Genomic DNA, 288,358 nt, shown 5'->3' on the forward strand with positions numbered 1-288,358 from the left:
CTCAATATAGGAATGTTTAGAATCTTCATTCATAGCAATAAATAAACGCTTATTTTCAAGCTTAATGAGATGGAATAGAATTCTCATCTATTTCACTATCTATGACGAAATGCAAGAGTAATCAAGTAGGCTAAACGAAAGCGCTCCACAGTGCGAGCACTAGTTTTAATAACTAACATTCAAATATTAGAGTGTAGTGTCGTTGGAAATAGTTCAAAAATGGAATAGAATTATCTGTTGTAAAACTTGCGATCGAAGACTACACAATTACAAATAAAATCACTTGGATTTATAATATAAATTCAGAAAAATATTCTAAAACTCACCAGAGTATTTGCATTACTTGTCACTCCAGTAACTCCTGCCATCTCCCGTCAACTTCAGCTGCTTTTCCCAAACCTGGTTACTGAAACCATAAACATAAATCAATCAGTCAATTTTTCAGGAATCATTGATGTCCCTACTTGGAAAATGAATGTAAACTTGAAGTTATAGAAATATAAAAATTAGAGTACACAACATACATAATATTTTATCAACTATTGTATCGGTTCACAAAAAAGTGCTAGATTTGAGAAAATTATTTAGGCTACCAAATCTACTATACCTTTACCTAGGTTATATTCATCGATTCATTTTGCAATTTCTGGCCCTTTTACAAATAGGCTACCGGTACATTATTTTTTCTGTTAGTCTCTTTAAAATATGTTAAACTGTGTTTGTTGGATTGAAGCAAAGTAGATCACATTTTATGTATTTCTTTATAATTACAAAGAAACGTGGCCCTTCATGAGCTTGCAAGATTCTCACATGAATTCTTTGTTGTATTTTTACATGTCTTCATCATGTATTTTATTATCAATGTATTTCGCTGAATATGATTTTTAATTATTTGAAAATACACTCACAAATATTCCACCCAACAGTCCTTTGTTGCCATTGAGAACTCAATGTTCTCCCAGACATTCAGGTTCAGATGTGGCTCCTCATTACGATCAGATGATCCCCTATCATCCCTCTTCATCGTTTTTTTTGTCTGAAAAAAACACGAACATGAGATAATGCTAGGAAGAAGGGAATTCAGTAATATAATTTTTCGTTAATTTTATACAATATATAGCGGACAAATCAAGTGTATAAACCAATCAACTCTTTCTAGAAAATTTATCAATTGCCCACGTTTTTCAACTTTAGTGGAGCGGAGTGTAGGAGGTCTAATCTAAAGCTCATGCCGGATTTCTTTAAATGGTGTAAAATTAAGAGTTTTAGTAATTTTATGAAAAGGAAAATCTTTAAAACTATAGAATACAATTATAAACCGGCTGCTAAAGAGTTGATATTTATCATAGCATGAGAAATTTGAGTATTTGTGCGCTTCCTGATTATCTATTTCGATACGATAATGGCATATCAGCCATAACAAGTGAAGTCTCGAAAAAAACTAAGAGAAGAGGTTACTCAATCCTGTATGTATTCACTACTGTAAGTATTCCTATAAAAAGAGATAAATATTTGAACATCAATTTTGAGAAGAAAGCATCAAAAAGGAATAATATCAAGTTAATGAACGGGAATCAGCAGTTATTCATTATAACTAGCAGTTAACCCGTGCTTTGCACTGGGGAAAATGTTCTGTTATAAAATACAATCTCCTTATCCCCAGGAAATATAAAAAATTATTATTTTGTCAAAATTACGTGGAAAATCTTCATAGCAAATTCAACGTTGAAAATTTCCATCAAATCAAAAGAAAGTTTGGTCTGGAAACTACGCAACCAATTCTTGAGTCGCGCGTGCTACCGATAAATTAGGCCTACGCTACAGAATCACTTGGAGGAAGCTCTGTTTGATTGGGCAGTTGCGTAAAATTCAAATCTCAAATTGAATAATTCCGTTATTAAATTATAATTAATTGATTAATATCAATTAAGATACGCCTATATACATCCTCGGTAAATTTTGAATCTTCATGTAAAATTGCTAGTTAATCAGTTTTTTAATGTACCTAGAATGCAATGTTAATCAGTTCATTCATTGTATTCTAGGTACCTTGAGTTTATTAGTTCATAAGTGATAATGTGTCAAACGTGTATTTCCGATTATATGCATTTCCATGGTCCATTATAGCCTACAATGAACCATGTACATGTATATAAGCCAATTCATCCCTTCATATTTATCATAGATTGATGTTAAGTTTTTCTTCAAATTGAAATTCAATAAAAAAAGTGTTTTACGAAATCCTTTGTAAGTAGGGACCAGAGTATAGAATGTAATAATTACATAATAATTACAATCCATACTCTCTGGTAGAACGGTAACTGGCTGATCCCCACCACCTCTACAACACAAGAAGGCTAAGACATTTTTGATGAAAAAGTTAGTTGATGATTGTGGTGTGTTGTGTTTGTGAAGCAAAACAGCAGCTACCGTACCATGCTAAGCTATAGTGGAAGGGGTTGGCGCGAAAGAACTTGACCTTGTGGAAGATTTGGCGCGAATGAACTTGACCTTGTGGAAGACTTGGCGCGAGAGAATTTGGCGCGCGTTTGCGCGGTAGGGGTACAAGAGAAGTTGGCGCGAAAGAAGGCGTGTTGACTGCCACGTCTCAACATCGGAATGTATAGTTTTTACCGAGACCGTACGAGAAACCACGGAAACAAACGAAGTATACTGCTAGATCTTAGAATGACACGTGGTGACAAATGAGTCATGCAACCAAGAAACCAATCTTCTTCATCCCTGCAAGACAAAGAAGCATAGGCGAAGCCGAAGAAAGATTATTGTTTGTATTTGAGGAGAGATTTGTCTGCATCTCTGTATAGTGGAATAGCTTGAAAAAGATGGCGAAGGGCTTCCACCTAGAAATGGGAGGGGAGTGTACAGTGAAATTCACTGTACGCTTGTCTCTATGCAGCGTCCTAATATTCATACTTACTAATAATTATTGTTTATTGATAATAATTGATCATTTTAATTTCTTAAATTGGATTCACTAGGCCCAGTACCATCATTTCTCGTTTTAAGACACGACTTAGTTTCGGAAATGATTACAACTGTCGAAATAAATTACGGTATCGCGTACCTTAATAATAATAGTTTAAAACCCATAATTACGGTATTTAATTTGACACTTCATAGTAAATAATTTCCTAGTCGTGTCTTGGAAAAAACAGAAAGAATTGTAGGTCTACTACATAGTTCACTCAAACAATAAACTATCAAATAGCCCTGTTTGAAAATATATATTATTAAAAATATGTACGGTATAGGTATCTCATATATTTATGAATAATTACTTAGATATTGTCATAATTCATTTTTGTAGATACCTAATGAAAATCTTTACATGTCAAGAAAAATATTATTTGAAATATTATTTATATTATTATTTAATAGCTTAAGTTAATCGATTCAAATTGAAACATTCATTTCTACTACGTAATTGAAATAGAAAACTTGAAATGAACTCACCGATTCAGGCCACTCTACTGTGATGAGAGACTTCCAATAGACTTGTTTCTGTGAACAGAATTGTCGCCTTGCTAAAGCAGCAGCGCGATGGCATTTAAATGCAACGCCAACTTTTTGCTGTTCCTCATTTTTGTTCCATCGTTTGTTGATACTATAGTTTATTTCGACTCTTCAATGTTCTAAACACAAACTACATTTCATGACAAAACTTTACTATCAAACATTAAACAAGAAACCATTCAAAACATCAATAATATTTTGCTTCAAAGGCAAACAATATTCATCAGTAATCATCATTTTGCATCTATGGCAACATTATTAATCATTATTTTGCATCTATGGCAATCAACATTATAATCAACACAAATTATTATCTCATTACTGCCTCTCTAAGTCATAACCTCTGTTATTCCTTCTTTAGGCAATAATGGGTTTCCATCTCAAAAAAACAATCACATACCAGCAAATTCTAATCAACAAACCCCACTAAAAATTCTACATACACTCCAGCATCCATTTCAAACGATAATCAATCATATCAAAATTTATAGAACAAACAGTTTTTAAAATTTAAAAAAAATATCGATTACAAAACATTTTAGAAAATTTTAGCCTTTAACTCATTTCATTGATAATATAACACAACGTTTTAAATTAAACCAATTATTTTTTAAAATAATTCAAATTTAAAGACTGTATAATAAGTATAAACATTTCAAGATTATGATACAAAGATATCAAGATGAAATACTGGGTAAATAAGTTCCCTAAAACAATACAAACAAGAGAAAAAGAAAACTGGGTAATAATTCCCTAAAACAATACACATAAAATTGATACACTTCAATAAGTGATACATAGAAACATAAGAAATTAGATACATAAGAAATTAGTAACTGGTGCGAAATTGATAGATTTGAGCCGGGCTTTTGAGAGTATCCACCATGGAAAATTGTTGGATAAGTTAAACTTCTATGGTGTTAAAATAAGGAACTTAAACTTATCCATCATACCTAATCAATAGGAAACAGAAAGTTGTGGTCGCTGACACGTCGGAAATTCTCAATATAAGGAAGTACTAGCAGGTGTTCCTCAAGGCTCCGTACTTGGACCATTTCTGTTTCTGATTTTTATGAATGACCTTCAGTCCAATGTTCACACTTTACCTGTGCTCTATGCAGACGATACCACTCTGATTAATTCTAATGTAAGTTGATGCAAAGCAATGGTTCACCTCAAACGACTTGTGCATTAATGAGAGCAAGACAGAAGAAATATTCTTCTCACTCAATAATAATGTATTAGCAGATGTTGGTGTCACCTCTGTTAAGCTATTGGGTTTGAACTTGGATTCAAAGCTTGATTGGCATGTGCATATCACTGAACTATGTAAGAGACTGGCTAGAGTTACATTTTGCTCCGTAAATTAAAATTCTGCGTTAGCCATCAAGTTTTAAAAACCACTTATTTTGGATTGTTCCATTCTATTCTATCATATGGTGTTTACCTTTGGGAAACTCAACCCATAGCATCAGGGCATTTTTGTGGCAGAAAAAAGTGATAAGAATCATAAGCAACCTTGGTGTTAGGGATTCATGCAGAGAAGCTTTTAGACAGCTGAATATTATGACCCTACCGGCACTTTTCATTTATCAAAATCTGTTACAGGTGAGACAAAAATTTCCAGTTTTGATACCCAGTCAAATACCCACAATTTCAATACTAGGAATAGGGAGAATTTAACAGTGCCTCACGTTCGACTGAGGAAAACATACAAAAGCCATTATTTCCAGCAAATAAAACTATTCAACAGGCTGCCGCTAGAAATTAGAGCGCTTCCAGTTGGTCGTTTCAGGATGGTCGTTAGCAAGTGGGTTACATCTAAGTCCTTTTATACAGTGGAAGAGTTTCTTGAAGGTGATATTGTTATTAATGTTTAGCAGAGTTGAGTTTGTATAAGAATTTTTCATAAAATAAGCATATTGTGATAATGTTACACTTGTGGTACAGTTTTGAGTTTTTAGTTGGTTTTGTTTTTGTTTTATTGTTTGATTGTATTCGGTTGTTTCAGTTTTTGGTTGTATTGTCACTTGGTAATCTTTTGTTTGTATTGTGATTTCCGCCAGTGATATGATTATGTTATTTTTATTGTACTGTTTGTATTGTGACTTTTGCCTATTACTGCACTGTATATGTTTATTGGCAATAAAAAATATCTTATCTTATCTTATCTTATCTTACATGATGAAAAAATATGTCACAAGCAAACATTATTTACACAACAATGGATAGATTTGAAAAGTTAAGTTTTATCAACAATTAAAGATTAGGAAAATAAGCTACTATTTCAACTTTTAAAATTATTTCAGAAAAAATACAAATTTAAATGACTATGGACAAGATTGGTTAAGATATGCATCATAGAAGAAATTTACTGAATATTACACGAAGACAGGAAAGAATCGAAAATTGAAAAGATTAAGGGCCAAGAAAATAGGCTACAGGAAAGAAAAAAGATACAATTATGGACTCTTACCATACGTAGTATTTACGGTCATTGCTATTCTGAATCCCGGCATGACACAGGATTCCTAATCATTGTGTGTTGTGGAATACCCTTCCATCATGTGATTCACAGTCATCATCTTGTAAATAAGCAATTTGAAACAACCTTTGAATACTAGCACATCAATGGAGACTTTGCGTTTTGTTTTCTTCAATAACATGATTTTATTCATGGGTTCATTTGTTTTAACAAAGCAATTTTGCTTGCAAAAGTTAGTCATGTTCACTTGAGAATGCATTGCATACACCTTTTCAATTCTCAGTTGAAAGTTGAACTCATCAACTTGACTCAAAGCAACATTCATTTTGTTGACATTATTCCTAACCTCCACAGAACCTGTCTCATGTAATCATTCATTTTTTACAATCTTCCTAACTTTTGATGTAGTAATCTGATCCATAGAAACATTTGATTTGTTTACTGTTTTCCTAACCTCAATGTAGCAATAGTACTTTCTTGATAGTTGACTTTCAGTGAAGACAACTCCCTACCGACTTCTTTACTCAATTCTACTGTCTCACTATGGTTGACTTTTCCAACAACAGTACTAGGCCTACATTTTCAGAAACTTGAATGAGTTGATCTTGTAACTTAACACTACTATCATCCTGCTTCAATTTGTTTTCATTGAGAACTCAATGTTCTCCCAGACATTCAGGTTCAGATGTGGCTCCTCATTACGATCAGATGATCCCCTATCATCCCTCTTCATCGTTTTTTTTGTCTGAAAAAAACACGAACATGAGATAATGCTAGGAAGAAGGGAATTCAGTAATATAATTTTTCGTTAATTTTATACAATATATAGCGGACAAATCAAGTGTATAAACCAATCAACTCTTTCTAGAAAATTTATCAATTGCCCACGTTTTTCAACTTTAGTGGAGCGGAGTGTAGGAGGTCTAATCTAAAGCTCATGCCGGATTTCTTTAAATGGTGTAAAATTAAGAGTTTTAGTAATTTTATGAAAAGGAAAATCTTTAAAACTATAGAATACAATTATAAACCGGCTGCTAAAGAGTTGATATTTATCATAGCATGAGAAATTTGAATATTTGTGCGCTTCCTGATTATCTATTTCGATACGATAATGGCATATCAGCCATAACAAGTGAAGTCTCGAAAAAAACTAAGAGAAGAGGTTACTCAATCCTGTATGTATTCACTACTGTAAGTATTCCTATAAAAAGAGATAAATATTTGAACATCAATTTTGAGAAGAAAGCATCAAAAAGGAATAATATCAAGTTAATGAACGGGAATCAGCAGTTATTCATTTATAACTAGCAGTTAACCCGTGCTTTGCACTGGGGAAAATGTTCTGTTATAAAATACAATCTCCTTATCCCCAGGAAATATAAAAAATTATTATTTTGTCAAAATTACGTGGAAAATCTTCATAGCAAATTCAACGTTGAAAATTTCCATCAAATCAAAAGAAAGTTTGGTCTGGAAACTACGCAACCAATTCTTGAGTCGCGCGTGCTACCGATAAATTAGGCCTACGCTACAGAATCACTTGGAGGAAGCTCTGTTTGATTGGGCAGTTGCGTAAAATTCAAATCTCAAATTGAATAATTCCGTTATTAAATTAGAATTAATTGATTAATATCAATTAAGATAAGCCTATATACATCCTCGGTAAATTTTGAATCTTCATGTAAAATTGCTAGTTAATCAGTTTTTTAATGTACCTAGAATGCAATGTTAATCAGTTCATTCATTGTATTCTAGGTACCTTGAGTTTATTAGTTCATAAGTGATAATGTGTCAAACGTGTATTTCCGATTATATGCATTTCCATGGTCCATTATACAATGAACCATGTACATGTATATAAGCCAATTCCTCCCTTCATATTTATCATAGATTGATGTTAAGTTTTTCTTCAAATTGAAATTCAATAAAAAAAGTGTTTTACGAAATCCTTTGTAAGTAGGGACCAGAGTATAGAATGTAATAATTACATAATAATTACAATCCATACTCTCTGGTAGAACGGTAACTGGCTGATCCCCACCACCTCTACAACACAAGAAGGCTAAGACATTTTTGATGAAAAAGTTAGTTGATGATTGTGGTGTGTTGTGTTTGTGAAGCAAAACAGCAGCTACCGTACCATGCTAAGCTATAGTGGAAGGGGTTGGCGCGAAAGAACTTGACCTTGTGGAAGATTTGGCGCGAATGAACTTGACCTTGTGGAAGACTTGGCGCGAGAGAATTTGGCGCGCGTTTGCGCGGTAGGGGTACAAGAGAAGTTGGCGCGAAAGAAGGCGTGTTGACTGCCACGTCTCAACATCGGAATGTATAGTTTTTACCGAGACCGTACGAGAAACCACGGAAACAAACGAAGTATGCTGCTAGATCTTAGAATGACACATGGTGACAAATGAGTCATGCAACCAAGAAACCAATCTTCTTCATCCCTGCAAGACAAAGAAGCATAGGCGAAGCCGAAGATTATTGTTTGTATTTGAGGAGAGATTTGTCTGCATCTCTGTATAGTGGAATAGCTTGAAAAAGATGGCGAAGGGCTTCCACCTAGAAATGGGAGGGGAGTGTACAGTGAAATTCACTGTACGCTTGTCTCTATGCAGCGTCCTAATATTCATACTTACTAATAATTATTGTTTATTGATAATAATTGATCATTTTAATTTCTTAAATTGGATTCACTAGGCCCAGTACCATCATTTCTCGTTTTAAGACACGACTTAGTTTCGGAAATGATTACAACTGTCGAAATAAATTACGGTATCGCGTACCTTAATAATAATAGTTTAAAACCCATAATTACGGTATTTAATTTGACACTTCATAGTAAATAATTTCCTAGTCGTGTCTTGGAAAAAACAGAAAGAATTGTAGGTCTACTACATAGTTCACTCAAACAATAAACTATCAAATAGCCCTGTTTGAAAATATATATTATTAAAAATATGTACGGTATAGGTATCTCATAAATTTATGAATAATTACTTAGATATTGTCATAATTCATTTTTGTAGATACCTAATGAAAATCTTTACATGTCAAGAAAAATATTATTTGAAATATTATTTATATTATTATTTAATAGCTTAAGTTAATCGATTCAAATTGAAACATTCATTTCTACTACGTAATTGAAATAGAAAACTTGAAATGAACTCACCGATTCAGGCCACTCTACTGTGATGAGAGACTTCCAATAGACTTGTTTCTGTGAACAGAATTGTCGCCTTGCTAAAGCAGCAGCGCGATGGCATTTAAATGCAACGCCAACTTTTTGCTGTTCCTCATTTTTGTTCAAAACCTTTATTTCACTCACGTCTTTAAATTTGCTAAAGAAAAACGTTTCCAAGCATCGAAGCGAAACTGAGGGTGGAATCCCCGCGAATTCCAGTTCGTTGAACTCAAGAGATTTTTCTACTATAAGACTTCTCCCGCCTCCTATTTTGTACCCGTTCAGAAGTGCTACTGCAACTTCACACATTTTTGGGGTAAGGTACTTCACAAAAGCTATTCCCTTACATTGTTCGTCATGTTTAACCATCACCCTAATTTCAACAATAACTCCCGCTGAATGAAACAATTCGAACAAGAACTTCTCATTGCATTCACTCGGAATATTCTTAACAATTATTTCCAGCCCTCGATTATCTGCTCCAATGTCTTGCAAGAGATTTACACGCCGTATAATGCGTTGCCCGTTCATCCGCGTAAACGAATATTCGCCGAAAATATCTTCTACGTTAAAATAATGAAGTTCACCCATTCTAAACGTAAAATCAAAAAATGTAGTAACTTTATGCAAAGTATAGAACTACCTCAGCGTTGTCTCAACTATTATGTTCAAAGGTCAAATCTGAACTGAAGACGTGAAGACGCTAATCCAAAAACCCGCGAATTTGGATAAGATCACATGATCTCTACGTCACGGTCTCATCCCTCCATCAGTTCCCTCACCCCTTCACAAATCGACTTCTGTGAATGATCGTACTCCAGCGTAGTAACTACTCAACTTATGAATTAGCGGAGTGGCTGAAGCATTGCAGCTACCGCCTACCGCTGCGTTTGATTGTGTGTTCGAGTCCCACCCAAAGTAGTTTAATCATCTTTTACCTCATTTAAATTGTGCAACTGAGATTATAAAATTCTGTTCTTAACCTCTCAGAATGTAGAAATAGAGGATGAAGCCCACAGTTGATAACTTCCTTCATGTTCTAATAAAACTGAATTTCATATCAAGTTGAAAAATAACCATCATTCTAGAAGTTCAGACACCTGAAAATGCCGAGTAGACTCAGTAGCTTCATATGATTGATAGAAAATATCCGTTCAAATTTGGTACACAGGTTCCAGCTTAGGTGGACAAATTTATAATAAGTAGGGGTTCAAAATAGTCTAAGGTCCAATGATACGCTTAAAATTGGAGTTTTTTTAGCGTTTTCACAGCTTTTACAAGACCAATAGTCCAGGCAATGAATGCTCAAAAAAGGGTATAGAGGGAAAAGTTTGGAAGACAATTTTTGACCCCGCAGTTCTGATAAGGGTAGTGAGGAGGTAAACATATCAAAAGTCCCCACCCCTACCAATTATTATTTTGTAACAATTGATCACTTGACAATGAAATTTGAGTCTGGAACATCTGGTACACAATTTTTGACTTTATAGCTTAATAAAGACTAGTTGAGAGGTGAACATAGCAAAAATACGCATCTCTAGCCCGTCTATTGAAGGTGTGGAACTGCTAAGTTGACACTTGTTGCACAGTTGAAAATTTCACCCCCCACATTGAATCTGCTATAACAATAGAAGGAAAGCATTGAGTAGTGAAATAATACATCAAATTGAAGAGAAAGCAAAGCTCTACAAATCTACGGTGAGCATTCATTCTTATGATGCATTGTTGAAGGGTTGTAGGCCCTGAAACATCAAAAAATAGGATTAAAAGCTGTTATTTTAACAATTTTACACTTTTAAGAGCGTATATCTCGAAAACTGTTGGAGATATCACAAATCACCACAGAACAAATACTGTAGAGGATTTATTAAGCTTCATTTCTAAATAGCTAGTCATGTCGGTTGAACGCATTTTTCTCAAGATATGAGCGTGTAAGCAAAACATTGAAAAATGCAACTTTCAAACCACCCTCATCCCTTTAGCACAAGGGATAGGGATGGGGAATTTTGATATGTTCACCCCCTAACTGGTCCCAACAAAGCTGCAAAGTCGAAAATTGTGTTCAAAACATTCTCTCCAAATTCCTTTGTCAATTGGTCTATTTTTGCATAACTGAAGATCTCACACTCAACACTGAAGCTGCTGCAACAGTCGTGGGGATGTGCGTAAACTTGTGAAATTATACATCAATTCGAAGAGAATTTGATGATATATAAGCTCATGATCAGCATGGATTTTCCCCATCGATATTCAAAAAGTTATAAGAGCAAAAATAGCAAAAAATTGAGGGGAAAAGGGGAAATGTTTTTTATCAAAAATGTCACATCTTTTAGAGCGGATATCTCGAAAAGTGAAAGAGATAAAGAAAAAGTTATTGGTTCAATATTATAGGAAATTATGTGAGCTTTAATTTCTTATAGAATAGTCATGTCTGTAAAATGCATAGTTTTCGAGTTATATGCGAGAAACCAAAATATGGTACCTTTGAACCACCCCCACCCCCTCAGCACATGGGGTAGGGGTGGGGACTTTTGATATGTTTACCTCCTCACTACCCTAAACAGAACTGCGGGGTCAAAGATTGTTTTCCAAACTTTTCCCTCTATAACACTTCGTTGACTGGGCTACAAATAGACAGAAAACGTTAAAATCAACTACAAAGGTGAGAGCCGGTTGCACAAAAGCCGTTATTACCGAAATTGACATGGGGAAAACTAAATGACAATAGTTATGCTACACGTCTTGCTGGGGAGAGTCGTAAAATAGTTTTTCTACCAGGAAACATAGATGCAGCAAATAATATTTATTGACAAAATTGATAGCTGCTTCAGCTAGCGGCTCAATATCGCAGATATTGATATTGGAAATAAGATTGGTGTCAGGAAAAATGTCTGGTTTGATAGAGAATGTGAAAGATGCAGATATCGCGTGTTTGCGCTTCTCAAATTATTCAGAAGGACAAATTCTAAGCAAGTGAAAAACGATTACCGTACACGTCAAAGTTGAAGGAATATAAGATGTTATGTAAGAGAAAGAAAAAACTAAAAACATTTGATTGGGCCGAAATTAAGGATAAACTAAAAACTGTAAGGGATTCTAAGAAATTTTGGGAGCTGGCTCGGTTTTTCAGGGAGGGAAAACTTACGGGAAGTGGAAATATTAGTCCAGAACAATGGATACAGCACTTTAGACAGCTGTATGCACCTGTTAGATGTAGTGGACCGATATCGTGGGTTGAGCCTCTTGTTATCGACGATTCATTAGACAAGCCAATCGAGATAACAGAAATAGATTTAGCTTTGAAGAAAGCTCGAAACAATAAAGCACCAGGTGTGGATAGAATACCGGCTGAGTTTTTTTAAAAAAGCGCCAATAGAATTCCGACAGCTATTACGCATGTTTTTTAACCGTATATTTCGTTTTCTTGAGGTACCAGAGTCATTCGCGAAGTCTATAATAAGAAAAATGTATAAGAAAAATGATCCCAATAATCCTGAGAACTACAGAGCAATTTCATTTACAGATGCAATTTACAAAATATTTGTAAATTTGTATATTTGTAAATTTGTAAGTATCTTGTTGACAAGGTTGGAGAAGTGGTTTTATGGTCGAGAAGTCATAAGTGACAATCAAGCAGGTTCTCAGAAAGGATATTCCGAAATATTGATAACATTTATATTTTTTTAACGTGATTCATGCGTAAAACATTATACTGTTTCTTTATCGATTATAAGGCTGCGTTCGATTCAGTAGAGAGAAGCACTCTTTTATAGACTGGCCGAGATAGGAGTTTCAAGTAAATTTGTTCATTTAGTAAGATCGCTATATAATATGGTCGGAATGCAAAATCATGGATACGGTGCAAGGAGGGGCGTCAAACTGAAGACATAAGTATTGAAAACTGATTAAGGCAGGGCTGTTTGATGTCTCCACTTTTGTTCTCCGCATTTATTTATGATATTTTAGGAGGGGGGATTCAGGTAGGAGATATGAATTTGAACACTCTTCTTTATACAGATGATCTTTTAATCATTTCCGACAGTAAAGTTACTGAAAGGCAGAGATTGATTGATAGACTTCATACGTATTTCGTTGGAATCTGGTTAATAACATGGAGAAATCAAAGATGATGGTTTTTATAAATGGAGGAAAGCTGTGTAAAAGGGAAAAGTAGAAGTAGGTATGGGGTGAACCTGTAGAAATTGTGAAGGAGTATATAAGTATTCAGGTTTAGTTTTTACATCAACTCTGTCATTAACGGCTCATTTCAAGCAAAAATTGAGTACAGCAATATTTGGAATTCAGAGTTTGTGGAATAAACTGATAGCAAATGATGATGTGACTGTTTCAACAAAATGGCAATTTTTCAATGCAGTTAGTAGATCAACGGTTACTTATGGTACGGTGTAGGGTTATCAGGAGAGAAACGATCTAGAAATATTCCACAGATATTTTACTAAGCGTCTCTACTGGTTACCTATAACCAGAATTATAGAAATGATTAAGTTATAGAAATAATCCAATTATATATTGTATTTGGAGACTGACGTAAAAGAAATGTATCTCCAAACTTTAAGAATGAACAGAGACTATTTTTTGAGAACAATAGCGTTATCAGATAACAGGTTTCCAAAAAAAAAATACAATTACGATGGCTCGTGCCATAAGTTTGGATGGTGCGAGTGGGGGGGGGAGTGGAAAAGACTGTTCGGTTTGAATGATATAAATTGGGTGATGGGTGGACCCAGTGACTCAGTCTGATGAATGGAAATCGAAAAGCTCGGATGTAATTAATAAGATTGAAGAAAAGTGGACAAGAGATTTATGGAATAGATCTGAAAATGCACATTATTATCACTCAATCTATGCTGAGCTCAGACTGGAAAATAATCAAATGAATGAAAGTTACATGAATGATAAGAATAAGAGACGAAGTAGTGCAGAGATATCTTAACGAGGAAGACCGGGTGCAGTTGGAGGAGTATTTAAGGTCAGCGGGAACATATAGAAATTTTCCTATCAATGAATTCAATTTTTGAACTGTAAAATAGTTTGTATTCTTTACCTAGGCTTCTCTGTAATTGTTTATTGTTTTTGAAGGGACGGATTCAAGGATCCAAAGGTTCAAAGAACCCCACACGTCAACCGAAGCTTATTGTGTTCCCAAGTAGTATGTTGGTTAGGCAAATACCTATGTCCTTTACAAGAACCAGGAGTTTTTCCCTATACTAACATTCCATTCATCACCTGGTTGCAATCCTTTTCGCAATCCAGTGTGATATGCTTGGCAGTCTCTTCAGACTAATTAGTCCTCGTAACCTACGTGAGTTCCACTCCTGGCCTTCTCTGTAAGTCCTTCCGCCGAGGAAGGGGCGACCAAGTTGCCTCTAGGGCGCCCAGCCACCCTTGACTCAGCCTCTTGACCCACATTTGTGCCTGGTTTTTCACCCATCACTGGTCTCTTGGGTTTTTTCTTTTTGCCCCTCCGAAACTTCGCAGGGTCTTTGAAAGCCTCACCTCTCCCAAGAAGTATTATATTATTTTTAGTCTTGCTGGGAGTCAAAGCCTTCCAGATCCTATACTTCTTCACTCATTTGACTGCAGACGAGACCAATGTGATTGTCCCATAGTTAAAATGGAATCCAAAGTAAAATATTTGGGTGTGTTCCTGGATAACAACCTATCTTGGAAACAGCATATATCAGTCCTTAAAATGTCTCTCCACTTTTACCTCAGAACAATGTTCAGATTGAAGGGGTTTTGCAATCAGAATATACTTAGAGATATATATTATGTGTTTGCCCATTCAAGACTTAGTTATGGTTTGAGTTGTTGGCGTGGTGCCTATTACACTACTTTGGATCCTATAATTAAGTTACAAAAATCATTTATTAGAGTAGTTGCTGGCGTGGGTTATAGAGACCACTCTTTTCCACTATTTCTCCAATCTGGGATTTTGCCACTGAGACATATGTATGTCCACAAGGTATTATCCATGTTTTACCTGATAAGTGGAAATGACGGTGTAACAATGGACTATTGTGATTTGGTTGAGGGTCCCCATTTAACAAGAGCAGTGGTAAATCACAACTTACGAGGAGTCAGGCCAAACTGCACTCTTTTTAGGAAGTCATTTATTTTTCTTACACTTAAATTTTTCAATCAATTACCCAATGATATCAAAATAGTTTCCAGGTCTCGTGATAGAATACAGTCGCTTAAATCTATTATCAAGAAATGGCTACTAAGTATTACCCGAGAGGATCTTGAAAAAATGTACAACCCTATGATTTAATTTCCAGTGACGAATGATCTATTGCTCCAATTTTGCCAAAACTGATTAATGTTATTTTTTCCTTTTTTTCATTAATATATTCTCTACGCACTTCAAAATAGTTTTAAATAATGTTTAAGTGTTTATTTATAGTTCTTAAAAAAGTGTTTGAGTTGAATTCATTGTTTCCTATTGACTGGCTCATTATTCTTCTCCGTTATATTCCTAAACTCTGGTAATGTATTGTTTTTTCCTATTCATTTTTTTTATTCAATATCATTTTTGAGATATTTTTTTTGTTTTTCTTTCGTCCTGCGTGATGAATAATAGATTATTATAATTATTAATAGTAGATTAATTTTTCATATATTTTCCTTGTTGAATTTGTATCTGCCAGCTTTCTCTGTCTCTGTTTTGTTCCTTGTCTAACTGCATTGCTCTCTAACTGTACTCCATCATGCGGACGTGATTTTATCACTTGCATGGTTGACTATTTCCACATATTGCTCATTTATAGTTGTATAGTGTAGGCAAAAAAGGAGATTTATCAGTATTATTATTTATTTTTTAATATTTAAGTGATGAATCTCCTTTATGTATTATACTTCATTATTATGTGTCATTAGCATTATTTTAGTAGTTTATTAATAAGTAGTTGGTTATTTTCTTACACTTGCACAAGTTGTTTGTTTATTTTGTTCTTTTCTTGTGGAAATGAATATATTATTATTAATTAAGTTTTGCCTAAATGGCCGCCCTTCTTTGAGCAGTGGTGAGTTTTGGCCTCTCCATTCACAAACTCGTGACCTACGTGAGTTCTACTCCTGGCCTTTTTGTAGGTCCTACCGCTGAGAGAGGAGACGCCAAACTGCCTCTAGGGCGCCCGGAGCGCGGCCACCCTCGACTTAGCCTCTTGAACCACATTTTTGCCTGGAGTTCACCCATCTCTGGTCTCTTGGGTTTTTCTTTTTGCCCCTCCGAAACTTCCCTGATGGGGCAGATCCCGTGGGTTTGAAGGCAAGGCAACTTCTGGAGTTGCCTTGTGGTCCATTTTAGTCGCCTCCTACGACAAGCAGGGATGCTGAGGGTGAATTCTGGTTTTCAACACATTCTTGAGTACAATGATCGAATCAAAGCTCCCCCAACCCACAGGGGGCTTCTCTGTAATGTATTGTATTTGTTATTATGTTGTTTACCTGAATCTTATCTTGTTTTGTAAATGAGAATAAACTTTGTTTCCAATTATAGTTCATCTATGATGAGGAAGGCTTATAACTATTTGTGTATAGAGTACCGGAATCAATGACTGAAATTTATCTATTCACAAAAGCCGGTAAAATTTTAATCGTGATTAATTCCACAAGAGCCAATCAGAGAAGCCGTCTTATCAAGAAGGCCTTCTCTGATTGGTTCTCGTAAAATTAATCACGGCTAAAATTTAACCAGCTTTTGTGCAACCGGCACTCAGCCTAAATATCTTATTTTGAGAGGACATCAATATTTCGCCGAAAAATATGCTCACAATTAGCGTTTTTATCAATTTTCAGCTTTTTCATTATCTTATATGAAAATATGCCCTCAAATATGTCTAAAAATAAATATGAATCAAAACTAAAATATGAATAAGCATAGGTGTCTGAAAATACTTCCCTCAAATATGTATAATTTTTTTCTTATAGACACAAATTGCTCAAATTTGGTACACAGGTCCATCTAATATATTATATTTAATTTTATTTTGAGTGAGTTTTTCCAGGGGTTCCTGTAACAAAAATGACCTTGGAAGTATAAACTCTAAAGTGTAAACAGATTTACCTTTAGTAATGACGATGCTAAATTGAAGGGTTACTTTTATCACGTTTTTCATTGAGTTTCCTATGTTTTTCTACATTTCTCAAGAGAGTTGGGAATGGATGTTTGCTATAAGTTTTCCACTTCATTCCAGTTTCGAATTTCATAGAACAATTAGACTGAAATACAATAATTCTCATAATATCTTAAAGTCTCCAATTATTTATAGTACAGTCAACGAAAGATTATAGAGGGAAAATTTTGGAACACAATTTTCGACCCCAAAGCTCTTCTAAGGGGGGTGAACATATCAAAAGTCCTCACTCCTATCCCTTGTGCTAATTGAATGGGGGTGGTTTGAAAGTACCATATTTTGTTTTTTTGCAGACGGACAAGGACTTTGGCCTTTAGTAAGTCAAAAATATGAACTCGCTTACGCTTGTTCAATTATAGTTACTTCTATCAAAAACTAACTCCTGCCCACATTTCTTTCATTCTTCTCCATATTCCAAATTTCTTCTGATTCCACATTATGTGCTCCAACCTGGAAACTGCAACTAAATAAGTCTGAGAAAGTCCATTTCCACGTCTACTGCATTGAGTCTTTCTTTGTTCCTTTCAGTCAATTCCCAAGTTATCACATTTTCTGAATATTCCCAAGCTTCTATCGTATAATGACTACTTATGATGACTACTATAATGAATACTTATAATGATTGAATCGTTCACCAGTTTCTTGATCCTGGGACTAAAAGGTTCTGACCAAAGTGGATTGAGTGGCTGAAGTCAAATTTCAACTTTCAAATTTTATAGAATATTGATTTAGGCAGGTTATTATTGGAATTAATATGAGCTTTTATATATAATGAAAGATCTTTTAAATAATCATTAGATGTCTTAATGAGTACCACACCAAAGGCACATCATCTACTTGGATGCCACGACGCGAAGAAAGGCAAAGCTGCACAGCTGGATCCAGCCCCAGTTGAAACCGCATGAAAAGTCCTAAGTAGGTTAAAATGCATTAATCGGGAGAAAATTTAATTTTGAAACAAGAGTCAACCCAAATAAGATATGAAATTGATAAAATAACTTGTCATAATTGAAATGAATTAAATATCACTTAGGGGTGCCCCCCCAAGCGAAAATTTGATTTGAGAGCGACATATTGATGTCATCTCGAAATAAGATATTAAGACTGAGTGCCAGTTGAACAAAAACTGGTTAAATTTCAACCGTGATTAATTCCACGAGAGCCAATCAGAGAAGCCGTCTTATCAAGAAGGCCTTCTCTGATTGGTTGGAAATTAGAATTTCTAACGCCCCCCAAGAAACTAGAATTAGAAGAAAAAAATTCAGCTGCAACCCCCCTCATGAATCGGAAAAACAAAAAATCTGTTATCCTAAACACCTTTGACCTTTTTTGTGACCTTTTTGACCTAGTTTTTGACCCATTCCGGCTCAGACTTTTTAATCTTTTTGGCCTTATAACTTTTCAACGATTGATTGAAAAATCCGTGCTAATCGTGAGCTCAGAGTGCATCATTTTCTCTCCAATTCCATGGATGATTTAATCATCTACGTATCTCCCTACGATTGTTGCAGTCGTTATAGTGTTGAGTGTGAAATCTTCATCAGTTCAACAACAATAAATCAATTGACAGGGAAATTTGGAGGGAACGTTTGGAGCACAATATTTGACTTTGCAGCTTTGATTGAACTAGTTGGTAGACAAACATATCAAAAGTCCTCATCCCTATCCCTTGTGCTCAAGGGATGAGGGAGGTTTAAAAGTTGCATTTTTTTCATTACTGGCTTACACGCATATTTATGTATCTTGGAAACTATATGTATTTCAGCAACATGACTAACTGAACAAAAATAAAGCTAGATAAATTTCTTACAAGTTTGACTCAGTAGAGTTTCGCGATCTTTAGTTTTCGAGATATTCACTTTCAAAAGTTTGAAACCTTTGAAAATACAATTTTTCTTCAAACTTTTTGCACTTTCAGGGCTTATTACTCAATAACAACAATGCATCGAAAAAATAAGTACTGAACGTCGGTTGTAGAGGATTCAATTCTTCCCAATTTGATTTATTATTTTACCATTTTATGCCTTCCATTGATTATTGTTATAGCAGATTTAGTGTTGAGTGTGGAATTCTCAATAGAGCAACAGGTGTCAACTCGACGGTATTCCACCTTTAGCACAAGGGTTTCCAATATGTTCAGCTCCTAACTAGTCTTAATGAAGCTGCAGAGTCAAAAATTGGGTTCCAGATATTATGTCCAAATTACATTGTCAAATGATCTACCATATTGTTGCTGTATTGAGAATTTCACACTCAACACTAAATCTTATAACGGTGCATTTTGATACACCTCAAATTTATTTGTAAAGAAGAATTGCTAGGTCTCATTGAAAGAAACCAGAAACATTATCATCAACTATACTATCAGTCGAATGGAATTGATAAGATAATAACGACTCTAAATACTATGATTATTGGCGACGGTACAAAAATAGAAGTCATTTTTCAATTATTTAATAAAAACAATAATAAAGAATTGAGGTTAATTTCTTTGGTAATAGTGCCTGTTGGCAACATCAGCAGCTGTCTAGCCGAATATCTGAAATTCGGTCAAATACCTTCAAGCAAAATAATTGCTTGCATACAGTACTCAATAAAACGAGGACAAAGGGGTTTTGTAAATTCTAGAATGCCAAATAAGGGACATAAAACGTTTGAGAAAACACAAAGATATTTATTGTATCAATACCAGTAAACAAAACATATAAAAATCATAATAAAAATAACGGAAAGTGGGATTTAGTTTAATGAGCGTAATAATACAGAAGTACATTTTGCATAAGAAAGAGTGATGTACCAATCAGAGTCTAGTATTTGGTAGGCGCTAAAAGAATATATTTCAAAAAGCCACCACGTGGTCTTTTTTAAAATGATAAAATATATTATCATTGTAAATTTTTTATATAAGTGTGATTTGCATGGGGTCGGATTCGAATGTGAGAAATATTTGCTTATTATAGAATATTATGTCTTTGTATTGCGAACTATTTATTAGAGCCAAATTACGTCATAAGGATTTGGTGAAATCCACCAATCATAGCTAGTATTTAAATTAGATGTAAATTTGTAAAAAGGAAGTACGGTAGGAAAAGACAAAAGGAAGATCTCTGAATTGCTTGCCAGGGGTCACCAGAGTCACCAGCAAAAATTGAGGTCCACAGACTAAACCCTTATTTAAAGTAATTTATGCCAAAGTTTAAATTTGAATTGTATTACAGTATTGATTAAAATTCTTATAACTCAGTGAAGTCGTTGTATGACAAGAGTTATTAAATTGATTACAGTATTTCCCCACTGGAGAAGACGACATCAGCCCACCAGACTAATAAGGCACAGGACACACAAGGCGGAATCCATGCCACATCTTCAAGTTTGGGAAAAATCTTCTCAAGTGAGTCATAAATCTTTTAAAGGGCCCTCAGTGCTACGAATTGATGAATATAATAAAGCTAGCTAATCGAAGGTTATATTCGAAAATCAAGCTTGATTCGTATTTACTTGCACATTTAATTAAAGATAAGGGAAAGTCTTATTAAGAACGCTAATTAGTATTAAAGATTTAAGTTTTCAGATGGAATTAAATAGAGAATACGTTTATTCAAATGCTAATTAATATTATCTATAGATATTCAATTTATTCTATATGCTCATATTATTATTTTTAATATTAGTATTGCATAAAAGCAATTATAAGAAAGCTCAAAGTTTCAAAGATAATTTATTTTATCTAAATTCCACTGAAGGCCGAACTCAAACCCTGAGATTTGAGAATATTTAATATTTGATATTGTTGGAATATAGAATTATAAATTTTATTCGATAAGCAAAAGCAAGTCCACAGATTGAGCCATATATATTGTATGCGGATAGTAAAAATACAAAATTTATTATTTGAGGCTAGTAAGGATAATAAAATTTTTAGTGAGCTACTACTGTGATATTTTTCTTGCATATATAATCATATTGTTTTTATATTTATTGTTTCGTGTTTTATTTTAGCTCATTGAATTTCTGTGTAATTATTTCATTTGTTGAATGGTGTACCTTTCATTTATAATCCTATCTCCATGCATGACCAATCTAGTATTAGCACGTTTTTTCATTGTTGACATATTAATAAAATTATCAACCAACTACATTCTTCACCAAATGTGTTGGATATATCAGCGATATACAGCATTGATTATCAAATCTTCAGAAATATTACATTCTCAAGATTTATTTAAATTGTTCACATTATAATCGAAATTGAATTGATTCCAAGATAAATGCATACAAGCCAGAAATGAAAAAACGCAACTTTTAAACCATCCTCATCCCTTCGGTACAGTGGCGTATAAGGGGATGTATCCCCCCCCCGCCGAAATTGAACCTGAATTTTTCTGCGTAGGGACTAGATAGCAGGGGATAAAGAAACTACAGATAGATAGCACTTCAAAATTAGTTCACTTTTTACCATCTATTATTATGAAGAAATTCAATATAGCTTATTACTTCTCTAGTTGATTATAGTTTATTCAGTTTCATGCATATCCTTAAACAAACCTCCAGCAGCTTCTTCTTAAGAGTACCCCCGAAAATCACAGTTATGATGAATGGGGGTAGTTTCTACCATGGACAGCGGACAGGAGGGACACATCCACCTAATATTTAAATAAAGTTTTATTCCCCCCAAAAAAAAACAATTCAAGTTTGAACACTCAAGTAAAAATCATGTAAATTTGAAAAAAATGTTAATCAAGTTAAAAATCAAGTTAATCAAGTTGGTTGAACTTTATTGGAGCCAAAATTTAAGAATTCTAGCTTGTTATCTAATAATGAGTAGGCCTTTTGCAAAATCACTATTTTTTTTAGTCAATTGAATGACTAATAAAATTCTACTCCATTCCATTCTATTTGTTATTCAATCAAAACCCCATAGGCCTATGAAATTTTCAAGGGAAAATCGGAATAATAAGTGGCCTACTGATCACAAAAAAAAACTTGAATGGAATGTTTGCTTTCAAGTGGAAATTGTGTGAAATCGCACCAAATTGAAGTTATATGTTCAAAATTTCCGGGGGAGGGCCCACGGACCCCCCTCTGGTGAGAGGTATTCCATACCATCCACACCCCCCGGTGACATCCTCAAAGTTTAGGTGTTTTCTACTCCAATGTTATGACCCCACCCCACCCCCCACCGCCCGAATTTTTTTTCTGGCTATTCCACTGCTTAGGCCGGTTGCAGACGAACCACTATCGGATGTGGGATGTGGGAAAGACATACCAGCACAGAACAATTCGACTAACGCAGAGTGTCTTTCACACTACATTTGAGAAAACGCTCATTAGTGCAATTGTGGTATAGAAGCTAGGGGAAGCGAGATGCTCAAACTAGAAGTACCACAATCGTAAGGAAAATAATCGCTACCACAGCGCGCAACGCCATGTGGAAGTATCAGTGCCACTTCCATGCCGGCCAATGCATTCCATATGCGCTGCGTTTGTGGTACCACAGAAGGAAAATATTAGCTCCCGCATCCCACATGCGATAGTGGTTCGTCTGCAACCGGCCTTAAGCCTACCCCTACAAGGGGTAGGGATGAGGACTTTTGATATGTTCACCTACTAACTAGTCGAAACAAAGCTACGAAGTCAAATATTGTGTTCCAAACGTTCCTCAACACTATAACGGCTGCAACAATCGTAGGGAGATACGTAAAATGATTAAATAATTAAGAGAAAGAATTGAAGAGAAAATGATTCACCATGAGCTCATGATTAGCACGGATTTTTTCAATCAATCGTTAAAAAGTTATAAGGCCAAAAATATGAAAAAATCTGAGCCGGAAGGGGTGTTCTTCAAAATGTAACACCTTCGAGAGCTTATACCTAGAAAACTAGGTACCGGGGAATGGAAGAGATATGGAAGAATGTTACAAATGAAATTTGTAGGATAATTTGTGAGCTTCAATTTTGTATTGGAATAAAAATTCTGAGAGACGCATATTGTTCGAGATATGTGAAAAAATATGGTAATACCACTCCCATCCCCTTAGAACAAGGGGTAAGAGTGAGCACTTTTGATATGTTAACCCCCTTATTACTATCCTCAAAAGAGCTGCGGGGTCGAAAATTGTGTTCCAAACTTTTCCCTCTATATTTTTTTTGTGCACTCGTTGCCTGGACTACTGAGCCTTTGTAGATGATAATTTGAACGTTTTTTGTCTATTCGGTCTTGTAAGAGCTGTGAAAACGCTAAAAAACACTTATTTTGGGCGTATCTTTGACTGTAGGCTATTTTAAAACCCTTTTGTCCACCTAAACTGAAACTTGTCTACCAAATTTGAACAGATATTTATTTATCTATAGAAGTGAAAAACTGAGAAACGCCGATTCTGAGAGTGTAGGCTATCTTTGATAAATATTCTCGTCTCATCGCAAAATTTTTAGATCCTAGCTGAACCTATGTACCACATTTGAACATTTCATCTCAATTAGTAAGTTCTTGCAAAATCGCAGAAAAACGCTAGAAAAACTCAGTAAAACCGTTTATCTTGGGCGTAGTTTTGACCTAATTCTGAAGTCCTCTCAAGACAAAATTTGTAGTACCTAATCCAGTCAATATAGACATGAAAAGGTGATGCGTTTGCAATTTATATTGTAGTTCTGATTTTCTAATATATTATTTGGATACATAACAGAAGTCCAGAACCAATTTTTTAATGCAAAATTTCCTTGTGCTAGTTACAGAATGGTCCAAAAACCTCGTATTTTCTGTTCATTTTTCAGTTTTCAGCTATTTTCTCCAAACCCTGTAATCGGACAGAAAAATTCGCTCTACTCACCGTTTTTATAGATTATAAAATGCCTAATAAAATGAGATCATTCGGAACTCTCTATCTTAAATAAGTGCCAAGTTATAATTTTTCAAAAATCAGTAGAATTTAAAAAAAATCAATTTTTGTTTTTGATTAAAAATATTTTCGGATTATTACCGTATCATTTGAATGTATAATTCAAAATCCCTCTGGGTGTATTTTTGTGCTCAACAATCTGAGACCAGGTAGAGCGCTCTATCTCATGTAGATTTGCAGGTCCTTCTGTCAACAATGCTTCTTGTATTTGGAAAACACCTAATTTTTAGCTTCAATCATCATTACCAACTTCATTGTCATCTCATTGTGATTTTGAACAATGATATATAATTTCATAAGATCATGTTCTATGAGTATCACCCGTTAGATGCACGCTTTTTTTGGTGGAGAGGTGCGCATAAGGACACCTCAAGGTTCAAAATTTCAAACACTCATAACGTTTGACACAATAATCGAATATCAATTTTCTACAGCTCATTCTTTTCGGCTTGTCAAGGCGGTTCAAAAGCATGCATCATAAGTCAAATTAGCAAATAGTAAATTCATCAACCAGTATTTCAATACACAAAAAATGTCCAATTTCTGTAAGATTACATGATTTGAAGGAAATAGCTGAAAACTGGAAAATAAACCAAAAATACGAGGTTTTTGGGCCATTCTGTATCTAGCACAAGGAAATTTTACATGAAAAAATTGGTTCTGTACTTCTGTTATGTAACCATAAACAATAATATATTAACAAATCAGAACTACCGGTACAATATAAATGGCAAGCACCATATATTGTGACTGGAATGTAGACCCTTGCTGAACTTCTGTACCAAATTTGAACATGATTTGTCAAGTACTAGTTAGTACTTGAGAAGGTCACGTCCTCTCTTGGGAGCCTGCTCGATGGACGAGAAAGCGTCCATCTTGGAGAGGTATACAATAAATTGTGGACTGGACTACAAGTATGTTTCCAGTCCTCTAGACAAGTTAGAGGATACGTCCGGACCTAAGCCGGCTCACGTACCGCCGGAACTGCGCAGTGCCACGTCCGGAATAACTGGGTGGTTCCACTGCAATACAGGCTAAACTCCTCTGTGTTACTTGCCTACCGGCTTGACACTGCTGTTGGATAGTAGCAAGAGCGTCACACCTCACGAGATATGCGTAAAGCAGGTGCTAATTTGGAGATGTGGCTCGCAGTAAGCTTGTCCAGTAAATAATGTAACTGTAAAGTCAGATTTGAAATTTGCATTTGTAACTGTAAAGCTTGACACACACATTGATTTTTGGAAGTACAATTTTTTGCCGTCCTTATAAATTCTATTAGATTAAGATGTCAAACAGATGATGCTTGTCCAGTTCCGTTTAATTTTGTAGATTTCATAAAGACGGCAAAAAATCAAACGTTCAAAAATCGATGACAGTGGTTTGTGTATAACTGGCTTTACTCTAATTTGTATGGAGCAGATGGTGGGCAAATTACCTAATTTAGAGTGGCAAATCTTGCAAATAATGCATTATTTTATAAATTACTGTTCTGTTACCTTTATGACCAGCAGTAGCCTAAATTTTGAGAAATGGACCGGTTGTGATGTTATGAGAATAAAACTAATGAAAATCAACACAAGCATGGCTAATATTGAGGTCAAGATAAAATTTCAAATCCCAAAAATTTCAATTTTCTCTATAACTTTTTCATATTAAATTATCTAATTTCAAAAAAACATTGTAAAAATGTTCTAAATTGAACTTCAGGAATATTCAAATCGAAATCATATAATTCTTTCAGTAAGTAGATTTCCAACTTCAATGAGTTTCCTTGAATACGGTATTAAATTCTTTAGTTGCTCCGGGATACAGTAGACTAGATTTATGGCAGGTTTCATTTGACTCAAATTCATGTGAGGTATCGTACATTCCAATCAACAAAACATTGTAAACTCCATTCAAGAATAAAATGGGAAAGGGTCATTGGAAACAATGTTCACATAAATCAAGATTATTTATTTACATTGAAATAAATGTAATTTACAACATCTTCATCACCATTTTTAAAACAGTTGTATTTGAAAGTGTATGATTACAATGATGAGAAGTCACATTAATGAACTATCGTATTCTACAAGAACAGACGTAGCCAAACACAGTGTGATTGTGTAGTTTCAACCAGAAAAAACTAGAAAAGTTTTGATTGAATCCATCTGATACTTGATAATTCATTATATTCATTTTTCTCGATAAATTATAGAGAACTGTACGTTCAATAATATGCAAAATAATCCTCCTTATGACTTGGTGTTAGTGTTTTCTAATCTGTAGAATGGTGTGCATTTTCTTAGAATTATTCAGCTCGTGTTTCATGGTGAAACGAGAAGTTTAATTACAATTTATCCTCGATATTGATTAACTAGAACAAGCATTGTTGAGGAAGCACAATGAATCACCGAGGACACACATCGAAATTTGAAAAAAATACAAGTTTATTTGTAGTGCTCTACTTCAGATAGGCCAGATAGCCGAAGAAAAACACTAGCTGGAATAATCTAAGCGACACCCCAGTATACTTATTCAATTTCGATTATCCATCAGTATTGGAGAACAAATCAATTTTAATAGTCTAAATTGAAATTCAACGTCTTGTGAATAAACGTTTTCCGTGGAACACGAGTTTAACAAGTCTAAAAATGTTTCATTATTATGGATTTAGATCGAATTTTGAAATTGTTATCCACAACGCCTCTAAGGGGAATGAGGAAAGAATCAATGCATTGATTTCCTTAAATTATTATTTATTTATTCTTTTGGATTTTATTGGTAGAGATCTTTTCAAATGTTCTGTCTCGCCGTAATTCCCAATATCATTTCCTAAACACTCATGTTGAAAATTCACATTGGGTTGAATATTGTAATCACTAGAATTTTTCATTTTCACTTCCTTGAATAATATGGGATTACTTGGAGGAGATTTATAATGGATTTTATCATAAAGCGTCTTTGATGCCCAAGTTAATGAGGCAATAAATTTTTGACTTTTTCATTATTTGGTTGGCTACCATTTTAGATAGAGGAAAGATATGAACTACCACTTTGTGCAGTTTTTCATTCTTGAAAAACATCTTTGAGATGTTTTACATAACTCATTATCTAATGAGTTCCAACCCCTATCACTCGGGGTGGTGATTAGAATTTCGTGTAAAGTCAAAAAGATGATTTTTTATAATTTGTTACCAGCAAGAGTTTGGTTTCATATTTAAATTGTTTTAAAAAATATTATTAATACTTTTTGGACACTCGGTAAAGTGAATATTTATTCAACGTAATCACAACAATGGTGTCTGAATTTAGAAAACTTCCATTCCAGAACATTATTCTGACAAAAACTTCTTATCGATACTTCCAAGCATCAGAGTAGGGATAAATGATTTGAATCATCTGTTGACGCACTTTAAAATCAACTTCAAAACAACATTTTGAAGATAATTATATGTTTTTTTAAGATATGAAATTAATCTTTTACTCGCATATTCACGTAACAGTTCTAAAGCAATACAATTTGTGCCAGCAATACAAAAATGTTACATCACTAATCAGCGTCATCTCATTACAGAATAAATTTACCTAGCACAATTACTCCCGTTTTAGTGGTACAGTAATCTTCTTGACTCTGTGATAATAGGCACTATTGATAAACTATTAACAGAAGCAATAAGTCAAAAGCAACAACAAACACACAATTAACACCAGAATCATTCACTCCTTTCTCATATAAAATACTTGTAAACGTTGTACGTGTTTAATTTAGTCAGTTGACAACTAAACGACGTTGGTGGGTCGAGCACCTGAACTGCTTGAGGGCGCCTGCGCCGTCTTAGTAACAATCGATGCTACCTGAAAATTTAAAATACAGAAAGACATTATTAACGAAAGCTTATATTTCAGTAAAAGATGCAATGAGCTTCCTATCAAACTCAAAGAGTATCCTATGTATGAGTTTCCTATGTATGAGTTTCCTATGCATGAGTTTCCTATGTATGAGTTTCCTATGTATGAGTTTCCTATGTATGAGTTTCCTATGTATGAGTATCCTATGTATGAGTTTCCTATGCATGAGTTTCCTATGCATGAGTTTCCTATGCATGAGTTTCCTATGTATGAGTTTCCTATGTATGAGTTTCCTATGCATGAGTTTCCTATGTATGAGTTTTCTAAGAGATGCAAAGAGTACCTATAGACTTTCTCTGTGGTATTAAGGCAGTTCGGTACACTTTTTTTAAATTGGACAATCTTTTTCAATATAAATTGTTAAGATCATTATAAGAGTGAGAAAAAGTGGCAACTGAAATTTTCAAGTGATCTAATAAGCGAATTATGGGTTGTTGAAGTGCTTAACTCCGTTTTCTTTCCAGATCATAAACGGTTTTGAATTTTCCATTGGAGTTTTTTTTTAATACATTCAGTATATCATTGGCTTTGTTCTAATATTCGTTTTTTCGCGATTAATGCCAAAATAAACAATTTATCGAATTTACAAAAATGTTACTTTTTTATGTATGAACCTTATGGGGAATAAAATGTTTTAGCTTGGAAAGATGTATTTTTTGAATTTCTAAGAGAAATTCTGTTAATATAACGTAGTCGAAACCTTTTATGATCTGAAAAGAAAACGGAGTTAGCACTTCACGGACCCATAACTCCCATAACTCGCTTATTAGACCACTTAAAAATTTCAGTTGCCACTTTATCTCACTCTTATAATGATCCTAACAACTATAATGAAAAAGATTATCCAATTTAAATAATAAAAAAGTGTACCGATACAGTGCATCAGCACATTATGTACTATATTATAGAGTGATATTCCAAACTATGATAAATAACGGGTGTTTCAAATAGGACGCACATCGAAGTTTGAGGGAATACATTTTCTGTATAGGGAATATTTTGTTCCCCCAAATAACAGTTGACACTACCGTACTCATTGTTGAATCAGTATGCACCATTTTACATTTACTAGTGCTTGTTAGTATTCATTTGTAATCTGTAGTGTCTGTGTATGTTCAACTATGTTTTTTTCAATGGATGAACGTGTGTTTGTTATTGAAAGTTAGTTCGCATATAAATCTTACGAACGAGTGAGACAAATTTAGGTTGAAATTTCCCAGTTCTGCAGTACCTAATAACGCCACAATAACGCGTCTGACCGATAAATTTCGTGAGACTGGAAGTGTACAGGATCGGAAAAGCACAGGACGACCGTCAGTGTTAACAGAACAAGTTCTGGAAACAACGTTTGACTACCTCATCCAGGAAATCACTTAGAAAGTTATCTGTACAGGCTGGATTGTCACTATCTTCCACTTTCAGGGCTACTAAAAAATTGAATCTGCGTCCTTACCGCATCGGAGTCGTTCATGAACTGAAGGATGTTGACCATGGGAAACGTATACAGTATTGTCGTTGGATACGTTCTCTTGTTAATGACAACGGTATTGAAATATTGGATCGTGTTTATTTCAGTGACGAAGCGTGGTTCCACTTAGATGGTTACGTCAACAGCCAAAACTGCCGAATATGGAGCACTGAAGATCCTCACGCATTTCAAGAACGACCATTACATGCACGTAGAATTGGTGTTTAGTGTGCGATCTCCCGGCGTCGTATTGTAGGGCTTTTATTTTTTGACAAATCTGTAGATGGTGATGTGTATCGCAGCCTTATTGAACAATTTATAGCGTTGTTAGAATTAGACGATCGAGATTGTTGGTTTCAGCAGGATAATGCAACATGCCATACTTCTGCTGAAACGATGAATATGTTACGAGAATTTTTTGACCATCGTGTGATATCAAAAGGATTGTGGCCGCAAAGATCCCCAGATCTTACTCTAGCTAACTTTTTTCTTTGGGGGAATTTAAAAAGTGAGGCTTTCAATAATAATCCTCATACACTTGACGAATTGAAGGCTAATATTGAAAGTGAGATTAAAATCATTTCTGAACAAACACTACGAAAAGTGGCTGCAAATGTTATGAAACGTGTTCGAACCTGCATTACTAGTGGAGGAAGCCATTTTGAACATTTATTGTGAAGTTTTAAAGGTAATTTGAATATAATAAAGGTAATAATTTCATACAGCATAACTTATAATTACTTTAATAACTTAATATAATAAATTCACATTCTCAAACTTGCATTTGCGTCCTTTTTGAAACAGACGTAATTATATCTATGAACTATTGATATTCTATACTTCATATTTAATTTGAAAAATATTCTTTATACTTTGCATTTCTACAAGTAAGATAAAATTGAATACATATAAAGAATGGAGAAAAATACTCATTGTAAAATAGTAATCTTACTAAAGTAATATTTTATTACTTACTAAAGTTTTAAAGAGTTACTAAAGTAATATTTCATACTAAGAGTGGAACTAATAAATTTGGAATATTAAGAGTGCGCGGTAGCAGTCGTGACCTTGAATTGTAATGCAGTCGTATATTGAATAGTCGTATAATGTCCCATTACACTAGACCAATGTGAAAAAAGTAGAATCATGCATTCATTTTGGAACATATCACGTCTACAGTTTACATTCGATCTTCTTGAAAAAAAATCTTATTGATTAAAGTATTCTTGAAATTTGAAAAAGTTAGTAAGTAATAAAATATTACTTTAGTAAGATTTAGTGAGGAATAATTATTATTCCTTCCAAAAACCTTGAAAAATTTAAACTTTAAACGTTTATTTTTTCTCTAATTATAAAGTTTTTAAAAGTAAAAATATAACAAGTACATGTTTTGAAGAATTTAATTATCTTTTCAATGATGTATAGTATGTGAATTTTCGTCCATAAACAATGGTGTTATATATTCCAAAAGATTACATTGGTCTTATCTTACTTGGGACATCAATTCAATATGGCCGACTGCTACCATCCTAAAGTTTGAAAAATATTCTTTATACTTTGCATTTCTACAAGTAAGATAAAATTGAATACATATAAAGAATGGAGAAAAATACTCATTTTGGCGAGTATTTGATTTAATACTTTCTTTAAACAGTAGTAGTATTATTCCTTCTACAGTATCAACAATGTAGCAAAATTGTCTTGAAAGTATGGCTACGGGTACGGAGTAATAAAGAATATATTTTTCTCTGTGGTATAGTCGAAGCTTAAATATAGAATGGGTACAATTATTGATCAGGGCACAATAAGTGAATTATTGCATAAATTTCAACGTGAGAATTTACAAGTTGCAAGATGTCACAGTGAAAGCAAAAGAAAGGGCACCATCAGACAATCAAAAATGTATGTACAGAGTTGGTGAGAATTATGGGAACAGCTTAATGTTACTTCAGCTTCCTTACTGAAAGTTATTTTCCAATTAGAATATGATCCCCAATGAAATAGATGAAATTGTCATCTAAACAGGATACTGATTTAATACTTTGTTTAAACAGCAGTAGTATTATTCCTTCTACAGTATCAACAAGATTACTCTTAAAGCATGCTTGCTAATGAGATACCAGACACTGATCTTGGAAAATGAATTATTTTCAAATTTTAATATGAAACTATAAGCTTTTTAAACGAAAAACTACTTACATTTTGTATAACTTGTTTCCTGAAGAAATCAGTTGTGAAAGAGCTTAATGAAGCATCACTCCTACCAAGTTTACATTTCATGTATCCAACCAAATTGGCTCCATTCAAACTGAGTGCTATACACACTAATAACTGAAAATAAAAACACTGGATTAGAGCTTAAATTGAAAAATTGACATTTAAAATAGATATAGATTTCAATTCTAATCTTGATTTGTATCAAGGCTAGTAAAAAGCATCAGTTTCAACGATTATATTTGATTTTTATAAACAAGTATCGGTAAACCTATTGCATTTCACACTACAAACCTACAGCATTCGAATAATACAATACTATTTTTCCTCGCCTCTTCTAATTTGAACAAGCCAACACCGATAAAAAAAGAAAGAGTACCTAATGAAATGCGAGCCTCTTCTGGCGCCATACATGAATCGTAGCCCTGTGAAATCTCTCACTTATTTCATTTCGAATATCTCATGTATACAATGTAACAATGTACAGTAAATGTACAAACTGTAAAAATGTAACAGTAAATGTACAAACTGTAAAAATGTAACAGTAAATGTACAAACGTGAAAACCAAAACGTTCACTAATTTGGCTGACCGATCTCAGCAAATAATTTATAATTCTCTTTAGCTAATGCATTGTTGATTCCTCTAAAGACCTCTATCAGTTGGTTCACTCATTCCAATTTAACAGAGCTATCAATATTATGTTTTGTTCAAAATGTGTCACATTCCCAAAAATGACCACTTCTCAGGGGCGCCATTTAGGGGTGGCAGGGGGGGTGCCTAGGCCTCCCCAAGGATCAGATGAATAATGAAAATTCGGGTCTATCTACACGAATCCTTAGAATCTCATACTGATTTAATACTTTGTTTAAACAGCAGTAGTATTATTCCTTCTACAGTATCAACAATGTAGCAAAATTGCCTTGAAAGTATGGCTACGGGTACGGAGTAATAAAGAATATATTTTTCTCTGTGGTATAGTTGAAGCTTAAATATAGAATGGGTACAATTATTGATCAGGGCACAATAAGTGAGTTATTGCAGAATTTCAACGTGAGAATTAACAAGTTGCAAGATGTCACAGTGAAAGCAAAAGAAAGGGCACAATCAGACAATCAAAAATGTATGTAGGCTACAGAGTTGGTGAGAATTATGGGAACAGCTTAATGTTTCTTCAGCTTCCTTACTGGAAGTTATTTTCCAATTAGAATATGATCCCCAATGAAATAGTCATTGTAAAAGAAAAATTTACCTGTTTCCATGATTTTTAAGAAATCTGTTTCAGTGTATTCCTACTTTAGGGCTATATTTCTCTGTAGGCCTAAATTTCTAATAAATATTTTATTTTTTAATAACTAATAATGTATATGTTTGTATTGATACTTCAACCACATTTGTATAGAACTGGAAAAAATGAAGAATATAATATCATCTTCGAATGTAACATTTATTGGGAAAAACCCAGGACTCTCTATCCTTTGGGGGTATTCCTTCCCCCCTTATACCTCTTGGTTCTTAACCCCCTCCCCATCAGTTTGGTGAAATGGCGCCACTGCCACTTCTGGAGAGTATCAAGTTATTTATCAATTAAAATAACCAGTGATTAAACTTATTGTTTTCGTTGAATTCAGTTTTATACCATGTGCCACGAATCTATTTTTCCGGCAATGTCATCAATGGTCGAATAAAAATATTCCTTCAAGTCTGATCCGCTGGCCTAAAGCCGGTTTAACTTACTGTACAATAAATTGTAAACCAAGAAATTGGGTAAAATGGTAAAATCTACCATAATTTAAAAGTCTGAAGAATGATAAATTGAAATGGAAGAGCGAAATTACATTTTTTCTGAGGACGATGCCCACATGAGCACTAGGCTTGTGCGAGGGTAATTATGAGAGATAAGAGGACCTACAGCTTAAGTTGAGTCCCGAACCACGAGGAAGTGATTTTTTAAACTCATAAATAGTATTTAGAAAGTTCGGCTCTTAAAGTGGTTACCCTTAGAATCGATTAGCAGACGCATGGAGCATACATGGAGCTTACGTGACCATACTACAGAACCAGTCATAATACTATGCTCCAATATAGCCAGTCTTACTAGCTTTACAGCAGAAGAGTAATAGCTGAAAGTGTCAAGGATATACATCATTGTTCGGAACGCGTCATTGTTGACTCATATAAGTACGGAAAAAATAGAAATATCGAGTGACCTGGCTGGCTTAGGTCTGGTGTTACAGTTTTCAGTTCGCAACTGATCAATTTCAGGGCCTCTGATATAACCTAACGACTGCTTTTTAGGCAGCCGGGACAAAATATAAAGGATAGATAAGTAGCCTACGGTAAAGCAAGACTTTTAATAGTTCTGGTATAATTTATCACTACGTGGGGTTTACCAAAGCATGTCGTTGAGGAGCTGGAAACTCTCAATGTTGTTGATTGAAGGATGAGGAAACGCGTAAACGATATTTACAGGAGGAGGAGAACTCTAGTCTTAGATGGGAAATTCATTATATTTTTCTCAATTCAATTAATTCGCATTTAGTTCCACTCAATCGAAGCACTGAAATCGAACGGAGAAATATCCTGATAAGCTAATTCAGAAATATAATACAGTATGATAAAATATAATGTAGAGTATCTTTTCCTCAAAATAAATGTTAGTGTTATACATTATATTTGAATGTACTTACTAGCCATTTAAAGTTGAATCTGACTAGAGCAAGCAGGAAGAATATGGCCCACATGGCTGGAGCGGCAATCAGCGCCACCCAAAATATGCGCGCCTCTCGTGCATTCACCCTGTTCTGTTGGTCGCCCTGGACAGGGAGCATCTCTTGAATACTTATGCAAATTAACTCAACAACGACAACATCCACATTTGAAATATCACACAATTTAAATAACTTAAGTAATAATTCAAATTCAAAATCAATGATACAAACATGTTTGAATAATAGTAACAAAAATACAGAGAAAGAATATTCTTCACATGAGCTAAGTTTTGAAAGAAGAGTCGGAATCGATTTATCTGATTTGTGTAGAAGAAGTCATATAAATAAGTAATCATAAGAGGACGAATAAGATTAGTAGGGATTAGTTATTGAAAAAAGGTAGGAAAGACAATATGATAACGTGAAACTTCATAATAATATTTCATACTGCATGAATGTGAGTGAGAGTGAGATTCATCTTATTTCTGGGGTCAAAAAGTAGAAATATGGTAGCCGCATCAACAAGCTTGCATTTTCTTGCTCCTGTTTCAAGGATATTGATAACTTTAATAGCTTAATAAAATTATCATGTACAGAACATTCATATATTATTCTAAATTTTGATATGTAATTATTTATTTATAAAAATTCACAAATATATTATGATTACAATTAGTAGACCAATGCAAGTATTGATAGAAGTATTTATGTTATTCGATATAATATTACTTTTTGAAAAACTAACTTGAAAATTTTTGAATGATACAATAACAAACTAGACATCCGTACTGTACACAAGTGAGTATATCAAAAGCTTGGCATGAATAATAATTTGATGGTGATGCAAGTGGAGTCTGGTGTGTTTTTAATATACAGTGAGTCATATGTATGGGAACCCTTCAATAAATTGGAGACTGTTGTAGATATAATACTGTAACTTTCAGGATAATGTATTGGTCAAATACTCTACATTTCGAGGTTGAATTTCAACTGAATTTCAACCCCTCATAAGGGAGTGACTAAGGGGTTGTAACTCGAATATTTTAAATGTAAACGCCCATTGTGTTGGTACATCATTTTAAAAGCCTTTTTAAAACAAGAAAGATAGCATCAATTAAAGTGTTCTATGATACTTGTATCCAAGATGGCGGCTGATTGAAGTTTTAAAGGAAATGAGGGGTTGTAACTCAAATATATTGAATGTAAACACCCATTGTGTGGTAAATCATTTTCAAGGCCTTCCTAAAACAAGGAAGATGAAATCAATAAAAATGTTCTATGATACTTTTATCCAAAATGACGGCTGATTGAAATTTTAGTTTTTAAAGAAATAATTGATAAAGTTCAATCAGCCGCCATTTTGGATAAAATTATCATAGAACATTTTTATTAAACTAAATCTTTCATTAAACTAAACTTAATCTTTCTCATTTTGAAAAGGCCTTTAAAATTATGTATCACACAATGAGTGTTTACATTCAAAATATTCGAGTTAAATAGTATGAGGGGTTGAAATTCAATTGTACCTCAAAGGGTAGAGTATTTGACCAATAACTTATTCTGAAAGTTACAGTATTATATCTACAACAGTCTCCAACTTATTGAAGGGTTCCCATACATATGACTCACTATGTATATTAAACTGTATATTTATTTATTGGATAAAGTAAACAATACAGTAGTATTTATATTTTGACTAATATCTTGTCCAATCCATAGTCAATAAATAAGGCACTTATAATGCCAAGGTTCGGATTCCAGGGTACTTATTAAATCTAATGGACCATAACATTTATAATATTAGATCTATAGGTTCAATGGTCCATTAACTTTAATAAGTGGTCTTGAAACCCGGCCTGATTTTTTTTTTAATTTGATTGACAAAGATAATAAAGGTTCCTCTCCGTGGTTATTTTATTCCTATTCAAAATTATTGGAACAAACTCTGATTAACATTCATATAGCCACTTTTAAATAATTATAATATCAACTACCAACGCCCGGTTTTCAGGACAATTATTGAATCTGATGAAACATTAAATCTATTAGTTTAATAGTCCACTGAATTTAAAAGTGCTCTAAAAACCAGGCCCAAAAATTTTACAACTTACATGTGTTAGTTGACAATGATAATAAATAATTTTTTCATGGTCATTTTATTCCGATTCAATATGATTGGAACAAACTCTGATGAAATATTGATGGATTTTCTCGTAATGAATTGATAACCATACAGATCCAAAGGAAGAATGAGTAGTGAAGATATTGATAGTGGAAATATGATAATGATAGTGATGATAGTGAAGATATTGCATTTGACTATTGCTAGTTTTGAATAATAGAATACCTCATCACTAGACCTCACCTTTCTGGACTCGAATACCCAGTGAGAAACTCCCTCATCATCCACATAGTTCCACCATCTTAAACCTACCATCAGTCTACCTGAAAAATTGAATTTAATAAAGTAGCCTTTATAAAATATTGTATTTTATTTTTAAAAAATAATGACTAGTATTTAATACTTTGCTATCATTTTGTTTGGTTTTTGACACACAATCCTGAAGCTTTTACAAATAATTTTTATTTTATAGTTACTAAACTTGAAGTCATTGTGCTCAAGAAAAATTGAATATGCGTTAGGCTTTTCATTGATACAACAAGGTTTCAATTTATACAAGTCACATTAGGTATTCACATAAGCTTGGGTGACATGATCTGAGAGATCAATTAGTTTGACAGGATTCAAATCCACGACTGCTCCAGAATCTGACTGAGCTTCCAAAGTCCATAAATTTTGATAATTTTCATAATCAAACAATCGAAAAAAGCAATTCCCTAGTAAATATTATAATTTACTAGCTGGCCCGGCGAACTTCGTACCACCAAATAGTTTACTAGCTGGCCCTTCGTACCGCCAAATAGTGCAAAATGCATTTCATGACAAACTTTGGCTGGATGCACACCTAAGGAGGCGCGATGCGGCATTCTGCATTCATCAGGTGCTTCTTGCTTATTGGTTTGAATGGAAGAACTCACACACACTGAATCGGGTATGGCGTGGAACGGTGTCATAAGGCAATCTCCATAACTTGAACACTTTGTATCACCAAGCCGCGCCTCCTCAGGTGTGCTTAGCCTTAGCTTAATCTGATGCACTATATTTTTATGAAAATTATCCAACAATCAGTATTTACATTAATAGCTCAATATGGGCTTCCTATGTGCTTAGCTGTGCAGCAGTTACTATTTTTAGTTATAGTTGAATGTAGCTTGCTGGGAATTGAATGGTATATCTCCTTGCTGTTGATTTTCCCGTGCATATTCTAAATTTACAACATTTCGAGTTCTACGACCCAAGTTTAGAAGTCGTTCGAACCGCGGCCTTCTTAAGAATTAAAATATTGTGAATCAGTAGAAAGAAAATGGAAGAACAGATATATCGACGGCTGTTGGATGACGCAAATGATTATTGTAACAGCTAATTTTTATTTCTGTGTGTGGCCAGCTCACAAATCTTCTCCCATAAGGATTACATGTAAACTTTAAAGGACCGTAGGAGTCCTGGAGTCGGATTATAAATTTGTTAGGCCATAAACCTGGACCTGAACATAACGAACATAACTAAAAAAAATCAATGAATTGTGCACACATAAAAAAGTTATTGAATGTCAACATTTGAGGCTCGATTTTTATTTATATAAAAGATCATAGTAATACTGAAATGCTACAAAGCAAAAATATATAGTGACGTTGATTTGTAAACAAAATAATTATCATTCATCTAGAAATTAAATTAGGAACATATTCATAAACTCAATGAATTGGTTAAATAAGAATAAAATTTTGTTATTCAATTATAGCCTAAAGCTGCGTTTACACCAAAGTTATAAACAAAATGGTCATAGCTTAATCTTTATAGTTTCTATTGGATTAAACATAACTGATCATACACATAATAAACACATGTGTTTGTCAAGTTCCGTTCAATCTAATAGAATCTATAAAGATTAAGTTATTAACAATTTGTTAATAACTTTGGTGTAAACTCAGCTTAAATTATTTCTAAAATTGTATTTTGGAAAATACCTAGAAAACGAATTGTTATGGCCAATTCGTTAAGGTACTACTCACCTGTGATATTTTTCACAGTCCAAAAATCCATGGAAAGAAGTAGTACGATTATCACAAAACTTGTAATGAAGCCATCACTAAACCAACTACAAAACATGTACAAAACTATTGCAGAACATCGGAATGCGAGATGAAAGAATGTCACGTACGGGTGTCTGAAAACAAATAAAAGAATCTTAATTAAGAATAATTAACATGATTCCTCTAATAATCAAATAGAAGAAATACAAAGCAAACAAATACTTTATCATAGATCAGATGCGATTTTTAAAACCATAGAATAATACTACAGTATAGAACATCATAGCTCTTCAACTTTAAAATATTGATTGCATATTGTCTGATCAAGCTCTTTTTCTGTTAGTTTATGAGAGATACAACATTTGTAATACGAATCTTTCCAAGCTACCGTAATGGGATCCTAGTTAAGCTCCATCATGTTATTCGGTGCAAGTGCAAAGCTTAGAGAACAGTCTTTATCAATTTTACAGTGAACCTCAGATGGAGGCATACCCTATCTAGCCAACATCATAATTAATTAGATTTTAAAGATTCCTTAGCTAAAGACGCTTTTAAAAAAGTGTGTATCAAACACTCGACAACTCTTTGGTCTGCTGTTAAGGACTCGCCACACCAAGCTCGCCAGTACCGCCGAGGTAGTACCGCTGGTGGTAGTTTTCTCGGCTGAGCACGCCACACCGAAAAACGTCCGCTAGCGGTAGTCTCCGAGTAGTGAGTCTAGTAGTGGGGGGTGAGACGTACTAGTTGCGTTGTGTTGCAAGGAGGAGAGGTGCGCATGCGCTACCTCTTCGAATCGCCTGCCATGTATTCAGGTTGAGCGCGCCACACTGAGCTCGCTTTGTCCGCCGTACTACCTCTCAGCGAAGTTTTGTTGAATCGCCTAGCAGGCGGTCGTAGGTGGTAGTGCGCCGTACTACCGCCGCGGTAGCGAGCTCGGTGTGGCGCGCTCAACTTGAATACATGGCTAGCGATTTTTAAAACTTCGCTACCGCCGCGGTAGCGAGCTTGGTGTGGCGTGCCCTTTAGAGTTGTCAGTTCAATTTCCGGGTTTTTGACTTGACCTAACGACTCTTGAAAATCCGAAACACAGGAGTTCTCAAAATAATATTCTTGAACGTGCTAGGGTTTGAACACAGGGCTTCTAGATTAAGCCTGCGTCTAATTTGCGACTAGATTGCAAGAATTCCTATATTTCATTAAAGACTGTTATGATGATGTGTCACAATGTTAATAATTGAAATTTAATACTTTTGTGACACAAACAGAAAATACCGTAATGGAAAAATCCAACTAAATTTTCAAGAGCATGAAAATAATAACGCCCACTCACACAAGTTTATTCTTTGATGAAATCTGACCATCCTCCTCTTCTTCTCCGAATCCTAACGTATCGTCATCTAGCAAAGGAACCTGAAACATAACCATGATAAAAGTAATAAAATGAGTGCTTTGGTTAAAGAGAAACATGGATCTAAAATTATTCTATCATTCATTTTTTTTCTGTAAAAACCGATCAAACAAACTCTAGATGATAGATTATTGGTTTAGCAAGTGATAGATTATATGCTACAAAAAAATAAGAAGGTATCAAGAAACTAGTAACTGGAATTGATCATGAATACCGTCAAGGATATTATTTGTGCTACGCAAAATCTTACAAACACCAATGCCAATAGAGTATTTCCTTCATTAAAAATGCCCAAATAAGTTTTTCTTCGCTTCAGACTGCTATAGTGAGGTCCACGTTATAATGGCAGTATTTGATTAACTTAGGTCTTCTTGGCATCCTTATTTATCATTCGACAAAGCAGTCCTTTGCTAGATCCAAAGCGTTGCCAGATAGTTTTTTGCAATGTAGAAATATAGTTTATTAATAAAATGTTTATCTCAATTAGGCTATAAAAATTTATAATGATATCATTAAAAAATATATTTTCTTGGCGAATAAAATATAATTATTTTCATCAGGAACGAACAGTTAATATTGCAACAGATATGCCGGTATCAGCTACTCTCTATAGAAGGCAGTGGCAAGGCAGAGAATCGGAAACGCTGTTTTTCTATCTTTCTCTACTGTCATTGAAACGTGGACCTCTCTATGGGTTGAGTACCGTCAAGAGAGAACGGTAATAATTGAGCGGCTGATTAACCTTCCGGCAGTGTCGCTCTTTGAAAAAATACAACCGTAACAGTTTTTTTGCTGCACAAAACTATTGGATGGGGTGGTGTTTGTGAATGAGTCACCTATGCATTCCAAAACTTTCTCCCCATCACTCCACTGAGTTTCAGTATCAATCGAGCAAAGGTTCAGTCTTTAGGTGCCATTTAGTCGCGACAGTGCATAAGTCGCACTGTGCATAAGATAGGGAAAGACTGTATGCGGGGACTGTAAACGAACCAATAACACAGAATTTATGGCTTTACTTGGCGTACCTTATTAGGCTGCGCAATGGTAATCATCCAATAGGCTTAAACAATCCAAGAAGATGGAAAATGTAATAAATTAAAGTCGGGCGCAACTACCGGAAGCACTGTATTAGATCTATAGTTTGAACGAGAGTTTAGATAATAAAAAAATAAATATGTAATTCTTACAGTGTGATTTATTTAGAAATGCATGGTTATTTATCTAGACTTTAATCAAATCAGTAAATACAGAGCAAGATAAGGTTAGTTTTTACATCAACAATACATTTATTTTATTTACTTGATTAACATTATTATTCTGTTTTAAATTTATTTTTTCTGTAATTAGCCTAATTGATATTAGGAAGCTATAAAACATCTTTAGTATTAATTAAAATCAATAATATAATAGCACATCATCTTAAAGTGAGATTTGGACAACTACTTAAATTTAAATGACAACAAGAGAGATTCTTAGCATGTAAAAATGAAAAAGTTTATGTGACTAAATTATGCAAAATACAAGATGTATACTAACATTTGCTGATGCCATTACAATGCATTATAATAAATATGAAACAGTTTAATTGTTATACGTAAACACTGACTCGGTGTTGCAGTTTGCAGAATACTCATACTTGGCTCTGGCTGGTTTTGAAAGATGGAACAGCTGTTTGTCAATTTGACAAATGGCATTAATTTGAAGCGAAATTTAAAAAATAATGTATTTCTATGAAGATTGTCACTTGATGCAAAATTTTATTTTTTATTTCATTAAAATTTGATTAGATAATGACTATCAATAAGCTTAATTATGTTTTATTATATACTGTTATTGAATATTATAAACCAGTCTCTCAGCATATCTGTCTAGACGGAACAAAAATATAAATTGCACAGATCAAGAATATACTATTCATTCACTATACGATAACTTTTTTCAAAAGTGAATAATTTATATCATTTGTATTCTTGTTCTTCTATATTTTATTAATTTTAGAAGGATACTATAATTCTATTTTATAAGTTCAAGAAAGTAGCCCTGAATTCATACATTTTGAATTGGATTATTTGTTGAGCTTGAACTAGTTGAAATTTACTTTGAAACTGGAGTCAGTGATAATGATTAGACAACATGATTGCTTATTCTCTTTTTCCTGACAAAATGCTTACTTGTAAATAAGTATGTTGGTAACGCAATACATTACCTCTTGGTCAAACTCTACAACGTGGAATCGATCGTTACACTTGTTTATTCCAAACAGGGTACTCTGAAAGAAGCCTTTAGAAAGCTCCTGTAAAGCAAATCAGATGATCAAATAATTGCAATCAGCTGAAAGATGAAGACGTCAATTCGCATTCAGACGACAAAAAGTTGTGGTACTGGTTGTGAGTGTGACAAATTTGTTTTGTGATTGTGAGCTCGGGATGTTTCTTTTCTTTGTAAAATATTATTCAATCGGTCTTAAGTTCTTCCCATAGCATAAGTCGAATATTTTTTATTTACATTTTTGTCGGTTGAATAAATAAAAATGATTCAGGGCTACAGTCCCATAGTTCAAACCTTGTTAGGAACGTTATTTACATGGGGTCTTACTGCGGCCGGTGCTGCATTAGTTATTGTAATTAGAGGAAAACAAGTAAGTATTCTGATAAGATATGATAAATATGCTTCTTTTGTCTCCGAGGCGACAGAAAAGTAATTGAAAAAATATTTATCTTGAGTTATTGCTGTTTTAAAGATGAGTTAAAAATGTATGCATACCTACCCTAGCAACTTTTCATCATAAATTAAACCCTTATATTACCAAATTTTTGGACATTCACTTCATGTATGGTATTAAGTTGAAATTTTTAAATAAGATATAAAATAAACTTGAATTTAAGTTTTTTGTAAAGTTGTTTTATCATGTTTATGGTTTTTGTATTTGTAGACAAAAATATCCAAGCCACTCCCAGGCTCTTTTTATTCAGTAAAGTCGCTTTTATGAAAAAAATTATAAGATCAGTAAATTATTTAAATTAATAGAACTGGAATCACAATGTGCTTGTACTTGCAAGTTAAAAGCAGTACTAAACTTGTAACCTCTTGAATATAGGTCTAATATGTTCATTTGAGTTTGCACCACTTATAATATGATAATCTTTATTTCAGAGGGAATACTTTTTCCGCATCTTAACACTGTCTCCAGAATTTGATTCCGTATGAGTATGACAGCTCATTGTAGAAACACCCATAATAATATTATATACTTTCATTAGTACTTGTCTGTCCACTATTTTATGTAGGCAGTGTGCTAGGCAACACACTAGACTATTGATTTGCTCCTCTAATCGCACATTGTCTACAATCTTTATTCCCAAGTATTTTAACATTTATATTCAATTGCATCAAAAGTGAGCTTATGTCTCATTTCTTAACATTATGGAATTTCTACACACATGTTTTCTTTTAGTTTAGTACCAGATTATTTTTTCTTCAACATACATCCATCTCATTTAGCCCTTGCTGTGTTTTCTTTATTGCTTTTGAAGCATTCTTGTCTATCACACATGGACTCCAAACATCAAAACCACCCCTCCTGCACATTAATTTGAAGATTTGTTGATTTGGATTAAAAATAAGCTTTTTTAGTTAATCATAATAATAATCCATTATAAGTTTACTTTATTCTAAACAGCTCATATTGCATATTTGAGTATTTTAAGTTCACAATAGATATGATTAGTTGATGAGAATGATGATAATATGATGGTGCCAGTCACCCTTGGAGCAACCTAAATATATTTCGGGGTATGAGATTTCATCAAATGTTTGTTACTAAAACGTTGATGTAGTAATTGATTGGATTGTGTGTATTACTAGCGCAAACTGCTGGACACAAGTTTAGGATTTGCCGGAGGAGTGATGATAGCAGCATCGTATTGGTCGCTGCTGGCACCAGCCATCGAAATGGCCGAAGAGTCCAACAACTATGGACCAGAAGGCGAATACGCAGTTGTTCCGATCGCCATAGGATTCGTTCTGGGCTGTCTTTTTGTCTTCATCGCCGATCTGGTCATTTCACAGTATGGACTGCACTCGCCCAGCTTCATGCTAGCAGGTAACCTACACACATTTCAAATGTTTATTCAGATTTGCTAGATCTATTTCCTCTTCTATAGAGTGCATGCACCGTGTACGTTCTCACTAAGCACAAAATGACCACTCAATTATAAGCCATAGTAATATACCAAATTGATGAAAAAATTCCTAATGCTGTTTTTTCCTCGCCCTTCCACCGGTGGGCTGGCACAGGATCATCGAACAGCCGGCGCAGACAACTACTCTCTGGGCATGGCTGAACACTGTTCCGATTTTGTAATAGCCAGGGCACTTGGCATCCATAAAATAAGAGTTGGTGTGTTGGACCAATCGAAGTATATGAAGTCTATGAGGTAGTTTGATTGTAAATAATGGCCAGAAAATCCTCCTTATCAGATGTAGTAAAGAAAAACAATATATTTTGAAAAATTTGGAATCTTAATTTCCAATATATCATTCTATTATAATTTACTGCATCATCGATTACGGTTATACTATGGAGAAATTTTACAAATTCCCTATGAAAGATAGATCATTGAGAAGAGAAAAAAAGGTGCACTTGTAATAAATAAATTCTTAAGCCTCCAAATAGTTTTTAAAAAGTTGAAACATGAACATTTTGAAGCATTTTTCCCATCAAATCAAATTCCAAATTTCAATAATTCAAATGATGTCTTATGTAGTATGATGTATGCCATGATCTCAAGTATTTTAGATTATTTTTCAATGAAATGTATGATTAAGAATATCATTAATGCCAGTCCTTTTCAATAGCCAAAAACGTTTGTTCTAATAAATCGCAAATGTGAATTTCTAGAATTACAAGTTCTTCAACTTGAGTATCATACTCGATTGTATTAGGTAATCAATTTTATGATAATTATATGCTTCGTTGTCAATGCTCAATGCTGTTAATTTGATCTCGATCAATCTGTTCACAGAATATCATTGATATGGGATTGTAAAAACTATTTTGGAGGTCTAGATAGTGTTTTTCACTGACTTAGGCTATTCAGTAATAAGTCGCGCTAAATGTCTTATCTTTTCAGCATTGTAACCACTGTTTGGAAAGTAATTAAGATTATCTCACCTTCTCTTCTGTTCAAAATGGTTAGATTTTCATTCTAATGCATCACAGAACATTTTTCTTGTTCAGCCCTATAACATTGTTGAAATACTCTTCATTCGATGCATACCGTATCCAAAAAACGATAAACTATTAATAGAAACGAGAGATGCTACAATCAAGAATAATATTGTATATGAAGTCAATCCCTTTTTGCATTCTGTTGGCCATAAATGATAAAGTTTACTACTTTTCTCAATAGATGCGCTATTCAACCGCCAAAGATTATTTCTTATTTCCTCATCATTTCTTCAAATTTTGGAAATATTAATTTTAATATTATAGCACTCTGTAAGCCTACTTTTGTATTGTAAAATAATCTCAGTTACAATTTGATCCCACATTTTGTGCTAAGGCATTTACTCTTCTTAGAAAATTGATAAGTTCAAATCTAATTCTTTCAATGCATTATGAACTTGAACTAGTTAGACTCAATTGTCTACAAACTAGAATCATTGCAACATTTCACTAAGCTACCAATGAAATAAGCACGAATTTAACGCTGTTCAGTTTGATATTAAGTGAGATATAAACTTTCCCAATTGCTCTAATCATTATTTCAATTCCAGCTCACTGTTAAAGCTATGTCGATTAGACTAGAACGTGTCAAAAATAATAGTTTCTTAGTTGTCAAAGAAAAGTAATGAAGTAAAGCACCAATTTTATTGTGAAAAATTACTTGTCTATTTGTGACAATTTGACATTCAAATGGTTCCAGTGGTCTATTTAATTTATTTTGTCAAAGGCGAATGATCGATAAGTGTTACATGAAACGTGCTATTTTTCTTTCTCTAATTCCGTTCCAAATTGCTAAATAGATAGCTCTTTTGCTCAGAACTCTTCTACAAAATTTACTTGATTAGCAAGCGTTTATTTTCCAAGCAAATGATTAAAAAATTGACAAGTAAGCTAGTTAATTGTTCTTTAAAGTATTGTGTTCATTACAAATGCATATCACAATATAGCCAGTGAAAAAGTAAATTTATTTTGGGAATGTTATTTCACATTTTCTGTGAAATAAATCCACATGTACATGAATTATCAAACTAATGCTGTTATTATATCAGTATATCAATCCCAAAACAACTTGAAGGTTCAGTCAAAATATATTATTCATATTGTTGTTGTAAAATTGTGAATAAATAAATTAACTATGTATCAGGTCTCGAATCAAATGGTATTCACGATTCACCAAAAATCACTCAAACTATTAAAACCCTCAATACATATAGTTTTCCTACTCTTTTATATTAAATATTCTATGTTATTTTATCTTTCATTTATATTATATTTTTTTAAATCCGAAAAATCGATTAAATTCATGTAGCATGGAAACTGACTATATACTTAGTTATTCGCTTCAATATGACTGAAATGTTCACAGGTAACCTAGATTTGTATAATATTTGTTAATATAAGTGCTGTATTTTTATTGTTTAATTGTTGTGATAAAAAAACAGTGCATTTGAAATTCCGCTTGCAATACACAATTAATGATTTTTCCGCATGGATTTTTAAGTGTCTAACACATCTTAGTGCATGGTTAAACACTTTTAAGATTATCACAATGAAACCAACTCAGATTGTAAAAGGTTTGTGTAGAAAAACTTATGTCCAATAATTGCTTTGAATCAGTCTAATAAAATTCTATTTGTTTATTTTGAAAAAGATTCACACTTCTTCATTCTTCTCAATTTTATTTTTGGATGAGATCGATCTATCAGATAGATCTTAACTGGAAATAGCTAAAAACTGGAACGGAAAATCAATGATTTTGTTACACATGCAAACTAATTCAAATCAACGTATATCTCCACTTGTTGAATTTCAACACACAGTATTTAGTTTTGTTTCGACAAAAACAATTGTTCTAAACATTGAATCCTATTGTTTCGCCCATTGCATTTGTGGTAAGAGAATTCTCATTATTCACAGTAACAAGTCATTGAACTAAAATTTAGTCGGTGTTACAAGTAATGGAAAGTCTATTGGTCTTTTACTCGCTCTTAGTAATTTCTATTTTGCGTGCAAACCAACAATTTAATATGTATTATTTTATTCATGTATAATTTAGTTGCCTGCAAATGTAATATCAAAAAGTATTTTTTCTCATGTCAAATTTGCATATACTTTCTTCTCAACTATATTTTTATTGTTATATAATTTTGAGTAAGGCTCTTATTGGTGGAGAGACCGTTTTGAGTGTTTCGCCTCACCATAATAATCATATTGCCTCACTTATATCATCATATAAGTCTCACAAGGATATAGGTAACCCTTCAGGGGATCTAGACTTTAGATTTCCACATTCCACTCTGAAATATATCTTTCTGATTTGCAAAAAGTTGTCTTAATAATGATTTCAAATCTTTAGTAACCACTGATCAAAATAAGCATGTCTATGATTTTACTTACATTGTACATTTTTTCTGGAATGCACTTTACTCGCTAAACTTCTGTGTCTTCAACTTCAGTAGCCTATCTACAACATAATATTCTCATTCCGGTTCTTGCTTTAAAGATCCCAGCTCTTAGAATGACATTATTGAATGAATTTACTAGCTACAAATCAAGTTTGGCATTCTAGTTTTCTAGTAAGGCCCAATAATCCTTATATAACAATAACAATGTCTTGTTATTTCAATAAATAATTGTAGGCCTCCTTTCAAAGAACAAGCTTTGTGCACGGATACCTCATCTCAAATTCTAAAATACATACACTAGGCCCAATTAAATATGTTCTTTCGAAATATTTTTCAAGAATTTGAGCTCCAGCTTTTATATCATTGGAAGACAGAGTACGGGGAACCGATTTCGAATTTTGAATGTAATGGTTATTAACTGTCAATTTTATTGCATTGTATGTCTCTTATAGACTAAATTAGTCTTAATTATAAAATTATCCTTCATTTAGATTTTATCAGTTTGGAATTTCAGACATACATATGTCCTCACTTTTACTCATGAAAAATGTACAGGGATCCTTAGAAAGTAGTGTTTTCATTCCTTCTTTTATTCCTTGAGATTTTTATACAATCTGTTAATAAATTTTTCTAGGGTGGGTGTTTGAATGGTGAGGGGTAATAAACAGTACATGTATTCATATTCTTACTGGAGTCCGAACTTTTCCATGAAAGTCAAGTACTATTTGTTTTGAAACTGTACTATTGTTTCATAGGTTGCTAGTTGAGGTTATGGTCCTCTAATAGTATGGGAGGTTCAAATTCCCCACAGAAATCATCGCTTAATCAATAACAACATCTACAGCACTGACCAACTTATTGTACTAACAACATCTACAACACTGACTAACTTACTGTACTAACAGCAATTTAATGTTAGTGATGGCACTAGTAAACTTTGTGATACTTTTATTGCAGCTCATCCAGAATATGTCCTTAACTTCTCCATATCAGAGCAAAGTACAATATCAAGTGAGATGCAAGTATCTCATTCAAACAAAGTGATAGAAACTTCGCAGTTGAATGCTGAATTTCCCCTATCGCTTAACAATAAGGAGTCAGTTTTAGCATTAAATGGTATGTTAAATTCGGTATATTTTATCGTATAGTAACGTCTTCTATTATGTCCGTCTTTTTGTTTTATTCTCTTTCTTTCTCTTCTTCCATCATTATGCAGGATGCTACTCATTTACTGTCTTTTATTTTTTTTTCATTTGAGAATCTTTCGTTTTTCAAACTATTTTTCGGTTGAAAAGAGATCATAATATGGCTTTCTAATAAAATTCATACTAATATAGACAATATTTCAATCATGGAAACCTTAAAAAACTCAATACATTTCTAGAAATACTATCAACTTGGAACAACTTACTTCTAAATGGTGGAGTGACTAAACTGGTATAAAATCCAAGAGCTCCTAAGCAAATCTATTTGTGTAAGGGTGGCCAGTGGCCACTAATGACAGGGCAAGTGTGTCGAGCATGTGTGAACGGACATGTCTTCCAACGAAAACGACATTCACGCTAAAAGCTTCCAACCAAATACAACTTTTTGATAGCAGCTTCTAACATAGAATAAACAATTATAAAAACACTTCACTCACATGGGCTACTTTTTAACAAATTAATAAAAACAATATAGAAATCTTGAAGTATCCTTAATTTTTTAAAAACTTTAAAATAGTTCTTTTTAAAAAATGAAGGGTACTTCAAGATTTTTATATTGTTCTTATTAATAAATAACAATAACAATCAATAGATGAACCACTAGAAAATTTCAAATCATCATGATGCAAAAATAATTTAACCTCAAATAAAACAGAGAAAAAAATCGAAGATAAGAAAACCCAACCTCAAAAATTTTGTTCGAAGCTTTTCGCTGATGACACAACATACAGGACGATGATGTGTGTACACACAAGTTCATCACACTTGTCCTGTCGTCAGTGGCCACCCTAAGCTTTATATTGAAGCAATCACATGTACACCCATGTTCAAGAGCAAAAGCATCTTACCAAGAATCATGCATGCATGCAAATTTACAAAAATATTTTATACTTAGTTTTCATAGCTTCATTTTTATTATTTCTCATTAATACAACGATCATATAAATATTTCATAATCATAGTAGGCTAACATTTGCGTAACCATGAAGTATTCTTGTAGGCCTACAAGAGTAAGAAATTGGTAGAAAACATTATAGAGAATTTTGATCATAAACGGTCAAATCAGAGGCGAGGCGTCCGGTCATCTCTGGATTCGCCGATGACTGGACAGAAATTGATATGTAATGTGTATATTATTAAATTGAAAATATTTAAAATAAATACAAAAAAGGTGAAGAACCAAAAGAGAAACTTTTTTGCGAGCGCGCCAAGCTTGAATTAAGTACCTAGACTACCGCATCATCAGTTCCATCCGTTCAATGTGATTCTGAAAAACTTGCGATTCCACTAATGCTATTTAGCATTGGCTACCACCACTCTTCTGTATCATCACTCTCCCTCTCCCCGTAAACGATGGTGAAGTAAACGGTCAAAGACATCGCAATTTTCTGCGATTCCACTGTTCCGCGCCATTGTTGCAAACCGTACGATAGTTAATTTTTTTCTATTTGTTATTGATAATTATTATTATTTCTTCTATGATTGGTTTTAAAGCATCTAAATTTAAAAATCTACTCTGTGAAAATAATTAAGAACTGAAAATTTAGTGAAGTGAAGTGATTTAACCTATTTCGGACTATGTGTAACCCTATCTAAATTTGGGAGAGGAATAGCACAAGGTTACCTTATTTTTTCTCTCCCTATCATTTTTGATGATGTACTTGTATAAATCAATAAAGAATAAAGAATTTCATTTCAACTTTTCTAATTAATTTGAGGGCCAGTTTCCGAGCTTGAGATTTAGCCAAGTTCTAGACTCTTCAACTCTAGGATTTTGAATAGTAAGCTTATCTCATACTAAATGTCATCTTTCTCGATAAATAATCGTCCAAAATGATACATTATCTTTAAAGTAGGGGAGGGGGTACAGCTTTTATTCAAACTCTCAACTGAATTTTCCCTGGAGATGACTGCGCCAGTAAGTCACGCCTCGCCCCTGCGTAAAATATTAATCATTATTAAAATGTTTACGTTTATTATCTAGCCTTTTTAAATGATTATTGAAAAATCAACATTTATTATGCATTTTCAATCATTGTTGATCTTTACAAATTTTTCCAGTTCAGGAAATACAGTTATTTGTTGCAAAAAATTACTTCCTGATACCTTGATTGCTTAAATACAATCAAAATTGATCAAAGCAACCATATTCAAACACTATCAATAGTAATAGAACATCTCTCACTCTTATTCGTACCTTTTAATTGCTAGGACTTATATAAAATAGTGTGTGATCCAACTCATTACAATCAATTATCAATGACCATAACTGATGCCTCTGATGCTGCTGGCGTGGAACACTTGTAAAATCCTATTTCATATTGTTTGAAAACTTCATAAAATTTAGATCAAACTTAGTTATTTTATGTCACTTTTACCAACAAAACAGTTAATCATTTACACATTTTAAACTTTAGTTTCTCATAATGTACAGTTCAATATTCGGCTTTAATCGGCCTAATGGGGCCTACTTCATCACAGTAGGCTACTCATCATAATATAAACTCGTCTCACCCTTTTATTGTGTATTTTCCTCTTATCTAATATCAGCTCTTGTGCTTACATTATAAGATCATAGAGACACTCACTCATTCATTACAACCATAGACGAATAATGTCTGAAAGAAGATATCTTTCCTCTATGGTACGACATGTATAAATCTGTACTTGCAAATCCAGCTTACTACCACACTCCATTATGATTTCCAAACATTCTTTCAAAAATTATTTTTCTTATTCTTGATATCACAATATTTGTGTTCCAATAATTACAGTATTTGAACAACTAATCACTTCTTTATTGTAGCTTGCTATTCTAGTAAATAAAAAAATTTACCCACTATTATAGTGAGTAGTGTAGCTAATGAAACTTATGGAAAAGTAATTACTTCCATTTGCCGCTTTTATTGACAGTGCAATAAAGTTTACAGGGGTAATTATCATTAGTTGCATTCATTTTTCTTGTTATAATACTGTCATGATTATTTTTCTGTAATCAATATTCTGCTTCTTTAAAAGTTCAGTAATAATGTAGATAGGCTATATATTATTTGATTAATTTATTTGCGCATACTCATCCTTTTCTCAATATCCTTAAACAAATTGTTACATTATTAAATCAGCTTGAGTGCTTCTAATTATTCAAAGTCCTTATTAATTATTTTCTATTATTCATTATTATTCGTATGTTTGGTACTTCTCTTTTATATCTTCCATATATAAAAGATTCATCATTCCTTCATTTACAATCTTTAGCTTTTAAATAAGGGTTTCACAATAAATTCACATAATTATTATAATGATCAAATGAATGTGATTGTTGTAATAAAACAAGCGATCAACTAAAAAACACTACTGAACTCAATCGAGAATACTTAATAATTATTTATGGAATAATAACAATTAAAATCACACAAATATTTCCTATCATCTTATTTCGCTTAAAGACATTTTTGCGGTTCATACATTAAACAAATGATTTCAAATGCACTGTTCTGTCAAATCATTAAATTGTGACTATGGTGGATTATTATCATTTTTGAGTTGAAACTGGGTTTTCTTTTTTTTGATAGATCAAATAACGCAAGAAAAGAAATATGAGCTCTCATCGAATACGTATTTTGAAGATCCAAATAAGTTAGTTTCAGTGCATTCAACTATCGAAGGTGAGTGATTTTTCTCTCAACAAGAAGTTGTATACAAATTGGAATTTAATTCTATAATTTTCAAATTTACATTGTTTGAACTTCATTTCCGAATAGAAATAAAATGGCATTATGATTGATTGAAATTTGTTCTATGATTTGGGTTGTTTGGGAACTTTTCACAATCTGTGATGGTACATTGTACTCTACGCATTTGCATGCTTTTTGTTGGATGTGTTCAAGTACAATAATTGCATTAACTATATAAATTATAATACATTTTATGCTTTTTTCGCATTATTTTATACAGTTCTAGTGCAAACTTATTGATTAGCTGTCAAAAGTGAGTTTAAAAAAATCATGTTCTATAAAATATTAAAACAGGAGTACGGTATGTGTGCACCGCACTAGACAAGCAAACAACTGTAGTGGTTCTAAAGGGTGTGTGAATGTTATTAGTGTTCCTATTTCTGAGCCTAGTTGTTTGTGAAATTTTGTAAAAATAATTTAAAGCAGCATTATCATCATCAGAGAGCACTTTTCGGCTCTGATCAAAGCCAGTTGATGTCTGTTGAATGCTCTTCGTAAAAATGTTCGATGTTGATAGATGAAATTCAATATTGCATGCACTTCCAAATAAATATAATTAGATTGCACTTTTAGGGCCGTTTGCACAGTCAAAGCTTAAACTCGATTTAATCAGCTGGTGGCTTAAACTCAAAATGAAACACATAACAAACTAGACTTGATACGGATTTTATCCAGTTTAAAAAGAAATTTAGTTTAAACTGTCACTGTGCAAACGGCCCTTAATGTCAACTGCAGCTGATTATTTGAAAATGAATGATTGTTTCCTAATTACATAGGTGTAAATTTATTTGCTGTGCAATATCGTTTTATTACTTTTTTTGTATATCAGGGCACCGAGCTTCGCTCGTTATTTATTTATTGATAAACAGAACACAATTCTTTAAAATGATTGGGGAAGGACTAACAGGCACAGCCCAAAACTGTTTCTTCCCTGAATTTTGATTTATACACTATAAATATTCCAAAAAGTAGGTTATGTTCCATACACTTGAATTCAGGTCTAATTTTCAATCCAAACATTTGAAAACAGAAAAGTTCTAATTTAGATTGATTACAGATTATTTACGCGCCGCGAACACGAGCAATTCATCTTTAATCAGCTGATGCCAAGCTTTTTATATCTGTTTCTGTACAAATATAGATATAATCAAATAGATTGGTGGAAAGTGAATTGGTCGTGTTCGCGGCGCGTAAATCTGTACGCACCTTAAGGAAGCAGATCCCAAAAATAATAACGTGCTTTGAAGAATATTATCATTTTCATTACAAGAGAAAAGCTTTCCAAAAGTAGTTATATTCCATACACTTGAATTCAGGTCCAATTTTCAGTTCAAACATTTAAAACAGAAAAGTTCTAATTTAGATTGTTTACAAACCAAATTGAACAACAAAATAACACTCACTATTTTCTTGAAACTGTAAAATAAATTATTAACTTTGAAAATTATTATACACCCTTATTTAGAGTGATATACTATGTCATGTCAACAAATCAGATTATTTTTATCAAGTCGATTAAAATTTCGAAATAATATTTCTCGCTGATTGATTACACAGCTGGAAATATCTGTTTCCCTCCCACACATGCATCTTCTGTTTCGAAAGACGACGAAATTATCATCTGTTTTTCCAAGGATGAATAATTGTTATCCTTTTCATGTCCTTCAGCGAGTTTTCCCAGGGATGAGACCTAGTGCAATCGAATTTTTATATCATAAACCTTTGTTCCAAATTTCCTGAAAATCGTTAAAGCCGTTTTCGAGATCCGTTGGACATAAATAACCAGATATCAAAATATAAACAGATATACAGAAATTGCTCGCTTAATTTAATATAATAGGATTATTTTTTTGTATTTGTATTTTGTAGCAATAAAATAGACTGCAATAGGCCCAGCTGTTAACTATTTTGTTAGATAGTTCTCAATTGACGACGATGTCATTCAACGGTTCAAGCCTTTCAAAAAGCGCCGAAAATTGCAACAAACGCAGGGTTTATTTATTACATATCAGTCCAATTTTTTCCACTTGCTACATGAGATGAAAGACGACTAGCAATCTATTTTTATAGAGAAAGAACATTCCAGTAGTAGCAGACATCAATAATTACTTTGCAAAGGCAATCCTAAATTCATAAATACGGTATATATTTGATTATCAATCAATATTGGTTATTGTATGCATCCAATACTATGCTTTAAAATGATATCCCAGAAATTAAAACTTTACAACTCGCATTGTTTTACAAGCATGAAGTCTTAAAATAGATTACTGAAATTCATTACTTAATTGCTCCTCAGTTCAAATTACAAATAGTAATGGAGTAATTCGAATAATGGTGGTGATGACATGCATAAAAAAAGCTGGATTAGAAAAGTGTGCAGGGCGAGTGGATGAATGAGTGATTGGTCGCAAAAGTTTCATTTTCTGTTTTTCCTCCACTTTTTAATAAATAAATTACTATATTGAATCACACACAATACAACTGTAAAATTTCTGTATTATCAAATTTTTCCAAACGAAAAGTATTAGCAAGTACGAATATTCATTATTCTCAACTCTGATGTATTTTTCCAGGGCTCAATATATATTTTCAATTAACGAACTTCTATTTTTCTTTTGAAAGACACGAATGTTTCGGCTATGATACCATTTTAAAGTGCTAAAGTGATATCGTAGTAAGAGCATAATATAGTTTTTTTTTTAAAGAAAACCGAAAGTGTATCCATTATTTTATTCATTCTAAAAATGTTGCTTATAAATTTAGACTAATTTCAAATATAAATGAATGTATCGTATGTATAGTATTAAGTAACTTATTAGAATTCAGAACTTACAGTATTACTATTGAATGGTACTGTTAGAAGTTAAAGTTTAAGATTATTTTTAGTTCTAGTTCAGTTTATTCTTCGCCACAGTCTATTCACTAGAGAATTGTCAAATTAGTGCTTCACCCATGCTGTCCTGTCGTGGGGTGATCAAATATGATCAACTGATCAAATAGCTCAAACACCAAAGGGCTATTTTTAAATGCTGAAAATTATGTTCTTCAACATATTCCGAAGTAACGTTTTTGCAATAGTGCTTAAATTCATTGAGCACTATTGCTTAATGAATTTAAGCAATTATGCCTAAATTCATAAGCAATTTCTTAATGAATTTAGCAATTCATTAATACTTTTAAATTTATGGATTCAAGGCAAGGTGGGAGAAAATTAAAGTAAGTTCTTGTCAGAGGCCCTGAAATTGATCAGGTGCGACCTGAAAACGTTGACACCAGATCTTAGCCAGCCAGGTCACACTATATTGCTATTACTGAAGGATGTCTATTATTCATTGCTTCTCGATATTATTAGCGGGTAATTTATCATTATCAATGAGTTGTATTGTTGTGTGCATAATTTATTGTATTGCCTGTTTTGTAAAATATGAATGAATATTATTCTATTTGCATTATTCATGATTTATTATTATTTATTGATACATCTCATTGAAATCTTAGTGTGTATTTTCACCTAAGCTTTTCCTTATCTATGTTTTCCTAACCCAAGCTTTCCCCAACCTAAGCTTTTCTTAGACCCAGCTTCCCCTAACCTAAGCTTCTCCTAACTTAAGCTTTTTCCAATCCAAACTTTTCCTAACCCAAGCTTTCCTCAGACCCAGCTTCCCCTAACCTAAGCTTTTTCTAACCTAAGCTCTTTCCTAACCTATGCTTTTCCTAATCTTAGCTTTTCCTAATCTAAGCTTTTCCTAACCTAAGCTTTTTCCAATCCAAACTTTTCCTAACCCAAGCTTTCCTCAGACCCAGCTTCCCCTAACCTAAGCTTTTTCTAACCTAAGCTCTTTCCTAACCTATGCTTTTCCTAATCTTAGCTTTTCCTAATCTAAGCTTTTCCTAACCTAAGCTTTTTCCCAACCTAAGCTTTTCGTAAGTTGAGCTCTTTCTAATGCAAGTTTTCCTAACTCATCTTTCCCTGACCTAAGCTTTTCTCAGACCCAGCTCCCCCTAACTCTTTCCCAACCTGAGCTTTTCCTAACCTCAGCTTTTCCTAATCTAAGCTTTTCCCAACCTAAGCTTTTTTTCCTAATATAAGCTTTTCCTAGATTCAAGATTCAAGATTCATTTATTGTCAGAACACTTTAACAAAAATGCAAGGCAAAGTCAACAATTAAATAAAAAATTCTAAAATATAACAATAAAGATTAATAGTCATCACAGTCACATTGTAATATATACAAAAAAAGACAAAGATAAGCAAATTCTATATAATATAATAAACATTTTTAAAACAGTTATATCACAGTTAAGAAAATACACAGATATCATCATAACCATATGGACAGCAGTCAATTAGAATCTTTTTAACAGAAAACTTAAAACTATTAATATCACATTCTTTAATATTAGCAGGCAGTTTATTAAATAACCTCTTTCCAAATTCAACAAAACTTTTTAAAGTTAAATGGTAATTGCACTGTGATAATCTAAGTGCTTCTGCTTGTCTTGTAAAATGATTGTGAATATTATTATTTATGGGTAAGATGGAAAGATTTTTTCTGGTATAAATCGACATTCAAACACATACAAAGCAACAGTCATAATATTAAGTTTTTTAAACAGAGTCGACAATGTGCTCTACTATCTACTTTACAAATGATCCTTATGGCCCTTTTTTGTACAACAAGAAGTTTCTTCATATTGGTATCCCTCCCCCATGCCAAAATTCCATACAACAGGTATGACTGAATGTAAGCATAATATACAGCTACCAACACACCAATGCTAACAATATTTCTTAATCTACATAACATAAAAATGCCTCTAGATATTTTCTTACCCAATGAAAAAATATGATTTTCCCATTTCTTATTACTTTGCAATGTAATGCCAAGAAATTTGACATAACTAATATCTGTCTTACAACCGAAGTCAAAATCTACCAACTGGGTCTTATCTTTATTGTGGCAAAGAAAGTTAGCAGCTGTCCAGTCCTCAATAGTTGCATTAATCTGCCCCAATACATTCAAATTTGTAAAAATCTTTTCACACTTAATCTGGACTGCCAGATCATCAGCAAACATAAAAGCCTTAATATCTCCATTACTTATAGCAGCTGGCAAGTCATTAGTATAAATAATGAAGAGTATAGGTCCAAGTGTGGAACCCTGGGGTAACTGTCTGTCTTGAAAAAAAAAAAAAATGTGAAGAGAACCCTTATAAAAAGAAGCCTGAAATCTATCACTTAAATAGGAAATCATAAGCTTAATATACACATCATCAAACCCATAAAACTGGAGTTTTTTTATCAAAATCTCATGAGATATGGTGTCGAAAGTCTTTGACATGTCATAAAAACTACTAGAAACTTTGTTATTACCATCCAGCCAGTTAATACAGTTTTTCATGAATTCAGATATAGCAACATGAGTACCTCTTTTAGATCTATATCCAAATTGACTATTTGTGAACAGTGAATTACTTTCAAAATAGCTTATGATTTGCTTATAGAGTACCATCTCAAATATCTTTGAAATTATAGGAAAATGGAAACAGGCCTATAATTGTTGTAATCCAGAGATGAACCCTTTTTCAAAAAGGAATAACTTTAATTAATTCAGACATTTAGAAATTCACCATCCTTAATACAAATATTAAAAAGGTAACACAACACCTCACATACAAATGGTGCAGCCAATTTCATAAAACATGAATTTAAATAGTAAACATCAAGACACGCACTATTACTGAGAGATAATATAGAATTATACACCTGTTCAACAGTAATACATGAAAAAGAGAAAGAATTTAATACAGGATTATCTTGTTTGTGAATGTCAAGATAATAAGAAATATCATTTACAGAGGTAGGTACTCTTTGAACACTATTACCAACACTTTCAATAAAGAAATTATTAAAACCACCTGCCGTCAGGCAATCATTTTGTTTACTGTCTTCAAATCGTTTTGTTCAAATACCTTTTACAATAGACCACAATTCTTGGGGTTTTTTTTAGCTGTCAGCACACGTACAATTGTAATTGAATTTGGCTTCCCTCACAGTCTTCTGAATATGTTTCTTAATAAATTATACTTATCCTTGTAATGAACCAAACCTGATTGTCTGAATAACTCATACATAAGCAAACAGTCATCCTTTAATTGTCTAATATCATCATTATACCATTTACAGGTAGGAGCAGCTTTTTTCTTGCACATGACATTCTTAACAGGAAAGCATAACTCAACAGCAGTTAAAAATTTTCTATTGAAAAACATAAATTTATCCTCCAAAGAATCAATAGAATAGATCTCAATCAATTAATCATACTAATCAGCGATTCGAATAAAGGAATATTTGAATACGTCAATGGCCTAATAATTTTCCTAGAACTCTGAAACTGTAATTAGAATATTATAAGTTACTTTAGAATCCAGATCCACCATAGCATGGAAAATGATGGCAAATGATCCGAGACTACCATCGGTTCAACTTTTACAGAAATAATTCTATCCCGAGGAATAGATGAAGCTATATTATCTATGCATGAACCAATTCATGTCCAACATAGGCAGGTCTCGTTACTTCATTGACTATCAAATTAAGATTAAAGCTATGTAATAAATTATTCAATATCACAGTATGACTAGATTGAGACAATATGTTTACATATTACCTAAACTAAGATTTCCCTAAGGCCCATGTTATACGGACAGAAAAAACGCGACAGATTTTTCGCCACGTAGACGCCAAGCCTACCGAGCAATGGACGTCACTGTGTGCAAGTTATACGAACGTTTTATCTGTCGCGTCGGACCCTGTAAACCCGGCGTCAGCGTCGACAACGCGACCGGACCGGTAAAATTGGCAGAAAAAACGCGATAGAAATGACGCGAGTACTGTTATACGGGCAGCTTTTACGCGGCAGATCCGTACTTCCCCCCCACCATACTCCTCCAGGCGTACACTTCTCCCTATTGGCTCCCTCGGAGCCTGCCGCGGCGTGTTTGCTGCTCGTATAACAGCTCCCTGGCGTCGACGACGCGGCGTTATTGCTGCTCGTATAACAGCACTGAATTGTTAGTTCAGCGTCGGCGTTTTATCTGTCGCGTTTTTTCTGTCCGTATAACAAGGGCCTAACTTAAGTTTTTCCTGACCCTAGCTTCTCCTAACCTAAGCTTTCCCTAATCTAAGCTTTTCCTAACCTAATATTTTCCTGATCCAAGCTCCTCCTAGCCTAAGCTTTCCCCAATCTAAGCTTTTTATAACCTAAGTTCTCCCTAGTAGCAAAAATGGGAGTGCAATATTTTATTTGCCCAAATATCTCGGAACAATTTTGAGTTTAGGCTATCAAGTGACTGAACATTTTTTTCTTTAGAATTTATCATTCTACTAAATCCAATAGTTTAAAATACCTATTAATCATCATGAAAACAAGTTAACCTTTTTTAAAGCAAAAAATTTGCATTTTCTGCACATTTTTTGTCAAATCATTAAATTGTGACTATGGTGGATTATTATCATTTTTGAGTTGAAACTGGGTTTTCTTTTTTTTTGATAGATCAAATAACGCAAGAAAAGAAATATGAGCTCTCATCGAATACGTATTTTGAAGATCCAAATAAGTTAGTTTCAGTGCATTCAACTATCGAAGGTGAGTGATTTTTCTCTCAACAAGAAGTTGTATACAAATTGGAATTTTATTGCTATAATTTTCAAATTTACATTGTTTGAACTTCATTTCCGAATAGAAATAAAATGGCATTATGATTGATTGAAATTTGTTCTATGATTTGGGTTGTTTGGGAACTTTTCACAATCTGTGATGGTACATTGTACTCTACGCATATGCATGCTTTTTGTTGGATGTGTTCAAGTACAATAATTGCATTAACTATATAAATTATGATACATTTTATGCTTTATTCGCATTATTTTATACAGTTCTAGTGCAAACTTAATGATTAGCTGTCAAAAGTGAGTTTAAAAAAATCATGTTCTATAAAATATTAAAACAGGAGTACGGTATGTGTGCACCGCACTAGACAAGCAAACAACTGTAGTGGTTCTAAAGTGTGTGTGAATGTTATTAGTGTTCCTATTTCTGAGCCTAGTTGTTTGTGAAATTTTGTAAAAATAATTCAAAGCAGCATTATCATCATCAGAGAGCACTTTTCGGCTCTGATCAAAGCCAGTTGATGTCTGTTGAATGCTCTTCGTAAAAATGTTCGATGTTGATAGATGAAATTCAATATTGCATGCACTTCCAAATAAATATAATTAGATTGCACTTTTAGGGCCGTTTGCACAGTCAAAGCTTAAACTCGATTTAATCAGCTGGTGGCTTAACTCAAAATGAAACACATAACAAACTAGACTTGATACGGATTTTATCCAGTTTGAAAGAAATTTAGTTTAAACTGTAACTGTGCAAACGGCCCTTAATGTCAACTGCAGCTGATTATTTAAAATGAATGATTGTTTCCTAATTTCATAGGTGTAAATTTATTTGCTGTGCAATATCGTTTTATTACTTTTTTTGTATATCAGGGCATCGAGCTTCGCTCGTTATTTATTTATTGATAAACAGAACACAATTCTTTAAAATGATTGGGGAAGGACTAACAGTCACAGCCCAAAACTGTTTCTTCCCTGAATTTTGATTTATACACTATAAATATTCCAAAAAGTAGGCTATGTTCCATACACTTGAATTCAGGTCCAATTTTCAATTCAAACATTTGAAAACAGAAAAGTTCTAATTTAGATTGATTACAGATTATTTACGCGCCGCGAACATGAGCAATTCATCTTTAATCAGCTGATGCCAAGCTTTTTATATCTGTTTCTGTACAAATATAGATATAATCAAATAGATTGGTGGAAAGTGAATTGGTCGTGTTCGCGGCGCGTAAATCTGTACGCACCTTAAGGAAGCAGATCCCAAAAATAATAACGTGCTTTGAAGAATATTATCATTTTCATTACAAGAGAAAAGCTTATGACACAAATAAGTTAATATCGGGGCACTGAGCTTCGCTCGCTATTTATTTATTTATTGATAAACAGAACACAATTCTTTAAAATGATTGGGGAAGACAAACAGGCACAGCCCAAAACTGTTTCTTCCCCGAATTTTGATTTATACACTATAAATATTCCAAAAAGTAGGTTATATTCCATACACTTGAATTCAGGTCCAATTTTCAGTTCAAACATTTAAAAACAGAAAAGTTCTAATTTAGATTGTTTACAAACCAAATTGAACAACAAAATAACACTCACTATTCACTTAAAACTTTAAAATAAATTATTAACTTTGAAAATTATTATACACTCTTATATAGAGTGATATACTATTTCATGTCAACAAATCAGATTATTTTTATCAAGTCGATTAAAATTTCGAAATAATATTTCTCGCTGATTGATTACACAGCTGGAAATAATTCTGTTTCCCTCCCACACACGCATCTTCTGTTTCGAAAGACGACGAAATTATCATCTGTTTTTCCAAGGATGAATAATTGTTATCCTTTTCATGTCCTTCAGCGAGTTTTCCCAGGGATGAGACCTAGTGCAATCGAATTTTTATATCCTAAACCTATCTTCCAAATTTCCTGAAAATCGTTAGAGCCGTTTTCGAGATCCGTTGGACATAAATAACCAGATATCAAAATATAAACAGATATACAGAAATTGCTCGCTTAATTTAATATAATAGGATTATTTTTTTGTATTTGTATTTTGTAGCAATAAAATAGACTGCAATAGACTATTTTGTTAGATAGTTCTCAATTGACGACGATGTCATTCAACGGTTCAAGCCTTTCAAAAAGCGCCGAAAATTGCAACAAACGCAGGGTTTATTTATTACATATCAGTCCAATTTTTTCCACTTGCTACATGAGATGAAAGACGACTAGCAATCTATTTTTATAGAGAAAGAACATTCCAGTAGTAGCAGACATCAATAATTACTTTGCAAAGGCAATCCTAAATTCATAAATACTGTATATATTTGATTATCAATCAATATTGGTTATTGTATGCATCCAATACTATGCTTTAAAATGATATCCCAGAAATTAATACTTTACAACTCGCATTGTTTTCCAAGCATGAAGTCTTAAAATAGATTACTGAAATTCATTACTTAATTGCTCCTCAGTTCAAATTACAAATAGTAATGGAGTAATTCGAATAATGGTGGTGATGACATGCATTGAAAAAAAGCTGGATTAGAAAAGTGTGCAAGGCGAGTGGATGAATGAGTGATTGGTCGCAAAAGTTTCATTTTCTGTTTTTCCTCCACTTTTTAATAAATAAATTACTATATTGAATCACACACAATACAACTGTAAAATTTCTGTATTATCAAATTATATTAATTTTTCCAAACGCAAAGTATATACTCTTAGCAAATACGAATATTCATTATTCTCAACTCTGATGTATTTTTCCAGAGCTCAATATATATTTTTAACTAACGAACTTCTATTTTTCTTTTGAAAGACACGAATGTTTCGGCTATGATACCATTTTAAAGTGCTAAAGTGATATCTTAGTCAGAGCATAATATAGTTTTTTTTTTAAAGAAAACCGAAAGTGTATCCATTATTTTATTCATTCCAAAAATATTGCTTATAAATTTAGACTAATTTCAAATACAAATGAATCTATCGTATGTATAGTATTAAGTAACTTATTAGAATTCAGAACTTACAGTATTACTATTGAATGGTACTGTTAGAAGTTAAAGTTTAAGATTATTTTTAGTTCTAGTTCAGTTTATTCTTCGCCACAGTCTATTCACTAGAGAATTGTCAAATTAGTGCTTCACCCATGCTGTCCTGTCGTGGGGTGATCAAATATGATCAACTGATCAAATAGCTCAAACACCAAAAGGGCTATTTTTAAATGCTGAAAATTATGTTCTTCAACATATTCCGAAGTAACGTTTTTGCAATAGTGCTTAAATTCATTGAGCACTATTGCTTAATGAATTTAAGCAATTATGCCTAAATTCATAAGCAATTTCTTAATGAATTTAAGCAATTCATTAATACTTTTACATTTATGGATTCAAGGCAAGGTGGGAGAAAATTAAAGTAAGTTCTTGTCAGAGGCCCTGAAATTGATCAGGTGCGACCTGAAAACGTTGACACCAGATCTTAGCCAGCCAGGTCACACTATATTGCTATTACTGAAGGATGTCTATTATTCATTGCTTCTCGATATTATTAGCGGGTAATTTATCATTATCAATGAGTTGTATTGTTGTGTGCATAATTTATTGTATTGCCTGTTTTGTAAAATATGAATGAATATTATTCTATTTGCATTATTCATGATTTATTATTATTTATTGATACATCTCATTGAAATCTTAGTGTGTATTTTCACTCATCTATTATTTATTAATCATACATTGTATCCATCTATTGTTTTATTTTCAATTTGATAAAATCAATTTGAATATTGAGAAACAACAGGCTGTTCTCCATAAATGGAATTTTGTTTCGAGATATGAGAAATGTTGATTGTAGAATTCACTCAAATAATTGCACCATCCGGTAGCATCGTATCTGGTAAATGGTTTTATATTATTATTATGTATAGCAAATATTGTTTATTTATAAATAAATGTTATTTCGCATTTGCAGACATGTGCGGCGACAGTGTCGCATTTGGGGTGACTAAGCGTCGCAAGTTGGCTGGGGGTGCAGGCGAGTGTGCGTTGGAGGGCGCGTGTGGGGCGGTGGCGGGTGCCGGTGTGGGTGGTGCTGGTGCTGGTGCTGGGGAGGGGGGTGTGGACACACGGTGGAAGCGGGTGTTGCTGCTGCTGATTGCCATAACCGTCCACAACATCCCCGAGGGCATGGTGGTTGGCGTGGGCTTTGCCGCCATTGGCTCTTCGCCGTCGGCCACCTTCCAGAATGCAAGGTACTCAACCTAACCTCACATTTACCTCAATAATAATTATTATTATATTGAACTAGGTAGGTTCAAAATATAAGTTTACTAAGTATCACAGCCAAAGAATTATATTTTTTGTTGTTGGTTATCCATTTTGTTTTCACTATTTATATTACTATTGTATTCTTTTATATAACTTAAAAGTGAAAAAACACTCACATTCTTTAGTGTGTCGACGACCGTTTCGAGCTGCTATTGCACATTTTAAAGCCTAACAGAAAGTGAAGTATTTAAGGTTATGAGGGTGAGAATTTGGTTAGAGTGGGGGTGGAGGAGAGTTTTGGCGGTTAATGGAGGAGGATTTAAATGAGTTTGTCAAACAGGGCGTGAGAGGAAAAGTTGATTTGGTCATTTAGAATATTGTTTGGTGTATTTGTATATTTCAAACTGTACATCTAATTCTCTGTTTTTGTGGGAATATTGGAGTATTTCAAGGTTGTTGTTTATGTCAGGGTGTGTGTGGTCAGTGGAGATAATGTGTTCTGCAAAGGTGGAATGGGAGGAAGGATGGGTAATGGCTCTTGTGTGTTCTTTGAATCTTATATTGAAATTTCTGGCTGTTTTACCTATGTAGAATTTGCTGCAATCTTTACAAGTTAGTTTATAAATTCCTGGTCCATTGTATTGTTGCTGAGGGGTGTTGTGTGGAGACAAGAGCTTCTTGAGTGAATTTTTGGTTCTGTAAGTAACCTTGTATTACATTTTCTTGAATGATGCTGCTATTTTGTAAGTTTTATTGTTGTGGTATGTGAGAGTGACGAATGCTGTTTGAGTGTCGGTATTGTAGCTGTCAATGTTTTGCAGATTGTTTTTGTTGTTTTGAATTTTATGTAGTACTTTATCAATCATTGAGGGTTTGTATCCATTTTGTTGTGCAATATATTTTATTGTGTGCAATTCTGTGTCCAGAAATTTCAATATAAGATTCAGAGAACACACAAGAGCCATCACCCATCCTTCCTCCCATTCCACCTTTGCAGAACACATTATCTTCACTGACCACACACACCCTGAGATAAACAACAACCTTGTAATACTCCACTATTCCCACAAACACAGAAAATTAGATGTACTTGAACAGTTTGAAGTATACAAATACACCAAACAACAGCCAAACAATATTCTAAATGACCAAATCAACTTTTCCTCCCACACCCTGTTTGACAAACTCATCTAAATCCTCCTCCATTAACCGCCAAAACTCCCCTCCACTCCCACTCTAACCAAATTCTCACCCTCAAAATCTTAAATACTTCAGTTCCTGTTAGGCTTGAAAATGTGCAATACCAGCACGAAACGGTCGTCGCCTCACCAAAGAATGTGAGTGTTTTTTCACTTTGAAGTTATATTAAAATACGATAGTAATATATTTTTTGAATTAATATTGTGGGATTCCAAAAAAAATATCAGAAATTGAAAAACCCAGTTTTATTTTTATCACATCCACATTTATTAGATTGGTACAAAGTGTAGATGAAGATGTGTTGGTTTCAACATGAAACTGCAACTTCAGACATGTGTACAATTTTAATAAATATGGACGTAAAAAAAATAAAACTGTTTTTTTTTTCAATTTAAATTATTTTCATCGCCTTTTGGCTACTCAGACGTGTAGCTTGATTCTTTTGCCGCCTAGCAAGACCTGCTAGTGGTCAATACTTTGAGAAATGTTGTCGCAACAGCGTGTATTTCGTGAGAGATGGTCAAAATATCTGCTGCGAAATTTGTGCCGACTTGGGCTTTTACATTTAATGCATGTACATATTGGCCAAGTGAGCGGGCCCAGCCTGCAATTTACCTAGAGCCCAATGAAGGCCAGCGGTAGCCAGCGTTGACAAACCACCCATCCACTCACTGGCCGACATTGGGCCAACATTTAAATGCTGCATTATAGAGAAACCCCCAGGTTCAGGTTTATAATACAGTATAAAGTGCATGTGGTGATAAATTTGGTTTCATAATCTGCACATGAAGCAAAAATCTGCCTGCAGATCGCAGATCGCTCTGTGTGGCCGCATCCTCAGAAAAATTGCGTGAAACGATTGAGAACAGGAATAGAGGTGTGCTGACAAAAGGAGTCCGCCTGTTGCATCACCAACACATCGAAGGAACTGTTCTGGACGGGACGTCCTCAACCATCCCGCGCATATCCCTCAACTTGCAACCTCCACTTCTAATATAGTAATAATATCTAAGATAGTAATAATATTACTGTTTGGTCATAAGCGACAAGGAGGTGGAGAAGCAGTCGAAGAAGTGGGCCAAAGGGTTGGCGAAGAAATACGCTGTTGCATCAACAATTCTCAACATATTTATTATTATATCAATAGAAAAAATACAACATATAGAGGCCTACAGCTAAATGCCAAAACAAGCCTCATTGAAAATCGTATTGAACTGTAGCCGAACGTGTTAGACAGGTGAGGAATCAGGCTTCAGGGCAGGAGGAATTTGTCTCAGCAGCAAAAACTCGAGATTTTTATTTTTCATAACTTCATTGCAATTGGATATTCGTTCGTCCTTCGGAGACTTCAGAGAGTACACTTATTTTATGAAGCTACCTCAGAGTAGGGGTGTGTTTGTGTCTTTATTCATTTTCAAAAATGTTTAGCTCAAATTTTAAGAATATGTGACAGTTTGTGAAAACGGATTTCGCAGATGGCGTACATTGATGCACAATAATGTCGAAATTTCAATGCTCTTTCTAGTCTTACATTTAGAATTCGAAAAGTAGAAATACTCCAAATATTAAGAAATGAAACACAGTACATAACCGAAACTATTTTTATTTTCTTATCGACAAATCATGGTGGTCTTATCAAAAGCCCTGCTCATATCAAATGCTTTTAAAGGAAAAAAATAATTTAAAAATACAATAATTATATGATTTTCTCATTTCTGTGCAGCCTTGGTTTTTCTACATTGTTTTGTAAATCTAAATTGTTCATCCGAAAAATCTTCTTTTTCTAAATACTCAAAAAGCTGCTCCTTCATCATAATCGCAAATACTAATATAGGCACTTTTGAGATTCTTTCACTTTACTCTATGACTTGTGGAAATAATTATGAAAAAATCCTAATATCTACCTGAGAGATTTGTCAAAGAAAATAATCAGGGAAATTCAGGAAAGATAAGGGACATTAAAAATAATAATTTCATAAAGTCCTCACTCAAAAAATATCATGAACATCAAATTATTAAGATTTAGTTTTTGAAACTAATTACAATAGTCTACTATTGAAGAAACCAGCACTCTTGGCAATCTAAAACCCATAATGTTTGTCTTTATAACTTCTAAGTTATTTGATACAAAAGTACAACAAATGATATCTCTGTACAAAGCAATGTTAGAATTGTACTTCTTTCTAATGAAAAGATACCAATCACTGTGAAATGTATTCTTCGATTAGCCATTGAGTAAACAAAGTCTCGAATTAGAGTCAACGTTTCCTTGCCTGTTTTCAAAGTGTGAAAATCGTAAGCAGTCAAATACATTTTGTTTCCATGATTCGCCACCGAATTGGAAATTTCAATTATTAGAATTATGTCGATAGCTAGTAATATAATAATAATTATTGCAATCAGCGATTGGCTTGTAAAAATATCAGAAACTTTAGTGACGAAAGTTCCTAATAAGAAAATTAAATTGCCGATCAAAAAAATTCTTATTCCTATGGTGAAAAGAAGTGGTACAGAATAAAAGAAAGTGACCCTATCTGCAAGGCCTCTAACTGTGTGGTGTAAGGTGAACATCTCTTTTATTTTTGTATGATACACTGAACTTGAATTATCATTCCTCTTGATTGCTTCTTGAATATCTGCTGCAAATTTATTCAAAACTCTAAAATTGTATTCTATATACTTCATTAAGAAATAGTATTGCCAAGATATCATCGATTGCAAAAGCAAAGCATATACATCGGCCAATAATATCAGAAATGTTATTATTAGTTTATTCAAATCATGACTGTTCTCTGCTGCCTCCCTGATAATCCGCCATAATAAATATGCCATAAATTTTAATAACATGTAGTAAACACTTTTCCACTGATCAGAAATACAGTTATTTTCCGGAAAATTATTTGTTAGTGTTGATAAATGTTGTTCTGTTTCTTGAAAATTTCTAATAATTCTTGCATTCGACTCCTTGCCTGTCCATGTTCTCGTTGTGTTGAGGATCATCAACATCGACTGCATAATAATGAGAGTCTGAACCAATAGTTTCTGCCATAGAATCGGTGCATCAGCTCTTGCAAAGCTCATGTAAAGCCAGAAAACAGAGAAAGTAGAATTCAAAGCAAGAGATATGACATTGAAGGCTTCTGTCAAACCTTGAATTCTTAATATAATATCAAATGGTTTTATGTAGATACCCATTCTTTGATCAGGTGCTATTCATTCACAACTGAAAACTACAGAAACTAATTTCGTCTTTATAGCCCTTGTTTATTTCTCTCTGAAACAGATTTAAAGTATCACTTTATGTAGATTCTAGAAAAGAATGGAAATTATCTTTATAATATATAGTTCCACCATCTAAAGAAATATAATTCTATGCATGAGTACAATAAAAATTAAGAGGTTGTTGTTACCAATGGAACGAGTTATTGAGATAGGGAAAAGTGATCAGGTAGGCTTTTTGATAACTGTAAACAATTTTGTACAAATTTGTTTTTCATAAATCACAAGAATTATAGAAGATCAATCTTATAATGAGAGGAAGTTGTCCATAAGTTAATTAACCCTTAGTAACTTGTGAAAGCTACACATTTGCTTGATGATACAAATTCCATTAATAACTAGAAATAAAAACTGAATTTAAAATTACCTCTGGCATCTTTATTTTTATTTAATTCTAGACTATAGCGAGATTCCCCGCAAACTGAAAGCATTCCTTATTAAATAACATCACGCTTCCATCCAACTATTGCTGATTTTTCAAGTGTATCTCACCAAGTGTAGCAACTACAACTTACTGGATAAAACCCTAATTCCGGTAACTTATTCAGCAAACTTCAAACGATTTTACTAACTTGTTTCTTGAAATAATATAATATTACTTGAAATTATTTTGTAAATAATCTATTATGAATGAGAAAATATTTCTGATAATAGAAGTAAATTATACAAAACTGTCTTACCTAATAGACATTTTCCCTCATTGAACATTTAAAATAATGGAACTTTTGTGCAGTTTGGTTCCCTTGACTCGCCTGGCTTACTATGGAAAATTCAAACTGTTCCTTTTCGCATTTCTTTTTGCACTTAAATCCTTGAAGTGAGATGTTTCTGTCTGAATTCGAGTGCTATCAAAATAGCACATGTCGAGTTTTGTCTCATAAACTATTCAGACGCATACTTCTTCAGAATCTTTCTCATGGTTTTCGATGTCAATGTCCCATTCATTTGCCTTGAGGCACAACACTCATTCGAAAAAAATATATTTAGGCTACATGTTTTCGAATCAATGTGACAGTTCTATTATTCAATTTTCACCAAGTCGATCTTGTGATGAAAATTGCTTTCATGTTGATTGAAAATTTATCAAATACAATGTTGATACAGTATCAAAATGATGTATAGAATAATAACATTATATTTTGATAATGACATATACGCCGTGTGTACAAAACGAAAACTAAAAGGATACTAAATGAGTCATTGAAAAATATATAGAGTGTACATAAAAATTATGGAATAATAAATGAAGCATGTGACAGTTTTAGTTTGTATTCAATACATTTTCATTCTTCGAAAAAATGAATAGTGTCTTACATTACAACTATTAATTATTCCATTCAAAAATTCTCATATAGAACGAAATTCATTAGCATTAATAGCATCATTAATTGGATGAAAAATAAACAAGAGTTTCAAAAACTATATCACTACCTTAAAATTTCTAACTCGATCAACAGTATAATTCTTAAAGAGACGAGATAAGGGAAATGGAGTATTGAGATAGATCATATTTATAGGAAAAGAATATTGTAAACAAAATAACTTGGGCTATCAAATAATAGGAATGTTGGCCAATCTCGAAAATAATGACTTGAAAACAGAGAGTTCCTATTAACCTTATCGCTGATAATAATTCAACAAAATGCAACATATTAATGAATTATTGAAACCTAAAATAATTGTTCAGGTATAGACGTTTTCAGAAAGGAATACGGTAGTCTTCCATTTCCCATTGACTTCATAATTCCAATGTTAGTTGTATAATATCTGCTAATTGTGAGGTGCCGTTATTTCCAATCACAAAAATTTATTGTTCCTTGGGACACGAAATAAATAAGCAGGCCCGGCCCCAGGGGTGGGCGGACCGGGCGGCCGCCCAGGGCGGCAGATTTTGGGGCGGCAAATTTTAAGGAACGGAACATTCGAAAATACAAATAAATAATAAATTCTTAATTAAATGTGCATAGTAAAATTATATAAGAAGTTTTTCCAACATCGAGCTATTGAAGATTTTTCTAAGATCAACAATGTCCCAGGAACGTCTGAGTGGTCTAGCAAACTAAAATAGTTCAGTCCCCAGATCTTGAAGAATTGGTGAAGGAATTTCCCCATGCAAAGGTCAGACGAGCTCTACTTAATTAAACAGGTGTGTTATTCAAACTTAAGACGTAGACTGCAACAGAGTATTAGGTCTCTTTACTTGCTAAGTAATTGAATGAAAACACACATATGTTGTCAAGTTCTACACAGTTTTATTCGGTACACGACCTGGCTTCGTGACCACACCGGTCACATTTTCAAGTTGACCGAAACTTGAGCCACTTGACAGAAATTTGACAATTTTTGTCGTAGAATTTGACAACATATGTGTGTTTTTATTCAATTACTTGGCAAGTTAAGTAGGCCTAAGGCTAGTTTCACACTCATTCTGTTCGTTTCGTTTTCGGCAAATTCCGATAAGTGTGAAACGGTGATTCGGTTTGAATTCGGTACCGAATAGAAACCGCATAGAACCGAACACCCATTTGACTCTAATAAATTTCATCAGGTTCAAATTCTTTCCTAGCGAAGGGCTTTCACACATATTCGGTTCGGTTCTTTTCGTTTTCGGCAAATTCCGATAAGTGTGAAACGGTGATTCGGTTTGAATTCGGTTCCGAATAGCAACCACATAGCACTGAACACCCCCTCGACACGAATAGGTTTTATCATATTCGAATTCGTTGCTAGGAAACCGGAAATAAAAACAAAGTCTTTTACACACGTACGCTTTTTTTATTTTTTTTTCAACCTGATATCATGATTATCTGCTTAAAAATCGTCCATGCCAAAATCATATGGTCAATTCATTTCTGTTAGTACTCTGGAGCATTTATTTCTCAATGAATAGTTAGCTAAAAAAATATGAAGATAAATTAAAACTCAGGGAGAATTTTTTCCATGAAAATTACATAATTTTATTAATGGAGAGAAGAGATGAATGTTATGTACCATGTGTCATAATTGAAACAAATTTTCAATTCAAAAAAATAATCACTCTGAACGTACAAAATTAATATATTCAAAAATAAACTACAAATAGTTCACAATTTTTAATCAAATTGGAAATTTTGTTGTTCAAGAAATCATATCTTACTATTCGAACACCAGCGTTTATATTTTATTACCAGCATGAATTTTGTAACAATCCAAACACAGCTGTGTTTGAGAAGAAAATATCTAATAAGAACCGCACGAATTAAAACCTGATATGAATGAAAGCCTCATTTGTTTTTGGCAACGAACCGAACCGAACCGAACCGAATGCGTGTGAAGCTAGCCTAATACTCTGAAGCAGTCTACGTCTTAAGGCTGTGCAAAGCCTAAAAATAAACTTTCTAATGGTGATATTTTTCAAAGTTTTTCGATTTGTATATTATCAAGCTATCAAAATGAAAAAGTTTTCTTAGGAAAACATTTTTTTCCGATCATTACTCTTTGAGATATGAGCGCCTAATGTTTAAAATTTAGGGACAGAACATTTCAAATTCGGTACGAGATAAATCCATGAGATTTAAAGGATAAATTCTTCATAGTATTGTTGGTTGAATGAAACAAGAAAATTTTGAAAAATTTTCTGAAAATATCAATTTTTGGGAAAGTTATTCAATTTACAAAAAAAAACTCAACTAAACGTTTTTTTTCGGTCATTTTTAGTGAATTGAATAACTTTCTCAAAAATTGATATTTTCAGAAAATTTTTGTTTTATTCAATCAACAATACCATGAAGAATTTATCCTTTGAATTTCATAGATTTATCACGTACCGAATTTCAAATGTTCTTTCACAAAAATTTAAACTTTAGGCGCTCCTGTCTCAAAAAGTAATTATTGGAAAAAAATTTTTCCCTAAAAAACTTTTTCATTTTGATAGCTTGTTAATATACAAATCAAAAAAGTTTGGAAAATATAATCAGTAGAAAGTTTATTTTAGCCTTTGCACAGCCTGTTTTCTTGTGTAACTGTTTCGAACATAAAAATAGTTTAATCAGATATTTTGTGTTACAAGTCAAGTCACTATATACATTGGTGCGTGCATTTACATTGTAGTTTTGATTTTTTAATATATAATTTGGATATATGAGAGAAGTCCAGAGCCAAATTCTTCATGCAAAATTCCCTTTTGCTATATACAGAGTGGCTCAAGGACCTCGTATTTTCGGTTCATTCTCCAGTTTTCAGCTATTTCACAAGGGAATTTTGCATGAAGAATTTGGTTCTGGACTTCTCTCATATATCCAAATAAAATATTTAAAAAATCAGAACTACAATATAAATTGCAAGAACACCCCCTTTTTATGTCTATATTGACTGGCCTTTACTGTTCCCCAATATTTATATTTGTCAAATATTTGTTTAAATGTCAATAAATATTGTAACTTAAACAGTTGATAACCTTCGGATAAGCCGGCTTATAAAAAATATATCTGTAACCGGAAATATAAAACAGTTTTTGAAACAAAAATAATTTTAAAATGTGCGATTTACACTTGGGACTCCTAGTACATAATTATTTAGAGTTTACTGAGACTCTGTGGTGCGAATGGCGCGATCGCATCATAGCGGAGACACAATAGGTAGACGATCGCTCAAGGAAGAGGTGGAACCCGGGATTAACAATTAGACGGGTTACTTGTGAGGGGGGGCGGCGATTGCCGATCTCGCCCAGGGCGGCAAAGTCTCTAGGGCCGTGCCTGTAAATAAGTAGGGTTGTTCTTCACTTTGTGCTCAGGATCACGATACATAGAAGGCGTTAGAGGTCATGTGCATGTACAGACTAAAATTTAGGTGCTACTGGCGTCTTTTCGTATTAAAAACTCTGTTTTACAGTAAAGGCGGATTGCCACATATCAGTATCAGTGAACGTGCCCGCGTTCGGTACAGTGAAAATCGTTTTTCATAAGTTCTAATCGGACTATTCATACTCGCTCGGCCGGGATGAGTGGCAATAGTCCCATTTGAACTAATTGGAATTATAGTTTCACTGTACCGGTCACTGATTGTGATACTGTGGGAATCTGCCTTTGAGATTCAATAAAATTTCTTATAGTAGTTTGAATACAGCCTCTTGTAATAATTAGTGGCTGTTGTTCGAAACCTGGGTTGATGGAGGTGTCGTCATTTAGCAAATTTGCTTCTTTCTAACTTTCAATTTTAAACTACTTCTTCTACATATTGTGCTCTGGATTAATAATTTTATTCAGCTTTATATAAGGAATAGAGTGTGACCACTTATTAAAATAATTTATTACGTGATTTATTCATGATTTAACGTTTATTCCGGTAAAAGTTAATTTAGTTAAGACAAGGTAACATGATTTATTCCGTGTCCTGGAATAAATTGAGGATTCATTAGAAGAAATTACAACCACTCAATGTTAGAAATTATTATTTATTCACCGAATATATCATTTCATAATCAATAGTATTAATATTATTTGTAATTTCTTTAAAAAATTGCAGTATTAAATATTTCTTTGAACTACAGTACGTCATATAACATGCATGTAAATGACAACCACATTACTGTATATTATTATAATCTGATAGCTCAATAATATGTTAACATGAAACCATGTCCCTCTAACTCAAATATTGGAAGGAGTTTACAAGTTATAATTTTTTCATTAAAAAATCTAGAAAATATAGACTATAGTCCAGTCAAATGGTCGTTTTTCAGGAAACAGCCCCGAAAGAATTTTTCTCGACGGTTCTATATGTATTTTGGTGCGCTGAATTCGTGTCTGAAATTTGCTGACACGCCAGAGGGCGGCTTCGCCTCCAAAACCCCCAAAATTTCGGACTTTTTTCAATTTTCTCATTTTATCTCGTGAACCTTGAGTTTCTCAAGAAAAATCATTCTCGACAAAATTAAGGAGAATAAAATGTCCAAGAAATTGAGTCGTCGCGCAGGATTCTACCATTCCTGGTTCCGGAGCTACGAATTTTCAAAAAAGGGGTATTTTTAAGGGGTTTTCAAAATTATGCAAACCTACCACTTCTATCCTATACAACATGGATATTTTTCTAGTATAGATAAAAAACCACACATCACGTGAAAGAACAATCCATTATGAACAGGATTCCTTAGGAATTTTCGAATTTAGTAGTGGGGGAAGGGGGAATATACCCAAAAATAGAAAATCATGTCCTACAGCCAAAATACGAATTTTTCATTATAATACCTTTTCAAGGCCTTCCTAACAAAATCATCTCACGCGGGTTATTTTCTATGAGAATCACCCGTTAGAAACGTTTAATTTCAGTATTTCCTAGTGGGGGGTACGTCAAAAAGATACGTCAAGGATCAAAAGTTTAAACACTTATAACTTTTGACAGAATGATCAGATCTCCTCGTACTACAGCTCATTCTTCTCAGCTCGTCAAGGCGGTTAAAAATTATGTATCATAATTGAAATTTGATGAGAAAAAAATCCACTTTTAGTGTATTTTAGTCCCTGTTTAAATACACAGAACAATGGCCAATTGGTCTTAAATGAAAGATAATTACATGGTCTATAAGCAAAGTTGCCTGAAACCCATCTTGCAAGACTGTTTATAATCGAAAAACTGTAGAGACTGTGAAAATGAGGAAAATATCGCAAATTTCTCGATTTTTTGAATCAAACGTATCTCACCTCACGATTTTATTTTTACAAAATTCATTTACCTCACATGAAAGAGGAGATTCTGTTCTTCGAATCAAGACCAAGTACCATTTTTTATCATTTCGGGTTACCGAGATACACAGGTTTGAATATAGAAATTGGCCATTTTTCTGTGTATTTAAACAGGGACTAAAATACACTAAAAGTGGATTTTTTTTCTCATCAAATTTCAATTATGATACATAATTTTTAACCGCCTTGACGAGCTGAGAAGAATGAGCTGTAGTACGAGGAGATCTGATCATTCTGTCAAAAGTTATAAGTGTTTAAACTTTTGATCCTTGACGTATCTTTTTGACGTACCCCCCACTAGGAAATACTGAAATTAAACGTTTCTAACGGGTGATTCTCATAGAAAATAACCCGCGTGAGATGATTTTGTTAGGAAGGCCTTGAAAAGGTATTATAATGAAAAATTCGTATTTTGGCTGTAGGACATGATTTTCTATTTTTGGGTATATTCCCCCTTCCCCCACTACTAAATTCGAAAATTCCTAAGGAATCCTGTTCATAATGGATTGTTCTTTCACGTGATGTGTGGTTTTTTATCTATACTAGAAAAATATCCATGTTGTATAGGATAGAAGTGGTAGGTTTGCATAATTTTGAAAACCCCTTAAAAAATACCCCTTTTTTGAAAATTCGTAGCTCCGGAACCAGGAATGGTAGAAAACTGCGCATCGACTCAATATCTTGGACATTTTATTCTCCTTAATTTTGTCTAGAATGATTTTTCTTGAGAAACTCAAGGTTCACGAGATAAAATGAGAAAATTGAAAAAAGTCCGAAATTTTGGGGGGTTTTGGGGTTGAAGCCGCCCTCTGGCGTGTCAGCAAATTTCAGACACGAATTCAGCGCCCCAAAATACATATAGAACCGTCGAGAAAAATTCTTTCGGGGCTGTTTCCTGAAAAACGACCATTTGACTGGACTAATAGCATAAGAATAGCATAGCATGATATAGATATCCATTTGCATAGGTCATCTATGTTCCATTTTTGAAGACGATTTTTTTGTTAATGTATTACTGTAGCCTACTGTCTATTATTACTGCTTTGTTGGGATGAGAGTGTAAGAACTGCACTGTATGAGAGACTACCAGCGTCACATAGCTTCACCAAAAATAAATACTAAGACTATCGTCTTGAGTTAACAGTGATATTTGCAACGTAAACATAAACCTAGTTTTTATGATATATTTGCATACTTCAAGACATTTAAGTATGTGTGGTATTGTGTACTTAGTCAAATGTGAACATAGTCAACGTTTAGAATTATTGGATTCCACTTGCAGACTTTGACAGATTTTAAACAGATTCCACTGGATTCCACTTGCAGATTTTGACAAATTTGAAGACAGATTTTAATATTCAAAACGTCACATTTTGATGCGGAAATTACTCCATTTGTCTAGTGCAAAAAGTGCAATAATACATTTAATTTTGTTAAATTTTTATAAGATTCAGAAAATATTGCAATTTATTGCCAATTAGAATATTCAAAACATATTACAGAATCTTTATAATATGACATATCATTAAAAATATAAATAAATAAGCATAATTACTCATACATATACTTGAATAAAAGTAAAATAAAATATAAAATCTAGGCATCACCAGCAAAAAGAAATTAATTAATAATCTTTTATATTATTATATTATGATAAGTTATTTCATTCAACTGATTTGGTACATCAATACAATGTATGATATAACTGTACAAACCAATGTTACGATTGTGCCTCTTTCCAGTTTAAAAATTTCACACACTGAGAAATGAATTTTACGATTTACCGCTGAATAAACAAAATCTCTTATCAGTGTCAGCGTTTTCCTGTCTGTTCTCACTGTGTGAAAATTGTAAGCAGCCAAATACATTTTATTGCCATGTTTCGCCACCGAATGAGATATTTCAATAATTGATACCACATCGATGATCGTTGTACAAATCCCGAATATCATTATAATTTCATCAACGCCTAAAACTCCTGAAATCTTGATGAACTGTTTGCCGAGTAGGAAAATTGATCGACTTGTCATTAGAAGTTTTGCTCCCAAGTGGATGAGTATTGGAAGTGTGAAGTGGTAGCATACACTGTCCGCTAACCCCCTTATTGTGTGGTGCAAAGTGAACATCTTCTTGATTTGTTTTTCTTGTGTCTCAGAATCATCGCCTTTATAAATAGCTTTTTGAACATCATCTGCACATTTGTTTAATACTCGAAAATAATATTCTATGTACTTCATTATGATATTGTATTGCCATGTTATTGGATTCATCAAAATCAAACCGTATGCGTCAACTAGTAGAACAAGAAACTGTTTTGTTTTATTCTGTCCTCGTTTATTTTTAAAAATGTGGATTCTCATTCTGTGTAAAAAGTATGTAGAGAACTGGAAAAGCCAGTAACACAATATTTTCCATTGATATGAAAAACAGTCATTTTTAATTGATGTGTTGGTCAACCCAGATATTCCTCGCTTCAGCTCTTTTAAAGTTTTATCTATATTCGCATAAGCATCCTTACCTGTCCATTGGAGTGTTACAACAAAAATAATAATAATAGACATACAAAAATGCAGGGATTTTTGCAAAACGTTTTGCCACATTTGAAGGTGTGAATACCTCGACCAACGCACGTAGAACCACAAAACTGAGAAAATCGGATTGAATAGGAGTGATACAATGCTAGACTTCCCATTTAAACCATGCATCTTGAAAACAAAATCTATCGGCTTGATGTAGAAACTCATTGTTGTGTGGATTTTTTTACAGTTCAGTAGCTGAGACGAATTTATTCTCCTTGCTACTTGATTTTTGTGACTTCACCACTTGATAAGGTGATTGTTCTACCTAGAATAAATCAGAATAATACTTAGTTATACAAATTTCTGATTAAGTGGACTGTAATTTTAATCGATTTAATATTCAATATATTCTGATAGAAAAGTACTAATGAATCCATTCATGATGCAATGAAAAACTCTATTATTAAAACTTACCCCGGCTGATGATCTATGCTGTAAGTGAGAGTGATTTTTATCTATAGGTTTGGGTGGTAAAAAGGTAAAGGAAAGAATTAAGGAATAGAGAAATGTGAATAAACCACTTGACCTCTGATGATTTAAGATGTAGCCAGGTGCAGAGAGTTGTTGAATCATGTATGGAATTCTGCTTCTCAATTTTACTAGGTATTCACTACTACTTTCAATATATAAAAAATACTCAAATTCTCACATGTACTTTAAAATCAATTATTACTCCCTAAGATCGGAGACACGGAATTACAATAATTAATAATTTCCGATAGAAATACAAATCAACAAACGAGTCGAACTGTCCTGTTAAGGAAGGCATCTATGCGAACCGACTGAACTTGAAAACTACAAAACGAACAATTAAACAATTATGCACTAGAGTGCGCCAGTAGACGGGGAAGATTCAAAACTAGCTACTCAGCGTCAAACTCAATTAAATTCAAACGGCGTCAACAATACTAATGAATCCTTTCATCTTTTATTATGGCTCTAACCTAATGTTACTCCTGCTAATTTAATTTAAAGATTGACAGAGCATAATAACGATTGATGTTTTGAAGATTAGGACTAGAATAATATGCTGTGCTAGATGTATTTATCTATCCCATGCCCCATCATCAATAAATTCTGGACTGATTGGTTTTATATAGTTCATAAAAGCAGCTATATCGTATTTTAAATTTAGAATTTTTTTATAAATTTTCATAGATCACATAGTGATCTCGATTGTTAAGCTGCGTTTACACCAAAATTATTAACAAAATGTTAATAACTTACTTACTTATGAAGCGCTACAGCCCTGCGTGGACCTTGGCCTCCTCAACAATTCGCCTCCATTCATCTCTCTGATTAGCCAGTCTCTTCCAGTTCCTCACTCCTAGGTACGCTAGATCTTTTTCCACATCCTGCAGCCAACGTGTTCTCGGGCGACCTCTTTTCCTCGTTCCTTCCACTCTTCCAACAAGCATCTGCCTCTGCATCCTTTTATTCTCCATTCTTTGGAAATATCCCAGCCAGCTGATTCTTCTAGACTTTATGAATCGTACTATATCTTTTCCCCGCAGAATGTTACTCATCTCTGCATTGCTTCTGATTCTCCACTCTCCATTTTCGCATATGGGGCCATGAATTCTTCTTATTACTTTTCTTTCGAAAATCCTCAATGCACTCATATTTTGGGAGTTGAGAACCCAAGTTTCACAGTCGTATGTCACTACCGGTCTTATAAGTGTTTGATATAGTTTTACTTTCGTGCATCTTGATATTAGTCTAGACTTCATTAAACTTCTATTTGCAAAGTAAGCTCTGTTACCTTGATCAATTCTCTTTTTAATTTCCTGACTCAGGTTATTGCTTACATTCAGTTCAGTTCCAAGGTAAGAAAAACTCTCTACACTTTCAAATTTAAATCCCCCAACTTCAAAATCTTGTGCTGCTCGTTTTGCCAGCGATGAGGTCATCTTCATATACTTGGTCTTGTTAGTATTAACTTCAAGACTTATAGTGTGTCCTTCTTTTTCTAGAGTCAAAAAAGCTTCCTTCAGAGCTGCTGAATTTTGAGCCACCAACGCAATATCATCAGCATAGGCTAAACCTTGCTTGGATTTAAATAGGATGTTCCCTGTGAGTTCTATTTCTTGGACTACTTTGTGCAGAGCTAAGTTGAAAAGTAGTGCTGACAATGCATCACCCTGTCTAACCCCTTGCTCTAATTGGAATGCTCTGCTCGTTTTTCTTCCAACAGGTACCTTGGCATAATTATTTGACAGGATCATGGGCGCCAGTCTTATTAGTTTTCTAGGGAAACCAAAACTTTCCAGGGCTTCTAGCAGGTTTTTAATTTTTACAGAGTCAAATGCCTGTTTGAAATCGACGAAAAGGATGTGCATATCAACATTGTATTCCGTGCATTTTTCCATTAGTTGGCGTATAGCAAAAATTTGGGCAACGATCCTTTCTGATAGTGAGCACATTCTTCTCAGAAGGATGAAGGATAATATCCTGAAGGCAACATTCAACAGAGTAATCCCTCGATAGTTGCTTCAAATGTTAATAACTTAATCCTTATAATATTCTATTAGATTGAACTTAACTTATCATACACATGATGAACATATATGTGTTTGTCAAGTTCCGTTCAATCTAATAGAATATATAAGGATTAAGTTATTAACATTTTGTTAATAACTGTGGTGTAAACGCAGCTTCATTCTCCACTTGTACCCCTGTTCATCCACAAAGTCCAGCTATCAGCTATTTCTAATTGAAGTCTTTGATAATAGAACCATTGACTAAAATTTTACTATTGAAATTTATTACAAATTTTATTTCTCTTGACTAGAATTTTATTCTCTAAAAACACATTTTAGTGTACTTACCTTGTGAAACGTGAACCTTGATACTTTTTAGCCGAATTGCGTAAATGCATTACCATACTTCATATAACTGTTGGCATGGGACCTATTCAGCTACCAGCTGTGTCACTTACCACTTTCCTATTGAACCCTCACATTTATTTTCACATCTTATCCATTCCACAGAAAAACTCCTGTCAATTATCAAGTGCTTTCAAAATATAGTGAAAACGGTGAACGAACTATTGAGGTTCAAGTATATCAAGTATGTGTTATTCTCAATGTAGGATTATTCTACTGAAATTCTTCCTCATGACATGTGTTCTATATACTTCTACTCATCAATAATCTAAGCGTGTTGTCTCCTCAAGTGGTAGTGTCAGGTATCAATCCATCCAACGTTCTAGTAGTTGATATTGGTATTGCTCATATTCATTGGTTATTGATTTGTCATTTGTACTTTCTTAATTGTCATGTTAATAAAATTGATCATTCTAATCAATCAGTTTTCAAATAAGAAGGTTATCAAATCTATTTCAATTTGGAAATTGTTCTGTTTGAATGAATTTCATGAATCTAGATTATTATTGTTTATAGAGTGTAAACATTATTACTCGATATAATAATGAACCAAGCCTAGATTACTAAGTAAACTACCTACTACTAGTAGACTAAAGCTGCGCTTACACCAAATAGGTGTAATAACACCTATGTAACACCATGCGCGTTCAATTAACATTTTGTTAATAACTTAATCCTTATAGATTCTATTAGATTGAACGGAACCCAACTCCAACTGATTATTATAATCTAAATTCAGAAAAGTATCTAAAAAATAGATCAACATCTGAAAAGTACAAATTATTGAGAATATCAAGTACTTGCTCTTGCTCTTGTGTCTCTTTCTAACTAAATGATGCATGGCCAACAATTTCAGACAGTTAAATAGGCTACTACAGGGTGAGGGATTTAAAAAATAATATATTTAATATGAAATATGAACATATAATTATATAATATATAATATAATATACATATAATATGAACATATCTATGAAATTATTTTATTTTTGAAATCAACTACTTTAATTTGGCAAACTATTCTTATCACTTTAAAAGATTTGCCACTTTAATCTTCCAATTAAAGACCATTCCTTAATATCACAACACTTGAAGCATAAACACTTAGAGAATAAAGTATGAAGCTTGTCATAAATGCTCAATAAAAGGGTGGTTCTCTTATTTTATGTTATACATTTTGTTTGTGTGAATAGTGCTGGAACAAAATCAGTCAGAATCCATGGTAAAGTCAATCAATTACAGAAATTGTGCATATTTTTAACTGATTTGATAGAGTAGTACTATGCACGATATGACCGTGCAAAGCAATGTTAAAATGGTGCTTCGTTCCAAAGCAAAAATACCCATCACTGTGAAATGTATTCTTCTATTTGCCATTGAATAAACAAAATCTTTAATTAGAGTCAACGTTTCAAGGTCTGCTTTTAATGTGTGAAAATTGTAAGCTGCCAAATATATTTTATTTCCGTGATTTGCCACTGAATTCGGTATCTCGACAAATAAAATAATCTCTGAAATCATGTTGACTATAATTATGATTAATAAGAGGTGTAATTGGATGAAATGCTGTGGAGAATCAATGACATGCTTACCGAATAGGAAAAATGTTTTACTGATCAAAGTAATTCTCAGTCTAAAATTGATTAGGAGGGGAAACGATACATAGAAGCTAGTTGTATCGGCGACTCCTCTAATGGCGTGGTGTACACTGAAAAGCTCTCCCACAGTTCTCGTGTTCATTGCAGTTACACATGGATCATTACTTTTTTTCATCACCTCTTGTATATTCTCAGCGTGCTCATTCACAATTCTGAAATAGTATTCTGCATATTTCATAATAATATAGCTTTGATAGACTACAAAATCTTGCAAAATTATTGCATACGTGTCTAGTATTGGAATAATAAATTTGAACCTCGAAGTTTCATCTATTTGGGGTCTATCAAAGCTCTTGATTATCTGTTCCAGAAAATATATAGAATTCTTGAATATAATGAAAGAACATAATCGCCTCTGAAAATCGAAACAGTCATTTGTTGGTGGATTATTCGTTATCCTTTCAGCATTTTGTCTCACTTCTTTCAAACATCTCATTATTTTCGAATATGTATCAATTGCTGTCCATCTGCGTGTGATCACAAATATAATTAGAATGAATGATGCTATAACATGAGCTTTCTTCACTAGACAATGCCACAACTCGAAGTTTCTGTACCTGATCCAACGCGAGTAGAGCCACAAAACAGTGAACATCGAATTGAATATAAGTGATGCAATACTCGAATCATCAGTCAGTCCTTGCTGCCTGAATATCAAATCAAGTGGCTTGATAAAGAAACTCATCCTTTTTTTAGTGGCATAAACAGGGAAGATAGGTTGATATATATTTGTTGGTTTTTTATCTGAAAAACTGTAATACAAACACCAATTACTAGTTATTTTATTCTTCAATAATGCAGTAAAAATACTTAGGCTAATACAGTAATAATATTCTTCAAGTATACTCTATTATTTTGAAGCTGATAAATAATTATAATTTAATTAGGTAAACTCGAACATTAGGTAAATGATAAGAACGGATTTGTAAAATTCCAAAGATACGCCCAAAATCTACGTTTTTCTGCGTTTTCTCAACTTTTTGACGAACTGATTGACAAAAAATGTTCAAACCTCGTACACAGGCTCAGCTGAGGTATAAAAATGTTGTATTGGAATTTAAGTTCTGCCTAAAGTAAATACGCCTAGTTCCGCCCAAGATCGGCGGGTTTTGAGCGTTTTTCCTGCGATTCATGTTCAAATTTCGTACAAAAGTTCAGCAAGGGTCTAGAAATTCATTCTTGAGAGGACTCAGAATAACGCCAAAGATACGCGGTTCAATGCGTTTTCCCAGCGTTCCCTAGCGTTTTTTCTGCGTTTTCTCACATTTTGCAAGTACTAATTGAGAGAAAATGTTCAAATTTGGTACACAGGCTCAGCTGTGGTATAAAAATGTTGTATTCGGGAGGTCTTGTAATACACCCAAGTTCCGTGGGTTTTGAACGTTTTATTTAATTTAGGCCTGTTTATAATATTAATATAATCTATGTTCCTGTACAATTAACATCACATCAACGACTATCTGTTATTTTTCTGCCTTCAATATTTTCTCATTTATTAATGCCTAAATTTTATTTTTTCAATCTATTAATACATTTTCAAGTGTAATAATTCATCGTTTTCAACCCCTTTCTTTTTAACCCAGATACAAAATTTTTAGTATTATGTAGTCTATATTTGAACTGTAAATTTCTGTGATCATTATGAGTAATGTTTACATAACCTCATTTAGACAAATTTTATCAAAATTAGGTAGAGAAACAGTTTTGGGTGTATGCTGTCGATTCTCTCCCAATAATTTGATATTGTGATTGTGGAATGAAATGAATAAATAAATGATAATACACTGTAAAAGAACACCATCCACTATAGACAACAGGGAATTCCTAGAATACAGTTTAAATCTGTTAACTAACAGAGTTATCTTAAGATGCGTTCACACCAAAGTTATTAACAAAATGTTAATAACTTAATCCTTATAGATTCTATTAGATTGAACATAACTTATCATACATATGATGAACATATGTGTTTGTCAAGTTCCGTTCAATCTAATAGAATCTATAAGGATTAAGTTATTAACAAAATGTTAATAACTTGATCCTTATAGATTCTAATATAACATGATGAACATATGTGTTTGTCAAGTTCCGTTCAATCTGATAGAATCTATAAGGATTAAGTTATTAACATTTTGTTAATAACTTTGGTGTGAACGCAGCTTTAGAACCTCACCTAATTCCGATGCCTAGTGAAAAGAGTGCTCTGGAAAATTGATCTATTGATGAATGATGATTTTTAAAATGGTAAAGTCGTGTTGCATTGCATTGCTGAAAGCAATCCCATTTCAATGCAATATCACTCTGTTGTCACTCACAATTGACGAGTGTCAAAACTCAACTGCTAAAGCAATATTGTACGTTTACTTGTCTAATAATCGATGATGCTTGCTTACAAACTTACTCAATATGTCACCAATGCTAAGTATCATCAATCATATATCAATAATTTAATAAAAATGTAATGCCATTCGATATACTATTAACACCTATTCAATTTAATTGTACCACCCAACCAATTTTACCATCTATTGATACAAATGTCAGCTTTAACTGATATAATTGACTTTTTCTGATATATCTGATACTTGGAGAAACTGATATAATATAATAAAATTTGTGTGTATCGGTTCTATATTTTTTTAAATATACATAAATATTTTAGCCATCACTTGTAACATTTGAACTACCTATTCGTAATGTGTTTGACCTCTAGTCTTTTTAACAAATGGTCTTCGAAGGTAGGCCTATTTCTTTAAATGCTCTCCTACTGTTCCTCTAGTCCTGTCATTTATTTTCCTGAAACTGAACATTTGTTTAAATACCTGTTTAACATATAACACAAACGTATCTCTCATCAATTTTATTTTATTCCTGCTAAACTACCCTTTGTGCAACGTTTTAGAGCAGAAAGTTGATATTTCTCGTACGTTGACCTTCCTCTCATCTGATTGCCTATCCTTTAACCCGTTCATGTGAGCCACGTGACCCGTCCATATTTTCTTGAAGAATGAATAGTAATTTCAATTTGCACCTGTGCTTCTAAATATAATTCCAAATTCATTATTATTTATAATTCAAATTCTGCAAAATATATCACTATAACTCTGTAATAAAGAATATTCAACTCTCAGCATAATTATATTCAAAAATAAAAAAATATTATTAGTTTTAATGAACACTGGTGTTTGTTTTCCTTTCCTGAAGGATCTGATGATAAGTCACTTATAATAATTATACTCATTCCTAGTGAAAATATATCAGAAAAATTTAGTTGAGAATGTTGAATCTTTATTGAGTTTTCAATCATTAGAAAGTGATATTTTTCATGTCATCAATTATTCCTATTGATAATTTCAATATTTTTATACACATTCTTCTGTAATGCAGTGTATTATAATAGACAAATGTTATACAAGAATACAGTTAATTCATCTCTCATTCTTCATCTCTCTCATTGATTGTCTTCGTGTCTCTGTTTTCACCTCACCCCCCTCTCCCATCACATCACCGTCACACGTTCGCTTCGCCTGTACGCGTTTAAATTATCGGTTCAAATAGGCGAGTGATAAGTTAACGCCCCCCAATATCGTGGCGGTGAGATCTTTGTCGGCTGGCGGTGCTTGCGCGTGCGGTGGTTCTAGAGGGAGGGTGTGTTTTATTACAAACAAAGAGAGAAAGAGTGAGTGACTACACAGGTAAACTGCTCCAAAGCAATCTATGGAGTCCGGTCCGATATTATTATATATATGTGGAATATAGCAGCAGCAGCCTCCAGCCTCCAACCGCCCTCTCAGGGAGATCCCGACCGTAATAAATGTGAACTCACACTTGGTTTTGTGACCATTTTCTCTCTCCTTGTCCACCTATTGCACTCTTCCATAAGCTATCCTTCTCCCCCTTGCTGTGTTCTGCCAGACGCCAGGCGCCTCTGGTGTGCTCCCCCTCTCCTCACCCTCGCCCTTGCTCTTCTAATTCCTTTGCTGCTGCATTCCATTCTATTCAATTCCGTTCCGTTCCATTCCACCTATGCCATGGCCATGCCGCGCCGCGCCGCGCCGTGCCACGTTTAGTTTCAGTTAGCAGTGCCCTAACCCTCCTCCTCCTCCACATCCTCATCCTCTTCTCTCTTTTTTTCCATCTTTTTCACTTTTTCGGACATTCTACTGTATTTTTATACTGTTTGAATATCCTTATTGGAATGTATAAAACACTACTAAATGGTATGCCAATTTATTGATAAAATGTAAGCAAATTTGATTCTGGTTTATAATTTAAATGTGACTGAACCTCCTCAATGTGTGAACCTCCTCATTTAAATAAATGCTTAAATGCACGATGTTTGTTTGTGACTTTTTGAAACACAAGTATTTTAACTTTAACAATTTAACTTCAATACAATTTGAAAAAAATATTAAAATGGTTTTAAAATTATTATTCTTAATGTGTTAAATTGTTTTCTGAAAGACTACTCTATCATTTATCGATCTATGTTGATGAGGATTACTAGTTTCAACTTGTGCGTACAAGATTTTTAATGTTCTATGTCACTTGTTGAACATTCTTCATTTTTCAACATTTCAATAGTTCACCAAGTGGACATGTGCATGTTGCATTCATGTACTTGTATATTGGGAAAATTATGAACATGTAGTATTAATACTGGAATTATAGAGCAACCTCCTCATTCAAATAAATGCTTAAATGCACGATGTTTGTTTGTGACTTTTTGAAACACAAGTATTTGAAAAGAGACTGATATAATCTTAATATATAGACTAAGTAAATACTAAAATATCCATGAGAGATAGTTTCAAATAAAAAAAGGTTTTTAATTTTATTATTGTTGGTGTTGAGTAACGAAAATGTTATTTAAATTTTTTACACTTACCCAAGTACGCTACCTATCATTTCCGTTTATTAGATGTTTCGAATTGAAAATATTTAGCAGATAAATATTGTACTTTACTAATCTCAATTTATTTTAATTTTTATGTTGCAGGTAAGATCTCGTAAACACGTTCATTCTTCAACATGTGAGTGCATCATATCTCATAAAGCAGTAACTACTAATTGTGGCTATCACATCAACTAGAACATGTTATAGGCCTACACTGGTACCCACACCCACACCACATAAAATGTTTTGAGATTTCCTGTAAGTTTTTGACTCATTTATTGGAAGTAATTAGGTTCATAAGTGAGAATCTTCAAGGAAAGAGGGATAAAAACTGCGTGTGAGAGAGATGAGAGTTATCAAATTGATGTGAGGGGAGGAGGAAAATGGTGGTGATTGTAGGATGCTCTAACAAGGTTCGGCTCCTTTGTTTTATGAATGCGCTTGGATCGTTTTGCGTGGTGATTTATTTGCATTGAGGCGTTCATGCGCTCAAGGGCTCTCTCACACATACATTCCCTGTCCATTTATTTTCACTCCTCCTCCGTCTTCCACTGTTCTAAAATCATCTCCACATTCCTTCTCATCTTCTTCCCTCTTATTAGGCGGCTGTTCTGTCTCTTTTGCCGATGAAATATGCAGAAGATATGAGAAGGAAAGAGACAGAAAAGGTAGAGAAGTCGATGAAAGGAGAGCCAGTCTGAGAGAAGCGAGAAGTTAGTTGAAGGAGGTTATAGAATAAAAAATATACAAGAAAGGTAGAGGAGGGAGACTCTGTTGAAATTAGGAATCCATGAAGTTAGTCCTAAATTAGTCGAATATTCCAGCGTCTTGGGGTGTGGAAAGATAGATTAATAGCATAATTGTTATTGGGTTAGGAACTACCGTAACATTAGAGTAGGGATTCAAATTCAGAATGGTGGCATGTTTTTTCAACGAGGCTAGATGAGAGCAAAAAAAATGGATAACAATTGCTATTAATTTGAACAAATGAAGTTTCTTGAAGAATTTATCGGTAGGTGTATAATTGATATTGTTTTATCAATTGGAAAAATGGGTGGTATAAAAGTAAATTAAGAGAGGGATACAGCTGTATCATTTTGTTTTGAAGGGAGACGTATCACAGATTTTTTCCAGGATTTTATAATTATGGTCTCTTCCCGTTCCAGGTGAAAATGATTCTGTGTAGATTGAAAATATACTTGGAATGTGAATAATGGAAGTATTAGAAGATGACTAAATTGGTGAGGATAGTAATTAAAATTGTTGAAGGAAAGTAAAGTACACTATAGAAAACAAGAGGACTAGAAGGAGAAGGAGGAGAAACAGAGGGACAGGTGAAGGAGAAATGGACGTACAGGAAAAGGAAATAAGGATGATAAAAGGAAAAGAAGAGAGTAAATTGGAGAAGATGCTGGCACAACCGGTCCGCATACCAACATATCAATGAAGTTTTGAGGCCATGATCTCTTCAAAGAAGTAAATGAGAGGAGAGAGACTCGAATGAAGAGAAGTTTAGAAAGAATAGGATGCTCGAAACGCAACAAACTTGTGATGAATACGCAGAATTCAACTTTGCAAAAGCGCAAACAAGGAATTGGGCTGGGCGTTGAAAGGACAGGAGTTTCTCACAGATCCTTGGCGGTGGCCTGGCAACGATGCGGTCTTCCACAGTTCACAGCCTGTTCTGTTGTATTATTGCTTCGAAACATCCAGCTTCAACTTGGTTATGGATTCCTGAAAGCATAAACGCCCCTATTATGGATTATTTACAAACTGCTCCTGCCATCACACAAATACATAGACGTTTCTACTTAAACAAAGGAACAAATAGTTCTAAAAGATCATCTTCTGGAAGACATGATCTTCGTTTTGTGGAGAAAAATATCCTAGTGCTGATAGCAAGTACTGTCACTGAAATTATAAAAACGTCTTTTCAAAACGTCTTAATGGAGAAATGAGAAATGTAAATCAAGATTCATAAAAAAACACATGGAAGATTTTTCATGTGGGCTATGTAAAATATGTGACTGAACCGCCCATACCTTCTGTGAAGTCAGGACCGTATTAATTCCACGTTATATCTATCTAACTTCAATAATTGATCTCAATTGGATACATGTAAGTGATAGTATAAATATTTGGAACTTTTTTCATATAAAAAGAGGAACAACCAGAAAACAAGAGAATATACCTTACAATAGAAATGAATCTATTTCAATAGATCCATTTTTTCAAGTGAAAATTTGTCTTCAAATGTTTTAGAAAAGGGCGTCATAAATATGCAACTCATAAATATAATGCTAGCTTTTTTCCAAATATTAAATAAAATTCGCTGAAATTATTGAAAGTAAGCACTGATGAAGAGCTCATGGGAAAATATTATTTAGTAATTAACATGACGAAAACTTGTTTGCCCCGCTATCAAGAACTATGTAAAATTAATATAATTGAAAATTATTATTATTTGTTGTAGAGTTTGAAGTGTCCGAAGTGTGTGTTATGCGAAGCATCTGCAGAGAAAGCACCATAACAAAATGGGATCTTGAACATGAGAAAACAAGCTTTTTTACTCATAGCTGATTCCTGAGAGAAAACTCAATTCTCATGAAATAAATTTTCATCGAACAAGTAAACAACGAAATCACTGGCCTAGGCCTAAGATGTTCCGAAATCGCAATTTCCAATTATAATTGGCAAAAAACCAAAGCCAAAATTTTGATGGGCCTACCACTCTCTAGTACAAATCATAGAGCAAAGATTACAGGTAAATGGAGAAAATACGAGATGTTTTCACGTTAGTTGAGGTCACATTCGCACGGAATAACAGTATGTGCAGGCCGAAATTAGAAATCGTAGTAGGCTACTATTGCAAGCAAGCACAAAATTATGTGCAATTTTTGTTGGAAGCCGTCCATCCTTAATTTCTGATACTAATTTATTTCCCATTCCGATCTGCGGTTTGTTAGCAAAAAAAGATGTTTTTGGTTGTAACAGGATCGCTGAGGGCAATATCACTGATCTACTAATACCGTACAACGTTTCATAGGTCCACTGGATGTATGTATGGCGGCTGAAGAATGGCTTGCCCCAGTTGTGTGGTGTAGTAAATTCGACTTTTAAAACAGAAGAATATTACAGTGCGACTTGGAACACCAATGATATTGTTCGAACACGTAGAAGAAAAAGATGAATAAGAAAGAAGATGGGATTATTTGAATATATATCATGATGTAGCAATTCCAAAGAAAAATATCATTGAAAATGTTGACTCCCACTTATTAAGAACCAAAAATATCTCCGAAAATTCAAATACATGTATATCTTGAAAGCAATATTCAAAATTATATCCGTATTTCCGTGATACAACAAAATAAAAAATACTGCTTTTATTTTCAATCCTGTAACCGGAAATGAACATGGCTTTATTATTTTTTCTTAAAGTTAAAAACACTCCACACCGACGAGTTTCAGAAGAATCGTTAAAAAGTGTGAAACTGCGGATGTGAGCTTCTGAGCTAAAGGCATATAACCAGAGAAATAGATTTAATAAGGTCATAGGCCATCTCAGGAAAAATAATTTCAACTTGAGGATATCCAGACAATAAAGTTTTATTTACTGCTTTCTTTGAGGATGAACAGTTTGCAAGCCATTAAAAAAGAGGACTATTCAAAATACTAAACTATGTAAAAATGTGTTCAGAATTCAAACTGAATAACAAGAAACAGTAAAACAGTCAGTTTCAAGAGTTTTCAAAATGTATCGTGGTATACGAGTAAATTTTAAACTTGAAAACACGGGTAGATTTTAATGTTGAGTTTTAATACGGATTAATTTTAAAATACCTGTGTTACCTATCTGTAATATTGAAACTGGAGATTTTATAGTAGGAGCAAACTTTAATTATTTATACTCAGAACCCTACTTATGAATAATCATTGATGATCATAAGAGTCAATCTGTTTTCTTTCTCCCTCTTCAAGGGTTGTGTGGTAGAGAGGACCTAGAGTCCTAACTCCGCCCTAAGGCTAAAGAATTCAATTCAATTCTTCACATTTTACCTTTATTTTAATGAAGAGATGTAAAATATTCATATGAGGTTACTCACAACATCTTAAGCACATTATCATAACTATTTGCTGCTTATTTGAAATCATTCAGCTTGTTCAAGCAAAAGAATTCGGCCTACTTTCTAAATTTACATAAATATTAATCAAGGTACGTTACTGCATTCCGTGCAGTGTTTCATTCCATTGCTTGTCTCTAGCAATCGGTTTTCTCGTTGCTTGTTGGAGTGGAGCACAAAAGAAATGACCGCAAATTGTTTCACTTTCTTGTCGTATGGTATGGTATGTGCCCTCACACTCAACTGTAAATCACATACCTTTGCCGCACTATTGTGTTTACACTCAGCCTACTTCTTTTATGTGAGTTACATGATGGAAAGCAATCACAAACAGCCGAATATTTGTCTTGCTCGGTCATGTAGTTAGCTTCTTATTCAAGTGATTTCAGTAGAGAAATGTTGCTTAGGTTTAATGGATACTGTAGTCTATTATAACACAGTATACTTTATTGTAATTCTTTTTATTTAGGAAGAATGAGATTTCAGTAGAGAAATGTTGACATAATGCTTAGTTTAATGTATATTGTATTCTATTATATCATATTATACTTTATTATATTTTTATTTAAGAAGAATGATTATTATGAAAATATGTATCAAGTTTACTACCTGTATATAGCTACCACAGTGATGTTGGTACGCTATAAACGAGATTCAAGTGATTCATCATTATATAATTGAACAAGCGTTAGCGAGTTCTAACTTTTGACTTACTAGAGACCAAGTCGTTGCCCGTCTGTTTGCATGTTCTAAAATAACTTTAGAAAGAATTGATCAATCAGCTTCGAATTTTGAACACGTATTCTTTGAACGTTTTTACAGGTCAAGTTCGTTGGGCAACAAAATTGACTCACTCCTTCGATCTTTTCAGGATAGGAAAACAACATTGAAAGTGCATAGAAAATATTTGTGTGATTTAGTCTGCTGAAGAATTCATTGCATGCAATTACTACAGTTCTCCCATTTATTTATAACATCAGCTGATGCTATTTGGGAGCTATCACACAGACACTGACACAGATTTCAGCTGGTTTATATGCAACATAATCTACAACTTCAACATCAACAAACTGATACGGGTTGAGATATCAATGTGCGGTTTTCGTTATCTATTACTTTCCTTGCCCTATTACCATAGGTAAGGAAAGTATTGCTTTCCCAAAACAATTGAGGTACCCCAATTTCTAAATTTCTATACGTTTCAAGGTCCCCTGAGTCCAAAAAAGTTGTTTTTGGGTATTGGTCTGTATGTGTGTGTATGAGTGTATGTGCGTCTGTGTACACGATATCTCATCTCCCAATCAACGGAATGACTTGAAATTTGGAACTTAAGGTCCTTACACTATAAGGATCCGACACGAACAATTTTGATCAAATGCAGTTCAAGATGGCGGCTAAAATGGCGAAAATGTTGTCAAAAACAGGGTTTTCGCGATTTTCTCGAAAACGGCTCCAACGATTTTGATTAAATTTATACCTTAAATAGTCATTGATAAGATCTATCAACTGCCACAAATCCCATACCTGTAAAAATTTCAGGAGCTCCGCCCCATCTATGCAAAGTTTGATTTTAGATTCCCAATTATCAGACTTCAGATACAATTTAAACAAAAAAATAGCATGGAAAAGATTGAGCATGGAAATCTCTACAATTAATGTTCAGTAACATTTTCACCTAAAATTGAAAATAAGCTCGATAATTCGAGAAAATTTGATTAACCAATTGCAAACTGTTGGCAACTGTTGATTCTATTAAATGATTCACTATGAAGAGATAGCAGACCTCGTTTGTCTCCAGCGTTATTGTCCTGTTACCAGCTGGCTCAGATCTTTGTTCATAATTAGTTGACTTGAGATGCACGTGAACACCAGCGTCAGGTGATCAATTTTCATAACGGCAAGGAAAGCTGTGTGAGTGCACCACACCAGATTTTTTTCTCTTGTAACTCAGTATCAAAATCATGTATCACATGACCACCTTCTCATTTGAAAAAATGAATTTGGATTCATATAAGGTACCGTACAAAGATGTTGAAGCGAATTTTTCATTTCAAATAGGATCCCCAATGAAACATACTGTCAAACTATTCTTGTAAAAGAAATATTCAGCTGTTCCATAATATTAATCATACAGAGTTGATGAAAATTATTTTCATCAACTCTGTATGATTGAAAATTGCTGTTTTTAAACATTACAATACAACAGTTCTTGGACGAGTTTTCCAACCCAGGGGGTCACTAGTATCATTGTAAATTAATTACAACGTTGTTTAAATATCTTGTATATTGGCTGGTTAACTGGAGAAAAGTCTTCATGCTTCACTACTTGAAATTCAGATTTGAAAAAATAGATTATAAAATGTATGAAATATATCATACAAGTAACAAATTCTCCATTTTCATGATAATCTAATTTGACATAATATTTGTAATATTCACAAATATTTGTATATTTAACATGATTTGTTCCATTTTGTCACCATAATCAGTCACTGATTACTTTCTTTCTAGTTGCTGTTTGTCTATTACATTGTACATTGGATGATACTATCGACTAGCTGTAGACATGTAGACATGTAGACAAGCCTCTCATTGATGTTTGATGATCTCATTGAGGGCTGTGAGCATCACTTGGAATGCATTGGTGATTCTTCTCAGACACCTAACAAGGTGCACAAGCTTTCAGATAATAATTATGTGCGGCTTTATTAATATTTATTATTGATAAACAGTCCATAGGTTCTCTGCTCTGTTCTATGTACCATTGTTCAGGACATGAATTAATCATGAGTAAGCGCACTAATTTCGACTGGTTGTTTCAGTTGTCAGCAGACAGCGCTGCTGTCGCAGTCGATTTGAGTGATTGGGTTGTTGGCATGTGGTCAGCAATTTCGGGCCTCTTCCTTTTCCAAATTGTTTTCTTATTCATCCTTCTCTGCTTTTTTAAGTATTCTTCGCGCGTGGCGGTCCTCCAAAAATTAGCGTACAATTTGTTTGTTGGACGTCAAATGCATCCATCCATCTGTACAAGGCATCCGTGACCCCCATTCAAAATCCACCGCCTTAAATGAGTTTGTGGAATTTGTGACTGGAATTCATGGCACGGCCGACCCAACAATGAATTCCTGGCCACCCCATATGAATTTCAAATGCCACTTTGTCGTTCTCTTTGTAATCTATGAATGGGAAGAATCACAATTTTTACTGTCTCATTCCACATGTTTTATTGTTCTCTGATTGGTATCTCTATAAGTTTATAATACAATATTTTGGAAAAGTCCTTGGCAACGAAAGGCTCAGATGTAGTCTACTATCTCAAAATTCCATGGATTTTCCGTATTATTACTGGTTTTAAACATCAATTTTTGATAGTTGATAACTGAAAAGTTATATACATCCTCATCTAGAAAGAAATAATGGATAGTATAAAAAGTTATTATAATCCCCTTAACAATAATGAATAAATAATAAATTGGGAGAGGAACAGTTTTGGGCTGTGCCTGTTGATAATATTATTGTGTATCATTGAATCAATAAAAGAATAAAGAATAAGCAAATGAATGATTTGTGATTAGGTCTATCATTATGTTGCTCTCAATAAGAATAATAATACATAGTGAATAAACTAGAAGAATGAGACAGAAATATTAATTTGCTAACTTAGTGCTTGGTTGTTTCGCTGTTTGACTGGTGGTCAATTGCTGATCTGCTACTCTTCCATTCAGTTATATGTTTTCCAAAATTGAAAATTCAAAATCATTAGTGTTGAAATTATTACACTTGATAACTAATTAAATGACTAACGATTAATGGAAGTAGTCTTTTAAGATTGTATTGGAAGACAGAAACTGTGGAAGAGTTCGAGAGAGATAGCTAGAAGAACTTTAATACACCTCCAGCAACCAGATTATTGAACTTTAACCTTTAGGATTCCCAATGAAACGGTTGTTTTGAAAATATATAATTTTCATGACTCATACACAGGCTACGAAGATCGACCCTGATTGTCGACTCCAGTTTTGTGTGCGAAATATTGTTAAATGTTCAACTAGGTTTGAGGAGGGAGGCTCACACATTGTAACTGTACATACCTACTTTACACCCCTCTGTACTTTACAGGATCTTAATCTCTGAGTTTATTGTTCATCGGTGGATGAACAATAAAAAATTATTGTTGAAGCAAGCTTGAGCCCAGTTGGAAACCATTTTAAACATACTCTAGTTACATGATCCTCCTTAAATTCTTAACTGTGTGTTAATGGAACCAATAAAAAGCATAGTAGTCATGTAACGTAGGTAATAATGATAGTATTGCAGCGTTATAGTAATAGTGACGTGAATAGTATCTGAACTCTATTCAACAGGCGGATTGTCCTTTTAAAAATCTTGTGGGCAGTTGGAGGTTTTCAAGAATAGAATGTGGCAAAGGCAATCGGCTTGATAGGAGATTGGCGGACGGATCTTTACGAGCCGGGCATGCTTTGTTGTTATAGTGGTGCTGGTTGAGCCGCGGGAAATGTGAATGAAATATCTGTAAATTTCGATCGGATCACGTCGGGAGAAGGAACCTTCTTACTGCTTCAATATGATTGGTGGGCGGCAGATAAATGATGGGCGGAGGGTGGTAGGGGGAGCAATAAAAAAGTGCTAGAGCTTTTGCGGCCCGGCGTGGCGTGAGAAAAGTTGTAGACCTCGTTCAGGCGTTCCAAGTTCAATCCGCCTGTAGCTGCCTTATCTGCCGGCTTTATCAGCCTCTCACTCCTCCTTTTTCTCTCTGCCCCTCCACTCCTGCTCGGTGATGCAGCAGTAGCAGGGTCACCATGGGAACTTAGACTTTCGAACCGACTTGATTCACGCTTTCTCTACTAGAGTGTAGCACTAGTCTCGTATCGGCCACAAGGTCTATAAAAACGAAATTTCTCTAGACTTTGATTGTGCAGCTCTACACAGACAAAATGATACCGATTGAAAGAAAAAATGTAAAGATGAGAATGATAAAAATCTAAGACTGTTGGTTAGTCTAATTAAACAATGTATTTAGAATATTATAGCAACTACTAACCCCCCGTGTTGAAGAACTCACTGATTCCTGGATATATTGACGACTTATTAATTTTATAGATGAGTTTCAAATTCACTTCAAATTACATTAAATGAGTGGGCCTAATGTGCTTTTAAAATTATCGTTTCCTTTCAATGTAAATACAGTTATTTTCCATTGACTATGTAGCCTACATAGTGTTGCAAAGAATAGAATGATAGATTACCGTAGTGATAAATGCTGTTTTGCTCAACATAAAAACCATATTCAAAGATAATTTTGAAATTTGATCATCATCTCAAACATGCTGTGATTTGAAAGGATGATTTGCTTGAAAATTTTCCGTATGCACTCTCAATATTACATCCTCGAGAAGGAGTGAGTCAATTTTTCGTTGGCCAACAAACTTTATAGAATAGTTCCTAGAAAATATGTTCTTAGCATGATTGTGCTCGAAGCATTCTCCAGTTATTTTGAAACCTAGGAATGAAAATCAAGTCTAACTAAATAGAACTATGCTTAGCTCGTTCAACTAGTGAATAAATCTTCTCCCTTCAATAAAAATATTAATATATAATTATGTACTTATATATTAGTATTATAAATTCCAGTTGTTTACTAATATAATCATAAGATTATGACTAATATTGTGCATGAGTTATGGGGAGAATGTCACTATGTATAATTAATTCAATATTATACAAATATTGAATATTTTGTGCGAGTGAGTTACGGTACTGCACTAATACCTCACGAACTCCAGACTACTACCACATTGCTTAGAGCCTTGGAGCATCTATGATAGAATGATAATATCTCTCACCACACTCATTGTAAAACTTTCAAATATTAGAATTTTCCCAATTGAACTCCTTGGGACTTGTAGAGAAATAAAGTACAAAATGCAGTGATGTTATTGCTTTGGCATGTGCCTTCATGAATGCCTTCAATGCTAAACGGTTATTGTGAGTAATAGGCATTCTCCAGCTTGTAATTCTGTTGTTATTTAGTGGCACCAGCAACAAAACGATTTAAAAGCACTTCCGGTCTCTTCATGACCACCATCAGAGTGGAACAACTGTTTGCACTAAAAAATGCTGCATTTACTCGCTTTTTAAACGTGATTTAATTCTAAAGATCTATGACTGACAACTGACAATACAATGACTGAAATAGGCAATACATCCAGTCATCTGAGGCTATATATTAGCAACTAATACACTCACATTCATTTCTAGTTAAAAGTGTGGTTTAAAGTATGACCAGATAGTGCGTATCATGGATTGGAATTTATCTTTACTTCTTTGATCCTTTGATGGATAGCTTGGATCAGTTGTAATTCCGTCTATTGAAGTAGATAAGCACTGGCTCTGATTATTGTATATTTCTCAACCTTGAACCTCCAAACTCTGTTTTTATATTTTCAGTATTTATTCATATCAGTTTTGTCTGATGTATAGGTAGTAGGCTTATAACTATAATCGTTTTCATGAAATAGTAATCAATTACAGAGTTGGGGCTTCATTATATTACCCTCATCAATTTACAAATTACTGTAAATAGTTTCCGAAATAATAGTTTGTAGTATAATTATTATACAGTATTGTAATATGGTAGATCAGTCGACATTTTTTATTTAACTAATATTAATGTTCAAATTCTTTATTTTTATATAATTACAATAGCAATAGATGCATGTATATCACAGTCGTCATAAATACAAGAATAAACACCTATGTTAAAGAATAGGTTGAAAATTATGGATTTCTCCTCTGTGAGCCAATTCAAGTATGTTGGTCATTCTGCAGTCCCTACTGAATGAAACTCATTGATGAACTAGTCGTTCTTATTATGAATGAGTTGAGATTTTTGTCAAGCAAATACTAGTCGAAATGTAGGAGTGGCTACTAGGACTAGGTGACGAAGAGTAGTAGTTGATGGGTGTAAGTGTGAGTGTGTAGTAGGCCTATATAGTGGCGAATATAGGAGGAACTCGTAGCACATACAAGCATTAGAACAGGATGTGACGTATTCCCATCCGGTTTGTTAAAAGAGAGATAAAGTACAGTAGACTGCTTCGTATGTGTGAGTGTGTATGTTTTCTATATATGTTGGGTTATGTTTGGAAGCCACCACACGACCCCACACGCATCCCATGTCCCATGTCCCATGTCTTGCTATTCGTTTATCAGTTGTGTCTTTTTCTTTGTCATTACAAAATCTCAAGAGAGACTACCCATTCTTGTAAAGCACCATCCTTTTTTAATATATTCTGAATTTTGTATATTCATTTGACGCAACCCTTTCTTTCTATGAATCTTGGATATTTAAGTATTCAAATTCCTGTTGACGGGAAGATTTTTTTTGAAATCTACTAATTTTGTTGAGTATTATGTTTACAGGAGTGTAAGTTTTCATTTATGGAGCATATTAGCCAACACATTGTCTCAAGATCTTATTTTTTATAGTATGGCTCTTGAGAGGTTTGTCAGACCACAAATAATATTTCTAATATGTCTTTTGAGTTGTGGAAATTATTGAGAAATATATTTTTCATCTGGAAATAAAGTACAGAAGTTGATTAATTTTATAAATGTGATGAAATTATTTTCAAATTAAAGTATAGTCTTAATATTAGTATAGCATTAAGTTCTGAATCTCTATATAAATAGTCTGAAAGGCTCCACCCTTCCTCAAGACTTCACTCAAAATTTAAAGCCTCTTTCAACAAGCAATTATGTATTTTCATCACAGCTTGCTTCAATTCATGAATGAACGAGCTTATCTTGAATCGATAAAGTATGATCGATCATAAAATATAGAATATATGAATATACAATACAAATCATAGTAATATATATGTAGACATGTTAATCAAACCGCTTGTGTCAATAGCAAGGAGCTTTTTAGTTTGTTTAACCTATTTATCACGAGTACAGTGTATCATGCAACACTGGGTCTCTTCTTCACTATCAATTTCTTTCTCACTCTCTCTCCCACTCTTTTCTCTTTTTGCCATTCACTTGTTTCCAGTTTCATACATATCTGTGTCCTCCCTTCGGTGTCTTTTCTTACTCTCTCCCTCCGCCATGCTCTACTTTTTCGGTAATCATTCTGCTATTATTATTACTATTTATTGTCATTTATCGCCAAGCCAACTTATCGTGTGCATATGCCAACATATCTATTATAGCGGCTGTAAGTGTCTTGTGTAAACATGGGCGTTATTAGACCTTATTGTGTTTCAACAAAAAGCGCAAGACCTACTTTAGTTGTCTGTGCCTCTGCCCTCTGCTCTGCCTTGTGCTGATTTCATTCAGACCGTCTTCAACGGTGAGGGTCGAGAGCAAGAGGCCCTCATTGGGTCTAAAGGCTCTAAACTCATCTTGAAATGCGATTCTTCTTTTCTTGATTCTAATAGAATATTATAAGCGATTTTATTACATTACGTGCTTTTTTCAAATATTCAATTTACATTCTCAATACTCAAGTTCTATACAATTTATATAATTTGTTTATATAATTACAATCAGTCTATAATTTGTGGATTCAAGTCAACGTTAGTAGACTAAATTTTCTGTCTACTAACTTTGGATTTAAGTGGAATTTTTGATATTTTTTGTAATTGTAAAAGAAGATCAAAAATCAAATTTGGATTTGTATTTTGAAATTAATTAATCTGATAAATTCAAAATTATTGTAGTACATAAATTTTTTGGACTCAAAATAGTGTGTGAATCAAGTTGTTATCATTTACATAACCTCTAGACTGTGTATTCCAAATTAAGGTTTAAAGGAGTTTTGGGCGAATGCCTGTTGTTTTTACCTGCATTGTATCTATTTTTTATGAATAAATGAATGAATAAAATTATTTATTTTATTAAATATTAATTATCAAATATGAATATTGAATTGAATATGAATTATACTAATTATTAATTCGTTTATTTAGATATTTATTTTTTATATACTTTTTCGGTTACAATTAACAATAGAAAACGATCGAAACATCACTTCACGGAACGAAATTTCACGTTAACTCAGTATTCCAATTGTCAAAAGTGTAATACTGTTACACGTTGAAATTTTTCATGCATCTTCATGAGCATGTAAGCTGTTGTGTCGTTGTGTGAAGCTTAGAATCAGCTATCAATCTAATCAGTTTCTTTCCCAGAAACCCTACTTGGATGTTGAGTAGATGTCCACAATACTCTTCAAATTTCTAAATCAATGCATGTTTCTATTATTATTTTTCCAATCAGAATTTTCTTAGTTTCTTGTGTCACAAGATATGGTTTTCCATTATTCAGTTAGTAGCAAGTTTATTAGATTTCTTAATAATTTATTACATAAATTATTCTTCTATATTTAGTTAGACGTTTGTAAACGCCAAGTGATCGCCAACATTTGAATTGTTCCATATTTGAACGTTCATCACTAATACGAGCTACCACGAAAGTGAATCAATAATCCTCCAAGAAAATATATAGATTTATGTTGGTTTTATTCAGCCCGTGCACTCAACTGAAATGCAACATGTAACACTAGATGGTAATTCCAAAAATAAAATATTATTTATATAGAACATATTTGTTACACTGATTTACGTCATCCGCTTTTATAATTCACAACCTTACTAATGTATGTACCCTGGTTCTAATAACTCCCGAAATTGTATGTATCTCCCCGTATTCTATATCGCACGTGAACAGTAATCCCTCCAAACAACAACAATATTTCATAGAGATTTAAACATGAACTCGCTTTCTGTAGAGCAGTCACCTGGAAATGCCAGTGCTGCTCAAACTGGCCTGGCCTACAGTACAGGTCACTTCAAATGCAAGTCAAAATAAAGTAGAGTTCATTACAGGTACGCACTGCACTGCCCTGCAAAGTGGTCAGTAATTAGAGGTCGGTGCAAGAGGCGTGCTGCTTGAAGCTTGAAGCGATTCAGTGGCTTGTTGCTTACCACTCTACCGCCCTCCACCCTCCACTCCACCCTTTTGATTCACTCGTGACAACCTGCCTGCTGTCAATCAGTGCGCTTAGCTCACCGTTGCGTGATGCTCCTTGCCAGTAATAGGCCTAAATGCCGTTTTGTGTAAAAATAGTTTGTTTCCAGTAGACTAGTCTTGATGTTTCACTTGTTTTGGTTTATAATACTACTTGTCTGAGAATCATTTTTGATAGTCCAGTTATTTGGTTTAAGGCTGTGCAAAGGCTAAAAATAAACTTTCTACTGGTGATATTTTTTAAAGTTTTTCGATATGTATATCATCGAGCTGTCAAAATGAAAAAGTTTTTACAGGAAAAAATTTTTTTCCCGATCATTACTTTTTTAAGATATGAGCGCCTAAAGTTTTAATTTTTGGGATAGAACATTTCAAATTCGGTAAGAGATAAATTCATGAGATTCAGAGGATAGATTCTTCATGGTATTGTTGATCTAGTAGAACATAAATTTTCTTAAAATATCAATTTTTGACCTTATAAGTGGCGCGTATAGCACGCTTATAACACCTTATAACAAGCGTAGAAAATCCTGAAATTAAGTGCATCTAACAGGCGATTCTGAAAGAACTTAACCTTTTTATAACAATGTGATCAAAAATATTGATTTGATCGGTTAGGAAGGCCTCAAAAGTTATTACAATAGAAAATTTGTATTTTGGCTGTAGAATATGGTTTTCTATTTTTGCTATTACTCCCCTCCTCCCTGTACTAAATTTCAAAATTTCTCAGGAATCTTATTCAGAATTGATTGGACTTTCACGTGATATGTGATCTTTAATCCATTATTCTGACTTGTGTAAGTTTTATAGAGTGAAAGTAGCGAGTTTCCAGAATTTTCAAAAGAAGAACATTCTTTATTAGGCGGAGTTAGGACTTTCAAGTCCTCTCTACCACTCAACCTCGACCCCTTACCCCTTTTTTGAAAATCTGTAGCTCAAAAATCACAAATCATAGAATCTTCCGCGACCACTCAATTTATTGAAAATTTTATTCTTTAATTTTGTGAAGGGTGTTTTTTCGAAAACCCCGAGGTTTTGCGAAATAAAATGGACAATTTGAGAAGTCCCATAATTTGAGAGTTTTTAGGAATGAAGCAGCCCTCTGGCGTGTTAGCAAATTCGAATTCAGCGCCCCAGAATACATATTATATAGAACCGACAATAAAAATTCTTTCGGGGCTGTTTATTGAAAAACGACCATTTGACTGGACTACATTAAAATATGTTTAATTCAAGTCAAGGACTGGAAATAGCTGAGACATTCATAGTATAAGAATAAATACTTTCCACTTTTCAAAATATTATTACCAACCCAACACTTCAACCATCAATAATTTTTATTCATATTTTCCTCGTATTCATTTATTCATTATCAATCACAATATCGGAAAGAAAAAACTGACGCTAGCCCAAAACTTCTTCATTTCCTGAATTTAGTTCATTAGTCCAATAAAATGTCCAAAATAGGGTTACGTACGGTATTGATAAAGAAAGCCACGGAATAAAGAAGATAGAAGTACAAAAAATATAAGTTTTGTTCTTTACTCCGTGATAACGTTCAACTACTGTCCTCGTTGTGTCCTCAAAGATATAAGTGGATAGTTTCCTTCCTTCATCATCAGGGGGCGTAGCTCAGATGGTAGAGCGCTCGCTTAGCATGCGAGAGGTACCGGGATCGATACCCGGCGCCTCCAGTATATTTTTGCTGGTAGTGGTTTCGTATTTTCATCCAATTTTTATCGTTCTTGGAACTTCAACTTCTAGTTTACTCAACTGAAATATTATTTATGGTGATTTTGCAGTACATTATAACTGATAACAATTTTTCCTTTATATTTTCTTGAAAAAAATAAATCTAGCAATTTCTACACATTTTTCAGGAAATCATTCCCTTCATCTTATTCCATAATATTTTTCTTATTGCTGGAGATCCTGGATTATTAGCGAACGATTGATAAACCTAAAGTTGATAATGCCATAGGGAAATGATACCGTTAATAAGATAAAGTTGAAAAGATACCAGTGTTCAATTCTATTATTCTACAATAATAATTGTATTAGTCATTGCACAATTATTAAAAAATTATATAAAAAGTTGTAATAAAGAGGAAATAAGCTTGAATACGAGAGGAGGTATGGTTTATTTTTTTATGAAATTGAAGTATGAGTACACTGACTGCCCCCCGCCCCTTCTTTTTTCGAAGGGTACGGGAAGTGACGTAAAAACACTGGCATAGTTCCGTGACAGGCTAAAGGTCGGTTCATTCACATTTTGTAATTCTCTATCAGTTAGTATGCTACGCACTTGGCCTAATAACAGTATCACTGTCATTGATAATAAATTTCAAATATGTTATATATTTTTCTATCCATTATCATTTCAGTTCAGTTACTTGTTGAGTTCAACGTACAGCATTGATCACTTAACAGCTAGGAATCAATTTCGAAGTTAGGTGTTAGGAGTACCAGCTGTATCACAAAATGTGTATTATTGCCATGCGGCCGAGTAGGCTACTGTAGCCGAGGTCTACATTCAATCCAATCAACATGACACTTTCCTCGCTATTCACTAAAATATAGTATAGTACAGCCTACTGTATTTTTATACTTCAAATTTTAGTAATTATATTAAAGTATCTGTTTCATGGAAGCTATAGTGATGTCCACGTTATAATGGCAGTGAAGAAAGATAGGAGAAAAACGTTGCCAAGTCTCTCCATTTTGCCACTGAGTGTACACAGCTGTTACTCAATTCATCCCATTAAATTTGATCTAATAATAGTTATAATTTCCTTAATAAAATAATCAATTTAATGTCAAATTAATCAATAAAATATATTTTTTCATGATTTGAGTAAAAAATTTGCCATACCTGAGATCAGATTTTTATTTTTATACAAACCTGAAATGGCGGCTAATTTAAAAAGCTGTGATACACCAATCTGAATTTCAAAACAACAGAAATTAAGTTTTTTGGTAGGTTTTCTATTCCAATTTCTTTCAAAAATTATAGAAAAATATAAATCCTTTTTAAAATAAGTAATTTCATTGGAAATAATTATGGAATAACCTTCCAATTATTATTTATACCGGTACGAGTAGGTCTAACCTAAACGTGTAGGCTAACTGAAGCATGGATAAAGTCATGGTTAGTTATCAGGTTTTAAAATGTCATTTCAGGTATTTTAATTTGTGTTTCTCATACGGTAATGTCTAAAAATTATTCAATTGTTTCAAAAATACATTTTAAAAATCAATTATACGACTTGTGTACCAAAGTATTTTGATAGAATGAAAAAAAAATGGCGGCTGAGAATATTGTTAGTCTACTTTTATACAATAGTTTTTGAAAGTAAAAATAAAATATTCTGGCAAACTGACAACATTGCAAAGCTAGAGAGAGATAGCGCTATCTGTTTTGTTGTATGATAGAAAAGGGCAGCAACAGTATTGTCAATTGTACACTGCCATTATAACGTGGACCTCACTATAGAAAATATGCAAGTGAAAAATTGAAATTGAAACAGGAAATAAAAAATTATAGAACAATAATGATGATCAGCAATTAACAGTTAAAAGTAGGGAGTTTATAATATGAAAAACGTTCAACTTCTCTGTATCGCACCGAAGCTCGAAGCACGGGCACATACTTGTCGACGATACATGAGTGAATATAATTGGGTTAATTTAGTAGAGGAAGGAAAGATCGTGCATGAGTTTCAGATAGCCCATATGGTAGCGTGGCACTTCCTGAGGTGGCGTTTCTACGAACCCATTAAGCGTGGCGTCTCTTAACCAAAATTCAATCGGTTTTTCCTACGAAGATCTGCTGCCTGTACTCAACATGTATACTGTTATTTGTCTTCTATTGCATCTGTTACTGTTATTATTTGTCGTTTATTGCATCTGTTACTATTATTTGTCTTTTATCTTATTTATTGTACAAAATACTATAATCATAATATAATTATGACCATTATTATTGTATCTGTTACTATTATTTGTATGAAGCTGATGGAAGGTAGGAAGGACTCGTGTAGTGACAATTCTTACCAAGTAACTTAGAGTCGGATATCTTACAAACAATACATAATTTTCTAAATAACTACTATTCTGTTACATTTATGATCAGCAGCAGCCTATACAGTCTATTCCTATTTTGAGAAATAGACCAGTTGTGAAAACATGGAAATTAAAGTAACGAAAATCAATACAAGCATGGCTAATAAATGAAGTACCTACGAGTGCGTATGTACATTCATAATACTGCTATTAAGTATTTATATACAGTTCAATAATAATTTTCTTAGTCTATAGTAAGTAAATTCATCTATAAATCTGCTGTATTGTAAGCTATTGTATATAAGTGTATAAGCCAGTTTATATTGTAATCTACATAAATAAAGTACTCACTCAATCAATCAAGAGCAGAGTTGAAAATTTATTTTCTAAATCGAGCTTTAATATGACTAGTATTCAATAATTATCAACTTCCACGATCCCTGGACTTCCCAACTTTAGTAGGCTCCATATTTGTATATAAAGTATTAGCCATAAACGTTTCAAAACGACTGTCTAAAAATACTCATGGACTCCCTAACAGACTCTCTTTACTTCCACCCATAGATGCAGACTAGTAACAGGAAAATAATATCTATCTAAATGCAATATTAGACGAATAATAACATTAATGGATACAGGTTGAGTAAAAGTAGCAGTTCTTCGTAGGAAACACCATGATTGGATTTTGGTTCGTAGGAAACGCCACGTTTGGATTTTGGATAATAGGAAACGCCACGATTGGATTTTGGTTCGTAGGAAACACCACAATTGGATTTTGGTTCGTAGGAGACTCCACGCTTAATGGGTTGGTAGGAAACGCCACCGTAGGATGTGCCTGGTAGCCGTCCATATGGCCATAGTTGATCATGATTAGCGTGTATGATGTGTGCGTGACTCCATGCAATGTTTTGAAGACATCATCATCACATGCACTCTGCTGGACAGTGGCGTTGACATCAATCTAATGATTATTATCATATTATATAGTCGTGAGCAATAATTATTGTTGACGTAAGTCGAGTGAAAACGAAAATTGTTGTTGATGTTGGTGACTCTTGTTGAAACACGTGTTTTATTTCTTGTTTGTTGCCAACTATGAACCACTAAACTAGTGAGACCCCAGGCTTCAGAACTCTCTCGAAAAGCCGCTGATATTATGTTTGCTGTTCTATTGCAAGTCAAGAAAAATGCTTGACTTGAGTTATTAATAGCATTTTAGATTGCATCATTGCATGCAATTGATAACCCTGCTGATTTGTGATTTGTAAATGACAATTACTAGCCTACAATTTTCGTCTTATGCACTTTCAATGTTATCCTGAATCCTGTTATGATGTTCAATCCTTAAAAAGGACGAAGAAGTTGGTCAATTTCGTTGTCTAAAGAACTCTATCTATATAATGGTAATGGTTCATAGAATATTGTGTTGAAAATTTGAAGTTGATTGATGAATGCTTTCGAAAGTTGTCGTCGGAAATACAAACAAACCCACAAACGTACAAATGAACCCAAGTTATAAGAAGGGACTCGCTCGCTATGCTCTTTCAAATAGGTTTCGAGAAATTCGTTTTTTATTCTTAAAATGTCTAATTGAGGCGAGAAGGACCAGTTTGAAATTAATAGTATGAGATAATAAATTCAATGAAATCGACAAATCGTGATTCCCATTTAATAAATATGTTCACATAGCTCGAACTAATAGATATAATAGGAAGTAAATTCAAAAAAGGAAGAAACAGAGTGGTATCTCACTTGTTTTGTAGTAATCCTTAAGTCATCCTGTTTTGTCTTTGTTTGATAACATATAACTCAATTTCATATTTGAAGATATCTGCTGAACTCAATATGGGGGGGGGATATCTGAATACTAAACCTATCAAAGTGATACAATCCAGATCCCTTGACAGCCCTAATTTTGTAAGGAAAACTGTCCCCAGATTCAAGGAAACCTTTTTTTTATTTCACCGTATTCAAATTTTTAATTCGTTTTGAAAATTAAGGTAACATTGACTCATGACTGTTGAATGTAATTCATTTCTGTTCATCTGATCAATCCAATATGAATATCCAAATACAATAAAACGCATTGAATACACATAACTAGGTTCCAACCAATTTAATCTTTTCTCAACTTGCATGGGTGGACATGTTAACCCAATTATTTATTATCTTCAATCATTACAACTTCCAAGTGTCAAGAAGTCGAGAACAATCTTTTATATTTTAATGAGAGGAAATCTCATGAGCATCTATAGCATCTATCGTGAGCCTTTCTACTGGTATTCATTCTCCACCAGTAATGGCTTGATTACAGTAATAAACTTCATAGTTAATGAACTTATAGTCTAAGTGATCAACATAATCAGTGAAGATCAGGTTATATTTGAAATATTGAAACTCCAATTAAAATATATATGTGTAGGAAAAGTAGTAAAGTAGAGTTTCTGGTTGGTGTATTTCTGTCTTCTTCTTTAATTAGAGAGCAGCGTATTTAACAATTAACTTCGATAAGCTGTCTGAATGCAGTTGATGGATTGCAGTGCAGCAGCAGCAGCAGCACTATGAGAACAATGAACTTTAGTTCATAGAACTATGGTTAGCTTCATTCAGCTACAGTTGAGCCACGAGCAATACAACTCAATGAACTCTGCCGACTTCCTTTTTAGTTTCCGTTTCCTACGCGGAGGCATTGTTGCAATTATTTTATTTATAACTCGATCAATTTCTCAATAGGAAGCTATTTCCTCAAGCTGCTTGATCAACCAAACGCCAGAATTTTTTCAGCTGACTCATTCTGCGAAATCCTCTTCTTTCTAGTTCAATTTGGCTGAACGATAATATGAATCGAATGTAATCAGATAACCCTGACCTCTACCGATCAATCTAGCCTATTATTAGACAATTAGGACCTAAAATAAGGAATGAACGATCCATTGTCTAAATTTGGTGTATTTTTTGTTACTAGCTGATATGAATGAATGGCAAGGAATTATCTCTTTGTGACTAATTTTATCGAAATATTCTGTCATATCAGAGTCTACCCTTGCGCATTCATCTATCACGTGCAATTTCTCATTTTTAAATTATTGAAATTCTGAACCTACTAAAATCCCAAGTATTTTCAGGTAAATTTAGATTGCTTTTCTGTATTGGTCTTTCTTATGTAAGCTCAAATCGAATACGGAGGGATTGCTAGAAGTAGATGGCAATAATTGTTCTGCCAAAAATATTTATTCATTCATTTCTTTATTGAGAAGATGATGCTACATGAAAAGCACACCAGGTTTTTGCCCAAATCTGCTATTTCTCCAAGTTATTTAGTTTTTTAATAGATTTATTTAGAATACAAGAACATCTGCATAGGTCATACTGTATCTGCAATAAACTTGAATCAAATAAATTTAATACCTGGTATCATCTTGGAAATGCTAATAGCTGATACGTACATTATCATTATTTACGATTGTAAGTACGATTCTCAATTTATTTTGCATCAAATATTATGTATCGAAGCTAGTTGATGTCAATAAGGCTCTTCATGGATTTATTCTGTGAGCTTTTGTATGTAAATAAATAAATATTCTGTTTCTCTTTGTGAGCGGATAAATTGATGAATAGGTTTTTCGAGAATGACATTATGAGTTTAACCATTATTCAAGGAGAATGAGTATACAAAAATTAAATTGGAAATATTCATCCAAAATTTTTGAATTCACTAATATATTCCATTGCATAGTTTTACGGCGGTTAAATGTGATTGGGTTTTTGTACAATTATTGGTTTTATATCCAATACAGATTAATATACATTTTCTATTCAATCTTTTATCATCCAATTAAATGATCAAGTTCACTCAAAACATAATCTCATTGTTCATTTTAGTTTTTTCAAATGTTTTTATTGCTGTACTTTCAATATTGATCCTTGTAATTGTTTTCTACATAGAATATCATTTATCAACAGTTTAAAAAAGTATTGATACTGGAACTAATAATGGTTTTCTGATAGAATGCATATAATACTTTGTAACTTCAGACTTTGAAAACATTGCTTTATATCCTCTGTTCTTCTTCATTAAATTTATAGTAACTCGGAAAATTATTACAGAGTTTTGGTATGTTTTCCAAGAGAGTGTAATTTTTGTTGATTAGACTTACTTGATATGATATTGCTCAATGTTAATATAACTCTCTGTCAATATGATTTTAATATTGCTCTTGTTATCATATGAGCTCGATTCTTGGTTTAATACTGCTGGATATTATTTCCAATAATACTGCTGTATCTTTTCAATTGGTTCTGAAAGTTATATTTGATCATGTCTACCGATGATGATGAACTAATTTCGGACATGGCAATTAGCCTTGTTTCAGACCATGTTCTATATTGAGCAGTGTGCAGAATTACAGTATTGTATTATAGTAGTCTATGTATGCTATCTATGAAGTCGTGATCTGTCGCTAGTTGAAGCAGAGCAGACACGCATTTTGCCCGATCAAGGAAAGGAAAGAAACAAAGGTCACAGCTGAACTACTGTTAGGAATGCACCAATGGCAGTTCCCCCCTTCCTTCCACTCCTCCTCAGCAAGGATCTCACCGTTCATTGACGGCAGTCGTCGTCCTGTCCTGTCCTGTCCTATCCTTGCATATCCTGTTTCTTCCTTGTCTGCAAATTCATCAATAATCCTTGTTGGGCAACGACGTCCTTCCCGGAATAGGAGCGTCCACTTCAATGTCGCATCCTCTCTCGTCTGCCGTCTATCCAGGATGTCACTCAGTTACCGTTTAGCTAAATCGACTTACAGGACTAGGTACTGTTCTTCTCTCCAACTACTGCTTACAATTTTTTATCTGCAGTTTTTAAATGCTTGAAAGGTCCTGAGTAAACTGATAGAGAACAGATAATAAAATATTTTAAAACTACTTTTATGTTTAATTTAAGAGTGGATAGTAGCAGTCACAAATATTCAAATGATGTCCTAAAAGATCGATGTAAAAACAGTCATGATAATGCATTGTTTTTGGATCAAATCACATCCACAGTCTACATAGGATTTTCTCGAAAGAAAAATAATTTGATGAAGTATTTATTGTAAAAGGGAAATGGCTTCCTAAAATTTGTAATATTCCTTCCAAAAAGCTTTTGAGAAATCATGTATTGTTGCTTTAATCATCGAATCATTTTCAAAATTAAAAAACTAAAACGCATTTGCCCTGCAGAATCAAATTTCTTTCTCAAATTTGTAATATTCCTTCCAAAAAGCGTTAAAGAATGTTTTAGAATTGAAGCATTTTTATTTGAACACTTAATTATTTCCAGAATTAAAAATTGAAACGCATTTACCCTGAAGAATCCAGAGTAATGTCAATAATTTATAGTAGTTTTCTGGTCCCAATCACGGATAAGAAAGGAACATTAATAAAATAAGTTATTAATAACTATTAATTATTAAAATTAGTTGAAAATTACAATAGACCCATTCGGTTAAACATGGAAAACTATTACAGTCTGCTCTTATGGATTGGATCATAAGGAGAATTATCATAACAGTTTTAATATTAGCTACTAGTTGCGTGTGGACTCGTTTTCACAATTATATAGACAGGATGTGCAGGCAAAGAGCCTAGGACAAGGTGTAATTAATATCTCATTACGACCCTCCACTGACCAAAATGACAAAAGAAAGATTCGATGTAATTTGATGGACTAGAGAAGCTTTTTGCATTTGCAGTGAATGCAATATCGCTATTAAGGAAATGACACGAACCGGCAATCCCTCGTGAATTTAATAAGTGCTAGACGTGTTTTGTTGGGTCTCATATTTTCAGAATAATCTTTTGAAGTAGATAATTGACATTCTTCAAGATTATCAAATAGTTGACAGCATTTTTGGAATATGGATGGTATGCGATTTTTTTATTGGTTTTTGCGCCTTGTCACAATTAAGTTGAATATCTCAATACTGCAAATTCAGTTGTCGGAAAAATATTTCTGCATTATATTTATTATTTTGTATTTTTGCATGAAATGAATTCATGAATGTGATGAGCGAACTTCGACATTGACATTTTATCATTGAAATAATATGTTATCAGAGTAGAGTTTTTTATATTACAAAATTTTAAAATAATATGTAATTGAAATGTAATAACAATCCTGAGATAAATTCATGAGAGCTTCGTGATGTAAGAAACTTTATGAGTAATCTTATAAAACTAATATTGAAATTAATTTGAGATTGGAAAGACTACTTGACAACTAGCAAATTTTAAGTCAGAGAATATTTTAGAACACGTTATCATTCATTTTCATTATCACGAAATATCACCATCAGACTTCAGGCCAACATCATCGAACCATCCTACAAGAAGACATTCTTGAATTCACACAGTTTGGCTATTGACTGTGTTCTGTCTCACGTTTCTATTTATTTTCCACTTCTGTTGAATTTAAATTCTTCAATTTGATTCAAGTAATCCTGATGTTAGTAATACCTTCATAAACCATGGAAAAACTTGGACTTGAGTGTTCAATGCACTCAGCAGCAAAATTCCAACATTTGAGTAGAATAAGTGGGATTGAGTGAGCAGAGCACAGGATGAGAAGAGAAGATTGAACGAGAAGAGCGGCCGTGATTGCGATATTGGCTAGAAGTGGTCGGTGCTGTACTGCTGTACCTTGTTGGCGATGTTTTCTCACCCCTTGAGGGCCTCTTGCGCCACCACCAACGACGTACAACAAAAACGAAAACAACAAGAAAAGTGGAAGCCTTTGCCAGTCGCCGCTAGCCGCGAGACGAGAGCGCGACAGAGATGGAATGAGGGGGGTGAAGAGTACATGTGAGCAAGAGGGAAGATATGTGCGCCTGTACCATGTTTAAACAGGGCAACACCTCAATCATTGTACTCTCTCGCTCCCCGTCATCCTCCTCCTTCACCTCCTTTCACTCCGTCACCCACCAACGGCGCCTCTTGATATGTTACCGTCTTTTGCCATTCCATGGCATCGCATCGCATCGCATCGCATCTGCCCGTATGACTCTGACCTCAAACTTGATCTGCCACCGTCCACCTATTCATTTCAGTTATTGGCCAATGATTCCCATCCATCCAATTTTTTAGTTCAGCTCAGGATTTTGGAAACCAGAAATGGAGCTTAATCATGATTATTGTAGGAAAATTCGTATTATCTTTATCTTATTATTAATCATTATTTTAGAAATCAAGTGATTGCAACTTATTTTTCTAGCTAAAATGTGGCTTATCGAAATATACTATTATGTTGATATTACTTGATTGATGAATATTCATAACTATCAAAATTCCATTGTGTATGTGAATGCGTCCATTGGCTTGGGGGGGGGAGCCACCCTGAAGGACGGTATCTAACAATTCTTTGTACCCCATAATGAGATTGGAAATGAATTGCTTGGAAACGAGGAAGGTGAACAGTAGAGTGGCCCTCTATTCTGAATTTGTTTGAAAGATGGAGTAAAATCTAAAAGAAAATTCTCGCCATTAGGGTTATCATTCACAAGTCTCCTACATAATATTGGTTTTGAATTACTTATTAGTGCATTACTAACTTGAATATTATGACAGCACTAAACATCTATGAAGTAAAAGGCTGAAAACTTACATGGTAGGATTATAGAATAATATACTACTTGTGTCTACTTCTACTTAGAAAAGACGTGGCTTATGAAAAGGCTTAATTTTAATAATTTATAATAGCATAAAAATGGGAATTATGGCAAATCCTGTGCCAGAATTTTCATTTCCATAGTAGTAAAATAATGGGAACTCTGGCACATCCTGTGCCAGAATTCCCATTAGTTCAAAGGTCAAGGCCAAAGTCAAGGTCACCAAACCTAACCTAACTGACCTTCTCAAACCTAACCTAGGTCATGTTCAAGGAAGGGTCAAGACCACAAACATACCACAGTCAAGGTAAAAAAGGTCAAGGTTGAAAAAAATGAAAACTTTTAATGAAATAAAAAATAATTTGAAAATTAAAAAAAAGAAAGAATTTTTAAGAAAAAAATCTGGAAAAATAGTATGACCACTCTCCCTTTGGACAGTCACAACTTACATGAAAACTTATATGGTGCACACACTTTTGTAGAGCCATCAGTGTTCAACCAGTAGACCAGAGAGCATAGTCTGCCTGCCTAGTTCTATTAACCAGTTTTTTCAACAGTCTATTCAGCCAGTCTGCTGCAAATGTTTTTTAGCTCGCAGCCACTGCTATACCACCACTGTTCCTGTTTTGTTATTGTTGTTGTTTTGTGAAAGTGTAGAAAAGTTTAGTACCAAAGTGTATTTTATTTTATTATCTAAAATCCTACCAGCCTTGATGCTGTTGAAAGTAGAATTGTAGGTAGTTTTTCAAAAATTTTTGACCTCTGGAAAAGTCAGCCAATATATCCTTTCAAATGGGAGTGGTATGAGGAAGACATTTTTTGATCAAACTATTATGATAGAGTTGAGAAAGACTATTGGGTATGGGTAAAAGTGGAAATTGATCATTTACACATAATAGATGATTTCCATGCTGAAACATCTGTACCTAGTTCAAAACTTTGCAAAACCTAGCAAGTGACTCATCCTCATGTAATTGTTTGTTCATATATTTTCTACTGGCAAAATCAATCATGGATGTTGATGATGTTGATGTTGTCATGGAGGTGGATGGATAAGGCAAGGTCTGACAAAAAGGCCATCTCCAGCTCAGCAACAGCATGCCAGTGCTAGTGAGATGATCACCCTGATGCTGGGACCTGCCAGTGCAATCTTCAGGCAGCTGCAGACTGTTGGCAGTCTCAACAATATGCACCAGGGGTTGTCAGCCTTACAGGGTGTCACCCCATCAGAACATCACTGACCTGAACATTGCCAACAACTACTGCCACCACCGCCCAGCCCAATCTGAGAGCTCTAACAGAAGCCGCTCATCGCCACCCCAATCCAGGAGCTCTAACAGACACTGCCCATTGCCACCCTAATCCAGGAGCTCTAACCAGCATCATACGATAGCTGTGTGATGGCTTGGCAAACCGTCTGCATACTGCAACCCACCCAGACAGCTGTGCAATGGCTTGGCGGACCATCTGCATGCTGCTACCTACCCAACTTTCAAAATGATAGCTCAGATAGATTACTTATGTCCACTGTAAACCAGATGTATAATTCCTTTCATATAGGTAAGAAATCACCTTGCTGTGCTTTCAACAAGGGGTGTTTCAATGACCCCCACTCCACCTCCCTGTCACATGACTAATAGTCATGCCTGCCAGTCTTTATCACAATCCAAATCCTGTTCCAGCAAGTCTTTATGACATAATCCCCCAACTATGCCCCTCACCTCAAAAATGTTTCCACTGTAGGGGTGAGTGAGTTAGAGAGAGAGAGAGAGAGAGAGAGAGAGAGAGAGAGAGAGAGAGAGAGAGAGAGAGAGAAAACAGTGAGAGAGAGTGAGTGAGAGAGAGTCATACCAAACTATCACTTTACTATCCTCATACCAATTGCACAATATTTTGCATTAATTTCTTTTCAATTTTCCTTGTTTGCATGAGTCATCCATCAATTATCTTACAATGCCAAATGTAGGCACTCCAACATCTATAAGTAAACTTGAGTGCTAAGTGTAAAGCTGAGTTCACACTCACCTCTTTTGTAGGCATTCTTGCAAGTTGTTTAATGTCAGAGTGGGGCTCATATCCACTGTTATCTCTTGCACTGTGACCAATGCTGAGTACATTACTAAATAAATGATACTTGACTTTGAGAATTGAGTCTCAATCTCATCTTATTGGGAATTTATATTTTTGAATAGGATAGAATGGGTATCAAAAGATAACACACAAGGTTATAATAATTTTCTTCATCTTTTAATTATTATACAAACATCAAGGCATATCTTTGTCAATCAGATACAGAAAATAACTGTCTCCTTATTCCGACTGGGTGTATATTTCAAAACATCCAGCTTGATTCTAATTTATTATTCAAATCTATATTGGGGTTCTCAATTTCTTCCTCTAACCAATAGTTTGACACATACAATTCTTCCAGGTTTTCAAACTGTAAAATATACTGACTCTTGTTCCTACAATATACCTGTTTGATTGCAATAATGACCAATTCTGCCCCTTCTTGTAACAGCTCCAATCTTCTGCAATCCCCTACTTTCACTATACCTTTAATTTCCAGCATTGTGATGTTATTATACTGCTCCACTTCTTTTTGTGTAAAGGGAGTGTCTTTCAAGTTTTTCCATACATCAAACAGAAAATTGAATGATTCTATTCTAGGAAATGTGTTTCCATTATAGCTGGTCATACCATTGAGTGTGATTATACAAATGTTCTCTCCCCTTGGTAGACAGATTATTTCTTTTTCATCACTGTAAGGGATTACAAAATAGCCCTTTTTCTTAAGGGATTCTATAGCTTTGTATGCTTTAATAAAAACATTCTTATGGTACCCTTTTACAAAGTAAACATTTTCCAAAGCATCCTTCTCCCCAGAACACCTACATATAAGTATTTCCCAGTATTATTCACAGTAAATGCAGTCACATTATACACCCCACTTGGATCAAAATTTAGCCAGTGTGAATGGAAGTATGGTCCAAGTTTTCCTATTTCAAATTATGTATTTCTTTCTCAAATTCTGCAAGCTGCTTATGCTGCTCCCTAAATGTCTGTGTGGCTTATTGGAACAGGATTTGGATGCTGATAAAGACTGGTGAGTGTGGCCGCTAGTCATGTGACAGGGGGAGGTGGAGTGGGGTTGTTGAAACAGCCTATGTTGGAAGTATAGTAAGGTACCAGTTCATAGGTGTTGGATATTTGTGTTTTTCTCCAAATTATATTCAGGATATTATTTTATTTTTATTCATACAAATCACCTTACTATACTTCCAATGTAGGCTGTCTCAATGACCCCACTCCACCTCCTCCTGTCACATGACTACCAGCCACACTCACCAGTCTTTATCAGCATCCAAATCTTGCTCCAATAAGCCACACAGACATTTGGGGAGCAGCATAAGCAGCATTGGATGACATAAAATTATTTTTTTGGTATAATATCATGATATATATTTGGTAATATCATGTGCTTTGGATGTATTCCCACAATTATTCAAATAAACCTTTGCAAACATGCTGAATTTGGCTTGCCAGTTCAGACAAAATCAACCACCAGTAGTAGGATTAAAAGAACTAGGCAGGCAGACTATGCTCTCTGATCTACTGGATGAACACTGATGTCTATACACAAGTGTGTGAAACAATAATATACTGCCCAAAGGGTGAGGAGTCAATTTTTTTCTCAAATTTTCTTTTTTTTTATTTCTTTATTATCATTTTTCATCCTTGGCCTTCTTTAACCTTGACCTTTTTGAGCTTGATTTTTTTGACCTTGACTCTGACCTTGACCTTTGCCCAGAATAGGTAAGGTTATGTTTTGATTGGGCTAGTCGGGTTAGGTTTGGTGACCTTAATCCTTTGACCTAAGGGAATTCTGGCACATCCTGGATTCAAGGTCAAAGGATTAAGATGTGCCAGAACTCCCATTGTTATACTACTAATTATAACTAACCATATCCAGTAAATATATTGAACTTGAATATGTTATCTTGTCGAGCTATCATAGCTATCAATACCACTAGCCTACTATTGGAGAAAATTGATTTTTCAGATGGAAATTACTGAGACATCTCTTTGGGGTGATTTACAGCATTTAAATTTGAATTCTAATTATGGATCTTTCAGTTAGATGTTTCTTACTTTCTTTATTTACAGTTCTCAACTTCCAGAATTATCTTATACTTATTCAAATAAATGAAACATTATTTCAATTCAACTGAATAAATTCTATGTGAACAAAAGTATACATAAGTGTAAGCTCAGGACTATTCACAGGTAAACAGAAGATTATCTAGTGCCTAGTGTACTGGGAACTGGGAAACACACATTCCAGCTCGCATGCCTTTTACACGTCTCTCTTCCTCACACACATACCAGTGAATGAGTGTGCAGGCCGCGTGCGTGAGAGCAGGAGTGAATGGCAAAGGCACGAAGACGGCGCTGCGCTGCGCCTGCGCTGTACCGGCAAACGGCACAGGATGGCATCGCATCGGATGAGATGCGGTTCTTGTCGGCAATCAGAAGAGTTCTTCCCAACTACTCACTCTCTCTGCTGCTGTAGACGGGTTGAATGACCTGCTAAGAACGTGCATTCCCAAGTATATTTCCTCTCTTCTCCATCATTTTTCCTTCCTCTGTTCATCCTTATCCTGCTTCTTCATCCTTATCCCTTCTTCCCAATCGTCCTCCTTCTGCTCTTGTTCTTGCCCACAGGAGATGCTTTCAAACAGTTTCACCTCTCCTACTTCATTTTCTCTGCTATTCTCTGATTATCTTCTTATCCTTCATTTCATCTTCCTCATTTCTGCGTTCTCTCCCGTTAATTTTCTTACTTCTTCAACATCTCCGTAGCCTCTCACAACCGACAAAGCCAACTACACTTTTAATGGATCGAGTAGCAAAACTCTCTCACTCACTCTCTTTGGCGTGCGCGCGCGCGAACATCGTTAAATCACGTGACCGGCCAGCCGACCACAGGAGAGGAGATCGGCTAACTCTTGCTTGCACTCTCCTAGAAAGAGAGAAGAGGAAAAGGAAGGAAGCAGAAAAAGAGGGAAACTGTCAGAATTTTTAGATAAACCAGTGATTTCCTTGATACAACACCAAAGTTTTTTACTATTACTACCAGCGTTGGTTATTTTGTTTTTAAAATAAGATTCTTTGGATGTCTTTAATAATTTAGTAAGTTGATTTCTGTATAGCTTGTATTGGTTTCTTAGAGTGGCATTAAAAGGCTGTTGTTTCACTTTTTTACTTAAATTATCTCTATGTCGAATAGATTTTAAAAGACCACTGGAGATCCATGGTTTTAATTTAATGTTTTTGGAAGAGATTGTTTTCGACTTTGTGGATTGAGAAATAATCATTTTAAGTTTGTCGGTAAAAATTTCGCAACTGGAACTCGCATCTTGTGCGGAGGTTACATCTGACCAGTCACACTCTGAAATGAGCTGAGTTGCTAGTACTCGATCCAAAAACATTATCTGCTTGCTGTGATTAATTTGTGAGCGTACGCTCTTAACCGACTGGATTTGACAAACTGTAAGGTCATGATCAGTTATGCTACATCTTATCACGGCTGCCTTTAGAATATTAGTATTTTTAATATCTGTGAAAATATGATCTAAGCAGGTGGCAGATGTGTCAGTAATTCTGGTAGGCACGTTTATGCAACTGACGAAACCAGTTGCATACAGAACATCAAGGTATCGTTGAGCTGCATGATCAAGAATTATATGAGGCAAAATACAACAATTAATATCACCCAAAATATAATGAATACGATCTCGATCTCTATGAGTGAGATGAACTTCAAGATCATCAATAAATTGTTCCATATCAGCAGAAGGGCTTCTGTAAATTGCGACTAAGCACAATCGTTCTGCACCCAAAGAAATGTCTAATTTGACACTTGAGGCGCCATACAAACTTACATCACCTTGACTCACAACAAAACATTCATTTACATATACAATCACACCATCGTTCTGATTTCGACTATTCTTATTTAAAAAACATCATATCCATTCATACACACAGGTATACAACAATCATCCGTCCACGTTTCAGTAAGTACTATTATATCAAATTTTTTCTTGTAACTGTTTAATATTACCATCAATTCATCGATATGCTTATTATAGCTTCTTATATTCAAGCTCAAAAAACTAATGTTATCAATCTCACCCTGCTCTCCAATGAAAAAATCAAATAAACTTATATCATTATAAACACTAGTATTTACATTTCTCAGGTCAACAACATTGTCAATGAAATCATCCATCAACCTAAACTATAAAGGAAAAAAATGGAATATACAGTAATTATGAAAGTATAAGAAAAATTAAATTGAAAAGGAAAAAACTAAAAAAGAAAGAAAAAAAAATTATCGGTTCTCCGAGAAAAGAAAAACAAGAGAGAATCAAGACATGGCCAGCCCACCGACTCAATTTAAAAGAAAGCCGTATGTATTTCTTTGCAGCCTAAAACCTACTCAATTTAGATATAGTTCATGCACATAAGCCGTGCTCAATCTCATTTGAACAGAATAACATAATTATAAAGAAATAATAAGGGAAAGAGAAGTGGAGACCAGCATCAATTTGAATTAATTAATTTTAGTATATAGTATCTAAGAGATCAGATTATCTAGTTATTACATACAATGAATTGAGAAAAAAAAACCCACATACCGAATAAACAGAATGCCATTGCGAAGGATCGACATATCGTTATAATGATATTGCTGTATTAACAGCTAGTTTCAAAATTAGATTATTGTTTATTATCGCTACTAATAAGATAAATTTCAAAAGAGTTTTTGTTGTCGATTCGGTATTACATTTCTTGTTATCAATTCTAGAGACACTTCAATTCTTGGAACAGTTACAGCAGAGATAATCGTGTCACAAACCCTATCAATTACCGTATTCTACTGAATATACACTTCATTGTAAAATAGTTCTTGAAGAAAGTTTTCATCAATTTTTCACTTAATCATACTAATCAATTCATTAATAAAATATTACTATTACAACTTATTAAGAAATATTATCCTCTCTCATGACTATCAATTTGGAAAATAAAATAGAAAAAGAGGTACTATGAGTAATGATATATTGTCTAGAAAATATTTTTCATATTAATACTATATTCAATTAATTCTGATCTTTTTACTGTCATATGAAATGAATGATTTAATTATCCTATAAAAGTAAAGTGACAATAATCGTGATCAAATGAGATAGGTACCTGAAATAGTTTCCTGAAATCCAGATGAAAGCAATACATAGAATGGAGGATAAGTAAACATACCCTAATATAAGTGCGAAAATTTTACTGGAGTATCAAGAAGAAACAATGTTATAGCTCTAGTTAGCTCTAGTTATAGCTCTAATGGAAGTATGGTCCAAGTTTTCCTATTTCAAATTATGTATTTCTTTCTCAAATTCTGCAAGCTGCTTATGCTGCTCCCTAAATGTCTGTGTGGCTTATTGGAACAGGATTTGGATGCTGATAAAGACTGGTGAGTGTGGCCGCTAGTCATGTGACAGGGGAAGGTGGAGTGGGGTTGTTGAAACAGCCTATGTTGGAAGTATAGTAAGGTACCAGTTCATAGGTGTTGGATATTTGTGTTTTTCTCCAAATTATATTCAGGATATTATTTTATTCTTATTCATACAAATCACCTTACTATACTTCCAATGTAGGCTGTCTCAATTAACCCACTCCACCTCCTCCTGTCACATGACTACCAGCCACACTCACCAGTCTTTATCAGCATCCAAATCTTGCTCCAATAAGCCACACAGACATTTGGGGAGCAGCATAAGCAGCATTGGATGACATAAAATTATTTTTTTGGTGAGTTTTATTCCCACATATAATTATCTTTGGGATTTTCTGAGAAAAATGATGTATGGTACATAATATCATGTGCTTTGGATGTATTCCCACAATTATTCAAATAAACCTTTGCAAACATGCTGAATTTGGCTTGCCAGTTCAGACAAAATCAACCACCAGTAGTAGGATTAAAAGAACTAGGCAGGCAGACTATGCTCTCTGATCTACTGGATGAACACTGATGTCTATACACAAGTGTGTGAAACAATAATATACTGCCCAAAGGGTGAGGAGTCAATTTTTTTCTCAAATTTTCTTTTTTTTTTATTTCTTTATTATCATTTTTCATCCTTGGCCTTCTTTAACCTTGACCTTTTTGAGCTTGATTTTTTTGACCTTGACCTTTGCCCAGAATAGGTAAGGTTATGTTTTGATTGGGCTAGTCGGGTTAGATTTGGTGACCTTAATCCTTTGACCTAAGTGAATTCTGGCACATCCTGGATTCAAGGTCAAAGGATCAAGGTGTGCCAGAACTCCCATTGTTATACTACTAATTATAACTAACCATATCCAGTAAAGATATTAAACTTGAATATGTTATCTTGTCGAGCTATCATAGCTATCAAGGTGGCATGCCAAATGACCGTTTCCCATATGGCCGAAATTATTATTTTGTCGCAAAAGATCGAAAATTGAAGAATCCCAAATGGTAGAATTGAAACTTGTACTTTCCCAAATGGTCGAATCCCAAATGATCGAAAAGTTTTAATAGTAATCCCATTTGGCCGAAAATCTCAACTGTCGCAAAAGGTCGAAAATTTGATTTTCCCATCTGACCGATTCTCAAACAGTCGAATCCCATTTGATAGAAAAATGTTGTAGTTCGTCGCAAATGGTCGAATCCTATTAGGTAGAAGAGTTTTGTATTTTTGAATAGGATAGAATGGGTATCAAAAGATAACACACAAGGTTATAATAATTTTCTTCATCTTTTAATTATTATACAAACATCAAGGCATATCTTTGTCAATCAGATACAGAAAATAACTGTCTCCTTATTCCGACTGGGTGTATATTTCAAAACATCCAGCTTGATTCTAATTTATTATTCAAATCTATATTGGGGTTCTCAATTTCTTCCTCTAACCAATAGTTTGACACATACAATTCTTCCAGGTTTTCAAACTGTAAAATATACTGACTCTTGTTCCTACAATATACCTGTTTGATTGCAATAATGACCAATTCTACCCCTTCTTGTAACAGCTCCAATCTTCTGCAATCCCCTACTTTCACTATACCTTTAATTTCCAGCATTGTGATGTTATTATACTGCTCCACTTCTTTTTGTGTAAAGGGAGTGTCTTTCAAGTTTTTCCATACATCAAACAGAAAATTGAATGATTCTATTCTAGGAAATGTGTTTCCATTATAGCTGGTCATACCATTGAGTGTGATTATACAAATGTTCTCTCCCCTTGGTAGACAGATTATTTCTTTTTCATCACTGTAAGGGATTACAAAATAGCCCTTTTTCTTAAGGGATTCTATAGCTTTGTATGCTTTAATAAAAACATTCTTATGGTACCCTTTTACAAAGTAAACATTTTCCAAAGCATCCTTCTCCCCAGAACACCTACATATAAGTATTTCCCAGTATTATTCACAGTAAATGCAGTCACATTATACACCCCACTTGGATCAAAATTTAGCCAGTGTGAATGGAAGTATGGTCCAAGTTTTCCTATTTCAAATTATGTATTTCTTTCTCAAATTCTGCAAGCTGCTTATGCTGCTCCCTAAATGTCTGTGTGGCTTATTGGAACAGGATTTGGATGCTGATAAAGACTGGTGAGTGTGGCCGCTAGTCATGTGACAGGGGGAGGTGGAGTGGGGTTGTTGAAACAGCCTAAGTTGGAAGTATAGTAAGGTACCAGTTCATAGGTGTTGGATATTTGTGTTTTTCTCCAAATTATATTCAGGATATTATTTTATTTTTATTCATACAAATCACCTTACTATACTTCCAATGTAGGCTGTCTCAATGACCCCACTCCACCTCCTCCTGTCACATGACTACCAGCCACACTCACCAGTCTTTATCAGCATCCAAATCTTGCTCCAATAAGCCACACAGACATTTGGGGAGCAGCATAAGCAGCATTGGATGACATAAAATTATTTTTTTGGTGAGTTTTATTTCCACATATAATTATTCTTTGGGATTTTCTGAGAAAAATGATGTATGGTACATAATATCATGTGCTTTGGATGTATTCCCACAATTATTCAAATAAACCTTTGCAAACATGCTGAATTTGGCTTGCCAGTTCAGACAAAATCAACCACCAGTAGTAGGATTAAAAGAACTAGGCAGGCAGACTATGCTCTCTGATCTACTGGATGAACACTGATGTCTATACACAAGTGTGTGAAACAATAATATACTGCCCAAAGGGTGAGGAGTCAATTTTTTTCTCAAATTTTCTTTTTTTTTTATTTCTTTATTATCATTTTTCATCCTTGGCCTTCTTTAACCTTGACCTTTTTGAGCTTGATTTTTTTGACCTTGACTCTGACCTTGACCTTTGCCCAGAATAGGTAAGGTTATGTTTTGATTGGGCTAGTCGGGTTAGGTTTGGTGACCTTAATCCTTTGACCTAAGGGAATTCTGGCACATCCTGGATTCAAGGTCAAAGGATTAAGGTGTGCCAGAACTCCCATTGTTATACTACTAATTATAACTAACCATATCCAGTAAAGATATTGAACTTGAATATGTTATCTTGTCGAGCTATCATAGCTATCAATACCACTACTATTGGAGAAAATTGATTTTTCAGATGGAAATTACTGAGACATCTCTTTGGGGTGATTTACAGCATTTAAATTTGAATTCTAATTATGGATCTTTCAGTTAGATGTTTCTTACTTTCTTTATTTACAGTTCTCAACTTCCAGAATTATCTTATACTTATTCAATTAAATGAAACATTATTTCAATTCAACTGAATAAATTCTATGTGAACAAAAGTATACATAAGTGTAAGCTCAGGACTATTCACAGGTAAACAGAAGATTATCTAGTGCCTAGTGTACTGGGAACTGGGAAACACACATTCCAGCTCGCATGCCTTTTACACGTCTCTCTTCCTCACACACATACCAGTGAATGAGTGTGCAGGCCGCGTGCGTGAGAGCAGGAGTGAATGGCAAAGGCACGAAGACGGCGCTGCGCTGCGCCTGCGCTGTACCGGCAAACGGCACAGGATGGCATCGCATCGGATGAGATGCGGTTCTAGTCGGCAATCAGAAGAGTTCTTCCCAACTACTCACTCTCTCTGCTGCTGTAGACGGGTTGAATGACCTGCTAAGAACGTGCATTCCCAAGTATATTTCCTCTCTTCTCCATCATTTTTCCTTCCTCTGTTCATCCTTATCCTGCTTCTTCATCCTTATCCCTTCTTCCCAATCGTCCTCCTTCTGCTCTTGTTCTTGCCCACAGGAGATGCTTTCAAACAGTTTCACCTCTCCTACTTCATTTTCTCTGCTATTCTCTGATTATCTTCTTATCCTTCATTTTATCTTCCTCATTTCTGCGTTCTCTCCCGTTAATTTTCTTACTTCTTCAACATCTCCGTAGCCTCTCACAACCGACAAAGCCAACTACACTTTTAATGGATCGAGTAGCAAAACTCTCTCACTCACTCTCTTTGGCGTGCGCGCGCGCGAACATCGTTAAATCACGTGACCGGCCAGCCGACCACAGGAGAGGAGATCGGCTAACTCTTGCTTGCACTCTCCTAGAAAGAGAGAAGAGGAAAAGGAAGGAAGCAGAAAAAGAGGGAGAGCGCAGGAATGCCGATGAAGTTAGAGATACAGTGACAAACCATTGGTCACATTATTCTTGGATTTAAAGATCTGCAAGGAATTTTTTACTTATGCTCTGCAAATTATACATCATTTATACATGAATGCGACAACTAATTCTTCACTTTTCCTAAAAACGTGTAGGATTGATGAAAACAAACCCTCGTGAACAAATCAATTAATTGCTCATCATTTTTCCACGATCATTATCGACTATCGAGGTGAATTATTTCCACAGCATTTCAACTGGATTGAATAGGGTAAATCGAGTCAAGAGAGCCTTCAATAACTAAACAATGAATAGTGGTTCAAAAGGTATTCTGTTTTTTTTCCTTCTATACGCGACCATAGGAATGCAATATATTGCATAAAATGCATGTAAATCTATTCTGTACACATCTATTCGATTGTCATCATTGGCGAGGAAATCGCGTTTATTTTTTCGAAAGCCGTAGCTGTTACGGGTGAAGCGTTAGTTACTTGAAACTTACAACTAAGCAGACGAAAATTCTAAATCTTTTTATGCATGATTTGAAATAAGTGCTATTTAGGTAGGCAAAATGAAAGAAGGGAATGCGGTTGAGCTGAACCGGCTTGAGGACCTCTCCTATCTCCCTCCTACACCATCAACAAACTCTTCTCTTGATCCTCTTTCTCGTTTTGCCGTTGCTTCGCGACCTGTACTTGGTGAAGGTGCTTGTAGCTGTCCGGTATGCGAAGCATGCTTTGTCACTGCCGCCCAAACAAGCACAACAAGACTGAAAGAGAGGAAAGAATAGAGAGAGAGAGAGCGAATGTGTGCAGAGGAAAGGAGTAAGGAGGATGGAAGAAGAATTCCTGCAGCCAAGCTCGTTGGAGAAGAGAGTGCTTGTTCAGAATCAAGCATGTATTGCATATTGCCGCTTTTACGCCCTCCATTAAACACTAAACATACCGTACTGATGTGTTGTCCTCTCATCTCAATTTCAAAATATATTGACAAATAGTATGCCACACCAAATCTGCAAATTAATGCTTATAGTTTTTGCCAAAATATGAGTCCAGCTTAGCTGGTTTTACTAAATGATGATACGAATAATAAGATAAAACGTTATAGAAGATTTTGCTGTTTGGTCATTTCTACGAAATGTTGAAGTAAAGTCCAGGATCATTAAGGTTTATTTGCCAACACTTTTAACGTGATACTGTATTCCAGTTTCCGAGTAATATTGTATTGTATTGATACAGTTAAATTATGTTTTTATTAGCAACCTTCTTCCTGAAGTAATGAATACACCATTATCAACAATTTCAATTGAAGATGGAAGCAATTAATTATAAATGAAGCCTTGATTAGTTCCAAAACGTAGAATTGTAATAAATCAATATTGCTAAATTAATAAATCGATCGGATTTTTCAAAGGTTTTGGTTAATTTGAAACATTTTGGAAAATAAATTACTATCAACAGTCTTTTTCAATTTCTGTAAACTAAGCCCTCACCCTCGCCTACCTCAGATTGTGCTATGTCTACCATCTAGCATCCAGTAGTTGGCATCAGCTGCTATTCTGACCCTGACATCATCCTCTTCCTCCTCTTAGCCTTCACCTTCCAAGTTTCTATTTATTCATAGTTGCCACTGTATACTCACTTCGAATTGAAAAATGAATCGCATTATTCAACATCATACTATAGTTATAATAATTATTTCATTAGTTTCATTTTATCAGTAGTAACCAATGCAATGCATTATAGAAATAGAGACTTGTAATGTACCACCAAGTCAATTATAATACCTAAGAGTACACTTCATTTCCGTCCAATCTTCAGCTGAAAAGAACGTGCTACTCGAATAGTACTAATACTGGATGCACCAGTAATTATTACTACTGTACATGAAATGTGTTTTATTCCAACTGGAACTCAACCTATGAATGAAGAAGGAATGACCGAAAGGATGCTGTTAATAATTTTGATGTTGCGCTAATGATGATGATGATGAAATGACTGTATCATTGAAAGCTGTTACATTTGAATGTAATTGCTGGCAAAAAGTGTGAGAGAAAAAAGTAGTAGCATCAGCGGAAATAGAAAAAATTCATGAATTACTAATTGCTACATTTGTCTGTTATGCATTGAGAGTCGGCTAATAGTTGTGGTTGTGGTGTCAATTGCGTGTGCACGCGCGTGATTCAACTGCTAATAGCGAATTCCGTATCTAAATTGCTGTTGGAGCAGAAGGGTGTGCGTAGCGTACGCAAACAGTATGCAGACTATCGACGAACGGTCGTTGACTGCAATGGAAAGATGCATCTCAGGTTCAATAGAATTGAATCTAGAGTTGAGTCGGATTAAATAGAGATCTACTCGAATTATCAGAACAAGCTTTGACGATGTTTATCCTTTTCCGAATTAAAAAAATACTGAAAATATGCTGCATTCTATGAAAGTACCAAAAAATCACCCTGCAAGCTATGAAGGCCTGTCAATACGAATAGGAGTCAGATTAATTTTCTTCGGTGGTTATTTTACCGAAAACTGGATACTAAAAGAGGGAAGTGGTGCTTTTTCTTCTATGGTTTTTGTCTTCCATTTGCATTTACTAATGCATTACATCTTCCAATGCTAACGAATTTTAGGAAGAAAAAAGAACAGAGAGAAGAGGTAAATTATTTGTATTGATGAGGGAAGAAGCTTCAGCAAGCAGGCTCACAACTCACAAGAATCCTCTCCGAATAATAATTTGTTGCAGGTAGACATAGTAATTATTGATCATAGACCAACTAAATGATAATCTGATTGTAAGAGAAGCATTCCTCCATAATTGAAAGAATAAGACATTGATGTTGCCAATAAAACTAGCACAGCTTATATTCCTAATATGTTGCTCAGATATTTTTGTAATAATAATGAGAATGTTTGAATTTCAGTTATCTTTTTTATTATTATGGCATGTTATATTATGTATATCGGTCTCTTCGGAAATCACCAGAAGTTTTACTTTTAAGATTTAAATTCTCCCAATCTCGCTAGATGCACCTAGAACTTGGAGTATGCTGGACTACTCTACATACTTATCTCAAACTATATTCTTCATTTTAATCACATGCTAGACTGATTAACTGGGGATGGTGCACAGTACGTGAAAAGAGTCGCCCATTCCTAGCCATATCTGTACCTACATAGTCAATTTTACTACTCAATGTAGTTCGTTCATGATTCGCAGAGCTTGACTCATTTATTGACAATTACTTTAGTACGTTTTATGGCAACACCGAGTATCAGTGAACATCGATGAACTTGCCGTTGGTCACTCACTCACACGCACACGCACACATGGCTCGGTGCCTAGGTGCATCAAATTATCGTAAATTGTGTACTGTTTATTACACCATGCAGAGACCGTGTGAAGAGAGTGCAGCAAGTTCTCCCCCTTCCCCACCACCAATTGCCCCCCCCTTGCATTGATGCTGTCTGCTGTGATTCGATGTCAAGATGACTGAGTACCTGTCAGGCTTGATTATCAACTTTATGCTTGCAGCTTTATGTCGGCTCGAATGTCTTTTTACCTTTCTCTCTCTGCTCTCTCCTATCTTCATTTCCCCTATGTTTTCTTTTGTTTCTCATGCCTTTACCCTTTCTCAGAAAGTGCAGAACATGAGGATGTCAATACAAAAGGCCTACCAATAATCCAGCTTCAATTAAACTTGTTGATTTCAGCAGTAATTTTGCGAATGATTTAAGAGGGACACTTATCCTTATACAGTACTTGAACTTTTATAAAGTTTTGTAAAAATTATAAGAGCTGGTATCATAACCTCAATATTGGGGTACCTAGCTTCGCTCGTTATTTATTTATTGACTTTCGATAAACCGAACACAATTCTTTAAAATTATTGGGGAAGTACTAACAGTACAGCCCAAAACTGTTTCTCTCCCGAATTTTGATTTATACACTATAAATAGTCCAGAATGTAGGTTATGTTCCATACACTTGAATTTAGGTTCAATTTTCTGTATAAACATTTGAAAACAAAAAAATTATAATTTAGATTATATACAAACCAAATTAAATAACAAAATAACACTCACTAATCACTTAAAATTGTCAAATAATGATCAACTTTGAAAATTATGATAAACTCTGGTTTAGGAGGATTATCATGTCATGTGAACAAATCGGATTATGTTGATCAAATCGATTAAATTGTCTAGCTAGAAAAGATTTCTTGCTGATTTATTATGATTACACAGCTGGAAATAATTCTGTCTCTCTCCCACACAGGCACACGCATCTTCTGTTATCTGTTGACTTTTGATAAACCAAACACAATTCTTTAAAATGATTGGGGAAGTACTATAACAAAAATAAAACAATAGCCATATTTTTAGACCTTGCTAAAGCTTTTGACACTATTCATCACTCAAAACTTCTGATAAAAATAGAAAAGTTGGGTATTCGAGGAATAGCCCTTGAATTATATAAGAGCTATTTAAAAAATATATTCCAAATGCTCAAAATTGATAATAAAACCAGCCTTGAACAACTCACTGATTACGGTCTTTCACAAGGAACAGTCTTGTCGCCGATTCTCTTCCTAATCTACATTAATGATCTTCTCAAGTTAGAATTAAAAATGGTGTCTCAATCGCTTTTGCTGATGACACTTCATTGTTATTCAGTGAAACGAATTGGGAGGATACTAAAAAAGCAGCAGAATCCGGACTTAAAATTGTAAAATCCTGGTTTGATGAGCATATATTAACATTGAACATAAAAAAAGTAATTTCATGTCTTTCTCTCCAAATTCTATAGGCCAGCCGCAAGGTTTGAATTCCATTAAAATCCATAATGTAAATTACAACGAATCTGATTGGATGAATTGTACATGCTCAAAGCTTAATAGAGAACATCGTGTTAAATATTTGGGTGTAATGATTGATCAACATTTGCGGATAAGTAAATTCCGTAATATCAGCCAAGTTGGTAATAAAAAAATCTCAAGACTCATATATTTTGCCTACATTCAATAATTTCTGCAATATGGAATAAAAATTTGGGGTGGAACATACTCAAACCACTTGGAGAAACTTTTTGTAATTCAAAAACACCTTATAAGAGATTTTATATATTGGGAAAACCCAGACTCTATCCAAGTGAGTTTCTGTTTAGTGAGCTAGATGTTTTAACTGTCAGGCAGCTTTACATAAAAAATTTAATCATCCACATAAATAAACATATGAATCTTTTCAACCTGCGTGTTTCACCGTTTAACCTCCGTCCCTCATCTATTACCTTTCAAATTACAGATACTATTTTATCAATTTGTAGAAAACAATTTTTATATCAGGTATCAAAGCTCATCAATGTTATTCCTAACCATTTTATCACTAGTAAATTGAATAGAAAACTGCTAATTGAAATTCATACATGGATAATCTCGAACAATGTAATTTTGGCAATGTAATTTCCTCATAGCTTAGTATAAAGACTTCTCATGTTTTTTATGTAATTTTTTATGTAACTATTCTTTACTTTCCCCTATGCCTTCACTCTGCTCTTTCTCTTCCCTTCCTCACTCACTTTTTCTTTTCCCTATTTCTTAATAATATCCCATTATTATTTTCATGTACTGTTGAGCATTGAACACTCGGCCTCTGCGCTCAGGTTCCTCGATCCTTGCAGGGACTTCCCGTTTTTAATATAGTTATGTATAATCCTATTAATGGTATTTTTCTTTTTCATTTTATATTGTATTTTACTTTTTTCATTTATAACCATTTTTGTCATTGTAATTATGTTTTTGGGACAAATAAAGATTTTATTTGTCTCTTTCCTGTATAGGGCTACTTGTAATATAAATATAAAGAAAATAAAAATCTCAGTACCCTTTTTTTAAAATATTTTATCACAACATGTTTCGGTCATTTATGCCATTTTCAAGTGATTTCAATGTCAAGTGATAAAATATTTTTAAAAAAGGGTACTGAGATTTTTATTTTCTTTATATTTAGATTTGATTTGATTTGAGAGGCAACGAAATTATCATCTGTTTTCCAAGGATGAATTATCCTTTTAATGTCGTTCAGCGAGTTTTCCAAAGAATGAGACCTGGTGCGATCGAATCTTTATAATAAACCTACTATGTTCCAAATTCCGTGAAAATCCTTAGAGCCGTTTTCGAGATCCGTAAAACATAAATAACCAGATATAAAAATAGCCAGTTATGAAAATAACCGTATATAAAAATAACCAGATATATACAGAAATTGCTCGCTTAATATAATAGGATTTACACTCAAGGCCTATTAATCTAAATCCAGGAATGAAACAGTTTCGGATAAATTCTGTTGTATCTCTCCCAATTATTGTTTAGATATTGTGCTTGTGAAAATTAAATGAATGAAAAACCAATGTAAACCCATTATTACCTTTCCACTGTATTAAAATGAATACCCAATTACAGGAAGACTTCATTAAATGGAAATTATTCTACGAATAATTCTATGTCAATGGAATTTCGTAATTTTGAAATATTGTACAGAATAAACTTGCCATGCATGATCAGTGTTCCACTCGCCTCCAAGTGACTTCTCTTCTAAAATCATGTCCATTTTTCGCCACCACCTATTAAGATACAGTCATATAGTGAACTTGTATAGGTGGAACTTGGTCGATTCCATTAGCTATTATGATACACCATCTAATTATGATACAGTGTACATTATAGTCGGTATGGTTTTCAATAGGATAGAAGGATCCTTACCCTTCTATCCGACTGTATCAATGTTGTATAGTAATTTAACATGAATGGATTGGAATTTAAATATTTTTTACATGGTAAAGTCTTGTCGTCTCTGGCAATCTGTCCTTTTGTATCCACATCCTTTAACACATATCACAATTTCATCACTTCCCAAATAAATATCCGAGACTACATATTTCAGTTGAACTGCCTGCTTCATTGTATTTCTTGTAATTGTAATGTGCTTGCGCACTAGTTGCGTGCACTTGCGCCAGCTGCATGCCTCATAAAAAAGTGCATTCACGTACTGTAATGAGATTCAGGCATTGCATTGAGTCTCGTTAGTGGCACGATAGAGGCGAGACAATGCAGTGCAATGCAAGGTCTATGTCTATGTCTATGTCTATGTCTGAGCTCTGCCATGCCATCAGACACGCGCGTGCTAGGCAATGCGCGTGCGCACACCTCGGTAATTGATGGAATTAGTGGCCCGCAAACCCGTTACTCATCAGCCAGCTTTTATATATTTATTACGATGCTAAGTTCGTTACGACTCGTTTGAATTGTGCACTTTGTTGCCGAATGAAACTCAACATCCAACCTTATGTTGCACATTTGCAACAGAATGCAACTAAAGAGATGATCCGCCACAAATCACAAATTTAATACCGAATAAACTTGATACAAGTTTAATACTAAATATACAGCTTATGGTTCTAGAATAAACAACACTCAACTATGTACATAGCTGCCAAGCTAACTACATTTAGTTCCACTATTGCAACAATATGATGCTGCACTGAATCACAAATTAACACTAAATACACCAGCCAGATTGCAATAAACTGGTTTGTGCCAGCCAATAACTGCAGTATTAGGCTGGCTATAACTTGTTATATAGCTAATTAGTGAGGATGCGGCAACAATAGTAGATGGCAATACGAATCCTGCCGAATCCAATCCACAGGATGGACCATTACAATTACCGACTGAATAAAGTACTACAATCTCCGTTGGTCAGACTCAAAGTACTCATCTTGGAAAAATCTGTAACTAATCTACTTAAAAGTGATATGTATTGAGAGTATTAAAAACGTGAGTCGATTTCTATCTCAAATATGAGATTTGAGATAGTTACAGTGCGAGCTCAGATATTTTTAATAATTGATGTCTAGATGAGTCTGATTTCATTAATTTGATGTGAATTCTGAACTACACTCGAAAATTCATCCTATTTATGTTTATTCATGCTATTCAAACCATTGAAATAATATTATTGAATAAAAACGACTTGATGATATTGTCAAAACCACTGATGTATTGAAAAAAGTGCTGTGTCCGGTTGCTACACTATCAGCATTCTCTAGTGAACTGAGTTTAAACTGTAGACAATATTAGTAACCTGAGTTCATTAGAGATTGATAACGATGTAGCAACCGATGTTATTGTTTCAACAGTGGTTTTGATTCCAAGTCATCAAGTCATTTTGATTCCAAATCTACAAGAACCAGAGGATATAGAATGTACATCCTATCCTCACTGGCTACAACCCAGAAACTGGAATAATAATATTACTGAATAGTTCTTCATTATTTTCATTTGCATTCTCATTTGATATCTTGTAGGGAGATAATAGAACTGTGTTCAATCTTCAATTGTGTATTTAATATCTGTATTTTAGTTCAATCTATTCTGTAGTAGCCTATCTATTGTAGTATCTAGTAATCTATCTAATCTAGTATCTGGAATTATCTGCATTTTATTATATTTTTAACATGTAAACATAAGATCTCTGCAGTTTCTCGTGAAATTTGTTAATTAATTGCTATAGTCAAAATATATTTGATACAGTAATAATTTGCTGGCAGAGTCCAATCATGTGAAATATGGTATTACTTTGAATGCTAAACTATCAACATGACAGAGTATTATACCATAGGCATAGTCGCATTCGCATAAGCCACTCAGTCTGGCATGTTGTCAGTTTGGCCTTGTTCTCGATGAACTATGATCTAATCCGTTGACCTAATCAACTATTTATAGTTCTGACAATACGTTACAGGTAACTGGCGTGAAATTTTCTACTGAGTTGCCATCAATCATGCTATGGGCTTTGGATATGAAATACCTCACAAAATAGGTTGAGATTATTATTGTATCTCACGCATAAAATTAACATTAAAGATCCTTATATACGGTTGTAAATCATGTACAACCGATTATAAATCACAAAACAATGGATCTTTTTCAAGAATAAAATCCAAATATTGCTTCATCAGTTATATTTTCAGAATGAAACACTGCATTGAAAAACGGTAACTTGAACATACTAGAAGGTCAAAGCATTGTTGAATCAATACAACATGGTCTTGTACTTTTCCATTACCACTTTGACTTTGGGCAACCTTTCCTTCCAGAATTGAATCAGATCACGCTGTCGTGGAACCCAACTTCAGTTGAAGCCCTATTGGTTTATCATCATAATTATTATTTTATTTATTTATACAAACGTCTGTCTACACCATCCACAACAAAGAATATAATTGAACTTATAATATTTGTTTATAAGTGAAATCAATATAAAATCAAAACTTCATTTTTAAATTGGCTCTTTGATTAACTTGGATGAGTTTTGAGCAAGGATGAGTTGAAGATTGTTTCCTTGTTTTAGGAAGCAACTATTTTACATACTCTAAGAAATTTTGGAAGTAGAAATCGTTTACTAGGAGTGACGGTCGTTTTACCATGATCTAATCAGTCTAACTTCCTCAAATCGGCCAGATTTCAATGTGTCTTGCCTATAAAAGTAGATGAACGTAAGCTATATAAAAGGTTCTCTTCAATTATGTTTTGGAGGTTGGAGATATTATGTTCTTGCTTTGAATGGCAATATGTTGGTATTATACCGAATGTTTTTTTTTAATTTTAGATAATAAATAACGAAAAATTGAAATACTGGAAAATTCTCAATATATTCGTCCAACATAAGGTGAACCTGGGCCATGTTCATAAGGCCCGCCTCATCACTCCTAGTGAACGATTTCTACTTCAAAGTTTTCATACTTGGTGTATAATACTCTACAGAAGAAAAAAGTATGAATCAAAAACTGTACAACAATTATTTTTCATCTATTCTTTGATTTAATTTATTGACAATAATTATTATCTACAAGATGGAACATCTTAGAAATAACAATCGCATATATTTCCACCAACCACAATTAGATGTGATCAACATCATCATGAATGAATTGACATTGAATGTGATGACAATTAGTCATCAGCGACAAATAATCTTGGTATCCAAATGGTATATTTACTCTATGATTGAACGTAATCTATACCTTGGACCTATTCTAAAAATTAATAAAACCATAGAAGAACTATTCTTTATAATTCCTCTTTGTGTAGCACCCTTTGTAGTATAATACCCTGTGTTATTAATTTATTATTCCAAACTTTTTCCGATCCTAATGAGAGCAAGTTAGATGAAGATTTTCCACGTGTTTCTCAAGAATGAGTGCTAAAGTAGATCGAAAATAAGAGAATGGCATCGTTTGTGCCCTTTTCGCCGTGTACAGTTTCCGGTTTAGCCGCCACCCGCCGGCCCCTCTGCCCCCGGCATGAGGATTGCGATCCAGATTGGATGGGGTGGTTGGTTTGGGGGGTGATGGAGGGGGTTCACAGGACCGCATTCCTTTGGGGCACTGACCTTGCAGACATTCCAGTGGCAGGCAGCGGACAGGAGGCAGGAGGCAGGAGGCTAGCCTCTGCTCAGCCCTCAGCCTGGTGGCCACACATGCATTCTCAGCTGTGCTCTACGGTCAGCCTGTGACTCCTTTCACAGTTTTACACCACTTAGATGGAGCGTGCACCACTGCTGCAAACAGTCAAACATTCTCCAAACAATGTTTCCTCTGTACTAATAGTACTTGTACGAAATCATTTCAATAAAAACTGTTGTATAATAGATGGATGATTCATTGGAAATTGCAGAAAATTCACTGCTAGAATACTATTACCGTATAATAATTATTTATTTGTTAAAGCCCCTCTGCCGGCAAGGGAGAGAGAGGTACCGAGTTCGATTCCACGGTCTGGGGCCAGTTTTTGGACAGTTTCATTCTTCAAATTTCCTCCTGCTATTTAGTTGTGCGGTTGATATTTGCAGTAGCTGAAGTCCTTGGTTCTATTTTTATAGCGTTCATTGTATATTTGAAATAACTATTATACTATGTATAATAATTTCTGAACACAAGGCAAGATTGCCAATCAGCTGAATAGAATGACTCAGGTGAAGGAGAATAGAAGAAGGATATAAATGAAGAAAATACCAATAGGAGATTACCAACGCCGTTCAGACGGAAAAGCTGATTAGAAAAAGAGGTAGGAAATGATAAGAGGCAGAAGGAGATTGAGATGGAGAAGTTGAATGACATAGAAAGTAGAAGCAGGGAAGAGGATTGAGACGGAGAAGGCAAATAACAGAAAAAGTGGCAGTAGAAGAAGGAGGAGAGAAGAGAAATGAGAAGATTTAGACGGGAAATTCAAATAGTATAGATAATAGAACGGGCAGAAGGAGTTGAGAAGAGGAAATATGAAAAAATAATTCATGTTTATTTTTATTATTTCATTTATACATTAAAATGTCTTGATCCTGTACCAGTACAGTGGTTATAGTATAACTACACAATTTCTTAGTTCTCTCTTGGAAGATACCAAACAATTCACGTTCAGTGACCCCAATAATATAAGTCTTGATTCTCGATGAATTGCCTTCCTTCCAGCAAAACACTTCAGTTTAGTTTATCACAATGTTTCGTCATGTAGACATATTTATGGAGAATACTATCAAATAATTCACATTGGTAAAGATTATTTTCATGATTATGTCACATCCCCCACCAGCATGAGGAAATTTTACAAAAGTATAGAATTTGAATTATGGAATGGCAATCGCACTGTATTCTGTACTGGATTTGTTCAATCCTTATCCATATTAGATCTCAGATGCACAAATGTTTGCTCAGGAATTGCCGAGTAATTGTTTCAGATTCCTAATTTTATACAGTAGGTGGCCCACTATGAATGTTTATTCGAATGTTCAAGTACACTTAACGACTTGGAAACTTGAAAAACTTTTTCTGTTCAAGGATATTGAATGTTTGGAGGGATGTTTTATCTAAACTTGAATGCTGTTTGCATGACTGCATTGCATTGCAGTGCGCTGTACTGGTAGAAGCTTACCGCGTAGGAATGCCGTGTATAACGGTGCCATGCAAAGGCATGCGTCTGTCTGTGGTAGGTGTTCTCAGAGGTGTAGTGGTCGGTCGGTCGGTTGGTTGGTTGGTGGTCGAAGAAGCCATGTCCGACCACTCTACAAAATTCCCTCTGCTATTTAACCATGCCTTTATTCCTCACTCGCTCTTGCTTCCCTGGGAGCTCTCATGACTAACGTGAACCTGCAAATGAGTTGTTACTCGGTTATCGAATTCAAGTTTATTTGTTTTATATAAAGTTCAATCAAGTTTATATTTGTTCATAAACCAATTCTTCATTATCATCTCATTCATATAACTTTAGCAATTCAATTTCTCTGATATACCACAAATAAATGCTTAGGTATAATTTGATTGTATGAGAAAAGATGATGTGGTATTTCTTCATAATTGAAAGAAGACATTATTTATGTTGTTCATACCACTATATCTGGTATTGACTATAATCTACTGTATAATAATAGTTGTATTGACAACATCAACGTCTTATTCTATTTATTTATTTTATCAACTAATCCTTAGTTGCAGTTTATCTAGTTATAGTATCTTGTTTTTCAAATACTTGAGCGATTTAGTAATTCACGACTCTAGTAATAATTAAGTGAAATGGACAATAATTTAAGATTTTAATGCAGATGATTTTCAATACATATAATTAACACATAATTCGAAACATTTATTCAACCCCCATTCAGCCTATACAGCCTACATTTATTCAACCCTCAGCCCTCATTCAGAATATAAGCTACTGTGAATGAATTTTCGCTCCAGAATGAGTTTTCCCAAATCTCAGCATGGCAACATGAATTTTCCGTGCAAACATAGTTGTCTAGAGGCTGGAGCGCATCCTCCCACACTTCCCCTCGCCAACCAAACCTTCCTCAATGCGGAGCAGATTTTGCAGGCCGCAGACGGCGGTCGGGGGGCGTGAGACGGGGGACGAGTGGTGATGACACAGCTCTGCTCTTCACGGATGATCACGGTGACTGCATCTGCCAGACCGTAGTTACAGTTGATGCAAGCGTGACCCAAACGCGGCGTGCAAAAATCGCCCGGCCACTCAGACAGTCATGCGTCATGCTCGCCGCCGCCGCCGCGGTTTCTTCATTTGACCGGCGAGTACGCGCGTTCCGCAACCTTGAATATCAGCTCCACTAAAGTAGCGGCGCATCGTTTCCAATTCCATCATTTCCACATCTTTTTTATCACCTTTTCCCGGTTGCTCTGTTTTCTGTTTCTGGTTAGTTAGACAGGTTGTTCGAGAATCCTTCCCCTTGAGATTTCTTACTCGCACTTACTTACATCACATTCACTTGGACCGACTAATATTATGAATCCCTACAGACCCCTATTATAATATTTTCAATGCATCCTTTTGTCTAGCATCAATTATAGTAAAATCTCCATAGAATCATCCTATGGTGTATTGAACATATGACTCCCAGTAGGATTTCTCACTCTCAGGTTACTCACTACATTCTATTCAATGCAAACAAGTATAATGCATGTTGATGTATTTATTTTCAATGCATGTAATGCATGTTTGTTTCTCAATATAATTTTCTAGAGCAGGCGATCAACCGTAGTAGTGTAGACGACGGTAGTGTAGAAGAGAACAACCGTCATTTTAAATGGTCGTTGATCTCATGCCATGAGAATATTATGTGTATTGATTTTTAATTTATTGCAAAATTGATAGATGAATTAGTCATATTTGATATTACAGTTCGGCAGAAGATGATCGAAGCTACTTCTTTATTTTATTTCTGCAGTGCATTTGAACATTATTTTTATATTAAAAAAGTCGAGTAATGAAGTTGATAAAAAGGCTGTTGAAAAGGAGGTGTAGTGGAGGAGGATGGTGGTGGTGGAGTAGGAGGAGGAGGAGTCCGATGAGTCTGGTTTGTGTGAATCCTGTCGTTGCTCTTTCTTGCGGTAAAAAGCGTGCCTTTTTCCCTTTACTGGTTTCATCCAGGCAATCCAGTTGGTTGGTTCACATTCTTCTACTTGTATTCAGAAATAGAAGACTGCTAAACTGGATATTATAAATATTGTCACTGTCCTTTTACCTCGGCTAAAACAGCAATTACTCAAAACCTGTAATGTTATTACTTGATTCTCAAATGGAGAAATTCATGGTCACGCCAACATAAATAAATGTCGTTGTTGAACTGATAAAATGCTCATCAAAGACTCTTTTGAATTTCATTTTGATTATTTAATTTTATTTTCCAATTCGTTTTGTTCTTCCTGTATAGTTTTTTCATTTTCTCCACACGGTTCTGGAGCATTTGCACAAGTTCTTACGATACTTTCCCATTTAATTGTGGTTACTAGTGGTTTATATGATAATTAAAGAATTCTAGTAGCCCTATCAAAATACTTTATATTGGAACATATTGAAAGAAACCTATTCACCCTAAATATTTCATTTTTTGACAAAAATTCCATAGAAAATCATTTCAATCATTACTGTATTTATGCTAGGTAAATGCGTTGTATTTCAATATCCGAATGATGCCTTACCTTCACTCACCTTCAAGTTATTTTTTGCTGAAAGAAGACTGAAACCATTACTTGCCAAAAACGTTAATTTTACGGATACATTTTAACACCTATATAGGTAACTTTCACAGTAAAAGGTTGATTTTACAGATTAATTTCGTTCAATCATTCACTTTATCATGACACATTCTCAGTTTTTGCTCATTAGTTCTTGGTTTACATGTTTAAATATTCCAACTTATGATGTAAGTCAATGTACTGTGTACATTGTATCAATGTGAAGGTTAAATATCCAATTAATAAACATAGAATGCATATAAACAGTTAGATATAGTTGCGAGAAGGCCACAAGCTAATGCGAAACGTTAATCTCAACTCATTGAGTGGTTGATCGGCATTCCTCCACTGATGATCAGGATGGAATGTCCGTAATGGCAGATGGCGGGGAGCAAATGGGGAAATGGGGGGAGGGATGAGAAATTACAGCATTCCACATCCTTAAAAGTCCAAAACAGCTGTTTCTCTCCATGCGTTATTGTAACAGCATTTTTGGCAGAGGTTACGGTCAAATTCCTTCGACAAGTACAATATTCCAAACACTTTACTTATCTCGTGAATTCAGAGTCCTTTTCATAACCTGCTTATATCGTTTCGTTCGAAGTTACTAAAAATCTATAATTATTCGACATGAAGGTTTCTTTTAAAGAAGATATATGTTAACATTTGTGTAGGATGTGAATATTACATCTTATTTTCAAATCACTGTATTCTATTTCCTTTATTTTTCGTTGATGCTTCTTGTGGTCATGCTTTTTCTGTACTTTCATGTTTCTCTCTGTTTACGTGATCTTGACCATTGGAATTAAGCGAGTGAAATTTTATGAGATAAATTTTCAAAGAAGCTTGGAATTCGGCTCAAAATTCACACATATTTGCCGCATTTCAGTGAAGAAGCTTATTTGTGAATAACTTGGTTGTAAATTTCAACTAGGATAACATATTATTGTAGTTTTTCTTTTAGTAACTGCGCTTTTCAATAATTTTTTGATAACTGTTATCGCATTGTGGAAAAGATCATCATCATTAAATTGTATTTCATTCAACCATTTCTCTCTTATTCTGGTAAAATAAGGTCATGTCGTTAGGAAAATGATTGTGGAAAGAAACTTTTCTACAACCAGTGATTTAATGGTGTGAATAAAAATACGATCTCAGTGTTTGAATGTAGCACAATATTAGGACTATGTGGAGAATGAGTGGAGAGTGCTTGCAACTTCCTGACTCTAAACTACCACTATATATAGCCCAGTCAACGAAGTGTTATAGAGGGAAAAGCTTGGAAGACAATTTTTGACCCCGCAGTTCTGTTTAGGGTAGAGAGGATGTAAACATATCAAAAGTCCCCACCCCTTCCCCCTGTGCTAAGGGGGTGGGGGTGGTTCAAAGGTACCATTTTTTGGTTTCTCGCATATAACTCGAAAATTATGCATTTTACAGACATGACTATTCTATAAGAAATTGAAGCTTACATAATTCCCTACAATATTGATCTCACAACGTTTTCTATATCTCTTTCACTTTTCGAGATATCCGCTCTAAAAGATGTGACAGTTTTGAAAAAAACACATTTTCCTTCCATTTTTTGCTCTTATAACTTTTTGAATATCGATGGGAAAAATCTATGCTGATCATGAGCATATAGAGCATCAAATTCTCTTCAATTTAATGTATAATTTCACAAGTTTACGTACATCCCCACGACTGTTGCAGCAGCTTCAGTGTTGAGTGTGAGATCTTCAGTTATGCAAAAATAGACCAATTGACAAAGGAATTTGGAGAGAATGTTTTGAACACCATTTTTGACTACGCAGCTTTGTTGGGACCAGTTAGAGGGTGAACATATCAAAAGTCCCCATCACTACCCCTTGTGCTAAAGGGATGAGGGTTGTTTAAAAGTTGCATTTTTCAATGTTGTTCTTTCACGCTGATATCTTTAGAAAAATGCGTAAATAGTCATGTCTGTAAAATGCATAATTTTCGAGTTATATGCGAGAAACCAAAAAATGGTACCTTTGAACCACCCCCACCCCCTTAGCACAGGGGCTAGGGGTGGGGACTTTTGATATGTTTACATCCTCATTACCCTAAACAGAACAGCGGGGTCAAAAATTGTTTTCCAAGCTTTTCCCTCTATACCCTTTTTTGAGCATTCATTGCCTGGACTAAAAGTTATTTGTTTTCATAAAGTTTGAATTGTAAGAAGGAAACGTTCAGAAGAAAATATGAAGGATGTGCAAGATATGACTCGGAATAAGGTATGAGAATTATATGAGTAGTGGCAGAGGCCGCGGTGGTCGTTCACTTGTTGATTCCTCTGGCACAACGGAGCCCTGTGGTTTTTCCTGTTGCTTTTGCTTCGCCTGCTTCACCCTTCGCGATCCCGAATTGGCCGTCGCCGTGTCGCGGTTCCGTCTGCTCACTTCTGATTGCATCTGATTGTTGGCGGTGTATTTTTTTAGCGAATCCGTTAGCTCTATCTATTTCATCTTCGTCCTTCAAAGTTTAGCGCCTTCCACTTTATTTTCCCATCTTCTATCTTTTTCTTTATATCTCACACTTATTTCTATTTTCCCACACATATTCGTATTGTTCTTCCTTGTACTCTTCATCATCCTCACCATCCTTCTCTCATTCCAAGAGGAAATGTTTAATACCCGTTCTTTTTGCTATATTTTTCTTTATAATATTATTATTCGTCAACTTCCATATCATATCCATGATCAAAGATTTTCCCTCTGACTCCTTTATTTATATTATTCCTTTTCATATCTCCTCAAATATAATCCAAGCATTTATTCTCTCCAATATTATCCGTCACCTATTATTCGTTTGCTTTCCCCTCATTTCACAGCTTATTCATGTTTTTCCCATGTCATCGATGGCAATATTAGAAAACGTTCATAATCATTTTTATAATTTGAATCACTTTACATAATAATTTTCAAACATTTCACAATTATAAACATTTTTTAAGCTATCGAAGAATAAGGCTTGCTCAAGTCTTTATGATTATCAGAAACAGTCTCCAAACAAAGTGAATAAGTCGAATTTCTTTCCTCTCCTCCTCCTCGCACCTATTATATTTTCCAGTTTTTGATGAGGAAAGTCTGTGAATTTCAACTTCTTGAAACCCAATTCTTCGACTCCCCCTTTCCTTCATGAAATCTAGATGAGGAGTGATCCCCTAATACTCACTACGAGCTAACTCAATGTTTTAATTCATTTCAAATTCAAATCATTTTTATCCTTCATTAAAATTTATTTATTTACAACAATACGGGAAAATCCTGAAAATTGTTCCCTTATCAAGAAAATTACAATAATCGCAGTACATTGAAATTGAAAAATGAGAGAAAAAGAAATACATAAAAAAATATTCTTTATTAAATTATTCAAGAAAATTACAATGATCGCAAAACAAAGAAATTGAAAATGAAGAGAAGAAGAAATGAAAAATACAAAAAAAATATTTTATATCAGTGATACAGAATAAAATATTTTGATATTTTTCACCAATAAAGTGGAAAGTTGTGAAGAACAAATGAATAATAGTTGTCAGCAAAAATTTAGCGTGTTGATTGCTAGGTGCAGTGATAATGTGGTTGTGGCCAGACAAAGGTGCAGTGTGTTGTGGTGGCTTTTGTTGGTTTGGTTTGCAGTTAGCAGTTAGCAGTTAGCAGGGCTGTGAGCAGTTTTGCTTGCTCGATTCGCCCGCCGCCCGCCGCATTCCATTCCGTCCGCGTATATTGGTCGATAATGACGGACACGTTTCGGCCGCCACGCTCTCTCACGTTGTTTGTCTCTCTCGAGCATTACCACTGGACGGTTGTCTCTCTCTCTCTCTCTCTCTCTCGCCGTCCGTCTGTCCCGTCCCGTGTGCAGTTGTGGCTGCAGATTCGCATGGAAGGAATGCCGCCACCACGTGTGCACCAATAAGACGGAGAAAGAGCAGAAGGAGAAGGAGGAGAATAGGCTGGCAATGAGGTGGACGACACATTCCTCTGCAGTCTGCACCGACCATAATTGACTATTCAGACTAGACTTAATTCTTGTCGCAAATGAAGAAGAAAAAGGATTTTGTTACGTTATTTAGATAAAAATGTTGACTCACTCTTATGCACTAATTCACAATAAATCACAATATACCTAATTGTTCAATGAATTCTACAAATTAAGTAGTATCATTGATCAGGATGAAGGTGAAATGTAATTTGAGTTTCTATAATATAATATATTGTAATTAAACTACTGGACGGAGTTTCAACAATTGTCGATTATTGGAAAATGATAATGTGTAAAGGAATATTCTTTCCATCAACATACAACTAGAAAAAGGAGGAAGTATAAGCAGAAAAAAAGAAAGAAAAGAGTAAAATGAAGAACAACAACAAAAAAGGAATAAGTAGATGCAGAAAAATAGAGGAAGGAGAAGAAAAACAAGAAGAAGACAAATGAGAAAAATAATAAGATAAAAATTATGATGATGATAAAGAAGAGAATAGAAATAAGTACGGTATATTATGATTGGAGGAATATAATGAGAGGGGGAGAGACACGGAAGATACAAATTTGTAGGAGTGCAAGAGAAAGAAAGAACTATAAGTGGAGAGAGAAGATCAGGATCTACAAATGCAGAAAAAGAAGTAAAATTGTAGTTGAGCTCTCTTGATTTATGATTTGAATATCTTGATTTTAAACTGTTCAATATTATTTAATTTTATTATAAACTCATTTATCCATCTTCAATCATTATCAATAAATCAATTACTTTTATCTTAATTTCAATTTGAGGATAAGGATGCCAGATGAAAAATAAAAAATCATGCTACAAATTGAAAAAAAAAACGGAGAAACGTTTGAAAAAACTGGCTAGGAAGAAGGTGAATGAAGTATGAAAGTCAAAACATGTCGTACACAAAGTTCGATAGTTATGTTTCATTCATGTGTTGAAAAATTGAGATATTAGTTTTATTGATGAATCAGTTTTTGGAATAGGTGATAATAAATAATATTTGGATAGTTTTTGTAAAATGAACATATTAGATTTAAGTAATGCAATGGCTGATGTAGTCTATTAATTTATTGCATAAAATACTATAATCATAATACACTTAGGCTATGACATTGGAGGAAAAACTAGGCTGAGCCTGTACTATTTCTCTCCAAAAATTTTGATAAAATGTTAATGTTGTCCAAAAGATAAGGTTACGTAATCATACACTGCTTCGTCACTTGATTTTCGGTCCAAGAATGATGATTTAGAATTTTGAATTTTGACGGTTGATTTTATACTCTAAATAAATTACAGAATGTATCACAATAAATTAAAAACTTTAGAAATATTGCACTTATTAAAAAAATTTGATTACAAAATCAAAAACCTACTCACTATTTGTTATTCACAGCTGATTTCATCTTTCGGCAACTGTAGAGGAAATTGCTTTGTTCCTTGAATATTCATGATAAAATGAAGGTGAATAGTTGGAGGAGGAGGCTTTGTTGAAGGGGAGAAATCAGAAGAGAAAGGAGGAGAAATGCTGAATCAGAACACAAAGAGGATATTGAAAAGGTTGAGTTGTTGGTGGCTGGGACTGGGACTGGGACTGGGGACACATTCCTCGCAACTACTTTGACGACGTTCATCGATTTCGACTAGACTTCTTGTTGCATTATTCTAATTTCCAGGTCGTTGATTTTCACTAATTCCATGTGGATGCTGGATGCTGTCCGGTTTGGCACCGATCACTACCACAATCACCTTTCCATTAGCAACATCCTCAAATTATCTTCTTTGCTTAGCATTGTTAATCATCGCTGAAGAATAATTCCCTATATTGCTATAGAATAACGAGTTGTAATATTATATTTGGTAATAGATGAATCGAGACGATCAATCACTTCATGATACACGGTTGAATATCAGCAATGCTGGAATTTTTGGTGCAAATTAGGCGTTAAATCAGTTACAGTATTAATATTATACTTCTGTAATATATTAGTGGATAAGGTACAGCAGTTTGATCAACCTGTAGAAAAAAGTAAAATTATTCTCAATCCACTAGAACTTTCACAAAATAACTGCTTTATTACAAGAATACTGTAATAATAATCGTTAGAAAACTTGCAGGGAATCGACATTTTGAAAAATGATAATTATTATTAAACGAAAATCCCAATCTAATGTTGTAAATCACCCCGAAGACTTCTGCTACTGCAAATATTGACAACAGGGTAATCAGCTAGATGGAAATTCGATGAGAGCTACTATATAAAAATTATTTGTCAGCCCGGGAAAAATTATAATCTACCGAACAAAATATCCTTTTCTTTTTCGTAATACAAATTTTTTCATTCAAGTGGAAAGTTGAATTTTTGTTTGATAATCGATTGAACCTGTTGACTATTTGGACTAATATAAATGTAGTTGTAGTTATCAATCAATCAATCAATTTATTTTTTCATGAAAAACAAACAAATAGTAGTTGTAGTTACAAATTTGCTGACTGCTAATTGACTGCAATTCTGAAATACTTTATTTTAAAATAAACATATTTTCAGTGATCATTCTGTTTGCTAAAATTCACCATTTTATTATCAATTGATACTTGCGCAAGTAAAACTGTTTCCCACAAAAACCTTCTGTATTTATGTGCAATTTTTTGGTGAATGTGAAGGGTGAGAGAAATTGAGATAACGTACCATCTTATTTGAGCGAACAACTAGTCTTTTACTTCGAATCCGTCGACCAATTCCAAGCTGATTCAGACACCCTAATATCAGATTTCCAGTGTATATAAAATGATAATGTATGTTTTTGTCGGCATTCCGGCCTCCTTCTGTACACGTGCATTGGCTGCTTCTGCTGCAGACAGGCTGTCTGATTTGATCAGCCGGCCATTCACCAATCACCAATCACCGATAAATAGCCTTGACCCGGAAAAAGTCCAGCTGAGAAAACCACACCATTCACAGATGCAGCGCAGGGCCTCCTACTTCATCTTGAGAAAGTATGTTCCAATAGAAACTGGGGTTCTCTTCACACAAAAGCCTGTCCCAGTATCTGAATGAGTGAACAATTCCATTGTAATCATCATTGTGTTCCATTGAATTGATGTAATGCAGAAAATTAAGGATTTCCAGAAAAATCTATTAATTCATCATTGCAGTTATCATTTTGTTTCATTGAATTGATGTAATTTAGTAAATTAAGGATTTTCAAAGAAAAATCTGGCAATTTATTCATTGTCTCCGTTCTCCGACTTGCTGCTGCTTCACTTGGAAATAAATACGTATATTTTTCGGTTTCTCAACATTCAAAACTGTGTCCTAGTATCAGGGAAATTATATTGACATCATTTAGAAAATTATGACAGAAGTATCGTCTTCTGGCCAATTCATTTTGTGATAATTATATCAGTAGTTATTATAAATTGCGTCTTCATCAGAACAAGGTTATTTGTCCAATGCTTAGCAATACTAAAAGAATTCTGTAATTCAATAAACTTCAGTAAAGTAAAGAATTATGCTTTCAAGAGATTTATGAAAGTACGTATTATTATGAATGATATCTGCCGGTTGCACGAAAGTCTAAATGTTAACCTTGATTCAATGCTCAAGATTGATTCAATTATCATAACTTAGTTGTGTTTTTTCTGGTTCTAAATTTTGTTAAATTACGCAAAAATGTTCCAATTAATTAATGGTGATTTGAGTGTGATATTTTTGTTTTTTAATCTGTTTTCAACCGTCAAAATTTAAAATTCATAGTTTTCATTGTTTTTTAGTGAAAATGGACTAAATTTAAAAAAAGTGAAACCATAACCCTATTTCGGACTTGTTATCTAAATTTGGGAGAGAAATGGTACAAGAAGTATCCTTAGTTTTTCTCTCTCAATCAGTGCTACTTTGTAGAAATTATAAATAAATAAATAACAAATGCCACGAAAACCAAAGAAAAAGCGGATGCAACCAAAGAAAAAGCGGATGCTTTCAAGCTCCGCTCTGGCATTAAAAGACCACCTAAGTGCTGGTCTTTAACTAGCTCTTAATCCTGGTAAAATTTTAGTGCAACTGGATCCATATATATTATGATAGTTTATGATAAGTTTTGTTAGTATCAAATGGAAGCCAATTTCATATCATAGAATCTCTATGCACGTTGGTGCTCTTACTTTCTATAATGAAGTTTATTAATTAAAATCAAAGTAACCTACAGACTCCACTATATAATAGATGTAATTTCCGTCTTGGAATACATTGTATTCTCCCTCTTATACGTGTAACCAAGTCAGAATACATTAGATAGGGTATAATCTATTTACTCTTGAATCTAGAAAGATCCATTATCACGTCAAAATTTCATAGTTTGATCTGTAATTTTCAAAAGCCGTAAAGTTGAACCAAGTTGGAATTTACATCAAATAAGGTATAACCTCTTCACTCTAGAAAGATCCACTATCACGTCAAAATCTAAAATCTTGATATGTGTAGTTGAAAAGCCGTAAACTTCCATACATCTACTGCACTTGTACGTTGCACATAGCTTGGAATCGTAATGTGACAAAATACAAGTTCAAATGCATTTATGCACTTGGTATATGCACATACCTTCGAGGTTAATTTGAAACCTCAGTCGATTAAACTCTGCAGACTCGAACTGGCCGAGACACTGGTACAGTATCCGGGAATGCCATTGGAATCCTGTTGCAAGGAATTCAGTCTCTCTCTTCATTTGTGTCTCGTGCACGCGTGTGTATAAAATTTATAACCATCTGACAGCAATGGAATTGTTGGCAATCATGCTCATCATTCTCTGGCCGATTTCTTATCCTTCACATACGCACACCATCCTCAATAAATCGTCCTTCCCCTCCTTCTCATCCTCTTCCTCAACTTCTCCATGACGTCGTAATTCTTTGCGTTTCTCTTCAATGTGCGTTTGTGTCACAGGGGAACATAATGCAGAGTGACTACTTGTGAATCGAATCACACGCGTGGCTTTCTAGCTGCCTTTACGGCCACTGACTTGCTTTCAACAATTTATTGTACTCCGCAAGAAATTATTGTTCATGATAAAGTGATTATAAATTAATTTCATGTCTTTAACGCGAAAGCTTGTTGCTTGTCCACATCAATTCTATACGAAGGAATATTTACCAATCGATTCATACATCAGTTGTTCAAGTTTTCTTTCTTCCTTCACCGCAGTCGTCACCCTCTTGTTTATTCATTTTGAAGGTTTGCAGCTCTCAGAGCGACAAATCTCTGCAAATCAAACGAGTCTGATGGAAAATTTAAAAAATGTAAATTACGAGTACCTAAATGTTCCGAAACAAACATCTTCATTGTAACGACTGATTCTAACTTTTTTCTCCTCTAATCTTGTATTATTTTCTTCTGCTATTACTGTCTCATTTCTTCATCATCCTACTCTACATGATAACTTCATCATTTTCCTTTGACGCTATCAGGTTGTAAACTTCTAGTAAGACATGTTTCTTGTCTTCTACTGCAATTTTCTGCTTCTTCAGCTTCTGTCTTCATTTTTTTAAAAAATCAAATGGAAAAATGTATGTATCGGAAACTTGTTCAATACTTTGAAATGAAAAGCTTCAACATTCCATTAATAATTAGTATGTAATGCAAAGATAATTTACGCTTTAGTTACTTCATTATTAAAATTCAGTTGATCAATAATGTCAGTTATTTCTCTATTAGCATTCTTTTTCCTATTCAATTCACATTCTCTCTTTTTTAAACTACTGCTCTTTTATCACCTGTTTTCAATGTTTACTAGAATCATCCACGGCTTCCTTCGGCTTCCCATGGTCTGGCCAGATTCTGCGAATTGCCTGCTCGCTGATGATGCTAATAAAAACAGAACTCGTCCCTCTGTTGTTTATCCTGTCTCTTTCTCCCACTGCTCACCTTTCTCTCACTCGTACCCCATCTCTGTTCTGCATATTATAAAAAAGCTTCAGCAATCTCATCCTTATCGAAGAAAGACCCTCTCCCACCCCACCAATCATTAGAGGTTGTTTCTCTCCCACAACGGGTCTTCTGCCCCCTCCCCTACCCTCCCCACCGGTCATCCGGATCAGCAGAATGCAACGGGGTCAGGTGATTACCGGATTAGAGGGCTCCGATGTGTCCTTGATTAACCTTGACTCTTGGCAGACCACCCTGCCGTCCGCCGAGACCATCCTCGCTTCTTAAAAACACAATTTGCTCGCTTAGAGCTCGTTATCACCTCAGAGTAAAGACTTCTACATCTGAACACAGCAATGGTATTTTATCTTCATCATAATTTGTAATTATTGGAGAGCCATTGATAATTATTAATTTTTATCAAATAATTGAAAAAATCATTATTAGAAATGCAAATGGAAAGCCTAGAAATGACTCCTAATTACCTATTTAGAGGTGGCTTTTCCAATTGATAGGGAGATTGAATGACTAATTAAGAACAAAGTTACTATCAAATTTTAAAAAAATCGATGCAATTGGTGCATTTGTTTGAATAGGAGGCCACTTGAAATAATGCCTCTTGAAGCTCAACAACATATACATACTGGAAAAGAGATAAAGGAATACTGAGAAAGAGATGGGCACTGGAACAGGCTAATAATTATTAATAAACATAATACTCTACTAGCGGGGATGATGATGATGACAATTATGTTGATTATGTTTTATGGTTCATATTGCAGTGGAATTTGATTTGACATTATATTCATTCTCAAAACAATAATAGTAAAGTTCGCAATAACAAAGAACACAACAAAATGAGAAAACAATCATATTACGAGAAGTTAAAATCCTTTCAATCGGAATGGAGAATTCTGAAATAGGAATACGAAAATTATCATAATTACTCACACGTAGCAATCTCAAAGTCCTATTGATCTTAGTGAAGTTTGCACTATTTCATTTTAAACTGGATTGAATCCATAATTTTTAAGTCCCGATTACAATGTGGTTCTTTTTGAGCTTGAGCCACCAGCTGATTACGTTCAATTTAAGCATTGACTGTGCAAACGGACCTAAATCAGATTATATTATTGGTTGTTTAACTTAATTATTGTTAAATTTTAATCGCATTTTTTGTAGCCTATTGGTTTTCACTTCTACTACCGTTTCTCTTGTAGCCTGCTGAAAGTGTGATATGAGCCAGCTCGGAGTGATATGAGCACAAGCTGCAGGCTGCAGGGTGGAGGCTGCAGTGGTGTGAGGAATGTGCATGCAGCGAGCAGAAGGCGTGCGAAAGTTGAGGCGCCACAATCGGCCAGCATCAAGGCACGAGAGGAATGCGAGCGGACAGAGAGAGAAGATAATTGTGTGTGAGAGAGTGCAAGTGAGTGAGAATGGAGGAAATTGTGGAGGAGAGAGATTGAGAAGAGTGTGCGAGGTGTAAGTACAGCGGACGTTCGTTCACCCACGATTGGCTGATGTTGGTTTTCAATGAGAAGCTGGTTTTGAATGATTGAAAAGAAGGTAAATGTGATGTGCACTGGAAACGCTCAGAGATTTATGGATGAAATTGGAGAATTCGATAAAAGAATGAACATTGATGGAGAAGCGTTTGATTTGGTGGTTGAAATGGATATCAAGGTGAAGATGGATTGCCTTGTCAGTCGACAATTGAATTGTTTTAATCTGAAATAAACCAAAAATATTAGTGAAGGAACAAAAACATTTCCAGTTGAAAGGAGTGACTATGAAGAAAAGAAGGACAAGGGGTGACTGACATTTCAAGAAAGCAGGATCAGGAGGGATATAGAAGTAAAATCAATAGTATGAGGATTGAGGAATACAATTTGTAAAGATACCTCTTGGAACCCATCAAAATTGTTTAGAATATTACTAAATACTAATGCATTGAAAAATGATAAGAAATCGATTATAATGTATGATTTTTAAGAAATTTGAGAGAGAATCGAGGTAGGTTGTTGAAATTAAAATTCTAGCTGGGTATACTTGATATGATAATGGCTGAATTGTAATGTTTCCCAGAGATTATGAGATGACGTCTCATCAGTTTTGGAACCGTGGAACGATGTGAAGGTTTGGTTTTCTCATCACAGGAAATTAAATTTGTGCATACAGTGGCAAGATAATCTGAGCATAAATCGCTTGTTAGTCGACAATTAAATTGTTGTAATTTGAAAGAAACTACCAATCAAGACCCAGGTTTTGCAGCTGGCAATAGCCTAGCAAATAGCGCTAGTGAGTTAATTCAGTGAGCTTTCAATTAAAACAGATAATCAAGGTCTGGTGAGTGCATTGAAAAAATATCAGACTGAAAATAGTGATAGTGTGTGATGATGGAAATTTATGAGGTGGCAGCAACAGAAACAATGTAATGAAATAAATGGATGATAATTATTTTAGATAGATACGCGAATTACACGTACCATTCATTATGCGATTCCTATGAACAGTTGGACGGCTGCTTTAATAGCTCAATTTGTTAGAGCTTGCAAAAAGAGTGAGAAAATGGCTGTGGGCAAAAAAGAATGAGGAGGAAGGAAGTAACTATCACGGAGAGAATTGTGCAAAAAAGACTACTTGAAAACCAAGACTGCTCTATATTATGTGATCATGAATTGGATTAGTATGCTGGTATAGGAAATTTAATCTAATAATAACAACATAAAAATACATAATTAAAACATACAAAATGAACTGTATAAAGTTTCAATCCTATGAGAGTTATACAGGCGGAGGTGAATGAACTATCAGGTCATCTTATGAAAATCAAGTCATAGGAGAGAAAAGTTATTTCTGTAAAATCACCAACAATAATCTCTGTAATCTTTGATATTTGAAGATTTATATATCATGATCTATATGAATGTAACATTCAATATCTTCATTTTGTTTCACAGGAATCTTGCGATTGGAATAGGCATTCAAAATTTCCCTGAGGGACTAGCTGTCAGTTTACCTCTGCAAGCAGCTGGATATTCAACTTTAACCAGTTTCTGGTAAGAATAATGATTTTTTACTTTATTATTATTTTATAATCGTACGATTCGTAAACTTGATGGGAACTTTTAAAATGATCTCACGTATGAAACTACTGTATCCCCAACTAACGTTTTATAAGAGTTTTATATCGTTTTCGAAAACATGATATAATTTAATGTATATAAAAACCAAATCTTTATCCACGTCAATTTATAACTAATGAGAGACCTTCTTATTTACTCCTTATAATAAGTGAATCTTCTCTTGTTAGTACTTTGTAATTGATTCAGTATACACAGTAAGATAATGAATAATGTGGCAACTATGTTGATGAACTAGAAAAGAATCTTCAGGAAATAGACTGCGAAATTGAGGATGCCATTGATTAAATGAAAATAAACCACTCACTCAAAATGCACACATTCGATTTGCCAAAAATGCACAGGGAGATTGTAATCACTGATGCAGAAAGACGACAAAGATCGGAGAGAATGAAGAAATATTGGGCTGTCGAGAAGCCAGAAGACAGCTTCATAACTAAGGACGATTTTAGTTGATTGACTCAAGTGGTCCAATGTGGCCAAAAAATATAATGAATATCCTAAATGCAGAATGACTTCTCTCACCAGCTTCTCACAACTTTCAAATCTCTCCTGAATTCCTATTGAATTGATTAGACAGTTGTTGATTAGACGTTGAACATCTACACATCCATCTGACTAAATTAGTCTTGGAGGAGCACCTAGGCTACATTTCAGTGCATTGAAACAAACATATACTACACACATTACAATATTCATATCATTATTCCATATTTTATTGCATATCTGTGTTCCTATAATGCTAATGATATCTAAAATCTAATGCTAGTAGGAAATGTGAAATTTTTATTACATTTGAAATGTGTCATTTTCCTGCTCTGTAGGTAATGCGTCAAAAGATTTAAACGTTTGTCCAAAATTCTTGAAGGGAGTAGTTTGGCTGAAAATAAAGCTGATACTGGTTGTCCGTCCCTATCATCTATATTTTCATTTGAATTATTATGAATTGGTAATTTTGCTTAGGTTCGGCCAGCTGAGTGGTATGGTGGAGCCAGTGTTTGGCATTCTGGGTGCCCTAGCAGTAACCATGGCCAAACCTCTGCTGCCTTACGCACTGTCGTTCGCCGCTGGAGCCATGGTCTACGTTGTTTTCGACGACATTGTACCCGAAGCACACGCAAGGTATCCAACCAATTACATCATTACTCTACTCATGTTTCATTTGTGAAAAATGTTGTTCTAAAATCATTCTCGTTACTAAAATTTGAAAAGATAAATGGTTGGCATCTAAATATTGTTCTGTGATTGAGTGTTCTGTAGGAGAAACTGAAAAAATATTATCTAAAATCTTGACAATTTGTGAAATGTGAACTTCATAATAATTGAAATAATAAGGCGTTGATGTTGTCAATATTATAAACCTCTATATTTTAATGTATTGACACAGTATAGTGGTATTAACAACATCAACGTCTTATTCCTTCAATTAAGGAGAAATAGCACAATATCTCCTCCCATACAAAGTTTTCAATAATTATGATTGAAAGAAATTCCAATTAATAATTCTACCAAATTATGTTTTAAATTTTGTTTTCTAGTTTATATTTATTTATACTTAATCACATTTATGTCATGTATTCGATAGTATTCGAACAATATTGCAATTTAATTAACAGATAAGTTCTTGGCACAATTATTGTATGAATGCATCAAACATCCGATATGAGCAAGTGACAGATGTTTGGCCTTGGTTGAAGTCATCCTCACCTTCCCATATCACGGCCTATGAAATATCATGGTTTGAATAAGTCCTCCTCAATCTTACTAATCGTGAAGTTCAATTTCAAATTTGACAAAGCCAAAGAAGCATGAATATATGTATTTTTCATAAGTGCGAAATTCACATCAGGTTACTCAAATTCAAATAGGTTGTATTCTAAATAAATTAAAATTATTTTTGTTATTCAATCCTCCAACTTGAATGAGCAAACTGTCCAAAAGGTGAACGAGGAAAGTGTTTAGTGACTTGGAAAGATTCGATGAGAGGAACACGGCAGAAAAACGCGGATCGGCTTATTTCGATTGAAGACGTTGTTTCGACTTTTTGACTGGTGACTGTTTGGTGTTCGGTTGATGAACTATTAGGAAAACTAGCGGTAATCGTCCACCTTTGAGGGCCTCTGCTGGGTCGCATCACAATCTCGTCCCATGCCCATACTGTACAATATACCATCACTAGCGTCTATTTCATGGTTTCCGCTACAAATCTTTGAAAAATTGGCATTCACTGTAGCCACATTTCATTCTATCAATCATCATGATCGGTAGATAATAGACCTAATATTATCATAGTTTATTATTTTGTAGGTCTAAAATTAAATTTATTTTGTACCTCTTATAAGGAAATTTTAATTTTTGTTTTATCATCATATTTCTCTGTGAAATGAATCAATTCTCAATTTTAATATATGAACTGTCACTATAAATTCTTTTGAATAGTAAATTTGAAAAGAAAATTGTTTTTGTGGTATCCCACTGGCATGCATATATATATTCATTCATAATCATAAAATAACTTTTCTTTTGAAATTCTATAAATCAACGTTTGAAAAATTGATTGTTTTGGGCTGAGCCTGTTGATCCTCTCCCAATCATTCATAATATTCTTGGAATATTAAAATGAATAAATATAAAAGGGAAAACTAACAAATTGTATGGAGCATACAAAATCAACTTTCTAGAACAGTGGCTGTTTTTCTCTTGAATAGTTGAATACGAGCGTTAGCGAGTTCTCTCTTGTGATTTACTGAAGGCCAAAGTCGTTGACCGTCTGTTTGTATGTTCTACAATAATCTCAGAAAGAATTGATCAAACAGCTTCAAATTTTGAACACATATTGTTCGAACCTTTTTACAGGTCAAGTTCATTTTTACAGGGCAACAAAATTGACTCACTCCTCCGTCCTTTTTTAGGATATAAAAATATCATTGAAAGTGCATAAGAAAACAATTGTTATGATTTATCATTTAGTCTGCTGAAGAATTCATTGCATGAAATTATAACAGTTTTCCCCATTCATTCATTCATAACAGCAGTTGAGGCTGTTTGGAAGCTGTCATACAGACAGACCTTCATGAGCTGACACTACATGATTTCAGCTGGTCACAAACTGATACGGATTGAGATATCAATGTTCAGTTATCGCAATTCATTTTTTCTTGAACCTCGGCATCGAAAACATGTATAGCATGACCGACCACCTTCTCACTTAAAAAAATGAATTTGGATTCGTATTAGGGACAAAGATATTGAAGCGACAGAGTAAGTTTTGAAGAGTAATTTCAATTTCAAATAGGAATCAATGTAGTTCCAATTAGGTTTTCAATGAAACCTACTGCCAAATCATTCTTGTAGTTAAAAGGAATATTTTTTAGCTGTTTACATAATTTTCATCAACTCTATAATTTATCATTTATTTTAATAATTTATCATTTCTATAATTAATCACTTCTATTTTCATCAACTATAATAATTAAAAGTTTCGGGTTTTAAAGATTACAATACAATAGTTCTTGAGCGAGTTCTTCATCCTTGGGGGTCACAAGTGATTGTTATATTTTAATATACACAACATGGAATTTGAGGATGATAGAAGGACAAATCAACAATTATTATAGTAGATGGTAGAATACCACATCATATGTTTCAACAACTGATGTATTTCAGAAATTGATGAGGCGAAAGGGTTGAAGTAGGAGGAGCAGTTGGGAGGGAGGAACGAGGAAACCGATTGAAAAGCAATCAGCTGAAAGACATGTGCTCATTACGTCATCTATTTACTTTGGCAACTGACGTTGTTAACGAGATTGTCTATAAACGTCACATGCATTTATTCTGACGCCAGCAGAAAACAGTACTTGGAGAGAGATAGACTGGGATAGATAGAACGTGGAATAGAGAGAGTTAGCAGGTTATTGTCACTCAACTTTTAGCGAAGAGATAAGCGACAAATGCGTCATAGGATCGCTTCACGAAGGCTAACATAAAATACTCTACATCTATCGTGTAAATTAAAAAGCCTAGATAACACTCCCAAATTACAAGCTATGGGACAACATTTTGTCATTTAGACCAATCACTTGCAAATATATTGAAACTGAAAACTGGAAGAGCCTGATGGGATACTATTTTTAGTTAAGTTTCATTGAGTTATTATTCAAATAAGTTTGAATTTGTCGGATTATGGATTGGACCTAAAGTTACTGTTGTGAAGCATTCATTTCTTAAAATTGAACGATAAAATTCATCAGGTGATTTACTTCGATATCTCAATCTTTTATCTGGATTTTCATGGAATTATTATAAATGTGATTCCACATAAAAGATTATGGCACAAAAGCCTGTTTTATTTTAATCATGACTAGCCAGCAGGCTCGCATCGCTCGCCTTATCCGTCTAAACAGGCTGCTCCGCCCCGTGAACCCCCGTTTGGATCATCCAAAAATATGATCAGCAGGCTCGCTTCGCACGCCTGCTTTTTTCATTTGAGCTTTCTCCCTTCCGTCAGAAAGTCAATAGAGACTTTCAGGCTCGATTCAATCACCAGTTCTCTTTGAACTATGTAGTGCAGGGTTGCGAAAAACTTATTTTTTTCAGAATTAATGAATACTCAGTTATTTCTCAATTAGAGACTTGGTTAGGATATTATGAGAATTGATGTATTTCAGTCTAATAATTATTTGAAATTTCAAATAGGAATTATATGGAGAATTAACAAACATCCATGTCTAATCCTGTCAAGTATGAATTTGTTTGAAAAATGTATAAAAATGTTTTGTAAACTCCATGAGAAACTTGAGAAAAGAAACCCTCTAAAAGGGGAACACTTGGAAAACGCTGTAAAAGCGCCTGTATTGGGCGTTTCTTTGGCGTAATTTTGATGACCTCTCAGACAAAATTTCTAGACCCTTGCTGAATTTCTGTACCAAAACATGATCTGTCAATTGGTTTTTGAGGAGGCGTAGAACACGTAGGAAAACGCTCAAAAACCGCGGAGCTTGGGCGTTATTCCAAGACCCTCCCAACAAAACATTTTTATACCTCAGCTGAGCCTGTGTACCAAATTTAAACATTTTTCTGCCAATTGGTTCCTGAAAAAGCTGAGAAAACGCAGAAAAACGCTGGAAGAACGCAGATTTTGGGCATATCTTTGGAATTTTTCAAATCCGTTCTTAGTGCGCCTCTAGATGGCAAACTGCCTGCCAAATTTGAACGTATTTGGACCAGTAAATTTTTAGTTCTTTTGATTATGAATGAATAAGTGAGTGAATGAATCAGTACCATTTCGCTTTTATATAGATTAAATTCCACGAGAACCAATCAGAGAAGGTTTTTCTGAGAAGAAGGCTCCTCTTATTGGTTCTCGTCGCATTTAATCGGGATTGATAGTTGAAAGACTTTGGAGCAACCGGGTGTATGTGAGTTTATCTTTCTTAACTCTCTTTTAGAAAGATAAATTTTGCCAGCAATGATTACAACGAAAACTCCTTGATTAAACATTTTACGGAATAGTCACTCGAGTAGGCTACATATAAAAGTTATTGAGTGAATTGTTTTCTTTATTTGAAATGTGAAATATCTAAATTCTAAACTTTCAAAAGTGTGTAAACATATCTGAACTCAACATTCTGGTGATGTATCAGATCAAATACATGATACATTTTTTAGTATCTAATTCCCATTATCCAAACTTGTGCCATTCCATGACTCTCGTCATAGCCACCTCTAATACAAGGCCCCGGCCTACGATATTGCAACGTCGCAGCGAAGGCCTAGAATCTAATACATGATTGGTGAAAATTATCAGCAGGTATTTTTTTTTAAATCTTTTTCACCAATCATGTATTAGATTCTAGGCCTACACTGCGACGTTGCAATATTGTAGGCCGGGGCCTTGTATTAGAGGTGGCTATGCTCTCATCTTGATACCCACCCCTCCCATATTTATTTATCCATTTACTTATTCATAGAGAAATAGATACAAAGCAGTTGTGAAAACAACTGGCTGAATATTGAGACATTTGGTTCATCACTCTATAGGCTTTCCTGTTCAGTCCTCTTCATTTGGGATATTTAGCTTCTGTAACTTTTTACTGTCAACTAAACTATTCAGTAAAGTCAAGTAGCAATAATTTTGAATGTTTTCGATAACTCTGTCTGAAAAGAGTATTATAATTTTAGGAAACCCAAAGTATCAATGACTATATTGAATGATCGAAAAGATTTATTGGAACAGGCAATACTTGGGCTTGCTCACCCCCTTGGTGCTTCGTCCTAGAACTATTCCTGAGCAAACTGAGAAGTCCCATTAGATCATTAGATGAAGAAACAGTCCCAAACAGATGTACAGCTCAACAAGAGTCAATTATTGGAAGGTTATTATGGAAAAATAGGTGATATATAAAATAGCTTCTGAAGGTAGACGAATTATACAAAAAATTCAATAACTTGTGAAGATATAAGTTATAATAGATATAATAATACCATACACGAGTATTATGTGGAGTGAAAATGAATGTTAGCGAAGAATTGCACTGGCATTGGAAATATTGTATTCGTGTGTTGCTGATCGCTGATCTCTGAAACCACCTTGCTGCCCATCTTCTCCTTTCGTCTACATTCTCTTTCTGCTATACAATGTTGCATTCCAGTGCTTCTCTCCCTCCCACTTACTCTCTCTTCTTTCCTCTTTCTCCTCGGCATTCGTGCCCTGCAATATCACCAGTGCATTCCTTTCACCAGTTCACAAGTAGCGAGTGTTGCATTATGTTTTTATTTTTTGGTAGGTGCAAAGTAATCTGAAACAAATAAAAATGAACAGTTGGAATTGAAAAGTGAGACTTATAACATAACACTAGTGATGTATTCGAAGTAGTATCGATTAGATTGCAGTAGTTACAATTCTACACTAATCACGAACAATTAAAAAAAAACATTGACTGAAATTCCCACTTGTATAATACACATTTTTTAGTATGTGAAAAAATTTAGATTCATTCTCTAACGATAACTTACCTCGATACAAACCAAAAAAAAGTTTGAACTTAATTTTCGAGTTCTTAGCTGTTTTACATTGCCTCGACAACATACCTCGATACAAACTCAAAATAAAGCTTCATCTTAATATTTTGAGCCGTTTTACATTGTTTTGAAGCCAAAAATGAAAGTTCAGTGGAACTAACGATTATTTTATCGTTTGTTATTAGATTTAAAAACTCACAGCTAGAACTAAGATCAAGATTCTATCAAGAAATATAGTTGAAAAAGGCATAACAGACATTTGAAATAACGAAAACACTTAATTTTCAAACTAAAAACTCTGCCGAAAAACTAGAGGTTGTGGAAAAACTAGGTGGATGCTTTTACATGAATATTCGTTGTGCCCAGAATCCAGAATGCCTTATCGCCAAACAAATAAATACTCTTACAATATCATACTTCTTCATTCCTGAAAATCGTGTAAAACGATTCAGTTATTCCAAAATTTTAAACTTGCAAATACTTGGTTTTTAGTCGTATCTTGCTAACCATATTTGGAAAAATTTGGTCGTGAGCCAACTGTAATTGAAAAATATTTTTCAAAAGAGAGAACTTCAATCTCAAAAGCATTTTCAATTGACCACTTTCAAAATCTTCAAGATTTACGATACTTTCAAGGCAATCCACTTGAAATCTCAAAGCACTTCTGAATAATCTTCAAAATAGTTGTCGTCAGCACACATTAGCTAAAGCCTACCGTAGCATTCGGGTGTAGCTCTGCTTATGATGTGATGTCACTCAGCTTCTGTGTGACAAGCACTAACGCAATTGATGATTTGCACCCTGTTTATTGATGTCTGAGCAAATTAGAAAAACAATATTGGATTTCCCCTCACAATTCTTCAATATTTCTCGGCGATTGGAGCTATGAGAAAGGAGGAACATTATGTCATTCTTATCTCTGAAATGTGATACAACCAAAGTAATGAATGAGTTCTGAACTTTCAAGTGGCTACAACTGTATAGGTTTTGATCGGAATATGTATCGATTACTAGCTCTGCTGACTGAAGGCTCAAGGATATAATCTACAATCACTCGAATATTGTTTCAAATTTTAAACAAAAAACTTTGAAGACTGCAATAGCAAAATCAATCGACTATCACACCAATTCAAGAGTAATTCATGAAAAAATTTGATCTAGTAAATTATGTTCAATTTGTAGTCCTAAAATATGCAGATTTGATGGATTAAAAACAATTTCAATTCAAAACATTGCTTTCAATTGACTCTAGAGTCAATTACACTAGAGGATAATGAAAAAACACAGTTTTCTCTTTGTCACCTCCACATTTATTAGACTTGTACACAGGACTGCAGTTTCGTGATGAAACCAACACATCTTCAGCTGTAGTGTATCGGTTTCAACACTTCAGCTGCACTACAGCTCAAGATGTGTTGGTTTTAATACGAAACTGCAGTAATGTGTACTAATAGAAGTGGATGTGACAAAAATAAAACCGTGTTTCTTTCAATTATGAAAAAATTCCACAATATCAACTCTCATTCAACAAATTTTAACTGGAAGATATAGAAATAATTCATTGGTTTGTGAATGAAATTTACAATAATTGAGCTGAACAGTTATAATAATTCAGCTGGAATATTATCCAGTGTTTCTAATTGAATATTTCGATGGATATCTAAGCTGTGTAAACTTTCCGAATTCATATTGAGTTGTACCCAATAATACGGTCAATCAATTATAAATCTTCATGAATTTTGTATAAGAAAATTCAGAATGGACAGTTTTAAGTGATTTTGGTTGAATTATCTTTATATCGAATATTGAGAATGGAAATACAAATTTTGGGAATTTCCTCATCCTTAACTGTAAGAAACCGGAAGTTGAATGCACCAGCAATTAAATTTACAATGTTTCAGTCAAATTTTATTTTGGAATCAAGACTCCATGAAATAGATTGTGGATAAAGGAGAAGTAGACTGCAAAAAGACTAGGTCCCAGTTTCTAGGACACTTCATTAATCTAATGGGCGATTAAACCTATAGCTTTAATATAGATTAAATTGTCCATTATATTTAATAAGTCCTAGAAACCGGGCCTAATAGAGATGAATTGAGAGCTGCTAATGCAATATTTTGTATTTGATCAGGTTATGAAGGTAGCAGCAACATCATTTATGAGGAAATTTATAAGGAGGCTGACTTTGATCCATATCAATAATAATGTTATTATGACAAGCGTATTTGTTTTGTGTGTTGCAGTGGGAACGGTCGCCTAGCAACGTGGGGCGCCATTGTCGGCTTCATTACAATGATGAGTCTGGACGTGGGACTTGGCTAACGAAAGTTCACCTACTTACTCAGGCCTGGCCTTCACTTGCAGTTTATAGTCACACGAGTTTTCAGTCGCAAAAGCAAATCAAATTTTATCGGAGCTACGAGAGACACATGCTTCAGAAAAACACTAAACATCATGTTTCATGACTAGAAATCATTAGTGTGGTCCGTGCCTTATTTAGGTAAAAACATTCAAAACTCCCGCACACGATTTTGCTGAAAGTTCTTATTGAAGAGACTTTGTCACTGGAATCATAATTTTGGGAAAATCATCTTTGACATTGTCGCTAGTTGGCTAGTTGACTTATTATCATCAACGTTAACTGCTGGCGACGCTATTGATGTGCAGGTGAACTGTTCCCAACCAAAGACTGAGTTGTAGGTGACTGGTACAAATAAGTGGCTTAAATGTGTGTGTATTGAAGTGTAGTACGTTAAGTTAGGCTAAGGTTGGGCTCTTCAAATGTCATATTCTGTCTAAATAACTCCTGAATTTTGTTATATTTTAATAATATTAACATTTACCTGATTGTCGTGATTTGATAATTCAGAATAGGACGGAGTACAAGGAATTCGTTACTTGCACAATAATTTCTTACACACGATACGAACAAATTCAAACACAATAACAATAATTTTAACTTTTTCATCCTTTTCAATTCCCAGAGTTAATTTTGACATTTGTTGGGAGTTTTTTATAAAGTTAGGCTGTGTTCAATTACTTACTTCAATTCTCTTCCAAAAAGAGTTTTTTTTCGTTGTGATTACTGTGTATGGCTTGGTTTAACGAACATGTATAGATATGCTCTAGAAAGTATCATATTTTAGAAAAAATGAAAGCTTTTTTCAGGCAATGATGGATCCCAGAGATATTTTAGAGCTTTGACTCATAAGGACTTTCTTCTGCTCAAAAATATATCTCCTATCTCCTTCATTTTGTCTAGTATTGGAAATATCTTTTCAATGTCCAAATTTAAAAAAAATAATGAATGTTATTTAAATTTGATTCACTGATTATATATACTGTATATAATTTTCTGCACTTCCTTTAGTCGCTGCATCAGTGTTGTAATAAGAGTGTGCAAATAATGTTGTACTTAAAACTCTCTTCCATCTTGGCTCAAAGCCACCAGCTATTTGCAAATAAATGTGAAATCACAGCTGATAAACATTGCACGTCTTATAACAAATAGTCTATATTATTTATCCAAATGAGTTAAAAGTGATGAATATCAGGGGTGGCTGCACATGCCATGATAAATCCGAAGGCCTGCCTTAAAAGGCATCCGGCCTCAAGGAAAGTTGTGAAACTTGTGGAGGTAGTATGCCTGCGACTGCAATTCCAATGATAAACATTTAGTTGGGTTTGTGATTTTTACCTGAGGGCCAATCTCAACTTGTGGAAGGAAGTCTCGAGCTAAGTCAGTAATCCATGTTGTTCTTCAGTGACTCTCATAGCACTTTGTTGGATGTGTGTTTGCTTGAATTTTATTGGGAATAATGAGTGGGAAGTCTATTCAGAGTGACAAAGTCACAGGGTTATCACAACCGGGGAAAAGATGCAGCTAACCTAAGATTATTGGGATAAGAAGATCTTAAAGCAACCAAGACAATGTAATAAAGAAAATCAATAATGAATCCTTGCTGCTTTCTTTTTGCTGATGACCTGATAATTATACGAAACAGTGAGCATGACCTGTTGGAGAGCTATTTATTTATAAGCTGTCCAGCCTCTGTCAAGAATATGATCTAACAATATATCAACAAAAATACAAAACATATGTGGTACCATTCATAGGAATCTAAAGAATAATTCCAGCAGATCATCAGGCTAAAAAGGTACAAAACCATAGTCGCACCAACATTACTACATGGATTTGAAACTTGGGTGTGTCAAGGCCTGATGAGAGCTAGCAGGCTGCAGGCATCAGAAATGAGATTTCTTCATAGAACCTTCGGTTGCAGTAGAGATGATCGTTTGAGAAGTACTGAGATAAGGAAACAGCTTAACGTCTTCTCTATAAACGATTAGATATCTCATAGTTGATTGAAATGGTACCAGCATCTGAATAGAATTAATGAAGAAAGGTTACCAAGATTGGAGCTCAATTACAACCCAGAAGGCTAGAGAGACCAAGGATGTCCAAGAAAAAAATGGATGGATAATATAAGGTTCCAAACAGGCAAAGATACCTAATCGAAAGAAAGAAGAAGAATAATCCTTGGTCAAGTTCTTGCCTTTCAAGCCCTGTTCCTTCAACCACACGTTGGGGACAAGGGGCTTATTTTCCTTTCTCATTCATTTTCCAACATGTTGGGTCATCTTTTACACAAAGTGTAGATTGAGCAGCCACAACCGAATGATTGTCGGTATAAACAATCAATTTCTTGCAATCCAACAGCTACGGGTGGAGGAGATTGGAAGAAAATGGGCACTCTTTTGTCCCTAGAGTAAGAAATTGCTCTTAAAGGCGGATGAATCATATTTGATCAACGGCATAAGGATGAGGAAGGCAACGGACAACCACCTCATTAAAGATACATTATGTATGTCCTAGTACACTCATCATGGCAGTTAGAGTAAATTATCAGTCCGGAGTAAGTCCCCCATTCGGATCTCCGGGGGGGACAATTCTAACAAATGTGGTGAAGGAATCAACCATCTTCAAGGAAAGAACCAGAATAGCGACTTGGAATGTCCAGGGTATGAAAGAATTGGGGAAATCACATAGTGTAATCCAACAAATGAAGAGGCTTGGGGTGAAAATACTTGGTATTAGTGAGACACACTGGAATGGGGTTGGGAAAACAGTGATTCAGGACACTACCATATATCATTCTGGCAGCCCTGAAGGAACAATTGAGTACCATGGAGTGGCTATTGCAGTCAGCAATGACATCAACAAGTCTGTCAAACACTTTTTGCCCTTGTCAAATAGAGTTGTGCTCCTACAATTGAATGCACAAGGAAGGCTGCTCAACATCATTCAAGCGTATGCTCCTACACTTGATAAGGAGGATGAAGAGGTTGAGGAATTCTACAAAGACATCAATTCTGCCCTCAAGTTGACAAAGAGCATGGATGTCACCATGGTACTGGGTGATTTCAATGCTAAGGTTGGTGAGAGCCCACAAAGTGAAGTCATGGGTAGATTTGGACTTGGAGTACGCAATGATCGTGGTGACAGGTTACTGTCGTTCTGTCAAGAAAACAAGATGGTTCTTGTCAACACCTTATTTAGACTGCCTAAAAGACGTCTCTACACCTGGACATCACCAAGGGATAGGCCAGGCACAATTATTCGTAACCAAATTGACTACATCACTATCAATCACAGGTTTAGAAATTCAGTTAAGAGTGCCAAAACATACCCTGGAGCCTATATTGGATCAGATCACAATATTCTGGTAGCAGAAGTTTTCATCAAGTTGAAGAAACTCATCCAACCAAAGTTGCCAGACCAGATAGATGTGAACAGATTGAAAGATGCATCTACCAGGATAAAAGTTGTCCATGATCTAAATGTGAAACTTGACAATGTCACAGTCAGCATCCATAATCAAGGAATTGAGGAAGCATGGCAGAATATCAAGTTAGCAATTCTGGAACCATGTAAAAAGCATCTGAAGAGAGAGAAAAGGCAGAAGGAGAAAGACTGGATGACAGAGCACATTTTGAATCTCATGGAAACACGTCGAAGACTGAAGGTTTCAAACGTGGGGAGAGTAGAGATCAAAAAGTTTCAGGGCAGGATCCGGTATGAGTGCAGACAGGCCAAGGAGCGGTGGTTGAAACAAAAGTGTGTAGAGATGGAACAGCTGCAGGCATTGCATGATACCCACAACATGCACAAGAAGATCTGGGAGCTGACTGGGAGGAGGGACCAGAGAACACATTATCTCCTAAGCGATGAAGGTAAGATAGTTATGGGTGCAGATGATCAGCTTAAACTATGGGAGGATTACATTGAGAGGCTTTTTGCTGATGAGAGAGAGGATGTGACAAATGTGGAGGATGCAACAGGTCCAGACATTTTAAAGGAGGAAGTTGCCTATGCAATCCGTAACATCAAGAAAGGCAAAGCAGCAGGGCCAGATGAGCTCCCCGGAGACATCTTCCAGTTACTGGATGAGAGGCATGTTGTCAAGTTGACAGATTTGTTCAATCTGATATACAGGAGTGGAAAATTCCCTGAAGACTGGCTGAAGTCCACATTCATCACACTTCCCAAGAAACACAATGCAAAGAAATGTGAAGATCACCGCACAATTAGTCTCATGAGCCACATTCTCAAATTATTTCTGAAAGTAATCCACAAAAGAGTCAACACAAAACTTGAAGAAAATCTATCAAACACACAGTTTGGATTCAGAAATGGATTTGGAACTAGAGAAGCACTCTTTGCTTATAATGTGATGATTCAGCGGTGTCTGGATGTGAATAAAAATGTCTATGCATGCTTTATCGATTACAATAAAGCATTTGATAGGGTACGTCACAACCCATTGATGAAAATTCTGGAAGAAGCATGCATTGATACTAGGGACATACGTATAATCAAAAATCTATACTTCCATCAAAAAGCAGAAGTGCGAGTCCAATCAAAGACCAGTCGAGAACTTGCAATAAGACGTGGGGTCCGTCAAGGATGTGTGCTTTCACCGCTCTTGTTCAATGTGTATTCTGAGCATATCATTGCAAAAGCTTTAGAAGGTGAAGCAGGGGGTATTGTCATCAATGGCACCCATATTAATAACATACGCTATGCAGATGATACTGTACTCCTTGCTGAAAGCATAGAAGACCTGCAGAGAATGCTAAGCAACCTGATAGGGGCTAGTGAGGAATATGGCCTCACATTAAATGCCAAGAAGACAAAGTATATGGTCATCACTAAGCAAGGAATTCCCCAAGATCACCTTTTTGCTGGACGGGATAAAATAGAACGAGTGGAAGCCTATAACTATCTGGGTACCCGCGTTTGCTGCAATGCAAGTCACATGCCAGAGATCAAGATACGAATTGAGAAAGCCAGAGCTGCATTTATAAAAATGAGACCTCTTCTGTCGGCTCGTGATTTGTGTCTTGAGGTCAGAACCCGCCTCTTACAGTGCTATGTGTTTCCTGTTCTTTTGTATGGGTTAGAAGCATGGACTTTGAATAAGGAATGTGAGGCCAAACTTCAGGCGTTCGAAATGTGGACCTACCGACGTATTCTCCGTATATCTTGGACAGATAGAGTCACAAATGCAGAAGTTCTCAGACGTATGGGTAAACAACTGAATATTGTGCGTGAAATTAAGATAAGGAAGTTGAAATACTTTGGGCACATTATGAGAGGACCTAAGTATGGAATGCTGCACCTCATAATACAAGGTAAACTTGTTGGTAGGCGTTCGGTGGGACGTAGAAGAGTGTCTTGGTTGAGAAACCTGAGGGAGGCATTCAACTGCTCGTCACAGGACCTCTTCCGAGCCGCAGTAAACAAGGTGAGAATTGCCATGATGGTAGCCAACCTCCAGAATGGAGAAGGTACCTAAAGAAGAAGATATTAAATTTATATCCGCTTATAAATGAAAGGTTAACCGAAAGGTTAAGGATTAAATATTCGAAATTTGTTGGGAGTTTTTTATAAAGTTAGGCTGTGTTCAATTACTTACTTCAATTCTCTTCCAAAAAGAGTTTTTTTTCGTTGTGATTACTGTGTATGGCTTGGTTTAACGAATATGTATAGATATGCTCTAGAAAGTGTCATATTTTAGAAAAATGAAAGCTTTTTTCAGGCAATGATGGATCCCAGAGATATTTTAGAGCTTTGACTCATAAGGACGTTCTTCTGCTCAAAAATATATCTCCTATCTCCTTCATTTTGTCTAGTATTGAAAATATCTTTTCAATGTCCAAATTTAAAAAAAATAATGAATGTTATTTAAATTTGATTCACTGATTATAATATACTGTATATAATTTTCTGCACTTCCTTTAGTCGCTGCATCAGTGTTGTAATAAGAGTGTGCAAATAATGTTGTACTTAAAACTCTCTTCCATCTTGGCTCAAAGCCACCAGCTATTTGCAAATAAATGTGAAATCACAGCTGATAAACATTGCACGTCTTATAACAAATAGTCTATATTATTTATCCAAATGAGTTAAAAGTGATGAATATCAGGGGTGGCTGCACATGCCATGATAAATCCGAAGGCCTGCCTTAAAAGGCATCCGGCCTCAAGGAAAGTTGTGAAACTTGTGGAGGTAGTATGCCTGCGACTGCAATTCCAATGATAAACATTTAGTTGGGTTTGTGATTTTTACCTGAGGGCCAATCTCAACTTGTGGAAGGAAGTCTCGAGCTAAGTCAGTAATCCATGTTGTTCTTCAGTGACTCTCATAGCACTTTGTTGGATGTGTGTTTGCTTGAATTTTATTGGGAATAATGAGTGGGAAGTCTATTCAGAGTGACAAAGTCACAGGGTTATCACAACCGGGGAAAAGATGCAGCTAACCTAAGATTATTGGGATAAGAAGATCTTAAAGCAACCAAGACAATGTAATAAAGAAAATCAATAATGAATCCTTGCTGCTTTCTTTTTGCTGATGACCTGATAATTATACGAAACAGTGAGCATGACCTGTTGGAGAGCTATTTATTTATAAGCTGTCCAGCCTCTGTCAAGAATATGATCCAACAATATATCAACAAAAATACAAAACATATGTGGTACCATTCATAGGAATCTAAAGAATAATTCCAGCAGATCATCAGGCTAAAAAGGTACAAAACCATAGTCGCACCAACATTACTACATGGATTTGAAACTTGGGTGTGTCAAGGCCTGATGAGAGCTAGCAGGCTGCAGGCATCAGAAATGAGATTCTTCATAGAACCTTCGGTTGCAGTAGAGATGATCGTTTGAGAAGTACTGAGATAAGGAAACAGCTTAACGTCTTCTCTATAAACGATTAGATATCTCATAGTTGATTGAAATGGTACCAGCATCTGAATAGAATTAATGAAGAAAGGTTACCAAGATTGGAGCTCAATTACAACCCAGAAGGCTAGAGAGACCAAGGATGTCCAAGAAAAAAATGGATGGATAATATAAGGTTCCAAACAGGCAAAGATACCTAATCCCTGAAAGAAAGAAGAAGAATAATTAAACTAGCAATAACAACTAGAGCATCATCATTGTTAACACTATTTAAAAAAATGAAATGCTTCATTGCTCTCCTTGAATATTCTGTAGTGTGAGGAGACTTCTTATTTGTTTGTATCAATTGTGTCTTGATGAGGTAAGCCTTTGGATCTGTCATGTTGAGCCACTTAACTAGTTGTGTATCAACAAAAAACTATTTGTTTTTACATCTATAAACGTTGTATTAAATATTTTCATTCAATCTTCCAAGAGATATTTATAATTCAAGTTCATCACGTAATTGGATGATTGTGATTAGAACATCCAAGAAAAATATTATTGATTACTGCAAAAGTTTTTTAAACAGCACAATATGCAATTAAAACCAAATAAATCAACTCAAGAATATATTTATTTGTCTCTTGAGGTTTAGTTTAAGCTACATAAAGCCCAGCACACTCTGACGCATGATGTGAGCAGAAAGCGGGAGCAGGAATATTTTTAACACATTTCACAGTATAATAAAAATGAAATTCAACCTGCTTTCCAGTCTCATTCCGCGTGAGTGTGCATAAGGTTCAACGAATGTAAATAATCTTGGCCAGTAAGTACTCCTAATCACTGTAATTATTTATTTATATTTCTAGTTTTCAGATAGTCTGTAAACATCTGGCGCCAACTTCAAGTCTTACCACCTAAAAAATCACTCAAGATGTCAATTAAGTTTCTGCCCTCTAATAGGCCTGTACTTGTGTTGACATTTTTGAATAGGATATTTTTGCAGATGGCTGTTTTCCTTCACTTCACATTGTATTTTTTGTTAAAATATGGATGAATAGATGAAATAATTCACTAGAAGTGTGTGTATGTGAAACACAAGATCTATAAAGATCTAAGCTGAAATTGACCACTTAGAAAGAAGTGAAGTTTCAAAAAATAATATCCCTCATTGAAGAAGGGATACTATACTGATAACCAGGAGGAGTTAGCCCACGGCCAACACAGACTATCTTCTTGTTCTGGCCCAACAGAAGGTCAAGGTGTGTCTACTTACCATCAGTTGGAGGGAGTCACAGTCTGCCCAAACCCTTCAACAACTTAGTGTTTCAATGGCTGAGTAGACTTCCTTTCCACTTGGATAATCCTGGGCTCCCTGATGAACTGGTTTGGCCAGAGCACAATGGTTTGGCCTATTCTGACAATTTGCTGCTGTTCACTCAACTGGTCTCAGATCTTCAGATGGCTTTGCCACTTTTGTGGCAAAAATTGAGCTTAATGGCGAAAACTGCCTTTTGCTTGTTGATTGTTCCGAGGGAAAAAGTTGAAGATAGTCACTGAGGTCCTGTTCAAGCTATCTTGACAGTCTCCATGCAGGCAGCCGATTTCACACCAATACATCTTGAAATACATTGCGATGCTATTTTCCCCTGGGAAAGCGAGAAGGTGTAGTGTTGACCTTCTCTTGGTCAGGTTTCCAACCTAGGGCAAGACATATTGTTGAAATACTATATAAATATTGGTTGATCATTGTTCTAATCGCAACATCCAACAAGGAATATGCTGTACTGGGACCGCTGTATGAACGTTTTTGCAACGGTTGTATTTGATTTTTGAAGCACTCATGAGATATGGTACTCAACTCATGCCTTCAAGTCTTATAATGTAGCCGTTGCCCAACTATCAATCATTTACCATTCCAACATCCCCTCTCTTGGCCAACTATCAATGGGATCTTGTCCCCTCCATTACTCCAATATCTTGAATAAGTCGGCGCCAGTGCTTGTAATTTTATGAAGACTGAATGAATTCTACTATTGTATTTGGTTTCTGTGTCCCTCTTCAATAATATTGGTCTCTGTATTGAGAATAAAATTAGTAAACTATTATGTCTTGTAATCATTTATTCGTTATCATCATATAGTTACATAATTATAGCACAGCTCATTTTAATAGTTAATTATGTCATAATAATAATAATGATAATTATTATTTTAGTATTAAAAAATATTGAAAATTCACATATCCACTATATGTTAGAGTTCCTTTACGTATTTAAAAAAAAATTACTTTCTAATTATCAAGTTTATCGAGGCATACTGTGTGAGTTTTTTCAGGACAATGCCCTGAACTTATGCATGGATGATGACTGGGAGGATGATTATGATGATAGGAAAGGTCTTACAGTTTTAAGGTGTTGAGTCTTACAGACTCAAGTCTTTGTGGAGAGTATTCACTGTTAAATGTTTAAATGAGATTTATAAATTTGTATAATGTTTTTGTGAATAAAAACTATTTGATTTGATTTGATTGTCTCTTATGGGGTAAACCATATGAGGTAATAGACGCGCCCCATAAGAGGCCATGCATTCTGAAGACATGCGCGAAATAAACTCAGCGCGTCAGGCGCTCGTACAGCTTGAACCTTAGCGGAGCTCAAGGATAGTATATACTGTATACTATTCTTTAGCGAAGCTGGCCTCATGCTACCTCTATTCTTATCGGAGCTTTGACAACTCAGTGCCCACTCTCCCTTACTTATTCTGTTCATTGAAAATATCAATGTTCTCTTATTATTTATTGCAGTATTTATATAATATTATTCAATTATTTATTAATCAACATTGTTTCCTATATTCATAAATATAATTTCTTCAATCTAGTTCTATCATTACTATTGTAATTGTAAATACATGGAGTATATTAGAGTATAATATTGTACATCACACTTGGTGATTATTTTTGTAGATCTAACTCAGGATAATTCATACATTTCTAAGTTCAGTCAAAGTTTCACAGAGACAGCTTGTTAAAATTTTTGTGTAAACATTCAAATAAACTTTGTTTCGTCTGAATAACGTTCTACATTCCATATATTCTTACCCTGCCCTTGTAATGCTCTATTGTAAACTGTTTACTATATGTCACAGTTTCAATGCATTATAGTTTACGTCAAGAGGAGAAAATAGCATTGAAGGAGGAATGTTGAGAATTCTTCAAGTTATAAGGGTATTATTTTATTTCTATGTGAACTTGCAAGTAATTAATTTTATATCACAGATTGAGTAACAATTTGTTACATTTACCTGCTAACACAACCCTCCTGGAAACAATGATAAATCAATCAATTAAGTAGTCTTTTTGAGATGAGGAATGAAGTCAAAGTGGGTTGTTTAGCATGTTTATGCAGTATGAGGTCAAGATACGACATTGACCTAATTGCTATTAATCCGATTAGAGTGAGGCGATTGATTAGATTCCTGCCTGAGGGGACATGGAGTTGATGTGTGACGTCACTAATACTAAGTTAGCCGCCCCTCAAACCTGCTCAATGTTGCTGTTCTGGACAAGGCACTGGAATCAGCGGATTGCTGGAGCTGAATCCTGGAACGGCAAAAATGCACCTGAAAATTCCTTGCATAGTTGTTGCGGTTCGCACACAGACACAGCACACAACCTGCTACAAACAATGATTTTCAACTCAGAATGCTCATTCCATACACAATTTCTTGATTTAGTATCTAATATTTATTTAGATAGTATTAATTCCTAATATTCATGTATATTATTATCATTGGCATAACCTAACCGGTAATAAATTCCGAGGTGTTGATGCGCGGGACCATGGTCAGCGACATCGCTGAATACTGTTCAAGTTTATCTAATAGTCATCTGTAGTTACAATGGGATATCGAGTAGACAACTGTAGTCAACAGCTAGTAGTCCATTCAAGGAAAGGTTATAGAGGGAAAAGTTGGGAACACAATTTTTGACCCCGCAGTTCTGTTTAGGGTAGTAAGGAGGTAAACATATTAAAAGTCCCCACCCCTACCTCTTGTGCTAAGGGGGTGGGGGTGGTTTAAAGGTACCATTTCTTGGTTTCTCGCATAAAACTCAAAAAAATATGTATCCTAAGGACTTTACTGGCATGTAACAAATTAAAGCTTACATAATTTCCTACAATATTCATTTTACAACTTTTTTCATATCTCCTCTAGTTTTCAAGATATCCGCTCTCGAAGGTGTGACAATTTTGAAAAAAACACGTTTGCCACCAATTTTTTCTATTTTCGATCTTGTAACTTTTTAAAAATTGACGGAAAAAATCCATGCTGATTATGAGCTCATAGAGCATCAAATTCTCTTCAATTTGATGTTCAATTTCACACATTTACGAATTTCCCTACACCTTTTGCAGCAGCTTTAGTGTTGAGTGTGAAATCTCCATTTTTGCAACAATAGACCAATTGATAAACGAATTTGGAGGGAATGTTTTAAACAAAATTTTTGTCTTTGCAGCTTTGTTGAGAATAGTTAGGAGGAGAACATATCAAAAGTCCCCATTCCTAACTCATGTGCTAAGGGGATGAGGGTGGTTTAAAGGTTGAATTTTTCAGCGTTTTGCTTGGACGCTCATATCTTGAGAACAATGCGTTCAACCGATATAACTAACTATTCAGAAATGAAGTTTGATAAATTCTCTACAATATTTGTTCAGTAAAATTTTGTTATATTCCCAACAGTTTCCGAGATATTCATTCTTGAAGGTGTGTAATTGTTAAAATAACAGGTTTTTATCCAATGTTTTACTCTTTGAGGGCTTATAACTCTCCAACAATGCATCATAAAAACTGATGCTTATCGCAGGCTTGTAGAGCATTGAATTCTCTGTGAAATGATGTATTATTTCACTATTCCAAGTTTTCCTTTCATTGTTATAGCAGCTTCAATGTAGGGGGTGAAGTATTCATTGCTGCAACAATTAATCGTTTGATAATGACATTTGAAGGGGGTGTCTGTGATACAATTTTCGACTTTGCAGATTAATTTGGACTAGTTGGTAGGTGAACATATCAAAAGTGCGCATCTTTATCCCCTCTGTTGAAGGTGTGGAACCGCTGAGTTGACACTAGTTGCAGTAATGAAAATATCACCCCCTACATTGAAGCTGCTATAACAATGAAAGGTTCTCTTCTTCTTCTATAACAATGAATATCTCGGAAACTGTTTAGAGTCTCCATCACAAAATTCCACTGAACAAAACGTGAAGAGAATTTATCAAGCTTTATTTTTGAATAGTTAGTTATGTTGTTTGAACGCATTGTTCTCAAGATATGAACGTCGAAGCAAAACACTGAAAAATGCAACTTTTAAACCACCCTCATCCCCTTAGCACATGCGTTAGGAATGGAAACTTTGGATATGTTCTCCTCCCAACAACTATTCTCAACAAAGCTGCAAAGTGAAAAATTTTGTTTAAAACATTCCCTCCAAATTCCTTTGTCAATTGGTCTATTGATGCAAAAATGGAGATTTCACACTCAACACTAAAGCTGCTGCAAAAGGTGTAGGAAATTCGTAAATGTGTGAAATTGAACATCAAATTGAAGAGAATTTGATGCTCTATGAGCTCATAATCAGCATGTATTTTTTCCGTCAATTTTTAAAAATTTACAAGATCGAAAATAGAAAACATTTGTGGCAAACGTGTTTTTTTCAAAATTGTCACACCTTCGAGAGCGGATATCTTGAAAACTAGAGGAGATATGAAAAAAGTTTTAAAACGAATACTGTAGGAAATTATGTAAGCTTTAATTTTTTACATGACAGTAAAGTCCTTAGGATATATATTTTTTGAGTTTTATGCGAGAAACCAAGAAATGGTACCTTTAAACCACTCCCACCCCCTAGAACAAGAGTTAGTGGTGGGGACTTTTGATATGTTCACCTCTCTACTACCCTGAACAGAACACTGCGGGGTCAAAAATTGTCTTCTAAACATTTCCCTCTATACCTTTTTTTGAGCATTCATTGCCTGGACTTGAGTGAAAACGGAAAATTCAAATAAGTATCTTATCCTTCAAGAAAATGTATTTGTTGAATTTAATAGTTATTAATACATGACATTGAGTAAAGTATAAAGGTAGCCCTTAACTGTATGCTATAGTTGGGGCATGGTATGATTTGAAAATATCAATTCATTAGTGAATGAATAATATATTTTTATTATAGCAGCTGCCAAATAAATGTCTTCCATTGGAATCCATGCTCTTGCATATCTATACAATCTATACACTTTTTTCATTTTGCAGCATTATTACATAATATTTCTTCAATTTTAAACTTTTTCGAGGATGACTTTACTAGAGTAGCTGAAATTCGCTCCACAGGTTCAACCGAGGTATTGGTAATGTTGGTCTAGAGTTGAGAGATTTTCGGAATTATCAAAGAATTATGCTCGATATTGACATACATTATCAATAGCAGTTTCTCTTTGCGTTTTCAAGTTTTCTCAGTTTTTTCAAGAAGTTGAGAACTTGAAATATTATGAGAGTGATGTTTTGGTTATTAAAATGACTTCAATTGAAAAATCAGCTCCAATGCAATATTTTCATAACAAATCCTAACCATCCCTTTATAGGAAAGTATGATGGTATTAAATCAGTTTATGAATATTGAATAGTTTATATTTCACTCAATCAATTCGTTGAGCGTGTATGTGTATCTGTTTAGAAGAGTTGAGTCATTTTATTTACTTAGTATTCTTATTTCTATTCTCTATTATTCGACAAATAGGTTCTACTCTTTGTTTCTAGAAGTTATCTACTCATCGACATATTATCTATTATCTGTTCTGATTAAATTTTCATTTGTTTCCATTATAATGTAGTGCTAGTATGCAATGGGTCTTGCAAGACCTGGCAATACATTGTAATTTGTGATAAAGAATCAATTAAAATAGAGCAAGATTTTCTCATTTTTGATCTGGCTTCTGCAGTATACTGCCGTGCAGTATACAATGATTGAATATCGATTATCGTCAAATTTCACCAAGTAAAATGATTTGATTGAATAAATTTGCACATACTATAGCTGTAATTGATCTTATGTTGATTCAAATGATACTTTCATGATTGTCAATTCGAAGAAAATTATGAATTTTCAGTGTGCGTGTGTGTGTCTGTTTGCGGTACTGCAGAGCGAAGATGATTCTAATGCAATTAAAAGATTGTCCGTATGTTTTGGCTCTTTGTACGTATGATACGAACCGTGTCTCCTTATGTTTGTCTAAAGTTGCCGCAGTGAGCTGTGAGAAGAAACTGCAAGGAAGAAGGTGAAGGAAGGCGTTAGTTGGCTAAATACAGAGAGGGAGCAAGGTGAAGGTGAGACCAACAACAAAAATATAAAAACAATCGTTCTGTTAATTAGTGGGTATTGTCCGTCTGACATGGTAGGGTGAGGGGATCCAACTTTGAAAAAACCAATGTGGTTTGAACTTTGAAGGTGGGTGGGCCCAACCGTTGTAGTAGTCACTTATTGTTAATTGCGTTTTCCACTGGAAAATCAGGTGCAGTTGCTAATTCAACACACGCGCATGAGCACTCAAATCAAACAGACCTGATAATTTACTGGAGTCTCAAGTAGGTCCATTAAAATGTTGTTCCGTATCGATGTGGATGATGTCATGATGTAAAAGAGAATCAAAAAGGTTATATTATATTGTTACTGTAAATTCATTACAAATACTAGATTTTGATACACCTCTTATAAATATCACCTGTAGTTTAAAAGCAATACTGTAGATCTTATCTACGTACAGTAATCTGCATAAATAAAGCACTCAATCAATCCACAGCTAGTTTATTTTGGTCAAAAATGTTGAAGAATATGTTATTGATATTTCCAAATCTCTTTCATTTGCTTCGTGTATTGTGTATTCTGAACTTTCGTGTATTACTTAGCTATTAAATTGATGATCTATACACAGTCAAATCCCGATATAACGTAAAGTTATACAAGAGATTAAAAAACTATTTTTTGCATCAATGATTTACAATACTTACATCGAAAGTTCACAGAAATATTACGTTACGATTACGGTACGTTTACTGAAGTATTACAGAGGTTCTTCGTAACAATGGAGAATAGAACCAATTCTATTCTCTCTTAGAATTTTATTCAATTTTATTCTCTCTTAGAATTTTTGATGCTCTATCTGGTTATAGTTAGAAAGTTCACTTTTTGCTGGTGTTGAATTTAGTAGGCTATGTGGTTTTTGAAGTGAAATCTTTAAAGAATTAAGACTAGTTACAACTTTACAAGATCTCATTTTGAATCTCCTGATTTATTTAATTTTACCAATAATAGATGATCTTGAAGCTAAAAAACATAATCGGTCCCCTTTTTATACAGATTACACTTTGTAGCCGCAGTGTAATACCGGTGCAACCACAGCCCCTAATGCAATGTGAAACATGTTACAGCCAAGGATGGGTGCATCACACCCCATCAAAACTTTTGGTAATAATCTATTCTAATTAATTAAAATTAGTGCTGGCCTTTGTAAACCAGAGGCCCGGCCCGGGCAAAATATATTCTCGAGCCACTCCCGTGTTACAGATGGACACGTTAAGTCGTCGGTCCCTGCTGCCTAATAACAGTCGTACAGTCAATCCAGAGGCTCTGAAATTGATCAGGTGCGAACTGAAAATTCTGACACCAGACCTGAGCCTATTAGGTCACTCATTCACCCCATGTTCAGATAAAAATGTATAATCAATAATAATATTATTATTTATAGGGTGTAACTTTACTATGCAGGAAATTGCCCAGAGTACAATAATCGGATAGAAAGTAGCATTCATTTGGAGAATATGCTATGTATTAACTACAATTAAGCATTAATAATACTGTAATTCTTAAAAAATCAATTTTATTGCTAAAGCTATATGGCTGTAGGAAGTGTAGAATGTTCCACACTTCATCAACATCATCTTGGAATCTTCTCAAGGTTTCGAATGTGTACAATGTATGTATATTTGACAAAGGAAGACTGACGACATTTGTAGCTTTTGAAATTGTTTTATTGAATGAAGTTGGCATCGCTAGCCGGTGTTTCTAATGATTTCTGATAATGGGGCGTTGTGTCTGAAGCACTTGGGTTTGGAAAGCGCCATTCACTACGCGAAACCGAAACGAATGAGAAGACTGGAAAGACAATGTTGGCATGTGAGGGTCAACGAAATAATGGGCGGAACCCCTGGCAGTTCGTGGAACTACGCAGATCCTTCGTCGCGGGTGAAATTCTCGGAACTGCGACTCTCGGCCTCGGCACCCCTTCAGCATTCAGCTCAAACCGGTTTCCACCCCAAGTTTTTCATCATCTAGCCCAACTAAAAACTTTGAGAACAAAGCTCGCGTTTCCCCTCAAGTGTGTGTCTTGCTCAAAGAAATTATTCACAAACAGTTAGCACATTACTTCATTGCACCAGTTCGGAATTATGTTGACTGAACTTGTTCTGCTATTATGGAGACGTCTGATGATTGCTCAATGCGGATGCGGTGGATGGGTCTTGGGCATCTGTGTCCAAAAGAAACACTGTGTTGACTATAACTAATTCTTTGCCATTGAAATAAGAGATTCATGATCACACGAATAATATAATACGAGACAAAAATTCAATTCATTGCTCATTGAGAATGAATAATGGACAAGAAATTTTAGAATTTTATCTATCCAGATATCTTAACCCTTTCATTACCATGGTATCTAATTTTCTCAGCATAATGTTCCCTTGTGTTTTTTCTTGAATAATTCGCTTGAAATAATGGAAATATGTTGAGATTTCCAAAAATATTTATTGTTAATAAATAGTGTTGTTAATAATAGTGTTAATATTGTAATGTTGTTCATATTTATTGTTAATAAATAATAATATTGTTAATAAATATTTATAATGATAATTTTATTGTTGTTGTGGAACAACATTGGCTTATGGATTTTTATAAGTTTTGGAATATGTAAAATTACTTAGATAGTGTAACAAGGCAATAGTGTAACGAGTTTTAGAATAAAGAAATACACGAGAATAAAATGAATAATGGACAAGAAATTTTTTCGATCCACATAACTTCTTAATGCCATATTTAATAAATTTTAAGTAAATTCATATTTTAAATATTTCAATATCAAGTAAATAATACCATCTTTATTTAATCGTTTAATCTAAGATATTCTTAGATACAGTAATTATTTCACAACTGACATTGTGACAATAATAGAAAATGTTGAGCATATTCTCACAACAATTCTACCTTTAACCTTCAAGAGAAACCTTCAAATGATGTACAATTTATTTTTCATGAAGCTGTTCGATCCTTGATGGAAGATTGATGTTTGTTGGTATTGGTGATTTTTCTTAGTACATAGGTATCTCTACTGTCTATTTGGTGTGAAAACCAAACTAAAAAGTTGCATTGCTATTTTTTTGTTCTATTGCAAGAAGATACAAGATGATGCTCTCATTTTATTCAATAAACTATGATTTTTAAATTCATGTATCCCTCATGAATTCAATAAGGCACAAGAATGTAAGTTAAATCGAGAGAAACAGAGAGGTCTAGGCCTACAAGCAAAATTATTTGTTTAATCTTGAATTAAGTTTCCTTTTACCTGAAAAATCACATCTACATGTTATCAACATTGTAGGCTATATTTTAATAACGATTTATCACACTATAAGATATTACTACTGTACACCGAAGATATTGCTATTGAACTTGAATTTACAACATTTTTTTGATTCCTTGATGAATCATGTTTTTTCATTTTTTACTCCATTTGCAAAATGAAAATATAGGTGGAAAATGCGATGCTTGGATCTATTCATTTATAAGTGAATCTCTATTGAGTGAAAAGATTTTTCTCAGCTTCGAAACTGTCTCGAAAAATTTTTCTTTCCATTAATATAGCCTATAAATGTATATTTATTTATCGTATCTGTAATGTAAGACACATAAACATAAATGTCCGGTTATGAGAAAGGTATGTTCATCAATATTATTCTACCAATTTGATTCCAACTCTAAAATAATTTTACAATGTAGGGAATTTATATTCTGCTGATAAATAATATACATTTTTTAAATTGGCTCTTCTTTATAAAAGTTAGGTACCTTCCACACGTTTCCATCAGAAATGGGAATGGGAGCAGAAACTTTGTCATTGCTACTAGCAGTTCCCGTATTTGCCGCTAGGTGTCACTAGGAGTCCAGCGGGCTGGGATAGAGCAGACGACTGCAGTGTGTTGAACCGGGCCAGCGTTCACGTGTTCTGTTTGTGTGCTTCAAAAGTTTTTCGACTTTTAACTTGAACGCGATAAGAGTTTTGGTATGTCTTCCGGCTGATAAAAGCTAGGCAAATCGAGGCGGATCCAATCATCACCATTGGCAGATGCAATGTGAGTAGTAATGGCAGAAATGTTTTAGGTTAGGCGAAAAGGAAATGAGACAGCGGTTGGTTAAATGTGTGGAGCATGTTGCTGGTGGTATAGCTGGTCAGGTCATAGCAGCAGCAGCAGCAGCAGCGGCAGCAGTCGTAAGTCTGGTCTGTGCTGCTATGTTGACTGTGAGGCTTTGAGCAAAGCAGTCACTAGCAACCAGCAACCAGCAACCAGCAGGCAGCACCAGGCATAAGCTGGCAATCGTGGGAACCGAGGCTGCCTCAACGGGCACATTCCATTCCACAGAATTTTTATTAGTCGCTGCACCACTATATAGCTTGCCTTGCCCCGTCTGCAGGCCAAATCCAGCTTCAACGCGTTCTCTCTCACTCGCTCCATCCTTCACCATCCTTGTTTCCCTCAGTGGCAAGCCGGCAGCAGATAAATATAATAGTCGCGGGCTCTTGCATATTTACTGTCTCACATAGCCTCATTTTCCTAAACAACTATCTTCGCTCTCCTATATAATTGCAGCCGCAATCCTTCAAATTATTCTATTTCCGTCTCTTGGCGTTTATTATTGGCGTCTGCAGTTTTTCTGTTTCAGCCACCGCATCATCTTTTCACTATGTACTGTTTTCAGTTTCTCATTTTCCTTAAACTCATTTTCACTGGTCTTCTCTATCCTCTAACTACATTCACTCATATTTCTTTATCCCCCAGATCTGGGTATAATAATAATAGAATAGAAAAACGTTCATTGAATAAATAAGCGAACCTTCGAGAGGCTACTTGACAATAATATAATGAAAATATCAAGTGAGCTGGCTGGCTCAGGTCTGGTGTCAGAGTTTTCAGATCGCAAATGATCAATTTCAGGGCCTCTGACAAGACCTAACGAGTGTTTTAGGCAGCCGGGACCGACGATTGAACGTGTTCATCCGATTTCCGATTTGGTTATAATTTTAACAGTAGGTCTAGCCTTCTATTTCATTTTCAGCAATCAGACATAATGCATATTACCAGGGGTTTGACTAATCTATTCAAGATTGAGGTCAGTCTAGAAAGATTGCGGGGCTTCACATTAAACTTTCTCGGAAAAGCCCAGAAATGAGGAGATCAGCGAATAAATTACATTCGAATCGACCAATCCTGGGGAAAAATGTTAGTACCCTTAATTTTTTTTACCAATATTGATTATTATAGCAATTTATATCACCTATCAATATCGGGGCACCGAGCTTCCCCTGTTATTTTTATTTATTTATAAACAGAACACAATTCTCTAAAATGATCATGTTTATATTTTACAGCTGGCTATACGTCAGCTTATGAATTTCGGGGATGCGATATTTTGATTTTCCACAGAATCACTCGCTCACTTTTTACTATCCAAAGACGACGAAAGTCTCAGCTGTTTCAGCCAAGGATGAATTATCCTTTTAATGTCGTTCAGCGAGTTTACCAAGGATGAGACCTAGTGCAATCGAATTTTTATATCATAAACCTACTATGTTCCAAATTTCGTGAGAATCGTTAGAGCCGTTTTCGAGATCCGTTGAACAAATAAATGGAGTTCTTATTCCAATGAATATGACACCTATAAAGCAAATAAAGGAATATTCCGAATGAAAACTTCAAGATGCCAAGTCCGAATCCTGGCGCAGACGAATATTTTTATGTAATGTTCTCGAATTTTCTTCACGTTTTTTCTGTGTTGTCAATTTTGTCAAGTATAGTATTTATAATCACTAATTTAAATTTTCTCTTCATTGATTATTGTTAATCTATTAGCAATTTATATCCAGTTTCTCAATTTCCCTCCATATTTTATTTTTGGTCCTAATATTCATTTCTTTTATTGATTGAAGAATGAGAAGATTGAGGTGCACTTGTTTGTATTCATGCACTTAATTTGTATTTTCTCTTCATTGATTATTGTTTATCTATTAGCAATTAATATCCAGTTTCTCAATTTTCCTCCATATTTTATTTTTGGTTCAAATAATCTATTTTTGTAGATTGAGGTTCATCTAAAGTGTTTTTATTGTGGGCTGTAAAATAGAGTAACAGTATTTCTGTTTTGAAAGAGGGAAGTGAAAGACTTTGTTCATCAGACAATAATTCATTTCTAATGTTTTCATCTCCTATGAAACGAGAACTTATCAGTTTAGCTGTCCAACTAGCATGGCAAATCAATGTCCGTCTTTTAGGCCTACTCTTGTTATAAATAGGACAGTATTCGTCACGTGGAATTCAGTTCCGTATGCGTTATATTATGAGCAATTCCATCCAACAGACAACGGAATGTGCGTGGAGTATGCTAGGTATTTCTATTCTTTGACGACAATACATCTAATTTTATTTCATTCAACTTCCGTTTCATTTTCAAGTAGCCTACGTGCATTTTTAAAATACGATGAGACTACAAAAAGCGTTAAATTCTTTCAATAAAAAAATCAGTACGAAATTTGACGAAGTGAAGTGACATTTATGTTATTGGTGACCTCTGCTTATAGAATTGAGTGGGTACTTTACTACATAAGAACATTGTAAGTTTATAATGTCTATTCTATAATTCAAACCTAAAATAGGGTGTCCAACTGTCATCATTCAGTTTTTAGACTTACTGAGCAGAAGATTTTCTGCAATTGAGAATACTGTATTTTTATTTTTGTTTAAACAATACAACTACAAAAAAAACAAGCTGTACAAATTACATCAAAACAAAAAGTCCATTCACGATAGAGTTTTCGTTCGCTGTCTTCAAATTATCTAGAAGTCCTCAAATTCTTGATTCATTAAAGTTTCAAATTCAGGATTCAGTGAATTTGAATATATAGACAGCTGTCTATGTGAGGGGGAGAGTCGAGTCACCCACGGCATCCCCCTCCGACATAGTCTCCTCTGAGGGAAGCATGCATCATTCGATACAGGAAAAAAATCTACAACGTAGTCCTATCCAACTTCAACGTTCCCCAATTAATCCGTTTTCAAAGCCACAATATATTTTCTTTTAAATCGTTGAGAACCACAAGTTTAATTTTAATAATGTATAATATTGAAGCTACTATTGAAGCTCCCAATATTATGAAAAGGCTGAGAAAAAGTTAGTATCGATCGCAGGGGGGCCAATATGGACATGAAGTTTAAAAAACCATAAATAATATAATAAGAAAGTGAATTATTCCAATGAAAATGAAGTCCTGACAATAGCAATCATGTAGAACAGTTCGTTTCCATTAGAATACTTTCTATAATAATCATTCATGTCAATAAATATGTACTCCAATTATTGAAGTTCATATTGTTTATGTTTACAATTCTAGAAGATTCGATAAGTTGCTAATAAAACTCAATTTCCATTCTCTCAATGTATATTTATTACTCCAAATGTTGAAAATCTATGATTTTCTTCGAAAGTAGAATAGTTGAAGAAGCAATGAACGAGCTGTCTTTTCTCTCTTCTATTCAAATGAAAAGAAATGAAGTATGGTTTTGGGTTGAGGTGGGAAAAGGAGGGAAAAGTGCCTTGGTCGATGTGACGACGATTGCAGATCCTTTCTCACGCGTTCAATTCAACGTTTCAAGTGGAATGAAATAATAATGGAATGATGGCGAAGAAGAAGTGGCATGAAATAGTGCAGTGGGAAATGGAGCAATGGCAATGGATAGCAACAGCCAACAGCCAACAGCCAACAGTAGGATGTCGTGAGCAGAGCACTCACTGCTAATCGTTTACAGTTCACAGTTTACCAAGTATCAAGTACAAGTATGTCTCACTATTATACCACTATGGTCAATAGTGCATCACATCATTCTGTTTGAGACGCTGGTATACAATGTAACAAGCTTAATAAACTATAATCTTCAATAATACTCCTATTTTGTGTCTAGATATACTATTGATAAATAATTGTAAATACAGATCAAAGAACAAAAATTCACTTGATTGAATTCAACATTAAACAGGAAACGTTTTATAGTTATGTTGGTATTGCTGATACGTAGGATTCATCTTGAGAATTAACAACATTGTCCTTCCATCAATAAATTTTCATCTCCTAAAATTGTCATAAGAGTAATTTTCCTGGTAATACCTATATCGTTAATATTAGAAAATATGGATTTTCTAATTGGCATGGAGGTTGAGCTGAGAAATTAATCAGTAAAATACGGTGAGAGATACTTGATAGCTGCTGTTCTGAAACGAAAACGGGAAAGTAGGTACATCGTGGAGAGATTTGTAAATTGCATTATTACAAGTCAATTACCAAATTTTCGACAGAATAATTACTCAAACCTCACTCTTTTCAAATTTGGCTTTAGGAATAGACTCTGTCTATACAGAGCACTCTCAGTACATCTCAGAATTTTCCATCACAATCCAAGCTAGTATACTAACTAGATATTGCTTTTAAATAGCCTCTCTGTTGTTAGCGACCCCTCTTCTCGTTTCAAATAACATTATTATCATTCACTCTCCGATCAGAGCTGAGAAAGGGTCGTGTGCTCCGGTTCACTTTGAAAAACAACAACAATACTGTAATTGGATTAAGCGCGGGCGATCAACTATTCCTTTGTGCTGTCAATACCAATCATGCGGGCCGAATATTGATCTGCGAAAATATTTCATTCCAATAATATAATCATTGTTTCCTGTTTGATTTGCATCAATTATGTGTCCCGCATCTGAGCCGAGAATTTCCTTAGCAACAGGAAAGTTTGAACTATTTGGAAATACGATACCTAGAGACAAATTCACGGGTCATTGGTTTGTTCCCTTCTCAAATTGGACTGGAAGAACTCATTGGGAACTTTAAAAGAATGCTGAATATTGCTTGCATCGCTCCTATCATCTTGCTTGATTCCATTTGAAGTTCATTGTTCCGAAATTGTGGAATCTATGTTGTGGGGAATGGTTTGCCTACAATGCAAATCAATCAGCTTAGAATAGGCTATACACCTTCCCAAATAACTTTCCTAGCTCAAACCAATTATGGAAACTAGATTCAAAAGCGAATTTTAGATTTTATCCTGAAGGACTCTAAGATTAGAAATTAATCATAAATAATGTTATCCAAACTAATAAGATTACAATACTCTATAAGTCAAATGAAAATGAAATATTTAAATATTATTATATTCTTATTATGCTGATATTATCCGGTGCTCACATGGAGGGTTTGAAGACGCAGACTGTATCAGACCAAAGGTCAGCAGTGTCGACGACGATTTTAGACTCTAATAGTATCTATTTGATTCAAAATTTGCTCGTTTATCTGAGTATTGAAGAGTGTAAATTGTATTTTGAAAAGTGAAAGTGACATAACCAACATTTTGATTTGGACATTATAGTATAAATTGGAAATGGGACAGTTTTGGGCATGAGCCTGTTGTGCCTTTCCTCATGTTAAGTATTTGTACACAATGTGATGAATAAATAAATAAATGAATCATCTTAATCTTTAAAGTATTTTTGTAATACATTCTCTGAATATTTTTTGGGCCTTACAGCTAAATTTCATTCGATAAGCTAATCTAGTAACTTTTTGCATACTTTGTACATTCTATTGGCAACAGTCTATGATTTTGCAAGGGTTTAAAACGATACTCTCGTTATGAGCAGTTTCCGGATGGAATGGCGCCGATGAAAAAATTTTAATAATAAGGTAAGTTTGTCGCTAAATGGAGGAAAAAAGAGAGAGGAAGTGGGAGGGGATAAGGAGAGTAAGAGTCAGAGAAGTTGTGCACAAATTGAAGGCAGACAAGCGAAAAATTTACATTGGCGTTTTCCGAACAATTAAATGCAGAAAATAATTGGCGGTGGTCGGAGGGAAAAGATAGTAATTAGTGAGTGACGATGAACTTGGTCAGAATCAGAAGCAGAGAAGGAGGCATGACCAGGAGACCGAATCGCACAGACGGCCAGACGCTGCTGCCGCTGAGGCCAACCAACGCAACCACTAGACTGATGAGCATCATGATACGCCCCCTGCACACGACACGACAAAAAGTTGCTGTTGAGTTGTCGTGTGGTCGCTCGCTAGACACCTCAAAACAATACTGTACTTTGATTTATTCATCGTTTTATAGTACACACCGACTTACAAATAACAGATGACACAATGCCTTCAACTGCTGTAATGAAGAATGTGATTTTGGCTGAAGATATCACCCCACATCAGGTGAAGAGTGATACAACATGAGCTGAGATGAGAATCGAACCCAAGACCGCTGCAGCGGATGGTTTCAATCATCCTTGATCAGAATCGGTGCTACAACATAAGTATGTCATAAAACATGTAATGCAATAATTATTGCTGTCCCTTTCAAAGATTCAATTATTTCAATGATGTATGGAAAAAATTAAATTAGAAAGATAGGCAGGGGCTTGTAATGTGTGATGCTTCTGTCTACACAACCATTCAAAGTTTAGTATTTCCACAGTAAAGTCTAAGACAATTTTCTAAAATAACTAAAATTGAACAGGTTCTATTACTGAATACAAATTAAGATTAGGGGGACAATTATTGTCAATCACAAATCATGTTCCAGTCTTATTCAAGAAATTATAAAAAAATATGAAATGCTCTCTGAGCTATTCCTATTTTTAATAGCAATTGTAGAATTAGGAGTAGGAGTCAGAGTCAGCAGAAGAAAATGTTGAACTCTTTGACAAATAGAATTAGCCTGGTGATTCATATTTACATCCAATTGGTTTCTGAATCTAATTGGTTGTTTTCGGATGTACAATCTCACCTTACTGAACACAGTTTGCTAAGAATACAGGTAACCAATCATATCATCCTTGAAAACTATGCAATCTGGAAAATGAGTATTCTTATACTTCTAAAATACTTATATTGAGGGACAGTGAAAAAAATGTGTAGTTTCCATCACCTGGGAGATTATAAGAGGGAGAAGATAGGTATTTCTCATATAAGTGAGCGCCACAATATATAAATAATATTGATCTACGTAACAATATGTATGGAGAATAGTGCTACTCCTCAAAATAAGAGAACAAATGGTGGAAAATTTTGATAATTTCATGTCGTGATAGCAAGAGGAGGGCGTTGCAGTTTTGAACAAACGACATGTCGCTTAAGTGCTTGTGACATGTCGCTTAAGTGCGGCGCATCAAGCACCGGACGAACTTAGCGACATTTGCAAAAACGCAGGCGGCGGCGTTGGCCACAAACCTGCTATTAAATTGTCATCAAGCGATGAAGCGACTGCTTGTGCAGTTTCCTCTTCATTGTCTGCATTATACGAAATAATGCGAATTTCCAACCAGAGCACACTAACTGCAATTACAATCTGCAAGCCGTGTAATGCTCCTGACGCTCCAAGGACTTTGCGAAAATCGTCTTCTTTTTCTGCACACTTTGTTGCACAGCTACATTGTTGCATTCTGCAACGCTTTGTTCGAATCAGCCAACGCACAAGTACTTGTTGACTAGCGAATTGCTTGTGGATTAGATTTGATACAGCTCAATTCGCTGATCACTCACAATATATTCGACGAAATTCAACGTATAAGAATACTAATTTGAGTGAATGAAATATAAAACAATTAATAGATGATATTCTTGTACTGTTGTGATGAGGATTTGATGGTAGGTTGAAAGGTATAATAGGGAAGTTTGAGTATATTATTAGTTATTACTATCTGACGCAGTTACCGTAATTGACTATCCAACCACACTCTATCCACCACTATCCTGATCAAAAAATTACAAATCAATTTTAGCCACATTTCAATGGTAGTTGAAAAATTCTCAGCTATCGAACTTCATGAGGATCACTGAATCATATTATATGAACTCTATAGTTAATTATCGAAAAATGTTGTTGAAAAAAGAGTCTTCGAAAAGATTTAAATCGTTTGAAACATATTTTTGTGCTTCTTGAATAGGGAATGAACATAGAAAAGTTCATACAGATAGTTGTCATGATGGCATCTTCCATGTCTGAGGCTTCCTCCTCCCTTCACTAACAGTGCAACTTCTTTGAACCTAAAATTGACCAAAGTTGCAATGCATTCTTATGGGAAACTGGTACCAGTTGCATTGATTTCAGCTTAGACTCAAATACTCATGTTACAAATGGTTTCCAATTGCATGTCCCCAATTGCATGGTTGCACTGAATCAGTTGCAAGTGTTTTCCATAAAATTGCACTGAATTCTATAAAACTGTGACTGAACGCATGCATTCTGATGCGTCTGCTTGTGCCTGTATTGGCTACAGGCCTGTATCCAATGCTGTACGATGGAGTCAACTTCTCCTTAACTTCAAATATAATAATATTAGAATATTATTCTAATGAGAATATTAAAACTTCAAATTTTCACCAAACTTTCAACTTCAAACTTCTAAGCAGCCACCTCATAGTAGACCATTTTCTAGTGTCTTCGTCTATGCTATGGTCTTGACTCTGGAATTATTGCTTTTTTCAATGTGGCGTCTACATGAATGTGGCGAATTTTCAGCTTAACGTATGCATCTATTAGTTAAACGTATAAATTTGGCTGGAAATGCATCAGTACGTCGACGTAAGTGTAAGATTGTTCTATTTAAAGGAAAATAAAAAGAAAAGAAATTTCTTCCATTCTCTACTATTAATTATGCATGCAATTAATACTCAGTGGAACTTGAACTATTTCTCTTTTTCTAGTACACACCGACTTACAAATAACAGATGACACAATGCCTTCAACTGCTGTAATGAAGAATGTGATTTTGGCTGAAGATATCACCCCACATCAGGTGAAGAGTGATACAACATGGGCTGAGATGAGAATCGAACCCAAGACCGCTGCAGCGGATGGTTTCAATCATCCTTGATCAGAATCGGTGCTACAACATAAGTATGTCATAAAACATGTAATGCAATAATTATTGCTGTCCCTTTCAAAGATTCAATTATTTCAATGATGTATGGAAAAAATTAAATTAGAAAGATAGGCAGGGGCTTGTAATGTGTGATGCTTCTGTCTACACTACCATTCAAAGTTTAGTATTTCCACAGTAAAGTCTAAGACAATTTTGTAAAATAACTAAAATTGAACAGGTTCTATTACTGAATACAAATTAAGATTAGGGGGACAATTATTGTCAATCACAAATCATGCTCCAGTCTTATTCAAGAAATTATAAAAAAATATGAAATTCTCTCTGAGCTATTCCTATTTTTAATAGCAATTGTAGAATTAGGAGTAGGAGTCAGAGTCAGCAGAAGAAAATGTTGAACTCTTTGACAAATAGAATTAGCCTGGTGATTCATATTTACATCCAATTGGTTTCTGAATCTAATTGGTTGTTTTCGGATGTACAATCTCACCTTACTGAACACAGTTTGCTAAGAATACAGGTAACCAATCATATCATCCTTGAAAACTATGCAATCTGGAAAATGAGTATTCTTATACTTCTAAAATACTTATATTGAGGGACAGTGAAGAAAATGTGTAGTTTCCATCACCTGGGAGATTATAAGAGGGAGAAGATAGGTATTTCCCATATAAGTGAGCGCCACAATATATAAATAATATTGATCTACGTAGCAATATGTATGGAGAATAGTGCTACTCCTCAAAATAAGAGAACAAATGGTGGAAAATTTTGATAATTTCATGTCGTGATAGCAAGAGGAGGGCGTTGCAGTTTTGAACAAACGACATGTCGCTTAAGTGCTTGTGACATGTCGCTTAAGTGCGGCGCATCAAGCACCGGACGAACTTAGCGACATTTGCAAAAACGCAGGCGGCGGCGTTGGCCACAAACCTGCTATTAAATTGTCATCAAGCGATGAAGCGACTGCTTGTGCAGTTTCCTCTTCATTGTCTGCATTATACGAAATAATGCGAATTTCCAACCAGAGCACACTAACTGCAATTACAATCTGCAAGCCGTGTAATGCTCCTGACGCTCCAAGGACTTTGCGAAAATCGTCTTCTTTTTCTGCACACTTTGTTGCACAGCTACATTGTTGCATTCTGCAACGCTTTGTTCGAATCAGCCAACGCACAGGTACTTGTTGACTAGCGAATTGCTTGTGGATTAGATTTGATACAGCTCAATTCGCTGATCACTCACAATATATTCGACGAAATTCAACGTATAAGAATACTAATTTGAGTGAATGAAATATAAAACAATTAATAGATGATATTCTTGTACTGTTGTGATGAGGATTTGATGGTAGGTTGAAAGGTATAATAGGGAAGTTTGAGTATATTATTAGTTATTACTATCTGACGCAGTTACCGTAATTGACTATCCAACCACACTCTATCCACCACTATCCTGATCAAAAATTACAAATCAATTTTAGCCACATTTCAATGGTAGTTGAAAAATTCTCAGCTATCGAACTTCATGAGGATCACTGAATCATATTATATGAACTCTATAGTTAATTATCAAAAGAGTCTTCGAAAAGATTTAAATCGTTTGAAACATATTTTTGTGCTTCTTGAATAGGGAATGAACATAGAAAAGTTCATACAGATAGTTGTCATGATGGCATCTTCCATGTCTGAGGCTTCCTCCTCCCTTCACTAACAGTGCAACTTCTTTGAACCTAAAATTGACCAAAGTTGCAATGCATTCTTATGGGAAACTGGTACCAGTTGCATTGATTTCAGCTTAGACTCAAATACTCATGTTACAAATGGTTTCCAATTGCATGTCCCCAATTGCATGGTTGCACTGAATCAGTTGCAAGTGTTTTCCATAAAATTGCACTGAATTCTATAAAACTGTGACTGAACGCATGCATTCTGATGCGTCTGCTTGTGCCTGTATTGGCTACAGGCCTGTATCCAATGCTGTACGATGGAGTCAACTTCTCCTTAACTTCAAATATAAATAATATTAGAATATTATTCTAATGAGAATATTAAAACTTCAAATTTTCACCAAACTTTCAACTTCAAACTTCTAAGCAGCCACCTCATAGTAGACCATTTTCTAGTGTCTTCGTCTATGCTATGGTCTTGACTCTGGAATTATTGCTTTTTTCAATGTGGCGTCTACATGAATGTGGCGAATTTTCAGCTTAACGTATGCATCTATTAGTTAAACGTATAAATTTGGCTGGAAATGCATCAGTACGTCGACGTAAGTGTAAGATTGTTCTATTTAAAGGAAAATAAAAAGAAAAGAAATTTCTTCCATTCTCTACTATTAATTATGCATGCAATTAATACTCAGTGGAACTTGAACTATTTCTCTTTTTCTATTTGTCAAATCGGGCTGACCAGTTGACAGTAGGCTACTACTTCACTTCACAACTTGGTTGCCAGTTTCTTGGTTGCCTAAATGGCCTGGTATTTTATTGAAGCTGTGGAATTCAGCTGCACGAGGAGGTCTACAGCTCACACATCTACCAATAGGTAGCTGTGCAATAATCCCTCAGTCTTCATAGATCAACAGCTCTTGTATTTTTAGAATATGATTATGTCAAAATATATTTCTGGTAGACAACTGTTATAGTTGGTTTGATTTCCAAATTTCAGATTTCAAATAATCGAATTTGGCTATTGTATTCAAATAAAGTAGACCTACTGCTACTGAAATAATATTATATTTTCTACAGTTTGCTAAGTTTCAAGTCAAACTACATTTCAACCAAAGTCAATTCTTACAATCTACGTCAGTCAATTCCGCTTTTAACCAGACGTGAGTTTGATGGAAGTAAGGCTAATTCAGTGTACGTGATATCAGTTAACGTGATAACTAAACGTAACCAATTAGGCAAAATTTTTGACTTTAATAGGTGCACACCAGCACCATAGATTGTGGGCAGCAGACTATTATCGGAAACTAGCGATTCCAAGTTCATTGGCCTGTGAGCTCGACGAAACGAGACCCTCCAGTAACCAGTCAGCTAAGTTTTCCATTTTCATAGTTACCTTCTTGAATTACTACCTCCTCGCTGAAATTGCAGCTGCACATTCATAAATAACGTACTAAAACAACTGGAGTGATCGTAAGTTTTTCTTCAATCTCAATGTGTTCTTTTCAATCAATAACCCTTTATCGAAACAACACCTTAAACGCTACAACCTAATCCATATTGCAAAAATAGCCCCTTCATGAACTTTGCACAATTTAAAATTTTTCAACTTTTCAATATTAAATTCTAAAACAAAAGTGATAAGACCACTTCTATTGAGCTCATCGTTCAATTATTATCTTATTTTCGATTATTATTCAATAACTATACAGAATTACTATGAGTAATTGATTTTTTTTTCAAATAGAGTTGAATGAGTATCCAAGAGGTAATATAGACAGCTTTCACTAACAAGAATGCTGTTGGTTACATTTCCCAAAATTTTGTGTTATCAGAATTAGTTGAATAGTTTTAATAACTGTAATTCACTGTAGACTAATTGTGATGGTAGAATGTTGTTGACCTCTTACGAGGTATCTGCTGTAGAGTCTCGCCAAACTAATTCTAGCACTACTTCATCAATCAAGAAATTCTAATTGAGATTAGAAATTGTTTATCTACAGGAACCAGAGGGTGTGCTTATCTTATCAGGGTTGTGATTACGTTATAATAGATTCGGGAATGAATTCGAGTGACAAAGATTCGCTCCTACTTTTTGACCAAAATTAACTCAATAATAAATTTAACCAGGGAAAGAGCTCTGAGTTCACTGTCTTGGGTTTACACATTCTCCTTTCAAACGAATCTTCTTCAATTAGAAAAAAAACAATGTTATTAACATACCAATACAAGAGTTTGGTGATCTTTTTTGCGATTTAGTTCGAAGAGAGAAAAATTTTTCCTGACTTTTTCGGAATCAGACGCTAAATTTCATTCAATAATAATTATGGAAATATCACCCACACATTTCTCATTCCAACATGAAAGAGGGAAAGAAGGTTATGCAATAATTAACTGAGTGGTGCTTGTTTCCTTTTTTTCAATGGTATTATGGACTCTCAAGATGATAGCGGAAAATTATTTTAGCGAAATCAATTGAAAATGTGTATAAAAAATTAATATCTACTTTGTTGAAAATTGATAAGTCAGTCCTTCAATTAGACTTCTGCTCTTCATTGGATTTTCCACAGTACTGATTTACACAATATTAATTATTTAACTGAATTAATGATTCAATATCGGGGCACCGAGCTTCGCTCGTTATTTTTATTTATTGACAAACAGAACACAATTCTCTAAAATTATCGTGTTTATATTTTACAGCTGGCTATACGCCAGCTTGTGAATTTCGGGGATAAGATATTTTGATTTTTCACAGACCGAGTGCGTCTCTCTCACTTTTTTATTATCCACAGTTAAAGTCTGAGCTGTTTTATCCACAAAGTCTCAGCTGTTTTTCCAAGGATGAATTATTATCCTTTTAATGTTGTTCAGCGAGTTTTCCCAGGGATGAGACCTAGTGCAATCGAATTTTTATATCAAACCTATTATGTTCCAAATTCCGTGAAAATCGTTAGAGCCGTTTTCGAGATCCGTTGGACATAAATAACCATAAATAAATATAATAAATAGCCAAATATAAAAAAAATAAATATAAATATCCAAATATAAAATATATACAGGAATTGCATCCTGAAAATATTCAGGATGCTGAATTAGAAATTCTGGTCTAGAATTCTATTCCCAAGTTCAGAGAATAGCTTTACTTTTTTATTCAATGAAATAGATTGCATTCAAATGATTTATTCTATGCCAAGACAGCAGAATAGACTACCTTATTTGCTCCTAGAGTTAGACCATGGTCTTTATCAATCGTTGCCAATGAAGTCACCTATTATTTAAAAAAATCAACGTTGCTGCAAACTATTAAGTACAACCGCGATCATGACGAGTGCAGTAATAATTAATTAGCTTGTTGGAAAGAAACTGTTGAAAATTCACCTTGGTGGCGCCCCTTCAACTTTCATCTAACCCTCTCACTTTTCCCCCTGAAACACGTTCTCCGTCTCTCATTCTCTTGCTGCCAACTCAGTGCTCATCATACAACCTAGCACAATATCTACTCGGTCGTTGAGACATTCATTACATTATGTTCGGTAATACTGCAGTATTATGCAGCGTCATCAAGGCGCCACCACCAGTAGGCCTACTCACTACTCACTTGTCCAATTGCCAACAATAAATTGCTTGGCGCTGTACACTGTACTTGTTGCATGTCGACTTGTTAAGAAACAAGTAATGCAATTTTCTCACTTCTTCATAAGATATTCAATCAGGGAAATTCCATCTAATATTAATCGACACATTCACTCGTTGCCAGTGAGTATAAAATGTATAAATCACATTCTATACTCACTGCTCGTTGCACATTGAAGAATCGTCTACAACTCGACTCCTCTACACGACAAGTTTGCAAAGATTGCATTATCCAATCCAATCACTTTCATTTATTGCGTATGACAGTTGCCAGAACTGGAGGAGATGAGATAAGCCAAGAATGTTTCATAATTGATAATCTTTTAGTATTTAGTATTGATGTTTATCTAAACCATCTTACTTTAGGCTACTGTATTTGCAATTGTATTATTTTTTCATAAGGCAATGATAGGGGTCTTCCCAGTCCTAACATTACAAATAAATTAGTAAATAATATAATATATTATTATATATTATATAATGATATTATCATTCCAGTAATAACATCAATATGCGGGATAATGGTTTTTGAAATTCTCCAAGAATTTGGGACTTGAACTATTGTATGGATCTACACTTACTGATTGCTTCTAATATGGTGAAATTTAGAAAATTAAAAAGTAAAATGAAATATGAAAATAGCCCAGGCGCCACGTCAATTATTAGTGAACGACCCTCGAATTTTAAGTAAACAAATACCACAGAATAACTCTTTAGTAGAGACATGGAATTATTACAATATAAAAAACAATGTACTTTAAAAACACAATCCAGCAATCAATAAATGTAGACTACCCATCTTCCCCAACAATATTGCTTTACTCAAACGATTAAAACAATACTACAGAAAGGAGGGCATCTAATGATATGACTTGTAATTAAAAACACAAGACAAATTGGAATCATTACATATATGTTATAATGTGAAAAGCAAACTGCAATTGATATTGACACTTTACAAGAATAAATAACTAACATTTAAATGGAATTAAAGTGTCCTTCTGAATTTTTTAAATTCAATTAATAGAAGTGTTCATTTGAAGTGTTGTATCTATAATATCTATAATATTCTAAGTATCTATAATAACGAATTTTGTTGAATATTTTGAGATTAAAATTTGTCAGAGATTTAACAGATGAGTTTTATCAGAGCTGAGTTGACTTAATTAAATTAACATTGTCTTGTCTTTTATGATAAAAACCTGGTTTCAAACACTATTTCACTTCTGGCGATTTCTGGAACCACCAATCACTTTCGTCAATCCTGGTGCTGATGGAATAAAAATTATAATGTTCTCGGGATATTCGATTTATTCTTCTTGAAGCTGATACGACATCAAAGACCTCTCCGAGCACCGGATGCGCCGGAAGCGGAGCTCCTGAAATTTTCACAGATATAGGACTTGTGGCAGTTGATAGAGCTTATCAATGACTATTTTAGGTATAAATTTGATCAAAATCATTGGAACCGTTTTGAGAAAAACCCTGTTTTTGACATAATTTTCGCCATTTTAGCCGCCATCTTGAATTGCATTTGATCGAAATTGTTCGTATCGAATCCTTATAGTGTAAGGACCTTGAGTTCCAAATTTCAAATCATTCTGTAAATTGGCAGATGAGATATCGTGTACACAGACATACTACATACACTCACACATACAGACCAATACCCAAAAACCACTTTTTTGGACTCAGGGGAACTTAAACTTATAGAAATTTGGAAACTGAGGTACCTTAATATTGTTATATGGAAAGCAATACTTTCCTTACCTATGGTAATAGGGCAAGGAAAGTAAAAAATGATGAAAAACCAAACCAAACTGATGAAAATTTGTAGTGCTTGAAGAAGAGGTTTAAGGGTAAAACTCGTAGGTCTAGTAATTGATTGTTGGAATGGGGTGTTTGAGTTAAGGGTGGGGGTTAGTGTTGACGCTATTTTTGGCTCGTGCTCGGAAGTCTTCTATCCGCTACCATCTTGTATTTCTTATTACGTGCATCCTCTCTTCCTCTTGCTTTTCTTTTTGTCTTGTCATTTGCCTCGGCAGCTGCCAAGAGTCAGTAGTCTAGTCAGCAGTCAGCAGTCACTCTGCTTTTGGGGCACTTGGACTATGGGTGCACCTGGCTGTCGAGTGTACAGCATCAACTACAACTGTCTCATGCTCATAGCACGCTTCTCAACTCCAAACATCTACAACTTCTATTACTTCTTTCGAATCCTTTTTCTCTCCTCATATTATAGATATCACATAAAATTCATTAGAAACTTATAAACTACGATAATCTACCTCCTCGTCCTCCTCCTCCTCCTCCTCCTCCTCCTCCTCCTCCTCCTCCTCCTCCTCCTCCACCACCTCCTTCTCCTTCTCCTCCTCCTCCTCCTCCACCTCCTCCTCTTCCTCCTCATCATCATCTTCCTCTTTTTCTTCCTCATCCTTTTTTCTTCTTCTTCCTTCTCATTCTTTTCTTATTCTTCCACCTCTTCCTCTTTTTCTTCTTCCTCTTTCACCTCCTCCTCTTCTTCTTTCTCCTTCTTTTCCTCCTCCTCCTCCTCCTCCTCCGTTGTATTTCATTTTTATATGTTAGAGATAATCAATTCTTCAGTTCAAATTAATTAAATTTTGTTAGTACTGTACTGTTAATTATCATAAACTAGAATTCAAGCATAATATATTCTAATCTGCGATAGCTATAAAAAATCTAGTGTCAACTAGTTCAAAACCCACAAAGCTTTGCTTCTCTTTCTGTGGACGTAGGCTACTATCACGTTATTCACGTTTGTCACGTTATTTGAAGATGTTCAACTCTATTGAAATAATTGTTTTGTACCATTTCCCCATGAAACCTTCTCATCACTGAGTAGGCTACGTAAATTCCAATAATATTAGTTGATAAGTTTTACTTGTCCTGCTAATTCTCATCCACCTATATTCACTTTATTACTTACTACTTCTTGTGCATTTATTAGTTTCGTAGATTATTTGCTTTTCTGTCCGTTGGGGCTGATTTGCAGTTTTGACAGTGTTGCTGGCCAAGTCAGTCCATCGAGCCAGCAAGCTCAGCCTGAGCGGTATTCGGGGTCTCTCATCAGAAGTGAACATTGCAGCCCACCAACCGGGAAGCCTACAAGGGCCTCATTTCACATCTCCAACCATTTCTCCTTTTTGTTCCTCATCTTCTTCTTCGCCTACCACTTTCGGGGGCCCCCCGCAGCCAAAAAACACGCGCCAGGTATCAGCCAGTTAGTATTTCTCTCTGTTTGAGGCCCGTTTGTTGTTTGTACGTTGCCGCCGTAAAATAAAAAGACCGCTAAACAGGAGGAGGAAGAATATGAGGAGAAAGAGAGGGCAACAATAAGAATAAGAATGATACAGCAGCGACAACAAACTCGAGTTTTGCCTCGCCCTTCCTTCCGAGAAATTCCTCAGGTCTCCTGGGTCGGCCCTTCCCCTCCTCATCCCTCCCCCACCACACATTATCAACAACAACAACACTGTTGTTGGTCTTGTCACACAGTCAGATTTATCACGTTCTGCATACTCTTTCAACATCTCTATACCCGGTACCCGGTGTCCTGTCCACCCGCCCGCATTCCTAAATGTTTCCACACCGAGTAAAGAGGCTCTCCTCATCTCCTCTCTCTTCAGTTCTGCTTTCCACTCCGCGTCATCTTCTCTCTTCTCTCCATGCTTCGTCTGTTCACTCTTCTTCTTCTTCTTCTTCTAGTTGTTCGTCACCTACACCACCCCCGTCCCCCACCAAACATTCAACCGGTTCACGGATTCCTTTGGTGCCGGCGAGGGTGAGAATAGGTTGTCATGTGTGCTGGAAAAAGAAAGATACCGAAGAGAACGAGATAGGTAGCGATAACGTGTGAGGAGTGGAGAGTGAGAGAAGGAGAAAGAGTGAGAGAGAGATGTGATGAAAGTTGGCGTTGGTGCAGGAGACTCGATGAGGAGGAATACCTGACCTGATGCATACTTGCTTCCAACTCGATCCAAATGCCAACAATGAACTTCCCACTTTATTTCCCAACTCGACTCTGCACCTCCTGTGTGGTTCATATTCTATTCCCATTCATAGAATCCTTCAAGTTCACACTTCAAATTATTTATTCATCATACTGTGAACCCTTGACTATGAGTGAATTATATCTTCTCGTCTCAGCAATTGGATCGCTCAACCAAGCGTGTCCAATTAGACAACGACCGAGCTCACTAACTTGCACTCAAATCAACATCCATCAGGTTTCTATAAATTGTGACTAGACTAGATAATGTATGAAAACACATTGTTTATTGATATGATTCTGTATTGGATTGGACCTATCAATGCATGTATACGAAAATCGGAAATGTTTCTTATGTAATAGATTGTATTCCATTTATAGAAAAATTTATAAGAATCCTATTATAGAAAAATTCATAATGTAGATAGTATTCATATTCATAAAAATTGAGTATTCGAATTGTTAACACATTTCAATTTCGTACGATTACATTTTTCAAGGAGCAATCCTTGCTCCTTTTGAAGTGGTCCCTGACTTCAAAAAATCCACCTAGTATGCACAATCTTTGAAGGATAATTTATTTCAAGAAGAGTATGATGGAGTGAACATTCATTGATCACGTTCGCAGGATATTTATGCTCCAACTAAAACTTCATACAGGTACTGACAAGTAGAATCCAGTGGAGCTCGACTTCAACTCTTGTACAAATTATATCGTGAAATCCTATTCAAGCTTGAGCAAGCAATTTTAATGAATTTTTCTCTATCGTCATCACACTTCACATTTTCCTTAAAGTGTCCTCTCCGATATATGTTGATCGATACCAACATTAAGCTTACACCGGTCCAAACCAATAGGTTGTTACAAATTGAATTGGAAGTTTTATTGGCGGCGGGGGTAAACTAGTAAGTTTATTGATGTAATCAGTGTTTGTAAACTTATGTGTTTTGCCAAGAAAACAATCTACTTTGTCCAAGGTTTATTTTGATGTGATTTATTAGTGGAAATGATTTAAAAAGATTTGAAGCAACGCTTGACATGTTGAAGGGATCAGATGATAGGAGGGCACGAGACGCATGACCGGACATGAGAGCATCGTCAGCATCGTCATCATTGTCATCATCGTCAGCATGACCGTCACTTACGGATGCTGTACAGAGATGCACACTTTAAAAGGAAAAGGTCGTGGAATACAAGGAAGACTGGATTCCTCATAAGGATCGTTAGGCATGCGCCTGGAACGCATACACACGCGTTTACACGTGCACTTTTCAGCCTACGTCACACAAAGTTGCCGGCTGTTTGAAGAGAAGCAAGCCCACTATTCTGGATGAATCATTGAAACCGGAACCTGGAGAAATTGTCTAATTTCTTGGGTAGTTGAGCTTGAGCCTGTAATAAGGCCAATCGGCGGCTGACGGCAGGTGCACATCAACATGCAAATTGATTATCAGCTGGTCTCAGATGCCTTCCAACAGATTTCGTCCGAGGTGACCATCGACTCATGTTTTTATTTGCCAAGATAAGAATCTGCTCATCTAGTTTGCATCTTATTGATACCAAATTTATTGCTAGCGCTCGTGTTTATCTATTTGGGGCATCAAATTTATGTTGGTGGACTCTCTTAATTGGTCCTACCTATTAGAACTTTCCCTAATCAATGATAACAATACTGTAGTTGGCTAGCTCTGTACAACAATTACAACGGCTTCAATATTTAATAACTTATTGAATAGACTTGAACCTCAGACCTCAAACCTTATTAGATAGAATCTAACATTATATAATTAATGTATTATTTTGTTCAATAATATTGTAATATTATTATATTTTGATCAACAAAAAGACAAACACAATGCCATAAATTATTTATTTTCACTGTATAATTCTCTGATAATCTAGCTATCCAGCTTATTCCAAGGTTATTACAATGAAATTGGAATAAGTGTGAGTCAGTGGAATTCAAAAACTGGATTTCTTCTATCTTTAAAATGCTAAATTGTGAAGCTTTCTTATCTTACTCGAGAACTTCATGGGGTTTCATTCCCTTCAACCACTTTGAATTTCTTCCGCTCTGATGTATTTTATAAGTAAAACTAACTTCAGTATGTTCCATTTTATAATGGAATTTTTGCCAGATTTGGGTGATTTAAATCGATTCTAGTTGAGGCACTTCCTAACCAGTTATTCCTATAAGAATTGGAATGTTCCATTAAATAAAACTCATTTTCTTGGAAATTTCTTTTTCCTTATGTTATACAAATATCCAAATGGAAGGCGCATAATATTAAGGAGTTGACATTTTCCAAGGCTCTCTGAACCAGCATTCAGAGAATTCAAATAGGATTCATTTACACTTTCTTCTTCTTCATGTACCGTCTCCATGGCAGAGGTTGGCTATCAGGATGGCGATTTTTATTTTATTCACAGCTGCTCTGAATAGGTAGTTGGATGTACAGTGGAACCAATCCCTCAGGTTGCGCAACCAAGATATACGTCTTCTGCCCACTGATCTCTTGTCAGTTATTTTTCCTTGCATAATGAGGTGCAATATTTAATATTTCTTTCCCCTCATTATGTGACCTAGGTACTTTAATTTCCGTTCCTTAGTTTCACCTATGAGCCCTGGCCTTTTCTCCATTCTTCTGAGAACCTCTTCATTTGTGACATGGTCTGTATATGAGATTCTCAGCATTCTGCGGTAGGTCCAAAACTCAAAGGCTTGTATTCTCTTTTAACATAATTTATTCAAGAAGGTCCATGCTTCCATGCCATATTACAGAGTTGGAACCACGAAACACTTAAGGAACGAATTCGGAGATCCATTTTTATATCTCTTGATATCAGTAGACTCTTCAATTCGATAAATGCAGCACGTGCCTTCTCTATCCTAATTTTAATTTCAGTGTATTGATCAACGTTAGAAGTTACCCGGGCCCCAAGATATGTGTATGCATCTACCCGCTCCAATCTCTCATCTCCAGCAAAGAGATCATCCAAAGGAGGTGCATTTATAGTAAATATCATGTACTTTTGTCTTCTTGGCATTGAGACTTAGACCAGCTTCCTTACTTGCTGCAGTGATGACACTATTCATCATTCTCTGGAGATCCTCTATGTTCTCAGCCAGCAGGACAGTATCATCAGCATACCTCAGGTTGTTGATGGGAATGCCATTGACTTTATTCCCTCCTGTCTCTTCTTCCAGGGCCTTGCCGATTATTTTCTCCGAATAAATGTTGAAGAGAAGCGGTGAAAGCACACACCCCTGAAGAACCCCTCTGTTAATTTCCAGCTCGTCACTACACTCTGATTGCACCCGTACTTTAGCCTTCTGATGTATTTGAGACTCTTTCAGGATTTCAAGTAGCGTATTATGTTGTACCTTGTCAACATATTCACACTTTACAATTTACACTTTGACTGATGAATTTTCATCATTTTTATCAATTGCTTCCATAATAATAAGTTCATACACATTTCCATACAACAATCATTCTATGCTTTCAATTTATCATAGCGTAAGGTGATTTCTCTATTCCAAAATATCCGTACTTCTCAGTGATTTATAATCCACTGATATGTGCTCGAACACTACCTTTTATTCTACAAACCTATTGGGTTATATTTTCATTATAGGGAACCTCGAACACTACCTTTTATTCTACTAACCTATTGGGTTCTATTTTCATTATAGGGAACCTCGAACACTACCTTTTATTCTACCTATTGGGTTCTATTTTCATTATAGGGAACCGACTTGGGTTCTTATTTTCATTATATTAGGTTACTTGTGGATAGCACTCAAGCTGCACTATATCAGTAAGCTTACCATAAGAGGCTTGTTCTTGATTGTGTCCTGGGTTGATTTTTGTAAACTAATATTGAAAAAAAATATTTGAGAATGGTTGATCAGCATGAGTGCAGATTGAAGGCATCTGAGATGAGATACCTTTGAAAGTCATATGGTAAAGTGGAGAATAGTAGGAATTAGAAAGTAATTGAACTTCTTCTCGAAAGGCTATAAGACTAAAATTCAAGTATCAGGAACCACCTAGTAAACCTGCAATACAAATGAAGAAGGAGAAGTCCAAGGAAATGAAGTTGAAGGTGACTAACGGAGCAGGCAGAAATGCTTCCCTCAAACGGATAAGAACAATAGAAAGAGCCTATTGCCTCTGAATTTACATCAGTAAATAAATAATATAATACGATGTTCTTATTTCAGTGATTGATTTCTAAAAGTTTGGTAACCTCACCCTCCAGGTTAGAGGAACCAGTGTGCTAAGGTTAAGATGGGAGGGCCGAATCTCATGATATAATTTTCACCTCATCTGAAAACGTTGACTTTAGACTACACAGAAAAAATATTCACCTTAAATGATTAAACTGTGACTCATTTTCAGGTAGATATCAACAGTACTCAAGCTGATTTAATTCCATTACTTCCTACAACATCCGAAAGTATGAAAGAATGCATATTTATATCATTTTATAAACTCGAAAACTAATACTTATCATGGACTGGCATTAGAGTACTGAGACCAAAGCGAAAGTTTGTTATGAGGCAATACTTGACGCGCAGACAAGTTGTTCATTCAGCAACCCTCTTTAGTCTATTCAATAAATCATGTTGGGAGAATCCTCATTCTTTATCGGTGAAGGACTCTTATATAATAATTTATGAATAAATTGTTGAATCCCCTAGAATATATCTCTAGTATTCCCTCAATAAAATTAGGCTTTCAACAATCCCGTCCTACCCTCTCACAAAAGTTTTTGGTAATTTGAATATTTTCAGTAAATATTAGCATATTAATACACTGAAGATAACTGTATCCACTAATTAATTTCCTGCGATTTCATACGCTGTATATAAACTCTGCTGACATTTACAAATATGAATAACTAGTTACTAGTTCACTGTTCTGTGAACAGTAGACCTCATGCAGTATTATCATCCACAAGTATCTGATGTCACCTGTTCTAGTTGATTCAGTTGAATCACAATTCACAGTTGAATCATAATTTAATCTTAAAAACTTTTATTTGTTTTCTCCCAAGATAAAAAACTCACTTATGTTAATAGACTCAGTTCACGTTTGAATTTGTATCCCATATGATAGTCTAATTTACCCAGTTTCGTGATAATCTTTCCATTTGATAAAAATATTTCTCATCTATTTTGAAATTATCTTTATTTTAGAATATTATAATTTCATCAGCATTATTCATTTAATTTAATCAATTTTATTTTCAATCACCTATTAAATTTGTTTTTCAAATGTGAGAATATAGATACTGATGGGCATGCATCATAAAAAAATATCGGAACACCGAGCTTCGCTCGTTATTTTTCATATATTGATAAACAGAACACAATTCTCTAAAATGATCGTTTTTATATTTTACAGCTGGCTATACGTCAGCTTATGAATTTCGGGGATGCGATATTTTTATTTTCCACAGATTCACTCGCTCACTTTTTGCTATCCACAGACGACGAAAGCTTCAGCTGTTTCAGCCAAGGATGAATTATCCTTTTAATGTCATTCAGCGAGTTTTCCCAAGGATGAGACCTAGTGCAATCAAATTTTTATATCATTAACCTACTATGTTTCAAATTTCGTGATAATCGTTAGAGCCGTTTTCGAGATCCGGTGAAATACAAACATATAAACATATGTAAAAACATAAACAGAAATTGCTCGTTTAATAGTATGGGATATTAAAACTCTACCTTATAGAAATAGACACGGCCAGACATCTGTGTATTGCATGCAATGAATAATCCACTTGTCAGCTGATTTATTATGAATAATTCTACAGTCTGATTGATCCTATTTTCAAAGTAGATTATTATATAGTGATATCAGAGTATGGAGGAACTCATTTTCTTTTCATATTATCCTTAAAATGTAAAATTTCAAAAAACCTTGTGTATACGCGCAGTTGAAAAAGGAATATTCCTGCCAAATCTCATAGAACTCTATCAACGCGTTTGGCCGTAATCGCGTTACAATACAGACAGACAAAAGCAAATCGAGTAAATCATAGACCTCACTACGTTCGCTTTCAATTAGGCCATGAAACTAAAATTAAGTTTCCCTGTAAATTCAAAATGAGAAATAAATTATTGGTTTTAGAGAGGACCTTATTCTCACCTCTTGAAAAGGAGATAAGTGGATATTCAGTATGTTTACCTCGCTTAACTCCCAAATACTCTAAATTCTAAATCAATCTCCATAGTAGAACATTATCGCATTTTAATGATCTATGAGCCTTCTTTTTGAGCATTTATTTACCAAGATATTTATCCATTACTAAGTTAAATTTTATTTACAAGTTGACTCACCATTCTTCTCACAATTTGATTCCTATAAATAATCTTAAATTCGAATATTGTAATGTCTTACATGCTACATAGGCTCTCACTAAATTCGCAATGTTGAAATTTTAACTCTCCAGGTCTAGGTATCTCATTAACATAATTAAAATGTTTTCAACTTTAACAGATTTTAATTATTTGCGTTGGAACAAAAACACACTTTGAAGTTCCATCTTTGAATGTTCTCTTAGTAAAGTAAATCCAATTTTCAGTAAATTAAATAGCATTTGATAACTTTGTATTGCAATTTTCCATTATTACTCCCATATTGGTCAAAATTTTATGACTACTTCAGGAAAGTTTCACGATTAGACTGATGCTTTGTAACTAAAATTTAGTATGAATAGGTACCAAATATTTACATTGTATGTTAATATATTTGTAGTATCTATTTGTCTGGCGACACTACATCCCCAACTATGGTTATCAAGAATCTTTACAAATGTGTCGCATATTCCTCTCCCAATCTTTCAAGTCTCGAAAAAGATTGAATTCTGTTTATTTTTATAATAAATTGACTATCGGCAGTCAATCTAAATAAACGAATCTACAATTATTACATGATGCCTCAGCAGTGCTTGCGTTTAATAAATAATTGAGATAGACCCATCCCCACACTGGATAAAGATTTTTATTATGTGGGCTATCTAGGATGAAGTGGCAGCTTGTAACAAGCACATTGAAAAGCAGTGCAACACGAAGGAAGGGTAGGCGAAGCGGCAGCTGTGGCTCTACTCTGCTCTAATAGCAGCTGCCAGTTTGGGGCACGAGCCTGCGCTGTTGTTGGGGATGTAGAGTGTCGCCAGACAGATGGGCGATCGCCTCATCAGCTGCCCCCTTTGTGGCTGGGGGGCAGGGGCACCACCCTCTTACATCTTACGTCCTGATTGTTTCTTTTCCACGTCTCCCCCAACGAAGAAAACGCGTTTCTTCTTGAGATCACATGCAGCTGAACGCTAAGATACCCAATTTCAACGTCTTTCAATACAACTTTGATCTATCTTTTCTGCTTTTTACAAGTACTCTTCTATTATGTATCCAGGCCGCTAGCATAGCCCCTTGGTCTGGCAGTGATTGGGGTCCGACAATACATCACCCGATCAACATCGAAAACCGTTTGTGCAACTGTTTCCAGATTTCGATTGTTCGGTTTGGGTCACCTTTTGGAAATTGGTATTGATTTCTACACATTGGAAATCGAAAAGGAGGAGAAAGCCGTTAGAATGGATAGAACGTTGTAAGATTTAGGGTGGCTTATTGCAAATATCGGGGGACCACGCTTCACTCTGGAGTACAAAATCATAGAAAATTCATTACGAAAGAGGAGATTATAATATGTGTAGTTTATACAGTAACATTCTATCTAATCACAGTGGATTGAGATTGAGATTCCCCCAGTGGAATGCAAAAATCTCTCTCACAAAGGCCCGGTTACACAAAAGCCGGTTAAATTTTTTTCCTGATTAATTCCACGTGATCCAAATCAGAGAAGACCATTTTAAAAAGACGCATTCTCTGATTGGTCAGGATTAAAATTTAACTGGCTTTTGTGCAACCGGCACCAAGTACCTGATTCTGAAATCTACTATGTTCCAAATTTCGTGAAAATCGTTAGAGCCGTTTCCGAGATCCGTTGGACATACATAAATACATAAATAAATACATAAATAAATAAATACATACAGAAATTGCTCGCTTAATATGATTGGATTATAATCAAACAAGTCGCGATCGTTGAATATTTTATCTACATTTTTTAGATTTTGAGGATTGGATGCAGATTACTATTACTGAGTGAAAATGAATTTATTAAGAAATTATGTGAAGCAGATCCACATTAGAGTATAATTCTCATAATTAAAACTTTCTAGAAGTTTTCAATAATTTACGAAATATTAATATTTGTTGGTCGGGAAATTAATGTTTGATAGAAATTGAAGACTTCATCCCATTTCCAACTTTCAACATATAGTTATCTTAATTTGGTAGAGAAATAAGGCATTATAATAAGTTTCACCTGGTATTCTTTTGATCCTCAATAATTTAAAAATATATGTTCATGAACTGAAGTTGAATTAACAAAAAATATAACTCCTTCCTATTTGATGAATTATTGCATGTTTGATTCTTCATTCAAACTGAGATGATTATTAGTGTTCTTGTAGCCATACATGTGATAATAATTCATTTATTGATAATCAAGTTTGAGGATGAAGAAACACAAAGCAGCATAACTGTTTGTTTTTGTATGTATTTGTTTTTGTATTACTTTGTATTTGTATGCTAGTATAAAAGCTCAAGAATCTTACCATCAAAAATCGGAAAACACCCTTAATTTTTTCATACAACGTCAATCATGGATTCGGGGTATTTTTATGTCGCATGCACTCTGAGAAATTCTATTTCTGAATTATAATTGTTTGTCCAAGTTTATTGATCTTGATTTATTGCGTTGAATCTCTCTAGGAATAAGAAGCAGTTCTTTGAGCTTGATCAAAGTGTTTTCACATATAGGAAAATGGTAATCAATGTTTGTTTTTCGTCTGTTGATTTGTAATGAATGGTAGCCTAATTGAATGGATTTTATTGTACGTTTAAGGCGTCATTGATGACTATTTTCAGTTTCACATACTTTTGATCTTTATCGCGATGATGATGATGATGTTGAAATTTATATAGGAATTTGTACCTGTTATCTACGAGAATAGGTACTCAATCTCAATCAGGACATTTTCGTGCGTCATATCATGCCTGTGGCACATATTTGTGTCTTTCTCTCGCCATATCCGCGTATTTTCGCAAGACATTTTGGAATGTCCACTTAACTGTGTTCTGTACTGGCGTGTTCAAAGAATGTGAAATCAATCAATAGTGAATGCAAAGCAAAGTCAATAATGATTTGAAGTTTTGATTTCACGAAATTTGGAGTTAATTGAAAAGGTGGGTTATTGAGTTTTTTTTTTAAATAAATATTTAAATTACAGTATTATAATTTAAAATTCAATACTTGGACGTTTTGAGCTGACGCCTGTTTTTTTTTCTTTCTAATATTGTAATGTTTTTGATCGAATGAATATACAGTATATGAATAATGAATATATATTTAAAAGGAATATTCAATTCGTTATAATTACTGTAACAGTATGTTTTATCAAGTGTATCTATCAATTTTATATGGAACGGTTTCCAAAAATGGCAAAAATATAGGCCTACATAATGTCGTCAATCCAACATTATTGTTTGAATAAAAAAAATTGAAAAAAGGTAGCTTAACTTTGTTTGGACTTAATATAGGCTACTCTTATTGTGCATGAATAAATAAGTTAGTATTGGATCAACAAATGTTTATCGATTAGTTTCTTGAATTTACTGGGTGTGTATAATACAATTAAAAGAAATTCAGTCATATAGATAGATAGGGGTTTATTAAACATGATAAGTTAATCACATTTTTATACACTCGAATAGACATCGTTTTCATCATCATTATTATTCATTGAAGCATTATTAAGTTATTACATGGCCTATCAGAAAACAATAAGTACATTACGTCTAATATTCAACCACTTCTGTTTCTTGTGATAAAAAACGTGTTATCCCTTTTGTTGTCTCCAGCAATGAGGGTTTCAAAAGGTGTTCTCTGTATTACGCAACTGACGAGGATTACGCAGTAGCTTACAATTGAAGTGTATACTTATATATGAGTGCATATACGCATAAGAAGGCCAGTTGAATAGGGAGGAAGGGATGCCGACCAGGTGTATGTAGGCCTATAGCTGGGAAGGGCAGGTGTCGTTTCTTGAACACGTGCTCTAATGTCATTATCCTGCTTCTTCATCTTGATCTTTTCATTTTTTATGCACACCAAGACTTCCTTCGTTTTGAGTCACAATGACTCATTATCGCCGTCTTGGCGATCGTGTTTGCCCCAAATGTTGTTTGGGCCCATTTTCCCGCTCAAATCAATTCCAAGCGACTTCCGCTCCGCTAGTAGCGGGATGCAACCAGGAGGAGGCTGTTCCTGTACTGCCTGCAATGAGCAGAGCAGGTGTTAGCATGTTGGGATGTTAGCTGCACTGCGAGGACAGATGGCAACCCGGTTGTTGAAGCGAGCGTTGAACTCACCACTTTACTCTAAAAACAACTTCTAATATCTTACCGCATCTTCCTTGTTTAGTTAATTTGCCTTCTACTTTTCCAAGAAAGTCGAGAAACAGAGCAACTTGAGTTTTTCATGTAAGGAGGAGTCCAGAAGAAGTTTTGCATTCTATTGCCAAATTCTCTAAAATTTTAATATTGGATGGAAATTTATGTAGAATGTAGATGGTACCAGGAAGAGCCCATGGTATTGGAAACACCAGTATTATGTGTCATTCTTCAGATTCTAAGAAATCGTTCACCTGTTACGGTGTAATGCGAAAGGAGAATAATCAATACCAAGAAAAGCAGTTTCCATCTTGGGTCTAAAAAGACTGGAAATTGGGTATATTCTATTGGTTTTTAGTGACTATTAAAACCGTAATTGAATACTTGATAAAATATAAATCCCTTTTTCCTCGCACTTTAAATTCAGTTTTAAATAATTATCATTTAAGACCCACTGCAAATAGATATTAACACCAATATTGAATGTTTAAGGGAACAGTTGATCTATATAAGCACTTAAATAATAAACCTTATTCCGGACCACTTCCTCACAGACTCTAAGATTAGTAGAAAAACTAAACTAGAAATTGAAAATTGGACATACAGTAAGTAACTTTTTCTTCCATATCGTCGTATGAATCTCGGGATTTCTGCTCAAACTACTGTTTGCAAGGCCAATTCTTCTAGATACAATTGCTGAAAGTAGACTCAAATTTTTGCACATTTTTTTCTCTTTTTTTCTACTTTCTTCTGCAATACCCCCATTTTCTTCTCCTCTTCACCATTCATTCCTTACATTTATACCCTCTACCTGCTTATTACATGGGAATCCATAGTTGGCTAGGTATTTTTCCTCCTTTCTTTCTTTTCAGCACACTCCTTCATGAAGCCTGTTTTTGTATTTTATTAGAAATGTATTTTTGATTGAGATTTTTTTGTGTTTTGATTTCTTTTATGTATATTATATTGTGTTGATTTGAATAAAATTGATTGATTGATATCAATGTGCGGTCTCTGCCATTTATTTTCTTTTGAAACTCTTTATCCAAATAATGTATAATGAATTTGGATTCATATGTATGTATTGTAAAGCTCTTCCTGGGGGTTTACTCTCGCCTCCAAGGATAGGCCGACACACGTATAATGAATCTTGTACTGAGTCACCAGTATTGAGGTTAGAAGTTTTGAAAATACATGCGTGGACGCTAAGTGAATACCAGACTGATTGAGTCACTACAAGATTCGATACAATCGTCTGAATCGCGGGAAGCATAAACACTCGCTCACCCTTGATTCTTCTTGTGACAGATTGTATAATGATAAACATTTTTAAAAGTAGTGTAGCGGTTGCTAAACACTGAATACAGATGTCTTAAAACTATTACCTGTAATAATATATAACAGCATACAAAATCATACAGGTCAAGCAAAAATCCCGATGTAGATAATTTACGGGACTGCGTCTCTAATAAGTTCCGAAGGATTAAGATAGGGTACTGGGACCAGATATCGTTCGGAATATACTTCGAGAACAGAGTCTTGTCGGGTTTTATGCTCTATTGTAGGAAATTATATGATCTCCAGCTGCATCTTCTCTACAGTCGACGAATTCGCTCCTAAGTCGAAGTTGGTAACAGATAAAAGCTGATATATGAGCAGGTAAGGACAGAGAATAGGTAATCCCGATCTGACCCCACACACTACATCCACTTAGATCTGTTCCAATATCCAGGGTGAATCAATTATTTCAGTGATCGTACTTGATCGGTTCTTGATAATATAGAACGTGTCAGACACAATAATTGACAGGCTCAAGAAATAATCGAACTCAGAAGACGAATTGATAAAGTAGAACTATAATATAATAAAATATATACTTCGACAGTGCAGATATAAAGCTTGAATTACAGATTGAAAATATTTTAGCATTAACAAAATGATCAAAAGTGTGCTTGTACTCGCATGACACCATGCATGATTCAACAGAATTTTACAATTGATAAATTTAACAGTTTTTTGAAAAATAGTAAAAAATAAATTATAAAAGTTTTTAAAGCTGCTCGGGGTCGTGGTTTTGGCAACGGAGGATAGTTAATCAACTACAAGTTCTTATAAATTCTATATCAAATAAAATCTAAGATCTTAATGGTTATAAGCCCTTGTCGGCGTGGCCATTAATTTAACAAAGAAAATTTTTATATTTTCTGCACTGTTATTTCTTTCGAAGCGAAGATTGGGGCCCCAAATTTTAAAACTCACGTGAAACTCCTTGGCGGTCGTGGTTCCTTTAGATCAAATTTGTTTGATCGGTGGCCGGTCCAGGCTTCGGTCTCAGCACGTGTGGAATTTTTAATTAAATATCTCCTTCACCAAAATAATTAGGGAATAATTAAACTTCAATTTCTCGAATTATCGATTGATGAAATAAATTTACAAATAACAAATAAAATAGCCTAAAATATTGGCTCACAGATAAAACATACAAAAATCGAACAAAATTTCACTAATGGGTCTTTGGTAACTTTCAACAGGTCTTAACGGTGAGGATTTTAAAAGGGAAGTGAAGTGTCTTCTTCTAAGCCTTGGGCTAGAACCTTTTCTCTGAGAATCTCTCTGTAATTAATTTGCATGAAAATTTGCCATTGGTAGAATGATTATGACGTAGGCATGACATCAGTGGCAAGCAGTAAAATATAATTCCTTTAATTACAATAATAACTTAATTTGTATAACTTTTTAAATTGCTTAATTCTCTAGACATAGTTCTTCTATACAGTGTACATGCACTAGCATATATGATAAGGCAGGTTTGTTGTCTGATAACAGATTAACATATGATGTTTTCAAACGATCATCCCTTTTGGTGCTATTTCTATGACATATGATTGGCTTAGGCTTGCAAAAGAGATTCATTCACCATGTGGTTCAGTTGAATCAATAATTTATAATTTAATATTTCTGCACAATTCTTATTATGTTCGAAACTGTTATAATTAATTTTTGCTGCTCTTATCAATAATACAATATTCATGCTATGACCTAGTTAGTTATAAACATTCGACATTATAATGTAATTTCGTGAATAATAAATAATTTTAACAATAATACATACATTTTATTTTTCTATTTGAAATTCTTGGTCCTTTATCAATAGTTCTTAATTTTAGAAATAATATTATAGCTTGCATGAAAACCTGGCATGACATTTTATAATATGTTGAATCAGTCAGCTGTGTTTGAGCTGCTACAAAACATCTGATCAATAGTAAACAAAAGTGTAACCTCCAAAAATTCAATGAGCAATTCATAAACGATTCGTACTCAATTTGCAAAATAATTATAATTTTATTAAATAATTCTCTGGAAAAATGTGTAGTACAGAACCGTACTCTTATCTTATACTCAGCTGTTGATAAGGAAGCCTTATCGCTTGGATGCTAACTATTCGTTTGGCAGATCTTTCATTCTATAAGGGTAATTACAATTTTACTAGCTAATTCTCTCCTTTCATAAGATTTATTCAAAAGTTTCATCACAGTATGTATGTATGTATTCATATTTGTATGTATGTGTATGAGTAGATTGTTAGTTTTCCTTTTGGCAATAGATGAATTTGATTCGATTTGATTTGATATAAGCATATTTTAGATGTTGTAAGCGACAGAGTAAGTTAATATTTGAAGAGTAATTTTCAATTTCAAATTAGAACTCCAACTTAAACAATTTTGTCTTAATTCAAATCGCAATTGACAAGTCTACGTCACGACTAACTAGTCCAAAAAGGCGCCGCGCCGCGCTCGTAGTGCACGGACCTTCCATTTTCCGCACTCCTGCGCGCCGCGCCGCGCCGCCCCACCGACCTAGTGCACGCTCAGCGAGTCTTTGAAAATACTAGAATAAAATTCAGAATACTTTGAAAATAAAAGTATATTTTTCTGGACATTATTTTATTCTGTTTATTGTTTTTATGTGAGACATACTCAAGTTCTCTGTTAAGTAGAATTTGTTATAATTTCCATTAATAATAATATAATAACTGAAAAAAATTTTTTTTCTATTATTATTATTATTAGAATTTCCATTTAAATAAACTACTTATAATTAGTTTTAATTCTCCAATACTCGCTGGAGCATTGGATACTCACAAATTTATAATAGATAGACATCAATCTAAAGTACTTGTATAGTAATTTGTTCGTAAATACATCTGATCGACCATTCCTTCTCCCTTTCAGGCTGGCCTTCTTATACTTTTATGTCCTCATATAGAAGAATACACTTCAAATATTCTAATAATTTTTTTATCATGAAGCATTATTGTTGATTGCATTCATAATATCAACTATTCTTGAGGATGATTAATTGTTCTGCAAACTCACCTATCCTTAGTTCCTTTTTTAGCACAATAATTGAGGTAGTTGGGATTCCCATTCAATAAGTTTCACTGTCTAAATAGCACATAATTCATATGCTGTTACCGGACTCCATCAACTTTTATTGCGAACGTGATGAATTATTCCATTTTATAAGAGAATAATCATGCCTCAATCTGAACTTGGCTTTTATATTAGTTACTTTTCATTAACCTTGAAATTCCGCAATTTTTTCAAATATCTCGCCAGCTAGAGCGACCACTTATAATTATTATTTCTTGAAATTCAAACTTCATTTCTCAATTTTTCCCCCATGTATGTTTATTATAATTTTTGTTTTCATAAATAGTGAATACTCATTTTTAATGATTTGTGATTTGATTTGATTGATATTTTTCTTTTACTTGAGTAGTTTATCTAATTTCTTTTCTTAAATTTTATTATTCTAGTTCCTAGATAAGTTTACCTTCCTTACCACCTTCCTTCCTTTACATCCTCTTCTTACTTCTCAACTTCCCTATGCATGCAAAAAAAATTTTTTTCTCTTCCTCTTATCAAATCTGTTAATTTTGTTACTTTGTAATGTACGATTCTATAATTTACTATGTATACTTATATAGGCACTTTCTGAAAAACCTTCGGGTTTAGTGGGACCTCCGATGTAAATATTTTGTTCAATAAAACTTGATTGATTGATTGATTGATACTTTTGTTCGATAAATTGGCGATCTGAGAAAGTTGAAATGTGAATACTAGAAATAATATATTGAACGTTAAAAGATATTATTATTTCATAAATACACCGGATAAACTATCCCCGCAAATATTTCATTCCAAGTTTGATATTGACCTGATCTGAATCCTGTTTTACCAATCTGGATCAAATGCTGCGAATCATTTAATTACATTTTCCTACAGTTACGTTGAAAAGTGGCCATTGCTGCACTGATTACAGAACGCAAAGAATCACTTTTCCGCTCTAGTGCGGGAAAAATTTTTCTGCACTCCAGATTTGCAACATGGCAACGCAAAATACTTAGTAGGTTATATGGAGCAACAGTGCAGCAAAATCAAAATGAAGTTGGTAACAGTGACTGCTGTGGCTGCTATAGTGAGCAGAGGTGCAACCAAGCACAACGCGCTAATTATTATTCATTATATATTATAACCAAGGACAACGAGGACTTTAGGATTTTAGGATTAAGGTTTTTATCAACAATAAAATTACACAGAAAAACATTTGATGGATTTCAGGCAATTTTACCCATAATTACCCACTTTTCATATTCAATGGTAACTGTAGGAAAAACTTAATGTGAAATACATGCGCAAAGTTCCTCTGCTGCACTCAAGAAACCATTCCGCCCTCGCCTACGGCTCGGGCGTAAACGTTTCTTTCGGTGCAGCAAACTGTCACTTTGCGCACTAGTTGCACAAATAACTATTGCCTAATCCTAGACTATGTTTGATGATCCAGATTTTGTGATTCTGGGATATTGGTAATATCTGGATTCCCCTATTCCCAATTTTAACAATAATAATTAGTACATTGAAGTGGGCTACACCACCGTGCTGTATTTATTTTTCCTTCTGGCTTAAAAATTTAAATTCGGTGAAAATAGAAAAGAACTGAGGATAATATCCTTCCTAACTCTATGTCAGTAATAGTAAGTTTGAGTAGGTTGTATAAACGTTTTCAACTTTGATTATATTCTCCAATACAGTATGAAGCTAAACGGCTATATACTTGTTCTTCAAACATTGCTAATTATGATGCATTGTCCTATTGCATGTTAGAATACGTTCTTAGAATAATTTCAAACCTCAAAGTCTTGAATCAGTCACTCCTTCAAAATCAAGTTCAATTATTTTGTTTGTATAACATTGTATTCAAGTGGGCTCAGCATCTGCAGAAATTCAAATTGAAGAGAGTTTGTTCTATTTTGTTGCAGGTATAGAGTTCAGCCATCTAGATTTCTCGATTTCAAATTCAACAAAATGCTGGATTTTGTAAAAGGTAAGGATGATTTTAATATGAATAATTTTCCATTTTGCTTGTTAATATCTCTCTTCTAAAAAAAAAACTTGAGTCTCTTCCATTAATTCCTTCCAACCATTAAAATTATACACTAATTACGATCACATTGACTTATCTCTACCAGAAGTGAAGAAAATTGTCGGTCTCATAGTTTGCCACTGTGAATGTACTTGATTTCGACTTCATTTAAATATGTTTATTTATATATTCAGGTATAGTAAGTACACTATCATGGTGCGTCGGTGCGTCCGGGATTGGTTTCGAGTTCTACAATAATCTTAAAGTTAGAAGTGATAAGAATAACAACATTTCTCATCTCAATAAATAATTGAAATTGGTGTGAAACGACTAATAGCCCAGCTAGCCCTTGAATGCATTTTTTTCAGGGAGTCCGAACTCTCTTTAGCAATGTCATTGCTGACGTACATTTTACGGGAGTCCACTCTTGGCCATCGTAATGGTAATTGCCTTGTTTTCCTATTAGCGTACGTTGACAGTAGCTGTTGCTGTTTTAGAGTTTTCAGAGGACATTTAAACACAGTTTTACGTAGATTTGTAGTCTACGTTAACGGATTGAGCGGACTTTGAACCGGACAGAAACAGTACACTGGCTCGCGTGATAGCGATCTCTTTCTAATTAGCATCGTTTTCAGCATGAACCATGAGAAAATTAACTGTGATTTCATGAATGAACACTTTTTCATTGATGAAAAGTAGTTGGAAATAGCTAAAGCACATACGATTACATAACAATACTGCAGTAGTATTATTAGTTGGACTGTGAGCATGTAGAAAATGACTGTTTTCATGGCCTTTTAATAGACCTCAACCTTCTAGACTCACTTTTCAAGTTTAAGTTACTGAGCAAATCACGTCGACGTCACTACAAATTGAAATTTTCACAAGCTTTTCAAAAGTCCAACGAATAATCCAGTTACACATTTCTCTGTCTTGAACATGATCGCCAGGATCTTACAAGTCAAAATAGTGACACGCTATCAAGTCTTTTAATAGCTCTTCTATAAGTACTGTATTATCTTTTTTATGGTAATTGGTTGCTAAATTTCTGATGAAATACATAAAACATACCTCAAGATTCAATCTTTGTTGAGATGTGTAGTAACTAGTTTGTTATACTAGGGAAAACTATTTTCGTTTTTTCAATATTCCATTTAATATGATAAGTGTGCCATGATCATAATAATATCCAGTTATGATACGAGTTTATATTATATTAATTTTACTGAATAGTCAGTAAGGTAAGTCATACTTGTCTATCTCCTGCAATATGAACTTCCTCACAACATCCAGAGCCCCACATTCACTTGTGTTTCGGACTTTCCCAATACTTTATACATCTATTATAATACTAAATAGAGAAAACCTTTCTCTTTCGAAATCTAAGGTTATGTATACTCTCAATTATTTCAAATAGTATTGTGTTGATTAATGTTGGGCCCAATACTCCACAATAGTATTGCTTTCCCGTAGTGAGATTCCCTTTAAACTGACAGCATTCCTTAGGATAAAACATAGATGCTTCTCATTTAAACAATGCTGATAGTTCATAGTGAATCTCACTATATAAATTTTACAAAGCAATCTATTTTTTTCTTCATTGGCCTTCTAATTTCTAGTAGTTAGGTACTGTTTTTCTATGATTTATGTTAAGAATATTTTATGTGTAAACTCTTCTCATTTAACTATTGTTGTAAATCTTTAACAACACTGTTATTTAAATTTAACAACTCATCATATTCATAGCATTCTTGAATCTTATTATTGGTGAAAATAGGAATATTGGTCTGCACCTCTTTGAATTGGTGAAGTTTAAAGTGATTTTTGTTGTGCGAGTGTATGGTTGCCAGGCAACGGCGGGTCGGCGACTTTGTTGTTGTCGGAGTCCCGAGTGAGGGGCACGGGCACCCATACGAGGGCCCCCCATTGGCCCTCCTGTTGGGGCCCCCCGTGTCAGGGACCTCAGGCCCTCTGCTCTTCCACCAGACTCCTATGTGTGTGAACCCAGTCTCCTGCCTTGACCTAATCCCTTGTCGCGCTTCCCTTTTTGCGAATCCCCCTTCGCCCCACCCTCCTCACCCCACTCTAGTAAGCGACGCCGTTAGTAGATCGTTTCGAGAGCGATTGGCCATCCGTCAGATAAAACTCACTTTCGTTCCACATTTTTCGTGAACGTTTACTGGTTTTTATTTATTCACTCATCGATTCATGTTATGGGTACAGTAATTGCAAAATTACATTGACAAATTACTGTCATGAACGTTCAACAATCAACACTTAGACTAAATCCAACAATACAATATAAATAAATAAAAAAACTAAGTACCCTTTTTAAAAATTAAAAGTGATTTTTATTTTTCATTATATAAATATTTTTTTTCATTTCTTGATAATTGAGAGTACCCCTAACCAAAAAGTTAATATCAATAGATAATGATTATCACAGATTTTTGTTGTATAATATTGTATCTCGAAATTTTGTTAATAATTCAGTACATGATAAATTGAAGTAACTAAATTGGTATAACTTTTGTTGATGGGGAGTCCCTTTGCTGGACTCACTTCGCTTGAATATATAATTGGCCTTACGACTGTCATACTTCAGCCAGGACTGACAGTTTAACGTTATATCTGATAACACTGGGCCTAAATAAAAACTTTTGTTGATATCTGGGTTTGAATCCGGGACCTCTAATCTGCTAGGCATGCACAATATCCATCCACTAGACCACAAATTTCTCCACCTGATTAAATTCAGTTGGCATTTGGCAACCAATTGCAATGAAGGCATTCTCATTGTTGACACATGAAGGAATCTCACTCCAATCATCTTCGAAGAATGTTTAACAAGCAATAAATTTGGCAAAGTCGACTTTAAAAAGAACATAACAATGTAGATAAAAATAACTCAACAATAATAAAGTAATGACAATATCTTTTATCATTTTGAATTAGTAATTCGAGTCAAAAATAACAGCTTTAAATGATGAAACTTTTATACTGGAAAAGCAAGAAACATTTCTCTCTCTTTGTTCTAATTTTGAAAGTTGTATTAATATGAGTTTAGTATTCAATATCGGGGACCAAGCTCTGCTCTGGAGTGTAAAAGCAAAGAAAATTTTTAACGAAAGATTGAATTTATAGTTTATATTTACTTATTAATTTTTCAGTCGTACAATTATTTTTACAGTTATATAAGGAGGCACAACAGGCTTATGCCCAAAACTGTCCCTTTTAAAATTCATTTTACAGTCCAAATCAAAATTTAGGTTAAGCCACTATCACTCATCAAAATAACAATATTTTTCACACTTCAAAAAACAAACACATCATCAATTAGAAGACAGCTCATTTAAATATGTACAAGTTTCATAAATTTATTTATTTTATTCATATTTTTCACAAAGAAGCACTGATTTGATTCAAAGAAGCACTGAAAGAAAATGAATTGCCTTTTGATCTGGAAGCAAGAATTAATTACAAAATACTAAAAAATTGGATGATAGAAAACTATTTCTCTTCAATTGAAAGCATTATATAATTTTTGGAACATATTTTAAAGCGTGGATTATTTATTTTTATTTTTTCTCTATTATTGTATAAAACCAGGAAACAACCAATGTAACAAATTTATTTAAGCATAACTAACTGATTGCAACTCTCACCAGCGGGCAAGGCTTAATTCATTTTGCTGGTGATGACAAATTACACATGAAAAGTATAATAATTATGATTTTGGTATCATTTATGCTTACTTTTTATTCCATTATTTTATACTTTTGATTATAAAATTATGTGTTTTCTTTTATTTGCTTTGAATATTTGTTTATTGTATGGCAAATAAATTATTTGATTTGATTTGGAATATGAGTGAGGAAATATTGGGAATTGAATAAAGGAATATTGGAGAAAAAAAATTAATAGAGAATGCTTACTATTAAATCAATATATTGAAGAAAGGGAAAAATATTAAGGAAGAATAAAACATGAGAATATTGAAATATTAATCATATTATCAGTTCATCACTGTAAATCAATATTGTACTAATTTAGATTGAATGTATTATTAATTTACTACCTATTCATTTATATGAATAAATAAAATTAAAAAAATCCAATATGACAAAAAAATCAATTACAAATAGATATACTATGAATACGATTTAGAATGATATACTATGTTTGCTACAATATTTGTTAATATACTATTTACTATTCTACACTAACAACATCTAGTTACTATTTTGGACTTTCTGAAGTAAACATTTTTTCTAAAAAAAGAGAGAAATAAACGAAAATAAGTTTTTCTTGCTGGATTATTCCTCTTATGAGATCAGCTGAGGAATAACCCAAACATGCACTTGCTCACTCACTTCCATTACGGTATCGACAGACGACAAAATTTCCAGTTGTTTTTCCACGGACGTATTTATCCTTTTAATGTCCTTCAGCGAGTTATCCCAGGGTTGAGACCTAGTGCAATCGAATTTTCATATCATAAACCTACTTTGTTCCAAATTTTGTGAGAATCGTTAGAGCCGTTATCGAGATCCGATCACATACAGATATATAAAAATATAAACATCTAAACATATATTGTTCGTTTATTAGTATAGGATATTCATATTATTTATTTAGTATGCTTGAATTTTGAGCCCGACTAAATAATTATTACATTTTTTTAAGATCTAATAATCATAGCCAGGATTGATAATCCTGATAAATAATTGAACTACTGTATTTTGATTGATTGTTTATTTCTAATCATATTCTTTGGATGATAGATTGGAGAATTATTATTTCAAAACTTATTTCGAGTGAGAGTATAAGATTCTATAAATCCTTCCCCTGGCCTCAAGTAATGTATGTTGGAAAGAAGTATCTCTATACAGCCTGCTGGAAAATGAGTAGAATCGGTAACTAATGTAATTTACTAAATTCCCATACATGTGACATGTATTCAACATCTCAACATTTTGTTTTGTATAGTCACATTTCGGTTGCAAACATGCATGCATGGCTTTGATACCTTCGAGGTTAGTGGCAAATTGTTAAATCGAAGATAAAACGTCTAAAAATAAGTTTACGATTTGGATGAAATAATGTCACAGAAATAAGAAAACAAATCTCGAATCGAATTGCAGACAGGCAAGATTGAACGAGAGCAAATTTAATAGGATTGAACAAGTAGAGATGGTGGGAAGGTAGATAATTGGAGTTGCAGAAATCAATTCACTAATGTACAACAGACTTTTTATAAAACTGATATTTTCATGAAACTTATGCTAATTTAATTTTGGCAATTTTGTTCCCGTGAAGAAGTTATGAAAGTATCAGTAATAGTGTTATGTCATACATTTACTATTAATGATGTCTACTACCCACATATTTTAGTTCATTAGTAGATTTTATCTAAGAGATTGTTCGCTTTGATGAAATTCTTTCACTATCGAAATAAATTATTGCTAGTATTAAATTGCAATAATGAAATTCAGATCTCAGTTTCATCATGCAGTTCTTGACATTGAACCTGCTTTCGTATAATTGCCATTGATCTATCGTGAACATTATTTTCGAGGGAGGGAGGAAAATATATACATAATCATAATTAAAGGGGGTAGTTCTGACTGAAATGTATTCAATTCTGACTCAGCTATAACGTCATTGAGTACATTCTTCATATTGATTTACAAATTATCTAGAACAAATCTATAATTCGAATCATTATCAAATGATCCAATTTTCATAGCAGGCACTCGCAATACACCAAAATATGTCATCATAATAGGAAAAATCAATGTTAAAGACGTAGAAGCACTCATAAAAGTCTACATAACTCAATAAAGTAATGAACTAAAATGTATGTAATGGACTTTTTCATTATGAAGCCTTGAAATCAACAAATACTGTGAACGAGCTTATATTTATTTATAAATGTATAAAAATACTATTAAATTAATTTCTCTGTTCCACGTGGAATCCTAATTTAACTCACTTTCTTTGTCGAAAGCTGTTTAAGATGCAATCAATAATATTTAGATTATCAGGAAATAAGTGGAAAAAGCATGAACTGGAGTGAATTGATTGAACAAGCAGCATGAAGAATTTATCCAAGTTTCTCGATTCTTCTTCCGAGATATATTTGCGAAATTGGAAAAGCAAAAGTGCAGTGAACACTGGTTTTAACACCTGAGGAGTGACGGATGTAACAGTTGCCATGTTGCCATGTCCTCGACGACCCTTCACTCACGTTCCAGTGCAACCATTTTCTTTAATATTGAGCTACTTGAATAATTCTCATTTTGTATTAAATTGAAGAAGCGTCAAACAGTAATGGATACTACTTTGTTCTGAATACCGTTTGCAATTCCGATCTAATCTTCAGGACGATAATAACTGTTTTTAGATAGTAAGGGCTGTTTAGGTTGAATTAGAGAACCAGAAGTATCTGCAATATTACTACTGAACCCCCGGGATGGAGAACTTGCTCGTGAACAATTGTACTGATTTTGGAATCCGCAATTTGTAATTTACATGTGATTCAAAAAACTTCTTAGTTTACTCCGTATGGATATATTGTTTGGTTAGCCCAATAATTGATTTGTTTTCTGTAATGGTTCGAAGGATTCATGTGGTATGATGAAAGCAATCGATAGTAATCGTCAAACACACAAAACAAAAACGGATAACGACTCGAGGTTCCAGTAATCAGTAAGAACTGACAATGCTGGTTCAATAAATCTGGAATATTTTATTAAATATAAGTAGCAATATCTTGGAAAGTTTCCATTGATTAAAAATGGCGAATTTCATTCAACAACTGCTGTCGGTGGCCCCAGACCTCTCTATTTGTCTTCCTCCCCCTGTCGAGTTGATGGTAAAATGTATTAATGGTAAAATCTTGGCTCGGGTCCTGTACCAACAGGATCAATGAAATTCGCGGAAAGCCATGTTATTGTAGCAGTGAGGTACACTATTAATTTTTATATTTCAAGAATCACGGTCCTGATAAAGAGTCATTGATCGTCTTTTAAATTTTTTGGCTTTTAAACAATTTTGCATTTTAGGAATCACCAATAATAGTACCAAAATTACTGGGGTCCGTTCCATTTCATAACTCGCTTATGGAGAATTGATCAAATTTTGATAATTATGGTGAATGATAAGATGAGATAATAGATGAGGCGAACTGAAGTTTCTCCCATGTTTATGCAACTTTTTTTAGATGATGAAAATTTCTTTTGAATTTCCGTACAACGTAGTCATCATACGAGTACAGTGATGCAAATAATGTATTGAGTTGTGTGGATTTTACTCATGACTAGGGAGATTTGAAGAATGAAGCTTATTGGATTGATTTTACTCAATAGAAGAAGATTATTAGTACTATAGTAATTTTAGTTTTCAGTACTGATAGTCGCAACCGAGTTCCCACTTCAGGGTCTCTTACTATGATGAGAATGATCACAACTACTGTATTGCGTCGGCGACGATACTGTGAGTAGTTCTACTGGATTGTATCACATAAATGTTTCAATTCGTTCTAGATTTGATTGAATAATCTAACGATAATATCAACGTTTCGTAAATGATTAAAAATAGACTAAACTCAAGAAAATTAAAAAGAAATTGAAGTTAATTTTATTAGAAAATAACATGTACTTTCTTTTTCAGAAAACTATGCTTAGCTCTGTCAACCACACGCTTCTAGAAATCCAGTACTGGATTAATATAATATTATTAATCCTATATTATAATATTCATCCCATATTATTATTCAAGCACTTTTTTATTGCGGATGATGCTCACTTAAGCTTTTTGGGTAACGGAAAGTGCATGGGTGATTTCATGAGATGATCCATGCCACCGGCGGGATTCAAACCCATGAACCAGGCGGTGCTAATAGACTGAAGTTCGTAACACTAGACCGAACCGGCCGGCTATATACTATTGTATTCAATACAAAATTTAAATGGACATTTAAAAATAGCAGGGGCTTTAATATTTGAAGTTACCGTATGCGTGGTGTGTGTTGACGATTCTTATATTTTACATTGTATCTGATGATTGTTGATGACAGTTTCAGCCTTGACAGTGGTGTCAATGACCTTTTGATGAATCTACCGAATTCTCTGACACGTTTATTTTCAGTTGTGCCCCTTCCCGACTGCAACATTGTAACACATTGCTACTACAACTAATTCACTGTGTTGAAAATCGATAATCAAGATCGATTAGATTGATAATGTTTATTTTGTCTGATAAGCATTATAGGGACGGTCTACAATTTTTGTAATCTGTAAACCGAAAACTTAATGATAAGATAGGCTACTGAACTTCAGACCACGTTTGGAAACAGCTTACCATCATAATTGATTTGCTGCTGAAAATAATTGATCAGATCAGTATGATGTTATATTATAGAAAAGTATATTTTAAAGAAAACGTTTTTTCTTGATATAATAATCTTACAATTTCTAATAGTCCAGTCAACGAAAGATTATAGAGGGAAAAGTTTGGAACACAATTTTCAACTCCACAGGTCTTTTAGGGATAGTAAAAGGATTAACATATCAAAAGTCCTCACCCCTACCCCCTGTGCTAAAGGGGTGGGGGTGATTTGAAAGTACCATTTTTTCATTTTTTGCATATATCTCAGAAACTATGCATCTTATAAACATTTATATTCAGTGAAACATTGTAGCTTACAAAATTACCAACAAGTTTTGTCTTTAACATATTTTCAATATCTCTATTAGTTTCTGAGATATCCGCTCTTGAAGATGAGACATTTTTTGAAAAAACACTCTTGCCTCAAATTTTTTCATCTTTCCGGTCTTATAATTTATGAACGATTGACGAAAAAAATCCGTGCTAATTATGAGCTGATAGAGCATCAAATTATCCTCAATTTGATGTATATTTTCACTATTTTACGCATTTCCCTACGATTGTAGCAGCAGTTTTAATGTTGAGAGTGAAATTTTCTATTCAGCAACAATAGATCAGTTGATAATGAAATTTGGAGGGGATGTTTGGAACACAATTTTTGACTTCACAGCTTTGTTAAGACTAGTTTGAAGGTGAGCATATCAAAAATCCAACCCCTACATCATGTGCTGAAGGGATGAGGGTGGTTTGAAAGTTGCATTCTTCACTTATTACTTACATTCTTATATCTTGAAAACAAAGTATTCCATTGACACAATCAACTACATAAAAATGAAGCTTAATAAATTTTCTACAAGTTTTGCTCAGTAGAGATTTTCGATAAATCCGATTTTTTTCAAGATATACATGTACTAAAGTGATGTATTTTCGAGAATCCAAATTTTCTTATATTTGTTTGCTTTTTCAAGTCTTATAACTTTTCAACAATTCATGAGACAAAAATGTGCTAATTGCGATATTGTAGAGCGTTAAATTATCTTTCATTTCATGTATATATTCGATCATTTCACGCATTCCCATACGACTGTTGCAGCAGTTTTAGTTTTGAGTTTCAAATCTCAAGATTTGCAACAAGTGAGTTTTTTCACACTATTCTGTCATCATAAATTGGCAGTGTGCTCCATTATGAACATTCATTATTTAGTATCTATTGGAACGTCTGCGGAACTAAACACAGGGGGTGTTTCCAAACTTCCTACTCAAACAAAGACACTCAAAACTGAAACTGCTACAACAGTCGTATGTGTGAAATAGTCGAATTATACATGAAATGGAAGATAATTTAATGCTTTACAATCTCGTAATTAGCACATTTTTGTATCATGAATTGTTAAAAAGTTATAAGACTTGAAAGAGCGAAAAAGTATAAGAAAATTTGGATTCTCGAAAATACATCACTTTAGTACATGTATATCTTGAAAAAAAATCGGATTTATCAAAAATCTCTACTGAACAAAACTTGTAGAAAATTTATTAAGCTTCATTTTTATGTAGTTGATTGTGTCAATGGAATACTTTGTTTTCAAGATATAAGAATGTAAGTAATAAGTGAAGAATGCAACTTTCAAACCACCTTCATCCCTTCAGCACATGATGTAGGGGTTGGATTTTTGATATGCTCACCTTCAAACTAGTCTTAACAAAGCTGCGAAGTCAAAAATTGTGTTCCAAACATTCCCTCCAAATTTCATTATCAACTGATCTATTGTTGCTGGATAGAAAATTTCACTCTCAACATTAAAACTGCTGCTACAATCGTAGGGAAATGCGTAAAATAGTGAAAATATACATCAAATTGAAGATAATTTGATGCTCTATCAGCTCATAATCAGCACGGATTTTTTTCGTCAATCGTTCATAAATTATAAGACCGGAAAGATGAAAAAATTTGAGGCAAGAGTGTTTTTTCAAAAAATGTCTCATCTTCAAGAGCGGATATCTCAGAAACTAATAGAAATATTGAAAATATGTTAAAGACAAAACTTGTTGGTAATTTTGTAAGCTACAATGTTTCAGTGAATTTAAATGTTCATAAGATGCATAGTTTCTGAGATATATGCGGAAAATGAAAAAATGGTACTTTCAAACCACCCCCATCCCTTTAGCACAGGGGGTAGGGGTGAGGACTTTTGATATGTTAATCCTCTTACTATCCTTAAAAGAGCTGTGTAGTTTGAAATTGTGTCCCAAACTTTTCCCTCTATACCTTTATTTGAGCATTCTTTGCCTGGACTATAAAGTTATATTTAATACGCAGATTACTGATCGCAGATTTGTACGGTGCCAGGGTTGGCAGGGAAGAGCAATATACGAGTCAAAATTCATTTGAGAAAATACTTCTTATCAACTAAGAGAATTTTTTTGTAAGAATTTTATGTGCTTATGTGATTAAACCCTGTCAATTTTAATTATTTATAACATTCAATGTTTCACATCCTTTGAAATATAGTATGAGACTTGAGTTGTTCAACCCTAGATTTATCTGATGAGAAACAGATTTATGGGCTATGATGTTAGCGTTCCACTTAAAGTTAGTTACCATTTTTGTTCGAAAATATTGAAATTCACGTTCCTTCAAAACTTTCTCTTTTGATGTTTCCCAACTTCCAAGGGATTTTGGAATACGTTACCAAACTAAAAGAGATCGAACTCACTAGATATCATATCTGCAATTGGCAGCAATAAATAGAAAAAAACAAACACTTCAACCACAGAAATAATAATATGAACTCGTTACAGTATCGAATTTCACATGTCGCAAAAAGTCCACCCTTGCTTTTAGGAAAAAAGGGACTTTAGGGGTGTTTTATTTTGACATTTATGAGTTATTATAGTTATCTATGTTGGGGAAATTGAAAATTATAATCTTCTGCATGAAAGAATTATTCAAAATAGACGCAACTGGTGCAGTCATTTGGATAGAATGCCACCTGGAAGAATGCCCCTTGAAGTTCATAACTATAGACCTACAGGAAAAAGAGATGTGTACCGGAACAGGTTAATTAATAAACCTAATCCCTGAAGTGAAGATGATGATGATAGGCCTAATTGTGAAAGGATTCCTATCCTGCAAATAAAATTCAGTGATTTATTGTATGTATAATGATAAACAGCCCATTTGTTGTTAGATTGTATTTTGAACAAAAATATCACTGCTAGACGTAGAGAATTTCCAGACGGAAAATAATAAAAAAAACTCTCTAAATCACCTCATATGAACTATATACAGAGTAAGCCATATATATGTATGGAAACCCTTCAATAAATTGGAGACTGTTGTGGATATAATACTGTAACTTTCAGGATAAACTATTGGTCAAATACTCTACCTTTTGACGTACAACTGAATTCCAACCCCTCATGAGGTGTTGTAACTCGAATATTTTCGTAAAACGTAAATGTGCCATTGTGTGGCACATCATTTTGAAGGCCTTATTAGAACAAGAAAGATGACCTCGATAAAAATGTTCTATGATACTTGTATCAAAAATGGCGGCTGATTGAAGTTTTAGTTTTTAAGGAAATGAACTCAAATATTCTAAATGGTAATACCCATTGTGTGGTACATCATTTTGAAGGCCTTTCTATAACAAGGAAGTTGACATCAATAAAAACTTTATATGATACTTTTTCGATGTCATCTTTCTTGTTTTAAAAAGGCCTTTGAAATGATGTACTACATAATGGGTTTTAACATTTTAAATATTCGAGTTACAAGCCCCAAGTCACCCCCTTATGAGGGGTTGAAATTCAGTTGTACATCAAAAAGTAGAGTATTTGACCAATAACTTATGCAGAAAGTTACAGTATTATATCTACAACAGTCTCCAACTTATTGAAGGGTTCCCATACATATGACTCACTCTGTATAATTATCAATCATATTATCCTAAATTTAATACATTATTATTGATCATGATATTGAAAATATAAGTAGTCGGTACATTGGCAAAAATTTTAAAACTAAGAATTGTAAAAATTTCGAGAAATGTTACTCTCTTTGATTTTCTATTCGACTGTATAATATGAATTTGTATTTTATGGATGTAATTTTGAAAATCAAGCCATATCAGAATAGCTACAAATTTTTCTTGCGAGTCACCGCAATTCTGTGTAGGTGAAACGTTTCATCAAACCAGTATTTCGTTCATAGCTTGACCCTTGATGCCCATAATAGTAGTTAATAGCACAAACCTCATGAGTGTTTAAAATACCAACTACACTATTTCCTTCATGGTACTATTGACTATTGGTTGATACACTATTTTATATACTTGAATACAGCAGACGGTTCATCTATAATAACATGTTCTTTGGTTGAATAAACTAATACTGATTTCTATAGATTAGAACACTCTAGAAAGGTTGCGCTAGTAGTAGGAGTATTTATTTTGTCAGGCTAAATATATAATTTGAAAGGGATGAAAAACAATCAATTATTCAAAACTTATATTCCTAATCTTTATTGAAAAATAAAGTTCAATCTAACCTCATAGATTATTATCATTCAAACAGCAATCCAAAAATAAACTAGGCCTATAAATTGAATATCAAATAGAAAAAAAATTGAATTGAAGATTAACCAATAAGTACAGCTTATAATTGTAAAATTACGTAGAAGATAGAATTTCAAATGTTAAATCAAACTGAATTGAGCCGCGATATGAATATGGTCACAGTCACGGTCTGACAAGTTGATCCCTGGATCAATGTATCCCTTAGACAGCATCTAGACGCTACTATGCATAGCAGTAACTTATTGGGTGAATAACATTACAATATTCAGGAGGCATCAATATTCAGATATATCTGTTATTGAATTGTAGTGCTGTTGCCAGCTATTCGAGTCAAGCAGCCTTGTATGCCGTAATTTTATAATATTAAGCGGGCCGATTTCTTGTCCAACTTGAGGTCCAATATTCAATGCTGAATTCGACGTCGGACGTGAATGGGGTTCTTGATGTTACGTCGAATGTTGTCAGACGAATTGAACGAGTCAGGTAAACTGAAGATCCGACTCATCCAACTTCCCAATGTCAGAGTCGAGTTGGAACGGCGGTGTTGGTGAGAGTTGCTATATTGGACTAACTCGCGGACAACCCCAGTTGGAGCGTGAGTGGTGAAAGATCACACTATAGTGAGGTCCACGTTATAATGTCAGTGAAGAAAGATAGGAGAAAAACGTTGCCAATTCTCTCCATTTTGCCACTGACTGTACACAGCTGTTACTCAATTTATCCCATTAAATTTAATCCAATAATAATTATCATTTCCTTGATAAAATAATCAATTTGATGTCAAATTAATCAAGAATATATATTTTTTCATAATTTGATTCAAAAATTTGCTTCCATAACTGAGATCAGATTTCTATTTTTATACAAACCTGAAATGGCGGCTAATTTAAAAAGCTGTGATACAATGATCTGAATTTCAAAACAACAGAAATTGAGTTATTTGGTAGGTATTCTATTCCAATTCCTTTTTAAAATAATAGAAAAATAGAAATCCTATTTAAAAATAAGTACTTTCAATGGATTAATTCTGAAATAACTTTTCAATATTATTTATACCGGTAGGAGTAGGTCTAACCTATGCGGGTAGACTTACTGAAGCATGAATGAAGTCTAGGATGGTTAGTTATCAACTTTTAAAATGTCATTTCAGGTATTTTAATTTGTGTTTCTCATACGGTAATGTTTAAAAATTATTTCATTGTTTCAAAAATACATTTTAAATCAATTATATGACTTGTGTACTCAAGTATTTTGATAGAATGAAGAAAAAAATGGCGGCTGAGAATTTTTTGTTCAGTTTTGTACAGTCACTGTCAAAAGTAAATATAAAATATTCTGGCAAATAGACAACATTGCAAAGCGAGAGAGAGATAGTGCTATCTGTTTTGTTGTATGATAGAAAAGGACAGCAACAGTATTGTCAATCGTACACTGCCATCATAATGTGGACCTCACTATAGTGATCTTACTACTGGTCCAACATTGTTGGATAAGAAATCGGATAGTGAATGAACCGTTTTTTCGCTGTTTCCAGCATCAATATTCAGATATATCTGTTATTGAATTGTAGCCAAGTCGATTTCTTGAATAATTGTATGAGAATGAATAATAGCCTACCGGTTCTTTCAAAGAATTTCCTGAAATTTAATTATATATTATGGTTCTTTTATTTCAATCTTCTTGAATTTCTGTTGTAGAAAGGCTCGATTCGCTCGTCTGTATACTTCACTTTTTAATTAAATAGTGTTCGGGATCACAAAAACTTCGAGATTCTTCATATTTCTCGCGATAACGCCTTAAAACGCCTTATAACGCCTTTAATTTGGGTTGTAAGTGATTAGAAAATCTTGACTATACACTCATTATCACACCTTCTCAAGTACTCAACTGAGAGAGGTTCCAACTTCTTTATCCTGGTTTCTTGTCTAACTTTATCTTGAGGGGTGTGTTGAGGGGTGATACCCTCTCGAGTGCTAGAGTGCTAGGCTTGTGAGGGTAAAGAGGACGATGATGATGAAAATGAACGGGCAGGTTTTTAAGTAGATTCTAAACCACTGAGACAGACATTAATTACCAAGGTAGCTTATTTGAAAGCTCATATCTGTCTGTTATCATAGCTGGTTGAAAGCAGATATGCTTACTATATGCTTACTTACTTATATGATTACTTACTTGTAACAGCTAGTTGAGTATTGCAATGATTTCCTCGCATACAGAGCCGTATAATCACATCATGGGTTTTATCCAATCTATGCGATTATACGACTCTGTATGCGAGGAAATCATTGCAATACTCAACTTTGAATGAAAATCTTTGTAGAAGCAGAGGAAAAGCAGATATCACTGGATAATTTTGAATTTAGATGATAATTTCAGAATTTTTGATTCACTATTGTTATTCCTTTAGTGCAAATTCATCAAATACTTGGGGAAGTAGTACCTGAATCTATTCTCAGCACTCATTCAGAGATCCATCTATATCCGACTTACATAAATGCATGATTTTAATATTATCAATTGCTTGATTTTCTAGATGTTTTGATGATGAATGAATAAATCAGTCATTTCGCTCTAAATTTGAATTTTTGTTCATGGTAATTATTTTAAATTGATACGAGTTTCATCTCAACACTAACTCAATTCTTGTGACACTATATGAGGCTAAAGCATACAGCAACAGTCAGACCTATGGAAACAGACGGAGAAAAATCGAACGTCTACATGCAGTGGTGAGCATACATATGAAGGCAAACGCTATAGAAGGCATATGCCAGCAGACATATAGAAGGCGTTTGTGTGCGCTGCAACATTCGAACACCTGGTAAAGGGATTTTCCTCCGTCTGTGTCTACATCAGTCCGTTTGCTGCAGTGTGTGCTTTCCTTTACCCCATGCATCTCATTGTTCAGGGAATGGGATATCACAATTATTACAAAATGATAACTAGCATTCAAATTTTTCAGAGCACTTGTTTATCTACTTGCTTTCAAATCAAACAAATCATTTCTATGTCATGTTTTACTTAGATTTACTTGTTTATCCCCATTTGATTCCCTGAACATCGATACAACATTCTTAGAATTACGAACCATTTTTTTTTAGTGAAATTCAAAACTTCTGATGAAGTTTGGAATCTGCTAAGAAATGAAACACTGAAATAGTTAGCAAATTTGGAATGTTATCATTTTATATCTTTGTTTTTGGGGGAATAATGAATTTCAATTCCCAGAACAAGAATCTAGTGAAAATATCTGCAACCATCCAGCTAAATCATCTATTGAATTTCCACAACAATAACTCAACTATCGACAAATTTAATCAAATTTCTCTATTTTCCATACAAGAAACTGCATCCAAAATTTCAATTTTATGATATTTGCCTTCTCTACATAGCAAGGAATCAATTTACTACATTTTTTTCTAGAATTGATTAAAAAAATCATAAAAAATCGAGTTAGCAAAAATGTATGTGATGTCTGCAACAAAAACTCATGTCTCGTCAAATTCTATTTTAATTTCTTTGTTTTCCTTACAAAAATAATATCCTAAACTTCATTATTACAATGTCTACATAGTAAAGTGTCGATTTACAACAAATATTAATATTTTAAGAGGAATTTTGTTGAAAATATATGCTAGACAGTTGGCAATATGTGAAGTGCTGGCTGATTTGTTGAGACGCAGTTTGAAGTGATTGTGGGTGGAGGGGGGGCGGCGGTGGCTGAACAGTGTACAGACTTCGGCAGGCGGCCATTTTGTCGCGTGCTGAATTTCCAAGCCACGCCAACCCGCTTAGCTTAGCAGCTCTCGCGAAGTTGTAAAGTAGCCGGTGCTTTGCCGACTTTCCTTACTCCATTATTCCATCTATAGATCTATTCAACACTGTAAATCATTTTCACATATTTTCAGAGTAATCGCGTCCTCTAGCTGTTATAAAGATCGTAATTAAATGGAGCAAAAATCTTGACAAATGAAAATTGCACTTGTGAATGGTCAATTCTTAAGGGCTGTCTGACGCAAATGAGTCTTGAAATCATGGAAATTCTTCATTCTACAATCAATAAGTGTCAAGTAGACTAACAAAACTTGATCATTTTCGGCAAAAAATAACCACACATAAGTTATAAGATTTTCATCGTTATCAAACATAAGCTATCATGGCTAACTTTATTAAGCGAACTTGAAAATCAATCATTTTAATTTATTGGGTTACTATGGATATTCAGTACTGTAGTTGAGTATATAAACTAAGATAGAATGGACTTGAAGGAAACTAATCTACTCCACTATCATCAACTTTATAATCAAGTTCTTCACTGTAAGTCGAACTTGTATCGAGATATCAAGAAAATCAAGCGAAATTCAACATTGTTTCACTCAATCTGTTAGTTTTTCGAGCAAAAAGTATGCATATTTTATTAATATGTTCATAGTAATATTTTATTATATATATTCAAGTGTCTCCACACAGGGTAGCCTATAGGGAACACATTAGAAATTAGGAAACAATATTGTATTTGCTTTTTGGAATGTATTTGATTGTTATTTTTTTTTAATAATAATAATAATCCCCGGTCATTACAAGCCCAATCATTACAATACATTGTTTATTGTTCATTACTTCTGATGTGGAGTGTGGACACAATCGAGACTGCATCCTTGATGGGGGAGTTGGGAAAAACTTGAAGACAGTAGGCCTAAATGTCGTGAAAATTTATGAGTAGTGAGACAAATTAAAATACTGATCGAAAGGGTGATTGATAAGGAACATGTTGAAAATTATGCTTTCTTTGCGATTTATGTGGATGGAGTTGAGTGATCGACTCCATGGAGTTCGATCAACCTTTTCAAATTCCATTTCTCGGTTCTTTAAACACGACATTGAAAAATATTATGAATGTCCTCACTTCTACTTATTGAAGAATCACTCAATCTCCAACAAAAAACGTTCAATACTGACGTTAATCTTTCTCTCTCGATTTGAGAATAAGTTATAATGCGTTCAGTGTACAAAACAAATCAGTATTCATCTTTCCACAGTGAGTGAAGTGATTGATTTCCTTATTTCCTCAAAATTAGTTTTATTTGTCCTGGAATCTGGATCAAACGCTAAATGGAAAATTGAAGAACTCGTTCTGTTAATTAAGGAAACGTCAGTGGAATCATGTATATTCCATTCTATAGATTACGGTTGTATGTAGAGATCCAAGGTACCGGTATTTCAAAACGCTCTTGATAACGACTCCCATTGAAACCTACAAGATACTTCAAGATCTTACTCTGGATCATTTAAATAAAAATAGATTTCCAGTATGATTTTTTTAAATTTCCATATCCAATTTTCAATGTGATTGCACCCGTCAAATTATGCGTTAAACATAAAATCATGAATCAGGCTCCCCAACCACGACGGTATGAAACAACTATAGCCTTCTTACTATGACTTGTACTATAATTATACTGTAAATTTTATACCTTATTACTTTATACTGTGTTGAATGTTCTAACTGTAATCTATGTATCCAAGTGAAACTTTTGTAGCATTTAAATAATGCCCATTCTTGTCGATGAATTTCCATTCAGACGAGATAAACAAAGTAGATTGCCAATTCCCCACGCATGTGGACGTAAAATATATGTATATTGCTGCATGTTCTGTTCTAAAATATTGAATAAGAAATTGTAATGTATTTGTAAGTTCTTTGATTGGCGTCCAAAAATGATCTACCCCTCTGTGATTTTGCAGATGGTAGAGTACTCTTATCCCCTGTAGAATAACTAAAACATTTTTCTCGGAAGGGAAGTTATCTTTATTGAATGCTTCCCTCATTCACTGATTGAATTCAATCAATTTTGAAAACTACTTTTTTTAATACGGAAATTACCTTTTTCTTATACATATTTGCTGAGAAGTGAGAATATTGGATATAGACTCCTTGTTACAATTATTATGTTTTACGCTTACGGTATCAAATCAAACCAAAATCATTCATTTGATAAATATGATATGTAATCGAAGAAGGTAGTATTTTCTGCAGAAATGGGACTCAAATATCAATATTATTGATCAGCATTATTTATATTTTATTATCATAGAATATGGAGTCCAAATTAGTAGCCTATAAGTCACATACCAACATTTAATCTTCATTTGGGATTCTATTTCAAGATTCAAACCATCCTAAGGTTTCACGTGAACATCTCTCCCTCTTTCTCTTACACACGCACACACACTATAGAATGCATATTTGGTGGAAGTGAAACAAGAGTGCGATGGCTCCTTCTCCCCTGACTGGGGAAAATTGTTGCGTATCCTTTGTTACGGTCGTCCGTCTATCTGTCCTTTTGCTCTTTGTAGCTCTGCTTTTATTCGTTTCACGCTTCGTTAGCGGCCAAGAGAGTTTATTACTCTATTTAGCAGCAGGAAAGAAGACAGGAAGAGGCAGAAAAGCTGTGGCCAACGAATCAGTGGGCTTCGTCGCTGCTCTGGCGCTAACGGTCCATCTATTTTCAATTTCTCTCTCTTTCTCCACACGCTCTTCCCCTCCCTGTTCAGGATTTTCCTTGCTTTTCCTCTTCACTTTCCGCACTCGTTCATGCACGCCAACAAGTCGAGTTCCCGCGCGCGCCAAACAGTGATGCCAACCTCATTTTTAATAATAGACGTTTTTAAGGGAGAAAAGTCTCTCCAACTCCTTAATGCTAAGTTTTTCTTCCCATTGCGCTTCAAAGTACGCTATCAAGATCCATGAATAATATTTCGGTTCCATAATAATTATCTCGAATTCGACTGAGTGTTTATATGTGTGTTTTTATTTAATTATCTTGAATTTTGTACCTGAAGATTCAAACTTGAATTGATCTACAATTATTAACCTCATTTACCCAATGTATTTGCACCCCCACTCTAAATTTAATTGTATTACTACTACACCTGCTCTAGAAAATGGGTTTCCCATAGTTGAGTAAGTTAATTTCCGAAAAAATGCAATTTATTTATATTTGTAGTAAATTTCATATATTGTATTTTTGAATATTATGTACATTTTATTGATAAGATTGTTTATTTGTATATTAATGGGAATAAAATTCATTTGTATTGTATTGTATTGTATTTGAACAGTTGTGGGTTTATTCTGTTGATTCTCACCCAATTATTAAATCAATTATGTGTTTTTGTCATCAGCTTTACTTCAAGGAATAGGCTTTTTTCAAATAACCTGTTCTGGTACCCATCTCTTCCTTGGCTTTCCCACATATCTTTTTCCTGTGGGTTTGTAATATTGAGATTCTAGAGGAATTCTTCCTATTCAAATGTTGATACCAGTTTGGTTGCAACCATACACACTCCTTAGAATTTTCATTTCTGCAACAGTTTTAGTAAATTTATAGAATGAATAAATGAAAGCTGAAAATGATTAGTTTGAGTTGTACAGAAGACCTTTTAGTTCCGAAAGTATTCGTACTAAAAAAGTTACATCCCGTACGGTATATGAATTAACTATAACATTATCTATAAGAGCGATCAACTATCAATCAAACAGTTCATCAATAATAAATTATTATTTTATTAATACTATAAATGATGTTGAAGTTATATTAGTTCCCTTGCAATGGTTGGGGAATTGTGTATATTCTTTCAGTATTCCAATATCAACATTTTCCTTCTCGGTTTTGCTCTGGTAATTTCTCAATTCGTTAATTATATTCTTAATAAGTTAAACTTCAACTTTTGTAACAGTTCTGAATTATTTTTTCATGTCTGGGTAACCTAAAATGAGTCACGAGATGAGTTGGCATCCTTCCTGTGACAGGCAAGTGTTGATAAAAAATGGAATATTGATGATATATTGTATGAAGCAGTATCAACTGTATTAGATCGATGTTGAGCTGGAGAGAGTGAGAAGATGACGGAATGTACATTAATTTATGTAGAGCTATTATAGATCTGTTCTGGAATAATTGATAAATTCATTACATATTGAATTGACTTTTTATTTAAATCATTTGCCAAATCTTAATGCATTCCTCTAATATCAGACCAAATGTTCTTATCCTCGCACATTTCATTTGAAAGTAATGTATTAGAGCTAACCAATTACAGCTCCTAAATTCGCTGATTGAAAACACTTTTCCTTATTCCTTGGCACTTTTATTGCTATCCTCTGAACTCTGAAGATTCCGAAAATCGCGTCATTTGCCAATGAATAGTAAGTTTACTCTGCAGTGAACATGGATAGTGGATAAAATTCTCATGAATTCGCCACCTGGTTGAATAAGACAACAAGGAAAATTCAAAAAATCTTAGATAATTTATTATTGACAACCATCTGCTCTTGCTGCAGAATTTTCCTGCAGGTGTGAAGTGTAAGAGGTTTTTGGGCTTTCAGAGAAAATATAGTATTTCTAGAATAAACGAGTCAACAAGCTTTCAAATATATAATTGAGTTTTTACTTTCCTTGCCCTATTACCATAGGTAAGGAAAGTATAACTTTTCGAAAAAATTAAGGTACCCAATTTCTAAATTTCTATACGTTTCAAGGTCCCCTGAGTCCAAAAAAGTGGTTTTTGGGTATTGGTCTGTATGTGTGTGTGTGTGTTGTGTGTGTGTGTGTATGAGTGTATGTGTGTCTGTGTACACGATATCTCATCTCCCAATTAACGGAATGACTTGAAATTTGGAACTTAAGGTCCTTACAATATAAGGATCCGACACGAACAATTTCGATCAAATGCAATTCAAATGGCAGCTAAAATGAAGGGCGGCTAAGGGCCAAAGGGCTAAGGGCTTCAAAGGGCGGCTAAAATGAAGAAAATGTTGTCAAAAACAGGGTTTTTCGCGATTTTCTCGGAAACGGCTCAAACAATTTTGACCGTAACATTTCCACCTAAAATTGAAAATAAGCTCGAAATTCGAGAAAATGTTATTATCAAATTATTGCAAACTGTTGGCAACTGTTGATCCTATTAAATGATTCACTATGAAGAGATAGCAGACCTCGTATGTCTCCAGCGTTATTGTCTTGTCACCAGCTGGCTCAGATATTTGTTTATAAGTAGACTTGAGATGCGCTTGAACACTAGCGTCAGGTGATCAATTTTCATAACGGCAAGGAAAGTTGTGTGAGTGCGCCACACCAGATTTTTTAATATTCATTTTAGAATGGTTAATCTCAATCTGAAACTTCTCTTTCGAGATCCTTTCATTCAAAGAGAAATTATAAAGTCCAAAAACAGAGGAAGCTAAGATTCTGGACAGTGAAAACTCATATTTTATTCCACTGGAATGAGGTTTTAAACTAGGATTATTCATACAGAGGATAATAATACTGCATGTTCCAGCGGAATCACTGCTATGTTATTATTTAATTACTGCTTGTAATAGGAAATTTTCACACAATTATTCTTGATTTTCTCTTGAATAGTGTTCCAAAATGAAGAAGTTCTTCCTTGAATGGAAGACGACATCATTTCCTGAACCCCATTCATCTAAGCCTTCTAATAATATTATCAGTGAATCGGCTTACTTGGATCTAGATGTGTGGATTTAAATTCAGTAGGTACTGGAACTCAAAAGCCTTCATGAACTTTAGATATGGTTGAGAATCTATTAGTAATAGAAATGTGTGGAATTTTCGAATGATGCGGAGCAATATGGATACAGTGAATGAACATTTTAAAAGGGGAATTTCAACATATGAGTGTTTATGATGATATTCCGTTTAGCAACCGTCCTCTGTCTGGCAATTTTTCCATCTAGAGATGTCCATCCCTTCATTTATTTAGTAGCTGAAGAAGTCTATTTTTTGTAGACAATAGTTTCTAAAATATCTCAGTTTATTATTACATCAATATCTGGATGATGAGTTGAATAATGCTTGTTGTCCAATGAAATGCTTACTGAATATCGTACATAAATTTCCATAGAATTTTTCTCGATCAAGGGATGATCCTTGCAAGGGTAATTTAGTCGTATGATTTGGATATTTCCCCTTTAATTCTACACACGAGCAGTGTGTTTCACTCGAGAACTTGTAAACCGTTTTCCGCAATTCATATCATTAAATTTGCTCGGATCTTCATTCTTCTCCAACAGATTGTGACTGCGATCGGTTGTTGGAAATGTGAATGTGTTCTACCTGCTCTGCAGAGAGGAATCTGCACTACCAATGTACTACGCAGTTCTCCTTTGTTCCTGAGTAGAAAGACACATGCGAAGGCTATTCTGTCCTTCTGTCTCTTAGGCTATATGGAGGAAATCCGCACAGGTTTCGCATCTCTTTGTGTTGTGGTTAGGCGAGGGGGGTGTTGGTCTTCTTCCCTTTTCCCTTTTAGAGTGTGTGCTGTGACGCATGCGTGAACTTCTTTTTCTAGAGTGTAGCGTGCACCTAATCCGATCCCCCGGGACCGATGGATCCGCGGATGCGATGCGATGCGAGCGGCGCAGATAATATTTTTGGCAACATCTTTTCGCAAGCGCCAAGGTCGCGTAGGCGGTTGGGTGCCCGGGGAGGGGGCTGGGGGACCCTTGGACCACCAATCACAGGGCTCCTCGCACCCCCCACACCAACCGTCGTTCGGCGAATCTCTTGCTGCAGTCACACTCTTCTCATCCCCGAGCACCGCCGCCGCCCGCCGCCGTTTATTTATCTGGACCTTCCACTTCCTAATCGGCAACTTCTTCTGGACGACCAAATTCCTCCTCTCTTGCTCCTCTTCTTATCTCGTGTACAAATCCTTTCTCACTCTCTAACATTCTCCAATCTTCCTTACACTCTCCATCTCTATCATCCAATTCTCTCTCTGTGAGTCTCATTCTCTCTCTGTCTCTCTCAAATATATGCTATATGCTTCTGCTGTCTTTCTATCTCCATTCTTTGCCAAAGACAAAATCGCTTCAGCTCATTTCACTTGTCAACTAGGATGTTGTCTACATTCTAAATAGTTGTAGGTGTTTGGTCATTTAGTCAAACTTGGAAAAAACGTTTCACAGCGAGTTCGTTCTTCGTACTTTACTTCGACTTGAGGCTCGAGTTGTTTATTTTTCCGAGTTCTTTGTAGATTTGTGGGACTGTATGCACGACGATAACTTTCGAATGCTTCCATCAATGAACTTGTATTTTCAATACTAAACAATCTTTAAACCATTATTCAGATCGAGTTCGATTGCCAATTGGTTCATTCCTTCATACTTTTCGAGGATATAACAAGATAACATTGAAAGTGCATAAGAAGAAAAATTTAGTAGTAATTTATCATTACAAATTACAAATCATGGATTATTAATCAATTTGACGGATGCAATGGTGATCATGCAATGAAAAGGAGATCAGGGTGCAATTGATCAATTGCATGTATTGAGCCATATAATTAATAATTCAACTTTCACTATTTCTCTTGACTTTCCACTGCTTTAAATAATAAAGCTTACGTAATATTAGCGGCTTTCTGAGTGAGTTTTCCAGCTAGGCTCACTAGTATTTTGTCTGTTATACAAGATATTTTGAAGGGTTTATTGATTTTCGACATACTTTGTAAGTATCTTTGTTGCTTGTAAACCCTTTGAAATCTTTTCACCTGTAGACTTCTTACATGGATCGAACGAAATAAGAGCAATTCCGCTTTGCACGAAAAAGCAGATCCTCGAATTGAAAACCAGCATTCTTTCATATTAGACAAGTTACTACAGAAATTCTTATTATACTCTCATCAATTCGTTGCAACTTGACAAGTTTCCCCTCTGCTTATAGTCCAAAAGTTTCCAACCATCTCTTTTGTTTAATTTTCATAAACTTAAATAGAATTCTTAATTAATTGATTATTGTAAAACTCAACGTGACAACGCTTAAATCGCTAGCCTTATTCAAATTCTAATAGAACTACTGGTTTAGCATTTTTATTATTCATTGGCCAGACACATAAAATGCATTGGGTAGAGCTTTAGCACGCTATGATTCCTAGAACTTGGGTTACCGTCATTCATAATCTTTAGCACTTAACGACGCTATAAAAAACGAGTTTTATGGTTTCCTTCATCTGTGCTGATTGTTTGCTTCAGATCTTCCGAAAAGAAGATGACGCTATTATTGAGACTTATTCATAGGAAAAGTGTGAGAAGTTTTTGTTTTTCTCTTGATTCACAGGCGAATTTTCTCAAGAATCCGGAGCGACAACGCCATTCGACTCTGAAAATGCGTCATCACTCTAGTTCGGCACTTTAAATTCTTTTTGGTCTTAGTCAACTTCTTGATTAAATGAGATCTACCGAACGGATCCTGAGAACGGATTATTTATCAATGACCATATAGATTAGTCAGAACTCAGAAATTTTGATTTACCAGAGAGAAATACAAATATTTTTGACAAAAATCATTTCTCGTGATGACATAAACTCAGAGAATCAGAAAGAAAGTAGATTGCAGACAGTGAAGTTGAAATATTCTGTTGATTTGGGTAAGTGATGATCAGTTGGTTAGTATTTTATCTAATCATTCTGATAGCTCAATAGAAGTTATCGCTCACAGTTGAGACTCCTGCGACCCCGAGAAAGAGTGACTGAAATTAAAATCACATTCAAGGATCGAACCTCTACAACTTCTTCTCCAGCCATTGCATTTTGTGATAAGTAGCTTTTCTATAATCTTATACTTCCATGGAACCTTCTAGAAGGTGTTAATGAATTATACACCTTCCATGAACACACATACCAATTATTTATCTTGATTCAGAAAGCTCTTGTAAAAATGTTGCGTGAATAAACATTTTGTCAGTTTTGTTATAATTATCAGAGCTGAGACTTTTAAGATTTTCAGAGCATAGTGAGATGATTAATCAGTTGAAAAATATGAATCAGAATTAACTTAATTCTATATTATAGGTTTGAGGTGTCAGAACAACAAACTAACCCACTCGAATCTCGTGTAATATGTATAGGAATAGAAATGAACCTCACTTGATTTCAACAACTCGCTCAACCCTGTCCATATTTTTGGGAGGATAAAAACTGAGAATTTTCCACAGTTTTGATGGGTTTTTGATAATTTCCTCAATCAAGCGTCCTAAAGGAGATGAGTACAGTCAACAATATTAGAGGAGGCTATGTTTAGTCTACCTATAAACATAAGTTTCTCTGTGAATGAGTATTTGACATTGTATCAGACTAATGTTCAATGAACAGAATCTCATCTGCATGAATCACTTTTCCAATCTATACTTATAAAATTTTTATCTCACTGATCACGATTTCTGGAAAATTACTGGATGAATTGCAACAAAACTTGGAATAAAGCTTCATTATACGTCCTAGGTGCTCACTAAGAAATCTTTTGGCGATATTTCAACTCTAAGGGTGTATTTTAAGGGCTTAAAGTTCGTTTTTTAGCATGTATATTCTTCTTCTCCCAATCTCTTAATTATAATTGAAATGTCCATATCATATGTTACTATAGAACTATAATCTAGAGAGAGTACCTATTCGAAACAGTTGTTAACTGGCAACTAAATTAATAGTTTTGTCAGGTTTGCATTAAGTTGAGATGACTTCATTAGGTTGGCACCAAGTTGAAAAACTAATTAAAATGCATTTATCGAGAACAATAATTGATTGGGCACTGCTGCTTCAATCAGAGCTATTCCTGGGAGTATAGATAATATTTCTCTCATAAAACAAACTTTTATGACGGGAGTTGCTTCTATCAATTGATCCTATTCTATCAAGACTAATTTTTTTTGTATATCCGACAGATCGCGAAAACTGCTTAAATAATTTCGATGAAATTTTAATAATTCAGTATGATATATGGAGGGTATTTTTAAAACTTCAGAAGTGTCCGTTGTGGAATCTGTTTGCTAAGAATGAGGAAATTCGGCCAAAATTTTACTCCGGCGAAAGAAAGGGGTTATTTATTAGAACGGCCAAATAGCTGTTGTTGCTTTTCCCAACGTAGAAATATCTTCCAAACAAGTAAGGTGCATTTCCCATGAAACAATTATTCCCAAACATTGATTATTTTACCAAAGAAAATAGAAGGTAGCTTTCGATAAAAATATTGGAGAATATGCATAACAGTTCGTTGACTGTCAGTATTCCTCATTAATAGCATCAATGCTCCCCATTCAAACAATGCTGACACATTGATGTGAATCATACTATAATTTTGTTGCTTTAGACATAGAGAAACAACAGCGTAAGTAGATATCTCTTACGCTATTGTTTCTCTATGCTTTAGATCAGATGGAGATAATTATGTTGATGATCGCTACTGTTTCAATTTCAATCATGTTTGACATTTTTGCTTTTGAATTTATGTGTATTTGTGGATATGTTTGTATGTCGGACGAATTTCGAAAACGGCTCTTAACGATTTCGATTAAATCAGGAATATAGTGGGTTTGCGACAAAAAACATTATTTTGGAACAGGTCTCAACTCTGGGAAAATTCGCTGAAGTTCCTTGAGAAAGGATTATTAGTCCCTCAAGTAGCAGCTGATCAGAAAAAAGTTTTCCATAGTCTGTTGAAAACGTAAGAGAGTGTGAGCAAATGAAAAACATTATAATAGCTGTAGTTGTTACCAAGTTACCAAATTCAGCGACCTTAGTTTAAAACATTGCAGTATTCATGGAACATCTGGAAGAATAGGTTCAAAAAGTGACCGGATAATAGCAAAAGAAATTTAAAATCGATCTCTCCAAACATATGGTAGTTGAATGTAATGCTCATTGTGAGGTGATAGAAATGCGACTAATTTCTTCAGCTTTTGTTGTATTGGTTCCGCTGTTGCTCTATGTTTGTACGCAGCCATCACCTTGAGAGAGCCAGTTGCACTGTCTGCAAATAATTAATAATCCGGACTAAATACCACGAGAACCAATCAAAGAAGCATTCTATTAAAAAAAAACCCTGCTCTGATTAATTCTCATGAAATTTAATCCTGATTGAAATTGAACAGGCTTTTGTGCTACTGGGCCTGATATTTTCATGTTTCAAAAATCAGCTAAAAATTAAATAAAAAAAAACACATAATATTCCATCATCTATTTCATTTCATAATACCATTACATGACACAAGACAAACCTATTGATATTGATAGATCACATAACAAGTAAATACTAAAGTTGTCAATTTAGATAGAAATTAAATTGAGTTACATATTAGTTTACATCCAAATTTTCATACCCAAGCTTTTGGTTTCAAGCTAAGATCAAAGAAAGTAATCATGTACTGGTAGTCAATAATCAAAGTGATTGAATAAACTTATTCATATATATATCCAATTCACATTAAAATGATCCCACTTTAATGTTTATGATAGTAAAGTTTAGGACATGAGAAATCAGCCACAATAAATGTTATACTAAGTATTATGGAAGGACTCTCATGTATGAATGGACGTCCATGGAAGGAAGAATCAGTGTATTGGCTGCATTTACACTTTTGGATAAGTGAAACGAAAAGTAAGCGACAGGCTATGCCAAAAATTCCAGAATAGGCTTCTGATCCATGGATACCAGAGTCATCAAATTTCGAATCAACTTAATTTGGAATTTAGTCTTCAATTGCATCAAGCAAAAACAAAAATAACATGATCCCTGCTAATTTGATAACTGTCAACGGGAAATATTAATTGACAATGAATAAAGTCGAGGTCGACTCTTAAGCCCTGCCCAATATTTTATAAAGTTCGCTGCAATTAGACTACTATTCTAAAGAGCACATCCAACACATCAATTGATTATTTGAATGATTTGACTCAATAATTTTCATGCCAAGTTGTGGCCTAATCTCAAAAACGATTATAACAATTTTTGTGGGATTTAGATTATAAATGTTTCACAAAAATAATTTATCTTTTAATTCACGTAGCGAAGCACGGGTGCCCTGCTAGTATGCAATAAAATTGAAGTGCTGAATGAGTTTTATATAATTTGTATTGTTGTTGGGCTCAAATGGTTGTACTACTTAGTATTATGTGATTAGTATCCTTATCAGACATCAGCTGATCATGTTCTTATTCGTCGAATATATTATCTCTCCTAAACCAAAACTGTCGAAGAATGCGGTCATTTTGTATTTAGGTGAGTTTATTTTCATAGATGGGAGGAATGGAAACATGTGGTTATCAGTGAAGAAATACATACTTTGGTTGAAGATACAGCTTGACATTCAACCTTTGCTGCTTCTTTAGTGACGCAGCAACTTATCATTAGTTTGATTTTCGATCAATGAAACATAGGATTCCATTCATAAAAATCAGGCAAATCATTAATGAATAAATTACTTGAAAAATAATAGACTAATTGATTAGACTTTGTACCTGTTTTTATTAACTGACGACTAATCATTCTTCGTTTTGAATATTTTGATTAAATGGAAATTGTATTGTTTTTGACAACAGCTGGTCTATTATTGATTTGTTATTTCTATGAAATTTATTAAATACGCCATACGGTATTTCCTCTCCATAGAAATATTGATACAATATACTGTATATCAATGGTAACTGGGTATTGTCTTATTTATTTATATATTCGTGGACAGAATCACAAATCATATAAATATGATTAGGAAGGAACAACAGGCTTGGCCCAAATCTATTCCATTCCCAAATTTTGATAATAATAAAATGATTATAATGTCATTGTCATCAATGCAGTTGTTATTACTGTAAAAACATTCATTGTCCCTTAGACAACCCCACTCTTCACCTTAGCATCAATGTTCCAGGAAAAGAGTAATTTCTTCAGATGTTTACAATTACCGTATTGCAGTGGTTCTCAACCTTTTCACTTCGCGCCACCCTGCATAATTCAGCTGTAAGCCGGGCCCCCTACATGTATAAGCGTATAACAACAAATTCTATACAAACAATTATAAATTTATTTAAATTTATAATTTATGGTTGTTACTTTTGTTTCTCATAGCAATTAACAATAAAAAGAGCTTCAGTGTGAAGGATGAGCTTGTTTTTTTCGCACAGAGTTTGTTGAAAATAGGTGTCAGCTGTGATTACGCTACTCTAAGTTCCTGGGTCACATCCAGTCTTGATGTAAATTTACTTTTCATGACAGCTAGAGAAGAAAACCCGGTTTCACACGAATAAGTTGTCGCAAATGAAGTCAATATTTTCAATGCCTTTTCACTCAAAAATGGGTGTTCCTTGTGCACACCAATCCAGAAGGACGTGAGAGAATATTCTTCAAACTTTATTTTAAGCGCATAGTCACCTTGGAGATCAATGAGGTTTCATTTTTCTATAATTTTGAGGGAGCACTCATTGATTGAGAATTTGAATGGGTTTTGAATCCATGACAAACCATTCAAGCTCTCATTAAAATATTTTCAAGTAGAATTTTAAAAGTAGAAAGATTGCTTATAGTAATTATTTTAGAAGTAAATTTAAATAATTACTATAAGCAATCTTTCTACCAAGCTTTGCGCCCACCCCATGAACATTCATCGCGCCCCCCTTGGGGGTCGCGCCCCACAATTTGAGAACCACTGCCGTATTGTATTCAAGAGAATAATCAGTAGAAAATAATAGTACTGTAGGTTACCTTTAGAGTGTTTAAATGAATGATTGTGTGTTTGGCAAATCATGATAAATTCTATTTTTGATTTGTCTAGTGCAACGGGACAAATTATTATTTTAATGATGGTGCAGTAATGACAATTATTACGGTTTCCGAGTAAAACAATGATTGCAGAGTTTCCACTTTCACACGAGAAAGGCTTCCGCGGTTTTTGACGTTATTTTTCCACAATAATTGCAGTCAGGAGGATGCTCGACAATGCTCATGAATGGTAGGCGCAAGCGCAAGCGCTCAATTATATTGACATGCAAACTATCTGCACACTTCACAATATGTTGTAAAATAAAAATAGAGGGAATAGTGAACTATAGTAATGTAGTAAATCGAAATAGGTTCTGAGAAAGTATGTGATTAGCTCCCGTTCATTCATTGATGCAGTTAAGATAACTGCAGGAAAATACGAGCTCATTGCAATGAATGATTAGAGAACACTGTATTAATCATACATGCATCTGATGGAAATTCCTGCAAAATGTTGTTGTAAATCAAGCTATTCAGAAATGCAGGATATGAGCTCAATCATAATCACAAGAAAAGAATAATGTTATGATTTGATGATGGAATTACAGAATTTTTTAACGAGTGATAGAGAAGTACCTAACTGTTTAGCGGATGTGAAAATCAGTGACAACGAGGTGAACAAATAATATCGTTTACTCTCCAGTGAATAGTTTAAATCTGGTGAAGTTGTAATTCATGGACAATAATGTGATATAAGGTTTAACATGACCCACATGAACTTATTTGAGTAAAAAATTCAAAAATCTGGTGTGGCGCACTCACACAACTTTCCTTGCCGTTATGAGAATTGATCACCTGACGCTAGTGTTCCCGCGCATCTCAAGTCTACTATTCAAAGATTTGAGCCAGCTGGTGACAGGAAAGCAACACACACACACACACACACACACACACACACACACACACACACACACACACACACACACACACACACACACACACACACACACACACACACACACACACACACACACACACACACACACACACACACACACCACACACACACACACACACACACACACACATACAGACCAATATCCAAAAACCACTTTTTTGGACTCAGGGGACCTTGAAACGTATAGAAATTTAGAAATTGAGGTACCTTAATTTTTTTCGGAAAGCAATACTTTCCTCACCTATGGTAATAGGGCAAGGAAAGTAAAACCACTTTTTTGGACTCAGGGGACCTTGAAAAGTATAGAAATTTAGAAATTGGGGTACCTTAATTTTTTTCGGAAAGCAATACTTTACTTACCTATGGTAATAGGGCAAGGAAAGTAAAAATGGGCAATTTTTTCACCAATCATAAAAACAGGATAATCACTGGCAACATAGCTTGGCGTATGTATGCATCCATTTGAAGGAGACAAGGGAAAATGTAAGGGGAGTCTTAAGTGATTCTTTCAAAAAATGAAAAATTGTCTGGTTGGGAAAATAATTCTAGTAGGTTTTAATAGAATAGCTATAGAGGAAATTCTATGAGAGTTACTGAGAATTATTTGCTAATGCCGCCCTCATCGAATTTCCTTTACTTCCTGTCAATATGTGCAGTAGCAGGATTCTTGTGTAGTCTTGTGTAGTTGATAGTAATAAATAATTTGCATTTTTGATTGAAAATATTACTATGAATTTGAATAAATGTAATATGAAATTTATTAATTCCCATTCTTCAATAAATTGGAATTGGAAAAATTGTAATGGCAAAAACATGAACTTTATCAACTTTTCCATGAATTTGTGAAAATCTAACTTATCAACATGAATTTCATCGAGTTTTGCCCACTTATATACTAGTTTTAATGCCCTCGATATTGCTAATACTCAGGGGTGATCACTACCCCTCCTCCTCAAGGACGCACTTCCTAATTATCTCAAATTTAGTAGTAGCTTTTACACTGCAAACCTTTTTTCAGTTTTAGAATCCCCCCCCCCCAAGAACTTCGAGGTTGCAATGTCCATCCTCGCGCCTGTGGGGTATTACAGGGAACTTCTCTAAAGCTGCGTTTACACCAAAATTATTAATAAAATGCTTATTTTTCCGTCCTTGTAGATTCTATTAGATTGAACATAACTTATCATACACATGATGTGCATATGTGTTAGTCAAGCTCCTCTCAATCTAATAGAATATATAAGGAAGAAAAAATAAACATTTTGTTAATAACTTTGGTGTAAACGCAGCTTTATCCTTTTACTTGAAAATATGAATTGGGAACCAGTTGGCTCCATGATCTATTTCATTGCTCAGATTTTTTGAGAAAAATGAGTCTGCTATTCCCGTTGGATGGGTGTGTACTACTAGTGCCGACACCAATAAATATTATGTATAATTTCTAAAATCGCTACCGACATTCCAAACAATGTAGTGTTTCTACAAAACATTCTACTTTCTCTATGTATTCCAAATTAAGGTTTAAAGCAGTTTTGGGCGAATGCCTGTTGGTTTTACCTGCATTGTATCTATTGTCTATGAATAAATGAAATGAAATGAAATTCCTGTGCTTCGGAATCCACCTAATACTGTAGATCACATCTTCATCTAAATTCTCACGCTCAAGCCCGGTTCAGTTATCCATCAATCATCCTCAGCAAAATTCTGTTTCGAATTTATCTAATTTTTGAAGATGGGAAGTACTTATTTTCAAAATATGAAAATGGCGTAGAATTCCAGATTTTCACATGATAGGGATTGGTCGCTATTTGAAATTTTGAGCTATTCCTAGCTTGATTGTTATATCCGTCACAACAATAATATTATGTAACATTGATTGAAATATATTGCTAAATTGTTACAAGAGGAATGTACGTTGGAAAGTGGAAATCAATGTACCTAGAACGTATTCTAGGTACCTTGGTGGAAACTATTATCTCATTCTAGAAATTATTCAATTTCATTCACACATTGTACCACGGATCATAAATTTATATTTTTGCTGAATGAATCTGGAAAAAATATCTCATGTGTTGAGTGAGCCTATAGTTTGACACATGCATACCTCGTGTCATTGAAGACGTGTCTAATAACTCATTCATTCATTCATTTGGTTACAACAGTAACAGTAATAACAGTAATTAATTTTATTGAGAATGAATTCCTGAGCACTTGAAAATTCAAGGTATGGCGAGAATTTACAAACACAGGCAGTGTGCTGCATAGATAACCTACTTTCTCAACAGCTGATGAGCTTCCAAACCATTTTCTTAATAGCTTTCTTATCTTATTCGTGGAATCTCGTTCACTGTCACTATTTCTATGTCTTGAAATTGCTTTCAATTATGATTAAGTATACAAAAACTGATGTTACACATTGATAATAGGAAAATTTCGAACAAAAATCAATGAAAAAGTGATTAAATTAACGCATTTTGGTGAAACTTCCAACATAATATCGTATTCTACAGTGGACAATCCATTCACAATTTTTACTTTTGGATGTCTCTTCGACGCTTCATCAACAGTTTTCCAATTCCATTCCCGAATGACGTTTGCTCGATTTTCCAAAACTATTCAAAAGTTCAGAAACGTTCTCTTCACGGAAATACCAATCTGTTTTTTGTGATGTTGATCAAATACAATAAATTGAACAGGTTATACGGGTCATTCTCTTTATTACTAAAAACACTTTTAAGTAGAGCGTGCACTAGGTCGGTTGAGCGGCGCGGAGAATTTCCGACCTGGAATTAGATACATGTGATCAAGTGTACCTCCGTGCACTAGGAGCGCGGCGCGACGCGACGCGACACAGCGCGGCGCGCAGCTCGAAAAGTTTCTGGACTTTTCGGGGTCGGAACGGCGTCGCGCCGCGCTCCTAGTGCACGGGTTCAGGTCGGAAAAATTCCGCGCTCGGGTAACTTCGTGAGGGCTCGGCTGTTTCCGAGCTCTGCTTCTTTCGAACATGGCCAGACTATATAATCATAGGTGTTGTAATTGTTTTGTTGTATATTGCTTTTTCTCATTGTATTTTTGAATAAATTGAATAAATAAATAAATAAAAAAGTTACTGGTTATTGAACAAGCGTTATCGAGTTCTCATTTTTGACTTACTGAAAGCGAAAGTCATCCGTCTGTTTGTATGTTCTACAATAAATCCTTCAGAAGGGATTGATCAATCAGCTTCAAAGTTTGAACACGTATTCTTCGAACAGGACATGTTCGTTGGACAACAAAATTTACATACTACACACTCCTTCGTCCTTTTTCAGGAAAAATAACATTGAAAGTAAGAAAGAATTATGATTTATCATTTAGTCATCTGAAGAATTTATTGCATGCAATAAATAATTATACTACAGTTTTTCCATTCATTCATAACATCAGCTGAGGCAATTTGAGAGCTATCACACGCTCTGACACATGATATCAGCTGGATAATAATACAACATAATTCACAACTTTCACATCTACAAAATGATATGACTTGATATTATCAATATGCGGTTTATGTCATTTATTTTCTTTTGAAACACTGTATCGAAATAATGTATATCATGAATTTGGATTCATATGAGCATATTTAAGATGTTGAAGCGATAGAGTAAGTTAATATTTGAAGAGTTATTCTTCATTTCAAGTAGGATCCCCAATAACATTCTGTTAAATATTATTCGTGTAAGAGAAGTTCAATTCAATTCAATTTCAATTCAATTTCAATTTATTTTCCTTTACACACATACATAAAATACAAGTAATATTAAATTACAACAAGAACAAACAACTAGCAAAATTAGTACAAAAAAAAAACAAAAATGTCCGTACAAGATGCTAATTCAGAATTTGGTGTAAAGGGGTGGGATTGAAGCTCTTCCAACTATGGTTACCCATGTACTAGGAAGGCTTTCAATCCTTGAGAGGGAAAATAAAGGATTAGGAAAAAAAGTGAGGTGGGATGATAGGATAGTTAATTTAATAAGAAAAATAAATAAAAAGGTCCACACTAGATTGGTAAGTGAGCACACAAAAACACTAAGTTCCTCTTTTACTTTGTTTAATTTACAGGTAGAAAAAATAGTTCGTTTTAATCCAAATACTAATATCACGTTTTATTTTATAGTCAATTTTGCGCAGCAGATATATTCTTCAGGAATTTTATTTATCAATTTAGTGCTTAAATATATAAGTTGTCTTCTGATGGTTTCAATGTTTGTATTGTACATAAGATACTTATTTGAGGAGGGTCTCAGATTGTACAGGTTATTGATTGTGTTATTTGTGCAAGGAAAATTAGCTTTATGTTTGATTATATATTTCGCTACATTTATTACGTACAACTGCCTAACTGTTAACACATTAAACTCTTTGAAAGTCAAGTCGGTTGGGTAAAGTCTGGGTTTATTTAAAATTGTTTTGATTATTGATTTTTGAATTATGAAAAGCTCTTCTAAGTGAGAATTATAACAGCCCCCCCATACGGATATACCATACTGAATTATGGACTGGACCAGTGCAAAGTAAACCATTTTTAGATGTTTTGAGTTCAGAATTTTTTTTGCTTCGTAGAATTTATAGGATAGATATCTCATTCTTCTGCAAATAAATTTTATGTGTATGTCCCACTTCAAATTTTCATCTATTTGGACACCTAGATATTTGGTACTTTTGACTCTTTTTAAAGCCATATCTTACGAGTTTATTGTAAAGAAAACTATGTGGTATAGTATCAAAGGCTTTTTTAATATCCAGGAAAACTGCTATAGATTTGTAATTGGAATTCAAGTTTTGTGAAACAGTATTAGAAAATTCAATTAACGCATCTTCGGTACTTTTCGCAGTCTGGAATCCAAATTGATTCTTATCTATTATTTTATGCTTGTTCAAATACACAACTAATCTCTTCTTTATAATTTCTTTATAATCTCTTCTTTATGTTTTCAGAATTTTCATCAACTCTGTATTATTGAAAGTTGCGGGTTTCAAAGATTACAATACAACAGGTCTTGAGCGAGTTATAATCCATTATAGTGCATAATTCACAACTTTTACGTCTACAAAATGATATGGCTTTATATATCAATGTGCGGTCTCTGCCATTTATTTTCTTTTCAAACTCTGTATCAAAATAATGTATCATGAATTTGGATTCATATTTCATATGAGCATATTTAAGATGTTGAAGCGACAGAGTACCTAAGTTAATATTTGAAGAGTAATTTTTATTTTCAAATTAGAACTTTAACTTCAACAACTATGTCTTAATTCAAATCGCAATTGACAAGTCTACGTCACGACTAACTAGTCCAAAACGGCGCCGCGCCGCGTCGCGCCGCCCCACCGACCTAGTGCACGCGCAGCTTTAGAATGGTCGAATGGATTTTATAATCACAAACAAATAATAATACCTATGGTACTCTTGTATCATCGCATTATTAAGAGAAGAATGAATATTAGATGAGTGAAAAAATTTCTTAGTTTTAATTACTAAAATTTTAGTTCATTATGTTAGCAGATCTTTGAAAAATCTTGCAATTTTCCAGTGTTGAAGAGTTCAGTGACCTGCTCGGCAGATACATCGATAGAAATTGAGAGGTGCAATCGATGTATGTTCAGTAAAAAGTACAAAAATAGAACTTTGCTTTCAAGTTGGATAGTCCAGTCTAGACAAGCCCCGAGGTGGACGTACTTTGTGTCTATTCTCGCCATTTGGCTATGACTGCCACTGCCTCTGCGATTGCTTTGCTTTGAAATTTAACCAACTATTTAGAGCGGACACCGAACTTAGACTTAGTCTGTATCTAATGTAACTATCCAACTTTGTGCTGTCTTCCTCATCATTCAGCTAGAAGCTTCACATCTCAATGACAAAAACTGAAATAATTGTACATCCAAAAATTCATCTACATTATTAATCTGAACATAAAATTTAATGGCATGAGACATAGAAAGGAATTGATAAAAGAAGATTTTTTTAAAATCCCATCGCAATGTAGTCTAGAAAGACTAATGAGTAATTTTTCCCTTATATAATAATGGGTTCAATATTAATAAGATAGGTAGTTCTCACCAGGACTACTACTTCTAGCAGCTAACTTGAAATTAACAAAATATAATAATATATACATATTATGAAAGAACACAGATAATATTCACAGATGAAAGAAAATGACAGAAAATTGCCTATTTTTTATTGCTTTTCTACACAAATCTACAAATTCTATTTGAATATGTTGAGCTTGTTCAGAATGACAAATGCTGATTATTGTGAATTCCACCTTTTATTACTTCATCAGTCAACCAACCTAATAATCTTACAGTTGATGTTGATAATTCCTTTTTTTTTCATATGAATTTAGAAATCATGTGTACTTTTTTTAAAGTTGTGTGTTGCTCAATTACTTTCTCTCCAATATCGATTATTCAATTGTTTTATGCTTTCTCTTATTTTGAGAAATTCGCTGTTCAAAAAAGTGTGAAATATGGTTTATGACACCTGTCTTTCCTTATTCTCCTCTGATGATCTCTCCTCTTGAAAAGCACAGAGAGATTTCCTGGTTTTTCATAAGTGAGCAGTGAGAAACGTTTTTATATTTTTTAATAAAATTGTATTCAATATTAATATTAATAGTTCACCATTTGTGATTATTATTCAATGTTATACATGAAAACAATGTCACCAATTCATATGTATATCTACGGGGTTGTCCCTGGGTCGGAATTAGAAATAATCAAGCACTAGATGGAATGATTTTTCCTGAAATATAAATATAGATAAGCCTACACAGCCCAATGTCTATCAATAGTAAAGTTATTATGTAGTCTATATAGAATTGATAAAAATAGTCTACGTCTGTGCAGTAATTTGTCAAATAAAAGTGCAGACGGAATTAATTGCAATTGGCGACTCTAAAGCAAACAATTTTGTGAGTTATTGAGCTTGGAATTCCTTCCCATATTCCACTTTCCACTTTCCCTTTACAATTCGCATAGTTATTGCACTTTTCCAATTCGCATAGTACATTGGACTTCTCTTCCATATTCAACTCTGCCCTTTCTTCATTCCAAAAAGTGACAATAAAGTTAATTTGAATTATTTTTCTATTATTTCTCCACCCTGAAAAGCTCAGAGCTCAGAATTGTTATTCAGTCACTAATATCGTTCTGTGCGATTACCAATTCGCTTTTGAATACGGATTCGGGACCCGGTATGGCTATCGTGATATAATAAATAAATTAATTAATGTTTATTTCCCAAAAAAACTAAAACTACAACATCAATTACACAAAATATTAGATAAATTACAATATTACATACAATAGTTAGTTACATAAAATATTTTATAATGTGTCCTCTACTAGTTTAGTTTTTTCTGTGTGGAAATTGACCTACTCCATATATCCTACTGATATATTTATGATTAATTGATTATTGAGATTTGAATCTCGATCATGGTAATGTGGAGAAATATTAGAAATTAATCGTGGATTTCGACGTATCAGGTAGTATTTGTGTATTGTGCCAAAAACATAACTATTGATATGATGGTTCATAGGACTTGTATATTCTTGATTTTCAATAAATGAGCTAATGAGAAATAACCAGTATACACTCCAATCATTGCAGTTTTACATATTTGATAGATTTATGATAGGGAGGGGAAGTGTTGGCAACTGAAGACTTTTTATTGGGGGTTTGCGGGGCTCCCTAGAATATGGTAGGCGGTGGCGGGGGGTGCTTCATTGGGCCTGGAAGAAAAATACAAATAGATACAAACAATTCAAATACAAGAGGCCCTCAGTCAAGCCAATAAATAAAACTAGTAATTAATAACAAAATACAACTAGTAATAAATAAAACAATAATAATTAGTAGTAATTTCTTAGCGAGCTTCGATTCTGAACCTCATAATGTGAAATAAATTCCTGCTTCTCTTGATTGTATCATCAAGGGTCTCAAATTTTAATAAATGAACTCTTACTGAGATAATGAACATGATAATACTGTAATATCATTGAATCTCGTAAACCCGTTTTCGAGTTTAGATGCGAATGTGGTAGCTGTTATACAACTATAATTGAACATCGGATACTCGCTAGGAATGATCTGAATAAAAGCACGTTGTAACTGATCAATGATGTAAGTTGAGTTAAATCATGCCAATTCTATGTGACCCAAATTGAAAAGTAACGCGAACTTTCTCACTAGGGCATAATTTCTTCCCACGCATTGTGGATAATTAAAATCGAGTTGTCAATTAACATCTGTCACAGTAATAAGCTTCAGCTACTGTTTTGCAGTTTCTATTAATAACGACAAAGACTCCATTTAAGTCCAAGTGGCAACCGACTGACTAAAAAAAGTATCAGCCGCTGCTGAAACTTTGTAGTGGCTCACAAATAAAATTCATCAACATTATAGTGCTGCTCCTGCTGCTTTTTATGAGGATTTCACACTCACACACACCCACACTTAGTGCTAATTACGTTTTTATGTGTGTGTGTGTGTGTGTGTGTGTTTGCACCACGCATCAAACAAGTGCCAAATTGTCTATTTATTTTTGGTGTGGCCCGTTCAGAAAAGTGAACTCCCACTGGTTCGTCACCTACTCTCCAGTTGCTCATTGAGAATGTCAAGGCTGCTCAATAGAGATGACTCAATTCTGATTTTTCTGTCAACCTCTGACGAGTCTTTATTCCTGATAGAAATATAAACTCGACCATGTTTATTTGATGACAATCTACTACCTTTTCAACACAGCTCAAAAACCAGTCGACAGTAATCTGATAGAATTAAGCAGTGTTTTTGCATTATTTATAATGTACTCTCCGAACTTTTGAGATTTGCTCAGAGGATACTTCCAACTAAGATTTGTAGAAAAGTAGAGTCGTTTTCTCCTGCCAGATTGTAACAATTTTTTACAAGTTGTAGGAACAAAAAATTATAGTGTATGCCGAAATTTGTTTATACTTTGACAGTCTCAGTTTGAGTAGATATAGAAAGTAACAATACAGGAACAGCTTCAACTATTATATTGATAAAAAATATGTTTTTCATATAAACCTTTATGAACAGCGTGAATTGTGCCATAAATAGCAAAATTGAAGCTAAAAGGTTACCGAATTATATTAATTTTTCTATAATCAATTTGAAAAAGTCATAGAATATAATGACATAATAATCTATAATGAATCTTTGCATGGCATTTAAATCTTCTTGAATAAACGGTTCTGTGGATATTACCACTTTTTATTTGAAGAGTAAATTTTAAATTCAATTAGCAACTCATAAAATTCACTGACCAATTTAAAAGTACAAAAAAGCCTGTTTCCCTGTAGTAGAGTACCTTCTGAACGTTTCACATTTAACCATTTGAAAATTTTACATTTAACCTTCAAGTCGTATCACAATTGAACGAAATCGTTCTCAAAATAGGATTGAAAGTAGTAAGGAGTTTTTAAAATTTGATGAATGTGAGTTTTAACGTGAGCGATAGTCTGTGCCATGCGGTGTGGTGTGATGAGCGCAGTGCAGTGCAAAGGGTGGGTGGGTGATCTGAGGAGCAGATGGGATGACAAAAGCCCAGTTAGATTGTGGCAAGTGTGTGTGTGTGAGTGCCGGCCACTCATCGCCAGGCAAAGGCACCGAATGTAGAGGGAGGAGCAAGACAGAAGCAAGAAGTCTACAAGTAGGTAGGAAGCGGTGGAAGGATGAAGGGTATTAATAAATTGGCTTGCATACGTAAACAGTAGGGATTTGACAACGTTATTAGACAGTCTGTCTACTAGCTTTGGGGATTTGAGTCTTATTCTCCAATTTCTTAAAATTATTTATACTGTTAAATATGGCAAATCTCTTCAACGCTATAAACTCAATATTTGTTCAATATAATTTGTTGGAAAAATATTAGATTGTAGTTTAGATTCATATTTATTTTAGACTAGTGTTCCGCAAGGTTCCAATTAAAAACTTGACAAACTGAAAACCTTACCCACTGAAATCTTGAAGAATTTAAAATAGGCCTATAGCCATCCTCGGTAAAATGAGAATCAATATGCAAAATTTCAAGTTAACAGTCCAGTAGTTCAGTCGTGATGATGCGCCATTCGTGAATTTCATTTCTCGTACGTGTATAAGCCAATTCTTTCCTTTATCATATTATCACTAACTGCATCCCTATATTTTTCAATTTGTAGACATTTCTAATCATTCAGAGATCCATTAATATCCATGGTGTTGATGTCATGGTTATGTAGAAACTCGTTTTCTAAACTTCTTGTAAAATTTCAGAGGAGTAATCTCTTTGGTTTATGTTCCTTATTTTTCAGCGAAAAATGAAGTAGTACAGTAATTTTTTATACAACATCAGTTTCTATCAGTAATTTGGTCTCGAAAATGTAAGTTATATTATTTTATGAAAAACGAATACTCATTAAAGTATGAATTAGCACATTACTGCAAATCTAGTCTGGAAGTATTCCATCAAACAGGACCTAGCAAAAGATTTTTGAAAGTGCAATCGCAATACACTTGAACTAAATGAGTTTTGAACCCTCTTCCCCGCTCACCAATCAAAATCATGGAATTCACTGATACGATATTTTATCTTATTTTATCGTAAGAAGCACATCATCCATGCTTATTCCTAGGGGTGTCCCCCTTGATTACACCTGAATCACCATTATTTATTTGATGATTGTCATTATTCAGAATTTGAGATTCACAATTTAAATTCAATTAATTAATCAGTTCAAGGATCAGTAGAGTTTATCAAGAAGTAAAGTTTCAGTCCAGATTTATTACAGCAGACAGATAACCATGCTTGGTTGAAACCTTTTTTTGTGTTGTGTGAAATAGATAGATCATTGATTGATTGATCTAATGTGAGAATGCACTTTTTGCAGATGATTCATCTCATCTCCTGTTGAGGAACGAGCGAGGTAGATAAACTTGAAGACATCCGGATGACCGCCGGAAGGCCGGCAGGCGAGCCGGAAGGATGTCTGCTGGTCTTGTCCATCGCAGGTGATTAAAATTCAATAAACGACTTCCGTTTTTATCACACAACAAACCGTAAAAATCACCAGCTTTTCACCCTCATAATCATGTCTTCTCTTTCTTCCTTTCAACGATAAGAACTATCCAAAACAAGTTAATAACTTCATCAGTATTAATGCTAGCTCTGAATAAGAAAAGGAAGTGCATAGTCCGAATGATATTGCTGGAACCCTATAGGATCTAATGTAGGTATAATCACATTAATAAGGAAGACAATGCCCTGTCTTTTTAACACAGGTTCTCTTAGAGTCTATAATAAATAGAAGTTTAGATACTTTTTGTTGGCATGATGTGTGTGGGGGAAGGTGAAGTTAGTTTTAGAAAATGATGGAAAAATATAGGTTGTTGAAAGATTCCTTTTATATGATAGTAAAAATAGGCTATAATTCAGGAACAATGGGGTTCTTCCTCCTCTTTATTGACCAGAATTATTGGTGTATCAACAAGATTGTTGTTAGTGGTTGATAGATAAGAAGAGGATTGCAAGACCTTTTACTCAGCCAAGCTTTCAATTCGTTCCTTTATTGTTCATTGCTTGTGATTTTATCAAAGAAGTTATTTAATATTTGATGATTCGAATTGTTCATAAAATAATTGTTTGAATGCACAACTTATTGTCTTCACACTTTTTATAAGTAGTATTATTTAGTGTTTTAATTCATACTCCTTATCTTGCCGATTATTCTACGTTATATCTTGCTCTTACATGAAGTTGAATCTGGAAACGTGATAATAATGGTTCACAAATATTCACTTTCATAAATATTCCATCTACTAAAATCTCTATCTTAATAAGTATCCAAACCTAAGTATTATAAACCTATTTTGTTAAAAATTATTTACCACCATGCAATTTTGCGAAAAGAATGTAATCTTGAAGATCTTATATTGATATCTTGAATCTAAATTAAAATCGTTATTGGTCTTCACTATTCTATTTTAAAATAATTGATCCGTTGATCTGAAGGCTGTAGGCCTACAGACTACTTCTGTATTATTATTTTTCACCTATTCAATTGCAATCAAATTCAATCAATTTTATTATTGATTATTTTATTACTATTATGTTTTGAAATGGAAGAAAGTAATAGATATTTTAATTTCAGTAGCTTATTTATTAAATATTCTTATTCTTATAGTGATGAATTTATAAATTGAGAAGCTATTTTTCACTGTTGAAGAATTTTGCTGAATATCCCAATATATTATCATAAAATCTATATTTGACTATTATTGAAAATTTTGGCAAAGTATTTTGGTTTGATGAACCCAACACAAATCTCACCAACTAGCCCACTAACAAAATCCATCATCTTGGTTATTTTAACAAGGGAATTAGGAAAGGCGTCCATCTCCTGCTTGCACCTTGTTCTGTTCCGAGAATTCGGTCTGGTTTCTCTTTTGAAAAATAGTGGATGAGTGCGGTGTGCCCTTTACTGTGGCGCATTTCGAACCTGCGACCTTTTTCGTGCAGTCTGTCTCACTCTGTCGCCAGCGAGCTGGCATTCGCGTTCGCGCTCCCTCGGCTGGGAACCCGCAGCTCCAAAGGTTCACATGCGCCGCAAAACCCTACCCCCCTCCGACCATCAACCCTCTGACCTTGCCCTGCAGACGAGTTCTTCCCTAGGAAGCCCTTCCCTGTCCTCCTTTCCTTCCCTATTCCTTCTTTCCTTCTTGTCACTTGTCCTTTCTCTCTTCTTTCTTTTCAAAAAATTTAAATGAAAAAGAGCCGACACCCTCTCTTTCGGGCAGCTGCTGTGTGCAACCCCCAGATCACCCCTTCACCCCTTCCCCACTCCAACAATTCTCGATGATCAGGTGAGCTGGTCTGATTCAAAACTAGATTTCAACCTTCCTTCGATTGCAAGTCTAGACTAGTATTATAAAGTGTCTCTTTAGGAGGATAATAACTCTAAATTGAAATCAAATACAGAATAATCCAAGATAAAAAAGTCCCAATATCCATTTTCCATTCCATCATGTCGTTGTTAATAAAGTGATATTTGACCATTACTTTCTACGTACAGGATATGGCAGATACACAAGGCTCAGTCTATAATGTAGTAGAACAATGTTTCCAGCCAATATTCTCTATATTCAAGATCCCATTTTTTCCAAAACAAGACTCCCTATAAAAATAATATAGTCATCATTCTAATGTGATCTATTTACAGTAGGCTACCGCATATCAGTAAAATAAATAAGCTACATCATAAATATCGTTACAATGCAGTAAATAATGTAGGATAAGGATGAACATTCAAATGTTCCGTATTCATTGCAATATTGCAATGTAACTAAATGCTCTGATGCTAGAAATGATTTATCTCATCTCATCACCCACTCAAAAAATTTATATGGAGAAGAAAAAAAATATTTATTTATTATTCACCAATACATCTACCAAAAGATGTATGCTTGTTGCCAGAAGATGAATATGGCAAGATATACAATGTTCATGAATGAATATCGGGATTGCAACTCTCTATCTATAATATTTGTTACTTTGAACTCACTGTTAAAAAAGACATTAAGTAAAAAAGCAATCCAAACAGTATTGTTTGTTGGTATAAGTGCTGCATAAGATCGTAAGTAAAACTGGACAAAATAAATGTATTAACATTTATGACTTGTGGAGAGCAAATTATTGTTTCTTAAATACGTTTAAATCACCATCCAACTTATAGTAGAGGGAATTATTTTCGTGCTACGAGTGGGCTCTCTGATGTGAGCTTTCTTAGTTGAGTTATGCGAATTTAATCGGCCCTTAGAGTGTCAAGGTGCCAAGGGTTCTATTGTTGCCAACCCCACAAGTGTAACACGATCATAACCGAATAACAACAAGGGGCGATGGGGTGGTATAAGAGGGAAAAACTGCTAGTCAATATTCAAAAAAATAGGAATAGCCTACATTCTTCCCCGTTTTGTTTTCAATAGTTTTTCTCTTGTTCGACTTGAACAATATATCCCCTTGATTCGGTGACAATGCGGTTTCTTCAAAAACGAATTATGAATGTCAAATATTTCAAGAAACAACAATCAATCTCGTTAGTAATGAAAGTGCCTGTCCATCAACGTCTTCTGAAATGTTCCATGCAGGTATCAATTACCTCCTTGAATCACGGGGTTCACTACGACCAAGTTCTCCGTTGTGATTGATGTTCACCAAATCTGCTTATAATTTTTTCACTTACAATTAATATTATTACTGATACTCATCCATTCATTTATGGATAGCGTGAATCATGTAATTCGTGATAATAAGAGACTTGAAGTTAGCCTTCTATACTAGAAAAAAATTATATACTTTTCAATTGATTTATTCTTCATATAGAAATGTCTTCCAATGCTCCAAGTTCCAATGTGTCATTCGCTATTTACAGTCCTGTTATCTACTTATTTCAGAAGTATATTTGATATTTTTCTCATTATTTCCATATACTCCATAAATAGGGTTGTAGTATTTCTTCTTGATCTTTAATATAATATTTATATTCAGTGGAGTTTGAGTCTCTTTGAATTCCAGTACTTACATTGTTTTATTCAAGTGTTCTTGTTTGCTCAATCTTTCCTTTATAAGTTTATTGAAATACGTTACAATTCTAGCTTTCCTAAATCAGGTTGTAAATCAACGATCGTAGAATATAGTTGTTTCTCTAATTCACATGAAAAATTAACTAACGAATAATTTCTACTGCTCAATATAGCCACTTATAAACTCACCGACAATAACTATTCATCCATATTTGAAACTTTTAGTGAAGATATTTGGGGTTAGAGCCTATCTTGCAATCTCCAAGAATCGAGGTTTCCTCTTAATCAGTGGCACTTTCCTCATTCAATGACTAAATGCAAAAAATTAGGATGTGGTTTCAAGATAAATGTGAATATTGCTAATCACGTGCTGCTTCAAACTGTGGGCGTTTCCATTGACTTGAAACATTGTATTTCTCTGTCACATCCTGCATCCAGTGGGAGGCACACTTTTGATCCATTTCAAATTATTGCAGCTTCACTTGAAAGCTATGCGATTATATTAAAGTTGATGAGTTCCACATTATATTTTCATTCCATGAAAATATTATACACCTCTGTTTTTTTATCAATTCATGAAGTATATGCACGTTGATTATTGTTTTTAGCCTCATTTTTCGAGGTAATGGAATATTGATAATAATTCAACACATATCTTCTATATACAGTAGAAAGTTTGGGCTTCTTGTTTTAGTTGAAGGTTGAAATCAAAAATTTCTGTTAAAATTACAGTATAATTTTTTTCTTAAAATGTTGTTTTAAACAAGATTTCACAAACTGGTGTGTAGAAAACTATGTTGGAAATGGATCCGGAAACGTGCTTCAGACAATGAGTAAATGTTTCATTCTTCTCTATCGTATAAAGTTCGCAAAAGTATGAAAAGTTGGTGAGTAATCACAAATCATATTATGGATCAAGAATTAAATTATTATATCATAGAGTTTTCGAATTTACAATTCCAAAGTTTAATTTTTTCCATAATATTCAGCCGTATAATTGGGTATAATTAATCTAATTTTTGTGATCCATGAAAATACTTCATTTCTAAATAACTTGGAACAACCTGGGCTCCATTATTTGTTTTATTTTGTTGGTTTCATTGCAGACAGGAAAAACTGCTTTGTGTCTGACTGTAGACAGTGAATATTTAAATTCCAGGTCTAGACGTTAAAAAATAGACTGTTCTCCTTTTGAAGGTTACAAATCGATCTTTATCCGAAAAAAGTGACACACTGAGAAGCTGCTCACGTTTTATTCATTTTTTTCCAAAATTCTCTCATTTTTTATGAGAAGCATCAGTCACGTTGCTTGCAATCTGATTCATGTGAAGCAGTGATTGATCCGTGGTTGATGTGATTGGGATTGGGGTGAGCAAAGCAAACCTGTGCTAAGCGTAGGCTAGAAGTGTCTCCAGTGAGCAGGACCTGCCTGTCAGAGCTGTCTCTCCAGTCCAGACGTCTGAAACATTATTTTTGACATTGCTGCCTTCTTGTGGACGTCAACGATGATCCCGCCGCTTCCTCTCCATTTAATTGTATCCCTTCTCCTCGTTTAGCAGTTGATACATTTGGTGAATGAAAAGCTTGAGCATCTTTGAGGAAAACATTGCTTCTTTCAGGATTTGGATGACTCTATAAAAAACAAACCAAATTTGAAAAAATGATTGAAATAGAACTGGTTTGAAGGACTTTTAAGGTTAAAAGCAGTGTAGGCAAGAAAAAAAGGGAGAAATAAAACATTTCAAAATACATTCACAGGACTTGTGTTTTTTAGTGAATAACAGGGAACATAATATTATATGTTCACAAATTATATGAATTATATGATACATTATATCATTATTATATGATATACCGATTTTATATGATAATATAGAGAGACCAGAGGAATAGGTGAGGAGTCTAGTGGAGTAGGTGAGGTTTACTACAATTACGACATTAACCATGAGACAAGGGAATCAAATTGCTCGATTTTCTTCTTGACTTGAAAAATATTATCCGAAGGAACCTGTACTCGGGGGTGTGGAAATACCTGAATCTTGTGACACTACCCCTAACTTAGTGGGGTTATGCTTCTCTTCTGGGGGTGGCTCTTGTATGGCAGATAATCAATTATCATTTTTTTATTCATTTTATAATCACTTACCCAGCTGTTCAGCTTCAGAACCCACCTAAACATGTAGGTACATTCATCTCTTATCATCATCCCTCAAGTGTGGGGCGCAGGTCGTCAGCTAGTAGAGGCTTAATTTACTAATAATGTTGACTAATATTATTGAATTCCTACAGAGAGACGGCAGCTAGTCGAATTTGGATAAGCAACAAAGTGTGGTGCTGCTGGTGCTGGCTGCTGGCTGTGCCTTTGCGGGGGGCCAATGCCCATGAGCCCCCCTCACCCCTTACCACCCCCTGTCGACGTTGCCGTTTTGGTCTTTGCTATTTCGGGCGTCGCTAAGTCGGGGGTCGGCGTCCGTTATTTCAAAGCGACGTCGGGCGTCGAAAATACAGCAGCCTCAATCTCACCCCTCCCCTCCTTCCCACCACCCTTGCAACGGGGTCCAGACGACGCCTCTACTAACCTAACCTAAATGTTCTGGCGCTCGTTGTTTCTCCTCACCTCCCTCTGCCCACTTCCCCATCATAGCATACCGTCTGGTGATGACGACATACTGTCGTTTTTTCTGGTCGTGATAATAATTATCGTCGTTTCTATTCACCTTCTCCGCTTTCCTTTCCTATTCCATCCTTTTTTCTGTAATTCATCCATTTGCTTCGATCAATCCTCTTCAAACCTCATTTTACATTCGTTTTTCCTTAATTTAAACTCATTTTATTCTATTCCTCTTTTTCCGCAGACTAGCAACAGGAGGCAAACATCTTTTTCTTAATTTAACGCTTATTCTCTTCTGAAATTATCAATTCTTGATGAACCAAAGCTGTAGGTTCACTCATCTCTCATCATTATACGTTTCACACACACAAACTTGCAGCTCAGTTGGGCATCATCAATGTATGGAACTCATTTTGATGTAAGATAAATTGGTGTGTAGTGTAACACTTATTCCAAACTAATTCATGTGGAATCAACTTGCAATTGCCTTACATGAACGTAATAGAAAATGTAACTGATAGGTCTAACAGGTAAAGACAAATGAGCAGCAGTGATGATATGTTTTAATTACACCTGCAGATTGAAAATCGGTGAGTTCAGAGATAAGTAAGTGTCTCTGCTTCAGTATATTTTTGACTTGTCTGTAGTTTACAACAGATTGATTTAGCCTACACATGCATATAAGTTTGAATCACAAAAAGATGATTTGACAAAGGTTATGGCATAATAAAAGGCGCGACAGGTTGCCACTACATATTTGGTGCTAGTACAGTCTAATTCTGTGGCAGGCTCTATAAGGTGCAGGTTTTGTTGTTTAGCAAAGAGCAGAAGAAGAACAAAATGTGCGTTGGTGTTGCAAGTGCATTGCAACCGTATAGGGGGGGGGGGCGACATATATAGCAGATCTAGGTACCGCCTGTCGAACGACGACGTATAATATGAGTACGTACTGTATGTAATAATTATTTTGCAAATTTCACGTTCATGGCAGTTCATAGTTTATTAGAAACAGTTTGTGGCGGTAGAAAAGCTGATTTACACCTTTAAACCAATACACTTTATTAATCACCTTACACTTTACACCGTACACATTATTTATCACCAAAAGCTGATTTATTGCTACTTGTCTGATAGAGTGCTGCATTGTCACCGAACAATGCCAATTCAAGTCGGTGCTTCATCACTTCAGTTGCTTCCAAGTTCCTAATGTTTGTTATATCTCTGTACGCTGTATGGTAAATATTTTTGTTGTCAATTACTTGATAACATTCGGATGAAGGGTATTGTGTTGATTTTTGCTAATTGTGTTCATACAATCTGACGAAACACATAACTGGGATCAAATTATTGACTGGAAGACCTCATCAACCTATTCAAAGAAACTACAGACATAATATAGGCTGTGCTTCTTGTTCGAAACCCTATAACGATCCAACTACGGCTCTTGTAAGATATATCTATTGAACAAATATATGTTAGCATTTATAACTAATGAATTATTGGAGATATTCATAATATCTCCATGAATTGAAGTAAATTGATATTTTCAATAGCATGTATCTTCTCATTTACAACAGACATCTCTCAATGATTCTCATTTCCAGAACCATTTCTAGTGAACATTTTTGGTCACGATGTGGATGAACTCATGACCGCTGGAAACAATATGATTTTAATATTTATATTGCAGTTTCTACTATGAACTGAATAGATACACATAAATTAATCATGGTTGTTTCTTCACTCAGATAAACAACCTTTGGTGCTGCAATTTGGTTCTGAGCAAGTGTGGTTGTCTCACACAGCTTTAATAACTTCGAATTAATGATGAAGGGACCTGTACATGCTCTCTTCTAAATTTTTTCAAAGTAGTTGGAAACTTCATAGTTAATGAGTTTATATGACGTCTTTTCATATTAATAAAATTACTCCATAAAATACCTGAATGTGGATTTAATGTGGATCATGCCCACATGACCTTTTAGCTTGTTTTATGATTTCAAAACATTTTTTGCTGGACTCCAAATGAGAGACCTCTTTGAAACGATTGCAGCCATACAGAAATTTGTTGATATTGAGCTGGATGGTCGAATGATTTGGGATGGCGCCTGTACTGAAGAGCGACGAATCCATATGGGGAATTCGGTGTGGGCATTGCCCTTGTGTGACGTCACAAGAGTCCTCGTGTGTTAGAACTGTTGCTATGCATTGCATGCCACATCCCACTGACTGGACTGGATGATAGGTGTACAAGTAGAAGCCCACTCGTGGCACTCCAAATCCCGTAATAGAGCGAATGGGTGGCCGCCCTGATCAACTATCAACCAAAAACAATAGTCCACGTTTCAACAAGTTGATTAACTGGTTAACGTGTTTATTCAATTTTGTTCATTATAATACTATTCGCTCTATTGTTTGTAGTTTGGGGTATGTGTCTCGTTGCACTGAATACAAAACATGGACCAATTTTTTGTAAACTGGCTGAAATATTGTTAAATTGATCTGATAAGTTAGTGAATTAATTCTCTTATGACCATGTAAACTCGAGGTTGAATTCAATGGGCAAGTTCAAAGTGGGATAGAAGTGCAATTGGCGCATACGTCAGCTACCTTGCCCTACATACAACACCCCTCGTTGTTACCGGTGGGCCGCTTCCTTCCTCCTTGTGCATCATTATCAAACAAATCCATTCGTATGCTAGCTCAGCTCTCTTACTTCAATCCCTATCACATGGATGGCGAAATCCACTAATGCCAAGCCCCTCTTGCTCGACAATGCAAACCCTTTATTAACCCTTAAGCCTTCAAATCACCTATTTCTTGTTATTTTATTGACCTCCCCTCCCACAAAGGTAACACCGTGCTTTAATTGATGAATTATTTCAAGAATGATGATGAGGGGTGGGAATGTTTTGGTTCAAGTGCACTGCGATAATTTTGCAGGTTTTCCTAAGAATAATAATAATTGATGTATGTAAATAATATGATCATACAATTTTGTTCATATATTGGAATATAACTATTCCATTAATTTTTATTTTCCAACTATTTCATGTATTTGTATAATTGTAGTTTATCTTGAATTTAAAATCAAATGATGCAGCAATACAATAATTGAAGTTCATCCCACAGTTTAGCCATACTTTAGTATTATTGCCATGAAATACATTTCCATGAAATAGTATTATTTCACTGTTCAAACGCCAACTGATTTTGCTGAGGATAGTAAACAAATAGTTAATAGTTGAATGGTTTATGAACAGTAAACCGTTGAAATAACGGACATGTGTGGTGCCCATACAGGCCATTGCCTTGAGGAAATCACGCACCACAGTTGTATTTGTTAACAGTGGCGCTATCCTATGATTATCTGTGCCCACGTCTGCGCCGCGCTGCAGAGGAGCCCCAGTGCCCAGTCAGCCCGCCCAGCGCCCACACCACACGGTTTACAAATTTGTAAAACCGCCAAAGTGATATCTTCGACTTTGTTGTCTGGTCGGAAGCTTTGAACATAGTTGTCATGGCTTAATCGGTGCAACAGCTTTTTTCTGTTGCTCAGAGGGAATGATATGATGGTGACACTATCGCCTTTTAGGGAGCGCGGCCTCCTTCTCTCAGATTGGTAGATATTGACAAATAAGGCAAACTTATTCTCGAGTGGCCATTCAGCATCACATTTATAAACATATCGCTTAACTTGAGGTGTGTACAATGAATCATTTCTGCTACCGTTCTTTTAATAACAGTATTGATAATACCCCTGATATATTATTGGTCATGTTCAACTGGTGAATCACAATTCAAATAAATCAATTTTATTCTTGTCTCAGTTCATTAATGACAATAAATGAAAAATTGAATAAACTGAAGTGACTCTTCAAATTTATTTTTCGTTACAAAATGAGCATACCGGTACAATATGTGTTTATAATAATTTATACTTGGATTTGGTACACTATTAAAATCAGACAAAAAGTAAGGCATCACTTTAATATTATTTTAGGCGAGCATCAATGTAGTTGATGATGAGGTAGAAAATATAAATATTTCATCAATATTTACAAACTAGTACAAAAAAGCCAAAAATTATTTTCAATTGAAAAATCAGCACCAAATAAAGCTCTCCTCATCTTTGTAGCTCTGTTGGTTGAAGTTAGTTAGAGTTAAAAGTATCTTCACCATCGCAGTTTGAGCCCCAATGATGGAGATGGAAGAATTTTATTCAGATGAAGGAATGTTATCATTCAATCAGTAATAATAATTTCATTCAATTCAGCACAAGAAATCAAAATACAAAAAATCGCTATCAAAAATAAATTTCTAATAAAATACAAAAACAGGCTTCATGGTGGGGTGTGCTCAAAAGAAAGAAAGGAGGAAAAATACCCACCCAACTAGAGGCAGGTAGAGGGTATAAAAGTAAGGAATAAAGGGTGAAGAAGAGAGGAAAAGGGAAGAATTAGAGGAGAAGGTGGGGAAAAAGAGAGAAAATATGAGCAAAAAAAGTAAGCTAGTTCACTTTTAACAAATGTATAAAGTAATATTATAATACTGGGAATGTCGTTTCATAGATGGAGTTCGATACAATACATTTTTTATTTACTAATGAAAAAGCATATTATAAAAAAATCAAATTTAATAAGTTCATAAATAAAATTTTCTCAAGTTGGTGTTGATTGTTTAAAAGAGTATTTTGAGCTCCATTATGTATTCATTCTGTGTTTCTAGCTTCATGTCAACTAATTCAAGATAATTACATTTCAAATTATTAATCAAAACAACTTTTTATAAACCTCTTAAATGTTGGGAATATTTTTTTTCAAACGCGGGTCTACCACGCGCAAGTCGTTGAACGAATTAAACCATCAAACCTTTTTCTTGACTGTCCTCCAATTCTTATTTTCGTGTTATTATTTCTGTTTTGTCCCGCCAAACAAAATTGTGAATCATCGCAGACGTCCCTTGCTCTTTCAAGATCCAAGCAGGTACTGAGCTATTTTTAAATAAGCAAAGGGATTCCGACGCACAAATACGTCCTCGGTCTCTGTTTATTTTCTGTTCTTTTTTTGTTCAACTTGAAATTAGCAACCACCAGGTTAAACTATTATTGCGTTCGATTTATTTACAGTTTTCTATTTTTTCAGCCACCTACTCTAGAACGTCATCAGGTCATCTATGAAGTAAAAATTTAGCCTAGAACATCTTGATGAATTGTAAAATTCAGACAAGGAAGGTTCATCATTTAAAATTTTGACTTTTTTATGCTCCACTTCACCCAAATACTGGTCATAGATTCCATCTTATTTACTGCTTTTAGATAAAGAAATCGATAATTCGTCTCGCAAGTCGTACTTGATTATCAATATTGATTATTCGATTTGAAATTTATCATCATTTCCGAGACGAGCTTACCAAATATTTACGAACTCGCCTTTTGCCTATTCTTATAAAACATCAACCATTGTTCAGCTTCATGAATTGCTGAAAAAACATAAGCTTTTCTATGAAATAGAAAATATGTGCCAAGTATGCTATTTGAAATGAAGATTCTCATAATACGGTATTTTTGGTATTAAATTTCAATAGATGATCTCCTAGATCAGCAAAAGTTTGAATTTTAATCGCATTCATTTGTTGTTCGGATTATAAGAAACGGTTTTTAATTTAATCTACGAATTATTGTTGTTGGTCATAGAATATGAAGGTTTGTATCACTTAGTCGCCCTCGCAATCACAAGTCGATATTTTTCATGTAGGCCTACACTACACACTATCTGCTATGAATGGATCATGTAAAAACTGAAAATATCAACTAATATGAATACTTATAATACTTATACTTATACCTAATATGTAAATCAATTAATATGTGTACACCTAAATAACTAATATGTATTTTTCAATTCGTGAAAAAGTATTGAAGACGTGATGGGGGGGTGGCTAGCGGGGTTAAAAGGATAGATTACTTCCTGAAGGCATCAATGTGCTCATACTACTTGATGCTCCTGGAGTTTCACTGAACAGTATTTTTACAGAGCTCAAGAATATAAAAATAAATGAAAAACTTTACCGACTTGTTATTGATCTGTTTTGGATCTATCAATATTGTCAACCTTGCTTTGGATTCATGAGGGCGATAAGTAACTCAGACTGGTTCCAGTGGCATCGATTTTTATAAATCAACCAAGCTGTTTTAGATGTGTCATGAATTATTAGTGCATTGAGCGGTTGATCGATGATGTCGACACGTGGCAGTCTGAGGCTGAATGCTATGCTATGCTGGGCTGTGCTCTGCTATGCTTCATAGGTGTAAGTAAGGTGTTGTGTGCATTTAGGTGTGGTGGTGCTTACACCCGCAACCGCACCCACACCCGCCAGCACGCGCCCTTGAACTTGGCTGCCTACTGGCTGCTTGAGTTTATCAGCCGAGTTTTAAGGTGACCCTAGCGCCGGATTCCAGAGTCTGCGGGCCCCCCTGAACCCCCTTCCACAAATCACCTTGGTTGGCGCAGACTGATGGATGATAACCACTGATCTCTCTCTCTCTCCCTTTAAACAAATGGCACCGATTTCGAATTGACAAATTCAATTCAGCAGACAGGCACAGACGATATCAATGCCCGATTAAATAATCATAATCATCACGAGCGCGACGGTGCTAACGTCATAAGCCGTGAGCATAAGTTGGTAAAACACTACATCAAGAATGTACAATGCTATGCTGTGGTATTACGAGTGACGCTGGGTGAGTTGAGCAATCTCAATATCACAATCCTAGAAAATAAATTCATAACTTATGTTTCCGTGAGAACAACTTATTTGAGTAATTTGCAATATTATTGACAGATTATCTTTACCGATCATAGAGTACAAATTTGTAAATGTATACCCTAAAAATAAATAATGAGTCTCCAGTAGTGACAGTAGTAGAGCATCGATACTAGCATGTGCAGGTACAAAAGTCTGATTCTGTAGTCTGATTTTGATGATGTAAGTCTGTCTGATTATGTGGTAGGCACAATGATGAAATCTAGTATTATTACATCGTCCAATTCATCATGATAAGTGATGATGATGATGATGATGATGAGAAAAGCCAGATACACACATCGAATTTGGACGTACGATTTTTGGCTGTCCTTATAAATTCTACAATATTAAATGGAACTTGACAAACCCATGATCACATAATATATTTTGTCAAGTTATGTTCAATTTAATAGAATTCATAAAGACGGCAAAAATCATCGCTAAAATGTTACTAAATAATCAAACATATTGCATTAGTAAAGAGCATTATAAATCAAAAGAGATCAATCATTTCTTATTATTCCTTGAAATGTTAATGAAAGAATTAAGTTGGAGTCTCCATTGTAAAAACCTGAAACTTTATAAAGTGAATACCATTTTTCCAAAAACTTTGTTTCAATCGGAAATGAATGAGTGGACCCCTGACGAACAGGCAAACTTCAATACTATGTTTAAAAGTATTCACTTTTTCTTATGGGGCTATTATATTGGAATAAAAGAAAGATCATAAAGTACCTTTAGTAATCTTTTTAGATTTTATTATTCTATAGTGAATGAACCAATTCAAAAAGGGGACTTGATGATTCCTATTCTATTTCGATATCTTCAATTTTTAATGGATGGTATTTTCAAATTTTATTTTATTTTTTCCAGCAAAAACCAATAGTTTGATTAATAATTAGGTATTTGAAACTGCACAAATTAGTTTTTATTTTGTTAAAAAATTTCCAAAATATCATTAGCAGGCCTATTTTATTTCAAACAATAACTTTTTTCATTGATTTGTAAAGCACAAAGAGTAATAAATTGCACTACTTGTCGAACTTATCGATAACCAATTAAGTGCTCATTGATTGATGAGTGGGTGTTGCATTCGGTTTTGTAGTGGGAGGGGGGGGAGTTTATTGGTATGGCTGAAGAGGGGGGGGTGTTAAGGGGGGCCTCAATTGGTACACCGGAAGCTAACTATCAAGTACCGAGGGAGCGCCTGGCGCCTGAAATCAGTGCAAACAATACTCTTGGATTCAAGTCGGTGCTGACTAATAACATAGAGAAACAATAGCATAAGTTACGCTATTGTTTCTCTATGCTAATAATAACACACACTCACACATGTATATGTATCGACAGTTGGCATCCACTCCTTATATAAGACATTTAAAAAGTCAGAATGGTGGTGAGAACATTTAAAATGTAAAATTTCGTAATCAACGTGAAGTCAATATTCAACTTGAATTCAGAAAAAACGTTCTTTATCGTGTGCTGGTTAGCAGAGAATGTATTAGATTTTAAAGAAGAGTTCCAAGTTTCTAGTGAAGATTAATTACAAGTTCCTATTTTCTTAATTTGTCAATGAAACAGTATACTACAATTTTCCAGGAAAATCAATGGCAGTGCGAGAGTTAAAAGTTCATTTCCGTTAAATGGAGATCATCTTAGAAAAATGTTAATGGACATTAGGTTTTTCAACGACAATGAAAAATTGAGAAAGTCATATTTTTCAATAAAAATTATCATACTGTAGTTAAACTCCATTAGTAGTTCTATAATTTTCTTCTATTTCATCCACTGACCTCCTGCGAAAGGGGTGTATGGATCTGTCAAAGTCATTAGCCGAACATAAAAAGTAATTCCATCAGCCCTCTCAAGGTTTTTAATACGGTGCTCATCTCTGAATTCATCCACTGAGTAAGCGCCTTATTCAAAAAATGATAGAATCCCTTTGTATTTAAATCACACTTGGGATCGAAGAAACCTACCAGGATACCCTCACCCTCTCATATAGATGCTTAAAAGAAACGTATAAGATAGTACTGTAAAATTGAATCGATCAATCCTGCAAGGAGCTACAGCTCCTTATATCATTATATCATTATAATGATTCTTGAAGAGTAACAACGTTTTTCATTTTGGTGGATAGGTCATTGATTGATCTACTGAATATTAGTGTTTGTGATGGACATTTCAAGTCAGTAGAAAATAATAAAAAAACCGTTCAATTTAATAGTGGTAAATTACACGGAAATATTATCTCATATTGAATGTTATACCAGACACAAATAATAATGTCTAGTATAAGAGTATTGTTTCCTCTAGGGTTATACCATGACAGAAAGCAGGTGCCCGATTTGTTTAAAAACTCACACCATCATTTTTTGTTTGTATGGTATCTCATAGTTGTGTTGAAATTGAGTAAAACTGTTGGCGTGCTGTGTGAATCTAATTATATGAAAACGGAATCTTATCAATGTTGAGATAGTCTATGGTCTATGATGGTTGAAATAGAAGAGTTGTGTGGGACCAATGTGTACGTTTATACTTTTAGTAGCACCATTATAACATGGACAGCTGAGCAGACAACACACAAGAAGTTCGTGGGACCTGGAACTGCGAAAAAGTCGCACGACCACCAATCCCCTCCCCACACCTCTACATACTCACCAACCATATTACTCCATTTCCACCCACAAAAAGCGCTCTCAACATCACATCACATACTAACTCCTCAATTAAAACCTTGGTCCTTACATTACTCACCACGAATTAAATCCTGATTTAAATTGTAATTTTTGAGATCTCATTAATTAACAATCACAGTTATTCTAGAATAATCTACTGGCACTCCTTTTTCTGTGCTCGGTTTCTTCATTTATGTTTGATACAAATACAAAAAATAAAGCTTCAAGTTCAATCAATGCTGATAGTTGAAAGTAATCTCACACAGGAACAAAAATCTTGGATATCTTGAGAAAATATTGTGAGAAATACTAGAAAATTTAAATTTATTTGTTCTTATAAACGTATATCCGTTGTCTGGGAAATTAGATTTTCCATTATAGAAAAGAGCCGCACGTTGAAACAAGCAGATGCTTTGCAATTTCCCTATTATATTAGGCGCCATGCATTTTCCTCATGCACGTACACGAACAATTAAAAGCACGGCAATTTATGAGAATTTTAGGCGCGCATGCTCAGTACCTGGAAAAATAACATTTTCCGGAACAGAAGCAGACACATTGCTTGGAAAGCGATTTCTGAAAGTTATAGATGACCAAGTATTTAAAAATAGATCCAACTCTGATGAAAGCCACTGGCTTTTATGCCCATTGTTTTCCATACGAGTGTCAATCAGCAATCACAGTCTAGTTTTTCATCAAATTGAACGGTCTCCATAGGAAGAAAACTCAATACGGTGGTCATCAAACTGCTACCACACAATCAATCCTGTTCTAAAATATGTAAATTTCTGAGATAATTTAGAGTTTTTGGTCTCATTTCCATGTTCATATTAATTGATCACACTGAGGAAATCAGTCTGTCTTCTTTTATTCCAAATTAATGGACCATATGCAAACGTCGAATCTAGGTCAATGTTCTTAGAGTTGAATCATGGTCACCAAAAGACCTAATTTGACAAAATATTAATGATCAATTATGTTTTACTATTATCTGGACGTTATACATTTTCTTATAACTTATTCAACATCTTCAATCATCATCACGTTTACAAAGATGTCATGATTTCCTGATCACGCTAGGCGCTTACTAATTGTGGCATTTCTTTTGTTCTATTTGGATGGTATTTTTGTGGCGATTTATTGGGCCAGCTCATTAGAATGAGCGGCTCGGCTGTATCACAAAAGATTCGTGAATGTCAGTTTGGTGTTGTGTAATCAGAATGTGACACGGTTCAGCGGAAGTAGTCGGCCCAATCTACAGCTACTCACTCCATTTAGGCTTCGGCAAATCTCCCAACACTAATCAATAATCAATTTATGAGTAATGCAATCAACGGTCAATGGACGCCATATCAATCATGTGCAATAAATTATGGGAGTCGATTAGCCTAATTTTTAGAACCGATGAAATCGGTTGTTGAAATATTCAAAAGTTTTCAGATTTTTGTTTTTGTAGATATTTCGTGGTTTTCCAAAAAATAGGGAAGTGAATGAAGAATAAAAATCAATTACTGTATTCATATCACCATATTCATGCAACCAATAGTCTCCTCTTTGTCAGGACATTCTCTCAAAACACTACAGAAATCCCATTATTATTAAGCTAGCAATTTCTCTATATATTTGGGTATTTATTCATGTCCAACGGATCTCGGAAGCGGCTCTACCGTATTTAACGAAATTTGGAACATAATAGGTTTATGATATAAAAATTCAATTGCACAAGGACTCATTTCTGGAAAAACTCGCTGAAGGACATGAAAAGGATAATAATTATTCATCCTTGGAAAAACAGCTGCGTGAGTGGAAGTGAGACTGAATTTTGTTCAGCTGTTGAACTATTGCAATCAATCAGCTCATCTCACGAGAAATATTATCTAGAAATTTTAATCGACCTGATCAAAATATCTGATTTGTTGACATGACCAACGATATGATTTTATTCAAGATCCATTATTTGTCTATTTATATTAACAGATATTGTAGCAAGCATAGTATAATTATCATTCTAAATTAAAGTATATCAACATTTTAAAAGTTAATCATTATTTCACAGTTTTGAGTGATTAGTGAGTGTTATTTTACTATTCAATTTGGTCTGTAGAAAATCTAAATTTCTGTTTTCAAATGTTTGTATTGAAAATTGGACCTGAATTCAAGTGTATGGAACATAACCTACTGTTTGGACTATTTATAGTGTATAAATCAAAATTCGGGGACGAAACAGTTTTGGGCTGTGCCTGTTAGTCCTTCTCCAATCATTTTAAAGAATTGTGTTCTGTTTATCAATAAATAAATGTATACATGTATTTTATGCTTCTATGCTTTTGTACTCCGGAGCGAAGCTCGGTGACCCGATATTGATTCTTGGAGCGCAACCACGTTTTTCAATTGATAGTGGTTTGGATAGGTTATTGGTTGATCTACTGAATATTAGTGTTTGTGATGGCGTGCTTCGCAACATACTACATACTACCTCCACAAGTGGAGAAAACTAGTGCTAGAAAAGATCAGAAAAATCTGAATATTCTATTTTCATTTTGATTAGCATTGTAACTGAATTTAAACATTTTTCTAAATTTTCCAGTTACAATGTGAATTATTCCGCTTTTATAAACATAGATTATAATATTGTTAGTAACAGCATTATTAATTTTCTCCTATAAAATTACTATTAAAAACTAATCATTTCTGGCCCGTTCCAAAGTACCGTATTTCATTGAGCAATGATTCAGCTTGACTTTTATTTATTTGAATTTTATTTCGCATATTACAATAGTGCGATAGTATCCATCTAGCTGTAAGCTATTTGAGGGATATATAAAAATAATCCTTTACATACAATAAAAACAATCAATAACAATAGTTATATTTCTTAATCTACCTGATTATATTTCTTCATTTTTTTGTAACTGATTGTTCTGTTTTGTCCATTGCACCATAACTCAACTTAACTTATAAAATAGAAAAAGACTTTGCTCGGTAAGCGATAATTAACAAGATAATCACTCTGGGTTATTACCTAATGTTATTCACTCTGAACACAAATATTTATTAATTCATAATATATCTTCATTGTGAAATAAAAATTATTTTAAACTCAACAAACATATTAAATAGTCAGTTCCAAAATAAAACAGCCAGAGCTTCTGGATACTAGGACTGAAAAGAAAAATGATACTTCCAGTGCAACTGAACGTTGAATCAATTTTCTAAATTGCATCAAGCTGTTTTCGCATTGTAAAATTTCTTTAAATAGAATAATTTAAATTGAAAAATTCAATGATTCTGTCAAGTGTCTTCAAAGAGCATAAATTTTGTCAATTTTCGACAAGATTTGAAGCAACATCATTTTACGTTTTTTATGGTAACGTTATGGTTCAAAATTTAAAAATCAGCTAGATTTTTCGTATTGGATAGTGTCACTAGCACTATGATAAGTCGTGCAATATGAATGTTGTGCCTATGCGTGGCGTGGCGTGGCGTTGCGTTGGGTGATTCATCAGAAGGCAGCAGCCCAGCAGTCAGCAGCCGTTTGAAGTGCACTGCACGTGGTGAACAGACTTGGTCGGTTTTATCGCCTAGCGGAAGTCGCTGTTGTTAGTTGTTCTATTCCTTTCCTTGCACACAACATCCTACGCCCCTCCTTCCACCGCCCGCCTCATGCCCTGTCCAAAAATAAAATTTCCCCCTACATTTTCCTGGAACTTACCGCCGTAAATGGATGCTGTCTTTCTTTGAACAATGCGCGCGCTTGCAGAATTCCTCAGAATTTCGTTAGATCTGACAAAGCAATACATTAATACTGTTATATTTCTGTGATCTATTATCTTCATCAGTCTTTCCAGTAACGACAAGCTAAAATAGGAAACAAGCTCACAATCTCTTCCCTGAAATTTTCTTGCAATTTTGTATCCTCATTTCTATAAATATTAGAGTTCTTATGTAGTCTAATTTTGTAATCATACTATTATATAGAGAAATCCTTGTCAGAGTTTCACAAATTAAATTTCACGTTCCAGTACTAAAATAAATACAAGATAGGCTACTTATCAGTATTTTAGGTACTATATAACATTAGAACTGTTATTAATTCAATGTATTAATCATTGTGGGTAGATGGTAAAAGCGGGATCAAGCGAAAGATAACATTAATTAGCGTACTGGATATTGTAAATACATTTTCAAAATTAAAAGTGATTCGTTATAAAACTTCAGCACTCTACCCAGTATTTTATATTTTCATAGCATGCTAAATATTTTTATCACGGATTATAGACAGAATGTGGACTAATGCCGGCTTAACTCATATTGAATATGAAAATTGTATTAAAATTGATTAATTATATAAGTTTTATGATTGTAGCTATATTATAGACTATGGGCTAATAACGATAATATGAGAAGTAATTTATTTATTTATTCATGGAGACAACAGGTAAAAAACCCATTTTGCCTCCTTCACACTATACAATAATTTCCAACATAATACAATTTTCAATAAAAAGAAGATAGAAAATATGATGAAAATAATAAATTATAAAAATAGCCAATTATAAAATTATGAAAATTAAATATGATTAAGATAATAAGAAGTAGATTATTGTTCAGCTCTAGCGTTCAGCCCATATTACATGTGTATGATATCAACAGAGACAGAGTTTGTTATGATGTTTACAATATAAAATCATCCAATAATAGAACAATACATTTTTCAATAATTTATCTTACACTTTGTGCAAGGCTGTAGGCCTACTTGTTGGAATGTTCCTATGAATATCTGCATTGAAAAATTCCATTAAAGCCAAGGTCATTTGCACCTTACTCCTCCATTTGTGCATGTACTTGATGCTGCATTGCTATCTACTGTAGGTATCCAACTACAGCCTACTTCAGGCTTGGGCTTGGGCTCCAGGAACGGGTTTTACTGGCGATTTAAATACCCCTGCACTCCTCTGTTTGTTCAACGTTCTACACGTTTGTTCACACGCAGGAATAATTGCTATTTGCGGTCTTATCACTGCTGGCAATTATGAATGAACAACTGAATGAATGAAGGAAGTGGGAGAATTAAAAGGCCTTGTCAGTGAGTCATCATTGAGGAATGTTGTCAATGATACGACGGACTTTGCGAGCTTTGTTTTGTGATCGACGGAAACATTAGAGATTAGAGGATGAATGTGTGTTTGAGGATGAGTGAATGTATGATTGTGTATGGGTGCGGTTATATTTCTCAAATACGACTATGACGTATAAATCTTGGTGAGGTATGACGTAAGTGAAGATTCTCAGAAAGAAAGGTGCCGCTTAGCTGGTAATACAAAACTTGTGATATTGAAGAATGATAGTACAGTAAATTATGAAGGATGAATTAAAATAAGTGAATAATAGATTAAGCATGATGTATAAAAATAGTTTTATACTGTTTTTACGGTCTAACTGAAGCATTTTTCTCATTTATCCAAGTACAATCGTGCATTGAAACTCATAACAGCCTTGCATGCCTTGAGTATGACAGGTTAGAGAAGTTAATGTCAATTTAATTGACTTGAAAATTGTCAATAGAACCATTAACTCCACTGAACTGAATGTGGCTGTCAGATAGGACTAGACTTTTTTCACGATTACAATACATGACAATAAAATTCATGCTCACGCGCATTTTTTGATTGATTTGTGGTCACCAGTCACCAGTGACATCAAAATGTCCTTATTTTAGTTATATATCACCGTTTAATAATAACTATTATTACATAACATTATGTTTATGCTGTCTGCTGCATATTATGTTTGCTTTTTACTAGCAGTCTGAGAGAAAAACTCATGAAATGCAAAGTCAAATTCTCTGTTTTACAGTGCTAATGAATTCTAGAATAATTGTCTTTGTTATGATATTTTCTTTCGCTCTATTTCATTCCACATCTGGAAATAAAAATTCAACATTTAGCCTAGTATGTTGGGTACCTACGCCTGTTCTTGAAAAAACTCAGAACCATAACCAAATTAAGTGTATTTTGACAAATATCAAGAAGAACGTTCACAAAATCAGAGAAATAGGAATAGAGAGAAATTTTAGATTTACTGTATTATCGATTCGGAAGATAAAATGTTAATCTATTTCAAACAAACCGAGATTTTCTATAGACTTAATCACATCTTCGATTTATTATAAATATTATAAGTTTAAATTTCTTGTAGTTTAATATATCTTATGGCATTTTAATTTAATTTGAAAATCCTGAAATGATTGAAAGTTGAAACTTTTGCGAACCTAGAAGCTGCTAGAAAGTTTATTTATCCACCGTAAAGACTTGATACCTTTGTAGTACTGTCATTTTATTTGAACAGGTGGTCATCAATCAGGAGATACGGCTTTGATAAACAAGGGGACTGGAAACAAACCGTACAAAAGTGTAATTTAAGTAATTCTTATCGGTAGCCAGCAACAATTAGTCATGTCATTCAGATTGCAATACTGTACTTTGGCCGGCCCCTGAGTATTTCGTTAGTCACCAAAAATCATACCAGCAAAGTAAAGGTTTGCCCCCTCTGATAACGTTTCCCCATCTACGCACAATAGCCCTCACATTTCCAACAAATTCTAGAAGTTTCCTAAATAAACTGAACCATCATGAAGGACATGAGTTATCGGTGCTGCGACAAGTGGGAAGTGGGCTATTATTTTGAGCAGTTGGGCCGATTGTCAGACAGGCAGATGCATTTTTGAAACAAGTCTGCGGGTCTAATCAACTATAAGTCGATCCTGCCATGCATAAATTATATGCCTAGGGAAACATAACCTGCAGGTAATGCAATGGACTTAGGCTGGTGTCATTTGAAGTCTGAGCCAGCCGATAAGACGTCTATGACAACCACCTTCTCCGAACTGAAATATATCTATAGAATTCATCTATGAGCCGTTCATGTATAGGTAATATTATGACGTACATGTAGTCAGGCATTATGTTGGCTCGTGTTGAATTATTATCCACGAAACAATAATAAGACAGGAGGTACAGGGTTCATAGTAGCTCACTACTTCAAGATAACAATTTTCAGAACCATGCAGGCTACACTGAAATTTGACCAATACTGTGTATATGTATTTGAAAAATTACGGTACATTCGACAATTTGATTACATTGAATCAAGTAATAAATTATATAATTTTGAATCCAGGACCAGAATGTGATATAAAATATAATGTGTATATAATATAATAATATTGACTTGTGATGCTCTCCTTTGCATGTCCCTGTAGAAAAGAAGCAAACTAAATGGGTATATGGTATAATGCATCATGTCGAATTATTTTACTCTTTACATTTTTCATGTATATCAATCACCATTATTTTCTCTAAGGTAGAGTTTAATTTGATCGGAATCTGAAAATACCAGTTTTCACCTGAAAATATGGAATGGAGATAACATTACTGATAGAAAGATAGACAATACCACTGCTAGCTTATTCATTCTATTTGCAGGTTTGGCTCTGAGTGTTGATTGATAAGAACTGTGAATTTGGTTTTCAGTTGTGATTGTCACCCTATTCAAGGCCACCACCCTGCTGAAAAGATTTTGTGATACAGTTTATTAGCAATAGCCTAATTCTGCTGGTTAAAATAGAAGATTGCATATAAATATTAATTCGAATAATTTGTTCAGTGGAAAATGTGAGTATTATGAGTGCAATATTTTGTAATAAGAAGTGTGGTATAGATAATTTTTGTGATATCTTATATTCAATTTTTGTACTTAATATTTTATAGTATCTGTAATATCTTTATGGTATAATATTTCCTCCTGATTTAGTTTCCCTTGAGTATTCATGATAAGTTTTGTATGGACTTCAAAATTAATAATAATTGACATAATTTCTCATTTATCTACATCATGTTTTATATTCTTCTTCTTCATGACTTTATATCAAGTCACCATGGCTTAGTTATATTGTTAATGTGGCTCCTCTCATAACCTGTTCCTAATTTCTGTTTTTTTTTTGTGTCTAGGTGTAAGAGTTTGTATACCTCTGTTGTTTCATGGAAGCAAAATTGATGTGTTTGTCAGTTTATTCCAATAATAGTTTGTGATGAATGAATAAAGCTTCTCAACGAGAGATATCTTTGATTTTTAGGAAACACATAAATAAAAAATAATGCTCAAAGGAAAAGTTTGAATTATGCTAGACGTCTTCTTCAAGATATTTAAGGCTATCTTCGTTTTTCAAATTTCCTGTATCAGTTTCCAGCCTCCCTGTTTTAAAAGTGTGTATCAAAGTATACACATTGTAACAGTTTTCACATTCCCCGTTTTAAAAGAGTGTTATGTAAAATACAGCCCACCGAAAAAATGGGAGTAATCTCTTCTAGTCTTCAAGGTTCAAGCTAGTTTCAAGTCGATGTGAGCAAAATACTCTCTGAAAACAAGGAATGTGATCACTGAACTGAGAAGGGAAGGAAATTTAATTTTTTTTGTTAGAGAAGATAAAATAAATGGATATAGTCCTCTTTTCCTATACATCTATAACACATGATGCTTGGCAATTCAAGTTCAATCAATCGAAAAGTTTGGTATCCTGATTTTACATAAAGAAGGGAAACAGTTTCTATTCTATACGAAATTACGAATGCGTTCATAATATTCAAATAAATATACAATTTTTGTAAATAATGTCATTGGATCACTTAAAATGTGATGGTTTCACACTTGGTGAGCAGCAAGAATAATTGATTATTAGTCAATTATTATTGTATTATGACGAGATTGTGGATATTTAATTGGGGTATGATGGCGCTTAGGTTGGCTGTTGCGTTGCGTTGGGTGTAGATGTGGATGTAGACACGGAGAGAGCAAAGCAGAGCAGAGAGAGGCTGACGCGCGCGGAGCCGTCAGTCTGTCCGCGGGGGAGTATTTCGGGCCAGAGTCAGGTCAATGACCTATTGCCCCTCGAGGGGGCCCCAGACTAAACCCCCCTCCGACCACACGCTCACTCTCTTTCTGCCGAGCGCGACATTCTTTTTCTTTGTTCTTACTTGGAGCTCCTTGCCGCCGTCTTTCGTCTGCATTCCGTAGTTCTCTCTCCTCTCTCTCGACGTCTTGGCCGACCTACTTTAACTCATCCGCTTCCCATCTACTCGCCTCTCTTCAGCTCTCAGCTCCCTTTAGCTTTGGCATTCGGCGGGCCCTTTAAAACATTTCCACACTCTATCTACAGTTCACGCCGCCATATTGGGGTTTCGTCTCTCTTTTGCTTGGAATTTGAGGAATGTCAACATTTCATTGCATTTCACGTATTTCAGTGAAATTTTAGAACGCTGAGTCAATTCGTCACCAGTAGAATATTGGTACGATAGGCTACTGTATTTGTACCGATTACTATTACTGTATTTATTACTACCGATTGGTACTGACTGTATTTGTTGGTAATTGTAGAGAAAAATGGAAGCTGTAACTTATTTTGTGAAATTCACGAATGAATTGTCGCCTATTGGAGTCAGTAGGCAAGTAGGAAAAGTGGAAGGAGGACTCAACATTTGAACTTGCGATGATTAAAGTGTTACAATGGTATTTCTTCAATGATTCCTTGAATCAATTATAAATAATACACAGTTCACTAGGGTATTATGATAACCACATTAAAAATATAAACTTTTCCTGGTTGTAAAAGGAGAATGTGTTAATGTATTGTATCTTCCAATATACTGTATTGGAAGGCGTACAGTCCTCCCAGGACCCAGGCTTCTGAGTAGTTCCATTTTTGATGACTAATTTTCTATGTTTAAACCAGCGACCACATAAAACTAATTTGTACTATGTGATCGCTGGTGTAAACATTACAAACATAAACAGCTACAAAAAATTATGGTAAAAGAGTAAACCTGCAAAAAAGACAAACTGAGAGGCTTTACATACAATTGGACCAATACAATTAATCTGTACCGTTATATTATTTTTTGTTTAATAAAAAGAAACTGATTTTATTCATTATTATCATCATTCGCAGTACTTACACCCGATTTTATTTTGTAAAATTTTGTATGATTTGATTAAATCATATAGTCTATCAATAGTTTCTTAAACGCTCCAATTATCTAATCAATTTTGAATAAAAATTATCAAGATAGAAGTTGATTTAATTATATCTCAGTCATATCATATCTAAATATTATTAGATAACTGGACCTTTGAGATTTAGAGCCCTTGAACATTGGGGTGTTCTAGCCTCTAGTAATTCACTCCAAGGTCGGGAAAAGTGAGGATTTTACCGTTACCGGTATATTGTCACAGGACCAGCAGAAGACAGCAAGACGAAAGAGACTCACCCACCAGCAAGCCAGGCAAGCATACTTAGCAAAGACAGGAAAGAAGAAGTGAGAGGGCGAAGAAAAGGATGGAGAAATAAGAAGGCAGTCACACACAAACGGAATGGAATGAAGCAAAGTGGCGAGAACTCAATGACGTAGTGGTGACGTAGCCCTTCGATGCCCCCCGCACCTTCCACGTTTGTTCAGGATTTCTGAATGAAGTCCAGTGGTTTCAGTGGTGGGGGGAACGTGTCACGTGGGAAAAATGCAGCGACAAGTAGTGTTGGTGGTGGTGTAGTGGAGGGGGAGGGATCGTATTCGTCTGCGCAGTTCCCTAGTCGTTCAGTTGTTCGTTGGATCTTCTTGTAAGTGCACGCGTTTTGGATTTAGTCTTCAGTTCTCTGCCTGTTCTGTTCTCTCAGTTTGGTGAACTTGGAAAATTCCTTCGAATCTTATTTCCGTTACCTTAGGAACGTATAATACCAAAAAATCTAGAACTAAATAACTCTTACCATGCGCTTACATTGCAGTGACTTACTTCAATTTGTGTTCGAAAGTCGTAGTTTAAATTCTGTTTCGCACCCGGATGTTCGATTTTATGAATCTGAGAAGATAGTGATTTCTACAGAAAATTTTCATCGCCTTTTCGACTGCAGTATTTGAAAAGTTATCCTACATCATCATCCATGAACCATGGTTTGTACAACTTTTCTTGTCGCACTTCCTTTGTACGATTGGAAACTGTGTGACTAATAAATGGCTGCGCTACTTGGCATATCTGCCGCTAGAGCGCTGCACCTGATTGGCTTGCTTTGCGAAACGCAACGCAATGCTGTTGCTTTGCTGTTTGCTGACTTCACTCACACAGTTGCCGAGTTGTTGCCGAGGTCGTCGCTTGTCGTGTCATGGTGATCTCTTTTATTTTGCGCCTCAGTCAACGCCTTCTCTTTTTTGCCGTGTTGTGTTTATATAATTATGCTTATTACAATGTAAGCCTACCTTTCTTTATTTATGTACAGTACTTGTGAAGATTACGTAAGTCGCTCGCCAAATAATTGAAATAGTTGGTGAGTGGTAATATACCGTTAGGTTTACACGATTTAGCAAAACGTACTTTACTGTTCCTTGATAATAATTGTTTTTATTTCCATTTATATTTGAAGTAATCACTTGACTTACGGCATTATAGTTTGAAATTATAGCATTGAAAATCGTATCAAAAATTATATTTAAAACGATCAGAATTGTTTGTATTAATAAAATAAATTCTCTTGATATTTTATATACCGGTACATTCGAAATTTCTAATTTTGGTTGAATAACATAAGTATGCTTGTTATTCCATAGACAAATATCCAACTCGAAATCATACCTAAATAGGCTAATTTAGTGTTCTATATTCTTGTCCTTGAAATTTTGAAGATCCTATTTGAAGAATTTTCAAATTTACTTATGTAAATTAGTTTCATTTATGTACCGTACTGTAACTTACTTTCTCAATTAATAAATAACTTGAGATATTCCCAATTTCAATTTATCACTATTTTAATAGTTTGAAATTTTTCCTTGAAAAACGGGAACATTATGAAGAATAATAATTATGCTACCTGCTTATTTTTAGTATTCATATATTAAAAAAATTAATTCAATCTGTCATGTTGAATGGCAGAATTAATGTCGTAAAGTTTATACACTTTTTTATTCTACCTTGCCATCAAGTTTGTACAATGTTTTGTATTTTTCATAAATAATTTGTGAAGTAGGGACAGCTTCAATGTTTGTAGTATTTTTTTATTTTACTCTGTAATAGATAATACTTGCAGAATAAATTAACTTAGTTAAATAAGTGAATTTGAACTTTAATCCATTATTGTATGAGTAAATGTTCTTATTGATAAGTTACTTTGACTCAACGTTAAGTTAATTTTAACTATAGTGCAATTATAGGAAAGGTTAGGTAGGGATGACTATCCAGTTCATAGAATGCATTTTTTCTCAAGGTATTTATAGTCTATATCCAAGTTGATAAGATAATCCAAGTTACTGTACTGTAACTTTTATTTATAACATTACTTGATGTTATACATAGCGGTAATTTTATTTTTTCAAGTAAAGACAAAAATTGTTACAGAAACAATATGCTTTGATGTCGATCAAAGAGTACAGTACATATTTTACAACTTCCTATGTTTTTTAAAAAGTTTTAGAATTTTTACTACTAATTTTATTTACTTTTTACTACGAGAAAGGTACAGTGTAGGTAATTGTTTGGCATGTTATAGTTGAAATTGTTGAGTACAGGTTTAAGTTATATCTAAAAATATCTACTTTATTGTAACTGAATAGAATTATCAACTTTCACAATAAGACAATTTAGTGCTAAAAATGTGCCAAGTGGTACTGTGTAATATGAGAATCAATTTCAAACGGATTTTAATCGGAAGTCTTCAAGAATCTCAAGCTGCCTCTGCTGTCATCTACGTCTGGAAATCACCAACGAATTGAACTTCAAGATTATACATTACGAAACCGGGTTTCACAGTGATCTGCCAGAATGATATTAATTGTCTGAGATCATTGTGAAAGCTGATTTTGTTGTATTCCTTCAAATATGAATTCAACTTCTACTTCAATTTTCATCCGGACGCAGACATCAGATCATGATCATCGTTAATCTCTAGTTCTTGATAAGAGTGACTTTATAAGAAACGAGAATAGTTATTGTTTTTATAGCTTACAAGATTTTGAAATTAATGTATCCACATTCCCTTTATTTTCTTGGTAAATGTAATAAATTCTAAGAGTTATTTATATAAAATAAGTTTTAGATAAGATTTTCAAACCATAGACGAGAGAAGTCTTTTGTCTCTGCTGTCAACTTGATAACATTATAGCATTGATAATCTTGATAACATGTTTTAACTTGAAATAAGTTGAAAGACGTTCCCACCTACGTCTTTGGATTGGATATTATTATTATGCTCTGTAGTACTTCTTTTAACGCACGAAGACATTGTCTTTTTAGTTGATGCGTATGCCGCTAGAGCGCAGCATCTCATTGATAAAGTACCAAGGTCTATAAATACAGGTCATGACACTCATGTTCCTTATGGAGCGGCCATTTTATGGGGTCTTTATGGCGGTACATTTGAAAATCCAATCTAATCCAATTTGCTCGTAACCAAATTATGCATTATAAAAACAATATTATGTTTCAGATAATATGTGAATTTGGGTTTTCAATTTTTTAATAATGAAATTTCAATAATAAATGCTTCAATTATTCATTTGTTTATTATTAAAAATGGTTCTTATTCTTGTAACTTAGAGATTATGATTCATAAGGAATTGGAACAAGACAGAAATATGCGAGGGCATAATCAAAGAGTTTTAAGTTCCCGATCAATAAAATCTAAAAATCAACAATTCAGTTCCTAGTTTGAATCTAAATATTATTATTATGTTGGAACAATTTATTTTTAAATTCAAAGCCAAGCAATCATATTCCTTGAACAAAATAACACATGTGAACAACATCTATAATGAAAGCAGCTGATAAATTTGAAAATTGGTGAACTAGAACCCCATAAAATGGCGATTTTGCAATGCATCACGGGATTGTGTCATGACCTGTATTTATAGACCTTGAAAGTACTGAGACCGTTCTATAACAGTGTGGTCATTGCAAATCTTATTTTCTATTGGCTGATGGCGTTGGCGGCCATCTTGGTACCCCATTTGAATCTTTCTCAATGATGAATTATTATTATGTCTAATCTCGAAATTATTATATTACTAATCTCGAAAACTATTTATATCGTGGATATGAACTTTAAATATAGAATATTTCCTTTACTATCACCATTTCATCTGTAAAAATTTAAAAGTCCCGTAAATAATTTCAAATATGAAATTTAAGTG

General features: G+C 34.3%; 3 protein-coding genes, 2 long non-coding RNA genes and 1 other non-coding gene across 8 annotated transcripts; 2 read left to right on the forward strand and 4 right to left on the reverse strand.

Annotated features, from left to right (window-relative positions):
- Nucleotides 1-6,653: 6,653 nt before the first annotated feature.
- On the reverse strand, nt 6,654-9,933 carry LOC120351582 (dead end protein homolog 1-like). Its single transcript, XM_039429421.1, has 2 exons — nt 9,195-9,933; nt 6,654-6,764 (listed from the first exon to the last, which is right to left on the reverse strand). Exons 1-2 carry the CDS (start codon nt 9,795-9,797, stop codon nt 6,654-6,656), a joined length of 714 nt encoding a protein of 237 aa, XP_039285355.1. The 5' UTR covers nt 9,798-9,933.
- A 16,267-nt stretch (nt 9,934-26,200) lies between these two features.
- On the reverse strand, nt 26,201-41,769 carry LOC111056586 (uncharacterized Golgi apparatus membrane protein-like protein CG5021). Of its 2 annotated transcripts, none has more exons than XM_022343967.2 (7): nt 41,647-41,769; nt 40,033-40,112; nt 38,682-38,836; nt 36,913-36,992; nt 34,527-34,640; nt 31,823-31,954; nt 26,201-28,101 (listed from the first exon to the last, which is right to left on the reverse strand). In XM_022343967.2, the coding sequence occupies exons 1-7, from the start codon at nt 41,659-41,661 to the stop codon at nt 28,027-28,029; spliced, it is 651 nt and encodes a 216-aa protein (XP_022199659.1). In that variant the 5' UTR covers nt 41,662-41,769; the 3' UTR covers nt 26,201-28,026. The 2 variants fall into 2 exon arrangements, with proteins under 2 accessions (XP_022199659.1, XP_022199658.1); XM_022343966.2 differs by having other exon boundaries at nt 34,527-34,652.
- Nucleotides 41,770-42,449: 680 nt separating this feature from the next.
- Nucleotides 42,450-164,649, forward strand: LOC111048931 (zinc transporter ZIP11). The gene is made up of 6 exons (XM_039427949.1): nt 42,450-42,748; nt 43,975-44,212; nt 64,346-64,625; nt 152,924-153,022; nt 154,070-154,228; nt 162,370-164,649. Exons 1-6 carry the CDS (start codon nt 42,641-42,643, stop codon nt 162,446-162,448), a joined length of 963 nt encoding a protein of 320 aa, XP_039283883.1. The 5' UTR covers nt 42,450-42,640; the 3' UTR covers nt 162,449-164,649.
- On the forward strand, nt 103,657-103,729 carry Trnaa-agc. The gene has a single exon. It is a non-coding gene; the product is annotated as a tRNA-Ala (tRNA).
- Nucleotides 135,315-149,914, reverse strand: LOC120351278. 2 transcript variants are annotated; one of them, XR_005571278.1, is made up of 3 exons: nt 149,813-149,914; nt 137,440-137,654; nt 135,315-136,072 (listed from the first exon to the last, which is right to left on the reverse strand). It is a non-coding gene; the product is annotated as an uncharacterized LOC120351278 (long non-coding RNA). The 2 variants fall into 2 exon arrangements; XR_005571279.1 differs by lacking the exon at nt 149,813-149,914 and adding an exon at nt 145,426-145,744.
- On the reverse strand, nt 164,470-169,652 carry LOC120351277. The gene is made up of 2 exons (XR_005571277.1): nt 169,572-169,652; nt 164,470-164,637 (listed from the first exon to the last, which is right to left on the reverse strand). It is a non-coding gene; the product is annotated as an uncharacterized LOC120351277 (long non-coding RNA).
- Nucleotides 169,653-288,358: the final 118,706 nt, after the last annotated feature.

Source organism: Nilaparvata lugens, chromosome 5 (genome assembly GCF_014356525.2).
Source record: "Nilaparvata lugens isolate BPH chromosome 5, ASM1435652v1, whole genome shotgun sequence".
Classification (NCBI taxonomy): domain Eukaryota; kingdom Metazoa; phylum Arthropoda; class Insecta; order Hemiptera; family Delphacidae; genus Nilaparvata; species Nilaparvata lugens.

What these genes read in the sequence shown, in the direction of transcription:
- LOC111048931 (XM_039427949.1), top strand. Translation starts at nt 42,641, where the DNA reads ATGATTCAGGGCTACAGTCCCATAGTTCAAACCTTGTTAGGAACGTTA. An exon ending in GCCCAGCTTCATGCTAGCAG is followed by an intron (nt 44,213 to 64,345) that starts GTAACCTACACA and finishes TCGCATTTGCAG; the next exon opens with ACATGTGCGGCGACAGTGTC. An exon ending in GCCACCTTCCAGAATGCAAG is followed by an intron (nt 64,626 to 152,923) that starts GTACTCAACCTA and finishes TTTGTTTCACAG; the next exon opens with GAATCTTGCGATTGGAATAG.
- LOC120351582 (XM_039429421.1), bottom strand. Translation starts at nt 9,797, where the DNA reads ATGGGTGAACTTCATTATTTTAACGTAGAAGATATTTTCGGCGAATAT. An exon ending in CAGTAGAGTGGCCTGAATCG is followed by an intron (nt 6,765 to 9,194) that starts GTGAGTTCATTT and finishes TGTTTTTTTCAG; the next exon opens with ACAAAAAAAACGATGAAGAG.
- LOC111056586 (XM_022343966.2), bottom strand. An exon ending in GATTCAACTTTAAATGGCTA is followed by an intron (nt 31,955 to 34,526) that starts GTAAGTACATTC and finishes TTTTATTTTCAG; the next exon opens with TTATTAGTGTGTATAGCACT. An exon ending in GGAAACAAGTTATACAAAAT is followed by an intron (nt 28,102 to 31,822) that starts GTAAGTAGTTTT and finishes TTAAATTTTCAG; the next exon opens with GTAGCATCGATTGTTACTAA.